The sequence below is a fragment of the Leptodactylus fuscus genome, chromosome 3 (genome assembly GCF_031893055.1).
Source record: "Leptodactylus fuscus isolate aLepFus1 chromosome 3, aLepFus1.hap2, whole genome shotgun sequence".
Lineage (NCBI taxonomy): Eukaryota > Metazoa > Chordata > Amphibia > Anura > Leptodactylidae > Leptodactylus > Leptodactylus fuscus.
The window spans coordinates 203,377,516-203,665,873 of record NC_134267.1 but is presented as its reverse complement, the minus strand read 5'-3'; the positions used below and the strand labels follow the sequence as shown (position 1 = coordinate 203,665,873).

General features: G+C 43.3%; 2 protein-coding genes across 6 annotated transcripts; one reads left to right on the top strand and one right to left on the bottom strand.

Annotated features, from left to right (window-relative positions):
* Positions 1-87,953: 87,953 nt before the first annotated feature.
* On the top strand, positions 87,954-231,312 carry PPP2R3A (protein phosphatase 2 regulatory subunit B''alpha). 5 transcript variants are annotated; one of them, XM_075269068.1, is made up of 16 exons: positions 87,954-88,040; positions 124,088-124,207; positions 156,354-156,424; positions 165,079-167,549; positions 218,039-218,305; positions 218,929-219,032; positions 221,078-221,180; positions 222,469-222,543; positions 223,403-223,489; positions 223,724-223,880; positions 224,987-225,035; positions 225,798-225,887; positions 226,204-226,379; positions 226,501-226,619; positions 227,106-227,212; positions 228,947-231,312. In XM_075269068.1, exons 4-16 carry the CDS (start codon positions 165,588-165,590, stop codon positions 229,041-229,043), a joined length of 3,393 nt encoding a protein of 1,130 aa, XP_075125169.1. In that variant the 5' UTR covers positions 87,954-88,040; positions 124,088-124,207; positions 156,354-156,424; positions 165,079-165,587; the 3' UTR covers positions 229,044-231,312. The 5 variants fall into 5 exon arrangements, with proteins under 5 accessions (XP_075125169.1, XP_075125167.1, XP_075125170.1 ...); XM_075269066.1 differs by having other exon boundaries at positions 165,075-167,549; XM_075269069.1 differs by lacking the exons at positions 87,954-88,040; positions 124,088-124,207 and having other exon boundaries at positions 156,075-156,424.
* Positions 231,313-260,058: 28,746 nt separating this feature from the next.
* On the bottom strand, positions 260,059-267,470 carry MSL2 (MSL complex subunit 2). The gene is made up of 2 exons (XM_075269062.1): positions 266,427-267,470; positions 260,059-262,543 (listed from the first exon to the last, which is right to left on the bottom strand). The coding sequence occupies exons 1-2, from the start codon at positions 266,566-266,568 to the stop codon at positions 260,925-260,927; spliced, it is 1,761 nt and encodes a 586-aa protein (XP_075125163.1). The 5' UTR covers positions 266,569-267,470; the 3' UTR covers positions 260,059-260,924.
* Positions 267,471-288,358: the final 20,888 nt, after the last annotated feature.

Sequence of the window (288,358 nt, the reverse complement as noted above, 5' to 3'; positions counted from 1 at the left end):
ATCATGTGTATTTGTGTGAATGCATACCTCCCAACTTTCGAAGAACAGAAAGAGGGACAAAATGTGCAGCATGCTATGTGCGCCTCAGCAAATTTAACTCAACCCAATTTTACGTTGACTCCGCCCATTCTTATCCATTTTTCCATGTGCCCCCACACAGTATAATGCTCCTACAGTCACCCATACATTATATGTTCCCATATAAGGCTCCGTTCCCACGGAGTAACGCGCCGCTCATTTAGACACGTATACACGTGTCAGAGCGCAGCGCTTCAAGACAGATCCCATTGACTTCAATGGGTGCCAGCCTACGCGCGCTACACATTGAAATTAATGGGTTACAAAGCCTACCATTGATTTCACTGTGTAGCGCGCATAAGCCGGCACCCATTGAAATCAATGGGATTTGTTTTGAAGCGCCTCGCTCTGACATGTGTATACGTGTCTAAATGAGCGGCGTGTTACTCTATGAGAACGGAGCCTTATAATGTTCCCCTCCAACTGCCCCACAGTATTAAGTCCCTCTCCTGGAGCTCCAGTTAAAAATTGGAGGCAACTAGAGAAAGACATTAAACTCAGGCAGCTGAAGTGCAGCCTTTATGGCCCAGTAACAAGCCTGGGACCTACACCTGGGGCTGAGGCCTTCAAGACCTGCCCTGGACCACACATATGTCAGAAACCTGGGGCTGATATAGCGGGACTCTACCACTCTGCCTGTCACCTTCTCAAGGTGTGTAGGTGTGTGTATGTGTATACTTGTGTTTATGTATAAATGTGTGTATGGATGTGTCCATGTGTGTGCATATGTATGTGTGTGTATTTGTGAGTGTATGTATGTATGTATATGTGAGTATGTATGCATGTGTGTGTATGTATGTGTGTGTGTATGTGTGTCACCAGGGACGTCAACCTGGGAAAGCCTTTCACAGATTTCATGGCAAAAGCAGGGGTGGCCTTTTCAAGGGGCGTGACCTTTATAATAGGGCACAGCTAAATATTCTGAGACCCCATATAATAATATTGGACTCTAGAATGTCACTGTTTACATAAAATAAACAATTACGCCATTTTATCTAGGCCAGTTAGTGGTCACTATAAATATTGTGTTCATTTTATTGTGTATTTTACACCAGTTATTGCAATACTACGGAGTAGTAATTTACCTACCCAGTTTTCTCGTAACACATTTTACTTCATGTTAGTATAAAATTTTGGTTGATATGTTTTGTGTTTAATTATGAAAAAATAGGAAATTTGGTGGAAAATTTTAAAAATATGCATTTTATAAAGTTTGAAATGATGTGCATTCAATACAGATAGTTAGACCGCCAAAATTATATCCTAAATCTCATGTCCCAGATCTCTGCTTTATGTCGGCATCAAACTTTAGTCGCCCTTTTATTTTTTACGGACATTAGAAGGTTTACAAGTGAAACAACAATATTCAAAATTTTCAAGAGATTTCCAAAACCCATTTTTTAAGGGACTAATCCAGTTATTAAGGGGTTTTGAAAGACCCTTGTATTAAACCCCCCCCCATAAATCACCCCATTTTCAAAACTGCACCCCTTAAATAAGCCAAAACAACATATATCTATTATTTCAACCCTATAAGTGCCTAACAGGAATTAATACAAAATGGAGGTGAAATTTACACATTTTATTTTACTAATATTTTTGTTTAGCCCTAGAATTTGCACATTCACAAGGGGTTAAAGGAGAAAACGCATCCCACAATTTGTTATGCAAGTTCTCCGGACTATCATAGTACCCCACTTGTGGGTGTAAACTAATATATGGACGCACAGCGAGACGCAGAAGGGAAGGCGCGCCAAGGAGCTTTCAGAAGGCAGATTCGGCTGTGATCAGTTTCAGGAACCATGTCACATTTACAAAGCCCTTGAGGTGTCAAAACAGTGGAAACCTCTAGAAAGTGACCCTGTTTTGAAAACCGCACCCCTCAAAGAATTTATCAAGTGATGTAGTGAGCATTAGTAACCCCGAAGTGAATATGTAAGCTGTGCGGAGTAAATTGGGTACACCAAATCCCATTCTATTTTCCCACTAGCTCCTATGACACGGACGGGGGGAGAGGGGCATTCTGGGGGGTCAGCGCTGGTGTATTATCTCTCATAAGCTCTAAATATGGGGGGTCCCCTGAAAACGCTCGCTCAGCTTATACATTTCCTTCTAGTCGCAGCCACTTATGTCCTAATGATTTGGTGACTTTTAGGGTTTTTGTCTTCACATTGTACAAGGTAGATTTTTATTTTCTGGCAATGTGGCCATATGAGGGCTTGGTGTTTTTTAATGTGTTGCTATTTGTGCAGAATAAAATTCAATTCAGGGGAAAAAAATCAAATATTTTTGCATCGCCATCCTCTGAAAGGCATAACATTTTTATTTTTCGCTAGACAGAGCTGGTTGAGGGCTTATTTTTTGCGGGATGACCTCTACTTTTTATTGGTACCATTTTGGTTTTCATCTGACCATTTCATTACATTTTAATGAACATTTTGTAAGGGAAAGGTGGTGAATAATCATTATTTTGTGCGGTTTTCTACGTCTTGTTTTTTTTTATGATGTTCGCTGTTCAGGTTAAATAATGTTTTAATTTTATTGTTCAGGTTATTACGGACGCGGTGATACCAAATATGTAATTTTTTTTGTATTGTTCTTTATTTTATGTAATAAAACATTTTATATGGGAAAATGGGATTTTTGGGGTTTTATTTATTTCTAATTTATTTTAAAATTATTTAAACTTTTTTATTTTTACTTTTTTATAACTTTTTTTCTGTCCCCATGGGGAATTGAAGCTGTGATCTGCTGATCACTGCTTCAATAGATATACACTGCAATACACATGTTACACATGTATTGCAGTGTATAGGAAGCTGTAAGCCTGTGTAGACGCACGGGGCTGACAGCTTACTTTTTGGCAGGATCAACCAGGTACGTGGAGGGGACGGCATGGGGCAGACCCGGGGTCACTGATCAGACCCCAGGCTGCCCATTACCAACACCGGCACCCTCCGAAACCGTCGCGGGGGGTACCGATCGGCACCATAATATACCAAAACCCCTGAGATGCTGGTGGTCATGTTTGACTGCTGACATCTCAGGGGTTAACACCCGCGATCAGACCCGGTTCCGACCGCGGGTGTTACAGGGCATTGTCAGCTGTATGTTACGGCTGACACCCGCAGGGCATGAAACTGTGTGCGCACCATGCAGCCGCCGTAGTACTACAGCATTTTGCGGGAAGTCCTTCCTGGCAGTGCCGTACTATTACGATGGATGTCGGGAAGGGGTTAAAAAGTAGTAATTGTAATTTACTTTATAGTGTAAAATTTTGGTAATTTCTACATTTTTTGATCAGGGTTAGTAATTTCCATTGGTGTAAAAAAAAACAGCCCGTGTATTAAAGGGGGCATGCCATGATAATTTGCATCCGCTTTCCATAGGATAGAGCATAAACTGCTGATCCCAGTGGTTTGACCCCCACCGATCCTGAGAATGGGGGATGTTTTACTCCCATCAAGAATATAGTGAAACATGCAGATGTACACACACTCCATTCATTTCAATGGGAGCACTGGATATAGAGCGGTTGGCACTCCCTTTAAATTGACTGTAGCAGGGTATGTGTCTGCATTCACTTGTATACACTTAATGAAGGTAACCGCCCCTTGTTCTTAGAATGCGATGGGGCCTGTGTTTGATGGAGGGCCTGGCACAGGCCACTTTCTCTAGCTTCTCAACAGAATGAAATTGTTTTCCAGTAGCCACCACTAAGGGGAGCTGAGCACATAGAGTTTTACAGCTTCTATTCCCCAGGTTTTGACATCAGAATAAGATTGTTATACTAATATTATTAACAGAGATAAAAGTAGAGAATTTCTATTGATCTGTTTTAATTGTCTTCTGAGTTTTCCTATTATTTTCCCTCTAACAGAGGACAGCGGTGACAGGCCATCCTGCTCTGGAAGCACGCTCTCCATAAGACTGAGACTGATTTTCCATCACGTGCTCGGGCAAGGAAATTTTGGTAAAGTTGTGATGGCTGAAGATGCTTTGAACCACCGGATGTATGCTGTGAAGATTGTCAGCAAGAGATCCCTTCTGTCTACTGGCAACGAGGCGGATGTGTGGGTGGAACATCGTGTACTACGGCTGGCAGCTGGGAGCCCCTTCCTTATCCAGCCCTCATTTGCATTCCAAACAAAGATGCATGTTCTACTAGGGCTGGAGTATATGAGCTGCGGAGACTTCAAACAACTTCTGCAGCGGAAGGGGCGGCTTGACATCCCCAGTGCAAGATTCTATGCTGCCGAGCTAGTATGTGGCATCCAGTTTCTTCATCACAAAGGAGTCATCCACAGAGACCTAAAGCCCGAGAACATCCTGGTGGCAGAGTCGGGCCACGTGAAGATCAGTGATTTCGGTCTCGCCCTGGAGAACATGTTTGAAGACCGCACTGCCACCGAATATGCTGGAACCAAAGGCTTCATCGCTCCTGAGATGCTCGAAGACAAGGAGTATGGCGCCGGAGTGGACTGGTATTCATTTGGCATCATCCTAAATATCATGCTTACCAGTGAGTGTACTTACCATCCCAGACTGTACACCTCAATGCCCTCCGGCGCCGAAGACATCATCAAACAGGTCAGTATGTCACCATTGTATTATACACAGTTACCATCATACAAGTCGGTATACCACCATTGTATTTTACAATGATATTGTATTTGTAGATATTCATAATGATATTTCTCATTTTCAGCTCCTCCTGAAAAATCCAGCGAAGCGCTTGGGAGTGAATGGCAAGATCCGTAGCCACCGGTTCTTCAAGAATATGAATTGGATCTCTGTTGAAGCGCTCCGGATGCCACCACCACACATCCCAGAACCATCAGCACCTCGTCGCCCTGCCAAACATTTCAATCTGGCCAGAATGGAGGCAGCAGAAGCCAAGAGACGACGTATAACCGCAAAAGATCAGGCCATATTCAAAGGGTTCTCATTTATCATCTGATGAACCCTCTGCAAGTCACCGGCTCTCAAGTCACCAGAGAAAAATGTCCCCTTAGCTCCTGGCAGAAGACCGACGGACAGACCAAAGACAGGAACCTTCTTCAGAAGACACAGAAGATTGGACTGGACTGAAGAAAAACATCTTCAAGAAAGAGGACGAAGCTATTGAAGACATCACTGGACATCACTGGACGTTGCTAACGGACCCGGCTGGAAGAAGACCTGCAAAGTCAAGGGTGGTAAGTAGGAGCATAACATCTGTCTAATCATGGGCATGTGTATTTCACCGGTAAGTGGATTTCCTCAAATTCATGATAGCGCCTTATGATGCTGCCTTGAGTTGGAGAAAGTCAGATTATCACGTGCCTATGATATTTTTAATACTATATACAGAGTTATACTCTCTATATAGTCATTAAAAAAAAAAATCTTACCGATATTAGGAATTCCTCTTGTCCATTACAGTGATGTAATAGGTGGGAGGAATAGGTGTGAGTTGGCCGGCTATTAAGGGGAGGCAAGGAGGCCGGATTTTTTTTTTTTTAAATAAATAAATACTAACATTTACCTCTGGAGTATGCAAATAGCCCCACAAGTAGAAGCAAGAGACCAACACAGCTGATGGTGGTAAGTAAGATCACTACTCCTGTTTAATCATACATATGTGTAGTTGATCATGTGGATATCCTCAAATTCATGATAGCACCACCTTGTGATGCTGTCTTGAGTTTGAGAAAATCAACAGGTGTGTGATGGATGACTATGCCCTTATGACAGTAAAGAGTTAACAGTAACAGCCCCGGGGCACATAACGGGAAAGCCAACAGTGCACTGAATTCAGCACAGTCGGCCATCTAGCAGTATATAAAACTGCATGTGGTTATATGCACATACGCACATACAGTGTTATATACCGCTGGAAAGCCGACTACGCTGATTTCAATGGGAGCCGCTCAGGTTTTTTTTTTTCGGGAGCCGTTTCTTCCATCTCCCGGAAAAAAGTAGTGAAGTGCTCATTCTTCAGGCCGTTTCGCCTCGCGATTTGGCCTGAAGATACTCCCTCCTCCGGACTAGGCCCATTCATTGGACCTTATCCGGAGCGGAGTGCGCGGCTGGTTGCCAGTGCAGTGCACCAGCTTTCAGTCGCGGCTACCCAGTTTTTGGATTGGAACCTGAGGCAGACGCCGCCTCAGGTTCCGATCCAAAAAAAAACCTGTGTGAACTTACCCTAAGACTTCTCAGTGAAATTAGTAGTTTGCCTTGCTGAAGAGAAGCTGATAACAGCAGATGGAAGTTTCTTATATTCATCTGAACTATTAATTTCCAAAAATATAACAATTTGAAACAAAAGTTACTTTTTAAACTCTGCAAATTTTTTTATTAGTTATAGTTGTAAAAATGTTTAACTTTTAATTACTGTATCTACAAATATAAATATGGCCGGGGCCACACAGTGGCTCAGTGGTTAGCACTGCAACCTTGCAGCGCTGGAGTCCTGGTGTTCAAATCCCGCCAAGGGCAGAAAACCATCTGTAAGGAGTTTGTATGTTCTCCCCATGTTTGCATGGATTTCCATCCCATATTCCAAAAAAAGACATACTGATAGGGAAAAATGTACATTGTGAGCCCTATGTGGGGCTCACAATCTACATTAAAAAAAAAAAAAATACCGTATATACTCGAGTATAAGCCGAGTTTTTCAGCACAGTTTTTGTGCTGAAAAAGTGCTCCTCGGCTTATATTCGGGTCATTACGGTAATTTTCTGCTAGCAGGCCAGGATAGCAGACCCCGCCCCCCCACCGCTCCATCACACGCCGGGTGACGTGGCCACGTAAGCTCAGGCCCGCACCCGGCGTGTGACTGCTTCCTGGCCTGCTAGCAGAAGTACCGTAAGTACTTCTGCAGCTCTTAATGTACAGCATCATGCTTTGGGCCCCGGCACCCACCCCGTCTGGATGCCGGGTTCGGATGCCGGGTATGTAAGTGTAATGGCGCCGCTCTGCAGAGCGGTCGCCATACAAACCGGCACCTCCGCTGTAATGCTTACAACAGAGATGCTGAAGCTTATGCCTGTGATCTCTGATTGTAGGCATAAGCTTTGGCATCTCCGCTTTAAGCGTTACAGCGGAGGTGCCCTCCGGAGATGTCCTCCCCCCTTAGGCCTGCCCCATACCTTTAAAGATGCAGGCCGGCTCCTGCGCAGCGAGCTCGCAGTAGCCGACCTGTTCCGACGACAGCCGGGAGCCTAATGAAGGCTCCCAGGCCTGTCATCGCTTTATTACTATTACGGCTGGTCTATGATCAGCCGTAATAGTAATGTAGAGAATCTCCCATAGACGGCAATACACTTGTATTGCCGTCTATGGGACTTGCAATCAAATGACTGCAGGTTCAAATCCCCCAGGGGGGGGGCTAAAAAAATTGTTAAAAAAAAAAAAAGTTTTAAAAAAATATATATAATAAAAAATTAAATAAATAAAAGTTCTAAATCACTCCTTTCCCTATAATTCATATAAAGGCGGGTTCACACCAGCACCTGATCTCAGTTATGCAGGTTTCCGTTTTCTGTCGGGAGAGGACAGAAACCGACATTCAGTGTCTGTTGGTGAGTGTATTCTGCTGCCCATGGCGAAACCGTTATGCATAACGGAGATTGGGCGCTAGTGTGAACCTGCCCTCAAAGTAGAAAATGACTGTGACACACATACACATTAGGTATCCCTGTGTCTGAAAGTGCCCGGCCTACTGAATATAGGGGGTCTGCAGTGCTCCTATTCCGTCGGGAAGGGGTTAATAGGAGCACTGCAGATACCCTATATTCAGCCAGGCTGAATTCCAACTGGGGGTAAAAAACCCAGTCCTCAAGCTCAGGGAAGGGGCAGACAGACAACCACAACACCCCTTCCCCTTCCCCAGCATCTACTGCGCCCAAGAACTCGGCCATTTTAATTTTTAAAATTTTCCAGCAGCTGCTGCATTTTCCCCCTAGGCTTATACTCGAGTCAATAAGTTTTCCCAGTTTTTTGTGGTAAAATTAGGGGGGTCGGCTTATATTCGGGTCGGCTTATACTCGAGTATATACGGTATATATAAATATGGCCATGTTCATGGGAAATGACCAGCAGGGATAATGTGCAGTATATACTAATGACTGAGGCATATTTATGGAATGATCTTTTTCTGCAGTTTATGAAGCCAGAACCAGGTGTGGATCATAAAGGGAGAGAACATATAAAGGACAGATGGTACTTCTTTTTTTTTTCCAATTGAGTCCTGGTTATGGCTTCAAAAACTGCTTTTAAAAAATGTGTAGAAATCCAGCTTAAGGCCGGGGCCCCACGGGACGTAAACGCCGCAATTTTCCAGCAGCGGAGACGCTGTAGGAAAAATCGTGGTGTTTTACAGCGCAAGCAAAGGGGATGGGATTCATGTGAATTCCATGCCAACTTTGCGGAAAAAAACGCAGTGCGGACACGCTGCGATTTTCAAAACTGTTGCAGTTTTGAAAATCGCAGCATGTCAATTACATCTACGGAAACGCCGGCGGCTTTCCCATGGATATAATTGTAACAGAAAGTCCGCAGAGGAAAACTCTTTGAACTTTCTGTGTGACCCGTGGGGCCTTAGCCTAACAGTCAAGTCTATTGCACTTCATTATTGTCATATTATATAAGCCAAAGTTAATGGATGTCGCATATTTTCATTGTGTGTATCTGTATGGAAGTACATATGGATATGGATATAGAAAGAAGGTATTGGCTGCAGTTGACCCTTAAAGGGAGCCTGTCAACAGGAATCTCATTATGAATCATGTAGGGGACATTATACTGAGCACTATGATACCTTCAGGCTGAGTTCACACAGAGTTTTATTAAATCAATGGGAGCCGGTCATTTCTTTTTTTCCGTGAGCGGTCTGTTCTGGCTCCCGGAAAAAAAGAATCGACCTGCTTATTCTTCAGGGGGATACCGCAGCTGGTTCAGCCTCAGATGCCTACCTGAAGACACTCCCTCCCTCACTCCCTCTCATCTGGGCCTAATCCGGAGCAGAATGCCATGACATCCAGTCGCAGCTATCGTTTTATTGGTCTGGAATCTGAGGCAGTCTACGTCTCAAATTCCGGACCAAAAAACTCTGTCTGAGCTCAGGGGAGGAGTTGGATTCGGGTGGGTGAGTGGTGGGTATGGGGGGTGTTTTGGGGTATAACAGTCTGTGGAGTCTCGTCTTCTTCTTAGTTGGTGACCGCTATATGGGGAGGTGGGGTGGGGTGGGGTGGGGCAGATGGTTTGGGGTATAACAGTCCGTGGAGTCTCATCTTCCTCTTGTTTGGTGACAGCTGGACACGTATTGGGCAGCGATCTCCACAGTGGCCTCTTCTTCTCCCAGTAGGATGTAGAGTTTCCTCTTCTCGTCTACAGATATGAATTCTGGGATGTGGGCAGAGAGTCTTTGGTAGTAGACGGCCCTCACAGCTGAGTATTTGGTGCAGTGTAGCAGGAAGTGGGTCTCGTCTTCTAGGGCCCGTCTTCTATATATATATATATATTTTTTTTGTGGCCGCTTATGCGAGCGTGCTCAGTATGTTCTGTACTCCATAGAACTACAGGAGTGCACTGTGCATGCTCGTGTAAGCGGCCACAAAAAAAATGGCCGTCCACATATGAAATCGTCTCTACCAGAGCCCCCTGGCAGAGCCGACTTGCGCATACATTTAATTTTAACCTAGCTGGAAGAAAAAGGTGAAGACACCGTTGCTGAAGAAGATGGAGGTGGTGCTAGAGAGAGTTCTCTTGCAGCATTGGGGATGCCCCCAGTGCTGTTTGAGCGCTGGGGTCTGCCCCCAGTGCTGTGAGAGAACTAATTTGCATACCGACAAAAACGGGATTTTAGGCTAACGGCGTAATGGAAATTGATATGCAAATGAGCTGGATCGTGTACCGTGCCTCCAAGCCCCCCTCCTCCTGCTAATTCACCACCTCCATTGTCAGCGGTTTTTATTGAAATCACACGTGTGCACAGTAGCGTTCCCTCCAGTGCGCTACTTCACATGCTCCAGGGCCAACTCGCAATGTTCTCTACGGGAAAATGGCGCTGGAGTGTCCGCAGTAGCACGCTGGAACGAGCGCTACTGCGCACATGCGTGACTTCAATAAAAACCGCTGACGATGGAGGCAGTGAATTAGCAGGAGGAGGGGGGCTTGGAGGCACAAGGAAGAGCGGTGGGCATCCAGAAGGTATGACGCTAAGGGGTGCATGGAACGCCCACTGTGCACGATCCAGTTCATTTGCATATCAATTTCCACGGTATGAAACAAAAACGGGGAGGTCTTTTTACAAACTAATAGCAGCACCTGAATAGCCCTTTTTAAAGGCTTTTCAGGCATATCTTTAGCTCCTCTAGTGATAGAGCCCCTTTAAGACTTATTCAGAGCATACTGTTGCTATATTATATAGACTGTGCAATGGCCTGAAATAACTGCCTCATAGATCCCTAAATTTTAGACCTGCAGGTGGCAACGGGTTTGCAGTATAATATGGTTCATATAATACAACAGAATTTTGGCTGCCAGAGCTCTGAGCACTAAAAAGATTGAACAAAAATAATCAGCCAAACTATTAGAACAAAAAACAGCATGGTGGTGCTTGGCTTACACCTTGTACCTTACTGAGGACTTACTGTAGTGAAGTACAAGTGGCAAGATTCTTATTTATTCAACATGTGATTTAGTTCTCCATATGAATCTAATATTGATGACTGTAGTAGATCCAAATTTACACGTAGTACAAACAGTTGGTCACCATACAGTAGAGTGGGCTGTGAGCCATGATGCAAACTCTGTAACAAGGCTCCGACCTGCTACTATAGTAGAGTAACCCATTACATGGCAGCAGGGTCTTTATGTCCCCTCCGGCACAAGGACCAAGATGTGACTGCTACCTCTGCATGCCCAATGGCTCTGTCCCTGTAAGTATCATGAGCTGTAAGAGTGTCATTTCACAAAGTCAATTCTCTCCAAGCTATTATTATGCTTTGAGGTGTCTTCATGTCCCAGATATAATAATCAGAGGCCAGAGAAGGGGAGTAAAAATTTAAAAAACACTCACAATTCCTGGACACTGCTGCGACATCTTCCCTGGGTGTCCTCAATATCTTACGTCTACCCAATCATAGGTGAATGATGTCCATGGCGTAGCCCAGCAAACATGAGAGGTATTTTTTTTCTATGCATCCTCCTTGGCCTCCAATTATTATACTCTGAGTCCCAAAGAGACCCCAAACCCCCTAGCAAACCAAAAAAATGTACTCAAATTTTTTGGAAGAAAATTTGTAATGAATGCAGTTTGTTCAGCTCATCTCCAGTAATACATGGCTGATAGCTGGTGCCCCTCACTAGATTGGTGGCCATGTAGTTGGGAAAAGTTTGTATGGAGCTGGTGTCAACTCCATTTAACGTATGCTTGGTCGTTTCCTTTGCCTAAATGAGTCTGAGGATATACATAGGATAAGTATATGTTGAGTATTAGTTCATGCTAACAGAGATTATTACTAGACAGCTCTGAGAGGCCTTTATTTGATCCATGACTATCATCTGAAAAGAATCCTCTTCTCGTTGTCCACAACATGATCCAGGAACATAGCCATTGGAGGTGCAGAGATAGCAGTCGATGCCACTCCCTCGGTCTTAAGAGGGCCCAAATTTCTCTCTGCCACATAAAGTATGCCACTATTCTAAATTGAACAAGGAAGGTGGGGCCCCATTACAGAGTTTGCACTGGGGCCCAGGAGCTTGAGGTTATGCCTCTGCCATGATCAATACATATTGTGGTGCTTTAGAGATTCAATGACTGGGATTGGAGTTTTCTCTGACCCTAGCCATGGGTGTAGAAGTGTGTCTATCAATCTCAAGCCACACTTCCTCTCCCAGTCACATGACTACGGATGTTGTGGCTACACGTTCAGGGATAACATACATTTATGGGAACTACATCTTTCTCATAATGTTATTTTGCAGGAAGTTTGAAGAACAGATTTCCTATAGAAAATGTTGCTAGAATAGCCTCATAATCTTATTACATAGAAAAGCAATAAAGGGATTCTATCATTAAGAATGAATTTTTTGTCCCTAACACGTCGGAATAGCCTTAAGAAAGGCTATCTGTCTCCTACCTTTAGATGTCTTCTCCGCGCCGCCATTCAGTAGAAATACCGATTTTCACCAGTATGCAAATGAGTTCTGTGTAAGCGGCCATTCTTCTTGTGGCTGCGGGCATGCGCAGTAGACTCTGCCCGAGGCCTACAAGTTTCAAAGCCTGCTCCCGAAGAAGACACAGGAAGATGACGTTCCTGAAGAAGATGGAGGCGGCGCTGTAGAGTTCTCTGGCAGCATTGGGGATGCCCTCAGTACTGTTTGAGCGCTGGAGACTGCCCCCAGTGCTGCGAGAGAACTCATTTTCATTCTGGTGAAAACCAGTATTTCTACGGAACGGCGGCGCGGAGAAGACATCTAAAGGTAGGAGACGAATAGCCTTTATAAGGCTATTCCGACGTGTTGGGGACAAAAAATTTATTCTCAATGATAGGATCCCTTTAAACCTGTTAAAACTCAGTCTAAATGCTAGTTTCCATAACAGCTACATGGCCACCACTAACATCGACTTTCAATGAAATATGAGAATGAGTCAAAAATTATTCACACTTCAGTGATATCAAAACATCTGTTGGCCCCATTTGTCTTATCGGTGAGTTCAGTACAAGACAGTCGTCTTATTAGTCATACTAAGCATGTAGGACATCTGTATGGACCAAAATACATGTATAGGTCTGCACTTTTTTTTCTCCAGGTTAGCCATTGCGAATAAAATGATAGTTATGTGGATGGGGTCTTATAGTTCATAATGTGGATACATGAATAATTGAGATGATCATGGCACTGGAGGAGAGGCATTAATGTATCTTAATATATTTATAAGTATGGTAATAAGCCAGGTAATAAGCCCTGGATGAGGGTAGTCCCAGATTGCATCGGGAAACTTCAGGGTTGAGTTTCAAAAGGAGTGGTTTAAATCAGTAGGTGGCGCTGCCTCAGCTCCAGGAGTGTTAGCTGAGACCTCCAGTCTGTCATGGCTAATACACCCAGAGCCTCAGCATTTCTATGTATTGCATTATAGAAGTAGAGGCTGACCTTGCCATTCCTCTTTTCATTGGGAGACCCCATGTCAAAAGTTTGCCATGGGGTCCTGCCATTCCTAGTTACGCCATTGCCTCTCCTATATGCAACCCTAACAGAAACCCCCCTGGTTTGATGAGTACACAGCATGCGGCGTCTCATAGTAACAGGCACAGGAGGCAGCGCCAGCTAGTGGATCTACCACATACCAGGTCGCACCTGATTTTACCCATTCCATTATAACATCTACTGAGACTACAGAGAACAGGGGACCAAGCTCTCAACTATAGTAGAAAGGGATTGAAAGGATAAGTAAGCATGGCAGAAAATGAAAATGAATTGGAGGCAGATATCCATCTTTGCTTAGCCTCAGATGAAAGGGCCTAGTCAACTGCAAGATCAGGCAGGACGCTTGGCAATAAAACACATTGAAAATGTGTACCTAAAGAATTAGAGGACTGTAGTCACAACAGCAACCATGCGGCTAAGGCTACAACTATAAACTTATAAGCAAAAAAAGTAAGAAATAATTTAAAAAAAAAAAAAAAAACTAAAAAAAATGATATAAGTAAATTGATTTTAATATATTATACCTGCACCGATTGTTCACTTAGTAAGTTATTTATATGATATTTGCTACACTTTTTATACATTGAAATGTTATTATATGTATGTATTGTCACATTGATGCAGTTTCACTTCTTTAACTAATTCTATCTATCTACTATCTATTCTATCTTTTATATACAGTCCTATGAAAAAGTTTGGGCACCCCTATTAATCTTAATCATTTTTTGTTCTAAATATTTTGGTGTTTGCAACAGCCATTTCAGTTTGATATATCTAATAACTGATGGACACAGTAATATTTCAGGATTGAAATGAGGTTTATTGTACTAACAGAAAATGTGCAATATGCATTAAACCAAAATTTGACCGGTGCAAAAGTATGGGCACCCTTATCATTTTATTGATTTGAATTCCCCTAACTACTTTTTACTGACTTACTGAAGCACAAAATTGGTTTTGTAACCTCAGTGAGCTTTGAACTTCATAGCCAGATGTATCCAATCATAAGAAAAGGTATTTAAGGTGGCCAATTGCAAGTTGATCTCCTATTTGAATCTCCTCTGAAGAGTGGCATCATGGGCTACTCAAAACAACTCTCAAATGATCTGAAAACAAAGATTGTTCAACATAGTTGTTCAGGGGAAGGATACAAAACGTTGTCTCAGAGATTTAACCTGTCAGTTTCCACTGTGAGGAACATAGTAAGGAAATGGAAGACCACAGGGACAGTTCTTGTTAAGCCCAGAAGTAGCAGGCCAAGAAAAATATCAGAAAGGCAGAGAAGAAGAATGGTGAGAACAGTCAAGGACAATCCACAGACCACCTCCAAAGAGCTGCAGCATCATCTTGCTGCAGATGGTGTCACTGTGCATCGGTCAACTATACAGCGCACTTTGCACAAATAGAAGCTGTATGGGAGAGTGATGAGAAAGAAGCCGTTTCTGCACGTACGCCACAAATAGAGTTGCCTGAGGTATGAAAAAGCACATTTGGACAAGGCAGCTTCATTTTGGAAACAAAAATTGAGTTGTTTGGTTATAAAAAAAGGCGTTATGCATGGCGTCCAAAAAGAAACAGCATTCCAAGAAAAACACATGCTACCCACTGTAAAATTTGGTGGAGGTTCCATCATGCTTTGGGGCTGTGTGGACAATGCCGGCATCGGGAATCTTGTTAAAGTTGAGAGTCGCATGGATTCCACTCAGTATCAGCAGATTCTTGAGAATAATGTTCAAGAATCAGTGACGAAGTTGAAGTTACGCCGGGGATGGATATTTCAGCAAGACAATGATCCAAAAGACCGCTCTAAATCCTCAGGCATTCATGCAGAGGAACAATTACAATGTTCTGGAATGGCCATCCCAGTCCCCAGACCTGAATATCATTGAACATCTATGGGATGATTTGAAGTGGGCTGTCCATGCTCGGCGACCATCTAACTTAACTGAACTTGAATTGTTTGTCCAAAATACCTTTATCCAGGATCCAGGAACTGATTAAAAGCTACAGGAAGCGACTAGAGGCTGTTATCTTTGCAAAAGGAGGATCTACTAAATATTAATGTCACTTTTCTGTTGAGGTGCCCATACTTTTGCACCGGTCAAATTTTGGTTTAATGCATATTGCGCATTTTCTGTTAGTACAATAAACCTCATTTCAATCCTGAAATATTACTGTGTCCATCAGTTATTAGATATATCAAACTGAAATGGCTGTTGCAAATACCAAAATATTTAGAACTAAAAATGATTAAGATTAATAGGGGTGCCCAAACTTTTTCATAGGACTGTATATATCTATTCTATCTACTATATATCTATTCTATCTATCTATCTATCTATCTATCTATCTATCATATCTATCTACTATCCATCTCTCTCTATCCCTCTCTCTCTATCTAGTCTTAGGACCTCCACCTATAACACATTTTAACTTCAGTTTAATCTCACAGATTAACTTTGAGAATTAAGATTAATAAAAGCAAAATAGAGTTTGCCATAGTAAAATGTCATCATAAAGATGGGATATCCATTCTGTATAATACATAATAATGCAGTCATTTTTAGACTGATGGACTTATACAATGTGTATTCATACTTTGCATTTATGACTATGTCTATAGAAGAAGCCATAATTGCCTGATAGATACAGGTCCCACCTCTGGCATCTGCATCTATTTAGAGAGTGGCGTCCTGTGAATGGGAGAGGGTCTTTCATGCTTCAGTCTCTCCATTCACTTGTGTAAGGATTCCAAAAATAACTGAACAGCCTCGGCTATTTTTGGATGTCTGGTACAAGTGAATGTAGAGATGCATGGTTATTCTTTATTAACTTGCATCTGCACATGGATCCCTGTTCTCCAGATAGAGGGTTTCAAGTGTTTCCTAAAATGGTGGGACAAATAGCCATCAACTTTCTGCGCCACCATTTACCCTCTGACAACCTTTTATCTATGGTGGGAGTAGAGATGCTTTGTGGTAAGGGGCTGAGCAAGTATAATATTTAGGGAAGCTGGAAGCATAGGAGGAGACTTGGCAAATGAAATTTAACTCCTGCCTACTGGTGACAAAAATGATTTACGTCTTTGACTCCCCATATCCCAAACCCCACAACTTTTTTATTTTTCCATTCACACAGCCATATGAGGGCTTAACTTGTGTTGGACAAATTGTTCTTCATGATGGTACCATTTATTATTCTGTAGAAGGAAGCTTCTCTTCACTTCTTCTATTGCGCAGATGCTAGCTCCGACTCCCAGGTGTGGAGAGAAGAGTGGACAGAGGCACCATCGAAGGTGGTCATCTCCAGGATGAGAAGACAGGTAAGTATAATACTAGGTAAATGGAAAGTGACCTTCTGGTGTAGACTAAATCAGCAGATCACTCTATAAAACAGGTTCTGTGCCAGGTGTCTGCCGATGCTCCTATGCTATGTATTACACACAGCATAGGAGCTTCAGCAACGCCTAGTAGCCAGACAGAGATCCCTGACAGGCCGGCCCGGCACCAGTTGATAAACGGCCCAATACTGGTCCGCGGCCCGGTCGTTGGAGACCTCTGGTTTACACTACATGGCACTTTAGTCATGTGGGTCCCTAAAGGGATTTTCCAGGATTTATTATGGCCTATCATTAACTGATAGGCATGACACCAGCACCCAGCCTCCACACCATCAGCTGTTAAGGACTGCTGTTAGGACTGGCACACTGCAGTATACAGAGCCGTAAATGGCAGTATAGTGATCAAGGGGTGCTTTTACGGCCATTCACTAAAGTAGAGAACTGGAGTAACAATTCACGGCCACTATATAATATATAAAGCATCCGCTGGGCCTGGCAACTATCCCAAACTGCTGATTGGTGCAGGGGTATGACCTCAGCCCCCCACGATTAGATATTGATGGTTTATCTTAATGATAGACCATAAAAAAAAAATACTAGGAATTCCCTTTAAGAGCAGAAATGTTTCTTGATGGGGTTTATAGGAACCTGCACCCTCTCAATGGAGAGAATAAAGAAGTTGCTCTACGTTTTACAGTCCTTGTATAATCTAATAAAAAGTAATAGGTCACCTGGAAATATTCTTACAATGTATGGGAAATATTAAGCAGAAATCATTATAGGTAGCACCAATGGGAAGAGACACTCATATCTGTCTATAGGAAAACTGGGTGAATATATGGCCAGTATCACCATGGTCCATTCTGAAAATAGAATATGTCCTATCCTGCTCTGTGTCATCAGAACAGAACGTATTGGAAGTCCCCATAGAGGTGAGTACATGACGGAATGTACTCAGATATCTCTCCAATTGTCATCTGAGTGTATCCGTTGAATACTCAGACCCACATGGGTCTGCACATTGGTTGCACATTCGGTCATGAATATGGGGTCATATTCTACTTGTGTTTCTGCACATTAGATCTGAGTGTCTGCTTGTATGAAGAATTACCTTAGAGGTCTGGCCTAGTACTACATTACCCAAACATCTGTACAGAGACATTTGCCAGGTTCAGTTTGAGGATACAGTATTATAAAGCCCCCTTACAAAGAGTGCTGGCTGCCATGTTTCCTCCTAGAGCAATGTTTATGAGCATACAAACACATTACAGATGTCATTAGGTTCTAATAAACTCACAAGTATCATTGAATTGCAAAACTTTCAGCTTCTACCTGGTTATTCTTTGAGTTCTTTACCAATGAAAATAACACTAAATTGCTTAAAACCTAAGAATTTGTGCAAATTTAGACTTAAAGAGGACCTTTTATGGTTTGGGGCACAGGCAGATTTATATACCGCTAGAAAGCCGACAGTGCGGTGAATTCAGCACACTGTCCGCTTTCACGATCCATGCCCCAGGTGAAGAACTATTGGTGCCAAGAAATCAGAACGCCCTTCTGACAGTGAAGAGCTATGGTACCGGCACCGATAGCTTTTCACCTGGGGCACGGATTGTGAAATCCGACAGTGAGCTGAATTCACCGCACTGTCAGCCTTCCAGAGGTATATAAAACCGCCTGTGCCCCAAACCATGAAAGGTCCTCTTTAAAGAGGATCTTTCATGTCCTTGGGCACATGCAGTTTTATAGAAAGCCGATGGATTCTGGAGAATTCAGGGCTGGAGATATCGGTGCATTTACCGATATCTCTTAACTGTCAGAAGGGCGTTCCTGACAGCCTAGTTGGGAACGCCCCTCCTGACAGTACTGTCCGTAGCTCTGTACTGTCAGAGGGGTGTTCCTTACCGCCCAGCCATGACGCTGTGTGGTGAGGAAAGACCATCCCAGTACTCGTCTATGGATGAGTACTGTGAGGGGGAGGGGGGGCTTCTTCACATAGTGTTGTTGAACTAGCGGCTTTTATGTGATTGAGATTGTGAGCCCTACTTGGGGCAGCGAGTGATGACAGTGTCTGTAAAGTGCTATGGAATATGTTGGTGCTATATAATCAAGAGAAATCGATAAATAAAATAAATATCTGTTGCATTAAAGCACTCAATATAGATTAGCGTCTGCCACTGAGTCCTGTACGTGTGTACTACTAGAGAGAGTGCCTTGGAATAATTTCTGTCTTGGACTCGGCTGATGATACGTTCTTCATTTTTCCATCCATTCATTACTCATACATTCAATTATTCTTTAATTTTGCTGCCTACTAAAACTCACTTTTATCCTATCATGGGCAGCTGAAAGTGAGTCATCAGACATTAGCAGAAAACTCGGGTCAATGCTGCAGGACATCAGTCATTGTACGTATATAAAACATGTGCTTGAAATCACGGCACAGTTTCTAGTAAATGTCACATAGGTTTACACATCTGAACCTCAATGTACCGAGACCAGTATAGAATTAGGTGAATTACACAAAACGGCTGGCAGCCTGTTGCCAAACACAACACTCTGTAGTGACTGCATGTCTCCCTACACATCTGTGTGATGTCTACAGAACATGGAAGCTCTCCAAGTCCTCCTGGTAACAGGTATTATTTCTTCATCAAATACACAGTATAGACACAGCAACTTTCTTATAGTTGAACTTTTGTATTAAAGGGGTTGTGCAGTATTTGGAGAAAACTCAAAGATGGCTAGAATAAGTGTAGAACAAAAAAAAACATATCTATCCTCAGTGCTTAGCTGCCAGTTCTGGTTCTCTGGACTTGCCGCTCCAGAGGCCAAGAGGCTCACATGTTACTTATAAGGAATCTGTGATGTATGCAAGTGACATCACTGGTCTCTAGCCAAAAATTAGACTCAGTGGTCATGTGAACCTACTGGCTTCTGGCGTGACATGGGAGGAAAGGGGTCCAGAACTGGACAGTGGAACATAAGGGATAGGTCAGTGTGTCTTTTTTTTGTTTTACACCCACTAGCTAGTGTGGCTCTCATATCCCCCCTGTGCCATTAACTTGTGTGGCCCTCATACTCCCAATACCATTAGCTCATGTGGCTTTTATACCCCTTGAACATTAGCCAGTGTGGCTTTTATACCCTGTGCTCCCAGTACCATTAGCTCATATAGCTGTCATACCCCCATACCATTAACTCATGTGTCTGTCATATCGTAATACCATTAGCTCATGTAGCCATAATACCCCCCATACCATTAGTTCATGTGGCTCTGATACCCCTCCCCCCATACCATTAACTCAGTGGCTGTTATACCCCCATACCATTAGCTTGTATGGCTGTCATAGCCCCCATACCATTAGTTTGTGTCACTGTCATACCCACATACCATTAGCTTGTATGGCTGTCATAGCCGCCATACCATTAGTTTGTGTCACTGTCATCCCCCCATACCATTAGCTTGTGTGGCTGTCATACTCCCGATACCATTAGCTCATGTGGCTCTCATACCCCTCCATACCATTAGCTCATGTGGCTTTTATACCCCCTGAACATTAGCCAGTGTGCCTTTTATACCCTGTGCTCCCAGTACCATTAGCTCATATAGCTGTCATACCCCCCATACCATTAGCTCATGTGTCTGTCATATTGTAATACCATTAGCTCATGTAGCCATAATACCCCCCATACCATTAGTTCATGTGGCTCTCATACCCCTCCCCCCATACCATTAGCTCATGTGGCTCTCATACCCCTCCCCCCATACCATTAGCTCATGTGTCTGTCATATTGTAATACCATTAGCTCATGTAGCCAAAATACCCCCCATACCATTAGTTCATGTGGCTCTCATACCCCTCCCCCCCATACAATTAACTCAGTGGCTGTTAAACCCCCATACCATTAGCTTGTGTGGCTGTCATAGCCCCCATACCATTAGTTTGTGTCACTGTCATACCCCCATACCATTAGCTTGTGTGGCTGTCATACCCCCTGTACCATTAGCTCAATTCGCTGTCATCCCCCCATACCATTAGCTTGTGTTGCTATCATATCCCCCATACTATTAGTTTATGCGGCTGTTATACACTCCCAGGCTAAAGCAGAAGCGAGAAGGAGCACAGTCCTGTATGAACAACACATGACTGTCAAGCAACTGCAATAAGTAAGTAACAGTTATCTATGGTTTCCTTACAGGACAAAACTACAAATATATTTTATGTGTCTTCATTACTAATAAATGTAACACTAAGATGAAATTCATTGGAGCATGATTATCTAAAGTTATGGAAAGTAAAATTAAATTAAGGAAATTTCCAAGGAACTAAAGTATCCGGTCTATACTCTGTCTGTGAAAGAGTTAATGGAAGCAGTAGTGCAGTAAGAGTAAGGTGAAGCTTTAGTATTACACACATTAAATTATTTTTGACATTTACGTATTTTTTGCTCCTAGGATAAAGAGAAGACTAGATAATTGTTCTGTCACTTAATTTGCTAAGATATCTTCCTATATGATGTCAATGAAAAGCCAAATTCCCTGTGGAATCTCGCTCGCTCAGTCTGCACTTCCTGATGGGATGTTTTCCTTTCCTATTACGAGGACATATGGTGGATCTGTTTCCCATGAGAGTACAGATGGGATTTTTTTGTTTTGAGAACAATAAACAAACATTGATTTGCCAAAAAATCAGAACAGACGTCCAATCTGCCCTATAAAATACCTGGTGACAGCAGCACCGGACGTATGGTGGAGGTGAATGGTTACTCCCTTGTACCCGTGTTCTATATTGTGTGAACATGGGATACACAGGACATGCTGAAATTTCGGGAAAAAATAACTTTTAATCCAGTTTTAAAAAAGTTCAAGTTTGCCAGCATCCGGGAAGAAAAAACACAAGTAACTTACAGGCTATGAGTAAGGGGCAATACATCCAGAAACGCATAAGCAACTGAGGTTTGTTCCCTTGAGTCCAGGAACTTTGGGAATATAAAAGTGGTTTAGTGCTCCAAAAACACATAACAGGTTCCCTTTAAACACAGTTACTCATGCTTGGCCCTAGAGAAATAAAAACATACCGGTAGTATCTTGGTTACCTCCAAAAACATATGAAATTGACCCTAGTGTGTGGCTGGGATAGAGAAATTAGATAGTGAGCGCTAGACAAATCCATCAACTATAGTGATCCAAATAAGATCTAGCGTTTGCATTGGTTACTATGTAGTTAGTTACAAAGTCCTAAAGTTAGACAGGCTATAACTAGACCAGACGGGCAGAAACTGTGCCAAGTTTATCACGTAGCTGATGGTGTATGATAAATTTGGTGCTTTTTGTTAGACAATCTTTTTCCTTTACTTCACTGCTTACTTTGCACCAAGATTTTTTTTCCAAAAAATGCCACATTTTGCAATTTCTCCATCCAGGCCTCTCATTTTCAAGACACTTTTTAAAACTGTTTAATGAGGTATAAAAAAGTGAAATATAATAAATATGACCATGTATGTTCTTTTTGGAACAAAAATTCTTGCTTTTCAAGTTTCCTTATTTGTGCCAACCTTCCATGTTCCATTTATTTGAAGTTATTATGATGATAAAAATTATTATTATTGTTTCTATATATATGTGGGCTGTATCCCAACCAGGAGCATAGAGATTTCATCCAATACTTTGCTAAGGATGTGTACTGTGCCCCTAAGGGGGCATTCACACGGAGTAATGCATGGTATGTATCACAGCCGTACACGCCGGCATTACGGCAGGCTGCCGAACACTTCCCATTCACTTCAATGGGAGCGCTCGTAACAGCGGCGTTTACGAGCGCTCTCATTGAAGTGAATGGGAAGTGTTCGGCAGTCTGTCGTAACGCTGGCGTGTACGGCTGTGATACACGTCCGGCGTTACTCCGTGTGAATGCCCCCTAAGTGTGATCTTGTTCACCTTTTGGAATTATGATAACCTAGAAGCTCTGGAAGATTCTTTTTAATTTTTTTTTTTTTTAATGGTGACTAGAACGCCGACCACCACAGGCACAATTCTGGCTTTGGTCATGGGGCAACACAGTGGCTCAGTTCTGGAGTCCTGAGTTCGAATCCAGCCAGGAGCAGCATCTGCAAGGAGTTTGTATGTTCTCCCAGTGTTTGCATGGATATCCTCCCAAAACTACAAAGACATACTGATAAGAGAAAAAAATGTATATTGAGATCCCTATATGGGGCTCACAATCTACATTAAAAAAAATGGCTTTGGTCCTCAATATTCTGCTCACTTCGATCTCCCGGGTTTGTACTTTATGAGTTTCTCTAATTCATGACGCTTGGGTCTTCCAGAATCCCAATGTCTATGAGAAAGCAGTTTATGGAAATGGTATGACGGGGTTGTATTGCCAAAAAGAAGTATACCAACACACATGGCCACACAGTATGGAAGATCTTGAAGATCAATACTGACTCCAGAACTGCTGCTCCTTCAAAGGGAAAAACCCAAGAACTGGACAATAGGTTCTCAAGTGTTTACTACAACTGATCAACCTCTTGCACCAGTCTTGTCAAGTGTTGACCAAGATGTCAGCCCTTTCCATATACTGAAGCTTGGTTAAAAGTCTCCATTTGAAGGCCCCAGGCTGAGAACTCCAGTGTCACATAAAGGAAAACTGTTACTAATTGGAGCATTGCTCTGACAAAGAGCCTCTTTAAGAGTAAAAAGCTAATATGGTGGACCCTTCTGAAGCAATGTGGGTGGTCGGTAATGTCCAAAGATAAGTCAATGAGAGATATGACCGCCGCACTTAACTTTCTTCTCCTTATGTTTCATGGGTAGCAAGTACAAAAGCAGAAAGCGACTGGATGGTAATTTGGCGTCCCAGAAGCCATCAATGACATGTTTGTCATTCTCAGGATACATAGACAGATGTACAAGCTTGCAGAGAAGGGGCAACAGGAAAGCTCCTGACAGAAGAAGAGTAATGAGATCTTCACTTGGCCTGAGCATAGACACTAATAAATACTAGATTCTGTTTGTCTATGCACTCAGGATGTTCTTGGAGTTTGTTTCTCTTACATGTACGGCTACAACGTCGCTAATATTTGATGTGGACGGTTTTATCTCTGGATGTTTCATCTGTCTCTGTTGTGTTTATGTGGACAAAAGTTATCTGCATTAGTCAGCGCTTTTGTGTGTACTGCTGTTTTCTGCTTCATTTTCCCTTTGATCGTCCTCGGAAACGTTGCCAGTTTTGTGTTTTTGTTGACATTGCTCTTTGTGTTTTGAACAAATTAATAGTTAATGGCTAGGCCGTGTTTTTAGTGCGGGGCTGTCAAGCGAGGACATACGTTACCTGAATTACCTAAACATTACATTGGTTCATTGGGTCAGGTATTGCTGGCTTTACCCAAAGGACAGCAAACATTCGGCTGCTCAGCAGCTGGGATATTTCTCCTCGGTTAGTTTTTTTTTCTTCGCTATGTCAATAAATCAAAGCTGTTTTCCTTACGAAGCCGTTTTCTGCACAGTACATTGCCTTCAGCGAAAAGTCTAATTATAGCTATACCTTTGGTTCACTCCTGCACAGTATGGGAGATGTTACTGACACCAACAACGCTCAGAATATTACAACATCTTGGTCTACCAAATATTGGTCCGATTGTACCAAAGGATTGGGCTCTGTTCTCCTAGAGAATCTCCATGTATGTCCACAGATAGAGAGGACATACTGTAAACTCCATCATTTTATAATCTGGTTCTAAAAAGTTTTCAAATCCTTCCGAATTTTTCAAATTTCTGAATAAATTTGGCCTAAAAGATGGTCTGTGGTGATGGCGTTTGTTGTTGAAGTCGGGACCAGAAAAAAGTTACTACCGTATTTTTCAGACCATAAGACACACCTAGGTTTTAAAGAAGGAAAATAGGGGAAAAAATTTAGAAGCAAAAAATGTGGTGCAACAGCTGCAAGGACATATTGACATGTGGCCCTGCAGTTGTACGGAGATGCATAGGGCGTCTTTTTTTGCAGGGCCACATGTACTTTTTGGTTATACGAATTTGAGGAATAACTATTGATCACTTTTTATTCAAATCAGAGACAAAACAGTGGAAAAAAATGACAGTTCGGCACCTTTGATTTTTTTTTTTTTTTGCCCGCTAAAGCTTTTTTTTTTTTTTTACTATTTTATTAGTCCCCCCACCCAGGGGGCTTGAACCTCCTATTATTTGAGTGCAAGTCCCATAGCAATACAACTGTACTGCTACTGTACTGTACAGAAACTCCCATACAACTGTACTGCTACTGTGTTGTATGGGAGATTCTATACCTTACCATGATAGGCTTGGAAACCTTCATAAGACTCCCGGCTGTCACAGGAACAAGCGGCTCCTGCAATCTCACCATGTGGGAGCTGTCCTGTAACAAGAAAGGTACGGCTCTTGTGGGGACTGGCCCCAGGGACAGTTATGGAATTTTCGCGGTGGCTTACAGGAAGTAATGCCCGCGATCAGAGTGGACCCTGATCGCGTGCACTTGCTCCGAGTCTCTACTGTACATTACAGCGGATACAAAGTAGCTATGGTGACCGCTCTACAGCAGAGCAGCCGCCATCATCTTTACAGACCTAGCATCTGCTGTAATGGCACGGCGGATGCCAGGATGGGTTCACGTCGCCACAACACCGTCTCCTCCAAGCCCAGGTCCCACTGCAGTAAGCCAGCAGCAGCAGGATTGGGACAATGTTGTGACCCCATTCCTCCACACACACCCCTACACATTCGGACTATAAGACGCATGCCCCATTTTCCTCCCAAATTTGGGGGGAAAAAGTGCACCTCCAGCAAATAATTCATTATTTTTAATTTTATTATACAATCAATAATATTGTATAATTATGGCGATATATAATTTGCTACATATTTACTATCGTAGGAAATCCATCACTAGTTTTTTTTAATGAATGACACTAGGTTCACACTAACATTCAGGTTTCCGTCCTTAGGGGACCCGAAAAATGGAGACCCTGTCTGCATAAAAAGCGGTTACACACGGAAACCTTCCAGACCCCCTACACTGGGGTCCAGCAGTTACTCCAGCAGGTCACAGCCCATTAAAAAAAAAAAAAAAAAAAAAAAAAGCAAGGGCCCACCAGGCCCCCTAATGTCCCGGGCCCTGTGGCAGCCGCTACCATTGCTACTCCGGGAGTTACACCCCTGCTTCAACTGGTGATCTATCCTAAGGTCAGATTAGTTTTATGTGATACATGTCTTCCATCCGCCATAGAAGATGGTCATTTTCTGTGATTTCTGCAAAAATTTTGCATGTACTGTATGGCTAGCTTATCGCAGCAGTAGGCTACCCCGATTTAGCATCAAAGAGTTAGCATACCACCCAACATTCCCAATGCCTGTCTATAAGCTGCCACATTGTCAAGTCGAGCTGAAGGCCACAGGGCTCCTCTCCTATCTCCAACTCCACTAGGATCACCGACTCTGAATGACATGCTTTTTTCTTAGTTGATTTACTAAGTACAAATGGTGGTGCAGAAACCCAGTGTCATGGGGGTAAGTGACCCCACTACTGGCTGTTCTCAATGTGTCGCCACTGCCTGTCATATCTCTTCTGTGTATGTGACAACTGTGACATTCCAGCATGGCTGCATTGCTGAACAGCCTCATAACCAATGTCTCTGCAAGTACTGAGAAACTACAATTCCCAACATGATTTGCAATGACAAAGACATTAATGTCTTACCCGAGGGAATACAAGGAATTTTCTGTATTTTTTGTAATACAGCCTTAAAGGTTATTATTTTGTACTCAATATAAAGGGGTTTCTGAGGGCTTCATATCTGTCTATTTCAATATTCTTCAAAAATGCACCTTAATACAGATTTTAAAACTTCTCCCTATTACATAAATTGTAACTCATTATACATTGTCTACCAATAAGTATTTGGACACCTGTGGTCCAAGCGGCACAGCCTCAACCCTCTGGGGCATGCTTTCCACAAGTCCTTGTATGACAACTACTGGTATTTTATTCCATTCGGCTTGGAGAAGACAGGTAAGTCCTTTCACCAATTTTGGTCGACTCCTGCACCCCTTAGTTCGGCGATCCAACTCGTCCCAAAGGTGCTTGATAGGGTTGACGTCTGGGCATGCCAGTCCAGTCGGTTAATCTGATTGTCACTGTACCAAGCCATGGTAGACCTTGCTACATGACAGCTGGCGTTGTCATTCTGGAAGCATCATTGGTCCGACTCATAAAACCACCATGATGTAGGAAGCACACTGTCATCTAAAATAGTGCAATAGGCGTCGGTGTTGAGTTTACCATGCACTGGGATCAAGGGTCCCAGTCCATACCAGGAGAAACACCCCCAGACCATAACTCCATCTCTGCAGAACTTTCCTGGGTGTCCAAATACTTATTGGTAGACAGCAGGGGCGTAACTACCGTGGTAGCAGCAGTAGCAGCTGCCACAGGGCCCGGGCCATTAGGGGGCCCGGTGACAGCCGCTACCGCTGCGTTTTTTTTCAATAGGCAGTTACGGGCCCTATTCACTTGCCGATCCTGGCTGGGCCGGGATCGGCAAGTGACACCGCGGGCCCCACAGAGGCTATCATTATACTCGGGGGTCTTTGCAGACCCCCGAGTATAATGACCGGCGGATCGGGAGAGGTGATAAACATAAAAAACTGTTACTTACCTCTCCGCGATCCTGCCAGGCCTCCGTCCTACTGCTGTCTGACATCTCTGACGTCACATGAACCCGGCATGCTTCCCGGGTCATGTGACGTCCGACGTCATTAACGAAGGACGCGAGAGGAGGACAGCACAGCACAGGAGCCGGGGAACAGGTAAGAAGCAACAGTGGGGTTTTTTTTTAATGTTTTTATTCCCGATTTAGTCTCCGATTATTATACTCTGGGGTCTGAAAAGACCCCAGAGTATAATAATTGCTTATGGGTGTACACAGAGGGACACTATTGGGGTTAACACTGTGTGTGCAGGGGACACTATAGGGGTTAACACTGTGTGTGCAGGGGACACTATAGGGGTTAACACTGTGTGTGCAGGGGACACTATAGGGGTTAACACTGTGTGTGCAGGGGACACTATTGGGGTTAACACTGTGTGTGCAGGGGACACTATTGGGGTTAACACTGTGTGTGCAGGGGACACTATTGGGGTTAACACTGTGTGTGCAGGGGACACTATTGGGGTTAACACTGTGTGTGCAGGGGACACTATTGGGGTTAACACTGTGTGTGCAGGGGACACTATTGGGGTTAACACTGTGTGTGCAGGGGACACTATTGGGGTTAATACTGTGTGTGCAGGGGACACTATTGGGGTTAATACTGTGTGCAGGGGCAAGTAAGTAAGGGACATAATAGAGTGCGGAGGAGGGGGTCAGTCGAGGTCTTCGGCGTCAGTTGGGATGGGGGGGGGCCCCCATGTCAAAAGTTCGCCACGGGGCCCCGCCATTCCTAGTTACGCCACTGGTAGACAGTGTAGTAAAGGATATGGTGGATTGGACAGGGTTATAGGGGTGCCCTAATGAAAACAAAATGTGCCTTGGCACACTGCTCGAACAGAGAAAAAACACATTGATAAATCTGCCTTAATATTAATTTATATCTGTTCTGTAATCCCCTTGTTGAAACTATAGGAATACAATGTACCTTGGTAAGCTTTTATCTTTTTTTTAATAGAACCCCTTTAAGTACTGTATCCCTTTAAACAAGCTGTGCTGTGTTCACTCATACAACCAGTATAAATGAGATCTGATTTATAAGGTCTGTTTACCAATATAGAAATAATGGCAGAGCCGATGCCATTCCGAGTCCTCAGAAACCGAGTCTATTAAGGTGCATCCACCTACTCCTTGTCACTTACAATATATCTGAAGCTAAAAGAACACGGTATAAAAGAAAAAAAAAAGTGTCTATTATTTACAGAGGGTGCTGATTCTAGCCGTGAGATTCCACAAATCTAGAGCTTTCGGGAGAAAAGAACAAGGATTTTATTTTATGCAGAGAATACAGAATAATACATTGAGTATTCCGGAGCTGTGGGTGCAGGATTTATTACTAATGCAAAGGATGGAGAACATATTCGATGGATGTATAATCCTGGTCACATACACCATAAATATAAAATAGGCTGTACACTAGTTAATGAGTAAATGTCATTTCAATATTTGCATGAATTCGTAGTACAAGAGAGGAGAAACCTTGTAATTAGAGATGAGCGAGTACTGTTCGGATCAGCCGATCCGAACAGCACGCACACATTGAAATGAATTGAAGCACCTGGTACTTCCGCTTTGACGCCGGCCGCTTAACCCCCCGCGTGCTGGCTACGTCCATTCATATCAATGCGTGCGTGCTGTTCGGATCAGCTGATCCGAATAGTACTCGCTCATCTCTACTTGTAATATATCTTACTATAGAAAATTCCCATTTTCCACTTATCAGATTCCTTTCCCTCCTGCACTGATCACTTACACTAGGTTCACACTAGCGCTTTCTCTCCATTGTTTCAGTCCTTTGGGGGATCCGAACAATAGAGAGGTGGACCACTAAAACAGTGGTTACACACGGAACCCAGTGGATCCCATTGACTATAATGTGGTCTGTCGGGGGTCTGTCATTTTTAAACATTTGTGCAGGATCTTTTCCTTTGACAGAGTCTCCAACAAATGTGAATGTAACCTTACTCTATGCACTGCTCACATTTGTCCACAGTGAAGGCGTCAGCAGCCATAGTATTGCACTAGTAGAGACACTGCTTGCGTCACTAGTACAACATTCACCAGTGAACACTAGAAGAATATGCAAATCTGTCTCCCAAGATGTAAACAGGGAGACAGTGCCTCTGTTATGCTGCCCTCTATAGCAAGCACCCTGAACAACGTGCCCGACTTCCCAGAAGCCTTCACTGCATGATGCGAGGTTATAACCAAATCAATTTCTCAGCTACGGACGGCACCGTTTCTGTCTCTTTGGACTTCATCAGCGCAGCCTAGAGAGAATTGATTTGGTTTAAGTGAGAGGCTGAAAGACCAGATTATGGGGATTACATCTATCTTTAGGGAGAGACCACCTTCTCAGGTGTGTGGAGACTTATACAGCCATAGTTGCTCCACTGCAAAGGAACATGGGAAGAATATGCAAATCTGTCTCCCAAGATGTAAACAGGGAGACAGTGCCTCTGTTATGCTGCCCTCTATAGCAAGCACCCTGAACAACATGCCCGACCTCCCAGAAGCCTTCAGTGAACACTAAGCAGGGAATAGTTATGCTCTCTCTAGGTCTCTGACAATCTCAGTGGCTTCTACCCTGACTCGCTCAAAAAACATCCTACCCCTGAGTCACTGCAACTGCGGATCTGGCAACAGACACTCTTCTTTGGTCAACCAACTAATACCCTTGTATGCCATAAGGGATTGTATATCACTAGCATTCCCTCTGGGCCTCACTTTTGGCTTACGCCTCCAACACTTTTCCTAGGCATTGTTCTCATTCCAGCCTGATTCTCCATTTTTGGCTTTGGTATCTTGTAGATTTTTCCAGCCAGGGAAACTGGCCATGGAGAGAAAGAGTGTTCCTGTCTTCAAATGCTTGGCTATCTCAATTTCAAACCATGTAATAAAGAATAGTGGGTAAGACCGCATTTCCTTTATCACTTTTGCAAAAAAAAAAACAAAAAAAAAAAAACAACACCAACTTTCTTAATATATGGCCAAGTTTATATTCTAAGTGATTTTTTTTTTTTTTACTGGGAAATTGTGCCAAAATGTATCTCTAGAGGAATCTGGGCAATTTGCAGAGTAATGTGCCCCATTCGTTTGGAGAACCAGTGGTGGTTCCAGTTCCCACACCCCTTCATCCTCTGACATGTACATAGGACATTGTATTTAAGTTGATTGAAATTAAACAAGTCCTCTTTATTGGCCAAAAGACATTTCACACATTAAAGGGGTTTTCCGGGCTAAATATATTGATGACCTCACCGAAATAAAAGTCGTCAGTACCGGATTAATGAGGGTCCAACACCCAGCACCCCTACCGATCAGCAGTTCTTAGCAGCTGATACACAGAGAATGAAGCAGAGAGCTCTGTCCCCTGTGTAGTATATAATGAAAAATATCTTTGTACCGTGTTAGCCAGTGGATATGAAATATAAAAAAAAATTCTTTTGAGGAGTCTTCCGTAGTTTGATACCTTTTTTAATGGAATAGAGTGTTAGATGCAAAATTGATGGAAAACAGTACATGCAAATAAACACTTTAAAAAAACATATCGGTTCACAGGAAGGTTCTCTGAGTTTATGGTTCCTTTGATCAGTCACGTGGTGTCTGTGACTGGTTTAGCCCCTTTGGTCAAAGGTCATCATGAGTTTATATTCCCATATCTTTCTGTTTTCTGCTTTTGAAATTTCCTCTTAAAACCAGGATCTTCATGTCATTGATGATATTATGATGGTCAGAGCAGGTATTGCAGGTCAGGTCCCATTCACTTGAATGGGACCTAACATGCAGTGATTCAGTTTCACCACTCAGCGCTGTCTGCCTCTTGCTCAAATCTGCTGTTCTTGGAACTCCCATGGAAGTGAATGGAGCATGTTGTGAGTTGTAGTTTCATAGCAGCTGATTAGAGATGAGCGAGTACTATTCGAAACGGCCGTTTCGAATAGCACGCATACATAGTAATGAATAAAAGCGGCTGACTTTGCCCGCGGCCGGCTGCTTAACCCCCTGCGTGCTGGCTGCGCCCATTCATTCCTATGGGTGCGTGCTATTCGAAACAGGAGTTTCAAATAGTACTCGCTCATCTCTATTGCTGATCCCTGTGACAGACTATAATAAAGTGCGCCACAGTAGCACAGATACCTGCAGGGAACATGAGAGAGGAGTGACTCAGAAGTCACCAGGTGTTGGTTCTGATCATGTGACATAAGGTTGGAACCAACCCAGAACCCCTAAAAAGAAAGTGTACACAGGTTCCCTGAACAACCCCTTCAAAGCCTGAGGCAAAGATTTGTTTTGCAGAATTTAGTTAGAGCATATGGATGAAGTTAGTTTAAGTCCCATCCTATATGAGATGTCTAACCCCCTGTAACTACTCTCTATATGTCCTTAGACGAATGTGGACTTACACAATTATACACCAGTCACAGTATATTGCATTCACCATTTTTCATTGTGGGCAACCCATACAAGGTGTGGAGTCACAATATCTCCTAGAAGTAACTAATATTCATCCAGCCATTTATTCTATATCCAGATATAACACCTGGCTGTATATTTAGCTATAGTCACGCTCACTGCCTTAGCGCATGACATTACATGCCCCTTGGCCATGAAACATTCTTGATTCATATCAAAAAAGCAATGCTTTCAGCTTCAGTGTAAGCTTATGAATCCGACCTGCTGCGACGTGTTCAGTGCGTGTGTCTGGAGGTTATGTAAAATGTCCCTGTGGAAGAACAAAGTGATGTGCACAGTCACAATTACCTAATTTCATGTAATGGAAATGGAAAGTTCTATATTTTTTTTCCAGTATACTTGTCTTAGTATTTTAACACTTTACTGTTTCAGGATCTCAGCTTGTAGATATTCTGTAATGAGGTCCCAGCACTGAGTCTCTTGTTAACAAGCTATCCCAATGGTGTAACTCAGGGCAGCTAGCTTCTAGCTTACCCCAAGTGCTTCTAGGTGAGTTACGGCTGAAAAAGTACTCAGACACTTACAAGATTGGAGCCACAGGTCGGGTATACTCACCACAACTCCATTCATTCCACTCCAGGACCTCCAGAGATAGCCAAGCACTTGTCTGTACCTCAACTGTCTCCAGAGGTTCCTATTAAAATGGATGGAGTGACTGTACCATAGCAAGTGACACCATCATATCTCCTTAAGTGTGTAATGGTAGCGCCTGGTAGGTTTGCCTACTGCCAAGTGGACACATAAAAATATCCAGAAGTTGCTTACCAAGCATTCAGCATCAAGTAATCACTAGCGGAGGCTTAGCTTTAGGGGGTGTATCGGTAGCAATTGCCACTGAGCCCTGGACCCTGAAGGGCCATCAAAGGTCCTAAATGGCACACAGTAGTAATTTTGCATTGAGATTCTGGAGATTCAAATTACATCTATACACAGATGAGTTGAATACGTAGGAGAATAAATTACGAACTGTTACAGTTCAGCTCCTGCTTTACCACTGCGATCTGGCTCCTGGATGTGTAGACGCAATATGATGACGTCATCACATCGCGCCTACAACTGTGTGAGTGAGACTATGGAGAGAACCACGAGGGAGCGAGGGAAAGGTGAGTATCAGTGTCTCTTTGTGTTAACATTGAGAGGAACATAATGAAGGGGGCCCATGAAACTAGGGGCAGATGAAGGGGGTGGAGAATGACATGAAACTGGGGGCAGAGATGGAGGGGGAGGGACATGAAACTGGGGGCAGAGATGGAGGGGGGAGGGATATGAAACTGGGGGCAGAGATGGAGGGGGACATGAAACTGGGAGCAGAGATGGAGAGGGGGCATGAAACTGGAGGCAGAGATGGAGGGGGGCATGAAAATGGGGGCAGAGATGGAGAGGGAACATGAAACTGGGGGCAGAGATGGAGAGGGGGACATGAAACCGGGGGCAGAGATGGAGGGGGCATGAAACTGTGGGCAGAGATGGGGGGACATGAAACTGTGGGCAGATGTAAGGGTGACATGAAACTGTTGGCAGAGATGGGGGGACATGAAACTGGGGGCAGATGAAGGGGATATATGAAACTGGGGGAGAGATGGAGGGGGGACATATAATTTACGGGTGACTGTAGGAGGATTATACTGTGTGGGGGCACATGAAAAATGAATGAGTATGGGCGGAGTCAACAAAAAGTGGATGGAGCTAAATTTGCCATGGCACGCTATGCGCACCACACATTTTGTCCCTCTTTCTGTTCTTCAAAAGTTGGGAGGCATGCATATAGTGTACTTGACAGACACTAGAAATGGCTCCATACAGAAGATCAGTCCAGGGGGTGGGTGTCGGCCCCATATCAATTATATATTTATGGCCTATCCAGAGATAGAGGCAACCTCTTTAATTTTTTTTACTATTCATTAGGTGGTAATTCTCATACATATTAATGACTTCTACCACTATATTGTCTGTTCTTTTCTTCTGAACGGTTAATAGGGGGTTTAGGATGATGCACTGCTAAAAAATGTCTCCTCCATGGACAGTGTATGTAACTGAAGACGAAATGACACATTCATCTTCCTCTAGACCCCAGCTTGGAGTCAGCCAAAATAAACGGTGTCACATGGAGGAAGAGCGTAGACAATGTCTTGATTGCCGTACAGAGAATATACAGCAACTTTATCTCTACTACCCACTCTGGTATCAGAGCGCAGGGTCAGATTTTATTATATCAACAGGATGATAGACTGATTAGCACATTCCCCTGCCAGAATACTTGAGTTCTATCCAACACAACCTTCTTCTCCAAAGGTTATCTCCAAGAAATTCATTTCGATATAATCCAAGCCATTTTATGAAGAAAAACAATCCAAAATAAAGAAAAGCAGCGGAGAGGATCAGCCAAGAGAAGGGAAAACTCAGAGTATAATATAATATAATATAATACAATTGTAACAACACTACACATCAGAAGAAGTGACTTCACCCGTATCAGACACCTTTCCTGGATAATAATGGTGTTTCTCTGTACTCAGGTGTCCATAGAACAGGTGTCCTTTAATACATTTTAAGGACACATTAATCCAGGGTTTAATACTGACTGCCAGAGTGGAGCCTGGAAGGAATTTTTTTCCCCCTGAAATGGGGCAATTGGAATGAGCCTCATGGTTTTGGGTTTTTTTGCCTTACTCTGGATCAACTATTTAGGAGACTGTAGGGTTATAGGTTGAACTTGATGGATAGACGTCTTCATCCAACCTCGTCTACTATGTAACTATGTTGCTCCAATGAGTCCAACACAGTTGAAATTCCCTTCCCCCCCACCCCCTAGTTCTTTCCAGGGTAATCCATGCTGTTAGTTTGGGTGCCTATTATGCTAAATAGGCTCTGTACTGTAAAGAGGGTGGTGTCAAGGCGAAGCAGGCAAGACGGTGTCACTCATAACTCAGACACTGTCTGCCTTTGAATCCCTCTTTCCTGCTATTGCTAGACTCCACCCACTTGACAGTAGATTGACGTATTTTTTTAAAAGATAACCACCAATTTGACCAGGGGCACAGCGAGAATCACATAAGGTGTTTAGCATTTTGCACTTGATGACAGGTCCTCTTTAAAGCCCCAACATCTGCAGTAATAGTACAGCCCATGATGTGAAGGGGTTAAAGAATAATCCTGCCTTCTCCACTCTTTTACTTGACTCAGGCGCTTATTTCCAATAGCACCCTTCTTTGTATCCAACCTCACACATAGAAGTCTATAGAGAGGGGAGGGAAGAGGAGTGTGCAGCTACTTGGAGTAGTGCGAAGCAACTACTTGTAATTGTCAAAGGGATATCTTTGTTCCGAAATGGAGTATATTTGTGGATACCAATAAAGTTTATCTCTTGTGAAGATTTGGGTGAGCGCAGATTTTTTTTCTTCTTCTGCTGGTCGATCCACGGATCTGGCATAATCCAGTTGACTTACATTTGAGGTCTGTTTTATAAGGTGGATGGTTTGTTTGCAGCAGATGGTTCCCAGTGTCGCTCTCTCTGCCAATAAACATCTGTGCACTGAGATCATCAGCAATGCATGCTCCAAGGATGTGTCTACAACCATTATTCAAGCAAAGGGCGCCCGGTCAGAAGTTTGCATTAATCACTGTCAGTATTGCCATTTCCTTCAATCAGTTTAGATGTAAAATCTTACACCGCATTGTTAAACTAACAAATATATTATTTCCTCTAAGAAGTCGCCAACATTACATATACAACTAGTGCTAGAAACTTATAGAAGACAGAAAAAGGAAAGAAAAGTGCCATCAAGATTGCTCCGTGGTCCAACACCCCACCTAGAGACTGGATCCTGGAAAGGCTGTCCAAATGTGGTTACAGGACGGTGCCCTTCTACTTTCCACTGTCAAAAAGAAGAAAATCAACCATTTCATGACAAGAACAGCAATTGGTTAGATGAGTAACTTTAATCATACATTATTTTTGCCCCAAGACCACCATGATGACTTTTCTAACCCTGTGATATAAATGATGCACCTTTTATGTCCTCTCACAGTTATGATGCTCCTGTAGCAAAACTGATGCCCCTTTACAATAATAATGCCGCTTTAGTGCTTACTCATATAAATAAGACTTTTAGCATCCGGCACACAGTGAAGGCCCTTTAACATCTTCCGCTACTTTTACTCACTGGTTAGTCTCAGACGAGTGGGTGAAACCAGCAAATTGTCTCACACCTCAGGTTCTGCGGCTGATCATCTGTGAAATCACAGCAAGGTCGAGCAGGAGACATATTTTTCACTGTCCTGCTTTGGCTTCTGCTTCCTATTGAATATAATAGGCGACAGACTCAAGATGGAACTTGGAACTGATTTTGAGGCGGAATCTGCATCAAAATCTTGTGCACTGACCCTAAGGATGCCCTTTTTATTTAGATTATGTGCCCCATATAAGGCTCACAATGTACATTTTTTTTCCCTATCACTATGTCTTTGTAGAATGGGAGGAAATCCATGCAAACACAGGGAGAACATACAAACTGCTTGCAGATGTTGTTCCTGGATTCAAACCCAGGACTACAGCGTTGCAAGGTTTTCAGTGCTAACCACTGAGCCACCATGTTGCCCCTAGAATGTCCCTTTTTCTGTGCCATGGTGGAACCCAAAATTGATGTTTTTTCCTGCAGCCACTCTGCTCCACACAGGACTCCTTCTTTTTTGGGCTGCTCCATTCCAAGTCACCTCTCTGTCACTTTATCCTATGTCCTTCTTCCCAAAACTTACTGCCCCCACCCCCAAGTTTCTGCTGTCCTGGAGTCATTCCCCACTGGCCCCAAATCCTGATGTTAGGGCAGAAGACTGGGATTTTTTCTACTTAGTCCCATGATCTACACAGCACCCATTCATAAGTGGGAAAGTGCAATTCCTTTTCTGTTAGCTATGGAGAGAATGGTGGAGCTGGCAACTTTATGTTTTACCATTGTATCTAACTATATCTGCATCCTGACTACTCACATATGAAATTGGGACTGCAAGACAGAGCCCAAAATCCAAGATTGTTCAGGATCCAGGATGGTTGAGGGGTGTTACTTCTCTAATGGAACGGGAACTTACATGCAAGCGGTTAATCGGCATCCCCTTCAATGTCCTGTATCTCTTCCTGTGCTGATCTCTGCAGTCATGGATAAGTACTGGAGAAGACAGGTCTGGGAATAAGAATCACAGACGTATTATGTTCTGGGGCAGTGGCAGAAATCCAGGTCTGTCTCAGTGAATCTTGCACACTTGTTTGACATGGGGTTTGGTAGTCAGGAGCTACATGAAAGAAGCCCACAAGCTGCTTGTGGTTAGCGAGCCAGACTGTGGCCACCCATCTAAAGTACATTTCAATGATTCCCTTGTTAAAGTCTTTTCATATAAATATGTAAAATTAATAAAAAGAGACATCTCATCAAAGACATTGGTGGAAAATCGGTAGGATTTGCCATCAATGTCTGATCGGACTAAGTGTTGCTGTCATATGTGAAGTAGTTTGCATCTATGGCCAGATACAGTACCCATTGACAAGATATCTCATACTGTACGACTTGTATACAGGACACTTGCAAATCGACTGCTCTCTGCTTACTGTGCATTAGACGAACCTAATCTGTTTGATGTGCATAGCAGCAAAATTATGCACAATTGCAAATTGAACGTCAAGCTGCAATCTTTTCAAGATGTTCCGCTGAGCTGTAGCAAATATCATAGGTTAATGTACCTTTGAGAGGCCCCTTTAAATAAATGCTATCAATTTGTTCACCTCCTATAAGTAGTTTTCCGTCACTGTCTGTTTTTACAATCTCAGAATCCAATCCTACTATTCCTATTACATAAATTGGGATTAGATGTCGGTAGCATAATTCCTAATGTTCTTGGCTCACTTGCTTTTGCTGTCTGGATCCAATGTGAAATCTTATGAATGATTAACATTCTCCCAAGCATTTATCGTACCGCAGGGAGCGTATGATATTACTTAAAACTTTATGCAGTTCATAATTATGGAGCCTATATATAATCATATCACATCGAGCTCGGAATTAACTGTATCGAGGTCGCTCCTTTCATTAACCAGGATTTATATAGGATTGCGGGTTTACAGAGAGGGGGATATGTAACCAGACAATTTCCTATCCTACTATTAACTCACACAAGATGTTATTAAACTCCACTAGAGCTGCTGGAGTTTGCCCAATATATACATGTGTCTGAACGCTAAAATACCTTTCCGTCTGAAATAAGTAATAATTAGATTTATACTTAATATTGTGCAGTGAGATCATCGCACTCAGCAGTTTTCTGAAAATGATTTACATAAAGAACTGTGAAAGTGAAGGTTAGTCATCTTTTGTAGAAGGAACTGAAATTAAAAGGGATTGCAGTTGTTTGGAAATAAAGCTTAAAGGGGCTCTATCATTGGGAAAAGTCATTTTTAGATAAGCACATCCTTGCATAGCCTTTAGAAAGGCTATTCCACGCCTACCTTTAGTATGTAAATTGCCTCAGTAGATTTTGAATAAGTCCGTTTTTATCCATATGCTAATAAGCTTCGACCATGCACCGGAAGTGTCTGTGTGCACTGTCTGCCCTATGTGTGTGCACAGCAGAGACAAGTCATCAGCTCAGCAGCCTCTGCTATACATACACATAGAGCAGACAGTGCACACAGACACGTCCAATGCACAGTCTAAGCTTATTAACAATAAAAAAGGACTTATTCAAAATCTACTGAGGCAATTTACATACAAAAAGTACGTGTGGAATAGCCTTTCTAAAGGCTATGCAAGGATGTGATTATCTAAAAATTACTTTTCCCAATGATAGAGCCCCTTTAAAGGAGTTTTTCCAAAGTTACAACTCATTCCTATCCCAATGGTTTTCAAATTTTCTGAATATGGGACCCCCTTTTCTTTGGGACTCACCACTACCATAAATAGTCCCATTTAAAAAAGGAAAAAAGTCAGCTATATTTGGACCATATTATGCATTTCAGCTGTATAGTGATTTATTTCTGCTCATTCTAACTTCACACAGGCCTGTCACAAACACAGCTCTTCTACTTCCAAGATCTCTTCCACGCATGCTAGATCCACTGTCCCTCCACACACAGTCATGCTACATCCACATTTCCCTCCACACTCTGTCCTGCTACATCCACATTTCCCTCCACACACTCAGTCCTGCTACATCCACTTTCCCTCCACACTCTGTCCTGCTACATCCACATTTCCCTCCACACACTCAGTCCTGATACACCCACACTCAGCTCTGCTCATTCCACTTTTCCACTTCATACAATCATATTAACATAATAAAAGTTGACTCCCCTCTTCATTATCTCTGCTGCTCTGGTCCACAGGTTGCTCAGGGCTTTGCTGGGCTCCATTTGCTAGTGTCTCATGACACAACAGAAAATGTTCTCAGATAGCCATCAAGCCAATCACTGGATGAGGTGGGTCACACCATTGGCCAATGATTAGCTGGATGGGCACCTTGGAGCATTTCCTGTAATGCCAAAAGACACAAGAAAATGGAGCTCAGAAAAAAACCTGTGGACCAGAGCAATGGAGGACCATGGAGAGGTGAGTTACATTTCTTATGTTAATATTCTAAATTATAATTTTTTTGTGGGACTGAAGACCCCATTAATGGAGAGGCAGTAATCCTGCCCAGCACTAGCCCCATTGTATCAGGGTTAGAAGAACCTGATCCTTGTGATCCAATAGGGGATATGCTGTAAACGTGCACAACTCCTTCAAAGGGGTTTAGCTGATCAATCGGGGGTCAATGAAACTCCACCGATCCTATTACCTCCATTGTGAAATCATCCTATCTGCACCCATGCTCCATGTAGGCATGTCCCTTTCCAGACAGGACAAGAGATAGCGACAGTAAGACCCACGCAGCAAAAAAAGAATGTCTAGAAAACTATCCCATAGACTTCAATGAGTTGACTCCAGTCTATTGCTGTATAAGGACCCGATGACTATACTGTAAAGCATATCACTAAACACTGTTAACAGAGCAGAGGAGAAGCCGAGGTAAAATGGCAGCTATCATAATCATGTAATAAATATAGAATTAAAAAAAATCTACATTCCGAAAATATAAAGAGATTAGAAAGATGTGATATATGACAATATCTGGTTAAAATAAGTACATTTAAAAAATGGCGCAGTACCTATAATAACCAAGTCCGTAAGTGCTTACCGCAGTGATTTATCTCTCTCTTATACCTACACTTATACTAGGCTATTTCAAGCACTCTTCAAGTTCAAAATAGAAGCGCAGATCCTGAAGGACACTCGGCGGTTTTTACCGCAATATCTCAATCAATATATGTACATAAACATCAAATAGATTTACGGTGAATTATTTATTGCACAGCTAAAGACAAGACATCCAAAGTCCACTTTCATGATTCTTCATGCAATGAGGCAGTCGGGGTTATTAAAAATGCTGTTTCTTCAAGTATAAATATATCCAATATCACGGCATAAACTGGGAGAGAAATACAGCCATCAATGACCGCACCACCACTTAAAGCACATTTCCAATATTAACCATATGCTTTATATATGTATACTTTTTTTGTAGCATCGTGCTCTTCAAATAGGGCTGGATCAAGGTACATGTAAAGAACTGCGGATTGAAATGGTAGACCAAGGCTAAAACTAAATCTATGTTGTCCCTTTAACCCATAATAGTTTCATGTTCTACTATACAGTATATGATATCATTATATTGTATAGATCTATGTATATTATAACAGTAGAAGAGCTATGTATAGTCCATAAGTCATTGAACCTGGTGACACCTACAGATAGGTCATCATCATCAAATCGGTGGGGTTCTAACATCCCATACTTTTGAATATAAATGATTTAAAGGCTATAGATATTTATAATAATAATAATAAAAAAAAAAAATTATTTATATAGCGCCAACATATTCCGCAGCGCTGTACAATTTGTAGGGTTCAAATACAGACAGATACATAACAAAGAACGTCATTTCACACAATGGGACTGAGGGCCCTGCTCGCAAGAGCTTACAATCTATGAGGTAGAGGGGGAGACACAAGAGGTAGCAGGGGCGGCATTGCTTATACAGTATTCAGACAATTTTTTAATAGAGGTGACTGTCATTACACAAACAAAACTTTATGAGCCGTCACTAGTGGTGTCCTGTAACATGTGGATGGAGCTTGGACAAATAAAGTTAGCCTTAAAAGGCATCATATTATGTGGGGTAATGTGGGAGCGGGGACAGAGGAAGGTTAAATTTTGGGGATTCTAATTATAGTACGGAAGGGTTTACGTTAGAAATTGTGATAGGCCTGTCTGAAAAGATGTGTCTTTAGTTTGCGTTTGAAACTGTAGAAATTGGGAGTTAATCTGATTGTCCGGGGTAGAGCATTCCAGAGAAGTGGTGCAGCTCGGGAGAAGTCTTGTATACAAGCGTGGGAGGTTCTGATAATAGAGGATGTAAGTGTTAGGTCATTGAGTGAGCTGAGAGCACGGGTTGGGCGGTAGACAGAGATGAGGGAGGAAATGTATGGCGGTGCGGCATTATGGAGAGCCTTGTGGATGAGGGGGATAACTTTATATTTTATTCTATAATGAATAGGCAGCCAATGTAGCGACTGGCACAGACCGGAGGCATCGCTGTAGCGTCTAGACTGATAGATGAGCCTGGATGCTGCATTCAGAATAGATTGTAGAGGGGAGAGTTTAGTGAGGGGAAGACCGATTAGTAAGGAGTTACAGTAGTCAAGGCGAGAATGAATCAGAGAGACAATAAGTGTCTTTAGTGTATCTCTGGTGAGGAAAGGGCATGTTCTGGAGATGTTTTTGAGGTGGAGGTGACATGCACGTGCGAGTGAATCAATATGAGGGGTGAAGGAAAGGTCTGCGTCAAACATGACCCCGAGGCAGCGGGCATACTGCCTAGGAGTTATAGTAAGGCCTGAGACTGCAATGGATATATCAGGGACAGATCTATTAGATGGTGGAAACAGTAGTAGTTCAGTCTTGGAGAGATTTAGTTTCAGATAGAGTGAGGACATGATATTAGAGACAGCAGAAAGACAGTCACTGGTGTTCTGTATGAGTGCAGGGGTGATGTCACGGGAAGATGTGTATAATTGGGTGTCATCAGCATAAAGATGGTACCTGAAGCCAAATCTGGCGATGGTTTGTCCAATGGGGGCTGTGTAGAGTGAAAAGAGCAGGGGGCCTAGCACCGAGCCTTGAGGAACCCCAACAGCAAGGGAAAGAGGGGAAGAAACAGAGCCCGCAAATGATACACTGAAAGTGCGGTCTGAGAGATAAGAGGAGAACCATTGATGGATAGTTCACTAATATCAGATTGGTGGGAGTCTGACTCCTGGCACCCCCATGGGATGGATATTCTCAGCTGCTGTTACACAAACAATGGAGCAGGAAACAGACAGCGCTGTTCTCTGTTTAGTGGCCAAGCCAGGTTACTGCACATCAGCTGCACTGACTCCTTTCCCTGTGTACCAACTGCTGATCAATGGGGGTGTCAGGTGTCGGACTCCCACCAATCTTAAATTAGTGAACTATTCTTAAAGAGAGTCTATCATTGCTATCAAATTCCTTTTTAGCTAAACACACACGTTTGAATAGCTTTTAAAAAGGTTATTCTATTACTACCTTCACTTCTTGTCTTGTCCCCACCGTTTCTTCTTAAAACGCTTTCTTTCATTATGCAAATGATCCTCACAGTGCACCCTGGGCATTCCTTAAGGACTCCGAGCATCACGTCATGCCTTTAACACCGCCCCTCCACTGCTTGTGCTCCGTCTCTCCTCCTCCTTCCTGGACTCTGATGCTGCGCTATTGTAGTTGAAATCTCAGGTATGCGCAGTACCACTCTGGTCAGAGCGTACTGCGCATGTCCGAGCAGCCATTTTGGTGTGCTCAGTTCTTTTGTAGCCGCAGTAGGCTGTAGTTGAACACAACATAATGGTCATTCAGACATGCGCAGTACGCTCATACCGGAGCGGTATTGCGCATGCCCAGATTTCAACTTCAATAGCGCGGCATCAGAGGCCAAGAAGGAGGACGAGAGACAGAGCACAAGCAGTGGAGGGGCGGTGTTAAAGGCATGACGTGAGGGGTGCTCAGGGGATGCCAGGGTGCTCCGTGAGGATCATTTGCATAACGAAAGCATTTTAACAAAAAATGGTGAGGACAAGACAAGCAGTGAAGGTAGTACAGTAGTAGAATAACCTTTTTAAAGGCTATTCAAACATGTGTTTAGCTAAAAAGGTATTTTTGCAATGATAGACTCTCTTTTAATGTCATTAATATTTTTAGCCTTGAACCACCCCTATAAATCATTTACATACAATTTCAACAGGTTCAAGACCAAGTCCTTCGTACCACTGGGTATTTTACACTACCATTTAGTGCATAGAGCATTAGCAAGTTCTCAATGGTTCTCAACTGTATAATCTGCATGTGGGGTTACTCATATGGCCCAGGGGACACATGAGGGCATTGACATTAGAGAACTGATATCATGTCCATCTTGTCTATATGCTGAAGCCAATATCTATGATGTAGTCCCTATCTAAGACCTTTCAGAGTTGGGTAAGTATATATTATACACATATACAGTACTAGCTGGTACCCGCGACTTCGTCTGCGGTGATTGTAGAAGTGGCTAAATACAGGTGCGGGTAAGGTTTTCGTACTGTGTATAAGGTATGGGATATGAAATGTAACTTTGTATCTTGTTTTTGCTGTAATCCAGAGAATACGTGAGACTTTTGTGATGAATGTAATTTGTATTTCAGCTGTTATACGGTGTTCTGAGAAACTGTACATAGTGTCTTTGGGACAGAGGTATTTCAGGTTAATATACTTCAATATACGACATTGTATGATTTGTTATTTTCCGCCAGTACATGTAAGTTTCGGGCACAGGATACTCTTGAGCAAGCCACATAAAGTCTGTCCCTGTGCATGACAGTTTAGTAACTCCATGCGCCTCTTAGTAATAGCAATTAACCCCATCATGTCCCTCACATTAACCCTTGTGTAAGAGTTACTGATATGTGAGAGACTTGGAGGTAATAGTTAAGTATCTTCATTATTGAGTTTTTTTATTAGTCCCTCCATATGTCTCACATATTAGTAACCCTTATATGGGGCCCACAGGGGTTAATATGAGGGACATGATGGGGTTTATTCCTATTAATATGAGGCACACAGGGGTTAATATGAGGGACATGATGGGGTTTATTCCTAATAATGTGAGGCACACAGGGGTTAATATGAGGGACATGATGGGGTTTATTCCTATTAATATGAGGCACACAGGGGTTAATATGAGGGACATGATGGGGTTTATTCCTAATAATGTGAGGCACACAGGGGTTAATATGAGGGACACGATGGGGTTTATTCCTATTAATATGAGGCACACAGGGGTTAATATGAGGGACACGATGGGGTTTATTCCTATTAATATGAGGCACACAGGGGTTAATATGAGGGACATGATGGGGTTTATTCCTAATAATGTGAGGCACACAGGGGTTAATATGAGGGACATGATGGGGTTTATTCCTATTAATATGAGGCACACAGGGGTTAATATGAGGGACACGATGGGGTTTATTCCTATTAATATGAGGCACACAGGGGTTAATATGAGGGACACGATGGGGTTTATTCCTATTAATATGAGGCACACAGGGGTTAATATGAGGGACACGATGGGGTTTATTCCTATTAATATGAGGCACACAGGGGTTAATATGAGGGACATGATGGGGGATATTCCTATTAATATGAGGCACACAGGGGTTAATATGAGGGACATGATGGGGTTTATTCCTATTAATATGAGGCACACAGGGGTTAATATGAGGGACATGATGGGGTTTATTCCTATTAATGTGAGGCACATGGAGTTACTGACATTAAACTAATAACCCCAAATGCCTGACATTAATGAGAACAGTAATCCTATGTACCTGTGTGCTTGTTACTTTCACTTTGCTACCAGCTTCCTCTCCTCCTGGGGGAATGTTGGCAGGATGCAGACCACTATAGCAGGCACAGACCTGAGCGATTAAGCTCCACCCCCTGGGTTTCCTGCACCCCTCTCAAAGGGGAGTGTCCTTATGCTTGAGCTCTAGCAGTGCACTTAAAGAGGACCTTTCACCATATCCGGGCACAGGCAGTTCTATATACTGCCAGAAAACTGACAGTGCGCTGAATTCAGCGCACTGTCGGCTTTCCCGATCTGTGCCCGGTGTGAAGAGCTTACGGCCCGGTACCGTAGCTCTTCTATGGTCAGAAGGGCGTTTCTGACCATTAGCCAGAGACGTCCTTCTGCCTCGCGGCGCCAATCGCACTGTGCTGTGGAGCCGGGAGGAACGCCCCCTCCCTCTGCTCACACAGCTTGTCCGTAGACGAGCATTATCAGGAGAGGGAGGGGGCGTTCCTCCCGGCTCCACAGTACAGTGCGATTGGCGCCGCGAGGCAGAAGGACGTCTCTGGCTAATGGTCAGAAACGCCCTTCTGACTGTAAAGCGCTACGGTACCGGGACCGATAGCGCTTTACACCGGGCACGGATCGGGAAAGCCGACAGTGCGCTGAATTCAGCGCACTGTCAGCTTTCTGGCAGTATATAACACTGCCTGTGCCCGGATATGGTGAAAGGTCCTCTTTAAGGAACTTCATTTAACTCTTGCAGGTCCTGTGCTGCTGGTGTGCCAGTGAAATATGGCAGGTGCCACTCTTGGCATGTGTGCCAGGGGTTGCTGACCTCTGCTGTAGAGGGTAATATGAATTTTGTGGCTTACTATGGTCCAAAGTGTGTGAGATTGCAGAAATAGTGATGTGAGTTTGGGTTTTGTGGGGGTCCTGGGAAAAACGTATGTGCGCTATTGTGACGAAAAGTAGCCTATTGCGCAATCGAGTGTAGTGACTATGTTTGTGGAAAATTTCAGCCAAATCGTATGGTCCAAAGTGTGTGAGATTGCAGAAATAGTGATGTGAGTTTGGGTTTTGTGGGGGTCCTGGGAAAAACGTATGTGCGCTATTGCGACGAAAAGTAGCCTATTGCGCAATCGAGTGTAGTGACTATGTTTCAGCCAAATCGGTGGAGCGGGTTTTGCGTGATTGAGGAACAAACATCCAAACACACAAACCCACAAACATCCAAACTCACAAACTTTCACCTTTATAATATTAATAGGATATAGTAAGCCCTGTAAGGGCCAGATCCCAATACAGCACTAGAAGTTCTCAGTTAACTGGTCTAATACATTGGGGGAACTTTACACCAGTCTGAACTTGTTTCCCGACAGGTACAATATGCACCAGAATTACAAAATGGATCCAGTCTCTTCATAACTCTTGCACATGTAAATGCACCTAAAATTAAATCCACACCAGTTAGGAACTGGCTAAATTCATGATATTACTCACTGGCGTCAGTTATAGGAAATCTAGAGGACCTGACCCTGTCCCACCTAGATTCCTGCATGCACCAACCATTGTATAAAAAACTGGTGAATGGGGAACAGGAGCTTAGATGCCATAGTTCACCAAAAATGTGCCTAGTTTATACATATTTTTGACCACATGAAAACCAAGGCATAGTTATAGTCGTTTAGGAGACTTTTTTATCTTCAGTACATGGCGGGTTTATATTATAGTGATTTACAATTGGCAGGGAAAGTGTGAGTTTAGGATCTTAAATTATACCACCGTGCCTAATCCATCTGTGCCAAATTTCTTTCGGACTCCATTTGTGTCTCTCATTTTATACGTTCCCCATAGCCCCTTGTTTTGTCTGATTTGTGATACGCTGCAAGCCTTCTTGGCTCTGGAAAAGCAGAAACATTCACATATGGGTGAGCTACATCCCAGCATGGAGATTAGAAACACAAACCAATTTCAGAGCAGCTGTTTCTGATGAGCTTACGTCTCCTCATTGCCAGAACATTCAGCTGCATCATGTTTTGCAGCCAGCTTTGGCAAGCTAAGAGTTAAAGGAGAGTTGCGAGTACAATCCAGGCTCTATAGCAGGGGTAGGGAACGTACGGCTCTCCAGCTGTTGCAAAACTACAACTCCCAGCATGCATACTCGCTCTGCTGTTCTTGGATCTCCCATGGAATTGAACAGAGCATGTTGGGAGTAGTAGTTTCACAGCAGCTGGAGAGCCGAAGGTTCCCTACCCCTGCTCTATAGTGTATCTGTAAAACGGGTGTCAGCAAGGGACATTTATCAGGGGCTGTTTTGCATCCATGGGACATCTGTGATTAGAATCTACTGAAAGATTTGCGAAAACAGGGAAAAATAGGATGTCCTATTTTTTGACAGTCCGTTAAAATAGTCCATCAACAAAAAAAATAGTGGCTGCTGCAGGAGCACAGTACTAAATGAGTGTTAGACAAACTGCAATTTTGGTGACACCAGCTGACCACGGGGTGCCCCAACTATACCATGATGATAGATATTATTCAACTATTATTCCTTATTCCCCATACACACACTAGAATCTGGACTGGACAATCTGTTGAGTACTAGAGATGAGCGAGTACTGTTCGGATCAGCCGATCCGAACACCACGCTCCATAGAAATGAATGGATGCACCTGGTACTTCCGCTTTGACGGCGGCCGGACGCTTAACCCCCCGCGTGCCGGCTACGTCCATTCATTTCTATGCGAGCGTGCTGTTCAGATCGGCTGATCCGAACAATACTCGCTCATCTCTATTGAGTACATCAAATGGATTTTCCAGCTTGAACCCATTCATGAGATCTGGACTCCATGCAAAATAGTGACATATGAGTCAAAATCTGTTTCGGCCCCCACCTCATCACAGTTCTTCTGTCCCATACAATATATAATATGGGACAGGGATACCTAGCATCATAAATAACTAAGATGCAAATAGTCTAGATCTCTTGATTGGATTGAAACTGGGAAATCTGACTGAATTTTCCATTCCGGATTGCTCCAAGTGCATGGCATCTAAGGGAAAGAGGTGTCCGATGTGTCTTGAAGTGGCTTATTCCTCACTCCCTCTAAAAAACACATGTATGTTGTGACTAGCAACCATCTCAGGTATATAGCTTCCCTGAATGTGACCCTACCCTAACACCGCATTCATACAACTGAGTTTCACTCGTGAACCATGGTCTGAGTGTTGGTCGATTTTACTGCCATGATGAATATTCTGGAAGAGGGACACCTAGCAGTATAGTTATCTATATTGCTTGGAATCTCTGCCTTCCAGCGACATACTGTCCTATACTATATTCAATATAGACCAGTATATCGTTAGGAGACAAGGACTCCTAGAATCATAGATAATTGTAGTGCTAGAAGTCCCTCTCTCGGGATACTGTTCCGACCTGGTTGAGCCCTCGTGTGTTTCTGTATATTGGATGTATGTTACATATCAGAGGCTTCTGTGTTTCCAAAATGAAAAAATACCACAATGGTTCTGAAGAGCATAGTATCTACCTTACTGCCCCAAAGGGTCATTGTTGTGCGGTAGCAACCTGGCCAACACATTGAGTATTTTGCAGTGTATGAGACTTTACTGTATATGGAGTAGTACTATTTAGACTATATATGCAATATTATTTTGGCACTATTTGACTATATTATGTTGGGTAAACTTTCTAAAACTGGCAAATCAGGGGATTCCCACTATGACTGATGTTCAAATCCATTTTGTATAAAATTGACACTACTTGCTAAGAGGTTTTAAGGCTAAGGCCCCACCTTGCGGAAATGCAGCTTTTTTTGTTGCAGATTTTGTTGCGGTTTTTTTAGCCAAAGCCAAGAATGGCTACAAAAGGAATGGGAAATATATAGGAATTTATTATACTTCTCCCTTCTGCTCTGTCCATTCCTAGCTGAAACTCAAAAAAACGCAGCAAAATCAGCAACAAAAACAGCTGCGTTTCCACAATGTGGGGCTTTAGCCTTAGGCCGGGGCCCCACGGACCGGAAACGCCGCGATTGATGAACTGCAAATCGCAGCATGCCATTTATATCTACGGACACGCCAGCGGCTTTCCCGTAGATATAATGTTAAGAAACTCTGTGAACTTTCTCTTAAAAGCGCTGCAGGAAGAACTGCAATGCGTTCACGCAGTGGTTCTTCCCGCAGTCCTTTAGTGCTGTGGATACGGCCCGTGGGGCCTTAGCCTGAAAGAGTACCTAGAAGAATTGATGGATCACAACAAATATTCATGTGATGTAGGTATCTGTTTTCTACATTCACTTTATTCATTGACAAAACCTTAACAACAACATAAACTATTAGCACTTCTATTTCTGAAAGCATTCTTACTTTGCAGCATTTTTTTCACACTTGCCTAAAACTTTTGCACTGTCCTGTATCTGCTTCCTTGTACACATGCACTGCTACACATGTCAGTCTCTGGAAAGCCTTCTCTTTGCATTAAGTGAATTTACATAGTAGCACAGTCAGCCAGGTTTAGTAGTGCTTAGCTACACTTGGATTGATCCAGGTCTCTGCTTTTTTATTTACAAACCAACATTACATTGTATAACTATTTAGTCCCATGTTTTTTCGATTTGAAGATGCAACTGTTCTACTACCTAACTTGCGAGTATTGATCGACTCCAAGTTACATAAACCAAAACCAGATTGCGTGTTATTCACAGGGGAATGTCAATGTGAAGCCAAAAACATGTCATCTCCAAATGTTAACTTTTGTTTGCCCATAGATGGGTCTAGTCATACCCTGTAAATGCACCGTTTTCCATTTCAATGAATATAAAAATATATCAGATGGATAGACAGGCAGATATAAGATAGAGAAATAGATAGAACTGAGACGTTATGTCACTGGGCTAATGTCCATTAGTGCTGCCTCTTATTTACTAGATAAATGGATAGATAGATAGATAGATAGATAGATAGATAGATAGATAGATAATAGACAGATAGATAGATAGATAGATAGATAGATAGATAGATAGATAGAGTGACTCTGCTTATATGTCTTGAATATGTCAGAACTGTGGGTTTGGCCCCTCTATCCATAATGGAGAGCCAAAGGGCCCATTTGGAGCGTAATTTGGGAAAGGAATGATTTTTAGAGGCCAACATCCTTTCCAGAATGCAGGCTAGATTGACATGTTGAACTAACTCATTCACAGTCAGACAGGACATAGTCCGCCATTGGCGAGCGATCATGGACCTGGCCGCCAGTATGATCTGGCCCAAAACAGTGTGAGAGCCGGCTGGAGATGCCCCAGTATCTAAGAAATAGAGTGCTAAGCTGGGCGATGGCGGGATTGCAAGGCCGACCATGGAGGACATGAATTGAAATACAGCCGCTCAAAAGGACTGAACTGGGAGGCAATCCCGTCACATATGGATGAGGGAGCCTACCTGACCACAACCTCTCCAACAGAGCCTCGAGTATGCGGGACTTACATGCGCCAACTGGTTAGGAGTCCTATACCAGCGCAGTGAGATTTTTTGCGCTGTCTCCCAATGAGCCGCACCTCTTGATACGTTTAACAAAACCATTAGCTTCGTACCACTCCTGAAGAGCTAGGCCTCGCGAGATCAGATTCCCATCTCAATAAGCACACAGGTTTGGATTATCCGGATGGGGCAGAGAGAAAACTATAAAACGTTGAAGTACCACCTTTTGTGGGGGCTAGCTGTTTCCATAGACGTAGGGCTACCCTAGAGAATACAAGCCTTGTCACATCATATATCTGGAAGAAGTGTCTTATCTGCAAATATTTAAAAAAGTCATTCTTAGGAAGATCAAACTCATCCCTCAGCATGGAAAGGGTTTTTAAGTGGCCATCTACATATAGCTGGGCAATTTTATAAAGTCCCCTAGATACCCATCCCCGAATCTCCAATTGAGGGATGTATGTGACCAAATAGAGTAACGGGAGTTTTAACAAGGGCCAGGTCTTCCACTGAGGTATGCGATAGCAAGTACCGCCAAGCCCAGATAGAGGTTTATACACTTAGAAAGGGGGTCGGCCCAGCAGAAGGGCCAAGTTCTTTAGGACGCAATGAGCTAATAAGCGGGGCACCTAACACATCTTCTTCAATCTCCATCCAACACCAACAGGAGGCTTCGTCCCTCCAGGTCCTAAGCTGCTCTAAGAGACAGCCCTGAGACAGAAGATTCTGCTGTTCATCTACCAGACACTGTACTTTCCAAGAAGCTGCCTACCGGGATCCATCTAACAGACAGGTATTTGGGCCCAAGGTGCTTCCTCACATTCTACCCCAGATCAAAATACTGAGTGAGGCAAACTGTAGTATCTATTTGGAGTGAATAAAAGGCACTCTTTCACCAACAGAAGCCTGGGCATCCCTCATCCCAACCGTGGGTTTAGCCAACAACTTGGAGACTATTACCCCCATCGGGAAACTGCACTAGTTCACTGTTGAGAGTTACCTGTTGTTACAATAAAGTTCACCTTGGTTAAACCAGACCATTGCTTTCTGAATCGTTCCTGCATTTACCATCAGGGCCCTTCTGAACACCATCACATGGCTCAGGGTGAGAGAGAACCTCTATCCAACTGGAAGTGCCCCATGGGAACAACTACCACCACCATCAGGTAGTACATAGGCTCCCCCTTGTCAGTGTCTGCTGGGAAGAAAGAATGCCAGTGAATATAGAGAGCTGGTGTGACACATAGATAGATATAACATAGAAAGAGTAAATAGATAGGTAACAAGATAGATAGGAGAGAAAAAGAGAGATGGCTCAATATAAGGTGATATTCTAAAGGATTCTTCAAGATCTCTTTATCCCAACATTTAAAACAAAGTTTACCAGTGACAGAAATTTCCAAGCATCACCAAAGGAGTTCAGGCAGTCTGCAGAGCTACAAGACTCCTTTATTTTAAGAATTGGTGGGAATGCAAGACCGCAAACCCATACCAGTCTTGTTTTCTGTTTTCCCAATTTTTGGTGACATATCACATCAAAATGAATGGTATAAAGTCAGCTACAATATTGTATGGCATTGTAAGGGGGTGTAGATGCAAATCTTCCTCGTCACTGGTTGCAGCCAGGTCAGCACCATACTACTCATGAGTCATGCGGACACCGCGCAGAAAACACAGGGACCCCATTATAGTCTATGTGGTCCGCGTGCTCTCATTGCTCACCACTTGTCAATGCATTCAGTATTCTGTTCGGGGGAACCCCATGCGGACTCCGCAAACAGAATACCGAACGCAGATGTGAACCGGGCCTTGGTATCAAAAGGGAGCTTGCTAGAACAGAAATGATATTGATCTGTGTTTTAGGAGTAGCCTCAAAGAGATTACCCTTGAAAAGAAAATCCTACAGATGGCACCTTGTCTCCAAACTCTCCATTAGTTTCAGTTCCTGGTATCACATCCCATACATGTGGATCTGGTTAAACTTTCTGAACACACGCAGACTCACTGCCATTCTTCATCTGAGTGTGACAGGGAACATCATATCTGCATCTCTTAATCTGGGATCCCAATTGCTTAGAACAGTAGGAATTTCAACTCTAGGTAAAGAACGTTCCTCTCCAAAGTCACCTGTCCGTGATAAACTGATTTCTGGTGAAAGCCATTGTCTTGTGAAAGCTTTCCTGGACTCTGCTTCTTCTTTTAATATCATTCACCTAGCTTTTGTTGAACACAATCAGATCCCTACTTTGCATTTAAAAAAAACCTCTGCTGGTGACCTCTGTCAGTGGACTATCTCCTCCTGAATCTGCCCAATTTGTCACAGCAACCCTGGAGCTCCAAGTAGCAGCCTGCATTCACAGAATATTTCCCTGTCTGTCCTGCTTGGCTCTGTCTATTCACCACTTTTGGGGTTACCCTGGCTACCTATGCACACCCCATTTTTAGGGATGCAGACAAATTCTTCAGTGGGGATCTCACTGTCAGTCCAGATGCCTACCGTATTTTTCGGACTATAAGACGCACTTTTTTTCCCCCAAATTTGGGGGGAAAAGAAGGGTGCGTCTTATAGTCCGAATGTGGCGCCTGGCACCCGCTGTAATAGAGAGGCGGATGCATGCCGGCAAGGGATAGACGTCGGGGCCTGAGACATCGCTGCGCTTCTCTGCCCTGCATGAAGCCAGCAGCGGGAGGGGTGATGCTATTCCGCTCTTCCGTCCCCCCGCCGCTGGCTTCATGCAGGGCAGAGGAGCGCAGCGATGTCTCAGGTCCCGGCACCTGTGCTGGCGTCTATCCCTCGCCGGCATCCGCCTCTCTAGTACAGCGGATGCCGGGTCTTAGTCTGGATTGGCGGCCCCTTCTCCCCCGGGGCCGGTCCCCACCGGCCCCATACCTGTGACGTTGCAGGCCGGCTCCTGCGCAGCGATATCGCAGGAGCCGACCTGTTCGGGTGACAGCCGGGAGCCTAATGAGGCTCCCAGGCCTGTCACGGCTATATTAGTATTGCGGCTGGGTCTATGACCAGCCGTAATACTAATAGACAGAATGTCCCATAGACGGCAATACAGTTGTATTGCCGTCTATGGGACTTGCAATCAAGTGACCGCAGGCTCAAGCCCCTGGGGGGGGGAATAAAATAGTAAAAAAAAAAGAAAAAAAAAAAAAGCTTTAAAAATATGCCAAGTCCAACGAACTTTCTGAAAAAAATCATCCTCTATAAGACTTTTTTCCCTGTCGCCTGAGGAAACTGTCCAAAGAAGTTTTTGATGCTGCGCCTGCCTGTCTCCAATGCGAGGAATAATTCTTCTGGATCTGAGCCTACCAGTCTTGTGCCTCTTTTGCCAGGCCCTAATTCCGCTCCCTCCACCAGTCACACCCATCTCATGAAAAGAGATTTTAAAAAGCTCAGAAACCTCTTCCTCTATTTGCCTGTATAGGTTCTGAGTATGAGGACACCTTCGTCTCTGAGTAGGGAGGACATTGGTTCCAGTGAGACTGAACATGATGACAGCTCTGCAGTGGCCTGCAATATGGGCAGCTGCCCAGAGACTGAGCCTCTTGGAGGGTCCATGGCTGTCCAAAGTACCCTCAAACTTAAATGCTAACCTCATTGTGAATGCAGGTATCTGCTCCAGACCGCCACCTACATTGCTGCAAAAGGGGTAGGGGGCCTGTTTGAGGCACAAATCATGTAAGGCAGGCAGAGTGGTCTTCGAAGTCCCCTGTTTCTGATCACGCAGTTTGCCAGCACTGCCTCTATGTTTGTGACTTATATCTGGCAGATTGCAGATGAGGCCAAATGTTCCTGCTCAAAGAAGCAGCAGAGCTCATTGCGAGTCAGTCATGTCTGCTGTGCACAGACAGTATAACTTTACTACACAGCACCACAATGTAGTCAAACTGCCTGTGAACAGGAGAAACATACAACAAAATGCTGTCGCCGAGCAGGGAAGTTCAGCCCCAGAGGCCTACAACCAGAAATAAGAGCACAGTCACAGGTATGGCACCAGGCAGCTATCTAATCAGGTGGAAGAGACTGAACAGAGATGGCTGCCCATTGCCTGCTGTCAACAATTAAAGGGTTTGTCCAGTTTTAAGGTTAGTCCACCTTAAACTGCGCTGCCTGCTTAATTCACCTCTCCCCCCGATCTTCATCGGCTGCTCCCCTCTGCCAGTCCATCCACTGGCTACCTATAGCCCAGCGAATTGAGTTCAAGCTACTAACGCTAATATACAAAGCCATCTACAACCTGTCCCCTCCATATATCTCTGACCTCATCTCCCGCTACCTGCCCACACGTAACCTCAGATCCTCCAATGACCTCCTACTCCGCTCTGCTCTCATCCGCTCCTCACACAACTGTCTTCAAGACTTCTCCCGTGCATCCCCCATACTCTGGAACTCCTTACCACGACACATAAGACTGACCCCCACAATCACAGGCTTCAAGAAGGCCCTGAAGACTCACCTATTCAGGAAGGCCTACAACCTCCAATAACACTATCACCGCACCGCCATCTGTACAGTCTCCCCCTCTCCTTCTGTCTCTACCCCCCTTCCCTCATAGATTGTAAGCCCTCGCGGGCAGGGTTCTCTACCCCACTGTGCCAGTCGGTCATTGTTAGTATTATATCTACCTGTATATTTTGTGTACTGTATGTAACTCCCAAATGTAAAGCACCATGGAATTAATGGTGCTATATAAATAAACAATAATAATAGTAATAATAATAATAATAATAATAATAATAATAATAATAATAATAAATGTTATTGTTTGTATAATAAAAAATTATTTGATTTTCCAATATACTTTCTGTATCAATTCCTCGCAGTTTTCTAGATCTCTACTTGCTGTCATAGGACAGATTCACATCTGCGTTTGGTATTCCATTCGGGAAGTTCTGCATGAGGACCCCCTGAATGGAATACCAAATGCATTGACAAGCGGTGAGCAATGAAAGCACGCGGACCCTATAGACTATAATGGGGTCCATGTGTTTTCCATGCAGTGTCCACACGAGTCATGTGGAGAGGAAAGTAATTCATAAAGTATTTTTCTCTCCGCATGTTCTCTCCGCATTTTATAGTCTTAACTACTAATGAATTGTTAGGGTTATATGGGGGTTCCTTTGCGATACAATAGTAAGGAGCAAAGAACGCATATACTTGTCTTGGACAGGAGCCCTCTGCCGTCTGTGTCCACTACAGTGTCTCTACATGTAATATCTATGTTGTAACCTTACAGATGTAACTTTAGAAGCAAATGTCTCATCTAGAATATAAAAAAAAAACAATGTAGCAATGTAGCTAATCCAGTCTTCTATAAAGCAAACTGCAGAAATATGTCGTGTAAAGCGCTGGTGCACTGTGCATGTCTCTGTCAGAAGTACTGGCATTTCTTATCAGACAACAATGAAGATAAGGAGAAAGTAATAAAGATAAGGCGAGAACAATATAGAAACTGCAAAGATAAGAACAACTTGAGCTTGAACCTTGTGCACACACTCGAATATGGGTGGTGTGAATGGTATTACCTGCTGCTCATGTCACCTGGCACCTGGGTATTGTATTTAAAGTAACACCAAACCCAATTTCGATAGCTTTTAGAGGTGCACCTGATGCTCATTCACATGTATAGGGTGCCAGGCTCAGATCTCTGATGGCAGAGCTGATCTAGGGGTGTAGCTATAGGGGTGCAGAGGTAGAGATTGCTACCAGGTCCTGGAGCCTGAGGGGGGGCAAAGGTCTCTCGAAACATAAGAACACAGCAGTATTACACATAGTACATAATATTTGAGGTGCCTTTATAGATTTTGCATTGGGGCCCAGGAGCTTTAAGTTATGCCTCTGAACTGATCCAATTGGGTTGTACGACCATAGGTTTACCACCTATATTGACCCACTAAGGCTATAGTCATATCTAATTTGGATTATGTGTTTATAAGGTTTCTGCCCCTTTAGAATATGTATACATTATTTTTTGATCCATTGTGGAAATTTGCTTCCTTTACACTCAGATTTGATGTTTTCATTCATTTCCATCTATTCCAGCATCTTTACGTTTTTTGACGGAAAATAGCGCTGCAATCTGCACCTAAGTTCAAGTGATTTCTGGGATCCCAGCAGAAGGACCCTCAGAGATCCGACATTCATTGCCTATCCTATGGAAAGTTGGTAAATAGAGATGAGCGAATATACTCGATCGAATACCTCCGTCGCATAGCTCCTGTTGCAAAAACATGTCCGGGGCTTCGAATTTTTACTGCCCCAACCACCTTCCCTGGCGCGCGGAGATATGCGACGGAGGTATTCGATCGATGTATATTCGCTCATCTCTACTGGTAAATGTTCTGTGTAGGATCGGATATTTAATCCAAAATGGATGTAGCATGTTGAGTTTCAACAAAATATGTCTGGCAGCATCTTATCTGTCCATCTGCAAAAGTGCAGATTTGCTCCAGACATCTCCACACTCATAAGCACTTGTCTTGGCTGAGTGTGCCTGTGTATTCACCTGAGAACACCTCTAGTGATTTTCTAGGAGAACAAACAGATTGGGCATTGAAATTTAACCTACCCCTTCTTCCTATTATATCACTTGTCGGGGAAGGGTCAGGAGACTCACATATGCATTAGATAGTTGTCTGGTTTGGTCGACTTTTCTCAATATTTTTTCTCAATATCAGATTTGTGGAGATCCAACACCCCGCAGCCCCGACAGCAACCTGTTCATAGGCCACAAGAAGTTACATTCAACAGTTACATTTCCCTTTGCAGCTCAGTATCATTCAAGTGAATGCTCTGAGCTGTAATACAGTGTATGGCACTGTGCTTGGTAAATAGTGAAGAACCTGCTACACTTAGTTGTAACGACTTCTAACAGCTGAATAGTGGCGGTGTCAGGTTTTGGATCACCCTCAGTCTGATATTCATGACCTTTCGTGATGATAGGTCATCAATGTCATAACCCTGGAAAATCCCTTTAAGAAAAAAAATATGACATGTTTGCATTACAAGATTCTATTCATTGGTGTTCCTCTTACAAAACTCTCCCCACTACAATCTGGTACACAAATGCATGTGCCTTGTGCCAGTCTCTACACTGGCTATCCATCCAATACAGAATGTGATATAAAATTATCACACCCAAAAAATCCTTCCATAGCGCTGCACCTCTCTAAACCTCCTCCCTCATCATTGTCTACCACCCTACACTTCTATCTCACTCCCATCTCCAAGACTTTTCTCGAGCTACACCAGTGCTCTGGAATTCTTTACCCCGGGCATTCAGATTAATACCCAACTATGACAGCTTCAAACATGCCCTAAAAACACATCTGTTTAGGCAGGCTTATGACGTGACCTGATCACATTGACCTACACCTTTTCACACTAAAATAACATTTCTTAGGGGCCACACGGTGGCTCAGTGGTTAGCACTGCAGCCTTGCAGCACTGGAGTCCTGGTGTTCTAATCTTGCCAAGGGCATAAAACCATCTGCAAGGAGTTTGTATGTTCTCCCCGTGTTTGCATGGAATTCCATCCCATATTCCAAAAAGACATACTGATAGGGAAAAATGTACATTGTGAGCTCTATGTGGGGCTCACAATCAAACATTTCTTATCCTAATCTACCCTTTTCACTCTATTCTTCAGGACCTGACTCCTCCATCTATAAGTAACTTTGCTCTCCATGCACTTAGTACCTGTGTATTTTCAGATACTAGCCTGTGACGGCTCATACAGTTTCATTTCTGTTACCTTATTTATTAATAGATAGCTGCACCATGATAGTGAACAAGCCATCTTACCTCTTGTGTCTCCCTATTTCCTAGATTATAAACTCTTGCGAGCAGGACCCTTAGTCTTATTGTTTAAAACATGAATTCTTTGTCACATTGTAATGTCAAATACTGTCTGTTCATGGGCTCTCTAATTTGTAAAGTGCTGTGGAATATGTTGGTGCTATACAAATAAAGTTACTATTATTATTATTAACATTATTATTATTATTATTATTATTAGACTTGATGTTTTTCATGGGGAATGCAAGTATTTACAAAACCAGACATGTCAGTATAATTCTATGCACCAATAGCTTTTAGATATGCAATATGTATTCATTTCAGATATAGGGAGTGTAGTAAAGTCTAAAGAGCATAATATTCCCTTTTATGAAGACCAAGGCAGTATTTTTGCATGGGCACATATTTTGTAAGTGACTTCCACTCTACTTGATCTCCCGCCCCCAAGTCATGAACATTCTAGAACACTGAGCCATATCCATAATTTCAAGAAAGAACATGACAACCGGTGACCTTGAAGAACATGGAGTGTTCTCCTAACCTTAGTGTTCACTAGGCAGGAGGCCAAAATATATTGACTACGCGCTGCCTAATGCCAGGGTGGGAGGAGGATACAATTAGACTTTTGTTTGGAAACAGAGTGATTTTATTGTCATGAAGTGTTTGAAGATAGGGTAGCGAGGACAAGGGGGCGATATTACATGTTATCCTTTCACTGTGTTTCCTGTACACAGTGTGGCAAATAACAGAAGCTTGCTCTGTGTACTCCCCATGAGGTCATAGCAGAACACAAGATCAATTCATGAACAGATACACTTGGGGAAAATAGTGTTAGAACTACTAGCTGTAGGAACACAGAAGAAACTTGTTCATAAAGCTGCTGAAAGGTGATATCTACAAGTTTCCATCTTAAGATTTATGAAAAGTAAACTCCAAGACATAGCTTCCCATTCAGGACAAGAGAAGTTTTGTAGCCAATCCTTTTCTTTTGTTAGGCATTGTCTGAATATGTTTGTGAGGTTGCAGACTTTCCTTAATCCCTTAAAGTGGCCATCCCACAGTTGCAGTAAATCCATCCCATGTTTATATTATTTTTTGTCATTACACTTTTCTTTTTTTTTAAATATATATATATATATATATATATATATATATATATATATATATATAATGTGGGGGAGGTAGGCTCAGCGGTAGCAGCAGCGGACCCAGACAGTCAGAGACAGACACCAAAATCAGTTTAAACAGGGTTTTAGCCCTGTGTGTTTATTTTGCAAAAAGGTGTTGGCAAACAAAAACAGGCCTTTACTTCAGGCAAAAACAAAAACACAAATACCTGCCCGGCTAGGCAACTAACTATACAGAAGCACTCTGTCTATACATGTGGCTTGCTTCAACCACACGGACAAAACAAATCAACAAGAAATACAAGCTGTGGAGCACCCACTGGTCTCACCAGTTTTCAGATTGGATGGCCAGGACCTGGCTCCACCACTCTCCCCCCAGGAACTGCCCAGGACTGAAGTCTGGAGAGGCTTTATAGGCCTGTGATTAGGCCTAACTGTTCCCACCTGGGCACGAAAGCTCCTTCCTGCAGTAGGATGAGAAGAGGTTAATACTGCTAGATGCCTTGCTACAGCTATATGAAGCCCTCACTCACCACACATATGAGAGGACTCTGGGGGAGATATAGCGTCCTTCCAGGACTTTTCCTGTCACTTTCTTACAATATATTATATATATATATATATATATATATATATATATATATATATATATATATATTTATGCATTTTGCTTAGGTGAAGTTCACATCTTCACCATTGGAGACTCCACCACAGAAACCGCGAAAAATCGGCAGTGAGAAAAGTTGGACTCTAATATAGTCAATAGGGTCCAGGGTGCCTGTGTATAACTGCTAAAACAGTGGTCCAGCTCTCTGTCGTTCAGGTCCCTGGGTGAACCCAAAAGATGGAGAAACTATTGCAAATGGGAACCTAGCCTTACTTGTACAGTGCCAATATATTCTGAAGCAATTTTACAGACCTGACCTTTGCTGACCTGTGAGACTGGCCACTCTGACAGTACGCGATACTGGGAGCCAAAACGACGAGCACTGATATCTCTGGAATTGGAGTAGGTACCTGCAAAACTGAATGTGCAATCCATCACATTCTCAGCTTTGTGGCAGTTTTTAACATGTCCTAGAGAGGATATGATTTTAGTTGTCGAACGAGTTTTATTTACTTACTTCCGCCTGGGGGATCTTCTGGTTCACATGATCAAAACCTGGGAAGAATATGCAAATCTGACTTCCATGATGTAATTAGGATGCCAGTGCCTCAAGTATGCACACCAATAGAGGGCGCTGACTGAGAATGTGCAAGTCTGTCTTCCATGATGTAATTAGGAAGACAGAGTCTCAGTCAAGCAAAATCTACAGAGGGCGCTCCCTTTAACATTATGCCGACCTTCGCAGAGGCCTTTGTTTGCACTGATGTTGGGATTTTACCAGATACAGTCTCTCAGCCAAGGACAGCTGTTTCGATGTACTTGCATCTCATCAGCTTGGCGCAGAGAGGACTGATCTGGCAGAGGTGAGAGGCTTAGACAGGGTTGAGGGGATATCGTCACTCCATAGGGAGAGACCACCATTTAGGTGTGTGGAGTCTTATTAAGCAATCATTAATTACATCATGGAAGTCAGATTTGCACATTCTTCCCATGTTCCTTTGCAGTGGAGCGCTCATAGCTTAATAAGACTCCACACACCTAAATGGTGGTCTCTCCCTATGGAGTGATGATATCCCCTCAACTATGATCAAAACCAGCACCCTGGTCCTCCTCCCTCCTTTCTGTTTTCACAGGGTTCTGGGAGACTATAGTAAAACCAGACCCCATAGTACAGGTATACACCTGTGAAAGAGGGAGAAGGAGGGAGGAGGCAGCGTGACCCAGGGTCCAAGTTCTGGTTCTGGTTGTGTGTACAGTATAATACATGTTTTGACAGTTATGGTGATACCAAATATGTGGAGATTTACTAAGCAAATTGCACTAGAATTCTGGTGTAATTTGTGCATAAAACTGTCTAACATTTATGAAGCATTTTAAACACTTTTTAGGCACATTTACGACTTGTATAAATGGGTATTTCTTAAATTGTGCCAAAGAAAGTGGGCATGCGCCAAAAAAATGCACCACAATTTTAGCACATTTTTTTGTCCTAATCTAAGCCAACTATTAGGTGGTGTTAAGTTAAACTGCACAATATCAACACACACCAAATTTATTAGCATTAGACACTTTGACTTAAAATGTACTAACATACAGGTGTATGGTGTGCCTGTAAACAGATATATGCACATGCACCCGCTAGGACATACCCCTGATATGCTTTAATAGGATTTTACAGGCGATATCTCTGGGGACCCCCTTGTAAGGGCTGCCATCAGGCATGACTGAGGCATTGAAAGGGTCAACTGTTGGGACTTCAGTTTTCTCTGATCCTAACATTTGTATCAAGAATGCAGCTGTCTATTACTGCCACCATCACTGCCAAACAAGTATTTCAGACTTGATGAAAGAGGTAAATTTTCAGTGGCCACAAGACCAATACTGAATGCACAACCCATAGAAATCTTAGGCTAAGTTCACACGCAGTTCCGCATGTGCATATTCTGTTGCAGCTGCTGGGACAGGATGCCAGTGCAGTGCACGGCATCCTGTCGCGGCTTTCTACTCCGGATTAGGCCCAAATGAATGGGCCTAGGTAGGAGCGTGCTGCCGCGAGGCGGAGTCCCAGCAGAAGAAAGGGCAGCTTGCTAGTGGCAAAAAGAACGCTAGCGGTCTCCATAGACCACAATTGTGAAGGGGCGGATTATGACGTAGATTCCACGCCAAAATCTGCGTCCTCTTGCCCCGTGTGAGCATGGCCTAAAGGCTCATATTTCTACCTGATTTTTACATGCAGAGCAGCAAGGATTTTCACCTTTGCTAAACTGGTGTGACTAATTGTTACTTAAGTTCGCACTTCTGCTGGATTTCTGTTTTTCTACTCCATTATAGGAACAAAAAAACAAAAACACACATGTATGATGAATATCAACAGATCCCAAGGGACCCCTATTGACTGTAATGGGGTCTGTCAGGTATCAGCTTTGGTATCTGTCATTTTGCCTAAAAATTTTAACAGACTCCGTGACTCTGAATGTACCCTTAGTATTTTAACACCTTCTGAAAATCATCTTCAGCCAAGAAATCACATAAGTAATATCATTAAAAGAAAAATTATCACTCTCCCCATACCAAATATATCCAAAAGTTATGTTAATAAAAATAAATGTAATAAATAATACAAACTGGTGTGATAATAGACTAATATTATGTGCAGCCACCCATGTAGAAATTATAAACTGTAACCCTAACACAAGATAATAGTGAAATATATTCTGACAAAAATCCAACTACAATACACATAAGTACCATCAATCAAACTGAAAATCCAAATAATCCCTTACAAAGTCCCAACACATTTCCCTATGCGTAAAGCCAAATTTTATCAGTTCCCAAAGAGCAGTGATAGTAGCTGCTGTCTATTAAAGTATAATAATGTAGTAACATAGCAGTAGTGTAGTATCATAGTCCATGCAGTTCCTGGGGCCAACCAGATAATATAATTCTATGGGCCCGTCCTCTAACAAACCCGAGAAATAGATCATAGTACCTTTCAAATTTTGGTGTCTTCTGCTGGACCACTATCATGTTGGGGCCTGGGCCCACTGAAGGATCCTCTGGTACTCTGATGAGCCAACCTGACACTGCTGCCATGATAAACCAAAGTAAGATGATGGTAGTGGTCTATCCCAAAGGGTGCTGGTGTCAGTCACCATTAGAAAATATGGCAATTTTTGGCAGCTTACCATACCACATACTGCAGACTATGGATGAATGACCTGAACACCCCTTTGGACATGTAAGTGCTGAGTTTAGAAGCTATTTTAGTGGTCTCCCAATTATTAACTCTTTATGCCCCCATTATTCTCCATCCATTTTCCTATTCTTCGATCATCATGCCATATGATTGTTTTCTTCCCCTACAGCCATCTAAAAATTGTCCATCGATAGAAAGATATCTCTCCTATAGCTATTGATTATGAGAAACTTCCTATTCTCAAATCTTACACCTGACAATGGGTTCACGAGGCATGATGGGCTGTGAAGGCCAATAGAGTCGGGGTAATCAACTACTTTGTGAGGTGCTAACATGACATTATACTGTGCGGGGGTTACTTATGTGGCATTATACTAGTGGGCACTAATGTGGCATTATATTGTGTGTGAGCACTAACGTGGAATTATACTGTTCAGGGGTACTAATGTGGCATTATGCTGTGCGGGAGCGCTAACATAGCATTATACTGTGAGGGGGCATTAACGTGGACTTATGCTGTAGCGGGCACTAAGGAGCATTATACTGTGGGTGGGGGCATTAGGGAACATTACATGGTAAGTGAAGGCATTTAGGAGCATTATACCATGAGACATTAGTGCCCCCACACAGTATAATGCCCCATTATTGTGCCTCCTCAGTATGCTCCTTAGTATCACACACACACACACACACACACACACTATAATTGCCCATGAATAGTCACCTCCTGCTATGGGATCTGTTCTGGCATGGTTCCCTATGGCTACTGTGTGCACCACGCCGAAGGGAAACTGATAGCAAAGCCGTACTTGTTAGAGATGAGCGAACAGTAAAATGTTCGATATTCGTTTCGAATAGCCACTCAATATTCGACTATTCGAACGAATATCGAACCCCATTATAGTCTATGGGAGAAAATGCTTCGCTACAGGGGATCCCACCATTCGACTCAGGAGAGTCACCAAGTCCACTATCACACCCCAGGAAATGATACCAACACCCAGGAATGCAACTGGGACAGCAGGGGAAGCATGTCTGGGGCCGTCAAGTACCTTTATTATGTCGGGATCCCTGTCAGCTTGCGATATGCTGGAGCTGACTTTTTCCCATAGGAATGCATTGACCAGCGTTGATTGGCCAGTGTACAGCATTCAGCCAATCAACACTGGTTCTGCCTGAGGAGGCGGAGTCTAAAATCGGTCCACAGCAGTTTCCATTCTGGTCCAATTTTAGACTCCACCTCCTCCGACAGAACCAGCGTTGATTGGCCAAATGCTGTACACTGGCCAATCAACACTGGTCAATGCATTCCTATGGCGAGATGAAGCTACACCCAACCATCCCACCAACTACTCCTCCTGTCACACACACAGCTCTGCACTACTGCCAACCATCCCTGCAGCTACTCCTCCTGTCACACACATCTCTGGTGTAACAGAGCTCAGCACACACTCAGCTCTGCTACATCTCTACACTCTGTTGTAGAGATGTAGTAGAGCTGAGTGTGCGCTGAGCTCTGCTACACACGAGATATGTGTGACAGGAGGAGTAGATGGAGGGATGGTTGGCAGTAGTGCAGAGCTGCTACACCAGAGATGTAGCAGAGCTGGCCAATGTTAGCAGTCCGATGCAGCAGAGCTGAGTGTGTTAGTCTGCTGCATCGGACTGCTACATCTGCCAGCTCTCCTACATCAGGCCGTGTGCTCAGCTCAACTCCGGAGTAGTTGAGCTGAGTGTGCAGTATTGTCTGCAGAGTGTAGTTGAGCTGAGTGTGCAGTATCGGATTAACCCCCTCCCCCATCGGTATCCGCTTACCTGCAGCTCCCTGTTCTTTTTGGTCCGGTCCTCTGTCCGGTCTTCAGAGTGCCCTGCCCCCCTCTCCCCCGACTAGTATTATAGAGAAGCCAGGGCTTAGGAGAGTGTGGGCGGGTACTTGGCGGGGAGACGTCTCCCCGCCCACACTCTCCTAAGCCCCGCCTTCTCTATATTACTAGTCAGGGAGAGGGGGCAGGGCTTAGGAGAGTGTGGGCGGATACTGGGAGGGGAGACGTGAGTGATGCACTCACTTCTCCCCGCCCACACTCTCCAGCCGCACTAAACCCCGCCTACTCCCTGCATTTCTACAATAATAGTCTAGGGAGGCGGGGCGCAGGGCGCTCTGAAGAGGACAGAGGACCACGCCTCCCTAGACTAGTATTGTAGAGATGCAGGGAGTAGGTGGGGCTTCGTGCGGCTGGAGAGTGTGGGCGGGGAGACGTGAGTGCATCACTCATGTCTCCCTTCCCAGTACCTGCCCACACTCTCCTAAGCCCCGCCTTCTCCATAATACTAGTCTCAGGAGGCGGGGGCAGGGCGCTCTGAAGACATGTGGACAGAGGACTGGACCAAGAAGAGGAGCTGGGAGCTGCAGCTATGCAGATAAGTGGACAACAGTGTGTGTGTGTGTGTGTGTTGGGGGGGGGGTGTTAATCACTACACAGCGTGGGTCCAAGAATTTTTGGACTACATACTGTGTAGTCAATAGGATCGTTTTTAAAATCCAATCTCCGAATGATCGGAAATTGGATTTTAAAAATGATCCTGAAATGTCAAGATCGGCTCAACCCTAAGTGCTGGCCGATGTAGCAGTGTCCAATGTAGCATCGGTAGAGCAGAGTGTGTAGCGGGTTCAGCTCTGCTTCATCTCGGCATAGGAATGCATTGACCAGCGTTGATTGGCCGAATGCCGTACTTCTGTATGGCATTCGGCCAATCAACGCTGGTCAATGCATTCCTATGGGAAAAAGTCAGCTCCCGCATATCGCAAGCTGACAGGGATCCCGACCAGATAGAGCCCCAAAGAGCTGGGTGAGTAACATTCCCCCCTAAATAAAGGTAATCCCTAGCTAACCCTGCCTGTAGATCTGTCCCTGTCTCACAGTCACAAATTAGTCGAATGTTAAATCCACCATTCGTCTAACTTGGAGGTCACCTGATTTAGCCAGCCAATTACTTTTTCCGATTTTTTTCCGATGCCTCCGTTGTCGTAGTTCCTGTCCCACCTCCCCTGCGCATTTATTGGTGCGGAAAACGCACCAGGGAAGGTGGGAGGGGATACGAATTTTTACTGCGTTTGCCTTGTGGTATTCGATTGTAATCGAATACCTCGAACGGCCTTGTATTCGATTGAATATGTATTCAATCGAACGGTGTTCGCTCATCTCTAGTACTTATGTGAACGCAGCCTAAGAGGATTACATAATCACAAAGTAATATCTTGTGTAATATTGAGGCCTCCAGATAATTCCATTATATAATATGTAAACACGAACACATAACTGGGAGCCATATACTGTGATGTCTCTCATCTCGGACATAGACACTGATTATACTAAAATGCAGATACTAAATCTTTTACATTGTCCGGTCAGATTACACAAACACACATATATACTCTTATTTTCCTCTGATCTCTGGGAAGCAAAATGAGATTAAGAGTAAACTAATATTTCTCAGAACATATATAATTTTACCGTGGCAAATTAGATTTTCTATAGAAGTATAGTCTTGTATTTTACATCAGAAGGAACTATTCATCTTGAGGTTCAGAGAGGCGCCACAGCTTCGACTGCAGAAAAGCTATAAGAAAGCAGTTGACTTTGTGGTTCAGTATAAAAATCTCTCTATTGATGGACACAATAGATACAGCTTTCTTCCTAAGGCAGTCATATACATGTACATACCTCCCAAGTTTTGAAGAGCAGAAAGATGGAAAAAAACGTGCGGCGTGCACAGCGCGCCGCAGCAAATTAAGCTCCGCCCAATTCTCATTCATTTTTCATGTGCTTCCACACAGTATAATCCTCCTTCAGTCACCCGTAAATTATATGTCCCCCTCCATCTCTCCCCTAGTTTTATATACACCCTTCATCTGCCCCTAGTTTCATGTCCCCCCCCCCCTCAATTTCTGTCCTCAGTTTCATGTCCCTCCCTCCATCTCTGTCCCCAGTTTCACATCCCCCAATTTCATGTCCCCCTGTCCCCCTTCATCTGCCCACAGATAGAGACCAACGAGTCCTGGCCAGAGAAACCGCACCCAATCGATGGCTCACATACACCAGGAGTTTCACCAGGTATCCGGGAGTATTGTGTCGATTAATACCATCCGTAAGGAAGCATCTGCTGGGGTCTACCAACTATTGTATATGAATAAATGTTGTTTTTCTATTTTACCACAGGGGTCCAAATACTTATTGGACACTGCTTGCACTATATAAAAACTAACCAACTTTGCAAATAATCTAAATTTCGGTTTATGTCTACAACTCTTATACAGTTTTTTATGGTTCTGGACATCCTTCCAAAGATTAGATTTCCAGTGTTGCAGATTCCAGCCATCTGCATTACTCCGCTGCATCTGTTTTGTCTAGTGTTCTACATCTTGACCATAAAAACCTTGTCCAACCCATGACCAATCCTTATATAGATGCCGTGAACTCTCTATAGAGGGCAGACAATTTTATGCACACTTTTACCAGCACCATTCTGTAATCTTGAATAGTGTACAACATCATGACTAAGCTTATTGTGATACTAGATGTTTCCATTGTACAACAATAGAATGTACAGTTGACTAGGTCACTGTTTGCAAAGGACATCCCATTCTATAACTGTGCTAAGTTGAAAGTCACCCAGCTCTTTCAGGCTCACCCATTATACTGTTGTTTGCCTACAGAGAATGCATTGCTATTTACTTGATATTATGCACATTAGCATGGGTGTGTTAGAGAAAAATACAATCTAATATAAAATATACCGCATATATATTGCTTATGCTACTACTTAAGCCCGCATAGCTTATATGTTATCATATAGGAAAGTGAAGAAAACTGTCACAGTATAAGTGCATTATCATATGCTGTATAGTCAATAGTGATCGACGACATTTTAAGACATTGTTTCACTGTGGCTTTCACTCTTCGTATGATGCCAAGGGGTGCGGAATCTTCTTGGAGAGATCATTTTACATAAATAACTCTTCTTCCTCCCAAGCGTGGGAAAATGTGCCGTGGACAAAGGTTGAAGGCATCAAGTTTCTATTTTTCCTAATGATGTCTATCTGGCTGGAAAATATTGGAATTACAAGGACGCCCCTCAAATATCCTCTGTATTTATCCATAGATTATTTACATGGATCTTTCTTTACAATCTGTGTATTAATTCCTATTTAGCCAGGTAATATTTTGTAATGTATGTCATGAATTAGAAGTCTTATACAATGTAGATATGTTATATGGAATTAGCTTTTTTATTACATGTATGTTTATATGTAGACCTAAGCAGTGTGGAGCACAAGAAGGGTGTTCTGGTTTTAGAAAACTCGTTTCATTGCGCCACCCTTCTTTTCTAGTAATATCATGAGCAGGCACAGGGAAGGCATTATACAAGCACAATCCTAAATACGCTAAGGCCGGGGCCACACAAGGCGTACACAAAAAATATTGCGGTGTTTTACAGCCAGAGCAAAATGGATGGGATTCTAGTGAATCCCATGCCAACTTTGTGGTAAAAACCGTGCTGTGGACATGCCGCAATTTATAAAACTGGTGTGGTTTTGGAAATCGCAGCAGGTCAATTATACCTATGGAAACGCCAGCGGTTTTCCAATAGGTATAATTGAAGCAGAAAGTCCACAGAGGAAACCTCTGCAAACTCTCTGTCTAAAGCACTGTGGAAGAACCGAAGACTTTCTGCTTCCATTAAACCTATAGGGAAAGTGCCAATATTTCCGTAGGTATAATTGACATGCTACAATTTCCAAAACCACAATGGTTTTGGAAACCACAGCATTTCTGCTGCGCATATTTTTTTGCAATATGTGGATAGAATTTGCAAGAAATCCAAAACACGGAGTTTATGCCATATGGGGTCCATGTTTCTGATCAAATAATACTTAAAAGGCCCAAGTTACTGCCATATAGTTCCTACATAATAGTACAATTCAGCTCCCAAGTAATATTGTCTTCTAAATAATAATGGGTATGTAACCCCTGTGTGCAGTTCAAGGCAATGAGGGATTAATAGTTTGCAGACATTATGAATGCGGGGTTAAAGCAATTGTGTTTGTTCATCAAATCCTTGGAGGATGGGAGGGGCTGCTTTGCAAGGAAGACCATGTGCTTAGTCACTCTGCAGGATAGAGGGATCACAGGTGGATGTAAAAGGAGGATCTCTTGAGCTCCCAGAGGCTGAAAGCAAAAGGAAAGAGGATTTCATTCCTTCAGAGAAAAGGTTACAGGCTCCACAGGAGGATCTGCTGAAGAGACTGGGTGTTTATACCTTCCACAACGGACGGAGGTGCCTCCCAGCTACACCTGAACGTTCTTCCAGACTTAACCCTTTGTCAGCCTGTTGGACGGGATGGGGTTAATCCCTCTGGGACTGTAAGTGTACCACCAGTATTCCTATTTAGACTGAATCCTATGATCCAGGAGTAAATGGTTCTTGCTAGAGTAATCTTGCTCTAGGAGTAAGAGACTTGTTCCATGCAGATATATGCTGTGCTGCCATGTCATATTACAAGGGATAGAGCCTGCTGCTGCTGATAGATGATTGTAGCCAGTATTGGATTGTCTGCAGTGTACTATATCATCTGCACTAAGGAATCTCACCCTGCTAGGATTTAAAGGGGCTCTATCAGCAAAATCATTTAAAAAGGCTATTCAGGCACCGTAAATGTTATATTACACTACCCCCCCATTTTAAAATAATAACCTAAAAAAGAATGTGCTCTACTTATGGATCGTGCACCCTGGGCTGGCATTCAGGGTGTGTCTTCATCTTCGTCCACGCCTCTTCTTCCTCCGATGTCCTCCGGTCCCGTTCTCCTCCGGCGCTCGCGAGCGGACACTGATATAAAAAAAATAACCTGGGCGCATGCGCAGTAGCATGCGGCTTCTACTACGGCTACTGCGCATGCGCCCAGGCTATTTTGTTTTATCAACGTCCGTTCGCGAGCGCCGGAGGAAGACGGGACCGGAGGACATCGGAGGAAGCAGAGGCATGGATGAAGATGAAGACACACCCTGAATGCCCGCCCACGTTCGGTAAGTAGATCACATTCTTTTTTAGGTTATTATTTTAAAACGGGGGGGGGGTGTAGTTTAATAGTTTAATATAACATTTACGGTGCCTGAATAGCCTTTTTAAAGGCTATGCACGCATATGTGGGGCTCTATCAGCATGATTTTGCTGATAGAGCCCCTTTAAAGAAGCATTATTAACTTCTGACATATTTCATGTGCACCAACGAACGAAGAGTTCCCACAACCGCGGCAACAGGCCTTGTATTAAGACTGAGTTATTGTGATTGTTATACATTGTCCTAGGGCTTTGCCACATAGATTTGCCATTTTCTAGATAGGTTTATCACTTAAAGTACAACTTCTTACTGAAGCTGTGAATGTTATTGCACATTGTACTTCACCATTCCTTTTATTAAGTTCCATATAAAAGTTTCTTTATACCACAATCCTCTCTGATGTGTTGGTGTGGGCGGGGCTTTCCCTTGTCAAGGCTCGGGCAGAGATCTGAAGAAAGGCACTGTCAACCCGGAAGCACCAGAATATCACCGACAAGGGTGGAGGCACTGCGCTAAGCAAGGTAGAACAGCAACTCATACTTACCCATTTTTTTAGTATAGTCCTTGGGTTCCAGTTCTTGTGGAACTGGGGTTATTAGGCAGCAGGACAGTTTATAAAACTGGTCCTGCTTATGAAACAGGAAATATTTATATAAGATCTGACTGATCTTTCCCTATTTCTGCTTTGACCAATCACTTGTGGGAAGTGAAAAGTGTAGGTAAAAAATATTAATATAGGAATAAATATTGAGGAGCAAAGTAGTATCAAGGAGTCAGTACAGGTCGCCAAGTTCTTGTGACCACATGTGCACATCTAGAGCAATTCTGCTGCAAAATCCATCAGTCCATGGACATGTTCACCGCACAGGACAGACTAACAGTTCCGTCATTCTCCGTAGATTCTTATACTGATATAATAAATGTGCTGTTGGACATTTTTGACAAATATACTATAATGCCTATATAAAGTTACACTCAAATAAATGAAAACTTTACACCCTTATCCTTACCTACGTCTTTGAGTATTGTTTATATGACATCAACGTCTTTTAGGTCAGAATCCTCAGTTGCTCTCATTAAGTTGCAGTTTGTGAACGTTATATAAATGAAACAATATGATGGAGCTTTACTAGATATCACCGCCAAACTGTCCGAGAGTTATAATGTCATGAAAATAGTACCCCATCTGGCACTTGGGCCTATATCAAAGCTTATAGAACATGTTCTCCAGACATTTTACACATTCCAGACTTTTCTGGCAAGAAGCCCTGAAAGAAAGTGTAAGATTAAGTGCAGTTATATAAGGACACATAGCCCTCCTTCCATTAGCAGGTAACCTGCAGCATTCCCATTTCTGAGAGATACAAAAGTTCAGATACTCAACAAAAATGTATCAAACTCTGGGAACGTGTCTTTTTTTTTTTTTACTAAACTATTGAATATATGATGGCCCATAATGTAAAGAATGCTGCTATTGTGGTCGCACTTGGACCATGAGGCCAAAGGGGTCCCAAAAGTACACTTTATCCTATGATAGAAGGGGGAGGGGCAATAATAGATTTTGCATTTAGACCGTGCTATGCCTCTCATTACCTATTCTAATTAAAGGGAACCTGTAAGGTCCAAAATGTCTCCCAAACCAATAATAGTGCATATAGGGGCCTTTAATAGAAGCAGAAACATACCTTTATGGTGATAAACCAATGTAGCATTGCAGAGATAATCATTTTTGTGGATATGGAAATCAGCGTGAAAGTGCATCAGAGGTGGGGCCTGATTTGCCAGATTTGCCCACAGCTGTGAAGATGGAGGCTGAAAATATCAACCACAGCTAAAAGACTGCAATTCTAGAGCAAAGCTGGCGTACTTAAGGCTGTCTGTAGGCAAATCTGAGAAATCAGGCCCTGCCCCCAATGCACTTGCAGGATGATTTGCATATTCATGAAAAATTGATTCATAAGGCTCTGTTCTCACAGAGTAATGCGCTGCTCATGTAGACATTTATACATGTGTCAGAGCGCGGCGCTTCAAAACAGATCCAATTGATTTCAATAGGTGCCGGCTTATGCACGTAACACATTGAAATCAATGGGTTACAAAGCCTCCCATTGATTTCAATGTGTAGCGCGCGTAAGCTGGCACCCATTTAAATCAATGGGATCTGTTTTGAAGCGCTGCGCTCTGACACGTGTATACATGTCTAAATGAGCGGCACGTTACTCTGTGATAACAGAGCCTTAGTTTGTTGCCACTAAATTTTTGCTCAATATTAAAGGGTTTTACCAGGCTTATCAATTTATGATGGCCTATACATAGGATTGGTCATCAACTGAAGATTGACAGGGGTCCGACACCTGCCCCCCCACCGATCAGCTGTCTGGAGACAACTGCATCAATCCAAAGACAACTGCAGCCTCTTCACACTAAAATAAGCCCAACACCATAGATTTTACAACTGCTGAGCTTGGTATTGCAGCTCAGTGGAATGGGAATTAACTGAAAATAGGCCATCTGTCCACCAAATGTGACAGGTAACACTGATGCTGCTTTAAACAGCTGACCTTTGGGGTCCCGTCTGTCAGACCCCTGTAGCTCCTCAGTTGATGATGGAGCCAAAGGTTTTGAGACATTAAGAAAGGTTATCTGGGAATTAATAAAGCTTACCAGTGCATCCTATATACTAATATACACCACAGTCCCATTTACACCCCTTTTGTGGAGGGCAGTTGGGGAGAACAAAACTGTCATTCCTCTGCCTCCCCAGCTGATGCTCAGACCGACTCCACTCTATGCAACGGTCTATGGCTCCAAGTTGCTGGGAGTCAGTGAGATTGGTGGGAGTCATGAATGTCACATCTCTACATTGCAAGGACCCTGAGGACAACCCCATATCTCAGCTCTGTGGAGCTCTGTCATAGAAGAGGTGGTATTGGGGTTAACTGGAGTCACGCTTGAGATTTCCGTGGTGTTAGGCATTGAAATCAATAAAACCACATACACTGAAAACCTCTCTGAAAATCTCTCATAGCCGCTCCACTGCTTCCACAAATCCATTCGTTCCATAAAACGTCTATAATTATTATGTGGCAGAGAAAAGATTTTGCTTTATTTAGAAAACAACTTGATATTTTGTGCCAGCTCGCATTTTGCACAGTCACTTTATTTTGTAGAACATGCAGCCTCTATTAATAGATATAGGTGGAGGGGTAAGTCCATTAGCAAACTTCAGCTTTGTTTCATCTGCAAATACAAATTGTCGCTGAAGGCTTCCAGCCTGACGGATATTTCTAACAAGCTCAACATACAAATGCACGCTCAGTATAGCTAAACATGCATGTTTCCCAATAGAAAGAGGGGAATAAGCAACTCCTGGACACCTTTGGCAGTGGCATATTCCCCTCTCTCGTTTGGATACTTATGCATGCTTGGCCGTACTGAGCATGCATGTGTATGGGGAATTTGTTAGGCATAGCTGTCAACCCAAGAAGCTACTTATGTGGATGCTATAGTATCAACATGTAATCCAAATAGGAGCAATTGGAATAATAGAACTAATAAAACATAACCTTTAATAAGTCGGTTAAAATACTAAGATAGCATGAATACATAGAAATACCCACATAAGACAATAAGTCCAACTCAATCACCACATATCTGGACACGGCGGTCCCAAAAGGAAATTAAACCAATTGGTGACTCACCTCTTTGTAGTGGATGACCTGGAACTACTTTAAAAACAATCCAGGGAAAAATTCTCCGTCCTGATGAAAGTGTTTGAGACAATAAAGAAAAGAAAAATGTCCCTGGACTATAAGACAGGGAGGGAGCTGTATACCCCTAAGCCTGACACGGGGTCACCTCCCTAAATGGCCAGTGCCCCGACCGGAACCTTGCCCTGGTATTAGGATGTCCCTATACACGCCCTCCTGAACAGAGATTTGAAAAAATGTGCTATAAAGAGTTAATTACAACTAAAGATGACATACCCGACATGCATGTTTCGTGGTGCATAAGTGGCAGTAACACACACACTCATCAGGGGTAAATAACAAGGTTGCTAATAAACCGCACACATAAACATATGGGCATATGTATATATTAGCCCATCAGGGGAACAGACAGTCACTAAGGCTAGTGACTCAGTCACATTCGTACCACACTAATAACAAGTAGTTAGATAGGCAGGACAGAGAAATGAACAAGTGAAACTAAAGTTCAGTCCTCAGAACACTACGGAGTGCCGAACAGAGTACGTCCAAACCCTTCCCCTCGGGAGAGACGCGCCAAATGCGGGCATTTAAAGGAAACAGAAATGCGCATGCGCGGTAAGTAAAACAGTCGCACATGCCTAGATTTCACTGCCTTCGTACTCTAAATCGGGCGCATGCGCATTACATTGTCTGAGCGCCGCATATCCCGATCATAGAAACGGAGCCAAACTCAGGTAAATTTTGGCATCTAGGACAGCCTCAATGTTCTAACAGCTGGCCAAACATGAAAACAGGCTCCTACAACTGACCCATATCAATAAGGGGCAGAAAATATGCCTGAGCGCAAAAAGGGACAATCCCCTATGCATAAAAAGTACAAAAACGCACCATCCGTATTGTTACTAACCAGACAGTACCAATTTCAAAGGAATATTTAAACTGGTTAAAAGATTCAGGAACAGCTACAAGATAGCATACCAAGTGGTCGAATTTCTACACATATTGTGCCAAATATTATATGAATGAAGCAAAGCTGAGTTGTTCATTAAGACCCCTAGGGTGTGTGGTCTGTAACCTAAAGATCCACTTTGTCTCTGTCTGTGTGACCAATCTATCCCAGTCGCCTTTGCGTGCTGGAAATTTAACGACATCAATGCCCGTGAATCTTAAACCGGTGAAATTTCCTGCATGCACGTCACGGATGTGTCGCGCAATAGGGGTATCTCGTGAATGTCGTATATCACCTAAGTGTTCACCTACACGTCTACGAAATTCCCTGATAGTTTTGCCAATGTACTCAAGGCCACATTGACAGATGGCCCTATAGATCACACCTTTAGTACGGCAATTGATGAAATGTTGGATAGTGTACTTTGCTCCTGTAACCTGACTCGTAAACTGTTTGCCACAGGCGATATATGGGCAAGCCACACACCCACTACACCTGTAGCAACCTTTTGTCTTGACTGGTAGCCAACTCTGGGGTGCTGATTGACCCACAAAGTGACTACTAACAACACGGTCCCTAATGTTACGCCCTCTCCGATATGTGATCTGTGGTCTAGATCCTACCACTGGAGCGATGTCAGGATCCATCAACAGGATCCCCCAGTGCTTGTTAATAATATCTCTCACTGGCCCAGAGGCTCCATCAAATGTGGCTATGAGCCTTATCAGGCCCTCATCAGGGTTTTTTTGCTTCGGAATAAGGAGCTGAGTACGATCACTTTTGAGTGCAAATTGATAAGCTTTCCGTAAAACGGAATCAGGGTATCCCCTGGCCAAGAATCTAATACGGAGATCATCCGCTTGGGTCTTGAAATCCTGGATGGAAGTACAATTACGTCGCAGCCGTAAAAATTGGCCCTTGGGGATCCCCCTCTTCAGAGACGACGGGTGGTGACTATCCCACCTCAATAAAGAATTGGTGGCTGTAGTTTTACGAAAAATTGTAGTATTTATGTCACCACCCGACGCTCTGAAGATCCTCACATCCAAAAAGGGTAAACTAACGGGATCAATTTCAAAAGTAAACCGCAGGCCAATATGGTTGTCATTCAAGGACCCAACAAAAGTTTCAAAATCACTTCTGGATCCTTCCCACACGACGAAAATGTCGTCGATATAACGAGCCCACACGTGAACCCGCCCCAACCAGTCGCCCTCCCCCTCACCCGGACCCAGCGAATGCTCCCACCAGCCCAGGAACAAATTAGCGTACGATGGCGCACAAGGACTGCCCATCGCACAGCCCCTGAGCTGGTGGAAGATCCGCTGGTCAAAGATGAAAAAATTCCGGGTGAGGGAAAACTCGAGCAACCTCAGGACGAATTCCGTGTGGGCCCGTAAACGACTGCCACGAGTCTCAAGAAAAGACCGAACAGCCAGGAGACCAAAATTGTGGGGGATCGAAGAGTACAGAGCCTCAACATCAATTGAAGCCAGTTGACATTGGTCATCGATGTGGGTACCCTCCAATCTTTTCAATAGGTCAGTAGTGTCTTTAACAAAAGATGGAAGTGCACACACAAAAGGGGCCAAAATGCGGTCTAAATAAATCCCTATGTTTTCACATAGCGCCCCCACCCCCGAGACGATCGGACGGCCTTTCAGAGGGGAGGTCCCCTTATGAATCTTGGGGAGAGCGTAAAAAGTGGCAATGCGGGGATACAATGGCAATAGGAAAGAATATTCTTCCTTACTAATAAGATTTTCATTTAAGGCATCAGACAAAATAGATTTAAGCTCCTGTAAATAAATTTGTGTAGGGTCATTCGGTAAAATTTCATAACAGGTTTTGTCTGCCAATAAAAATTCACATAATGCCTTGTAATCTCTCGAATTCATCACCACAATATTGCCCCCCTTATCTGAGGGTTTTATCACTCTAGACCGATCTGTCCCAAGGGTGGAGAGCGCCAGTGATTCATCCAACGTGCAGTTCTGTCGGGTAAACCGACCAGAAACCTGTTGTAAGTCGCGTAAGACTAAATCAGAAAACACATCTAAACAAGATACATCAGTGATTGGGGGAGATGCTGTACTTCTAGTTTTAAGTGTGGTAAAGGGACCGCATCCTGTCTGTTCTGGTAATTCATCGGATAATCCGAACAAAAGTCGGACATCTGCCAGCATTTCTGTAGAAATGCCCATTTCTGACGCTTCACGTCTCTCCTTCGTCCTAAAATATTTGTGCCACTTAAGTTTACGAATAAACAAGTTGATGTCCTTTGTCCAATTAAAAAGAACAAATTTGTTAGTAGGGACGAAAGAAAGACCTTTCTGCAGAATTGAAAATTCGGCTGGTTTTAAAGGGGTGGAGGAAAGATTTATAATTTGTGCCTCTACTGACGCGGTTTCCCTGGATAACGGTTTCGCAGTGGATATGATGTGCTGTTGTCTAAAAAATCCCGATTAGTATGAGAGGTACCCGGTAATCCCCGACCTCTACCTCTCGGGTTTTTACGATTTCTATTTTTATTTCTAATAGAAGAGTCAGAATCTGAGACATCAACCTCAGAAGAAGAGATATCAGTCTCAGGAGGGCCTCCCCTTTGTGGTAATCCTATGAAAGAGTAGACTTTATTATCCTTAAAATCAGCTGAATCACGTACAAATTGCCGATGCTTGCGTTCTTTCAAATGGTACTGAAAACGCTCTATGGTTTGTTGTAATACCCGTTCCTGATTCCCAAAGTCTGGCTCTTGTGAAAATTTCTGAGCGGTTTCAATAGAGTCTTTTAGTTTGATATCTAATCTTTCTAAATTAGATTTTTCCTCTTCTAACAACAGCTGCATCAACCTTAGGGAGCTATTTGTGGCCTCACGTTCCCATTTACCTAAGAATGTAGAATTCCGGCAGCGTGCTGCCGGTACCAAAGGGATACGTAGTCCACGGGGCACTATACCCTGTTTAATATAACATTCAAGGCTGTGTACCTCCCACCATGCGCTAATTTGTTCTTTGTAAACTGCAGTAAGTTCCCTAAATGCTCCCTTAAACGTAGGAGTATATTTTTGTTGTGTATAATTTTTGTCAGAAAAAATATCTGATAGTTCATTCAACCACTGGGTAGTGTCAAGTCCTGTCCTGAGAAAACCAGCCATATCCTGGAAAAGACTAAAGTACAACTACTAAAGTCAAAATAAGCACTATGCTCGCCACACTACATGTAATCCAAATAGGAGCAATTGGAATAATAGAACTAATAAAACATAACCTTTAATAAGTCGGTTAAAATACTAAGATAGCATGAATACATAGAAATACCCACATAAGACAATAAGTCCAACTCAATCACCACATATCTGGACACGGCGGTCCCAAAAGGAAATTAAACCAATTGGTGACTCACCTCTTTGTAGTGGATGACCTGGAACTACTTTAAAAACAATCCAGGGAAAAAGTCTCCGTCCTGATGAAAGTGTTTGAGACAATAAAGAAAAGAAAAATGTCCCTGGACTATAAGACAGGGAGGGAGCTGTATACCCCTAAGCCTGACACGGGGTCACCTCCCTAAATGGCCAGTGCCCCGACCGGAACCTTGCCCTGGTATTAGGATGTCCCTATACACGCCCTCCTGAACAGAGATTTGAAAAAATGTGCTATAAAGAGTTAATTACAACTAAAGATGACATACCCGACATGCATGTTTCGTGGTGCATAAGTGGCAGTAACACACACACTCATCAGGGGTAAATAACAAGGTTGCTAATAAACCGCACACATAAACATATGGGCATATGTATATATTAGCCCATCAGGGGAACAGACAGTCACTAAGGCTAGTGACTCAGTCACATTCATACCACACTAATAACAAGTAGTTAGATAGGCAGGACAGAGAAATGAACAAGTGAAACTAAAGTTCAGTCCTCAGAACACTACGGAGTGCCGAACAGTGTACGTCCAAACCCTTCCCCTCGGGAGAGACGCGCCAAATGCGGGCATTTAAAGGAAACAGAAATGCGCATGCGCGGTAAGTAAAACAGTCGCGCATGCCTAGATTTCACTGCCTTCGTACTCTAAATCGGGCGCATGCGCATTACATTGTCTGAGCGCCGCATATCCCGATCATAGAAACGGAGCCAAACTCAGGTAAATTTTGGCATCTAGGACAGCCTCAATGTTCTAACAGCTGGCCAAACATGAAAACAGGCTCCTACAACTGACCCATATCAATAAGGGGCAGAAAATATGCCTGAGCGCAAAAAGGGACAATCCCCTATGCATAAAAAGTACAAAAACGCACCATCCGTATTGTTACTAACCAGACAGTACCAATTTCAAAGGAATATTTAAACTGGTTAAAAGATTCAGGAACAGCTACAAGATAGCATACCAAGTGGTCGAATTTCTACACATATTGTGCCAAATATTATATGAATGAAGCAAAGCTGAGTTGTTCATTAAGACCCCTAGGGTGTGTGGTCTGTAACCTAAAGATCCACTTTGTCTCTGTCTGTGTGACCAATCTATCCCAGTCGCCTTTGCGTGCTGGAAATTTAACGACATCAATGCCCGTGAATCTTAAACCGGTGAAATTTCCTGCATGCACGTCACGGATGTGTCGCGCAATAGGGGTATCTCGTGAATGTCGTATATCACCTAAGTGTTCACCTACACGTCTACGAAATTCCCTGATAGTTTTGCCAATGTACTCAAGGCCACATTGACAGATGGCCCTATAGATCACACCTTTAGTACGGCAATTGATGAAATGTTGGATAGTGTACTTTGCTCCTGTAACCTGACTCGTAAACTGTTTGCCACAGGCGATCCCCAAGGGCCAATTTTTACGGCTGCGACGTAATTGTACTTCCATCCAGGATTTCAAGACCCAAGCGGATGATCTCCGTATTAGATTCTTGGCCAGGGGATACCCTGATTCCGTTTTACGGAAAGCTTATCAATTTGCACTCAAAAGTGATCGTACTCAGCTCCTTATTCCGAAGCAAAAAAACCCTGATGAGGGCCTGATAAGGCTCATAGCCACATTTGATGGAGCCTCTGGGCCAGTGAGAGATATTATTAACAAGCACTGGGGGATCCTGTTGATGGATCCTGACATCGCTCCAGTGGTAGGATCTAGACCACAGATCACATATCGGAGAGGGCGTAACATTAGGGACCGTGTTGTTAGTAGTCACTTTGTGGGTCAATCAGCACCCCAGAGTTGGCTACCAGTCAAGACAAAAGGTTGCTACAGGTGTAGTGGGTGTGTGGCTTGCCCATATATCGCCTGTGGCAAACAGTTTACGAGTCAGGTTGCAGGAGCAAAGTACACTATCCAACATTTCATCAATTGCCGTACTAAAGGTGTGATCTATAGGGCCATCTGTCAATGTGGCCTTGAGTACATTGGCAAAACTATCAGGGAATTTCGTAGACGTGTAGGTGAACACTTAGGTGATATACGACATTCACGAGATACCCCTATTGCGCGACACATCCGTGACGTGCATGCAGGAAATTTCACCGGTTTAAGATTCACGGGCATTGATGTCGTTAAATTTCCAGCACGCAAAGGCGACTGGGATAGATTGGTCACACAGACAGAGACAAAGTGGATCTTTAGGTTACAGACCACACACCCTAGGGGTCTTAATGAACAACTCAGCTTTGCTTCATTCATATAATATTTGGCACAATATGTGTAGAAATTCGACCACTTGGTATGCTATCTTGTAGCTGTTCCTGAATCTTTTAACCAGTTTAAATATTCCTTTGAAATTGGTACTGTCTGGTTAGTAACAATACGGATGGTGCGTTTTTGTACTTTTTATGCATAGGGGATTGTCCCTTTTTGCGCTCAGGCATATTTTCTGCCCCTTATTGATATGGGTCAGTTGTAGGAGCCTGTTTTCATGTTTGGCCAGCTGTTAGAACATTGAGGCTGTCCTAGATGCCAAAATTTACCTGAGTTTGGCTCCGTTTCTATGATCGGGATATGCGGCGCTCAGACAATGTAATGCGCATGCGCCCGATTTAGAGTACGAAGGCAGTGAAATCTAGGCATGCGCGACTGTTTTACTTACCGCGCATGCGCATTTCTGTTTCCTTTAAATGCCCGCATTTGGCGCGTCTCTCCCGAGGGGAAGGGTTTGGACGTACACTGTTCGGCACTCCGTAGTGTTCTGAGGACTGAACTTTAGTTTCACTTGTTCATTTCTCTGTCCTGCCTATCTAACTACTTGTTATTAGTGTGGTATGAATGTGACTGAGTCACTAGCCTTAGTGACTGTCTGTTCCCCTGATGGGCTAATATATACATATGCCCATATGTTTATGTGTGCGGTTTATTAGCAACCTTGTTATTTACCCCTGATGAGTGTGTGTGTTACTGCCACTTATGCACCACGAAACATGCATGTCGGGTATGTCATCTTTAGTTGTAATTAACTCTTTATAGCACATTTTTTCAAATCTCTGTTCAGGAGGGCGTGTATAGGGACATCCTAATACCAGGGCAAGGTTCCGGTCGGGGCACTGGCCATTTAGGGAGGTGACCCCGTGTCAGGCTTAGGGGTATACAGCTCCCTCCCTGTCTTATAGTCCAGGGACATTTTTCTTTTCTTTATTGTCTCAAACACTTTCATCAGGACGGAGACTTTTTCCCTGGATTGTTTTTAAAGTAGTTCCAGGTCATCCACTACAAAGAGGTGAGTCACCAATTGGTTTAATTTCCTTTTGGGACCGCCGTGTCCAGATATGTGGTGATTGAGTTGGACTTATTGTCTTATGTGGGTATTTCTATGTATTCATGCTATCTTAGTATTTTAACCGACTTATTAAAGGTTATGTTTTATTAGTTCTATTATTCCAATTGCTCCTATTTGGATTACATGTAGTGTGGCGAGCATAGTGCTTATTTTGACTTTAGTAGTTGTACTATAGTATCAACATGCACACAACCCAGTGTGCAGGTCAAAGGGGGTAATGCATTCTGATGAAGTCTTCTGTCTTACATTGACTTCAATGGGGGGTTTCATTCCGTTCTGTTAGGATAGGAACTGCTCTATTATCATCAGAAAGGAACGGAGCATCAGAAGCCCCCTTGGATGGCACACTCTGTATGCATTTTAATCCGATATACGTTGTATTCCACAAATGCTCCCAAAATAGTCCTTAAAGCCATTCAATGTCTTGGAAGCTCCTGAATACAAGGAACCACAAAAATAACTGATGAAAATGATGTATTATGGGGCCAAAATAAAAATAAATGTCTTTACTGCTAGAGTACTCCATTAAAGGGGTTGTCCAGTTTCAGCAAATAAATGTTATTGTTGGTTAATGAAAAGTTATACAATTTTCCTTTATACTTTAGACTTCAGTTTGAAATGTTTACTTTTCAGTGAATAAAAATCAGGTCACGTGACAGACACACATGACCTTGGACTGTACATCATATGACCATGGACTGTATATCACATGACCATGGACTAATTTTTATCCACTGGACATAAGCAGAATGAATAAGCGAGTAGAGATCTAGAAATCTATGAGGAATTGATACAGAAAGTATATTGAAAAATTGTGCAACTTTTCATTATATAATAAAGTAACATAAATTGTTGGCCAAAAGTATTGGCACAACTGCAATTCTGTCAGTTAAGACTCATTTTCTTCCAGAAAATGATTGCAAGCACAAATTCTTTGGTATTATTATCTTCATTTAATTTGTCTTCAATGAAAAACCACAAAAATAATTGTCAAAAAGCCAAATTGGATATAATTCCACAGCAAACATAAAAAGTGGGTGGACAAAAGTATTGGCACTGTTTGAAAAATCATGTGATGCTTCTCTAATTTGAATGACTAACCATGACTAAGGGGTAAAAGAACCCCAAAACGCGTCGGTTTTTTCTACAAATTTTTCCATCCCGTTTGTATCTTTACATATGTTGTATATACGTGGATTTTAAAGGGAGCATGACTCCAGAATAAAGTTTACATTTTTATACATCAAGAAACTTTTGGAGTGCTGGATATCCATTTGTTGCCATTTCCTCCTCACCTAGCTGGAAGGTCCTCCGTGCATCTCCACGTTTCTTCCTGGGTCTCATCGCATCAGAATGAGTAAGTTTATTACAATACCTACCTGTTATTGAATCATGTGGCTGTGACTATACTATCTATAGGGCCAATACTTTTGTCTGGCCCATTTTTGGAGTTTTGTGTAAAATGATCAATGATTTGACTTTTTTTTTCATTCTCTTTTGTGGTTTTTCATTGCAAGCAAAATAAATGAAGATATTAATACCAAAGAGTTTGTGCTTGCAATAATTTTCTGGAAGAACATGAGTATTATCTGACAGAATTGCAGGGGTGCCAATACTTTTGGCCAACACTGTATATTTGATGAAACTGGACAACTCCTTTAAGTGCGATGTAAATTACAGGGTTTGATGGCTAGAGCCACGTGAATCCCAAGCTGATAAACTATAGAACATAGACTAATGGCGATAGAATTCTATGAATCACTGCAGCACAATGACAGTGCTGTGCAGATAGTATGTTATGTTGCTCCACCTTGCTCTCATACAGAGGATACATTGTGCTGAGTGATGGACGTGCTTCATAGAAAATGTAGATCAAACACAATCTAATGAACCATTGTGGAATTACAGTGAGGCAGACATAGTCAATCACGCAGGATATCTCACTTGTCAGGAAACCTGTTTTAGTTTTGGCGTCAGAGGAATATAGTTTTCATACTTTTATGGTTTTATGGTTGTCTGTGGCCATGACGTGCATGCAGTTTATTTTGTTTTTGATTTCTTCCAAATCGGGGTGTTGTACCTTAGAAAGAGAAACAAAAATATTTTATTTTGCAGCTCTCGGTCTACTCTTGTGGTCACGTAACCAAAAAGGGCACCTAAGATTCGCCTAGGACACCAACAATCTAGAAGATTGTCTCAGTTTCCCAGTCTGCTCAATGTGCAGAATTTCAGCCAATCATAGGATAAGAAGAGTTGCTTGTTATGTGACTGGCTAAAATGTTGCACATGACTAGCAGAGAACTCCTCAAGGGCTGGGACTATCAATCTTTTCAGGTTCTTATCTTGCTGTATATGTAATTTTAGAAGAAAGGAACCTTGACAATGTCTTTGATGTTTATATTTATAGGCAGCGGCGCACCTCCCATGAGGCGACCTGAAGCAACCGCTTCAGGGGGCGCTATGCCAGGGCCCTGGGGAGGGCGGCATTTTTGCTTACCTAAGCCAGTCCAGGACAAGCTGTCCTGGACTGGCTTAGCGTCACCGTCTCGCAGCCCAGCACGGGAAGCGAGCAGTGGATTGGGGAGGCCCTGTGGACGCAGCGCTGCTCCAGCGGCCTCCCCTCACGCTCAGGCAGAGAGCAGGCCCTCTCCCTGCCTGCTAACGCCTCTCCGCCCCCTTCTCCCGGAGGGGGGGGGGGGGGCAGCTTTCTGTCGTCCGTCTCAGGCGGCAAAAAAGGTAGGTTCACCCCTGTTTATAGGGAATGATAAAAGGGTATTTTTGGCAAGCATGATGACACTTCTGACAATGTGTAATCCTTTTTATTCACATGTACAATTCCCATCTTTAAGGACCATCTAATCTTTCCAATCCCGTTGGTCACAATAGGTGTCTGGCATTGACTTACTTTCCTTTCCCAGAATCCTTAGCAGAACATCCTTGGTTTGTACTTCTTTGTACACTGAGAGGTTGTTTGCAAAGGCAGTTTCCTTAAGAAGACATAGCACTCCTTCTGACCCATGTCTACGACCTCTCACCTAGCCAGCCAATACCCTGATGGGCACTGATGAAGGACAATAACACTGAAACGATAGTCTGCAAATGGGTCTCTCTTCCTTTTTGGGAGATATTGTGGTTTGGTTTTTTTTTTTCATAATACCAGATTGTGCTATTAGGTTACTTGGAAAACAGGCATTGATCTGTAGGGAGCTACCTTCCAATTGGTGGTGCTAGAGTATGTTTTCCTTTTCCCACGCGGGAAAAGATTTGGCATATCCTTTTTACTCACCTTACTGTGAACACATCCAATGTGCACCATACCTTTAGATAGTCCAAAAGATGCCCAATTTCCTTGGAAAAATAGTTTTTATAAATAAGCAAAGGAGAGGCAAGTGCAATGGGGGCGTGCCACAGCCTTCAAGGGCTCTGTATTCAGGTTTCAATACCTGAGATTATAATGCCCCACCCCCATTTCACTTGAGCATCATTTGCATATTTCTAAAACAACTTTTTAAGGAAATGGCGCATCTATTGGATTTTTTAAATGTATGATGGTGCTCAGAATAATCTCCCCTACAATGCACTGTGTCTAGACTAATCCCATTATTTTAGGTCTATTAAAATGTATTGAATTATATATTTTTTGTGATTGATATTTATTGGGGGTTACTTATCATTTGCCCCTATTTTGGTTATTTTTCACAGGTGCCCCTATTTTTAGGCAAGTTTATTGTAATGTCTAGATATGATATAGGCACACCTCCTTATTAAATGTTGTGCACATATTATTTAGGTGCACTTTGTGCCTATTTGTGTAAAACAGTGCACTTGCCCCTTTTCAATGCTGTCTGACATGATAATGGTGGGATAGCATAGCATCTAGAAAAAAAAGATGCAAATAGGTCAAAAATAAAACACAGTGAAAAAAAGCAAGAAAAATAGGTGCAATGTACACCAAAAATAAGAAGCAAGTAGCTTAAGGGAGCCTTCACACGAAGTAAATGTGCGTGTATTTTTGCAAAATACACGTGTAAAAATAAGACTCCCATTGACTTCAATGATATTTTTTACACGTGTAAAGATACGCCTGTAAAATGTCATTGAAGTCAATGGGAGTCTTATTTTTACACGTGTATTTTTTTTACACGTGTATTTTTACATGTGTATTTTGCAAAAAGACACGCGCGTTTACTCCGTGTGAAGGCTCCCTAATAAATGTGCACACTATGTGTGGACGCTGAACACAATTTTCATGCAGTGAGTCCATCTTTTCGTCCGAGCATGGTCAGGGCAGTGTGTACATGGCACCCATTAAAAACAATAGGACCAGGGTCCTCAGAGGGAGAGCCACTCTGGTTAATATAAGTCTGTCCCTGTTTGTCTAGGGAGTGGTACGAACAGGAAAGTTTTTGGCAAACAGCATTAAGATTTCTTAGATTTATACTCATTCCACTTGTAATATAAGTAATATTCAGATTCCTCTGTCCTACAAAGCTGCCAAAATTCATTTCCTGAAATACAAGGTATTGTACCGCCACGTAGATTGATAAACAGAAAGGCTGAAATGAACTGAAAACAGCTCTGGTTGTCGTGGTGAGACAGGACGGTCCTTAGGATGAGTTCACACATTATACATCATTTTAGGCTGCTTTCTGGTGGCATTTTTGGCAATAAAGGCGGCGTTCATATTTTAAATGTTATCCTGCAGTAAAGTATGAAAATACCTATATACATTCTGGTTTTAACCTGACTTTAAAAAAAAAAAAAAAAGTTTAGATTTTTTTTTTTTCTTGTTTAAAAATATGCTGTAGAAATGCCATGTGAACAAAAATATTAATAAGAAAAAAGGCCCAAAATAGCACAGAAACACATGGAATACTTGGGGGAATTTACTAACACTTTTTTGTTAATACCGGTATGGATGGATGTATTAATGGCGCATCTTCATTGCATTGCCCTTTCTTGCATGAAAGATGCGCCACATCCCTTGTTTTGCACCTTTCTCGACACTTCTTGTGAAACTAACTGGTGTGAGCTACATAGAAAATCTACGCCAGGCATAGTTTGACTTTTTGGAACATGGCAGTGTGCCGTCACCAGCCAGTGTCCTTTTATGTGCAGATCAATGTTCCTGATCATACCAGGTTACAGTGTGATAAGGCATCATGTCCTGTACTATAATGAAGGGGGGAAGAGGCATGAACAGTGGAGGGTTAGTTTTAGGAAGCCTGACTGCAGAAGGATTTAGATTAGGAATTGTGATAGGCCTTTCTAGATGTGTCTTTAGAATGTGCTTGAAAGTGGAGAAGTTGTGAGCTATTCTGATTATCCAGGATAAAGCATTCCAGAGAAGTGGTGCAGCTTGGGAAAAGTCTTGTATACGAGCGTGGGAGGTTCTGATAATAGAGGATGTAAGTGTTAGGTCATTGAGTGAACGGAGAGCACGGGTTGGGCGGTAGACAGAGATGAGGGAGGAAATGTAGGGAGGTGCGGCATTATGGAGAGCCTTGTGGATGAGGGTGATAGCTTTATATTTTATTCTATAATAAATAGGCAGTCAATGTAGCGACTGGCACAAACCAGAGGCATCGCTGCAGCGTCTAGCCTGATAGATGAGCCTGGACGCTGCATTCAGAATAGATTGTAGAGGGGAGAGTTTAGTGAGGGGAAGACCGATTAGTAAGGAGTTACAGTAGTCAAGGCGAGAATGAATCAGAGAGACAATAAGTGTCTTTAGTGTATCTCTGGTAAGGAAAGGGTGTATTCTGGAGATGTTTTTGAGGTTGAGGTGACATGAACGTGCGAGTGATTCATTATGAGGGGTGAAGGAAAGGTCTGCGTCATACACAACCCCGAGACAGCGGGCATGCTGCCTAGGAGTTATAGTAAGGCCTGAGACTGCAATGGATATATCAGGGACAGATCTATTAGATGGTGGAAACAGCAGTAGTTCAGTCTTTGAGCGATTCTGTTTTAAATAGGGGGAAGCCATGGTATCTGATACAACAGAGAGACAGTCGCGGGTGTTCTGTAGTTGTGCCGGGTGATGTTCATTCAGTGACAACAAGCAGAGCTATTTATAACAGTAAAGAACTGAATTATAAGAAACTTCTGAGACTTTTCCCTCCTGCAGTCAGGTCAGTGTAGGGTTAACACACGACCCCTTCATAGCCCGGCTGTGTTAGTCAGTCGGCCGCGTGCCAGACTCCCCGCCCCTCCCCTCGTTATCTCATTGGCTAGGTGCCTGAAGACTGCCACGCCCCCTCTACTCAGCACATACACACATCCTGCACATGGGGAGGGGGCGTGGACATGAACTTCGTACCACGTGACAGCAGCTGGCAGCGGAGCCGGACAGGCGGGGGAGGTAGAGCTGTGAGGAGATCCCGGGGAGAGGAGTCCTCGCCGCTGTCGCTGCTGCCCGGGATTCCAGTCCAGGTACCGGCTCCATACACCGAGCTGCTGTGCTTCTTGTATGCTTTGTCTTGTGGCGTGTAGACCTGTTGGCACTATGGGCTGTGTGGCAGCTCTGGTGACCTGTTGTGGACTACAGGTGCCAGCATAGAGGCTAGCTGGTCCAGTGCTGTTCATTGTATATACAGCCCTGCATAGTCTTCTATGTACCCTGGGGCTTGCAGACTGATGCCTCATATATTGGTATGTGACAATTTGATGAATTACAGAATGCGCCAAATGTTGTCAGAGTTGTCAGCAGTGGTTGTACCCCCTCCCCCCCAGGCTACGGTCACATCTGCGCCAAATGTCTGTCACAGATTTGCTAGAAGAAGAAGTAACGCAAGCCTGACTTTAGTTAAAAAAAAATGGATACCCAGTGGACCCCATTATAGTCAATGGGCCCCTCGGACTGCGCTCATGTCCATCTTTTCTCACCTCTGATAGTGAAAAAACGGTAAAGAAAGCGCAGATGTGACCGTAGAGTAACTGACCATGGGAACTGCCCCAAGCTTGGGGGGTAGCGAAATGCAAGCGGCATACTGCACTAAGACACCATGCAGCACTGACTACACAGATTGTACCCTACCCCCATGTTCTGGTCATCAGTAGGGGTCCAATGCCCCTTTAAGACACTTCATTGTATTACTTGTCATGTGATGTATTCTATAGATTCTACACTGACTAATATATTATATTTTTAGCTGCACAATGCTATGTCAGTGCTTGCAGACGTTTTCTTTATTGCTCCCGGTTCACTCAGATTAGCTCGTTTTTGTAAAAGCTTTGCTTGCTTGGCAGTATATAAGTTTAGGTAGTTGCCTAGTAACAGGTAACGCTGGCCGCTGGTGACACCTCTGCACCTCCATCCCCCTTATGCTCCTGGGTCATGGGGTTTGCACAGCTGGGACATATCCTTATGAGCACTTCCCAATAACTGAGCAGGGGAGAGAGAAGTTTTTGGAATGGCATCAGTAATGAATAAAAGATGGATGTGATGGTGATTTCTAGGGTTTAGTGTATTACTATTTGGATACATGTTTGCCGTCCTGTATATGTAACAGAGTTGAATTGGTTACAAGTCTGTTTTGCCCATCTTAGGTCTGCTACATCTGTATGTGCTGTCGTGACTTATTCTTATGCTGCGCTCATCTCCAGTCTTCAGTGCTTACTGCTTCCAAAAATATCTCCATCAAGCCTCTCATCTCCAGTACTTTGCATATATAGCAATGGTGTCAGTAGTGTTACTGGGTGAAGTCTTAACTGTGTCGTATAGTGCACGCATAGTAGTGCCAAATACGAAGGAGTATATACTGGGCAGTACGTGTGTACTGTACAAGGACAGCCTTCATTAAGATGTGCTAGAGGCTTATACCTGTCACCATGACTGACCTCATATGTATCATTAAATGGATTATTAGCACCCTGTTTTATCAATTTTCTATTGCCCTCTGGCATCCAGAATAGTCAGACTATATATCAATCCTGTAATGTGATGCCAGTGTGAAAAGAGCCTTGGGATGTGTTCAGATATGGTAAATATACAGTATAGCTTCTGCAACACTTTACCATACATGTGGATAGGATTTACAAAACAAGTCAAGTTTTAACGGAAGGCGTTCTGATGATATGTGAGAGTCTTCCGTCCTGCATTGATGTTACTGGGGGGTTCCGCCCCATTCCATTGCGTTGTCACATAGCTGGATCGCACATGCACCATGTTCCAGGTAACATAGCGTCAGAACCCCCTCTCAGACTGGACGCTCAGTTGTGTGCATGGAGCCTTAGGCTTATCTATGATAATAGATATAGCAGAGCTGAGGTCTCTAACTTAACAGAGACCCCGGTGACCGGCAGGGGAAAGGGGCTGTGACGCAACAGTGTGTATCCCCAGATGAATTACTGTATCCACATACTGTATAACAGCTGGACCCTGCATATTGAAGACATGAAGCGTTATGTAAGTCCTGACTATTTTCAGTCAGATTACTAACTCAAGACAGAGTTGGCATGTAGCTGATGGCGTAAAAGGCACAAGGAGGCTTCAGACAATACTTTTCTGTCTCTTATTACCATATTAATCACATTTTGGTCTGAACTGTTTCAATGCAGATTTTTACTGCCTACAAGCAAATCCGTTCAACATGGTGAGGATAAAACCAGTGCCCATAGTTGCCTATAGGCCAGGTGCACCCAAGCATGATACAGACTCATTGCTGCATACGTTCCCAGGGCTCATCTTTAGGTAGTGTTGGACTAGCCCAGGGGTAGGGAACGTACGGCTCTCCAGCTGTTGCAAAACTACAACTCCCAGCATGCATACTGGCTCTGCTGTTCTAGGAACTCCCATGGAAGTGAATGGAGCATGATGGGAGTTGTAGTTTCACAGCAGCTGGAGAGCCAAAGGTTCCCTACCCCTGGACTAGCCCATCAGAGAATATGTTGGGATATCTGGAAGATGCATGGACCAGATTTTCTGCTCTGGATTCCTCCATACAGAAGACACCCAAATTGAAAGAGTCTTTTTTGTAGAGAGGATAAATCCCCAGGAACCTTTGTCCGAGACTGATGGTGGGACCTTCTGGTGTTCGTTCATCAGACCTGCGATCCTTCTCACATTTGCAGATATATGGGTGCAGACATGTGCCTGTAGGGTACCCGTGTGAACTGGCTGTGACATGCATTCCTTCTGAGACTGGATAAACGTTTCGATGTCTTACTATAGAAAGCTAATAGATGTTCTAAATATAACCCTAACAGATAGTAATTATACGTCTGCGGGAGATCGCCCGGTAATATAATTGTCTTATTGTTATATGCACTTGTCTGTAGTTTCATGGCAGAGAGCCAGTCCAGTACTAGCAATAGATATTAGTGCTTTCCATAGAGTATCCTTATGTGATGTACTCACCCAGGTAAGAGGGTCGCTTGTGTGGTCCTTTATAATTTTATGTCTAATATAAGGAGCGGGTTTCCCACCAATAAGAGATATATATATATATATATATCTCCTTCTCTTATAGTATAATATGAGGCCTATATAGTCTGCACCCATAGTGTGGAAGAAGGCACATATAGACCACTTGTAGTACGGTGCCGGTCCTCTATAGACTGCACCCATAGCAGATCAGTTGATGTTCAACACCCAGACCCGCTGACAGAAGCCATATACGAGATATATGACCAGAAGCAGCTTTGCTCCTATTTCAGTGGATGGTGCCATTATGTACGGACAGGAAGCTCATTGCAGTGTTCAGAGCTCTATGCATTGGGGACTGCAGCTTTGCTTCCATTCACTTGAATGTGATGACTTTCAACAGCCAAAACAGCTGATCAGCACAGGGTCTGAGTGTTGGACCATGACAGATCTGATATTGATAACCTATCACATTTGGAAATCCGCTTCTGATTCATAGCAGTTGACTAAAACTGTTGTGCTACAAGAATACACCCTTAGGCTAAGGCCACACATTGCGGAAACGCTTTTTTTTGTTGCGTTTTTTTAAGCCAAAGCCAGGAGTGGATTGAGCAGAAGGGAGAAGTATAAGAACTTCCTATATATTTTCCATTCCTATGTAGCTGTTTCTAGGTTTGGCTTAAAAAAACGCAACAAAAGCTGCAACAAAAGAAGCTGCGTTTCTGCAACATGGGGCCTCAGCCTTAGGCTGTATTCAAATGGGGTTTTTTGGTCTGGAATTTGACACGGAGGCTGCCTCAGATTCCGGACCAAAAATATGGCTAGCTGCGCCTGGATGCCAGTGCAAGTCCATACAGTGCTCCGGCATCCAGTCGCGGCACTCCACTCCAGATTAGGCCCAAATGAATGGGCCTAGTCGGGACGGAAGTGTCGCGAGGCAGATGTCCATGGCTGAGGTAGATGTCTCTGCCTGAAGAAAGGGCAAGGCTCCCATTGATTTCAATGGGAGGCGTTTTTTTTTTATTTGGATTTTGATGCGGATTCAGCATCAAAATCCTGACCAAAAAGCCCCGTCTGAGCTCCATACACACGGGGAAATTTAGTCCGTTCATTGGCCGGGTTTCCCAGCTCCAAACCCAATGATAAGACTGGCACTTCCTGATTGCAGCAGTCTCTGCCTTCTGGTGGCCCTGCTCTCCTTACTATATACAATACAGGACAGTATCACTATGATGCAAAGTGTCTCGATCTGGATGTTGCGGGTTCCAGCAAGAGCCTCTTGCCGCAGATTCTGCCAAAAATCACAGATGAAAGAGCAGAGCGTTCTCCTTTGTTTTGTCCTGCAAGTTGATGGACTCCGCAGCAGAAAGCCAACAATCCCATTCTAGTCAATGGATTGTAAAGTCGCACTCTACCTGCTTTTGTTGCAGATGAGCAGAGTTTAGTGCAGCACTGGTATACTGATAGAACAGCTGGTTACTGTGCTGTGTAGGAGCCTGTTTCTATTACCAGGCTGATTGTTGATATAGTTTGGTCCATGCGTATCTGCTGTTTATGGATGTAGAGATAAGCAGAAGGATTTGATGATCCGCTGTGTTTTGGAAGCAGATACCAGCGTGTGGTCTCCTCAGCTACAAGCTGCTTCTGTGGAGAATACTGAACACATGTCCAAGTTTACATTGTCAGATTTTCTACTGTTCTCAAGGTTTATAGCGATAAAGTTGTCTGGTGGATTTATTTAGAATACAGAATGCAAATGGATCTTAATCCAATGCTACAAAAGATGATAGAGCCGCAGTAGCTCGGATACAAACTGAGCCACCATCGGGCCAGGAAATGGGGAACACGCACAAACTGTATTTCTCGGCCTGGGTACAACTGTGAGAAAGGGCCCTTAGATGTTTTGCAGTTGTTTTCACTTGTCAAATGGCAGTACTATATAGTGCAGAATGCTCCATGCGCTGCATAATGGCCGTGTGGACATACTACAAGCTCTGCTCCCATTAAGTGAATGAGAGCTGAGCTGTAACAACACGGCCTAAAATATTTGTCCGTTAATTGTAATCAAGGTATAACATTCAACCAATTGTGACTTTGATTTAGGTCATAATGGCCCAGCCCTAGGTCATGCTATGCCTCCTTTCAGGATAGTGATGAGGGTGGTGTAAGGCCTGGTTCACATCTGCTTTCGGAGAGTGCGCTTGCGTACCTCCCCCCAACCCCCCCCCCCCCCCCAATGTGTCTATGTGGTTTCCGCTCTGTTTCCGCACAAAAAATACGAAGAGAGAAGTGCTGCTTGCAAAACTTTTCTTTTTTGGGGGGTGGAATCAGATTGGCACAAAAAATTGCAACTTTCTCATGCCTTGTACGCTAGAAATCCTACACTAGTTGCACACTGGCATTCGGGTTTCCTTTTTATGGGTCCCCAAGCAGACCCAAACCCTGTCCACTTAAAATGCACTTACCCACAGACCCCATAGACTATAATGGGTTTTCCCCAAAATCAGCAGAGAGAAAAGTCCCTGAACTGTCACCCAATGCTAGTGTGACCGCAGTCTAAGTTTTAAGTGGTTTAAATGATGTACCGGCAATGTACTCTTAGCCTACGTGCACATAAACCCATGCAGGCCTGAGAGAGAACTACATGGACGATATAGGTGTACAGTATACTGTCCGTGACCTCTATGGACCCACACATTTCTTTAGAGAGTGCACCATATTAGATTCTGGCACCACATGTAGCTGAGGAACAGGTGTCTTTTTTTTTTTTTTTTATTCTTTTTTTTTTAATAAATATAAAATGGTATATTTTAGTGTTTTTTTTCCATGCCAAGAGACTGAATAGCAGCTGTGTACTTGCGGCGCTTCCTTGTCTCTGTATGATGTCCTATGGTGCCCCATCTGTTGTGGATGATGTTGGAGATGAAGGTGAATAGCTTTGTAATACGGCACGTGAAGGGCTTTGTCAGGTTTCTTTTTTTTTTTTTTTTTTTTTTACCGTTGGATTTGTATGAAATCTAAAAAAAGCCGCTCCTTATAAGGAGCCCTGTACCTCTTTGGGAGCCCTGTTCCAGTTCTTCCAGCCAAGCCATAATATGGCCATGTGCCCATATGCCTTGTGTCGGCTTTCAGCTTTTTCTAATAGGCTACGGCTCATTTCATGCACATATATTCTATATCTGAACGTAGAGCTTTTATCTTCTTATAAATCTTTCTCATTCTCCTCGAGTTTTTATTTATTAATAATTTTTTTTTTTTGTGCTACCCAATGTAACCTCCTTGTGTATTGTTACCAAGGCTTGTGTTTCTCCATGGAGACAGATATTCTATGAGGCAATTCTGTGATAATGTTCACAGCTGTTCGCTGAATTCTTAAAGAATCATTTCCAGAGGAAAACCTATTGTTTAGCTCCAGCCACAGGAGCAAATGTTTATACCCACAATACACGGGGTCTGGGAGGAAACCGGGCAGGTCAATAAAACCCGTTCAGAAGTGGATTCAGCTCAACATGTCAGTAGTGGTTTGCAACGTACTATAGACGTATGGTAAGGAAAACATGGGCTTCCTCTGCAAAAGTTGAAGTCTTGGTATAGTATTTAATTATAAGGAACTTAAAGGGGTTTTCTGGGCTTTCAGTTGAGGATCTCTGTGTAGGATCGCCTGAAGATCTGTGGGGGTCAGACACCTGAGACCCCTGCAGATCAGCAGTTCTTCTTCACATGCCATGTGATTGATAAACTGATCTTTTCACAGCACAACCTCTTTTAAGTGAATGATCTTCAGTTGATGGCCTGAGGATAGGTCATCCATTGACAATCCTAGATAACTGCCACAAGAAAATGGGCACTTACACAGTAAGCTGGTGCAAGCGGCCATTTTCTTGTGGGCATGCGCAGTTGGCTCTGCCAGTGGCCCGATGGCAGAGCCGACTGCGCATGCCTAGAAGATTGAAACCCAGGACGGAAGAAGACACAGGGAGAGAGTGTTTCAGAAGAAGATGGAGGCGGCGCTGGAGATTTCTCTCACAGAATTGGGGACGCCCCCAGTGCTGTTTGAATGCTGGGGACTGCCCCCAGTGCTGCGAGAGAACTCATTTGCAATAAAAACCCCGGATTTCTCCCGAACGGCGACGTGGAGAAGACTTCTAAAGGTAGGAGAAGAATAACCTTTCTTAAGGCTATTCCGACATGTTAGTCAGAAAAAAAGAGTATCCAATGATAGGATCCCTTTAATTTTATTTTGTTACAAATGTGGTTGATACCAATTGTGTGTTTTTATATTTTTTTTCATTAACTAGGGGAAAAAAATATCTGTAAATTGGCTTAGTTGCAATGTTGCAGCATTGACTGCAACATGGGGTTACATGGCAAGTATGCTTTCTGATTGATAACGGGTGGTGATATCCTGAACAAAAGTCCATAGTACTCCCTCCCCTGGGGCCATCTGCAGTGACAAGGACAGTAGAATAATAAAATCCTCCTCCTCTCCCCGCACACTGTCAACTGCACATCTTCTCCTGAACATTGGTTGAAGTGAAGCTTTCAGTATAAGCAGCTTTGCTTGAACCAGTGATATCTCAAAATACAGGTGAACAAAGATATGGTTGTTGATTCTAAAACAAGACCTAGATTGCGGCTCCAAACTAAAATGTTATAGCTAATGGATATAGGAGCGCCTAGTCTTCCCCAAATAGGATTGCATGAAATCCTGTCGTTCCATAGGACTTTGTTAGGAGTTCCCAGGAAAACAACTGTCATCTCTTGGGTAGTTGTAGGTGTTCTTCAGGAATCTTTGCAGGGTATGTTTGGGAAATACGGGCCTACTGTTGTGTCCTTCCTAACCTTCTCTTTTGCCTGGATGTGTCCAGATATATTTGTCATACGATGGACAGCTTGTGAAAACAAGATTTCTGTAGTTTTCTTCTGTATGTGACTACCCAGGGTTGTTGTGTTTATTATGGTTTTGTGTTGAATTGTTTTATTGAGAAACTTGGATTCTTGACAAAATTTGAGCAAAGTCTTAGGTTGGACAACACCACTCCTTCAAAGGTTTGGCTTCTTGTACAAGGGTTTGTCTCTTTAAAACCATCACTGTCCAGATGCCATCATATATGGATAAAGGGCCCCCCCACTCAGGATTGTCGGTAGAATGCTGAGCTGCTCTGAAAGGAATGTATAGAACTGCTATGAAGGAAATCTATGGTCAGAGGTGGCTTCCCCTACTGATCAGGGGTTGGAGGAGGCCGCAGATTTCCAGGGAAAGAAGGGTGGATTTCATGGTAGATTGCAACACATCTGATTTCTTTTTTTTTTGTTGTTTGTACATATACTGTACATACTGTATATGCCCAGCTGAGCCAAGGAGTAGGAATTGCTGTCATCTAATATATGGCCAGTTTTTAAACCTCATGTTTTTGGGCTTTAATATGGATGACCTATCCTTTAGATAGAACATTGCTGATCCTCATTTGATGACCGGACACTCACAGCCTCCAGCGATCAGCACATTGAAGGGACCACAGCATTAGGACTAGCACTGTGGCCTCTTCACTGAAAACAAAGTACAGTGCCATACATTGTACAGAGGCTGTGCTTCATATTGCAGCTCTGCCCCATTCACTTGAGTGGGACTGAGCTGCAAATAGGCCATGTGATTGGTGAATGTGATGCATAAGCAGCGATCAGTCTCTTCAGATAACTGATGTGCAGAGTCCCCGTTGTTGGACCACCATCTTTGATTGTGACTTATCCAAAGGATGAAGCTTTAGAAAACCCCTTTATGTTCGATTTCTACATTGTATAGCATATGGTGAAAATGTGTGAAGTGGTGCTTGTTTTTGTTTTTTTAAACATAGATTGTGAGCCCCATATAGGAGAACATACAACAACATGCAGATGTTGTTCCTGGCGGGATTCGAACTGCGAGGCTGCAGTGCTAACTACTGAGCCAATGTGTGAAGTATCTGTGGCTTTCTTACCTTTATGGGATATTGAACACACCTGGGCAGCCATGACATGAACCATAGTTCTGTTTTTATTGATACATGCCTGTAACCTGACTTTCTTGTGGATAGTCTGTTACCAGTACTTCGCTATAAGGTGTTAATGGACAGTCGTTCTTCACCCTGCCATCATATATATGTAACGTAATTCTATGGGGGCTTCTCGGTACGACTTGCTCATTTGGCTGTATAGTAGGTTGTAGACCGTTGACCTCTTTGCTCCGATATGTCACAGGATACAAGAAGCCAACTAGTCATCCTCCGTACATACCAGTGACTAACCCACATGTCTTCTTCATGTTGGATTATTTTTTAGAGGCCTTTTAAGATTTGTAACCTTTTTGTAACCTTTCAGAATTGATATCTGCTGATGTAATGCACGACTTTTTAGATCAGGATTTACTCTGGATGTTCGAGCCTAAAGCCAGCTGAAAAGGTTAGTTATACAGGCCAAGATTGTGGAAGTAAATAACAAACATGTCCAGCTAAACATTACAGAGCTTAAAGGAGACAGGTCTGAACAAATACATAAAAAGAGCCCCTCTAGAGAGAGAAACTGTTCCTAAAGGGACAAAAATCAATGAGTTGATAAGGGCTTTATGGGCACTTACTCCGTAGTGTGGGCTACTGTAGTGTAAACGCTCCTAAAGCCCTTTTTATGGGGTTCGGCCAGTGCAATAGTGAATGTACTATGCATGCCTGCTGACGTCATCCTCCACCTGGAAGCTTGTACTGTGATACCTCCCCATAAACCCGAGTGCAGCACTCCATCAGTGTGATATCTATACTGAGATGTGATCACTTTAAGTAACAAGCCCAAAGTCTGAGTCTGCACCACAAAGAGATTCTGTTGGAAACATGTCTATCAGGCCCACAGTTTTCACATCACAACCCACGGTAATATTTATATCACAGCTGGTAAATATGTGTACGTGAGAACAGTGAGGTGGGCGCTGATTTCAATGTGTAAGTTTTAATTCATTAAAAACCCAAGGCCTGAACTAGTGGTTGAACAAGGGAATGTTCTAGACCAGGGGTAGGGAACGTACGGCTCTCCAGCTGTTGCAAAACTACAACTCCCAGCGTGCATACTTGCTCTGCTGTTCTTGCAACTCCCATGGAAGTGAATGGAGCATTTTGGGAGTTGCAGTTTCACAGCAGCGGGAGAGCCCAAGGTTCCCTACCCCTGTTCTAGACCTTGTCCTTTTAGACATCCTGGAGGAGATTTTGTGACCACGGACGTTTGCTATGTAGATTTGTTCTTTTTCTTCGTTATATTCTTAGATTTTTGTTATGTAAGGACTCAAGTCTGCGCTTATGTACGGATTAGTTTGTGTAGGTGTCCTGTAGAAGGAGCAATGACCTGAGTATATATTCAAGGAGAATTTCACAGTAGTGTGCTGAGGATTTCACATTCAATATAATCACTAGAGCCTGATATTTGTTATGCTATATTCTGCTAAAGACGGCAATGATATTAGACATCCTGCTAATAGGTGAGACTTCTCATGAGGGAATATGTTTTGCTCCAGCATTTCGAATCTATGAAATGTAAAGGAATGGTAAACCGAGCAAATGCAAATAATATATATATATATATATATATATATATATATATATATATATATATATATATATATATTAGCTGGTACCCGCGACTTCGTCTGCGGTGATTGTAGCAGTGGGTATATACAGGCGTGGGTAAGGTTTTCGTACTGTGTATAAGGGATGGGATATGAAATGTAAGTTTGTATCTTGTTTTTGCTTAAATTCAGAGAATACGTGAGACTTTTGTGTTGAAGTTACTTTGTATTAGAGCTGCTATACGGTGTTGTGAGAAACTTTACATAGTGACTTTGGGACCGAAGTATTTGAAGTTAACCCTTTCCCGCCGATGGCATTTTTTGATTTTGGTTTTTCGTTTTTGACTCCCCTCCTTCTAAACCCCATAACTTTTTTATTTCTCCGCTCCCAGAGTCATTTGAGGTCTTAATTTTTCTGGGACAAATTTTTCTTCATGATGCCACCATTATTTATTCTATATAATGTACTGGGAAGCAGGGAAAAAATTCAGAATGGGGTGGATTTGAAGAAAAAATGCATTTCTGCGACTTTCTTACGGGCTTTGGTTTTACGGCGTTCACTGTGCAACCAAATTGACATGTCCCCTGTATTCTGTGTTTCGTTACGATTCCGGGGATACCAAATTTATATGGTTTTATTTACATTTTGACCCCTTTAAAAAATCCAAAACTATGTTAAATTTTTTTTTTTTTTAAAAGTCGCCATATTCCGACAGCCGTAACTTTTTTTTATACGTCTGTGTACGGGGATGCATAGGGCGTATTTTTTTGCGGGACCGGGTGTACTTTGTAGTTCTACCATTTTCGGGAAATGTTATTGCTTTGATCACTTTTTATTCAAATTTTTATCAGAATCAAAACAGTGAAAAAATGGCGGTTTGGCACTTTTGACCATTTTTCCCACTACGGCGTTTACCGAACAGGAAAAATATTTGTATAGCTTTGTAGAGCGGGCGATTTAGGACATGGGGATACCTAATATGTATGTGTTTCACAGTTTTTAACTACTTTTATGTGTGTTCTAGGGAAAGGGGGGTGATTTGAATTTTTAATCCTTTTTATTTGTTTTTATTTTTTTTTTACTTTTTTTTCAAACTTTTTTTTTTTTCCATTTATTAGACCGCCTAGGGGTATTGACATGGGTGGGCGGTGTCGCGGATTGTCAGAGCAGTGGGGGTCGGCAAACATGGCTGCTCCGGAGCGTTAAAGAGAGCCTCCTGGAGTATCGTTAAGGGGAGGGGCAAAGTGGTAAAGTATATGTATATGTGATTGTGTGGGGTTAGGGGCTAGGCTGCAGAGGGCAATATGAATTTTGGGGCTTGCTATGGTCCAAAGTGTGTGAGATTGCAGAGATGGTGGTGTGAGTTTGGGTTTTGTGGGGGTCCTGGCACAAACGTATGTGCGCTATTGTGACGAAAAGTAGCCTATTGCGCAATTGGGTGTATTAACTATGTTTGTGGAAACTTTCAGCCAAATCGGTCGAGCGGGTTTTGCGTGATTGAGGAACAAACATCCGAACATCCAAAACTCACAAACCCACAAACTTTCACATTTATAATATTAATAGGATATATAATATATACTCTATGATCTACAGTTGGAGGAAAAAAAAGCTCATAAAGTGCCACTCTTGGCTAAGCCTTGCCACCTTATTCGGACTCTCGTCCTTCGTTCTCTGCAGAATTTCTACAAGACTTGTTTCAGGATTGTGCAGAAAATGCTGCAAGGTTACTTATGGTGATAATGCCAGATTTCTGGTGTAAATGATAATAAAAATGAGGGACTGATGCCCTGCCCTCTGCACGCCCTGGACACACCCCCATTTTAGGAAAGTGGTGAGGACTCTGCAAAAGCGTCATTGCTAGGGTTGTTGTTCTTCTAAATGTGAAAGAAAAACAAAAAACTAAAACCTTTTAGGCCCCGTTCACATGGGGCTAGGGACCGCGTATTTTCGGCCGCACCGTGGATTTTACCGCAAAGTAGGCATGGGAATCCCTTAAATCCCATCCACTTTGCCTGTACTGTAAAATGCCGCAATTTTTCCTACAGTGTTTCCGGCCTGTGGTGCCCCGGCCAGAGAGGAAACTGAGTGTGTCTTCTGTCTAGTGGAAGGTCGAAGCAGAGATTTGGCTTTCTGCGCTGGTTTGCTTCTTGAATAGACTGGAGCATTTTGGGGCTAATTGGCTCAGGAATCCATAGGTACATTGAGCATTGAAAACAATGGGAGGCAGATTCTGGCTGGAATTTGGAGATGAGTTTCTAGTGGAATCTGCCTGAAACTCTGCTCCAAATGACACTCTAAGGCTTGAACCAAATCTTGGAGCCTTTATTTAAGAATCTGTCACAGCAAAGGCACAATGCAGGAAGTTTCTCTGTAGTTGTAACTTTATAGGGAATGCGAGTATTTGCCTAAACAGACGTGTCAGGAGAGATGACAGATTCTGTTTAAAATGATCCGAGAAAATTGGAGACAAGTTTCCAGTTCCCTTTTTATCTCTTTGTTCTCGGACATCCCATCTTGGACAATCCATCCATCTGGCCCTGGTGAACTTGACTTGTAGATACCATATAGGGGCGCTGTCACGTGTGTTTTACTTAGTAATGTTAAATTGACACTGCATAATTCTTTTAAAATAGTGTTTTGGCAGCTCTGCCGGCGTTATCTCACTTTAACTGTGTGGGCGGTCTCGGGATAAAAGGTTTGAGTCTGAGGAAATCTGCCAAGAACAGAGCAGGCTTTGTACATAGGCATCATCAAACACCTTAAAGTGGCAAACCCATTTTTATTTATTGAGCTGTAGGTGGTCTCCTCAAATGTGCACACATACTGAGAATTACACAGCGCGCTCTCTTGACCAGTTCTTCTAAAAACCCCTTTGGGAACTGAACACCGTATATTTCCAGAGAATCCATAAAAATCTAAATCTTCAGAGTCTCTAGGCGTGTAGTATAACATTTCTTTTCCTGACGTTACAAGCTGTAGAGACTGCAGGAGGGGAGTTGGTTACTTCCAGCCTTGCTGATGTCACTACTGAAATGTCCGGCTCTTCATACCCCGTCCAGTCTTCTTTGTAAAGGGCAAATTGTGCTTTTGTAAGAAATGTGATGTCTTCAATGTTTCTCTTGCTCTGGCTTACTTGGTGAGGCCTGGTTCACATCTGTGTTTGGGCTGTTCCGTTCCCCTATCTGCTTAAAATTTTACAGGGAGAAAAGTGCTGCTTTTTTTTTTTTTTTTTTTTTCTGTGTGTGTGTGTGTGTGTATAACCCTCACGGACCCCATTATCGTCTATGGGGTCTGCCGATTTCCTAAGCTTTTTTTGTGCGGATTAGGTTTCCGTTCGGTGGGTTTCAAGGACGGGAACCCGAACACAGATGTGAACCGGGCCTTAGAAACTGCAATACTTTGCACTGCTACAACGTGTATAGCGTGCAGGTAGACCAACCAAGGAAAAGAGTCATTCGCAGCGAGCAAGAGGATTGGACCCCTATCAATCCTAAAGATGTCCACACACATGATAAAGGTCGGCCAAAATAGTTTTAAAAAGATTACTGCCAATGGCTTCTATCTGTCATAATAGTGTATCTGTTCTGTTTTAGACGAAAACATATTGTATATTGCATGCTATAGTCTAAGTGCACCTATATACACAAGACTGGAGCCTCCTTGTACTTCTGGCCTGTCTTGCACCCATCAAGGAATCAATTAAGACTACTAAAAGATTTGCCAGTCTTAATATTTCCCCCCCTCAGAGGTTTTTGGTTTTTTTCCCTCCCTATTCGGACCACGATCGACCGATAGGCGGTGTGACTTCTGGCCAGCATTGCCGTGGTTCGTCCATATCCTCAGCTCAGAATACCTCGTCACTTAAGGTGACGCTTGAGATGGCTATTGACCTGTTGACTTGGCCAAGTGTGCATGTTTGTAGTAGGTTATGGGTACTTGTCCATTGCCAGATCCCACTATAATAAGAAGGTTTGGCTGATAGTTATCTAATTCTTTCACGTATGTGCATTCTGGGTGGCTACTATAACAGACAGGTGGCCAGCAAATATTGATGTTTTCCCAGCTGCTAAAGTTTTTTTTTTTTTATATATATATATTATCATCCTCCTTACTATCATAGAGCAAATAGCCTCTGTGTATTGTGGTTTAAAGGGCAACATGCGTAGCCAGGTTATTAGTCTGTGTTCACACTGCCCACTGGCGCCACAGCTTAATTGTGTGTGATGCACAACAGATCCATTGTTGGATCAGCACAATCTTTTAGAATACATTTTTTATGTCTTATGACTTATAATGGGTCTGGTTTACATCAGGATTTTTTTTTTTTTAAGTTGCAGGATGCTAAACTGTTCTAACCTTCAAAAAGTGATGCAAACATGAAAGAACAGCCCTGGTATGAACAAATCCTAATAAGCAAACCATTTTCTTTTCTTCTTAAAGGGAGTGTACCACCACCAAAATTGCTTTTAAAGGGATTCTTCCATTAAAAACATTTTTTTCTTTCTTGTTGACAAGTCGGAATAGCCTTAAGAAAGGCTATTCTTCTCCTAAATTTAGATGTCTTCTCCGCCCTGCTGTTCGGTTAAAATTCAGTTTTTCGTTGGTATGCAAATGAGTTCTCTTGCAGCACTGGGGGTGTCCCCAATGCTGCGAGAGCACTCTCTCCAGCGCCAGCTCCACCTCTTCTTCTGGAATGTCTTCTTCATGGGTCTTCTTCTGGCGCTGGGGTCACACTTGTATGCCTGCGCAGTCGTCTCTGCCATTGGGCCACAGGCAGAGCCGAATGCACATGCCGGCGGCCATGTTTTTTGTGGCCGCTTATGCGAGCATGCTTGTGGCCCGATGGCAGAGCTGACTGCGCAGGTGTACAAGTGTGACCCCAGCACTGGAAGAAGACCCATGAAGAGGATGTTCCAGAAGAAGATGGAGACGGCGCTGGAAAGAGTTCTCTCGCAGCATTGGGGACACCTTGCAGATGGCCTTTGTAGACCGCTAGCATCCTTTTTTCCGTGAGCAGGAACAAACCGCTCACGGAAAAAAGAGGCGAGCTGCCCCTTTATTCAGGCGGATTCTGCAGCTGATTCAACCGCGGCATCTGCCTCGCGGCAGCACCCTTCGTGCTAGGCCCATTCATTTGAGCCTACTCCGGAGCTGGAAGTCGTGATTGTTGGAAACCGTGACAGTCGCTTTTTGGTCCTATTCTGACGCGGCTCCCCGCACCAAAATACGCCGTCCCTAGCCCCGTGAGAACTAGCCCTAAGTCTGCTTATCCGCTGCATTGAGTACTCTGCTGAAATTTTGTATTCTCCACATAATTCTTTTAAGACTAAAATGTCTAAAAACAAAAGGACTTTGATAAAACCTTCTGTAGGTGAAATGAAGTGATGCCACGCTGCGCTCCTAAGTGTGATGCATCATCAGTCTCTACCCAGCCATGCTTGATCATACCTGATGTTCATGCCAGAAAGCCCAGGGATGCACACACTTGAGCGACCATGTAATTCATGGTTGTGTGGAGTTCTTCCGAGCACAAGGTGATCTTTAGAGAAGAGGGACCTGATCGAGAAACCCCTCTATAAGCCACAATAGGGATCCTAGACAGGAGTTATCACTTTAAAGCTGTGGTCACAGGGGATGGACCTGCTGCTGAATTTCTTTCACGCCTAAACTGTGTACTTCTCGCAACAAGAATCGCTGCACATCTTCCAAATGGTTTTCATCTTTGCATTTCATGGTTTGAGAGCCACAAGGGTAAACCCACAGCATAACCCGCCATGCTATAGGATGAGGCCACTTTGTGCTGCAGGTTTGTGATGCAGTATTTGGGTAAAATTTCGGAAAATCTCATCCACTTTGCTGGTACTGCAGAACACAGCAGGTTTGCTGCCGGCGGCTAATCCGCTGCGTGTATGCCACGTGTGACCCAAGCCTAAACCGGTTTTCTAAGCTTTTTCTTGCTTGTGTCCTCTTGTTCTTTAATATCACGGTTGGGTCTGATCATCTTTTCCATTTTCTTTATAGTTTGGATTTAGCCAGATTATACAGTTCCCCTCCCTGCAGCGTTTTCGGGCCTGTAAGCGCAGCTACAAGTGACTGTTCATGAAATTCATCTCTTGCACTTTGTTGATGTGTCCGTAACTAGACACCGCAGAACTCAGATCTTTCACTGTTGGTCTCTCCCTGAGCAGGTGGTCTTAAAGCCGAGATTTGTCAGGTGGAGACATTAGCAACGTGTCCGCCTGGTGCGATATACTGTGCTGACAGCAGTGTGTACTCATCTTCTTCTCGGGCTCAGTCTTATCTAAACTTATGCAAGAAATATTTTCATATACAGACTTGCTAGACGTTTTTGCAGATGAACAGATTGCAGTTATGAAGGCTAGAGCGAGAAGGTGTTCAGTACTGTCAACATGCCTTAGGCCGGGTTCACACCTCTCTGTTGCATCATGGTTTCCACTTGTGTGTTTTGATGGAAATATGAAATTGATGGCAAAAATAAAAAAGCAGAAAACTAAATTGTATTCTTCAGTTCTCTTTAGAGCTTTTAAAGGGAACCTATTATTGGATACCCTTTTTTTTTTTTCTTGCTAACATGTCGGAATAGCTACCTTTTAGATGTTTTTTTTGCGCTGCCGTTCGGTAGAAAACCAGGTTTTCTTCAGTATGCAAATGAGTTCTCTTGCAGCACTGGGGGCGTCCCCAATGCTGTGAGAGAACTCTCCAGCGACGCCTCCATCTTCTTCAGGAACCCGCCTCTCTGCGCATTTTCTTCCGTCCTGGGTTTTCAATTACTTAGGTTTTCTACGGAATGGAGAAGACCTCTAACGGTAGGAAACGAATAGCCTTCCTTAAGGCTATTCCGACGTGTTATCGAGGAAAAAAATGGTATCCAATGATAGGATCCCTTTAAAGAGATGCAAAACAATCCACTGAGGCCCAACTCATCCACAAAATCCACTCCTATACGTTGGCGAAAAAAAAATTATATGGAATCGAAGAAATATTCTGGTTTGAGACCTATTTCCTATGGGATGATCTTATATCCAGGTTTGATGTATTCTTTTCCCAACCAACTCTCTCAGTCCTGAAAGACAATGGCAAACTGGTGCCCTATCATGAGCTTGGACAATGACTCTTAATGTTGTTGATCCTTGGGGAGGCTACCAGCAGTGACGCTGCCGCATTATTCTTCTGGCAAGTGATCATACACACCAATACCCTCCTTTATGGAGAAAGTTTGTCTTTTAAAGGAGAGAGAGATTGTTTTCTTAAATGTTCCATATACATAGAGAGGTCACATGGATAAAATTTTGATCTTTTACACACATTGTTTTTATAGTGAAAGGGCTCTACAGGGAGCACAGACCCCTCTGGGCCCCTCTGGGTAGATTTTTGTTCCGGAAGATCTGATGAGAACTTTCTGAAGATCCATCGATTCTTAGATTTCCGATTTTGGACATTTGACAAAATTCTAAGCTTAGACAAAAAATTTTGTGTTCACTATAGAGCCCTTTCTCTCTGGACCTGCGCTGGTCCCAGGCCTCAGACCCCACCACACATATGTTTTCAACATATTAAAACATTTTTGGTTTATTGTATTTAATCTAGGACAGATGTTCAATATTTAGGAAGTCCTCAAGTGTCCAGTGCTCATAGATGACGGTATACTCTTCTGCTTCCTCTTCTCATCTCCATATGATAACACAACATGACCATGGCAGCCAGTGGACATCTTAAGGAGGCAGCACAGGACCCTCTTGAGCCAGAGGAACCTCTACACACCTTTCATACAGATATCAAGATCTTTCCCAAAATCTCCAGATCTTTCAGTTCTGCAGCAGTATAACACATGTTTGTGGTTGTGTAGACCGTTGTAAAATAAACCAGAATGTAAGAGAGAGGATGCAAAGGTAAAAAGAGAAGTTAAGTTCTAAGACCCACAGGTTGCATAGAATTTGGGAGATGAGATTATGCCTTTAAGTTTTCTTTATTGTAAAATGAAATCTGGAACCTTATTGGACACCACAGACGAAAAAGAAAAACAGACTTTTTCTAAAGCTTCAAACCCCCTTTAAGCTGAGATAGAAGGCTGCAGAAAATCTGCATCTTTTTTTTTTTTTTTTTTTTTTTTTTTTTTCTGCATTTTTTTCCAGGATGAAGGGAGACCTATAAGAGCTTCCTTTTTTATATTTCCCATTCCTTTTGATGCCACTCATGGCTTTGGCTCAAATAAACACAGCAAATACGTGGAACATAAAAAGCTTTTACGCAGCGTGTGTCCTTAGCCCTAAAGATCAGTGTCCCAAAGATATCGATATCCGATTCTCTAAACGGCGCTTGGGATTTCAGAAAATCATCGTTTCTTCTTCTATATTCTTCACGAATACAGGCTTTATGTATATCCATGTCTGGGTGGGTATGCTGTAGAAAGGCCGACCGCAAACCATATTTAGCAAAGCAGCTTTAATGCAGAAAGTGCAGATGTGCATTATCCATAAACTTCACTTATCTGGTAAAAGCAGATTTCTTCCAGACGCATGGAGCTTTATAAAGCAGGGCGGTAACTGCCTTTTATAGTTAGGAAATCCTAGGAAATTCTCCCTGCAGGGTGCGGTGATTAATACAGGAGACACAAAGGACTTCATTAAGGTTTCTTCTCGCTAATTAAAACCTCTGATTGCTGTTTATATGCTTGGAAAATTGTGCTAGAAGCGCTGAAAAATTCATACGGAAGGCGTATGTTGGGGCGATGAGTGGAAGGAATCCTTAGAATAAAGGTTTCTTTACGTCTTGCATATGGTGCTAAAAGAGTATTCCTCATTTAGCATCATATTTAGCATTCATCTCTGAACTTCTGGTCCTACATGCTTCTTGGCGCATCATCTCAGTAAGGATGAAGTCTCACGTGGTAGATTTGCAGCAAGGATTTCTGTTAGTGTCTCATTCATCTGAATGGGGTTTGCAGAAATCCATGTGCTGGCCAACAAAATGACCCCTTTTGTTTGACAGCCAAGCATTGGCGGCAGCCCGCTCCTCCGACACTTGAGGGGTTATACTCTAGGATTAGGGATGTGCGGTCGCTGGAGTATTTGACTGCTTTGCTTAACAAAGAGGAGAAGTTTCATGTTTGGGATTTTTTTGGGACATGTTCTGGACTACCCAGCCTCTTTGACCTGCTGATATCTGGACCTTCTCCTCACCGGTTGTTGTTTCTCCTTGTCTTCTCCATCCTTTTGTTCTCCTGTCCCATCTAGCCCTTGTTTGTCGTTGATTATTTTGTCAATGTGAATTGTTCCTTTTTTCTGGAGGGGGAGGGGGTGTTTATTGTTCGATACTACTATGTTTGTGTATTGTACTGTACTGTTTTCCCATGTGTACAACGCTTGGTTCGGACACAGTTTGTTGTTGTCTGTCTTTATTGAAAAATCCTTTAAATAGTGTGAATTTACTCTTGATACCTTATTCAAAGTATGAATTTCTGTCATGGCTGTGCTGAGGTTGTGCAGAACAAAAAGGAGCACACAACTACGGTAGATCTGCAATTCAATGGGAGGCAAAGATTGGAGCAGGACACTGGCAAAAAATTGTCTTGCTTGATCTCGCTGTGAATTTCGTGGCTAATTCCGTTGCAGAACTTGTGGCTGAGAACGCCCATTTATCTGGTCCTAATCAGCGGCAGAATGGCGAAGCTCCTCAAGTTCCTTTTCCGCCATCTATATTTTGTGTTTCAGTGCTAGCCATGACTAGCTGTCAGGACCCATTGCACTTCACGTTGGCGTGTGCATACAGCATACTGTGTATAGAGACTCCCATAGATACACCATATGCTTCCATATGTCGCCTCCAAACAGTGTTTTAAAACTGCAATAGTGACAAAACGTTTCTTTTTTCTATCTAATGAATCAATACAAAAAACCTTTTGTTTGTGACCATTATATAATCAGAGGTACAATATGGTCCCATACCGATGTCTGGCCACGTGCAATATACCTTATTGTGTATTTGTGGTACACGGCTTCTGTCTGTATATGCCGTATTCTAAAAAAAGACTTTACCTTTATCAGTGATGACCGCCGTATTAGTTCCCTGCACTACCTTACAGCAGCTATAGGCAGAGATCCAGCGGTCACAGACATTTCCAAGCCATAAAAGGGGGAGTGCTGAGCTCTACTATCAGTATGAACTCCAGGGCATTGCATTTGGGTTATTCAGTAGATATTTGCTTCCTGTCATTTCCCTACTTTTCATTGTAAGTTTATCACGTTTCTTCAGGACATGTACATTCATGAAGTTTCTGATTTATCAATTTTTATTATGATTTTATGTAATTTTTTTTTTCCTCCTATTGTTTTAAACGGTTTGTATAAGACTTTATTATTTCTCGTTTATGTAGTATAGGCCATTAATGTTAGTCCATAGAAAATCCATATAGGACCTTGGTTATGTAGGCAGCAGCTTAGCTACCACCAACGAGCCAGTGGTTAACCTGCTACAATCTATAGTAGTAACATAATCGATTGGATTAAACAAGTTCTTATGCTGTGACGAAATCCCACGGCCCTGCATTGCAAGCCCGAAATCTGCTGGGGGTGCGCAGAGAAACCTGCAGGTAAACTGGAGCTAAAACCACCCAATTTCATTTGTGTGGCGCTGATTTAGGCAACGGCCACACAAGGAATATTGCACAACTAAATGCCAGTTTGCCATGCAACTCCTTGTGACATCGATGGTGATGCGGCTGTGACTTCTAGTCGCAATAAGATTGATCAGGGTTTTTGGCCAAAGTCACTGTACAGGCCTATCTTTAAAGGGTTTGTTTATTGTTGTGCCCCTTTAAAAGAAAAAAATAAATGGTGGGCACAGCCACACTGTTTCACTGTAGGGGAAATGTAGTGGGTAGATGGCCTTTCATGTAATGCATGGAAGTAATATGTCAATCAGAAACGAAGCCAGTCTAAGAAAGGATCTGTCTGTTCTGGACCAAGACGGGAGTCCCTAGTGAGGAAGCTATTCCTATGGTGCCCACATGGTGTCATGGGGCATACTGACTTAGTGAGACAACATCTTTATGTCCATTCCTGAAGGGCAGAAGAGTGATCAATTGCAATTTTTGGCATCTGCCATGTTATGACCATGATCCCAAAGAGAGTCCGTCACACATGGAAAAATACTCAATACTGAGTCCTTTATACAGCGTTCTTTCTAGCACAAAGTATTGGCTTGTCTAAAGATTTTAGACTTTAGTAGAAGGTCACATTGAGTGTCTGTCTTCTGCGCATTCAATGGGATCAGTGCCAGCGCCCCTTGGGCAGTAGAGTCATTTTGCCAGTGTACCATCTTTGGTGAGTGAGTGTATTCCCTACCTGTGTGGTTTATTACATAACCCCTATAAGTAAGCTTCAGACATGCCCCATGCTTTCCTGAAATGACTAAGCCATATGGAATTGTGATCAGCCTGTAAGCTGCAGTGTATATGATAGCGGCAGCTCCGAATACTCTACATTGTCATGGATCCAGAGTTACGATGTGTGTATTGCAGCGCATAAATTGTACATCTGCCAGCTCATTGGGGGATATGGTGCGTTACCTGATCCCCAGGCACAGACAAGGTTAATAAGTTCACTACTTAATAGCTATGGAGGTTGATTCACGTAGTCTGTAGGCCGCACATCCACACAGCTCATCATGATTCATCTAGACCATTTGTGGTCCTAGTATCCAGCGGTGACCTCATTACTTCTCTAGTGTCGTTTGCATGTAAAGTGAATTGTTGTCGACTTGCACTAACCTCTCCTTATTGAGGGTTCACAGAACTTCCTCCCAAATTGCTTCCAGATACCGTGGTCTACATCTTCTGGTCTACAGAGCTACGACGGGGAGGTTTGCTGTAATTTGTGCTTATTAGTGGGAGTAACAGGGGAAAGTCTGAGACTGTCTTACTCACTCAGGCCTGTGTTATTTTAGGGAGGCTTCTGCACAGTACATGCTCATTGTGGAGCATGTCACTGTAATGACACCATAGCAGATAGATGCTGAGGTTTTATTAACCCCAATACATTGTCACTAGTAATGGCAACATTGGGTTTCATTCACGCAGCAGCTGAAGAAATAAAATGTTTTACTGCTATGAACTCCTTCCCCCCCCCACACACACACACACACACACACACACCCCCCCGAGAAAAATTGTCTATTGTTGGTCTATTTTATCTACAGACATGTAACCGGAGCTAAAGGGAAGACTAAGAAAACAGACCCACCAAAAGTGGTCCAAGGAAGGATGGCTGGTCAACTGTTAACGTCATAGGCACCCAAGAATCAGTGATGTGCCTGGGGAGTGAATTTTTGTCTGATTCCCACAGGATGGCTACTGTAATACAAATTGCCAAAAAACTTTGTAGTCCTTGACCCATTAGAGCGCCCATGATCCTTGTACAATGCAGAAGGGGCCTACAATGCTCATGTTTGCATCAGAACTGGACCATCACTGCAAGAGAGCAATGTAACCTGGTGCTCTTGAATTATTTATTTATTTATTTGTGGGTGACAGAATGTACTTCACTTTGTGGCAGCAATATCCCCGAATAGCGGTGACCTCCTTTAACAGTATAGTGCTGGGGAAAAAAAAAAAATCAGAAATGGGTCAAGTGACAGAAAAAAAAGAGTCCTTGGCCTCCTAATTTTCCTGGTCTCCATGTGAGTGAGCGTCAGTGGGACGTGCTGGAAAAACAAGTTTTACCCATTGAGGCTTCAGCTCACAACTTTCAGGATGTGGATGTCCTAAAATATTATTATTGGTGGATTCATGAGATTGGAGTGCTGTTTTTGTCAGTCCAATCCAATGGATAGCACTAGGGGAACTTATGCAATATTGAGTAGGTAGTTTTAGGGTCCCTGCACACGGCCAGTTCCAGTCTGGTAAATATGGTCCATCTAGTTACTGTATTTCCTGAAGTGCATGGTGTCAGAGAGCTGGACTCACCATAGCATAGTTCTCTATGATGTTGTGAATTGCTGCCTCACCATGGGACTACTCTTCCGTGCTGTAAACACAATAGGGAGGTCTTCCTTCGATGACTTGATATCGAGAGTCTGGGTTTCTGGATACATAGGCAATATACAGACTGTATTTTCTGGGTCAGAACTGCCCCTGTGCAGGGACTCTATATAGATGGATATATGGTACACTTACTAATCACTCTCCTGATTTAGGTACGTTTCATTGTACTTGGATTAAAGACTTTCAGCAAATAAAGACTGCTTTATGTCAATGAACATATCTAGTAGAGGAATATGGCAGGAGATGTAATTGACTTCTTTGGTGCGATGGTGTTGCGCCACTTTCTGTGTCGTAAGCCCGACTTCATGGTTTGGGATACTCGGTGGTGTGGGCAGTCATCTGCTGATGGAAACTAGAGGAAATTACGTTACCTTACATAAGCATCTTGGGATCTCTTTGATGCATAACCCATTCAGTTAATTATACTTGTTCTCTAAATGGTTTTCATTGCATGTCTGCAGTTTCTTGCATCTGCTGCCAAGTTAATGTTTCTTTGGGCTCTGTGAATTTAACTCCAATGATGCTGTACAATTCCCCAGCGTATGACAAATGTGATGTACCGATGCAGGATTTCACATATCTATGTAATAACCGCTAATATCTATGATTTCCAGGGCTATAAAGATTTTGAGTAGATTAAAAAACATTATGGTAGAGCCTACGTAGTCAAAAGTATTTTATGGGCTAAAAGTATAGATGATCTATCCTAAGGATAGTTCAGTACTATCAGATTTAGTGGCGTCCACACCCAGTACCCCCACTGATCAGCTGTTTTCAGTAGCTGATATGCAGAGAATGGAGCAGGAAGCGGACAGCGCTATTCTTTGTGTACTGGCCCTATTGCTAGTTCTGCACCCTCTGCAGCTACACCCCTAGTATAGCTATTTTGGGTACTTGGCAGAATTGGCTGTTGCATTCAGAGTCTTGTGCCCAAGGGAATGCCCTTCTGCCAGTTAGGAATACACCAATATTGTATGTGGCACATGGTAGACTGGGGACAGGTTACAGATTTTAAATTGGGGCTCAGGGTCTTCAAGATACACCTCTGATGTCATTGCTTGCCAAGTCACACTGCGCTTCAGGCACATAGATGCATCTACTTGGCAGGACATTTTTTTGGAAATGGTTTGAAAGAAGGGTGGCACAGCTATGTATGTCTGACATAACTATAGCTCAGTACATTACAGTGTCTGGTTAATTCTATCAGGGGCAGGTACACACCTGTTGGTTCTTCTGTATTTGAAGCAAAGGTGACAAAGCAGGGTTAACCCTTTAAACTGATATATGCCGCTTGGACATGTCAGAAACTAGCAGTGGTCCTCAAACTACAGTTCCCATTTTGTTTTATCCCCACCTTCCCTGGCTGTGCCGTGCCTGGGCAATCTGATTTGTACGATAGTCTTTATCCAGGTCCTGTATAATGTCTGTGACCTATCACATACAGGAGCCACCTAATGTTACATGTGGAAAATTGAATGTACCTCCATTACTTTTTTAGAACATTATAATGTGCGCATTGTCCCTGGCACGGTGACTTCACGGTGTGCGCATTGTTCCTGGTACTGTGACTTCACGGTGTGTGCGTTGTCCCTGGCATGGTGACATCACGGTGTGCGCGTTGTCCCTGGCATTGTGACATCACAGTGTGCGCATTGTTCCTGGCACGGTGATATCACGGTGTGCGCATTGTTCCTTGCGTGGTGACTTCACAGTGTGCGCATTGTCCCTGGCACTGTGACATCACGGTGTGCGCATTATCTCTGGAATGGTGACCTCACGGTGTGTGCATTGTCCCTGGCACGGTGACTTTGCGGTGTGTGCATTGTCCCTGGCGCGGTGACTTCACGGTGTGCGCATTGTCCCTGGCACTGTGACCTCACGGTGTGCGCATTGTCCCTGGCATGGTGACCTCATGGTGTGCATTGTCCCTTGCGTTTAAGATGGTCATGGTAGAGAGGTTATAAGTTTTTGGTATGGGGCTCAATTGTCTCTAGCATAACGCTATTACAGTGCAGTACTACTTTAATATCACTATTGAGGAAAAGAAAATCTGAAACCCCCAGAATATTGATGTAGCATGCAGATGACTTGACTACACTGATAGGTTGCCCATGGTATGACCCTGTGGCTATTGCTTGTTCTCCAGCACCATGTTTCGTAGAAATGATCTGTTTTGTGTCAGTGCACATTTTGTACAGCTGTTTTGCATCTTTGACTGCATGGAAATGCTTGAGGGAAGGGGAACGCCTGCTTATTAAATGTAAATGCTTTATCTCATGCTCGGCGTCGAAGGCTATGCTCATTGTGTGCGTAAATAGAAGACGGAATGGCAGCCCGGGTTATGATTTATATGTGATCCGTTGGCCAATGCACCGAACCATTACACTTTATTCTCTTTTTATTGTGTGCTCATAAATTGTGCTGTACAGTTGTTGGGCACTGTGGGCTATGGAGTCATAAGTCTGGCATGTCAGGGCCCGGTGTAATGGATGCTAGACCTAGTCCAATTACCTTGTGTATACATCTCCACCAGGCAGAGCGTTGGACAGACTTCATGGTGATTTATGAGAATTTGGTGGGTAGAAACCTCATTGTATGTTATAAAGTGTTGCAGAGGGATCTTTGCTCAGGTTCTCTTGCTACCATTAAAGCCATTCATCATAATATGATACGCCAAGGGATAGTTTTACAAGTTTAATAGCCGGGCATGTGGCATGGATGGCAAAGCAAAGCTAAAACACATTTGCCGTAAGTAGTGCATGCACAATGTATTAGAAAAAGATGGCTGCTTTCTTTAAATAAGGACCTTTCACCACCTCCACCAATCCTTCAATAGGCGTTATTCTATTGATTCCGGCACAGTTGGAATTTTTTCTCTAGCCCCCATCGTTCTTGTTATAGTGCAATTATCCTCGCTACTGTCAGGTGGGCGGTCCCTATCTGTCTGCCTTAGCCTAGACCCACCCACCTGACAGCAGAGCGTGTAACTGTGCTGAAATTAACAGCAATGATTGGTCAGGAATGGTCAAGGCTAGCGAAAAAAATGCAATAACTGCAGCTTATTGAAGGATGGAAAGCATTGGAATTGGTGGAGGTGATGAAAGGTCCCTCACTTGACTTCGCGCAGTGTCTGCTATTGCATCCCATTCCCTTTGAACTGTATAGGCTTAATCTGCAATACCGTGCATGTCCTGTGGACAGCTGTGGCGATGTTTGACAAAATCATCCATATGTAGCAGCTGCACGATTAAGGCTGGGTTCTCATCTGCATCGGAGTCTCCACCGAAAATTTCAAGCAGGTTTGTAGACTCTACCTTATTCCTATTTGGAGATATTCTAGATAAAGATATTTCTTACAGAGAACCTCCTTGTTATAGGGAATATTTCATGAGACACGACAGGAGTTCCTACTGGTTGTGTGATAGAAAAGGTAATATTTAGGGCCGTTCTTTGTTCTACCCCGCAGCCCTCTTTTAACCTCGCTCTGTTCTCTCACTTAAGGGCAGTATTTGCATCACGTGCTTACAGCCACCGGAGAAACCTGTCCTACGTAGTCTGAACTGTATTGAACTGTGCAGCTGTCACCATGAAAAATATATTGCCTTTTAATAACATTCAGTGCAAGGTGCTAAGATGGAGATTATTGTATTGATTTTTACATTCATTATTAAGCATAGAAATTGTAAAATAAAAAGGTCGCCTGCAGATATTGCTAGTTATATGAATTCCTGGGAAAGCTGGGTGTACTTCGTGTGCTGTGCCCCAAAATGTCCAAGGCTAAGGTGGTGTGAAAATTGCAGGAAAATTAGCTGTTCGGGACTGTAGGAAATCATGTAGAAGTAATGGTGGCCATATTGACATACCAGTTGTCTTCTACTTTGACTTGCCAGAGAAGGATAAGGCAGGAACATGTATGTCTTTTTTTTTTTTGATAGGGTGAAGGAATGCCCTTTGCTTTGCCATAGAAAGTTGAACCATTGGTCTATTACCCTAGTAGTTCTAGTCTGGGCTCCTTAGTATTACGTTTTTCCAGTAAGAACAGTTACATACATCATACATTGGAAAGTCAATATCAAGTGTTCCTGTATTTTAGTTCTATAAAGTTGCTGTTTTATAGGGCCAGAAATGAGTCTTTGTATGGCACACCTGAGAGAACATGAGGCAGCACAGCGTTAGTGTTAATGCAAAGTCTCCGATATCCTCGCACATGGTCATACATGCTATAGAGTGGGGTTTTTTTCCAGTTGCTTATTTTATTTATTTCTTTACTTGTATAGTGCCCGTCCTTTAAAGACTTCTTCAGCTACTCTCCCACATAGGGCTCCAGAGTACCTGGAGATACTCCCCATATCCGTGTCGGCTAAGGGGCAACACGGTGGCTCAGTGGTTAGCGCTGCAACCTTGCGGCATTGGAGTCCTGGGTTCGAATCCCGTCAGGAACAACATCTGCAATGAGTTTGTATGTTCTCTGTGTTTGTGTGGATTTTCTCCCATTCTACATTCCCATTCTATCCAAGACATACTGATAGGGAAAAAAAAAAAAAAGTACATTTTGATCACAATTGTGATGGGGCTCACAAAAAAAAAAAAAAAAAAAGGAATATAGGGAGTACGTACAAACTCCATACAGATTTTGCCTTTGGCTGGATTCGAACCCAGGCTCCAGATCGCAGTACTAACCACTGAGCTGCCGTGCAGTTGCTTCAGTGTCTATACACAGTATGTATTAGACCTGATTGGAGCCCCCTGTCCCTGATTTGCAAGCGGTACAGACAGATGACCACTTGCAAAACACTCCCTTTCCTTAAAGACCTGGGGGAAGGGGGGAGTGATAACAAACTGGTCCCCCATCCTGATCTGATAGTAGTGGAGTTTGGTGGTGAATCTGCATTGGATGGATGAAGCCTATGTTAATTTAGGCAATGGGCACGCTTTCCTCTGTGTAACCCACTTTTCTAGCATGCTGGGACCTGTAGTTTTACACTGTAGCAGGTTGCTTAGTCCTCTGTAAGCCTATGAGAACTTTGCGACCCCATCAGGCCATCATGTTTATGACAGCTTGACAGCAGTTTCCATCCAGCGTGCGGAGTCCTAGGTTGTTCAGCGGTATCATTATAGTGTTTAGTATTAATTTGTAGATTGTTATTTTACACAATTCATTACCCCACTGACTAATCTGTTCCTCCTTCATGAATAAAAGGTTACAAGGCATTCATAGCCCAGCTTGAGATGCCCACAGTCTGCCGGAGCAGCATGAAATAATGTGAGGGCGGACTTCTCGGAGGAAATGTTACTTTACAACACAGCTCCCTTTTGTTCTCCAGATGAATGAAGGAGGGACCCAGAGAGCCATTCACACATTGCCCTCTTTGTAGCTCCAGATGCCAAGCCTGGGCAGGGAGGGAGATTGGGTGGGAGGCAAAAAAGTGACTCCAGCCAGTTTGACGAGTGCTTTACCAAGTGCCCCGTGGCTGCCTTATGTGACTTCGAGGAAGCGTGCTGATCCTTATTGTCTGCGTTTTATTTATTGTTATTATCTGAGGAAATGTGCCATGTGCTGCCCATGTGTATATTGTACTGATCAGGTATTGCCCTTTACTAAACTGCTCCCGTTGTGGATGTGTAGGACTTTCTGCAAATGGCTCAGGTGGGCAACGTAATGTTAAAAAAAAGTCCGGAAAAAGGAACCTGATAAGCATCTCAATCCAAACGCAGATTTTGAAATGCAGGAATGTTTGCTAGACTTTCAGGAACAACTTCTTCAAACGTTATTTAGAAATTGACTGACTAAAGTCGAAATTCTACCGGATATGTCTGAAAGAACGGAATACCAGGAATGACAACGGGCCTGCATCGCTTTAAGTGCATTACCCCTATGACTTCTGGTAGTGACGGAGCAACCATGGACACTTACCATACAACTTATGTAGAGGCTTTGGTGGGATTGCGTCCAGCACAAGTATACAGAGTGCACAACTCCGATACCCGCCATAAAAATCCATATACAGATGGCGCCTCCTAGAGGTAACCGCATTCAGCCATGATTGTTCCAGAGCTGTAGAGTAGCCAAACCACCGACTCCAACTTCATTATGCAATACTAGCATCTGCCCGTGACTTCGTCTGCATGTTGTTGACGTCGATGATCTGTCTATATTCCGCAAACTGATTTAGTCGATGGTTTGCCTGCTCCAGCATTTCGGCAGCTCTTAAGCTGTTCTGCTGCTGAACTTCCTCACGCCATGCCTGTGATTGTTTGGGCATCTCAGAAGCTGGCTGGGACGTAATATAATGAGCGTGTTGTTGGCATTGATGAGCTTGCTCCGGTCTTTCGGCAGCTCTCAAGCTGGCCTGCCGCTGAACTCGTTCCTCGTGCTGTGCCCATGATTGTTCCAGCATCTCAGCAGCGTTCTGGGACGCCATATAATGAGCGTGTTGTTGGGGAGATGATCCCCCTCAGCTCTGCTTGAGGAGAATTCAGTGACTTCGGGCTACCTTCATAGCTGTCATTGTTTTTGCATTTTGCAACAAATTAGATTTTCTTTTTACCGGCATGTTTAAAAGAAGGAAACTGACAATTTGGATTAAAAGTGTTTTCCCATCCAGTGTGTCAGGACTGCCTGGAGCAGATCAGATAATATGCAAATGCATGTACACAATCCACTGAGGGTTAGCTGAGTGTCTACATAGAGAGATAACAGACCTGGCTGAGATAAGTTGTATGTGAACATAGTATATATAGTATGTGAACATAAATTCATAACAGTCGTGAAGCCATGTCATTTACTGGGATAAAAAGTAGCCTATGTTTTAATCGAGGTTACAATCTATCTATGTGCCAAATCCGTTCTGCCGTTTTTGCGTGATTGGGGAACAAACATCCAAACACACAAACTTTCACATTTATGATATTAGTAGGACATCGACTTGACCAAAAAATTGGTCACAACTCCACAACCTGAAGGAGTATTTGGCGGTTTCCCTCTAAAACTAGTATCACGTGTATTTGTGAATTGTCTGGTATAGCAGGTCAGCCTTTATGAAATGAAAGGTGCTGCAAGGCCACAAAGCTATGGGCAGGAGCCGCACTGTTTTTGGGAGAAAGCAACCATGTTTTCTCACTCCCTAAACTCTAAGATTGTGTGACAGAAAGCAAAGCACTCGGAGATGAAATTTGTGAAAACTCTTCATTCTGTTCCTCGATTGTGGTGGAAATAAAATGTCTTGACCGTTTTAAATGTCAGGTTTTAGTCAAATAAAAAGAAAAATGTTATAAAAAGATTAAAAGCAGATCCTTTGCCTGTGGAAACGTATTTAGAAATGATGGTAGACCTATGGGGGAAGATTTATTGATACTGTCTAGAGTTTACACCGGGGTCAGCAACCTTCGGCACTCTAGCTCTTAAAGCGACCCATTAACTTCTATGAGAGTTCCAAGAAGAGGCCACCAGAGTGCATGCTGGGAGTTGTAGTGTCGCAACAGCTGGAGTGCCGTAGACTCCTGGACTTAGACGGTCTTAAATTGCATCAGATTTATCAATGTGTCTGATGCTGGGTGGTAAATCTGTTTCATTATTAGACTGTCTAGACATTTTGGTGCATTTTTGGCAGATGGTTTCATAACCTGGGCCACACCCACTCATCCCAAAGCCACGCCCTTGATCATACTAGAAATATGGATACATTATACCAGATTTCTGGTCCATCTTGTTTAGTAAATTTCCTCCATAGTTCTTGGTGTGCGTGGTGCCCAATAAATGAGGCCCTATGACTTCAGTTCATGCCTCTGTTTTGGGGAGCTCCAAACTCATGTTAAAGGGTCTGGAATAGGAACAAAAGGGGCTGTAACTGATGATGATTTTCCAAAGATGCTCCGCATTTGACCGCGTGACCCTTTGTTCTAGTAGACCCCAACTAGAGTCTCTGACATAGAGAACATCATTGAGCGCCCTAGGCATTATTAATTGCCTACAAGCAGCCTGGTTCTCCTTAAAAATAATCCCCAGGGTGTCCCCAGAGTGATAAGTAAATGGGTTATAGGATAGAAGACTTTCCTGTCATCTGGGAACAATTGAGACTAAATGAAAGTTAATGACATCACTTCTGTAAAAAGTCCTGAATCTGGAATCTGCTCGGCCATGACTGACATCATCAGAGTCAACATGCAAGCTTCCTCCTGACAGCGCTCATAACATTGCTGTGTTTGCTTTGGAAAACAGTGGAGAATGAGACAATCGCTGCTGACAGGCTGCAACGTGCTCAAACTCCAAAATGTATCATGGAAAAGTTTATGCTGCTCCGAAGAGGCTTTCCAGTCCAGTCTGCTCGTAGTTATGTCTTAGAAGACGAATGGGGTCATGTCTGAAAACTGACTTTTAGCCCCCATGCAACCAAACCAAGGCTTCCATTTTAGTTTCATTTATTTATTTATTTATTTTTAAATCCCTATTTAGGAGAATCGCTTGTTTGGTAACTGCAGTGGGTAGACTAGAGTGCCATAGCTAGTTCTGCCGTAAAATGCAGCTCACAATCTGCAGTCAGAAGTGGCCATGTGATGTCTGCCTGAAATGACTGAATTCTTAAAAGTGGCACTTCCACAAATATTTTTTATTCCTTGACCCATTATGAAGGTACATGAAGTAAATTGGCGCTAATGTAATCTTACCGATTGTATTTGTCAGTTATCCACACTCTTCTATGACTCTTCTTGTCAGGTGATTTCTGCTGCCATATCTGTCAACAGGATATGATGAAACTAGCCTCTACCTGCGACTTTGTCTGTGTGTTGTTAGCGTCGATGATCCGCCTATATTCAGCAAATTGCTGCTGTCGATGGTTTACCTGCTCTTGTGTTTCGGCAGCTCTTAAGCTGTCCTGCTGCTGAACTTATTCCTTATGCTGTGCCTGTGATTGTTCCGGCAACTCAGCAGTTTACAGGGAAGCCGTACAATGAGCGTGTTTTTGACGTTGATGTTCCACCTGCTCCGTCGTTTCGACAGCTGTCAAGCTGGCCTGCCACTAAACTCATTCCTTGCGCTGTGCCCATGATTGTTCCGGCAGTTCGCTGGGATGCCACATAATGAGTGTGTTGTTGGCGCCAATGATCCCCCTGAGCTCCGCTTGAGGAGAACTCTGTGACTTCTGGCTACCTTCATAGCTCGTGTTTTAGAATTTTGCGGCAAATTAGCAGTTTAAAATGGTCAACCTGCCAATTTGGATTAAAGGTGTTTTCCCATCCAGTGTGTCAGCATGTTGCCTGGAGCAGGTCAGATAATATGCAAATGTTTGTGCAGAATGGACTGAGGGTTAGCTGAGTGTTTACATAGCGAGATAACAGACCTGGCTTTATTAGAACCTGAGATAAGCTGCTAGCAAGAGCAGTTTAATATAGTATGTGAACATAAATTCATAACAGTCGTGAAGCCATGTCATTTACCGGGATCAAAAGTAGCCTGTTTTAATCGAGGTTACCAGAGTAAATCCTGACAGGACTCCTAGTAGAGATAGTGAGAGTCCTGATTACTCCGCTCACATTGTGGTTTGTAGCTCTCCCTGTATCTGTGTGTGTGTATACACAGAAGGTTACGTGTGTGGCAGAGTAATTTGGACTCACTGTCTCAGGACAGCAGAAATAGCCTGACAGGTTTGCTTTTATTTCCGACCTATAGAGTCAGTATTGGTACTATTACTATTCTTATCTTTAGATTGTTGGGGCTATAACTGCTAAAATCAACAATAGGATCAGTAGGGATCTCCAAAACTTTTCCTCTCTACAATCTATCCTGAATGTAGAAGCCAAGTACATCATCTAGCCTAAATGCTACACCGATGCCTCCGGTCTATATCAGTCATTGCTCTGGCTGCCTGTTCATTATAGAATACAATATAAACTTATCATCATCATCCATAATGATGCACCTCACTACATTTCCTCCGTCATCTCTGTCTACCACCCTGCCTCTGTCTTCCATTGATCTAAGATTAACCTCTTCTATTATCAGAAATCCCATTTCAAAGATTTGCCCTGAGTTTCACCACTTCTCTGGAATGTTCTACCCAGGACAATCAGATTAAAGTCGGTTGCACACGGCTATTTTGCTAACTGGCTACCATGAATGAACAGCACAGGTGGCGAATGGACGGCACGCAGATGTTACCCATGTGCCACCCGTGCACCAGCCATGCTTCTGTGACCCCTTTCATTTAAAGGGGTTGTCCCATCACAAGGATCCTATCTATACTACTTGTTAATGTGGATGTAAGACTTTTCCTAAATACACTGCTTCAGCAAAGCTGCTTTGTTTGTCCACTCTTACTTTATTCAATTCTTTGTGGCCACAGCCCTGACTTAGCTGCTCGAGTCAAGTGATGTATCTGCCTGCTCTCAGGGGGAGGGAGGAGGGGCTAAGTGCACGGGAGCCAGTCTGTGTATCTAGTTATTCCTGTGTCTACACCACGTGACCTATCTCCCTGCTCTCAGATAGAGGAGAGGAGCTGCTTTCATTTCTTCTGTTCTCCCAGTTATCAGGCTAGCTAATTCAGTTGTGTTCATTATGGCAGAGACAGGCAGTCTCTGTATGTAACACAGAATGGAGTTGCTGCTGCCTGTACCTCATAGTCCAATATGGGTGAGTGGAGCTACACACGAATTTGGGGGTGGAGCTAAACGACAGGTTGCCTGTGAAACCCCGCCCACCAAATGATGCAAGAAACCAGGAAGAAAGAAGATTTTACAGCAGTAAAGACTGATGAGTATGTGAGGTGGGAATACCCCTTTAATGAATTAGAGCAAAATCATATAGGAATAGGACCTGCTCCATATTTTGCAGCCTGGACTGTTGGCCCGCACACATAACCATATCATGCACAGTCATGTATAAGGGGCCAATAAAAATGAATGGATTAGTGTGCTATTTGTGAAACGTCTATATAGCACACTGACCAGTCATATGGTTGTCTGCAAAGGGGGCTAAATCCCTATTTCGCGCACATCTTAATAACATCTTTTCTGGGAGGCTGATCACATTTCCTAGTCAGTCTAAGCTCCTAGAACTTTGTGTACCATCATCTCATAAAAATTTCTTGAGCATTGTATAAGCATTTCTACCTCGTGTGTCACCCCCCTCTACCTACTATAGATTGTAAGCTCTTGTGAGTAGGGCCCTCACTCCTGTTATGGGAATTGATTTCTTACTCACGAGTGTCTCATTTTGCCTGCACACGAACCCTATGAGTCGTAATGTGCTGCGGAACATGTTGGTGTTATATAAATACAAATATTAGCCATATTTAGGTCATACATGTACATTGGGGGAAATGTTTTGCCCGTAAACTTGATAATATGGCAAATTGTAGCCCAAATTTGGAAAGTTCAGCAGATTTATCATCCAGATAAAACTAGCGCAGGTTTGGACTGCTTGTGTAAGAGAATACGGTCTATTAATAAATGCAGGCCTCTGTTTTATTGGAAAGGGTCTGAATTATATTTTTTGCTAGCCAGGTCTGTTTCCACCATATCCCACAGCTTCTCACCTGTCATCATAGCGTTTAATATTTTTGTCACTCTGTCCTTTGTTTCTTCAGGCCTGTTTCATGTTGACGGATTAAGGTCAGACCTTGTTGACACGTCTTAAGTGTTTGTCATGAATATATTTTCTGCTGATTTGCTGGAGGACTTGTAATAAACTCTGCTCCGTGTCAGAGTCACTTCTCCATGGCCAGGGACAGCCTGGTTTGTGAATTTAACACTTACCTACTTCTCCTTTCAACTCGTGCCAATTGGCCTTGGCAATGAAATGTGTGGCATTGGGGGGGTGGGTGGGAGGTCATTCAATAAAACCATTTTATTAGCATAAGGATTGGCTCCATTATGGTGGAGCGGGATTAGAGTGCAAAGATGACACAAGTCGTTTGTAATGAGTATGCATTGATATTCCGGGCAATGGAAAGGCTAGCCAAAGCCAGCCACCAAGCTTGTCAATGTAAAATGAGTGCAAGGCAATGAGCAAAATGTATTGAGACCAACATTTCGTACACTGATCTTTAATCCAAAATGTGCTAGAGTAAGATGTGCCAAATTTCTTGAAGGAGTCTGCTGGGGACCAGGCTATAGAGAAGTTTGGCAGCGGAGGCAGCTCTGCTGAACTTCAAGTAATATGCACAATACGCATTTGCGTCCCAAATATACAGCTGCTATGAACTGGTGTAGATTTGCGTCATAAGTTGCTCCAATTTCAAGGTAAATTACAGTATATTTGTTGGATTATGGGAGGCCTGCGGAACCCTATTCCATGGTGTACGTATCTCTATATATAGGATGTGAGTGTCCGGCTAGGACTAGCTGTAACTTTATGCAGTGATGTTGTTGGATTGTTCTATTATTCTGTAATATGGTATGTTTTATGTAAAACAAATGCGATTTCTATGTGATCTCACTTGCAGAATTCTTTGCTGTTTTTTCCCTTTAGGATTTCTATTGAGACATTTTTGTGGAACAACATCCTGGAAGCCATAACGCTTACTGGAAACTATGACCTGTGCCGAGGAACAATGTGACTATTGTCTGCCTGCAGCACTACACTGACCAGGTCTGTACACAATGTCTATGTGACCCTTCCATAAGTCATTGCTTAGTTTGGCATATTAAAGGAGCTCTATCATTGGATTTTCACTATTTTAGATAAACATATGCCTGAATATCCTTTAAAAAGGTTACTCAGGTCTTGCTAATTGTTTGTTAAAAGACCCCCCACCCCGTTTTAAGGAATTTCCTTTTAAATTTATATGTAAATGAGCTCTGCCGTGCACCGTGGGCGTTCCTCTTTTGGTTCTTTCATGTAAGTCCTCCTCCTGCATTCGATTCACCGCCTCCAACTGTCTCTATTCTTGGCGGTTTAGATCCAATTCCTGTGCATGCGCAGAACCGCTCCCTCCAGTGCACTACTGCGCACGCTCCGGCACCATTTTTGTGTGGAGAACTGAGCAACCGTACTGCGCATGTGCAGCATGCTCGCATCGTTCTCAGGGGAGCTGAGCGTACTGAGCATGCTCAAAAGCTCAGTCCTTCTGTATATACACCCGGAAGTGAAGTCATTATGGCTTCACAGAGAGTACATAGTCAGTCATGTAAATGAAAGTATCAGCAGGCTTCTCCACACAAAAATGGCGCTGGAGCATGCACAGTAGCGCACTGGAGGGAGCACTACTTAAAGAAGACCTGTCGGTTCTTATGATTTGACTAATGAAAGTATGAACATTGCCCATAAAATACCAGTTTTGGGGCATTAAATCTTATAACTCTTGTGCTGTGACTTTTTCTACTAGAAATGTGTGAATAAATTGACAACTGGGTATTATTATTCCCCTTCTCAATGGATTGTGTGCCGACAGTCAAATACTGTCCGTGTAATGCTAAGGTTACGTTCATACCTGCACTGGGGGACAGTTACCCCATTGTGGTTCCCTTGTTTGTGTCAGTCATTTCCGGGATTCGTTGTCTGTATTGAGTCATCATGTTAACAATTCGATTCAGCCACTTCTTTGGAATTGCTCTATTCACAGTTTTTTTTTTTACAGTTTTGACAAGACTCATCACCCAGTTTTCCTACACGCCTGATACAGAGATTTCTTCCCACTCTGTATCCGACAACTGTGTTGAAATATACGCTACGTGTCGGGTGTATTTTCCAGACTGAACAATATGCAGTGACCGGACTCCCATGATGCTAGGCGTTCCTGCCTCCCCATGAGACTACTATCCCCTACTGTAACCATGTCTTTAATACGGGGCAGTAGACCCGTGGGAGGCAGGGACTCCTAATACTATAGATCACTATGATGATTGAACTTGTGTCTCTGCTCTGGGAAATATGGCTAACATATGCTCCACATTTCACTAGCCAAACAGTCTAAAACTGGCCATGTTATATTTAGATAAGATTTTGTAGCCGTGAACCAAGAAAAAAATAGTTCTACTGGGACTGTTTTTTTAAGACTCAATTCACCCATTTAGGTGAATGACTCCATGAAAAACCGGCTGCCACAAGGATCCTGCACTCGCATGGCCGAGTCTCTACTCCAGCATGTGAGTATAACCTTAGATAGATTAACCGTCCAGGCCTGACAATCTGGCAGACAACTACTGAGGGCTCTATAGTAGCCGCCTCTTTGCTTGTCACCCAGCTTTCCCAGACACAAATGCAAATGACTTGAGGTTTGACGTAAGCGCCGCAGTTTGCATTGACACAGGCTAAGCCGCTAAGTAAGTAAAGCTATTGGCAAATATTTTACATGTGAAGCCGCATCCTCCAAGTAACTTTACATTGTAAGGATGGTGCGAGCTCCTGGCACCATAATACCAGAAATCACTGCGGACACTGCTTGCCAGCTCTCATGTTACAGGAACCTTCATACTTCCTGTTGTGCGTAGACAAGTGTAGCCTGCAGTGCCAAGTCTAGTCCAGAACAGAGGAAAGTGTATTGTACAATGGGCGTCTGATGAGCACAGCTCGAGTAGTGGGTGTTATGTCTCCCGGCTAAAAAATCCACATGTAGATTGGTTTAGTGGTTGAAGAGACAAGTCAAAGCAAGGCCATATGTCGATTCAACCTAAACTGAACCCGTTTCTGGCATAAGGCTCTGTTCATATTTGCAACGTACACTTTCTATCAAAGGGTTTCCATATATTTAACGGCAAGAGCAGCACTATGCTTGTCAGTATAAATGGAAGCCATGACGGTACAGGGAGCAATAGGATTAAGCAGATTAGTGATTGTGGTAAAATCATTACTACAGTGGCAAATAATGCATTTGTGTTTGAACATACAAGATATAGTAGATGAGGTTGGATAAAGACAGAGGTCCATCAAGTCCAGCCTCAAACCCTACAGTGTTGATCCAGAGGTAGGAAAAAACAACTCATAAGACTGATACAAATTGCCCCATGACAGGGGAAAAATTCCTTCCCGACTCCAAATCCAGCAATTGACTTAAAACCCTGGATCAACTTGTCTTTACTAAAAGTCTAAAACCAGTTTAAAAAAACAAAAAAATCAATGAGTTTAAGGAAGACATCCCAGTTATGTAATCTGCATGCTCATAGTGTTTGCTGTACATAGGTGAGAGATATACAAAACCTGTATGCTTGTCTGGTAATGTCCCAAATTCTGTGCACTTGGAGGTATACCAAGGAAGATCCTTATTGGCATAAGTCTGCCTGATATGTATGTATGTATGTATGTATGTATACATACATACATACATACATACAGAAAAAGAGAATTCAATTGGCTGTTCTCTTCAAGGAAGAAAGCGGTCTCCAATGTCACTTATCGGCTACCTTGCAAGTCAAAGTCTAACCTTTTAGTGAGCCTTGAAACATGACGATAGATTTTAGCCAAATTAAAGCCACCCCCTGTAGACCGACATTTCTGGGTTTTTGTCCCTCAGCCCATCAGTGCCATGCTTTGTACTGGCAAAAGCCAGGAGAACCCCAAAATTGCTGTTTATATTAGGGTTGCTCTGGTTTGCGTGTCCCTAGTCATGTTTCAGGGCTCTTCAAACCATCGGGCATTGAGTTCCTGGATGGCTGCCTATAGGTGGCACTAGAGAGATTTCTTCCTTAGACTCCAAGCACAAAATTGTGTGTTTTCTCAGTGTGCTAGCTGTGTATATAGTGACCAGTACACTGACCCATAATATTATTTATTTATTTATTTTTTTATGTAGATTGTGAGCCCCACGTAGAGCTCACAATGTACATTTTTCCCTATCATTATGTCTTTTTTGGAATATGGGATGGAAATCCATGCAAATACGGGGAGAACATACAAACTCCTTGCAGATGGTTTTATGCCCTTGGCGGGATTTGAACACCAGGACTCCAGCGCTGCAAGGCTGCAGTGCTAACCACTGAGCCACCATGTGGCCCCTTCACTGACCCATAATACTCTAAGGACCCCATACACATGACTATGTATTAGCATGGGTCCTCATATGGGGCTATGAACCCAGGAGCAAAACTCAGGTCTGATCCAATTCCTTCCCGGGCTCAGTAATACACTCTATGCTGCTTTGCCGCAGACCCCAAAATGCACATGTTCGTGTGGATGTTGCTTAAGGCTCCATACACACATATTTTTGGGTAGTATGATGTCATATTTTATTTATTTTTAAACAAATAGCGCACTGCGCCTTGTGGCTGTCTACAACCATCTTGCTCCATACTTTTGCAATGTTGGTAACAAATTTTAGAGCTGAATTGTGAGGCATGTGAAAAAGTTTAGGGTCATCTTCTATGCAATGCACGCATACACAAATCAATGGGGAGGAAAGGCGGTAGGGGGCTGCAGTATTTTGGATTGGATTGCAATTTCCTTAGTGATGAGTTTATTGACTTGTGTATGTGATAGATAATAGCAGATTCCTTCGTTTTTATGACTATACAGCACAAGCTTTCTGCACGGTATTATCTGTGACTCAAAACCTAATGCTAGAAGGCACTCATCTCTCCCCAATCTGAGGAAGAGTCCCCTGGAATATTATCCCTCACGGCATGTGGCCCCCTTGTGTTTCTAGGCTTTGAGGACGTGTTTTGAACTCCTTTTTCTTGGTTGCTAAGTGAAATTCTACTCGCACAAGTAGCAGCACTAAGCTGAATAGGAAGATGTTGCAACATCTTGACATGCTGGGGCTAAGTGGGGCAAGATCAGCATTAGAGCTGGAAGACGTCCAACCTTTGTAGTTAGATCGTATATCCGCTATTGTAGTCTCAGGTCTCCTGAAACGTCTCATTGCAGAAGTGCCGTTTAGTTATCAAGGCCGTTTGGAAGCAAAATGAAAAGCCAAGAGCTTCATCCACGGCTGACATGTCGGCACAATTCTCCTTCTTGCCGTGTGATGGAGCAGTGTAAGCCCCCCGGTAGTAATGATGATGGTGAGGAGGAGATGCCAGCTGATGCGTAGTCATGTGCTTCATTATCACTGGCATTCCATCAGAAGGCAGAAGGTGGAGGCTCAGACTTGTGCCAAAGCGTCTCTGGTTACTCACTACTGCACAATTATCCGAATCCTACACATAGTAAGGGGGCACAGACTAAAAAAACAACCTATTTTCGGATACGTGGACTCTCCCTCTTAACATGAACTCTTCTGAATCTCTGTCACGTAAACAAGTACTATGAGAGCGGCCGAAAATGATGGGGTGGGCAGAATTAACCCTTTCCTTTTCAAAATTCTTACGCACTATGCACTCCTCCACAAGAAAAATGAGTAGAGGGGGCTTAAAGTAAGGCAATCCCTATGCCCAGAGTATCGGACCATAGGGTACACTTTATAGTCTATACGTTACCTATGAGTCATGTAGTCCTGAGTCACTGTGGTCTGGGTTATGAGGCAGCTCTGACAGACACCGTGACACAGCTTGCTAAACTGTAATCCAAAATGTGGATGCCAACCAATGGTAGCTGGATTTCCAACTTTGACAGATAATGCCTTGCCTCTCTGGCCCCAGTACTTTACTTCCTTTTCTACTCTCCAAATACAGAGGACAATTTTATCTTTTTTTTTAGTTAAAGGCTGTTCACACGTGTGGCCTTTTTTTTTTTTTTTTTTTTTTTTAGATTATTGCATTACATCTACAGTATTATGGACCAGAATTTTTTAATTTTTCTGCAGTCTTCACTTGCTCTCATATAGTGCAAACTGCTCTTTCCCCTTCTCAGGCTAGGTTCATCTGTGTCGGAGTCTCTGTTGGAGAGTTCACTGAAAATTGGCTGGAGAAAAAAAAGTCGCACAGATCAGTCTGAAAAACTTCCTGACTGCTTCTTCTGTGAGTGTTCTTTCTGTGCCCCAAGTGCTCATACATACTCATTTAAGCTGAACTCTTATCCATTTCCTAAGATTTCAACTCAAATTTGTGTTTATGAGCACTTGGGACAATGGCGTTGACCATTACAGATGGTTTTTCAGAAGGGGAAAGAGCAGCTTGCGCTATATGAGAGCTGCAGGAGTAGAAGCAAGCAGAATTTGTAGGAAAACATGGGTTTAAAAATTGGGGGGTTTTTTTAGATATTTTTCGATAACCATAAAATAATATATAATCCTACTATTATAAATGTGAAAGTTTGTGTGTTTGGATGTTTGTTCCTCAATCACGCAAAAATGGCTGAACGGATTTGTGTGAAATTGGACACATACACAGATTGACCTGGATTGACACATAGGCTACTTTTTAGCCCGGTAAAACACATGGCTTTGCAACCACTATGAATGATTTAATGTTTACACTACGCTAAAGGACCTTGATGACGTCAGCACAGGTCCTTCAGCCGTTCTCTGATAGAATCACGCTATGGTGTGGGCGGAACTACAGGCTATGGTGTGGGTGGAGCTATATAGCCTTGCACCGAGCACTGTGGAAGCTGCTCACAATGGAGTCTCGGGGAAGGTCAGGCGAGTGCAGCACATGCAGCCTGTGTGTGGGCACAAGGAGTATATGTGGGGTTCAGTTTGTGTGCGTAATACAGGGGAATGTGGTGTTCGGCCTCCGATGGAAGATGGCGAACTGTGGCAAATTTCGGCAACAGCCGTTCAACCGTTTCTAACACTGAAGCAGCTCACACACTGACAGAAGACAACCCCACTAATCCAAATTGCCTGATGTAGCAGCACTGAGGCAGCGGAGTAGCACAGCTTGCTCTGCTCTCCATAGGGATGTACATACTGCTGGGTCTGCTGCGCATATGCACAGATGTAGCAGAGCCGAGACGCTGGCACCGCTGGGTCTGCTGCGCATATGTACAGATGTAGCCGGATCATTGCCAGGCGCATTTCTCTAAATATAGGCAGATCATCACCGACAACAACCCGCAGATGCAGTCGCGGGGAGAAGCTAGTATAGTATATAAATTCTATAGAATGTATTTGATGACTGTTCTACATGCATATTGTGTGCTACAGTATAAACCGCTTTCTAGATTTCTTTCATAAATGTCATTAAATATTATTAATGCCGTTGTCTGCTATGGACATCTGTTTACCATATGTCCTTAATGGGCTGTGTTTAACAGATCAATGGGGAGTTAAGAACTAATGTCCACCAGGACGGCCTTCATCCATTAGAAACAATGTGTTCGGTTTGGGCCGTGTACTGCTTTGTTGCAAGAAAAACGTTTTTACATAGGCGGCAAGCTGATGCATCATTTCGGCATTCCACCGCAGGGAGCCGGGGGACAGTCATTTTCCGCCGTGTGAACATTCCCTTATTGTCACGTTTCCCGTGTTGTTGCTTTAATTTGTATTCTATATTTTAATATGTAACTCTTTCCCCTGTAAAATGTTGAGCTGCACCTTTGCTCCAGATTTCTACTTTGTTTTTAACTGCAGTCACCTGGAAAATGTCGCTTTGCCCTTGGAAAAGGTGGATTTGTGTATTTTGTGCCAATTAAAAATATCATGCCCAATTAAACATGAGGACTTGTACCTGGAAATGGATAATTAAATCTAGCGCTGGTTAATTTTCACCCGTAAACAAAGCCTTGTTCACACTGGAGGAGAGGTCTCTCTGTGTGCGCAACAATTTATTTTTCCAAAGTTAGTTGACTTGAGAATGACCCTTGTATGTGGGCCGGCAGCCATGTACCTCTTGTTCTGAGAGTGTCCTTACAAATGTGCCAAGTCAGGCTGATCCTGCCTCGGGTTGGCTTTTATTTGCTGACTGCGCCATGACGGAGGGCACACACACAGATCCAGTTTATTTGTGCTTGCTAGGATAAATACAGTAGTGTCTAGTTTTAGTTGCTGATATTCTTCAGGTAGGATTTATGTTATCTATTAATATGTATTTATCCTTTTGCAAGATTGCATCCAGACTGTAGCCATGTATCTTCCTTCACATGTAGTGCATGAGGAGCCAGGACAGCGCCTCCATTATATAAGTGGTCTGCTTCCATGCATTTGGTGCAACCATATAAAACTCAGTCACCAAGGCTCACCATGGCAGCCTATGAATTGTCCAGCCCTGCCCTTGTAATTTTTATTATTGTTGGGGATGGACAAGAGATGGATCAACAAACTAATAAATCAGTGGGTTTAGCTCTACAGCCCCTACCAATCCAGAAATAGACTTGACAGGCTGATCAGAAGGGCCAGCTCTGTCCTGGGCAGCCCCCTGGACCCAGTACAGGTGGTGGGTGACAAAAGGATAATGTCCGTGGTGACCTCCATGCAGGGGAACAAATCCCACCTCATGTATGAGGCCTTGATGGCACTTGGCAGCACTGTAAGTGACCGTCTGCTTCACCCCAAGTGTGAGAAGGAGCGCTATCGCACGTCCTTCCTTCCAACCGCGATCAGGCTGTATAATCTACATCAGACCAAGCGAAGATCACTCTGCACAGAAAACTAAGTGATCCTGAAGTCTTCCTTCTTTTGTCTCTTACTTTGCTGCTATGGACTCCTAGTATATGTTCTCTTCTCAGCATATGTGTGTCTTCTTCCGTAACATATTACTGTGTATTATCCTGTATCCGTATTACTATGCTACTGTAACATACTGAAATTTCCCCACTGTGAGACTATTAAAGGATTATCTTATCTTATCTTATTGAGTACACCTCTTTTTATAATAAATTCTGCATGTTCACAGATGACTTACTGGTACTGATTTCCTCCCCACAGACTATCCTTCCTAACCTATTCTTTCAAGCTGTCCAGGTTCGGGTTAGTCTCAGGTCAGACCCTTAACCTGCTCCTGACCTACTCTTTGTAGGGAAGGGGAAGAGGATAATCTGTGACATTATCTATTGCTATTAGTGGATGCAATGATGGCTCAGTTGGGTTATCTATAGAGGAGTTATCTTTTATTGCACTTGTCTGTGACATAAATGAGGTGACTGCTGCAAGAAAAGCCCTACAGAATTGGCAAGTGTCTTTAGGCTTGGTAGCCATTGTGAAAATTGCATGATATAGTACCTGGATAGTGATGTGGAAAATGTAAAAGAAAGTTCTTTAAAAAAAACCTAAAAACTGTTAACAAAGTAACACATTTTTGCTGACATGTTCCCTTTAAGATAAATAAGTTGGCAGCGGCTTTCTGCCCTTTCCCTACAGAGAATATATATGACATTTTCAAATTTAATATAAAAAAAATTAATTCAAGCTTTCCCTTCTGCTTTTAGTTTATTGTGAGGTACATGGCATTGGTATCCAATACGACTATCTATACCACGCTATGTCAGCTATGCTCACATGACCGGTTACTCTTCAAATATAGCCCCGTGATAGCAGCTCGACATATGTCATGGATAATAACTGTGCTGCTCGGCCATATTTTGGAGATAAGGAGGTGTCATGACCATTGTGTTCCTGAGTCACCTGCCACTTCACCAGCTAGTAGCAGATAGTAGTAGCCATTCTGTCAAGACAGCTTCAATGGGGACATAGATTTTGTTGATGTACTGGCATAGAGCTGGTTAAACTAAATCCGGCATTCAATGGATTGTGATCTGAGAACTGCAAGATCAAGTCATGTGGATGGACCTGAAATCATAGAGATAAGGGGTAAGTGCAGAAACCTCTTTAAAATAACTGTAGGGTTTGAAGGGGACCTTGCACCTCTTCTATGAACTCCAACTCTTTGCATCTTTCAGTAGGCGCTGCTACTGAAAAAAAATGTTTTTTTGAGCTGTCATTTCTATTAGTTTCAGCACTGTAATGCTCTTTACTGTCAAGTGGGTGGTCGCAGTCTCTTCTCCAGCCCAGGACCTCCCACTTGTCAGGAGAGAGCATACGGTAATTATGCTGAGAATTACAAAAATTATAGCTTGGAAACGGTGCAGGTTAGAGAAATTCCGACTGCTGAAATCTGTGGAGCAGCGCCTATTGAAGGGTGCAATAAAAAGGGGAGATGGTTAATGGTCCCCTTTTAATAATCATGGTTTCCTGTGTGCTAGCCACTGTCTTATATCATGGTACCCCCCTGCTTTGCCATGTGGGACCCTTCTTTTCATCAGACCAGGGGAGAAGATTTCTAGACTATTAATCTATCCATATGGGATGCATTTTGCAGGGATAAAATCCATGAAGACTCCAACATAGTCTTGGATACAGAGCTGTCAAGGTTTTTGCTGCAGTATTGAGATGGATTTCACCTGCTAATTGAAAGGGGTTAAATCCACTGCAAAAATATCCAACCTAGATTTCTTGCAGATTTAAGCTCTGCACCACCGGTCAGCTTCTGCTGCAAATTATTTCTACAGAATGTGGAGGATATTTTCTGGAGGATATTTCTAAAGAATGGGGTATTGAACGCTAGTCTTCATATCCCTAGTACGGACAGAGGGTGCTCCTGCTTTTTAGAGGACACATACTCTTTGTTCGGCATGTGCCATAGCTGGTATAGATGTTATAGATTTATATCCGAATAACTAATAATAAATCTCATCCCTTAATTCCATTGGGGTTCTTTATGTGCCTAACCTATGGATTCTGGGCTGGTTCTGAGTCACGTGACTTAGGACTAACATCCGGCCCCCGAGGCACTCCGCCGCCTCTCTCATTGTCATTGGTAGTTTACCTGTATTATGGGGGTTGGTTTTACTATTATGATCTTGTTTGCCATTCCTCATAGTTCAGGTAACTAGCTACCTGTGAACGTAGGAAGGGTGACTGGGTGATCAGCTGGGACACAGGGTCAGAACCAGTCCAGAATCTTTAGATTTGGTGCATAAAGAACACTGGGGGGAGCAAATGTTCACACTCTCCCTGAAGAACCCCTTTAAGCCCTCCTGTCCATCATTTCCTCCTGTCCAAAAAAAAATTTACAGACTGATCCAGCTGCAAAAAAAAAAAAAACCAGGGGCAGAACACTACGGCAACATGTGTTTTTCCTCTTGTAACGGTGTCGTCAGGGAAGTGACCTCTGACTTGCTATACAGCTTTCAGTTACGATGGCAACACAGCGAGTTGATGCTGAGGACGTTTTTTTTTCCCACGCAAGTGCTGAAAGAGTTCAGTGTGCGAGTGAAGGGAAGTTATGGAAGTTATGAGAAAAGCCAAATTATTCATCGAAGAGTCGGTCAAACTCCCATCGGTTCTGCGCTCTGAGATACCCACCACCCACCGAGCGCGGTCCTCGCCTTATAAACAGTTTACATCATGTTATGGAATAGATAAACCACAAGGCAGACTTTAGGGGAAGAAAAAACATACATGTTGTCTCTGGCCATAGTTTTGTTGGTGCTTTTGTGTTTATCTGGGTAGGGTTTTACAAGAATCTATGGGAAAGTCACATCTAACAGACCCGGCTGGCATTGTGATGTACTATTTCTACCATCGCTCTAAATAATCGCCAATAATTCCAGTTTAGACGTCTGTTATGTATTAATTTTTGTCTTTTTTTTTTTTTTTTTTTTTAAGTGTATTACTTTTTTGTTATAGAATGAAAAGATCTGCATTGGGTCAACTCCTTGGTGTTTATTTTTTTTCCATGTGCTTCTTGTTTCCCTGTTTTGGCTTGTATGAAACCAGCCTCATAGTGAATTTATCTCCAGGGCTATATCCTGTGAATGCGACATGCACACAAACTACAGGTCCATATAAAAACATCACAAATGGCACATGGGTGATGTGTCCTGCGCAGACCTATTCATTTTATGCAGCGAGCCCGGACTGCAAAACAGACAAGAATCAGACCGGTGCTGAGTTTTGCTCTTGACTCGTGACCCAGGCATATGTATAGGGACATAAGGGATAGTGTGCTAGCTGGTAAAAACACAACAATGCACAAAATTGTGTGCATGGAGCCTTGGGCTGAACTACTGCATGCACTTGATCCTGCTAAGTGGCCATCGGGCAGTTAGGGGAGCCGTAGATGGTTGCAGTATTTCCTATTGCTCATATAGTGGCAACATATTCTGCTGAAATGTACAGAGTTTATCCTAGTATATGGAGAAAATATAGGCGCCTCACACAAAGGTAGAACAGAACAATAAACCCCTGCAGATGTTCTTTGTGGTCTGATGTGCTGCATTTCAACTTTGCTCTCAAGGATTGGTATATGGTATACGGTATACTGTACATGACAAGATATTTCAGCCCCTTGATTGACATTTTGTGATATTTACTATATGCATGTAGTTATAATGTGTGTGTGTGTGTGTGTGTGTGTGTGTGTGTGTCATATATATATATATATATATATATATATTTATTTTTTACTTTTTGCTTCCACTTCCCAAATGTGCCGTATGTCTTTTAGGTAACTACAGAGTTCTCAGAAACTGTAAAACACAGACGTCTTTCCCTTCCCTTTGAACATGGTTTATATAAAACCTTCATATGTATTTTTATGGTTTTGTCCACATGTGCACAAAGGGGAAGCGTAAATGAGAGTTTTCCATGACCAAAATCTCCCCTAAACTTTTTTTTTTTTTTTGTGTCAAAGTGCAGTTTTGCTGCTGAGAAAATTAACCTTTAGTGTTGGTGTAAATGAGCTATTTGGTGCACCCGATGTGTGGATGTGTTTTCCAGAGCAGTGTTTCCCAACCTTTGGAAGCCAAGAACCCACCTCTGGGGGGAAAAAAAGTTTGTCATATGACAAATTCTGTTCCCAGTCTCAAGTGGGGAAGAAAAACTGGCATGTATAGTGCACCGAGCAAATCCTTTGGTTTGTAGGGGCACCTGTTTTAGACACACTAAAAGTCCTGAGGGGCTTTTAGCTGGTTGGGGACATGGGTGGCACTAGTCCCCCTCCAAGAGCACTTTCCAAAGCATTGGTTCTCAGCCACGGGGCATACCCCCTACACTACATGTGCCACAGGATGGGAACCACTCTTCTATAGCACCTGTTTCTGCTTGTGGTAGCTACTCATTGAAACCTATCAATATTTGTTAGGGTGGTGACCAAAAACAATAAAGGTGCTTAGGTGTGGCTATGCCGCGGGTGCTCCAATCAGCTAATTTGCATACAAATTAAAAGTTAGATTTTTCTCAGCGATGAGATTGTGACCTTGCTTATTTTGTGTCTTCGTGCAAAGTCATTGTCTGTCCCTTCAGCATATTTGTTAGAAGAGATTTTGGTGACTGTAGACTCCCTTGAACAAAAGGGTATAGCTATAAAAGCATAAATATCCCAAGCATGCTAGTGACATCAGGAGGCTTATAATAAGACACAATCTCTGGGGACATGTGCTCCTTCTGTCTCCATCCTTATGTCAGAAGGAGTGAAGAAAAACTCTAAGGAAGGGAAGCCGTAAGCAGAGTCGAGACTTTATCGTGTAGAACTGGCCACTTCTAATGGTCCTCTGCTCGGCCACTTGGGCACTCCTGACATTTTGAGGTAATACGTATTCAGTAAGGTTTTTCACCATGTTGAAGAATCTTCATATAAAATCCACCATGAATGGTCCCCACAGCTCACCAGCTTTGGTACTCGAAAATAAAACCACCAGTGAAATGCATGAAGTATCTTACTGGTGTTTATGTGTTTGTGGCTGGTATCTATGTACATGAATTTCTAGCATTCATATGATGCATCGTAACGTGCTAATCTCTTGTATTGTTATCAGTTGCTGTGGAAACTGCATTATCCTGATTTATGTAATCTGTAGACTAGATGGATTATGCAGTACTTTAGAAGACCCTGCGGTGCCCTACCTCACCTGGACTCATATGGATCTGGAATCTTTCCTAGAAATCTTTCCACTCCTTGAGATACTCACATTTTTTTTTGTAAGACATTACAAACAAAAACTGTCCGGTTAAACCCCGGTGTCTGCATATAGTTTAGCTTTTATGACCAATTTATGTAGCTGGAGCTTGTCATAGTGGGGAATGGATATTAAGCAACTAATGTGATTTGGTGTGGCTTGTTGGCTGACATGAGACATCAGTACAGAGAAAACACCCTTCAGGCTCTGACCGTACCGTACTATACAGCAGTATGGATACCTAAGTAATTGCTTCACTCTCTCCAGAATGTCTGTCCCACTTTTGGGAAGGACACATGGCTATACTTTTAATTATTGTTGTATAAACCACTGCCTCTATAGAGTCATACTTCACCTTCTTTCCATACATAGCCTAGAATATTATAGGATATATCTTTATAGTAATATATCTCTATCTAATTTATCTGTATTATATTCTCTATCTGGAGTAGGGCTGTGGAGTCGGAGTTATAACTTCCAGCTTCATGATTAAAAAGACATTAATGAATTAATATTGTATAATGTGCATCAGCCATTTGAGAAGGAGTTGGAGTTGATCTGTATTTGTGCCCTGCCAACTTCACAGCCCTGAACTAAAGGCAGCGTAAAGTAGTGATGGTGACTCCAATTATAGCCGAGTGTGTCCTACTTGCTTTTATAAAAAGCCTGTATTAGGTGCAGCCACATTGGGTACTTGTATGGAAGTGTGTATGGTCTGGAGGACTGGAAATTTATGAGCTGCTGGTTCTCCTGCCCCTGCTGCTGATTAACCTCTTTCTCCCTATGCACAGTTATAGGGAAAAAGCTGTCAATCAGCCACAGAATTGAGGCTCCAGACCTAAGTACTGCTGTACTATGCACTACTACATTATAATCGGAGTGTCTGTAGAAGTGTATAAACACTACTACTACGTTATAATCGGGGTGTCTGTAGAAGTGTATAAACACTACTACTACGTTATATCGGAGTGTCTGTAGAAGTGTATAAACACTACTACTACGTTATAATCGGGGTGTCTGTAGAAATGTATAAACACTACCACTACGTTATAATCGGGGTGTCTGTAGAAATGTATAAACACTACTACTACGTTATAATCGGAGTGTCTGTAGAAATGTATAAACACTACTACTACGTTATAATCGGAGTGTCTGTAGAAATGTGTAAACACTACTACTACGTTATAATCGGGTGTCTCACTATGTCACACCGCCCTCAGATAGGGAAGAATACTACAGGTGACTGATGCCCTTTCACCATATTATCAGTCTGCCTTCAGTAGGTTGTACATGATACGATCACCACATTCCTTGAAGCTTCCTAGCAGATGTTGGTAATACTACTACATTTGGGGCATTTTCTTTGTGGTTAAAAGGACAATAGTGCTGATACAAGATACCGAACTATCAGCTGTGAGCAGGAGATCTCACCACCTACCAAGAACTACCACATGTTATCATGATAGCTGCATATGTCCCCCACCTCTGCAAAAATTTCTGCTTGTTATATCTACATGCTGTGACCCCCCTCCTCGTGTCCTACAACCAAGTCGGCTGTATTATTATTATTATTATTAACATCACTCCGCACAGAGAACTAAATGATCCTGCAGTGTGTCTGTGTTTCTTTCTTTTTTAGTTGCTCTGATTCCTAGGATTTCTCTATCTGCCATGAGCTTGTATGCGTTTCTCTCTTGTTATATACTACTGTACCATCTATGAAACTGTATCACTGAAATTTCCCCATTGTGGGACTATTAAAGGAATATCCTATCTTATCTTATCTTAATCTTACAATTACAACTGATGGTCTTCTCTACAATAGTGGTCTGCAACCTGTGGCTCTCCATCTATTCAGAAACTACAACTCCTACTTGCTCAGACAGCCTGTACCAGTCAGTGTATGTGTAGACTCCTGTCCAGTGTGCGTCATAGTGACCTGTATTTGTATAGTGTACACAGAATGAGAGGTGTCTACTATAATTACAGTCCATGTGACTGGGGTTTTACGCCACATCTTTTGGAGTAGAATTTCTCTGGAGCAGCCTTTTATAGATACGACTACACCTTCTCAAATATTCTGCATACATCTTTTGGTGGTGGAGGAGGCACAATTCCACAGAGTACAGTAGTGAACTGTGTGTATAACTTATTTATTATTATTAGTGTATGAGCTATAGAGGCAATGCCTTTTTACTTTATCAATCGGAAACCTAGGACTTGTATAATTTTCTGCTTCTCCTATGTGCCAAGCTTCTTGACTTTTCAGCTCCAGTGTACATATGTGACATGAAGTGCCTGAAATTAGATCCCGGGCACTTCCCACCCTGGTCATGAGTCGCTCCATCTGCTTTTTTTCCTCCTTTTGGCCTTTTTATGTGATCTGTGAGACTAGAGAAGGGCTGGATTGGGTGGGCCAAGATTGTTCATCCCTCCTGGGAAGATGAGCCACCTGCTCTGGAAATAAGCGATTAGACGGGGAGATCTTGTTACAGTCCAAAGTCATTTGTTTCTCCAATTTGTAAGACTTAAAAAGGAAGAAGTCTTAAAGCATGTTGAGATTCCTTTATCATTTTTTTTTTTCCTCTGGTGATGAACCAGCTAGGAAAAGGAACTCTGGACATTGAAAGCTGACTCCTATATTTGACTCCCAAACACTTTACACCCGGATTCTTCTGGATTTCACTTTTTTAGACTTTGTCATTTTCTGTTAAACACAAGCAAAATCCACTTGAATACATTTTTCCTCTGTCCCATCGGGTATTTGTGTGGCATCTGTTGCTACCATATGTCATGTAGAAAGTAATGCACCTTGCCACATTGACTGCTACAATATTCGTTTATTATAACCTTGACTTTTCAACAAAGTAACGCACCTGCCAGATGTTAAGCTGCGGGGAATTATGAATTCTCATTCATCCTCTGCGCTGGTGCCCTGTGTGTGCTGCTTACTGTAATTTTTCCACTTACAAAATGCTTTTTGCTTGCCGTTTTTTGATGCTTTCCCCTATTTACCTGGTTTTTTTTTCTTTAATGTTCTCAGCTCAGTTACTGTATAATAATGTTTTTATATTTTATACTAACTTCTACTATACCTTCTTAGTAAATGCTATGCTTCCGCAGTACATTTAGTATTCTGTTATAGAGGACCACCACCTCCGTCAAGTGATTTTGGTGCAGCTGGAATTGCTCTACTTGTCCCCCCAACCGTCCTTGAGTAATCATTTCTTTTAGTTTCTGTACCCATCATGAAAGAAGCCTGGACTGTTACAGACTGACTGTTTCATCCCTAGTAAGTAATCCAGGTTCTGTTTAGAATCTGTTTAGAATCTGATGATGATCAGGTATGGAGACTTGTAGTGAGCACTTGGATCCTGCCTCTGCTGTTGAGCAGCATCCTGTTCCAGTTGTTGGTGCAATGATCTGGGGAGCCATTGTTGGTCACACCTAGTTGTGATACAAGGGACACTTACAGTTCAGTGATCTGTGCGGGACATGATCGTCTCTCATGGCAGGGTTTCCAATTGGCGTTTTTCAGCAGGATGATGCTTACCTGCACACACAGTTTTGCAGAAATGTCTCCACCAGACTGTAACATGTCTTTTCGCTGCCCAGTCATCAAATGTATTGCCAAATGAAGATTTGTGGGATGCCAATTTAACCCTTTCAGGACCAAGCGTCATGCATAACGCATAAACCTATTCACACATTTATATAGTTTTCCAAACAAAAATGAGGTTTTATATGGTTTTATATCCACCATGCCTTATTTTTTGGACACCTTGTCCATGTGTAAATTAACCAGTAGTTTAGTATAGTAGAGGGCTGTAAACTGCTTGTGTTATTTCTAGCTAGGCTCCCTGCTTAGGCCCGGTTCACATCTGCCTTCCTGGCTATTCCGCTCCCCTCTCTGCAAGCAGCACTTTTCTCTCCACATTTTTATGGCGGAAACCACACGGACTCTATTCTAGTCTATGGGGTCCATGGGTTTCCTTAGGTAAACACTTTTTTTTATGCGAATTAGGTTTCCATTTGAGGGGTCCCCAAGTGGACTCCCCAAACGGAAACCCACGCGCAGATGTGAACTGGGCCTTAGACAGAACAAACTTCCAGAAAGTTGGTGAAAGAAAATGATAAATTATAATCCCTTTATTACATTCACATTCTTTGTGCGTTATTTTTGTGGCAAGGAGTGTATCTATGAAACCCTATGTGTGAATTATCCGTTTGTTACCACTTTCTCGCCGTCGATCATTTCCCCTTTTTCTATAGGGCTATTATTGTAATGACTCGTATTTATAGGATAATTTCTTGGTATAAACAGCTCTCGACTGTTATCCGGATCATTTATTACACTATAATTGGACAGCAGGCAGAATCTATGCTGAGAGCTCTCGAGTATTACACCAGTTGGCAGGTTCAGCTTTTTTATAAGCCTATATTCAATGTGTGAGGAGAGCCAAGAAATGACCCTATATTTGCTGGCCATAAAGGCGGCGGTAAAGCACGGAGTCCAAAATGTATGTTTGTGTGTTTTGCATTATACGCCCTACCATGTGTCTGACATATGCCCAGCAATCTCCAGAAATGGCGCCCGCAGACTGTAATCATGGAGAGGATTTAGCGTAATTTTTATTTCTATCTACAACCTGTTACATATTATGCGGCTTTGGCCAATAACTCTGTGTGTATTCACAACACAGATGAGACCCGAAGCATTGGGTATTGAAGAAAAATCTGCACCGTTTACAATGCATTGCTATGGTAACTAACTCAACCTGCATTTATTTTAATACCTATTTACATTACACTCCCACATAGATATTATTATTCACCATTGACCGACTGTTTGCAGCAGCGTACGTTGTACAGCTTCCAAGGTAAAGGTATTATAGAAGTGAACTGATTGCCAGTTTTGCAAGGATTTTTTAAATACAAAACGTTTTTCTTTTAAATTATAAGTCAAGGTTGGTTTTTCCATTGTAAATGCCTTTTCAAATGTGTTATTTCCAGAAACGCCCCCTTTTAGCCATGGGATAGTCTGGCGTCAAATTGCCTGAAAACAGGCTGTTGAAAAGATGTAATCTGGTCCGTGGAGCTCAAAAGATCCCAAGTGTGCCAGAATTGGTGGAGCAGAACCCATTGAAGAACGCAATCAGTTGGAGTTGTTGAAAGGTCCTCCAGAGGGAGATACTCCTTGTTAATCATTCTCCTCCAAATAACAATACCAAACAGAAGAGAATTAGTATATTTTCTCAAAACACAAATAAATTACATTTATTATCGTGAACTGGAGGATATAGGATGTTTGACAACTGGGGGGCTTTACGGTGGTGTTACTGTAGACTAGTAGTAGACCTGCTCCAGCCAGTTGTCTTACAGCCAGACACAGTACAGTGAGGGGGAGGATGCCTTCTCTGCGCCGCTGTTCAGGAGAAATCCTGGTTTTCTTCGGTATGCAAATGAGTTCTCTCGCAGCACTGGGGGCTGTGCAGTCGGGTCTGCCCGAGGCCCGATGGCAGAGCCGACTGTGCATTTGTAGAAGTTTGACCCCCCGCGGCGGAAGAAGATGCGCGTGGAGGCCATTCCAGACGAAGATGGAGGCGGCGCTGGAGAGTTCTCTTGCAGCTTTTGGCACCGCCCCCAGTGCTGCAAGATAACTCTTTGCATACCGAAGAAAACTGGGATTTATACAAAACGGCAACACATAGAAGACATCTAAAGGTAGGAGAAGAATAGTCTTTCTTAGGGACAAAAAAGTTCATTTAATGATAGACTCCATTTATGCTTGATCTAATTCTTTGCAGAATTTCTGTATATGATTTTTTTCAATTTTTTTATTTTATTTAGTTTTTCTTTTATGTGAGCTGTTCCAGGGCGCGGAGCTTTGGCTTGCTTGTGCCCTATGGTTCTGATAAGGAATCTCCAGGTCTACTGTATATAAACGACTTGTTTTGGCCCCAATCCCTTAGTTTTCTGCTGTCATTTCTGAGCCATATATAGTGGCACATGGGACAATGCCAAACTCCGACTCACTGTGTTATGTAACAGCATGAAGAATGTAAAAATTCTCTCTCCTGACAGGCGGCAGCTCATAATTTCACATTCACAACCTCTGATCCCAGCGGTTTTCTAAGCCCTGCAAGGAATTATTTCCAATCTTACCTGTCACATATTGATGAGACGTTCCTTTTCCTGACGTGGTAACGGTTATAACATTAATAGGATTTGACATTTTAGTTTTTATGGTAACCCATAAATGTACTGTATGTCTAGCCGATCCAGAACACACTGCTTTGGGAGGAAAAGTTTTGACGTGCGATGTAATTCTATAGTTCACCACCCTAATATGTCAACGTTAATGAAATCCATGTACTTAAGATATTATATTAGGCCATATATTAGTTTCACCACCTTCTAGAATTTATTGCAATCCATATTTCCACTCATACAACGCTCACCTAGAAGCTGGACCATCACTGTGACTGGCAGAAGGACCCCTGTATGGGCACGTGGTCGGTGTTTAGTACCAGGCACAATTGTGTGTGTATGAACCAGATGGTTTTTTGGGGATAAAACCTTGCTCTATTCAAGAAAAGAAGACTACGGTGTGGTACCTGGCTGATCAGTGCAGGTCCCAGGGTCGGAGCGTGACTTCTAATCCATCAATCTGCCCCCCCCCAAAAAAAAAAAAAACCAACAACTCTCTAATACTTTTTAAGACTTTTAAATTAGTTTTTCCAAAATATATACACATTACCTATGTAAAAAAAAAATAAAAGGGGATAAGTGGCTTACTGGTGGAGTCTGACTGACTGCTGGGACCCCTTTGATCACAAGAATCCTCTAACCCCTTTTGTTGCCCATTCTGGAAAGTCCACTGACATTGCTGATCTGTCACCCTGAGCATTTTGGTGTTTTGTTTAACCACATCTAGTCAGCTATTCCAAAGATATAAGCCCTTTTAATGTTGCTGCAAGTCAGGGTATGCTAGCCAAGTACAGGGGTAAAGCTGCATGACCTACAGCCCAAAGCCCAGTGAGAAAGAAGAGTGTTACCGCCCACTTGGCTAGTATAACCTAATCTGTATCAACAGTAAAATGGCTTATATCTATGGAGTGGCTGAACAGATTTGAATGAAAAAGCTCTAAAATGTTTGGGGTGGCTGTACTTATCACATAATGTATGTCTCTGGGTTTTTTGGCGCTGATCACAGATCTTTAAGAGCAAAGAGGGACAGTAGAGGGAACTTAAGAGTTCATGAAGCCTGGTGGTCTTGAGATACTCTAGAACATTCGCAGGGTTTTGTTTTCTTTCTGCTTTTGGTTGAAAAATAGTAGTCAATAAAGTATCTTTGTGTCAGTAATAAGCGTGGGTCACATTCTCCTTGTATCTGTGTTAGCAATCATCCAGTCTTGCTCTGTGATGTCTAGAGATGAAGTCATGCCTTCTTACACTTTACAGGAAGGTGCACCAGTCACTCTTTAGAAATGCAGCAAGTTATTTTTCTTCACAATCTTGTGCGGTAGGGAAGATTTTTCTCATCTGAGCTCACACAACCCGTATAGACACTTCACTTACCATCCTGTGTACTGAGGGATATAGATCTGTCTCCTCTGCTTTTTAAATAATATTATAGTGAAGGTTTGTTCTTTAGTCTTCTAATCGGACTTGGCTTATCTCCTTCTGTGCTATTACACAGTCCAGTCATATTAATGTGACCACTGCCTACTTTCAGCGTCAACGTTAAATAACCAATCGCAGAAGGCACGTGTCATCAGCCATCTGGGTGCACTCATCATTGTGCAAGGCATGATGGATCAACACAAGTATGCATCTATCCTTGAGGACCATGTTCACCCCTACATGCGGATTGTTTTTCCTCAGGATGATGGCATCTACCAGCAGGACAATGCGACGTGTCATAAAGCTCGCAGTGTACGTGCATGGTTCGAGGAGCATAAATCAACCAAAATTCTCCAGCAGGGATTTGTCTGCACTGAAATCTATGAGTTCATATCCGACATAGATTCCAGGCATCAATTATACCTGTATAAATTATTATAAACCTGATGGGGTCAATGTCCTTGTCTACATCATACCTCTCACCATTCCCCGTTTCAGGGAAGCCATTAGTAGTAGTTTCACCATTGGAGTACCTTAATAGCTATAGGTGGTCATATACCTTCAATGCCTCCCAACTCCCTCTTGCACATGAACACTCAATTTAGCTGGGTGTGCATATATTTTCAATGGCAAAGTAGGCCACTGCCAAAAACCTCTCCTCTCCCATATGGAAAAAGAGAAGGGCGTAGTGAAATTCAATATGTCTAATCCTTCCCCCTTCAGAATCTGTCCCCAAGTCTGTAAATTGTCTGCGAGTTCTGTTCGTCTTTTTTCATTTACAACCTACGTGTTTCCGGTAAAACTGGGTAGCGACCCTATAGCCATTGCTATGACGCTCCCTGGGTGTGACACTCATCTGGAAATCTATGGTGTATGGAGCTGGGTGACAGCGAGTTGCCAGGTTATGATCATGTAAAATAATCCTCATAGCGCATCACACTCTTTTCAATGCAAGTTACATCCATCTATTTCTTGCCAAAAATAGGAATGAATTCCCATCAGACTAATGTAGAAAAATACAGCTGTGAAGACGCCCTTTCCATGAATTAGTCGTTGGGTCCAGGAATCGCTGCTTGGACATTAAGCATAGGCTTTACCCAAGAGCCATAATATGCGAATAGTCTAGATAAGTTTAGTAAATGTGCGCCGTGAAAAGGGTTAATCGCGCACTGGGCACACAGTTTTGGAATGACCTAAGTACCAGTAATGTGCAGACTCCACAGTGGAAAAAATGTGGATTTGGAAATGAAAGAGAAAAAAAAAAGACAGGATCACATTTCTTATAGGCTAAAAATATAAGAAAGTGTTGAAAGGAAAATTCAAATAAACGGTAATAATGCTGGACCTGCTGGAAGTGAATAAATCCTCCCAATCGTATCCCCAGCTCCATAATCCAAGATCACCACTGAGGAGAGGAATACGCAGAAGTGAAGTGCTTTATTATGCTCGTATGTACCAAACTCTGAAGATCCCTTTTATTATTTCTTTCTAGTTACTGAACAATACATCTGAAGGGTATTTATAGACCCCTTAGCTCCCATACTGACTATTAGTAAATACATGTGAACCTTGTATTAGAGGCCTGCATTGTGCTGTTCATCTGTTATTCCTCCTGGAGGTGTTTGCACCAATTTACTGGGTATTGCCTTTCCTCTTGTTAAAGGTAGTCTGTCACCAGAGCCCAACATATCATCTCACCCCCACAGAGAGATATTGGGGTTCACCTGAATCAAACAGGGTTTTTTTTTCCTTGTGGCTTGGTGCCTCCATTGCCAAGATATCGACGTGTTGCTGTTTACATCTTTGGAGCAATAGCAATACCTTTGTTGCTCCAAATAGCTTACTTGCATATTGACAAAACCAGCGATATTTCTGCAATGGAGATAGCAATATACAAGGGGAAAACGTTTTCATTCTGATCACCCTAACCCAGTGTTGGCAAACCTTTTAGACACAGAGTGCCCAAACTGCAATCCAAAACCCACTAAATGATCATAAAGTGCCAACATGGCAATTTAACCTTAATACTGTGCGGATTCACAATTGCGGACAATTACGGATCTGCAAAATACAGATACTGTGTGATCTAATTAGTGGTCCACAGTGGTCCCCATACAGTATAATCTGCTGCACAATGGACCCCACACAGTACAATCTGCTCCACAGTGGTCCCTACACAGTACAATCTGCTCCACAATAGACCCCACACAGCACAATATGCTCCAAAGTGGTCACCACACAGTATAATCTGCTGCACAATGGACCCCACACAGTACAATTTGCTCCACAGTGATCCACACAGTATAATCTGAGAGGGCTCTGAGTGCCACCTCTGGCACCCGTGCCATAGGTTCGCCATCACTGCCCTAACCTGTCTATGGGGATTAATATACTGGATTCTTTTGACCGATTCAGTTTACTGGGTTGTCTCCTTGCAAATGGAGATGGTGTAGGACGTGTGTATGTGTATCTTCTGCATTTGCACCCATTGCTGGTATCTAAGCTGTGCTGCTTTATAATATTTTTTTCGATAGATTTATGATTCAAAACAGAATAACTCTGGAACTACATAGTTCATAGAAAGATGCTCCAAAACCTTTATTTCAGGGGAACTCAAGTATTAAAACAGACTTGTCTGGAGAGCTGACAGATCTCCTTTAAGTAGTGAAATGATGTACAGTAGTTGTTTGACCTCTGGATCTTCACACAATGTCCCACTACCCAGCTGGGATTTATATTCCACTGAAGCCAAGCACTGACTCATGGTTTGTCTTTATTTTCCTTTCCCCGACCCCATAGTCTTCTTTTTGGTCCTGTTTATATGAGTTTCCCAGCCAACAGTCAGTTCTCTCCCCTGTACTTTTACATTTTATTGTCCTAATCAAAAAATGTCTCCCCTTTGTGGCCCTCTCCTGGTGCTCCATGTCCTCCAGACTGGGGTGTGAGGACCATGTGGAATGTGATTCTGTATATAAGACATGACCTCACTGCCCTATAAATGACTATTCCTGGACATGGGTACAGATTGTTTTACAGACACTGGTACGTCTCATAACTGGGCAGTCTGAGCGCAGGAACCCAGTTAGAGCAGAAAGGAACGCTTGGTAGAGAAAAAAGATAAAGAAAAAATAGGAAAAATCTAATGAATTATTGTAAAAAATCATCTAAAGAATTTACGACAGATGGATCGAGGTTTTTTTTTTTTTTCTTTTGTGAAATTTTGTTACAGTCTATATCAATCAGTCAACAATGTATCATTCCCTAGTTCACAACATTCTCCACATAACTGCTACATTGTAGCTCAGTAGTTCTATATCCCCCTCTTAGTTGCTTCTAGTAGTGAGGCGCTCATGTTTTGGTAATCCTTATAAGGTCACACTTTGTCATTGCGATACGGAAGTATCAGATATCCGCAGCAGAAATGAGTCACCGGTCTGTTAACATTACTAGTAAGTGCTAAATACTGATTTCCAGGTTCTGAGTGATGGGGGACAACAATGACTGCATTCTAGCTACTAAATGGTGGTTCCTTTTATGGAGGACCTATCATCTCTCCGCACTTGTCTGCCTTAGTAACTACTTGTGTTCTTCATAAAATAACAATTCCACATGATGTTTTATTATAAGTTTGTATTGAGCAGTTTCACGATTAATCCTCATGAAAATCTATGAATACATTGATACGAGTTCCCTCCTCAAAGCGGTATGTAACATGACATAGTAGATGAGGTTGGATGAAGATATTGGTCCATCAAGTCCAACCTATAACACCACAATTTTGATCCAGAGGGAGACAAAAATCCCCATGAGTCTGGCGCCAATTGCCCCATGTCAGGGGAAATAATTTCTGACCAACTCTGGTCACCCGTATAAAACCTTGGATCAACTTCACCAAAAATCTAAAACCGGTAACTTTGTAAAAAAAAATAAATAAAAATTCATTCCAGACCCTTTTTGTACATTGCACAAGGACTCCACCCTCACCGCATCCTGTGTCAGTGAGTTCCATAGTCTCACTGCTCTTACAGTAAAGAATCCCTGTCTTTGATGCCTGTCCCCTAGCCAGGCTGCACAGTGTCAGTGTATAGGGACATGCCCTTAACAGGTAACAACTATTGGTTAGTTTATTCAGAATTTTTTTTAAGGGAAATAACAGGAATGATAGATCATATAGTTGTACACTGACAAGGCCTCTTTTTAAAGGAAGGGGGTTTGGAAAGGGGATCTCCAGGGATTCCACATACACTTACTACCTCTGGGGATCTACAGGCCGTACCTGGCTTTTTACTACAGTCTGCCAGACCCCTTAGCACTGAACATTGGAGAGAATGGAAGTAGCAGAGCGTTTTGCAATCAGGTGCTGGTTCTGATCACATGACTCAGAATTGGAGTCAGCCTGGAATCCCTAGGTACAACACCTCCAAACTCTGCAGGAAGTGTACAACGACATGCCTGAGTCTTCTTTATAGACCTATTTTAACCATGATAAAGGGACACATTTAGAAATTGAAGCAATGTAAACATGTTCAGAGTGATGGATCCTAGTTACAGGACTGAGAATGCCCCCATACTCCAGTGCCAAGTTTATGTGCAGTGCCAAGGTCTCTGCACTAAATGCTCCCCTGCTCCTCCTCTCTCCTGTGATTGACGGCAATAGAATAATAATATTAATGACATCCTAAGGTAGGTCATCTGTATGAGATTGGTTGGGTCTGTCACTAGACACCCAAACAATTGTGCTATTGTCAGCAGTTCATACAGATTATGGATCAGGATCACACAGCTCTGTCCTTTGTGTAGTGGACAGACCAGGTTACTGCATCTTCGTTTGCATTTAAGTAAATAGGAGCTATACTGCAGTAACCTTGTCTGGCCACTACACAGAGAACAGTGCTGTCTACTTCCTGTTCCATTCTCTGTGTATCAGATGCCCAGAACCGTTGATCAAGGTAGAGGGGTTCCAGGTGTGGGACCCCATTTGATAATAATGACCTATCTAATGGATAGGGCCATCAATATTTTAGCCCCAAAAACCCTTTTAACACTAACGCCCTGTTTAGCAAAATGCAATGCAATTAACTAAAAAATGCAGTGAAAACTGATTGCATTTTATTTCTGAAGCGTTTTTCATTGAGTTTTTGCTGTGTTTTTTCCCCACTATTCCTTGGCTTATTAAATCTATTGGGAAACCTCTTGTGATTCGACAGATAAAATTAACAATTAACATGCCGTATTTAAGCCCAGGGCCCCATGTTGCAGAAACGCAGCTTTTTTTGTTGCAGATTTTGCAGTTTGTTTTTTTTTAAGCCAAAACCAGGAGTGGATTGAGCAGAAGGAAGGAGGCCTATGATATATATTTCACATTCCTTTTGTTGCCATACTTGATTTTCGCGGAAAAAAAAAAAAAGCAGCAAAATCTGCAACAAAAAAATGCTGTGCTTTCGCAGCATGGGGCCTCAGCCAAAAGCTTTTGTTTTTGTGTTCTTGCTATGTGTGAATGGGGTTTCCCAAAATCTCATTAACTTTGCTGATACTGTAAAACAGTGTACCGCCCCCCCCCCCCCCACCCTCCGTTTCCATAGTCGTCAATAGCGCATTTCCGCAATATGGGGCCTTATCCTAAGTCAGGAATTTCTCAAGTATATTTACATTGCTCTTCCTGTCCTATATATACATGAAATAGTGTTCAGATTTTCTGTGTGTCTTGGCAAGTAGGGCGCATGCCGTTTAGAAATCACATACTAAAATACCATTCTATTTTCCAATGATAAATGTGCTTTTCTAGATCTACCAACTCGTGTTCATAGTGTGTGTACTTTCTATAAAGTTCTGAGGTTGTTCATGTTCAATGGACGTGGCCTACGAATGTTGTAGATGGAGGCAAACAAAGATTCAGAAGGTCTAGAGACAGGCAAGCAAGGAAACAATATAATAGTATAGAGTATGTGTAAATATAAACGCAAAATATGCATCTAAGGCCAAGTTCACATCTGCGTTCAGGTCATTGCGTTCCCCTCTCTGCATGAAAAATGTGGAGAGAAAATGCTGCAAGCAGGACTTTTCTGTCCGCATTTTTTGTGCGGAAACCGCATTGACCCCATTACAGTCTATGGGGTCCGTGGGCTTCCTAAGGTAACCACTTTTTTTTAAAATGTGGATTAGGTTTACGTTCAGAGGGGTCCCCAAGCAGACCCCCTGAACCGAAACCCATGCAGAGATGTGAATCAAGACTTAAGTGCAAAAAACAAAATGCTGCATTTAAAATATCACATATTGCCAAGGAAAACCATGAGTCAGACGTCTGTAGAGTCACCGCTTTGTGCGGAATTGATAGGGCACGTTGTATTCAGTATTTTTCAGCCTCCTCCAGTGTGTGTAGGATTAGTGGCAGGACTTTGTCTGGTTCCTAGTCACACACATCCACACATGCCATAATTGCTTGCTTCCTGCCCTGTTTGGAAAAATAGACGATGGATTCTGAGGAGAACTTGGCCGGGGCTATTGTGGAAAGACATTAACAAGAGTTTCCAAGGGGTTAAGGTCATTGATCACGCAGTGAGGTCCTCTGTTAATAGGGGAGGCAGCGAGGTATGAACCACGAAGCACAGTGAGACCATGGGGCAGAGTAAAAGGGGCCGCAGCAGGACATCTGTTATCAGGCACATTCAATATTGTTAGCAGGGGTTAACCCCTTTGCCTTGTCAGGGCATCTAAGTGTGCTTTTATTGATGGTGACTGGTGCGCTGGACATGGGCCTGCCGGCTTTACACTGAAGGGGAAATAAAGTAACTTTCAACAGTAGACAAAGAGAGTGCCCTTGTGTTACGCATCTCGCCTTGCCAAATATTTCATGAAAATGTTTTAAATTTGAGTAAATTTTAATTAAAATCATTGAATTACAACTTTGTTTCTCCCATATCCCACTGATTTGTGATGAGTAAAGGTAATATGACAACCATTATGGAAATCTGTGCGACATCCTCTGTCAGAACTTTTTTTTTTTTTCTATGTTTTGGTAAGACATGAGAGACTAGAATTTTTAACCATTTAGTTGTTGAGCCTGTCTTACTATGCCTAGTAAATCAATAACCATTTGGGGTAGGAGACATGAACACATGGGGCACCATATCATTGTGGCCCTTGGTTGTTGTAAGAATTGCTTAGAAAACAAATTGTAACTCAAGCTCACCATGGGAAGTCTCCAGCTCGGCAAATGCTATGACTCCAGTAAGGAAACCCTGCCAAATACCTGACCCTTGGCATTGACGTATGGCTGCAGGGTTGTGTTAGAACACTGATATTTCCCGGGCCATCACAAGTGAGTTATATTGTGGCTTCTGTGGACAATAACACTTGAAACTTGGTCAATATCAGATTAGTGAGCGTCTAATACCCAGAACCCCCACTGATCAGCCGCATTGCATGTGTGAACACTGTGGTCTTCTATTTAGTGAATGACATCACGTTGGTCAGTACTGTGATCCTTCTCCGGCTCTGTCCCATTTAGCTAAATGGGACTGAGCTGCTATACCAGCTACAGTTATGTGCTATGTATGGCACAGTGCCTAGTATTCAGTGAAGAGGATGCAGCCCATATGCCGTGGTCCCTTCAGATTTCCAATTGCCTCAGGTATCTGATCATAAATCTAAAATTCCTAGGATACTCCCTTTAAGTTCTCTACCGGGCACTTCAGTTGCAGTTTAAGGCATCTTTAGGGCTAAATGCACACAAGAATGAATTTGGTGTACACAGGTTTTTGTGTATTTTGAGGCAATCCCACAGCAAACTTTGCTAAGGAATTACCACATATTTCACCCAATGCCTAAAATAAAAATCCACAGAAATAATTCACGTGCTATGGATTTCCTTACCGCAGGACAATTCTTATTGACCTTTGTGGCACTGTGTGTGTTTTCTGCATGTAGAATGTGTATTGTAACTATCAAGGCAGTGTTAGGATTGCAGCCCTTGAAAGTAGTCTAATTTTGTGTCTATAGTTCCTATACAGACCTGTGTGTTTGCTCTCACAAGTAGTGTGATCCTTCCACCTGTTCCCTGCTTCTCATTGGCATACGTTTGATTGGATAGCAACAGGAGATGGGGATTGATGGATGGCAATATGACTGCAGCAATAGATGACATCGACTCTTTGTAGCTTGTAAGCCTGGAAACGCACAGCTCTGCAATGGGAGCTGTAGATACAAAATGATACAATTTTCTTAAATTATATGATGCATAAACTCTTAGGCCCGGTTCACATCTGCGTTCGGGCCATTCTGTTCCCCTCTCCGCAAACAGCGCTTTTCTCTCTGCATTTTTCGAGCGGAAACCACATGGACCCCACTATAGTCTATGGGGTCCACCGGTTTCCTAAGGTAACCACTTTTTTATGCGGATTACTTTTCCATTCGGGGGTCCCCAAGCGGACTCCCTGAACGGAAACCCTTGTGCAGATGTGAACCAGGCCTTATTTTTAGTTGACAGGAACACTAAATTTCTACCCTACGTAGCTGGTTATAAACACATTTTGCCACCAATGCAAGAAGCAAAGAATTGGAAAGCTTTAAAGACGGGTACAGATGTTTTCCTCAATACAAATTATTCCACCTATGGAAAATATTCTGTACAGTCCACATCCAATATACTCCTATATCTGTGTGTGTTGTCGCCGTAATAGGCGCCAGATTTGTTGACTGATGGACCCGAATGACTTATAGTAGGGTCAGTCAGGCTTCATCATGGTGCCTGTTATTTTATCCCAGCATGATATGTGATATATATCTTATTTTATATGTATCATAAAAGCAGACCTGGAGTAAATCCTACAGTCGTACGCCCTGAGAACAGTTCTAAGAATACATGGAATCTATGTAGAGCTTTCTACAGCTTCTACTAGTAGTCATATACTTTATTAGCCATGACGGCCATTTACTAGGTAGTAAAAGAAGAGATCCAGTTCATTAGCTGAGCAGATATTGACTAAGTTTCACGGCAGTCAGGTCTCCATCTACAATGATGCTCATAAGGCAGCATTCACACAAATGATCTGAAGACGATCTATAAAAAAGAAAACATTGTACATGTTATCAGTGTGCCATCTGTGGCTGATCCAGGTGCAGACAGATGCTGTCTTCCATCCGCTATAGATCCATGGCATCAGCAACGATGAATCTGTGAAAAACGGATGAAACCTGAACACACACGGATGACGACTTTTTCTTTTTTTTTTTTTAAATCAATCATGGGCAGAAAATGTAAAGCACCATGGAATTAATGGTGCTATATAAATAAACAATAATAATAATAAAATAGACTAGGGAAACTTGACTGGCGTACTGCAGCTGCCAACCATCCGCATCCCTGCTCTTTATCACAGCAGTTGGGTGAAACCTTCATCTCTCGCCTGTTGTCCCAAGCCCTGATCCCTTGTACTAGCAACCACAGGGATCAGTAATCGTCCTTGCTGCCTTCAGACGTGAGGACACTTGTGCATGCAGAAGAGATGACTGCAAATTCCTGCCACTGCTTAGTATAAGGGTCCATTCACACGGAGGAAAATGGTGAGGAATTTGGTGTGGAATTTCAGCACTGAAAAAAAAGCCTCCCATTGACTTCAATGCTAGCAGAAAAAGGAACCCATTGAAGTCAATGGGAGGCTTTTTTTTTTTTCAGCGCTGAAATTCCACACCAAATTCCTCAACATTTCCACCCATGTGAATGGACCCTTTGGGATAAGGTCTTGGTGGGCAATGGGATGGAGAATGGGTGTGTATGTTCCTCCTGACCACTGTTAATGTTAGTGATGTGTGGGGGCACTAATTATATTGTGTGAGGAGGGGGGGGGGCACAATAATGGGGTATTATACTGTATGGGGGTTCTAATCTCCCTAGCACACTATAATGCCACATTAGTTGCCCCCGCACAGTATGCCGCATTAGGAAATACTTTTCCCTAATTTTTCTTGTCTAATCCTGGGGTGTTTTATATCCTCACACACTACTTTTTGTCTGAAAAATACCGTAAATACTTTGTGCTCAGCTCGGACATGTGCTTAATGGTGCAACCTGGTCAAAGAACCTTTACTACAAGTAGTTGAGTACCCCTGATGTGGAGCTTTGCAGTCTGCAGGGCTTGCAGTTCACCTAGCCACTTATTTTGATCACTTTGCCCTACTTTTTTTTTTATCTATCGTAATTGGGCTGTAACAAGTCCAGTTAATTTATGGCGCCCCCTTGTGTTCTAAATATTTCTTCCACTTCTGACTCCAATACTGCCGTTTGATTGTAGTTGTTTTCCTCTTTGTGATTGCTACAAGTTCGGAGATTCCTCCCTAAAATTCCATTCAGACATTTCAGACATTTTCCAGGTGCAGAGGCCGCAGAGCCGAGTTTGCAATTTTAACTCCTTCTTTAGCGAACGTAGTTGAGGAGAGAACTCTGCAGATTCACCTGCCATCAGAGGAGTAACATGAAGCTCCTGCGTCCCAATACAAAATCTGTACCAGGCCCCCCCAAGTATAATGTACCGTATATAGAACTTGCCTCCTCATATTGGCACTGTGGTTAAACTGCACCCCCTCTGTATTGCAATGAGTAGGCCAATGCTCAGCACTGCTGCACCAAAATTGTCTATATTACTTCTGTATATCTGCTTTTGGAAAAGCTGGGTGGCATCCTGCTCACACTTCCCGGACTCCTGAATGCTACTTATGTCTAGTTATACCATAATACAACCTCCAGTCGATAATCGGAAATAGTAGCATTTCAGGAATACGGAAAAGTTGGGTGACAATTTCTGTAAAAAAACCCAAAAAAAACCTGCTAAATGGTGGAGGATTTGGACAGGATTTGGGTTCTACCACTGTACCCTTTCAGATTGCCATGGCAGTGCTCACAGAAGTGCATCCTGGGTGAACCCCTGCAGTCTTTATTTAGTTGTGTACGCCGTGTCCAGCTGGGTGCGAGCGTCCTGTATACAGCTGTGAGTACAGTACAGCCCGTCTCTGCAGAGTCGCCCCTATCTTTACTATCCTCTCCACCCTTCTGCATCCCTACTTTTCACACTTTTTTTTATCTTTCCTCCTCCGCCCTCCCTCCTCGCCGCTACAGCTGCTCTGTTTTGTGTTTAAAAAAAGATTTCAAAGTGCTTAGTCCTGTTTGTGGAAGCATTAAATGAGGAGAAGTGTCATATGCCCCTGGTGGTAAAAAGGCTGCTCGTGAGCAAAATCCTCCCCTGAGCCACACTTGAGACTAGCAGCAAACCTGCCTCCTCTCTCCAGCCAGGACTCAGCTGCTCGCTGCACTCATTTCTATAGAAGCGTCTCCTTGTCATCAGATGTGATATGACGAATGTATCCGCACAAGCTCCCTGCTAAAACTGTTTGTTTCCTCTATTTGTAGCTGGCCTCGCCACTCGTACGTGTTTACTGTAGCCGTCCCCAGTGCTCGCTGAGACAACATCGTACCCTCCGGTAAGCTTATCTCCATTGCTTCATGTCTTGTAATTATGGGCTGTTTTTGTCTCCCGAGAGCTTTCGCATGAAATATAATACAGAATGTTTCATTGATTTTTGTAGTCTGTGTAGTAGAGCAATGTAGCAGTGCTGAGTCTGTCATTTTAGCTCTACTATAACGTAGTAGGGTTACCTGCAGCCCTATACGATGTCAATACGATGCCAAATGACAAACCTGGCTCTGCTACATCAGTATGTAGTAAGTCTACAAAGAGCCATTTAGATATACTATGAAAATTCATGTAGATTTGTCCTACCTAGTCGAAATTTTGGGATGTACTGAGTAATGTAATGATGTATAGAAAGGGTATTTCTAATTTATATTCTATTCATAATCTATATACATTTGACACATCATAGAGGGCAGTCAAAAGTTATTAGTGAGAAGTCGGGTTATGTGACCCCCTCCTCCCTTCACGACTGCTGCAAAGAAGTGACAGAATTCTTAAATTAGTTTGTTCTCCTCCTATGGCGATTTCTAAGAGGAGAAGGGGTTAATCATATATGCTTTGTATAGTCTCTGCAACCTGTCAATGGCTCAGCAAAAATACAAAGATTTCAGATCATTCTAGGGGGGGGTCAAGCCTTAAAAAATAAAATCATTGAGCCTATTGTGGCAGCCTCTGAAAGTTCCCCTTCTCACATCCACACCTGTATGTATTAGAGCTCGACATGTGTGATACAGATTAGAGGTCACGCTAGAATAGCTGATAACAGGGAGCAATAGATTGCACTTAAATCAGTAGCAAATGGAGACTGGCTGCTTGACTATTGGTATTGTAGTTAACGTTGTCCATAGACGTTAGATGTCGGCAGGGCTGTCTAACCCTTTCACCAAATGCAAATATCTGGGGGGAAAAGGAGGATTTGGCATGTGCACTGATATAATGATCCAAGGAGATAAGTCATCACTAAGTGTCCCCTTCTCAAAACCCATGTGTGCATGTGTATAAGAAGGGGCCGAAGGAATAGCTATCGGATGGATCGGCCGTCCTCTTTCAAAGATGTATAACCAGGTTTTCTTTTGTCAATAAGTGGACTTTTTTTTTGGAAAGGCAAGGTGTCCTATCCCTGTAGGCGTCTCACTCCCTGGTGCGCTCTGACCTTTTGTATAACACAGACCAGACAGTACAGTTGTGAAGGATAAGAGAATCCCAAAATCCCTGCAGGTTATTATACTCATTACTATCTATGGAAAACTGAGTGACAGCAACTAAGAACAGTTGTAGCTTTCACTTGCCAAATTTGTGATATTCTTAAAGGGAAACTGTCAATCGTGCTAGTTTTATTAACTTTTTAGGTAAGTTTTTCCTAAGTTTTTATAAAAGTTCTTACGGTTCAGACCCTAATAAGGGCAGCAGAATACCCCCTCTGAGCCATCATACTCTTCCCGTGGTCTTTATCAAGCCATTTTGCATTGTACAAAAACTTAATAGACAGCATAATAGGAGACAAAGGTGGCTTGATCAAGGAAGATATGGAGACATAGTACCCTCCTGACCCACTTCTATGACCTCTCACCCAGCCAACCGGTACCCTGCTTTGCATTGATGACTGGCACGAACCTCAAACAGCTGTCTGCAGATAGGACTCTGGTCAAGATATTCTGGTTTGGATCTGTTCCCAGATTATGCCACTTGGTTTCTGGAAACCCAAGCACTGATCTTTGTGGAGCGATCATCCAAAAGGTGGTGCTAGAGCAAATGTTCTCTTCCCCACCAAGAATGACTTATTTGCATATTCTTCTCCCAGTGTACAGTAAGTCATGTGTCCCCACAGTACAGATATGAGTACAGTGCAGCCAGCACTTCCACTATTATTTCTCTAACATATCAGGATTTACTTTGTATCATATATTCTGTGCGGTTTTCACTGACGGATCAAGTTGCCCAGTTGGCATTCAGGACAGTCAATTAAGTCAGGGGCAAACCTCAACTGGAACTGAATTCAATACTACCGTTACAGCTGCTGCTACCACTATTATTACTACTACTCCTACTACTACTACTATTACTACTACCACTACTGTAACTAATACTACCAACGCCACTACCACTAATTCTACTTCAGCTACAAATACAACTACTATTACTGTACAGCTGCTGCTACTACTATTACTACTGCCACAACTTCAACTACTACTACTACTAATATTATTGCTAGTACTACTTCATCTTCCATTACTACTACCACTACAGCTGCTGCTACCACTATTATTACTACTCCTACTACTCCTACTACTACCATCAGTATTACTACTGCCACCACTATTACTACCACTACTGTAACTAATACTACCAACGCCACTACTACTAATTCTACTTCAGCTACAAATACAACTACTATTACTGATACAGCTGCTGCTACTGCTAGTGCCATTATTACTGCCACAACTTCAACTAATACTACTACCACTATTACTGCTAGTACTACTTCGTCTTCCATTACTACAGCTACTGCTACTACTTCTGTTTCTATCCAACCTCCAGTGTTTGGTTTGTATAGATCTCATATTATTGTTACACCTAAAGGCCAGTCTATGACCCCTTTTAAATGGGGGACAGGGTTGGGCACAGGCAGTGTAAGGCAGGGGTACAAAACAGACGGGCTGCGGTCCAAACCTTAACCAACGTCCTCCACCTGTCCAAACCTCTGTCTCTTTGCCCCTTCAGCCCCTTTTACTAACAGTATGGGCTTCCTCAGGGCTAGTTCACGCGGATTTTGACAGGGAATCTGCCTGCAAAAATGGCTCCCCTTGACTTCAATGGGAGCTGTTCGCTTTTTTCTCCCCCGCTAGCTAGTAGCAGAAAAAAGAAGCGAGATACCCTATCTTGCTGCGGATTCCGTGGCTCAAGACACGCTCTTGTTTAGACCCATTCATTTGGGCCTAATCAGGAGCGGGATGCTGCGACGCAATGCCATTGCTCTTTGGCATCCCATCGCGGCCAGCTGTGCGGAAAGTTCACACGGCGGAAAAAGTTTCCGCCACCTTTTCCTCCGTGTGAACATCCCCTTAGAATGCCTATACATAATGGTATCTTTGCACTTGATCCACAAGTTATCCGTTTTCCCCTGATTGGAAGTAGTTCCTCTTCCCTTGTCTTTAGGGAAATATCTAGACGATGGGTCATCGGATCCCAACATGTTCCCTGGATGGTGGCGGCGAGTTCTTGGTTAAATGGATGCTTCTTTTTGGCTTTTATTGCAATCTTGCTTGTATAGTTCTGTAGCTTGGCTGGTTACTTGAGCATCACTTATTTTTTAGCATCTGTTGTTTTTGTGCTTGCTCTTTGGTTTTCTATATAAATCTCATTTATAATGGGCTCTACTGCTTGATGGTCATAGACTTGGACATTTTCAGTTTGGGGTCAGAAATGTGCCCAGAGGGGTTGTCATTTCCATTTCTCCACGTACTATGAATGGTACTTGCTTCTAATCTATATGTAAAACCCACCCAGGCTATCTGGTACCCTGTCCCTATGTGTTACAGGCCTGACTTTGTGAACAGTGCATCATTTTTTAGTGATTTTTCCGGGGAACGACATGCAATGTTTTATGCATGTAGGCGGGGGCTGCTTTATTTGGAAGAGCTCATTGATGCCGGCTATAGTCTTGCAGATGACAAAGCTGATTTTGCAGCTGCCTGGCCATAGTGGTAGTATTTTCGCTAACACTTTGACCCCTGGTATTTTGGGCTCTCCAGGCTTTGTCAGCTGCTGTCTAATTAGCTTTTTTCTTTCCCCTTCTTGTCCACTTTCTTGCCTCCGCAGCTATTTGTCAAGTTCGTTGGAGATTGAGCATTTATGATGGATATGACTTGCCCCGGGTATTGATTCTTATGTATAGTGACGCTGTCCGCTGCGCTTGTACTTGTGTCAGTCATGTTATTACCAAGACAAATTAGATTCCATACTTTATTATCAGACTTTACAGTATTTGTGTGTGGCACTTGAGGTGACGTATAAGAAACCTTTTTATTAACCTCTTCCTGACTTCCGCAGTACATGTGCAGCAGAGCTAAAGCCACCCTATATATGGTGGATTGGTGGGTGCTATGGTCATCCATAAATAAGGCATTGGTACACTTCAATGCTATGGACCACTAAGTGTGGCAGATTTATGAAACTGCCTATAGCAACCAATCACGTCACAGCTTTTGTTTTCCCAAAGCTTAATATAAAGAGAAAGCTGTGCTATGATTGGTTGCTTTGGGCAACTAAGACTGTTTAATAAATCTAACAGCAGGACCTCAAGATCAATGTTTGAAGTGATTCTGCCGTATCAGCCGTGTGACATCATTCATTGGACACATCGCTCGTTCACAGTTCAGTCCCTTTCAAGTAAATGGGCTGAGCTGCGATACCATGCATGGCTACTGTACAAAAGTATGACACTGTGCTTGGTAAGTAGTGGAGAGGTCACAAGTCTCACCTTACAGGGATTCTACCATTAAAATCACATTTTTTGTCAATCACACGTAGGAATAGCCTTAAGAAAGGTTATTCTTCTCCTACCTTTAGATGTCTTCTCCTTGCCGCTGTTCAGTAGAAACGGGGTCACAATCCTGGTTTTCGTCTGTATGCAAATGAGTTCTCTCGCAGCACTGGGGGCGTCCCCAATGCTGTGAGAGAAATCTCCATCTTCTTCAAGAACAGCCTCTCTGCGTGTCTTCTTCTGGTGCTAAGGGTCAAACTTCTAGGCCTCGGGCAGAGGCGACTGTGCATGCCTGCGGCCACAAGTAAAATGGCCGCTTACACAGTAAGTAAACGGCCATTTTCTTGCGACTTACGGGCATGCGCAATCTGCTCTGCCCGAGGCCTAGAAGTTTGAACCCGCCTTCCGAAAGAAGACGCGCAGAGAGACCGTTGCTGAAGTAGATGGAGGTGGTGCTGGAGATTTCTCTCACAGCATTGGGGACGCCCCCAGTGCTGCGAGAGAACTCATTTGCATACAGACGAAAACCGGGATTTCTACTGAACGGCGGCGCGGAGAAGACCTCTAATGGTAGGAGAAGAATAGCCTTTCTTAAGGCTATTCCTACGTGTGATTGACAAAAAATTTGATTTTAATGGTAGAATCCCTTTAATGCTGTGGGGCTCCTTCAGTTGATCGGTGGTGGTCATAGGTATCGGATTCCCTCTTATCTTCCATTAATGACTTGTCCTAAGGATAGTTCATCAATTAATAAGCCTGGAAAACTTCCTTTCAAGAAAAAAAAAATCATGGCTGTCTATAGAAACCAATGACAGCACAGATTATATTTCTGATATTGCCTTTGAAAATTGTGCAGTGATTGGTCGCTATGAGCAACTAAAAGTTTTTCTGTAAGACAGTTGTCATAAATCCGCCCCGTTCTTTGTTGTTTGTGGCAGCCAATGAGAGCATAGGTTTAATTTTTCAAATTGCTCTAGTAAAATGAAAGCTAGATTGTGATTGGTTGCTATGGGCAACACATCTGATTTGACCACAGCTGACTCTGCTACCTTATAAAGTGACATTATCATTCTAATAAGAAGAGCTTAAAGGGTTTATATGGGTCTGAAGTATTAATGGACTATACAAACACCCATACATTTTGTAATAGCGGTGGCTGGTATTTCAGCTTAATTAATAATAATAATAATTATTAATATTTAATAAATTGTATTTATATAGCGTCAACATATTCCGCAGCGCTGTACAATTTGTAGGGTTCAAATACAGACAAAGATACATTACAAAGAAAGTCATTTCATACAATGGGACTGAGGGCCCTGCTCGCAAGAGCTTACAATCTATGGGGTAGAGGGGGTGACACAAGAGGTAGCAGGGGCGGCATTGCTTATACAGAGGTCAGACACTTTTGTAATAGAGGTGACTGTCATTACATAAACATAAGACTTTATGAGCCGTCACCAGTCGTGTCCTTTAACATGTGGATGGTGCTTGGACATATAAAGTTAGCCTGAAATGGCATCATATCATGTGGGGTAATGTGGGAGCTGGAACAAAGGAGGGTTAGATTTTGGGGATTCTAATGACGGTACGGAAGGGTTTACATTAGGAATTGTGATAGGCCTGTCTGAAAAGATGTGTCTTTAGTTTGTGCTTGAAGCTGTAGAAATTGGGAGTTAATCTGATTGTCCGGGGTAGAGCATTCCAGAGAAGTGGTGCAGCTCGGGAGAAGTCTTGTATACGAGTGTGGGAGGTTCTGATAATAGAGGATGTAAGTGTTAGATCATTGAGTGAGCGGAGAACACGGGTTGGGCGGTAGACAGAGATGAGGGAGGAAATGTATGGAGGTGCGGCATTATGGAGAGCCTTGTGGATGAGGGGGATAACTTTTTATATTTTATTCTATAGTGGTCCCCAGCTTGGTCCCATTTACTTGAATGGGACTGAGTTGTAGAGAGCTGAAGAACCAAAGTACCAGCATACTTGCCCCTGGGGTATTGCATTTCTTTTGGCAAAACCACACCCCCTGTTACATTGGCATGCAATGTGCTGACCTCGTTCCTTTTTGGGACAGTGGGTTTAGCAGATGCAGGGGCATTCCACTGGGCCTGTGAATGTGTCAACCACTGTAGGAGTCCTGGTAGTCACGCCTAATCCTCCTAGATGTTTCCAGGCATGGCCATTACCTAAAGTATACAGCCTGTGCCTTGTAAACAAAGATGAGCATATACAGTAGTACTTGTCAGAGCATTGTAGCTGACTGTATGGCGGACGCAATTTGGACAATCTACAGTAATATTGACGACATATGCTAAATTTTGGGGTTTCACTTTCTAGGAATATCTCAAGTATGTGAAATACACCCAGAATTCTGTATAGGATGTCATGTACTGAATGAAAATTATTATACACAAATTGTGTTTAGCTCTAGAACCGATCAGGTTGCAGCTTTTCATTTCCAAGGCCAGTTCCAGAATATTAATGTGGATGCTTCGAGCAACCGATTTACTTTCTGCGTGCTGTCGTTTTTGTAGTTCAGGCCTCTGGTGTTCGACGGTAATTCTTGACATGCTTTGAAGAGAAACTAGACTTGAAGACCATAAAAATATCGTAAGATTCGGGTTTTGACTTGCATACAAAGCTTGACATATCAATATTACGGTTTGCAAGCGGCAGAAAATGACACGTCAGCCCCTTTTATGCTGTTAAGCAAACAGGATTTTTCAGATGTTTATCTTATAATTTGTTGCAAGTGGCAAAAAATGTCCTCGGCCGGCACTGCGTTACTTCCAATTGAAATGATTTCAGAATAAATATTAATATAAGTAATGGTATTTATCTTTGGAGTAAGCCTGAAGTGGCCTGCGCCTGGTAGTTATTTCAGCTGTCAGTACACTGGAGCCTGCAAGCTCTCAGATGGGTAAGAAGTGATTTAAAACACGGGTGTGGGGTAAAAGGCAGAGCTAAGGTTGACAGCTGGTCACATGTCCACACAGGGTATATCACACACGTGCAAGCTGTCATTCAGAAATAGCAGCAGACAAGAGCTGCAGAGTAGTAACAGAACTTAAAGGGGCGGGTAAAATCCATTATTGGAACTGGATACTTCTTTCCCTAGTGTAACTCGGCACATGTTTGCCCAAAGCTTGTATACTTCAGGTAGAATATAGGTGTGTATGTATGTATATATATATGTGTGTGTGTGTGTGTGTATGTATATATATATATATATATATATATATATATATATATGTGTGTGTGTATATATATATATATATATATATATATATATATATATATATATATGTAATTCTATTTCTTTTTAATTAGATTTAGTAGAACTAGTGATTTATTTAAACTTCTGGCCAGTCGGGGTTTAGGAATCCAGTTGGCAGTCCTATTTCGTGTTTGATTAGAGCTATACATGTCTACCGTTACTGATTAGCACCGCCCACTGGACTCCTAAACCTAGAATGCACACAAAAATGTAAATTAATAAATAACTGTCTCTATCATTTATTTTTATAGATGTGTATAGCCATTCATAATGGAGTCTGCAACTGGTCCTATGTGTGCCTGAATTATTAAGAGGCTCCAGCTCCTTAATTATTCAGGCACTTTCCCATGCACCCCATTGGCAGGTTATGCCAGTCGGTAGCTGGCATGGATTTGTGAGTTATAATAAAGCTATGGTCACACTAGAGTTTGGGGACTATTGCCTCTGCCCCCCCATTCCGTCCCCCTTGGGCAGAAACCCGGTGGACCCCCATTATAGTCTATTGGGTCCGTGGGTAACTGCTTTTTTAAGTGGGTAGGGTTTATATTTATTGGGACCCGGTGAACAGAGACCCGAATACTAGTGTGAACCTAGCGTAAATTTGTTGGGCCAAGACATTCCCACGCCAGCCCACCTTGCTCTGTGCCCACTTTCCTAAAAAGTGTTGGGCGAGGTCCAGAAAGAGGGAAGTGCTGCTTCATTGACTCTTAAAAACCCTCCAAAATCTGTGCGCCAAAGATTTCTAACAACCCTTTCCATCTATGCCAGTTTTCTGGTGTAGCAGTGATAGTAGATACCCTCCAATATGTCTTACATGTTGTGCCTCTTTGTGTCTATATATTAGTCATTTTTACCAATGCTCTGCAGGGATCTCATTTATTTTCTTTTTCTTCATAGGTAGCCCTCCTATTGAGCAGTATGTCCAAAGTTACTGAAGAATAAAACCCTCACTTGCAAAGAAGAAATGTGAATTGTATTCAAGACAACAGATACAAAAAAAAGAGCGACTTGGCTGTTTTTGTATGGCCATGCAATTGCAAACTGCCACCTGTATACGCATACGGAGCCTTACATTATTATATGGAAAGAGCATTAGGAGATGCAGTTCTGTACAAGCTGGAGACCAGATACAGAGATAAACTGCAACTTCTCTCATCCCCATCAAAGCCGACTGGAAACTGACACCGCTTATTGGATTACTCTGTGAATTGTTGTGATTGGAGATTCTATTTATTCTTAGCATGTTTGTATTTGAATGGTTTTGATATTTTTAATACCATTTTATGGGAAGTCTATATCAAGTCTTCCAAGTGGATGCATTTTACATTCTAACTGAAGCGTGACATGGGTGCAAACTTTTGAGTTCCTTCATTTTTTTTTTTCCATGTAATTTATTTATTTATTTTCCTGATGGCTGCACCTTACAAGGTGATTGTGAGCAAAATCACGTGTTACAATAGCGTGGTGCTGGACAATAGGTTTCAGAATGTCGTACATTATTGTCTTGGAAGTTGCCAGGCTCATAGACTGGGTGTACAGTGCCTGGTTGCTCATCACACGGTCTGCTCCGAACTTCAAAAAGCCCCCGAGGCAACCCCTGATCCTGGCGGAGATGTCAGCAACAAAATCTCAGTGGGTGAAAGCGTGGTTTGCGGAGAGGATTACCCTCATCTGAACCCTAAGGTTAAAAAGACTTCCACTGTTCAGAATACCAGCAGTTTGAAAGATATAACAGGTGAAGCTATAAATCTTGCAAGTGGAAAAACAAAGGAATTCTCTTTCGAAAAGCTCAAGAATGCCTCAAACCAGCATGTCAATCTCAGGAAAGGTCGAAAAGTCCGTCCAGAATCTTTTGGCAGGAAGTCGGCTGACTATGACTTTATATACGGCCAATTCAATAACAATGAAAATTGTCCACCTTTTGGTTTGCTTCAATCTCAGGGTTCAGAAGAGAAATCAATCATGTCCCATGGCACATCTTTAGAACAAAATATTAATCTGGCCTCGCTGTATCTGCAAGGGCTTTCAGAAGAGAACCTGATAAACCAGATTTTGAAGAAGCATAAGCTGGACAGCTCTGGGTCTGGTGAGGATATAAAGATGTGCTTGGACATTCTTCTGAAATGTTCTGAAGACCTGAAGAAATGTACAAATATAATAAAGCAGTGCATAAAAAACAGATCCATTGGTGGAGGCAGCAGTGGGGTGGGAGATGGAAAGGGCTCTGATAACTTTCCAAATCCTGAGATCATTTATATGAATGTCATGGCAAGGCTATCGTCTTACTTAAAAAAGCTTCCCTTTGAACTGGAGCAAGGTTCCCATGGAAGAACTGAGCCAAATGACCTAGCCGAACTTGTAAAAAGTCTCAACAGTCTGCAGCAACATCCATTTTCACCAATATACGGTCATGAGCAGCCTCCAAAGTATGAAGATGTTGTTCAGACTCCCCCTTCTTTGAAAGCCATATCAGCTACCAGTGAAAATCATGAATCTACACCACAGCACACCAGTGACACTAGTACAGTAAAACCCACGTCAGATGTAGCTCCTCCATTACCTGCAAAGACTTGGCAAAGAAATAAACAGACCCAAGCCAGTGCTGTAAAAACTCATTCTACCACTGCTCAGCAAACCAGTCCTCCAACACACCTAAACACTAGGGAGAAGGTGCCAAAGAACTCTACCGAAAAACTCTTTATCGAAGAGGATTCAGATTCACAAATGACTTCTCACCTGAAGAAGTCACCAACCACGTGTTCACCAGTAGTGTCTGACAAACGCTGGCCAGCCGAAAGTCAGCGCCATGATTCCTCAAGCGGTTATCGTGCCGAGATTCCTTTGACAAGTTCTCCAAATCTTCCCAACACTGCCAATGACAATGCTCGAACTGGCACAGCGCCCATTAATGTGAATTCAGTAGTGCCAATGAGAATGAGCAGGAGCAACGACCACGAGGAAATAGACAAACTTCTTTTAGACTTGGAACGTTTTTCTCAAAAAATCGAAAGCACTTTAAAAAACCCCTCAATGTCTTCACCAGCACCATCCAAGTTCCCACCTGGCCTGCCTGCTCTCGAGGACCTCAAAGCACAACCTTCTTCATCTGCACTTGGAAGAGACTCTAGTTCGAGTAGCTCAGGAGATGATGACAACCTTTTGTTACGTATATTGGGCAGTATTGAGGACTTTGCTCAAGAGCTTGTGGACTGGAGGTCGGGTAAAGGAACTCTGTCCAAGCAGAAGGAAGTTATGCAGATCCTTCAAGAAACTTTGGTTCCTCAGACTCCTCTCTCATCCCCGACTTTTCAGAGCCAAGTCAAGGATTCAGGCTCCTCTTTGTCGATCCAGCAGACCCCTGAAGTAATCAAGGTCAGTAAATTTATATGTTACAGTGATTTTTTTGTTAGTTGTTAAAAGAAAATATGCAAAAAAAAACGAAACAAGGTGAGACGTTGATTTGACACGATTTCACACACAAGAAGTGCCAAATCTAGATGCAAAACATGAGTCATAGGAGTGCAAAGTTGGAGACTCACAAAGTGAGAAATCAGAAGAGAGCACAGAAGACATTTTTGGCCAGTACATTATCTTCTATCAGACTAATTCCAGCATGTAAAAATTAGGTTTCATCTCTTGCGCTCCTTCTCACCAATTTCTACTGATGTGCTATTGCTATTCTCCTCTGACTAAACCAGAATCCCGCTCCCCTCCACTACCGCTTGCCCAAATCTTAGCTCGTTGACCGGCTCATTCAGCATTATACATAACCCCCTTAGTATTTTCATATGTCTAGTTCACTGTAAAAATTGCAGTTGCTCTTTATATACTGTACTATATTATGACCCCCCCCATTTATTGTGAGCTTTCATGACTAGGGTCCCCTTTACTTGCGTCTCTTGGTTTGCCCTATAACTTTTCCACCATCGCAGTTTTATATATGTCTGTCATAGTCCCTGATTTCACCAGATATTGCCTTAGGTGCCTACGTATTACATAGTCTTTACGTGTATGTGTTATACGTATCTTGTATACAGGTTGTAGATTACATTTTTGTTTTTTTTAATTCCCTTTCAGTTGTAAATCTGATAATAGACTTGTGTGGTGTGTGGCGGAATAGTAAAACCAGCACATTGCCATGTATGGAGCAGCACGTAAGACCTTTTCTGAGCTTGGTTTATGAGTCTGGCTCCATTCTATCTCTAGGGAACTCATTGATGAGACTTTACTCAGCTTGCCTTCATTGTGAGCTCTCTAACATATGTGCTTAAATAGTTGCTTAGGTCATTGGAGTATTTCTGATATACATCTTCATTAACACGTTGTTAGTGTTATCTCCTGCACAAGCCTCCAAAACCACAGACTTTTCTTTTTATCCCAGCTCAGTACCTTGTCCTTGTTTGCCTCCAGACTACAGATGTATGGATGAACATGTCTGTATGGCTTGTGAGTGTATACACCTAGTCTAGTGTATGTAGTGCACGATGTACTGAGTAATACGGAAACAACATTGGTGTACGCTCTGGAGCAGGTTCTATCAAGTTGCACATCTGGGTGTCAACCTGATCTTGGAACATTCCTGAGCCTTCGTACAGAACATTTTGTATGGAAAGAAGAAATAGTTATAGCATGGGTACAGCTGTATTGTACAGAGACCACCCCTTTAACATGAGGGTCACCACCGCAACTCTCAAATGCTTGCCTTTGCCTGGAGAAGTTGTTAATGCTTGCTTATTGACCCTGCAGTGGCTGCTACCGAGGACATGTAGCATTAGATGAATCCAAGAAAACCTGAACTTGTATGATTCATTCACACTGCTTGCCTGAGCAAAAGGGTAACAATGTTACAAGACAAATAGCCAAGATGATGGTCTATAAAATGATGGTAGTCTCACGTCAAAGCTGTAGTGGATGGTGAGATATGGAGCCTGAAAGTCATAAGTTCTACACATTGTTACCCTTTTGCTTGTCAGCGTACGTTTCATGCATTAGCATTATAGACATTGGAGGCAATTTATTAACCTAGCCATGCCAGGATCAAGGTGGGTGGGGACAGGGACATTGCAGCCCAACAAATTTATTCTTGCCCTAGCCAGAAAACTTGCATGAGCTATACCCAAAATCTCCACCACTTCCTAATTTGCACATTGCACATAGGACCTCCTGCGGTGTGCCAAAATTAAGAGACTGGAACATCTTAGTGGTTGTCAAGGAATTATTTTTTTTTTAAATGGCCTATCCTTTAAGGTAGGCCGTATGTATCTGATTGGTGAGTGACCAACAGCCCCTGCACTGATCAGCTGTTTTGCAGTCCTTGACCTATACAGAGAAGAGAACCGAAAGCAGACAGCTCCCTGCCCTGCACAGTGGCCAAACTTCATTACTGCAGATACAGATGTCCTAATATGAAAACTTCTATGGACTGAAATTGTTCTCAAACCTATGGCTCAATAGCTCTTTGGCATGAATATTAAACGGGTTGTGTCGTTAAGACACGTATCACCTATTCTTTGGATAAGTGTCAGACTGCTACGTCTCCCAGCGATCAGAAGAACCGGGCAACTGTAAGTACCCCTAAGAGTATGTTCACGTGGAGGAAAAGATTGTGGAAACCTTTTCCGCCTCGTGAACATTCCACGCAGCTAGCCGCAAAGGGACGCCGATGCATCTTCGGCATTCCGGCGCGGCATACCGCTCCTGATTAGCCCTGAATGAATGGGCCTAAACAGGAGCGTGTCTCGAGCCGCGGACTTCGTAGCTGATTCAGCCGTGGAATCCGCGGCAAGATAGGCCAGCTCGCTTCTTTTTTCTGCTACTAGCTAGCGGGAAAAAGAAGTGAGCGGCTCCCATTGAAGTGACGTAGAATGTGCATGCAAAAAACTGTGTGAACATACCCTAAAGCCTCCTTGTGAATACAGTGCCAGTCTGTCGGTGCCCACATCACCATAGCAGTAAATAGAGCGCTGGTCAAGCAAGTCTACTTGCACTCCATTCACAAAGAGGCTTTAAGTAAACTTTCAGTTTCCCGTCCTTTGATCACTGGGGGTCCTGCACCTATAGTGATCTGACACTTATTCCCCTATCTTATGTATATGGGATAAATATCCCAAACACCACAACCCCTTCCTCCTACTTTTGGCCTTTTAGGCGCTTAGCTTCCTCTGTAGACTCTTGTGTAGGGACAACACTGGTCACTACTCAGAAAGCCGAAGATTTCTTTTTCATCCAGTGTCAGTTTAGGATATAAAGAACTATATCAAAATTTCCGTGAAAAATTTGTGCGCAAAGCCTATCAGTGCCAAGTCCTTACCTCCGGCTGAATTCGCCCATTAGATTTTTGCACATACAGCAGTCAGTGACTAGAAAGTAAAACCTAGTTTCTCGGTGTAGAAGCTCAAAATCTTGATCAGCTTGATACAATTGAAGCAGTTTCTTCATCTTTATGTACAGAAGCCATCCATCGTGATCGAGGACGGGGTTTCTGTACTCTATGACGGATTGTTTTCAGGTTTGCTGGCAGTAAACTCTTTCATTACGGCTTGGCTTTCTTCCCTGCTTTTTCCTTTTGGGAATATGTTGACATAATAAAGGAAAAGACCTAAATTATACATTTCAGGACAAATTTGGGCAAAGCATGCCCGTGTTTGCTGAAAAAGTACATTTTAATGAGTCATTTGGATTTAGTCTGCATATTTTACAACTTTATTGGAAAGAAAATTTTTTGGAAAGAGTCAGTCATGCAGAGTCCAAATCATGGATGAGAAAGTCGCGGCAGTGATTGTTCCTATGACTGTGTATGTGTGGGTTTACGGCTTGCTTGGGCAGGAATGAATTTTCCTATTGTGTCATGTGTACACGATGTTATAGTTATGTCACTGCTATAATTATACTTGTCTACAGTATTGTCATCAATAATCATTTCATAAGGGAAATTTACTGGATGAAGAAGCCATTTCTTACAAAATACTCATTGCTAGAGATGAGCGAACACTAAAATGTTCGAGGTTCGAAATTCGATTCGAACAGCCGCTCACTGTTCGAGTGTTCGAATGGGTTTCGAACCCCATTATAGTCTATGGGGAACATAAACTCGTTAAGGGGGAAACCCAAATTCGTGTCTGGAGGGTCACCAAGTCCACTATGACACCCCAGGAAATGATACCAACACCCTGGAATGACACTGGGACAGCAGCGGAAGCATGTCTGGGGGCATAAAAGTCACTTTATTTCATGGAAATCCCTGTCAGTTTGCGATTTTCGCAAGCTAACTTTTCCCCATAGAAATGCATTGGCCAGTGCTGATTGGCCAGAGTACGGAACTCGACCAATCAGCGCTGGCTCTGCTGGAGGAGGCGGAGTCTAAGATAGCTCCACACCAGTCTCCATTCAGGTCCGACCTTAGACTCCGCCTCCTCCGGCAGAGCCAGCGCTGATTGGCCGAAGGCTGGCCAATGCATTCCTATGCGAATGCAGACTTAGCAGTGCTGAGTCAGTTTTGCTCAACTACACATCTGATGCACACTCGGCACTGCTACATCAGATGTAGCAATCTGATGTAGCAGAGCCGAGGGTGCACTAGAACCCCTGTGCAAACTCAGTTCACGCTAATAGAATGCATTGGCCAGCGCTGATTGGCCAATGCATTCTATTAGCCCGATGAAGTAGAGCTGAATGTGTGTGCTAAGCACACACATTCAGCACTGCTTCATCAAGCCAATACAATGCATTAGCCAGTGCTGATTGGCCAGAGTACGGAATTCGGCCAATCAGCGCTGGCTCTGCTGGAGGAGGCGGAGTCTAAGATCGCTCCACACCAGTCTCCATTCAGGTCCGACCTTAGACTCCGCCTCCTCCGGCAGAGCCAGCGCTGATTGGCCGAAGGCTGGCCAATGCATTCCTATGCGAATGCAGACTTAGCAGTGCTGAGTCAGTTTTGCTCAACTACACATCTGATGCACACTCGGCACTGCTACATCAGATGTAGCAATCTGATGTAGCAGAGCCGAGGGTGCACTAGAACCCCTGTGCAAACTCAGTTCACGCTAATAGAATGCATTGGCCAGCGCTGATTGGCCAATGCATTCTATTAGCCCGATGAAGTAGAGCTGAATGTGTGTGCTAAGCACACACATTCAGCACTGCTTCATCAAGCCAATACAATGCATTAGCCAGTGCTGATTGGCCAGAGTACGGAATTCGGCCAATCAGCGCTGGCCAATGCATTCTATTAGCCCGATGAAGTAGAGCTGAATGTGTGTGCTAAGCACACACATTCAGCACTGCTTCATCAAGCCAATACAATGCATTAGCCAGTGCTGATTGGCCAGAGTACGGAATTCGGCCAATCAGCGCTGGCTCTGCCGGAGGAGGCGGAGTCTAAGGTCGGACCTGAATGGAGACTGGTGTGGAGCGATCTTAGACTCCGCCTCCTCCAGCAGAGCCAGCGCTGATTGGTCGAGTTCCGTACTCTGGCCAATCAGCGCTGGCCAATGCATTCTATTAGCCCGATGAAGTAGAGCTGAATGTGTGTGCTTAGCACACACATTCAGCTCTACTTCATCAGGCTAATAGAATACATTGGCCAATCAGCGCTGGCCAATGCATTCTATTAGCTTGATGAAGCAGAGTGTGCACAAGGGTTCAAGCGCACCCTCGGCTCTGATGTAGCAGAGCTGAGGGTGCACAAGGGTTCAAGTGCACCCTCGGCTCTCCTACATCAGAGCCGAGGGTGCGCTTGAACCCTTGTGCAGCCTCGGCTCTGCTACATCAGAGCCGAGGGTGCGCTTGAACCCTTGTGCACACTCTGCTTCATCAAGCTAATAGAATGCATTGGCCAGCACTGATTGGCCAGAGTACGGAATTCGGCCAATCAGCGCTGGCCAATGCATCCCTATGGGAAAAAGTTTATCTCACAAAAATCACAATTACACACCCGATAGAGCCCCAAAAAGTTATTTTTAATAACATTCCCCCCTAAATAAAGGTTATCCCTAGCTATCCCTGCCTGTACAGCTATCCCTGTCTCATAGTCACAAAGTTCACATTCTCATATGACCCGGATTTGAAATCCACTATTCGTCTAAAATGGAGGTCACCTGATTTCGGCAGCCAATGACTTTTTCCAATTTTTTTCAATGCCCCCAGTGTCGTAGTTCCTGTCCCACCTCCCCTGCGCTGTTATTGGTGCAAAAAAGGCGCCAGGGAAGGTGGGAGGGGAATCGAATTTTGGCGCACTTTACCACGTGGTGTTCGATTCGAACATGGCGAACACCCTGATATCCGATCGAACATGTGTTCGATAGAACACTGTTCGCTCATCTCTACTCATTGCCTTTTTACAATGATGTCCTATGGTTCTAACATAACACAGTCCACTACTGCCTCTGCTTGGAAATCTGCAGAACTTGCTGACGTGGTTCATCCACCAGCGGGGACTGGAAGCCCCTTGATATATTTAGACGTAGTTCTCGGTATCAGATTAGAGTGTTGGTCCAAAGCTCAAAACCCCCCCATCTATCAGATGTTCTCAGCAGCGGATATACAGAGAATGGAGCAGGAAGCAGACAGCGCTGTTCTCTGTGTAGTGGTCAGGCCAGGTACTGCAGATTAAGCAACAATAACTCTGTTCCACCACTACACAAGGAACAGCGCTGTCTGCTTCCTGCTCCATTCTCTAGTGCAAGTTCTCATTTTTGTTGGTAAAAAACATTTAAAAAAATATATATAGCCAATTTTTTTATTTATTAGTACCAGATTGTGAAATGTATCGCTTCTTTCTAATTGGTTATTTTCATAGTAGATTTTTTTTTAACACTATATTTTCTGTTCTGTATCTTGCCTGAGCTTCTACTCTGCTCTGTTTGCAGCATTTAGTGATCTGGTTTACAGCACAGACTTAGCCACAAGCTCTGGTAGTAGAGAAGATGTTGCATCATGTGTTTTCTGTAGCTTTAATAATGATAGGTGTTATGTACGGTTATCTATAGGTGTGTGAGCTACTATTGTAAGTCTTATAGAGGTGTTATGCTATCTGTCTTGATGTAAATGAGGTGACTGCTGCAAAGAACACCCCTATGGAGCTGCCAAGTGTCAGTTCATTATTAGGCCTTAGTGGCCAGAGTGTAAATGTGGGATAGTGGGGGGGAAAAAAAAGAAACAAAAATCCTTCTGAATAGGTTTAGCATGAAAACGTGTTGATTTTCTGGTGACACATTCCCTTTATAAATCTACACCAGGCCTGACCATGGGGGATGAGGGATCGGCTGGTCCTTAGCACATAGGAGAGTGTTCTGGCGTGAGCTAGTAGTCATTAGTCTGCAGTCTCTATTTAGTGACTAGGAATAGCCTGTGAATGTGCATTTAATTTGACTATAAGATTACATTTAATGAATCAGTTTGTGTGAACGTGTCTCTATCGGCGGATACAGAGCTGCTATGAGGCGGCAGAGACCCAAGCACGTCCAGACTGCGGTGCAAGATGAGGTTTCTCAATGTGTTGGCTCAGCAGGAGAGGAGGAATGCTGCAAGGGCTACACAGTCACTCCAGCTCTTTAACCACTGAGGTTTCTGGATGAGTAAATGGAATAAGACTGAAGTTTACTGTACAATAAGTAACCAGAAGATTGGACGCGCTCTCATTTTCTGGTTTTAGTTGTTCCTCACTTGCTTCATGATGAGGTCTACTTGACCCGGTACAGAATTGCATCTTCAGCTACATTTGTATAATGGCACAGAATAACAAGACATGCCGTCATATCCATCCCTACCTCATAGTATAGGACCGGCGTATTCAACAGTTCAGATCATACTTTTATTTCATGGAAGATCAGCAAAGTATATACACATACAATTTTTTTATATGATATTGGGGGTGGTCTGACACCTAGGATTTCCACTGATCCGCTGTTTGAAGAGACCCCAGTGCACAGGTGAGTGCTATGGTCTCTTCACTGAATGCAAAGTACAGCGCTGTACATCACATAGGGGTTGTACTTGGTATTGCAACTCCTGCCGATCCAGGGATGGACCTACCAATGGTGCTGTAGGTCAGAGAGGCCCTATCGCCTAAACTGCAGCTTTCTATTGTCAATTAGATTGCAAGTAGATGGCTGACTATTACTGGTGATCTGTTAGATATAGGGGGTGCTCTATACTGAGATATCGATATACAAGGGGCCTATAACTGTAGTTGCATAGAGGCCTTTATCTGTAGGTGTCTGCCCCGACCCAGTATGGCACCACCGCTGATCAGATATTGATGACCTATGCTAAGGGTAGGACATCAATATTTAGTTGTGATACACATATATATATATATATATATATATATATATATATATAATATTGATGGGGAATATGTGATCCTTTCGGAGCTCTCAGATCTAATTCATGCTTCATTTAAAGGGGTTCTTTGTGCACAGTGTTTGGGATACGACAGGGGTCTTCTCTGATGGTCCAGCCCGTTTATACATTGCAGATGGGGGTTCTTTGGGTACACGCTGGCTTCTATTTTAGCGCTGTTTGCTTGTCTTTCTGAGACAGCCCTTTTTATGTTTTTATCACACATACCATCTTAAATGTAGTTTTTGGTGCAATTTTTTTCAGCCAAAGGTTTATCCTACTGAAGTGAAACAGATCGTTTTTTCCTTTTATTCCTCTTCCTTTTGGATCCACTTCTGACTTTGATTCCAAAAACTGCAGGTGTAATCCCAGCCTTAGGGCATGTTCCCAAAGAGGAGTTTCACACTGATTCCAATGTGGAAAATGTGTTGGAATCAACATAGAAAAACTCCTCTCATCTCCATTGTTTTTAGGGATCATTGATTGACGTTCTTTGTTCCTGCATCCTGCCTATCTGTCTGCAATTTCAACGCCAGAACAGCGTCCAAACCACGGCAAGTGGTCACACACCAATAAACCCCATGGAATTGGGATAATCTGTGTATAAACACGTAGAAACCGAAGGTTCAGCTTTGGGGTCCTGACATGGGCTGTGCAGCAAATATACATGTTGGGTTTTTCCTACATGTCTTTTATGCAGTCTGAACATGTAATTTATGCTAGGTTCACACTAACATTCGGGTTTTCATTCTTTGGGTCCTGAAAAACGGAAACCCAATCGCTTAAAAAGTGGATGCCCATGGAAACCCGTGGACCTCATAGACTATAATGGGGTCCGCCATGTAAAAATGCGGAAAGAAAAGTGTACATACAATTGTAGCCGATATCCAATATGTCCTAGAAAGAAAGTCCAGAGCAGCATCATAGAAAACTCAATGAAGGGGTTCAGGTCTTTAGAAAAAAAACACTAATGACCCGGTTCTAGTCCGCGGACCGGTGGTTATGGACCCCTGACCTAAATAAGCACTAGTATACTGAAATATAACAGACAATATATAAGGTGCATGACAAGAAGAAGGCTCCATTATATTAGACTTAGTCTTTTCCTGGTGTGCCGCTTTAACTAGAAAATGGGCTGTAGTTCTGAGTCTAGAAGGGGTTATGTGTGTTTACATACCATGTCTCAGAGACACCTAGTCGCCTGCAGGAAACTAATCCGAGGACTGCTCGGCGAGGGGTGACTCCAGGGAACTCGATCCCAACTTTTGGCTATGGACCAGCTATGTAGACGTAGGGAGGGCGTTCATGCCAGCCTGTCATTGTGCCGCCTCCTCCCTACAAGCCCACTTAGCAGAGAAAATTGATTTATAATACATAATTGGCGCTTCCTGCGAAACCGCAACACCCTTCTAATAAAAGAAGAAGTGCCTGCGGGAAATATAGTGAAGTTTAACAGAATAATGCAGGGTTGTGACTGAATAGCCGAGGACTCGGAAGAGCTCAGCTGTCTGCAGAGATACACCAAGCTGTTCATTATCTATGGACTAGTAAAATGTTTCCTATATAATTACAGGTCGCCTCTGCTTTGTGTTTCATCCCACTGTTCTTTGTTACCTCCATTTCCTTATACTATTATTCATCTCTAATTCATATCCTCGGGCCAGGGACAGATTAAAGTGCAATTCATTCCTATAAATGCAAAGATTTAGCCTGCACATATAAGGTGGGGCTGGAATGAATAGATGTCGACTGACAATGGTCTCCCCCGAAACCTCCATACACATACACCTGCACTCCTGGCTCAGCTGAGTGTGCATATACCCTGAATGGGATGCAGGGAGAAAACTCTGCTGGTGGTGGCTCATCTGTGTAGAGAGAAAGGATCATACAGATTGAAATCCAACTTCCCCAACCCTTCTGCTGTTGGGGGAGATTTGAGTGGCACCCATACATATTAGATGGTCGGTCTATGGCTCTCAAATTGGCAGGTTTGGCTGATATACATAACACACACGTGTTAATATAGGTTTTGTACTAGTTCTCTGCACCATAAAATAACAGTTTTTGCAAACGGTTTGCATTGTAAGTGTAGTGTGTAGTCTAGGACACTTAAAGGGATTCTACCACTAAACCAATATTTTTTTCTAATTACCACATCAGAATAGCCTTAAGAAAGGCACCGTTCCTTAGAAATACCAGTTTTAACCGGTATGCAAATGAGTTCTCCGCAGCAATGAAGGCGGGCCCCAGTGCTCAGACTGCAATGGGGGCGTCCCCACTGCTGCCCAAGAGCTCACTCCAGCGACGCCTCCATCTTCAGCTGCAACCCCGCCCATTGCTGCGGAGAGCTCATTTGCATACCGGTTAAAATCGGTATTTCTAAGGAACGGCGCCGCGGAGACCACGTCTAAAGGTAAGAGACGATTAGCCTTTCTTAAGGCTATTCCGATGTGATAATTAGAAAAAATCTTGGTTTAGTGGTAGAATCCCCTTAAGGAGGTTTTCAAGGCAAATGATATTGAAGACTTTTATCCTTAGAATTGAATCAGTATCATCATAGGAAACAGACTCAGGAATACTGTAAATGGCTGCTTTTTCAGTATCTCTCACTTCTATTGAAGTTATGGAAACTGCATAGATCAGTGTCGCTTGACTGTTTACATATATCTCAGTCTGGTGGTTGGGACTTGCACCCAAAAATTCCCGTCTTGGCCATAGATTTATCAGATTGTAGCAAACAGCTACGATAATTCATAAAACCGAGCTGTTCTTTTAGTCTGCATAGTGGAAAGTTGTCCTACTATGAAGTATCGCGCACCAGGAATATTAAATTAGCATAGATTTAGTAAATTGTGGAGCATTATTTGATAAAGTTTGGTGAAAAACTACATGTAGAGGATTGACTGATATCTAATGCAAGTCACACATTAGATTCACTTTCAAGGATTCTGCAATATTCAAGCCTTCGGCATCTACAACTCTCAGCCTGCTAGTGAATGCCCCGACTTGTAGTGTAACCTTACCTGCAAATGAAATGATTAAATAATATACATAATGCAGCACTTATGTGTAGGGCAGGCACTCCACCCTAAACAAAAAATAAACCAATATCGGATTGTCTGACGGTTACATGTTTTCTGTTGGATCAAACCAAATAAATTTTCAACTGGAATAATAATAAAAGAAAAAATGAAATACTATGCTCCTGTGTCTAGATCAGGGGTAGGGAACCTTCGGCTCTCCAGCTGATGTGAAACTGCAACTCCCAACATGCTCCATTCACTTCCATGAGAGTTCCAAGAACAGCAGAGCAAATATGCATGCTGGGAGTTGTAGTTTTGCAACAGCTGGAGAGCCAAAGGTTCCCTACCCCTGGTCTAGATAATGCTGGTATATACTTATTACAGCACCCTCTGGTGTATTTTAATTTCCTCTCTTTACGTCCACCTAATGTGTCCAGTCCTGGTGGTCGCACATGCTCAGTAACCCACTGCTTGATCTGTGCTGTAGACAAAGCTGCTTCTTGTTAGCGCTGGGCACAAAGGAGCAAATGTATGTTTCGCCAGAAAACTGGCGTACAGGGATGGTACTGATGCGCACATTTGGCACAAGGCCTTTTCTTGCACCAAGAATCTTTAGGATTTGACATATGGGTAACTGGTTTGTTGTTTTATAAAATTTCCTGCAGGTACTTTAATTTAAAGGGATCCTATCATTGGATACCCTTTTTTTCTCTGTAACACGTAGGAATAGCCTTAAGAAAGGCTATTCCTCTTCCACCTTTAGATGTCTTCTCCGCGCCGCTGTTCAGTAGAAATCCCGGATTTCTTCGGTATGCAAATGGGCAGCACTGGGGGTGGGCCCCAGCACTCAAAAAGCATTGGGGACGCCAATGCTGCAAGAGAACTCATTTGCATATTGAAGAAAAACAGGATTTCTACTGAATGGCAGCGAGGCTAGAAGCTTAAGGCTATTCCTACGTGTTATCGAGGAAAAAAGGGTATTCAATGATAGGATCCCTTTAACCACCACATAAAGGAGGATATCAGTGTTTTACTTTGGCCCCCTTTTTAGCAGCATTCCCGTCATAAGAACCCTTTTTGTTCATGCACATCTTAGAAATGGCAGCCACTAGTTTTCTTTGGCCTCCGGCACTGTGAGGGATGCATATATGGTTAGTAGTAATTTATTGATGGTGACAGCATTAGACCTGCACATCTTTCCGTACGATGCGATGTCAGGGGCGCTGAACTGATTACATCTGTAATATCCCCATCTTGCAAAGTAATTGACTTGCTCAGACCTATTCCAAATAGCTGAATAAATCAGACTACCGATTCCAGCCTCCGGCCAAAACTACACGCATGATGGGAAGCAGAAGGAACAGTTCAGCCCGAGGCCGGAATTCATATCTAAACCATTTCCAGTCATTATAAAACTAGGCGGAGGACCCTCCAGTGTATAGGATATTGGGAGGGTCTCTGAAACTCTTCGAAAATCCTTCTTATAAATGGTTTCAAAGTTTAAGGGATCCGCAGTCTAAACTGTGAATAAAAGTGAAGCAATTCAGGTCACAGATAGTGTCAGTGCAGAGCTGCTTAAAGGGATGATCTTTGACTGGGGCTGGAGCTCCCACCATGACCCTAATCTAAGCAGCCATATGAATGGGCAGTGATAAAAGTTTCACGTAATGCTACATTTTTTCCCATGAGGGAAAGTGAGTAGTGGGCACGTAATGGACAGAGACCAGCTGATGGTCAGGGTAGTTCTCATTAAAGGGGTTGTCTTTAAAGGAAGTGTCACCTGAAGACAGTGGTTGATCATCCAAAGATATATTCTGTTTATTTATTTATTTATATTTTTTTTTTAAGAGCAACAAGGGCATCCTCACATCACAGGGTCAGGCAATGTAGCCCAAATCCCACCTGGTCCTGAGATCTCCCTCTCATGCCACTACAGTATTATTGGTAGGTTCTCACCTGTTCTGCGCATGCCCTGATCATCTGAGCAGCGGCACAAGCGGGAGAACCTAGGTGCCAAGTAAAAGTATTGGTTTTACCTCAAGCTTTTGACATCTATAAATTGACGTGAAGTGTGATGGGGATGGCATATGCATGCCCGGTCACTGCTTTACTGCAAAAAGGGACAAAATACACAGGTCTCCGATAGTTAGGCCCTGCATCAATTATTTCTAGCAGATCTCATTGATACTCTGTTGATGTGTGTCCTAGAAAACTTTAGGGTGTCAGGTGATCTCTGCTGTCCTATCTGAGTGCAGCATATAGCATGGTAGATGGAGGGAAGCTTTTCTTGTCCTCTATATGTTCTTGTGATTTAGAGCAGGATTTCTGAATAAAAAGACCTAGGAAATCCTGACCGGACTCCTAGGAGAGTCAGTGAGTCCTGATGACCCTGTCCTCACACAGTGATGGCTTTCCCTGTACCTGGATGTACACAGTAGACTGTCAATCACTAGGTGTCCCATCTACTTGTTATTCCAGAAATATTGCTCCAACTCCTATAAACCAGGCTCACGTTGGCCCTAAAAATAGAAATCAGTATAAATGTGCAACACTTCTGTTTGTCTACTGTATCGCTGCGTGAGCCCATGTCTTTAGTTTCTCTTCACTGCCCTGTATCCACATGCAAGTTTGTAGAGCACAGCATTGTGTGAAAGGTGTCTGAGAAACTATGTGGCCCACCTCAGGCCTAAGAACCTGCTAGGGTACTTAGTTGCAAAATATGTCCTTCCCCTTTAAGATCCTATGTTTACCCTTTCTTTGCAGGGACACTCCTTCCCCTTTAAGAGCCTGTGTTTACCCTCTCTTTGCATGGACACTCCTTCCCCTTTAAGATCCTATGGTTACCCTCTCTTTGCAGGGACACTCCTTCCCCTTTAAGAGCCTGTGTTTCCCATCTCTTTGCAGGGACACTCCTTCCCCTTTAAGATCCTATGGTTACCCTCTCTTTGCAGGGACACTCCTTCCCCTTTAAGAGCCTGTGTTTACCTGCTCTTTGCAGGACCCTCCTTCCTCTCGCGTTTCTGTTTTATAAATAGAATTGCTAAAAAATCTACAAGAAAGAAACCTCGGTGACATTTTCAGATCACCACAGGCATAAAGCAATACAATGAAATCTTATCCATTAATAAACAGTGTCAGTGTACACCGAGCGCCCTGCGCTATTTATACTGCTGGGTAACTCCAGGACAGGCGCACTTCTTCTCCCTTATCTATCACATCACCACGCTCTCCATAAAAGTGTCATCTTTTTTTTTTGCCTGAATTTTGCAGAGGTTTATGTGAGCGCCGCACATTCCCTGGCCAGGGAAACGCAGAAACTTCATAGTTTCCGAACATAAAGCAATCGTCCCAGTTCACATTTCTAATCAGTCTGGTATGAATCACCCATACGATAAAGCTATTAAGGATTTTGTGTACTTGCTAAATATTTCCGTTATGCGGAGTCACTCAGGAATATTATGGCCCTCGGCTGTCTTCCCCCAAAATATTATACGTGTTATTTCAGGCTCTGGAATCTTTCAATCTAGAAATATCAAATTCTCCGGCATGGGGGAGATTAGATTTCAATAATGAAGGATTAGAAGTGGGAGATTCGGCCTCCCCTTATATCTGGATGCTTTGTGCATGTCATAACTGCAGTCCTAACATTTAAAGAGAAAATCCATATAAAATGCTACTTGTTGCGTAGTCAGCCCCATCCTTTATACGGAACAGGAAAAAGAAGAAAATCCAGTGTAAGGCACAGTTTCCATATGACATTATGCACAGTTACATTGTGACAGGCCCCATTATTACATAGGGAAAAACCAATAATGGCCACAAAACCTCTCCCCTACAAGCCTCCCCGCACAGACAAGACTACATAGCTTGGGTTCAGTTGTTTATAACCTGACATATCATGTTCTGGGAACAACGTCACTTATTTCTCAGGGGACATTCACACTACCGTTAGTAGTGTCTGTTCCTAGCAATGGTAGCGGACACAAACAGATTTTGTCCATAAATCTGGTAAAAATCCCATTGATTTCAAAGGGGTTTGATCTGTTGTCCATTAGTGTCCGTACATTAAATGGGTCATTTAAAAAAAACAATAAATATCCGTTATGATAGGCGTCCATTTCTTTTTGGGATTTTATATGCCCTGTTCACATCTGCATTTGGATTCCATCCGGGGGAGTCCGCATGGGGACCCCCAAACGGAATACCAAACACAGGTCCAATCGCTGTGCTGTAAAAGCACACAGATAACCAATAGACTATAATGGGGTCCGTGTGCTTGCTGCCCGCACGAATCATGCAGACAGGAAAGTAGATTAGCTACTTTCCTGTCTGCAAGATCCCTGCAGAGATCTGGCAGCAAGCACATGGACCCCATTATAGGCTATGGGATCTGTATGCTTTTACAGCACAGCGCTTGCAATTGTGTTTTGTACTCCGTTGGGGGGTCCCCATGTGGACTCCCCCGGATGGAATCCAAACGCAGATGTGAACGAGGCTTTATCAGAATCCAACAGTAGTGTGAACAGCCCCTAACATGTGAAGCCCCAACACCCATGGAACCCAATATCTAGGAGAGTGAATGGTCAGTGGACATTAGGGGACATTAAATAAGGCTGGTACTCCCATCGGAAAGACAGTCTCTCAACAGCAGTCCGATCCTTTCCTGATGTTCTAGTGTAGGTTTGGCATACTTGTAGTTATGGTGCGGCAGTAAGTCCTCCTTCCACCCAGGGCCCGGTTCACATCAGCGTTTGGGTTTCCGTTCAGGGAGCCCACTTTACGACCCCCTGAACAGAAAAAAGTGGTTACCTAAGAAACCACATGTACCCTGTAGACGATAATGAGGTGCATGTGATTTCCGCTTAGTTTCTGCATAAAATATGCGGAGAGAAGAGTATTGCAGGCAGCACTTTTCTCTCTCTGCACGCTTCATGCGGAAACCACACGGATCCCATTATAGTCTATGGGGTCCATATGGTTTTTCTTAGGTAACCACTTTTTAATGCATATAGGTTTCCATTCAAGGTTCCCCAAGCAGACTATCTGAATGGAAACTGGTATGCTGATGTGAATAAAGCCTAAGACTCTGTTCACAATAAATTTGTGGTATATGCTGGGAAATACTCCTGATGTAGAACTGTATATACAGTCCTATGAAAAAGTTTGGGCACCCCTATTAATCTTAATCATTTTTAGTTCTAAATATTTTGGTGTTTATAACAGCCATTTCAGTTTGATATATCTAATAACTGATGGACACAGTAATATTTCAGGATTGAAATGAGGTTTATTGTACTAACAGAAAATGTGCAATATGCATTAAACCAAAATTTGACCGGTGCAAAAGTATGGGCACCTCAACAGAAAAGTGACATTAATATTTAGTAGATCCTCCTTTTGCAAAGATAACAGCCTCTAGTCGCTTCCTGTAGCTTTTAATCAGTTCCTGGATCCTGGATGAAGGTATTTTGGACAAACAATTCAAGTTCAGTTAAGTTAGATGGTCGCCGAGCATGGACAGCCCGCTTCAAATCATCCCACAGATGTTCAATGATATTCAGGTCTGGGGACTGGGATGGCCATTCCAGAACATTGTAATTGTTCCTCTGCATGAATGCCTGAGGATTTAGAGCGGTGTTTTGGATCATTGTCTTGCTGAAATATCCATCCCCGGCGTAACTTCAACTTCGTCACTGATTCTTGAACATTATTCTCAAGAATCTGCTGATACTGAGTGGAATCCATGCGACTCTCAACTTTAACAAGATTCCCGATGGCGGCATTGGCCACACAGCCCCAAAGCATGATGGAACCTCCACCAAATTTTACAGTGGGTAGCATGTGTTTTTCTTGGAATGCTGTTTCTTTTTGGACGCCATGCATAACGCCTTTTTTTATAACCAAACAACTCAATTTTTGCTTCCAAAATGAAGCTGCCTTGTCCAAATGTGCTTTTTCATACCTCAGGCAACTCTATTTGTGGCGTACGTGCAGAAACGGCTTCTTTCTCATCACTCTCCCATACAGCTTCTATTTGTGCAAAGTGCGCTGTATAGTTGACCGATGCACAGTGACACCATCTGCAGCAAGATGATGCTGCAGCTCTTTGGAGGTGGTCTGTGGATTGTCCTTGACTGTTCTCACCATTCTCCTTCTCTGCCTTTCTGATATTTTTCTTGGCCTGCCACTTCTGGGCTTAACAAGAACTGTCCCTGTGGTCTTCCATTTCCTTACTATGTTCCTCACAGTGGAAACTGACAGGTTAAATCTCTGAGACAACTTTTTGTATCCTTCCCCTGAACAACTATGTTGAACAATCTTTGTTTTCAGATCATTTGAGAGTTGTTTTGAGTAGCCCATGATGCCACTCTTCAGAGGAGATTCAAATAGGAGATCAACTTGCAATTGGCCACCTTAAATACCTTTTCTTATGATTGGATACACCTGGCTATGAAGTTCAAAGCTCACTGAGGTTACAAAACCAATTTTGTGCTTCAGTAAGTCAGTAAAAAGTAGTTAGGGGAATTCAAATCAATAAAATGATAAGGGTGCCCATACTTTTGCACCGGTCAAATTTTGGTTTAATGCATATTGCACATTTTCTGTTAGTACAATAAACCTCATTTCAATCCTGAAATATTACTGTGTCCATCAGTTATTAGATATATCAAACTGAAATGGCTGTTGCAAACACCAAAATATTTAGAACAAAAAATGATTAAGATTAATAGGGGTGCCCAAACTTTTTCATAGGACTGTATGTCACTATATTCTCCTTTAGTGGCAGATATTGTCCATTGGCTTTCATTATAATAAAGTATACCACATGGTATGTTTTATTTATATAGGATACTTCATATTGAATGACATGGTTTACTGTGGTATTCAATGGCGTTACAAACACACTTCCCCCAAAGGATAGCCTGTGGTATACGTAGAAGGTCCCATGCCCACAGCTGGATTCCCCAGTCAGAAGTAACTTTCATCATAGTGATGTATAACACTGCCTATGGTTTATGTCCTGTACTGTATATAGTGTGAACAGTAGAGCCACAAGGTTGCAGGGATTATAGGATCCTACATCACCATGATGCCAGTAATCCCAATCCCTGGACTGGGTTAGTGATGATCAGACTGGATTACCTCGTGTCTATGGAGTTTAAACGTATTCATGGAAATGGGATCATGAACATATACCTATATGACATGACCACCAGGAGCTTTCTTATATTTATATGGATCCATATGTATATACATTTAACCCATACGTTTTAGTGGGTTACCGAAGTATACTGGCCAAAAGGCCACACTCTTGACCTCTGTCTGGCTAAAATGAGTTTGGTATGGCCACATCTAACGTGTCCCATCTGGAGCTTTCCTCGTGTAATGATTTAATGTACTTGACAAACTTCACCAAACTGGGTATAACTCCACGTCCAATCCATTGTATATTGGTAGCCCTCCGTATACAATTGCTTTCTGCCCTGCGGTTTTATGCCCTTGGCACATTGTAACATGACAGCCTGCCTGTTGGTTGGCACTGTGCCGCCCTTAGTACTGGCGTTTTGTATTCCGCTTCAGCCATGCGATTGAGCTACAAGTGCTTTGAAGCTCCATATAAATAAGTTATGAGCAAGATCAAAAGATGGCTCCTGCTAAGAACAGATATGTTTGAGGGGTCACTGTACAGCCCTGGTCTGGGATGTCAGGAGATGCGATCACATTGTAATATTGTGTCATACAGTGAGGTTATAGTAATATTATATCATAGCCAGAACCTATAATGTGCTTGTGACTTAGTACGTGCTGTCATCAAGTCATCTCCAAACTTTAGTGTGTTTCTTAATAGTATGACTAACACAACACACCGCCCCCTAGTGTATAGTTAGAATTTTTTCTGTCTTATTGTATAGCACATACTGTATTTAATGAGTGAGCCGCCTCCAGGACTGAACTGCAGCCCCCCTGTAAGGGATCAGTGGCTTACCACATCTCATAGCATCTCATAGCAGCTTACTGAATTCTCCTAATGGGTACATTATAATTGGAGACAGTTTCCCTGTGTACAGCTTGTGCTGAAGCCTCATAAAATGTGACCACCATTTCTGTCTGCTGGATACATTATAGAGCTGGGCTTCAGAGGATTCACTGTAATCTTGTACATGAGCGACACCTAGTGGTGAATAGAGACTACACATCAGGAACCTCTCATCAAGGCGCACTGTTAATTAGATAGTCATTATTTATTCATTTATGTATGGGGAGATAATGTTCTGAAGTAAAGCTCGTTTTCTGAAGTTTTAGAATAAAAAATTAAAAAGGTTTGGTGTATAAAAGCGCGTTATACGTTAGGGATGATCTATAAAAACTGATCACACTGCAGCCTTCATTACTCATGACTACTATAAGAAATGGAAAGCTGGGCTGTGATTGGTTGCTGTGGGAACATTTTTGGAAATCTCTGGTTGATCCAATAGTCTCTACAGTACCCCCCCCCCCCCCCCCCTCTGCAATAAGAGGGGGGGGGGGAGAGTAAGCTCTGCAATAAGAGGGATACTTGTATAGAAGCTTCCTGGATTTCTATTCGGTGTATATAGTTCAGAGATAGAGTCCTAATTGGGGAAATCTTATGACCGTACTTGGCGCCTCCTTGGAAGTGATCGGACAGCACTTAGAGCTCTGCTATATTTCTATTCATGTAATGTCATTTGGTATTCTGTAGAAGAAGGTCCATACTTTGGGCTAAATCATCGCACACTACTTTTTGTTTCATGCCGTTCATAAAGAATTATTGCACGGAGCTTTGGACAGCAGTGTTCTCTTAAAGGGGCTGTCCAGAATATTTTGGTTTTGCAACAGGAGGCCAGGGAAGGTGGTGGTGGTGGGGAAATACTTGCCTGTCCCCATTGCTCTGGTGTCCCAGGGCGCTGTCCAGTCACACACTGCCTGGGGATTGAGGCCAGTCAGCGGCCTAAGGAAAGGAACCAGGACATCATAGATGACTATGTAGTAACGTCCCGTGTCCTCTCTGTAGGCCGCTGAGGCCAATCAATCATGTACAGCGGGGACTCTGACCTGGACGGCGGCCTGGGACACCGAAGCACTTGTACTGATACAGAAAGTATATTGGAAAATTGTACGACTTTTCATTATATAAACAATATTTGTCTTTCAATATTGGTCTGAAATTGGACAACCTCTTTAACTATTTTTCAGTGCACAGCAGCGGGAGTCTTAGGGCCCCTTCACACGGAGTATATGCTTGCTGATTCTGAACGTGTAACGTGTTCCGAATCAGCGGCGTTAAACCAGATCCCATTGCTTTCTATGGGATCCGGCATACGTGCGCTCCCCAATGAAATGAATGGGCTGCTTTTTTCCCTATTGCTTTCAATGTGATACGTATTCTCTAGATCAGTGGCTGGTCTTCACGGTTATATCCTAGCAATATTCCATGACATTATCAGGTAAGAATAGGATTTTAAGACTAATCTTAAAATAAATATACTCATAAAAAAAAACCTACTGGACATCCAGGACATATGTAAATGCTGACATGGCTAAAAGAAGGTGCGGTATTAATAGTTTCAGTATTTCAGCCAGTATGCTGCCTAATAAACCTGTAACCAGTAGAGGGCGCTATAAGCATTCAGTATTCTAATGGTTGTAGGCAAAGCACATTGGCAAGAGTGAAACCTGCAGAGCTACTGTATAATGTATGTGAGACTGCTGAGAAACTAGGCCTAGCATTCAGACATAAACTATCTGCGTTGTATTTGAGGTAAAGGAATAAGCTTTCACTGAACACAATGCTAAGCCTAGAATTGATTTTTATGGATGATAAAGTTCTGTGAAAACCCCTTAGGCTAGGTTCACACTGTTCAGAAAGTAAACTCCAGTAGATCCTTCCAGGGTTTGTTCAGAAATCCGCAGTTAATTTATTGTAATATACATATATATGCTTTTTAAAGAATTTTTCTGGAGTTGCATAACCAGGACCTCCACAGATCAGCTGTTCGCAGTCGCAGGTCAGTATTGTCACTTTAAGTGAATGGAGTTGGGCTGCAATACCGAGCATAACCACAAGACAATGTATGGCACTGTGCTGGATATGCAATCAAGGTGTCAGATATTGATGATCTACACGAAGGATAACCCTTTAAGGGTCTAAGGACCTTGTTGTCATTGTAGTTTTGTCTGCTTCCAGTTCTTTTAGACTGCACCATGCAGGACTATGGGAGAGGGAGAAAAGTGGAGCTGTTGTCTGTAACAGCCAATCAGATTCTGCCTTTCATTTTTCAATAGCCACTTAGAACATGAAAACTGAGATCTTCAGCCTCAGTTTAAGGACCTGTGATGGTGTCTTGTGTGGGCGCAGCTACTCAGGATCGTACACAACAGTGTGGTGTTGCACATGAAGATGAATCTGCTGGGAGCAGTGTAATGTAGGTGAGGAGGGGAGAACATGGGGGTGCAGGCTGTGTGAGCAAGACGGGAAATGGTGTTGCAGGCTATGTGAGCTAGAGGGGAGACATGGGGGTGCAGGCTATGTGAGTTAGAGGGGGGACATGGGGGTGCAGGCTATGTGAGTTAGAGGGGGGACATGGGGGTGCAGGCTATGTGAGCTAGAGGGGAGACATGGGGGTGCAGGCTATGTGAGTTAGAGGGGGAAATTGAGGTGCAGACTGTGTGAGCAAGACGGGAATGGGGGGTTCAGGCTCTGGGGGATGGGCACTGTGGGAACATAATACTGTGTGAGGGTCACTGGTGAGCCCATAACACAAAAATAATACCGAGCAACACAAAAAATCACTAAATACACTCAAATTGATCGTGTATCCAATGTAAAGGGAGATTTATAGCAGCAGTGATGTCATCCAATTACCCTCGTGGGGAACGATAACTGCAGGAAAATGACCGGTGGATGCGAAGAAACTGCGCTACTCTCTTGGGATAAATCACACACGTACTTTATTTCACTTTTCTTACAAAACACGACGCTACTTGTAGCGTTTCGGGGAATTCCCCTTTCTCAAGTGTAACGAAAATACACAATGTACCTTAATAAAAACAAATAACATAATAAATACAGGATATTATTCACAACAAATACAAAAAATAAATAAATAAAATTCTGAGTCTGAATATTCAAATGGTCTGTAGAGACCCCACTAATAGAAGCCCCAATAAATCCAATGTCACTTGGCTATTAACAAATAAACACAGCTATGCAAATATAACTAATAGACATCTGATGTACATAAACTTGATGTCCATAAAAAACTTCTCAAAGATGTAATAACATAACCAAGTCACTTAATAACGCAGTATATAACTGAAAAAAGCAGATTCACCTACCAGACAAAAAGTCAGGAGCAGGAATCAAGAGCAGAAGCTTCCCTGCTATGATCGTTGTGTGGTGTACAGCGTGGAGTGGATCACCCACGTGTGTAACGCGGGCTTTTCAATACTAGCCGTGCTAGAAGAACGGGTCACATGTTCTAACGGTGTTTACAAATTAAACTTAGGTAGTTCAAAATAAAATCATAAAGACTATAAACAGATGATCTCTGTAGATAACAGAGACATCTAATGTCAGTTATTTAAAATAATATGAACTAAAGATAATGCTCGTGTCTAGGGAGAGCGGTGCGACCCGCTCGTGCAAACTGCCTAGTGCGCATGCGTATTGCACGGCGCTAAGCTACGGAGACCTCCGATCGAGCGGCCCCGAGCGGCTGCTCGCATGTCGGGATTTCCGCGCATGCGCACACCGAATTTAGCCACTCGCGGCCGGCCGAACATCATGACTGCTCTGTCTGCATGTTATGAACGTGCAGGCAGCCAGCTAGAGTTCAAATAGGTAACTGGGCAAACTAAAATTAGGTTGCAGAGACTAGGAAGCCACGGTACTTGATACTACTTTACAATACACATGTCATTATGAGAATTTCAATAATGTGTGTACATTAAAAACCTTTTAAGAGATTGATTAGAATAAAACAGCTCAAGAACATACATATGAATATTAATAAATATATGAATATGAATAAATGAATTAAATTATCTTTGTCATTCCTAATCTCTATAACATAGATTAGGCTTCTTACCAACTTCAATTTACAGTATTGTGAACCACAAATATAATTTTGCTAGCACAAGATGTTATTGTGAACTAGATAATGGATATTAAAGATTAAAAAAGTAACATTTTAAGACATATACAAAAATGAATACTAAAGTATGAATATTAAAAATTATATATTATAAGGGTACATTTTACGTATAAAAAACACCAAAACGACAACTTACAAGTTATAGTGTAAAACTTATTATCACAACCAAATAAGCCATGGATTATGAAAAAAGGGTGATATTAATTACTCTCCATATTATTCAATAAAAATGATAATAATAATCAATATAAAAACCTAACATGGGTGTGCTTCAGTACATGAAGGATCAATATAAAATATATCAATATCGGAGGTCTCCGTAGCTTAGCGCCGTGCAATACGCATGCGCACTAGGCAGTTTGCACGAGCGGGTCGCACCGCTCTCCCTAGACACGAGCATTATCTTTAGTTCATATTATTTTAAATAACTGACATTAGATGTCTCTGTTATCTACAGAGATCATCTGTTTATAGTCTTTATGATTTTATTTTGAACTACCTAAGTTTAATTTGTAAACACCGTTAGAACATGTGACCCGTTCTTCTAGCACGGCTAGTATTGAAAAGCCCGCGTTACACACGTGGGTGATCCACTCCACGCTGTACACCACACAACGATCATAGCAGGGAAGCTTCTGCTCTTGATTCCTGCTCCTGACTTTTTGTCTGGTAGGTGAATCTGCTTTTTTCAGTTATATACTGCGTTATTAAGTGACTTGGTTATGTTATTACATCTTTGAGAAGTTTTTTATGGACATCAAGTTTATGTACATCAGATGTCTATTAGTTATATTTGCATAGCTGTGTTTATTTGTTAATAGCCAAGTGACATTGGATTTATTGGGGCTTCTATTAGTGGGGTCTCTACAGACCATTTGAATATTCAGACTCAGAATTTTATTTATTTATTTTTTGTATTTGTCGTGAATAATATCCTGTATTTATTATGTTATTTGTTTTTATTAAGGTACATTGTGTATTTTCGTTACACTTGAGAAAGGGGAATTCCCCGAAACGCTACAAGTAGCATCGTGTTTTGTAAGAAAAGTGAAATAAAGTACGTGTGTGATTTATCCCAAGAGAGTAGCGCAGTTTCTTCGCATCCACCGGTCATTTTCCTACTGGTGAGCCCATAATACTGTTTGGGGGCCACTGTGGCACATGTAATATTGTTTGGGGACCCCTGTGGAGCACGTAATACTGTCCTAGTATTGTTTACATGAGGGGGCCTGCGGTTTACAAGACAATGAGAAGACAGACATCTGCTTCACAGCACAGGCACGTGATGATGTCATAGCATCGCGCCGCCTGTGCTGATACAGACGTCCTGCTCTTGGATGTAAAGCAGGCGGCGGCTCCGATCATCAGGATTGCAGGTAGGTGAGTATAACTTATTTATTTAATTAATTTATTTATATATTTTAAGCTTAGTTGTGGATATTTTAATAGTACAAGGGGTTGTTTGGAGGGGGAAATTGTAAGGGTTAGTTCACAAGTGAATACTGTGTGGTGTAATTTGGTCCGGAAAAAAACGCTTCAGGAATTATTGTTATTCCTGAACCGGTTTTTGGACATTGAGGCATTTTTTGGAGTGGTTTTTGGGAAAAAAAAACACCTCAGAAAACGCCAGGCAGTTTTTCCCTCCCAGACAGTGAATGGACCTTTTAAAAAAAAAAAAAAAAAAAGTGACGCAGTAAAAAACCGCTAGCAGAAGAACGAACGCTAGCTGTCTCCATAGACCACCATTGTGAGGGGACGGATTATGATGTGGATTCCGTGCCATAACCCACCCCCTCTGTGCCGTGTGAACGAGCCCTAACTATAAGGGAGGGGGCATTATCAACATTAGGGTTATTAGGGGGCATTATACAACGGGGAAATTTATTATATTAGGAGGCATTTTGAACATAAGGGGGTGGTCATTGATATAAGGGGTCATTAGGGGTGCAGTATTTATGTCAGGGAAAATCGGGGGCATACTATGAGGGGGCAATTAATTTAATGAAGGTGGCACTTGGGCTTTATTAAGACTAAGGCGTCATGTAGCACACTGCAACAAAATAGTGCTGCAGGAAAAATCGTGGCAGTAAAGCATTGTGGTTCTTTCCCCACAGCGCTTTTCACTTTCTACTTCCATTACACCTATAGGGAAACCGCCAGTGTTTTCGTAGGTATAATTGATATGCTACAATTTCCAAAACTCCAACGGTTTTGGAAATTGCAGTGTGTCCACTGCACATATTTTGCTAGAATCCCATGCACTTTGCAGGAATTGTAAAATGTCGCCACGTAAGGCCCCATCCCCACTTTGCGGTAAAATAAGATAAACGCTGTAATTTCCAAAACAGTCGCAGTTTTAGACATTGCAGCATACCTACAGAAATGCCAGTGGTTTAGATCTAATTGAAGCAGTAAGTATGCAGAGGAAAGCGCTGCAAACTTTCTGTGCAAAGGGCTGCAGAAAGAAATGTGATGCATCACCGCTGTGGTTTTTCTCAGTGTTTTTTTTTTTTTTGCTGCAGGATGCTATGTGGGGTCTTAGGCTTAAGGAGTTTTTCAGCTCGTTTTTATTGATGATCTATCCTCAGAATAGGTCATCAATAAGAGATAAGTGACCCACTGATCAGTTGTATGAGGGGGCTATGGCGCTTGTTTATATCACACGCTGTCTGTTTATAGTGACTGTGTGATGTAATTCCAGTCTTGTCACATAGAAGTGTATAGGATGAGGCTGTAGTTACATGACATGGCCACTATGAGATGTATGACACTGTGTAAACAGAGAAGGGGTCACGGCGCTTACACAGGTACAACGGTTCATTCAAACAGCTGATTCTTCCCTCATTCTGACTCCCATTGAAAACAATTAGTGCAGGAGGCTGAAAAAAAAACCCCGTCCTGCTGGCTCTTGAGGCCACAGCTTGAGACTTCCCACTGTTTAGACCAATTTTTTTGGGCCTAAAGAGCGGTGGAAAGCCGCAAGGACCTGCTGATGCTCAGTATCCACCACCGTGAGCCAGGGAGGGGGCAGAAAATAAAGAGGAGTCTGGGCAGATGTTTGCCTAAAATTCCTCTACTTTCTGATGTCTGGACAGGTTTTATATACTTGTATGGAATGGACTGTATTACAGGCCACTGAAGTAGGTCCACCTCAGCAAAAAAAAACAAAAAAAAAACAATTTTGGCAGTTTTTTTGCTGCAGTGCGCATGGGTTGCTCCATAAGAGGCCCACTGAGGCTCTGTGGCCTGCTGAGGACGTACACCCCATCTTCACTGCGCAATTGCTGGAGGTATGGGACATGCACACTGAAGCTGGGGTAAACTCCTCTTGGCTTCAGTGATGAACTACACCAGAGTGGGGAGTACACTGGTAGGGGGAATATAAGCTTATATATATATATATATATATATATATATATATATATATATATATATATATTTATTGTGGGCTTTATTATAACAGGGTGATTTGGGACATTAAACTACATGTCCATAAGGATCTTTAGATGGTTTAGTGTCCTAAAATGCCCTGACAGATGCCCTTTAAGATATGCCATCAGTATCAGGTCAGCAGGGGTCTGACTGCTAGCACGAATCAGGTATTATAGAAGCAGTATGAGCATAGACGTGAAAGGGAAGTTCAGATATAGTGCAGATCACTGGATCAGGGCATACAAGGAGGAGTGATCAGGGGATCTGTTTGCTAACACACTGGCAGCCACGTGCAGATAAAACTCTGTGCACATGCATGTTTACAGGTAGAGTCGAGCAAACCTTGGCAGCCACATGTGGGTGAAGCTACTGTGAAAAACCAAGCCTAAGGTAAATGTTCTGTGCATGATAAGACTCCTATCCTTACTGGACACATACAAGATTACAGGGATTATTATTTATTTCTCTTACTTGTACAACATATTCCGCAGCACTTTACAGACTTGGTCAGTCATCTCCCATATCTCCCTGTCTGTATGTCTTTGGAATAAACACGGGTAGAACAAACCCCTTTCTGATGTTGCCCTTGGTCAGATTCGAACCCAGGACTTTAGTGCTGCAAGCCAGCATTACCAAGGCAACCAGTTGTCATTTGTGTCTGCAGAACACAACATTTTTGGACACTTTTAATACTAATATTTAACCTGACTGTGCAGACATCCTTCAGTAATCTATATGGCAGAAGTATGGCGTGACATGGTATCCAGCGAGCTGTAGTCACTATGAAGACCTCCCCCCTTCCCCAAAAAAGGGGATTAGAAGCCATTACAGTGATGTTATATTTATGAAGGATAAATCTGCTTTCTCATAGTCTATAAATACAGATACAGCTGGTATTCGCCCCCCGGTGTAATCTCCACACCTGTCAACTCATGGCACAGTTTCAAGCTGTCCCATTCCCCAGGAGATGAAAACCCACAATGTCACTTCTTGATTTACTCCTAATATAATCTCCCCCTCCCGCCTCCAGTTTTTACAGATATCACCCTTGCAGTTTTTTTTTTTGTTGTTTTTACTTTTCACAAGTTGGACCTCTTATAAGATGATGTGGCGCTAAACATCAGCTCATGTACAAGGTGTTACAAGCTATTAGGAAAATTGTATTTTTCTTTGATTTTCCTAAATGGTGAGATGCAAACACGATTTATGGCAAGTACAAATCTTCAACCGTTACACTACAACCCACATTTTATTGGACAAACCTCTAATTGATGATTTTTCACCAAAAATCCGAACCTCCTGTTCCAAATTTATTCCGCCCTACAGAGTTTCTAAACATTTTATAGGTTGTAAAGAACTGAAAATGGTCATTTTATATTTTGCAGCATTAAGAGGTCACATGTCCTGTCATCCAAAACTTTCAATCAAAAACATCTGAACAGGCCAAGTTTACGTGATAACAGAGGAGCCCTTCTTTGATATCACCTTCACCATTGTTACGTCCATTGAGTTTTTGGATAGTTTTTGCTTAAATTTCTTTCCAGGATGTCAGAAGCTTTCAGAGCTGCTGTTTTGATATGAACTGTCTCCCACCTTCATAGATCTTTTGCTTAAGGATACTCCAAAGGTTCTTGATAGGGTTGAGATCAGGGGAGGATGGTGACCACACCGTGAGTTTCTCTCCTTTTGTGCCCATAGCAGCCATGACTCAGAGGTCTTCTTTGCTGCATGAGATGGTGCATTGTCCTGCATGAAGATTATTTTGGCATGTAACGTATGATTTTTCTTTTTGTATCTTGGTAGAAAGTGGTTAGTTAGAAGCTCTATATACTTTACAGAGGTCATTTTCACACCTTAAAGGGGCCTACCAGCTCTCCCCCCCCCCATGATTGTGGCCCAAAACATGACTTTGCCACCTCCTTGATGATGTTGCAACCTTGTTGAGACGTGGCCATCTACCAACCATCCATTACTCCATCCATCTGGACCATCCATAGTTACACAGCCCTCATCAGTGAACAAGACCGTTTCAAAATTAGTCTTCATATATGTCTGGGCCAACTGCAACTATATCTACTTCTGAGCACTGTTTAGGGGTGGCCAACTAGTAGGTTTAGGCACAACTGCATGTTGCTGGAGGTCCCTACACCTTGAGGTTTATTGGACTCCAGAGGCACCAGCAGCTTCAAATACCTGTTTGCTATTTAGAAGCTGATCTCTAAATCTGATGAATTTATATGGCAGAAACCTTCCTCATTATACCTTTATCTGCACAAACCCATCTGTGCTGTAAATGAGCCGCAAATCTCCTCACAGTACGGTAATGAAAAAAAAATTATTAATCTTTGACACTTAAATCTGATTTGCATAATAATGGAACGTGGTGCGGTTCTTGTTCATACTGGGACTGATTCCTGTATAATGGTGCGCTCATGAGTATTCACATGACTGAGCCAATTCTTTTCTACGTTTCACAGATGTTTTTTTGGGGGGGTTTTTCATAGGAAAAAAAAAGTAATGCTAAAATGCCAATTGGGGACACAATGTATAAATAAAAAGAATGAATTAATAAAAGGACAAAAAAAAAGAAACAAAACACAAATTTTTCATGTATGGGTCACCTTCGTAAAAATGATAGGGGAGGAAAAACTTTTTTTTTTCTTTTTTTTTTTTTACTAGCACTTATGTGTGAAGACATGTTTCCTTTAATTTTTTTTTGTTTGTTTTACATTCTTTCTTTTTTTTTATTTTTATTTTTTATGAAACCCCCCCAAACACATAATATCTATGTAAACAGGTGGGCACTGCTGCTCATCCCATTAAAGAGCACAGGTTGAGATGCGAAGCCAAGCACTGTACAAGAACATTTCACAACTTATTACAGTACCAAAAAATGAAGGAAAATCTTTACAACGTGACACAGATGTACACAGTCCAGTCACATTAATGTGACCACCTGTCAAAATCCAGAATAACCACCTTTGGCAGAGCGGACCGCTGTGAGACATGCAGGAAGAGAGGGGATGTTGTGAAGATGGTCACTGGGTCCAAGCCGACTCCAGTGCTTTGGCCAGCCGCGCTAGGTTACGGGGTAGAGCATCCATGGCGCAAACAAACTGGTCGAGGTGATCCCACAGATTCTCGATTGGGTTCAAGTCCGGGGAATTTGCTGGCCAAGGGAGTACGGTAAAGTCATCCTGGTGCTTCTCGAACCACGCACGTACAGGGCGAGCTTTATGACACGTTGCATTGTCCTGCTGGTAGATGCCATCATCCTGGGGAAAAACAATTTGCATGTAGGGGTGAACATGGTCCGCAAGGATAGATGCATACTTGTGTTGATCCATCGTGCCTTCCACAATGATGAGTGCACCCAGATGGCTGATGACATGTGCCTTCTGCAATTGGTTATTTAACCTTGATGTCAAAAGTAAGCAGTGGTCACATTAATATGACTGGACTGTGTAGCTTTTTATTGGAGGGTGTTCAAAAGGGTCATTCAGTAATGGAGTTCTGCTTTACAGAATAAAACATTTTGCACCCAAAAAGCTGGAAGACCATTGTGGTCACCAGTGGTAATTCATGGTGTTGCAGCTAAGCAAACTGAAATATACTGATATGACCGCCATGAATCTTGCAGCTGACTAAACTCTGCCCACTGTTATAAATGTCTCGTAAGTATAACAAATCTGCTGGTAACAAATTGTGCAGGACAACTGCAAGTCACACATTTAAGGGGACATATTCTCCTTCCTACGGCAGGCTGACACATTTTCACCAGAAAGACTTCTACTTAGAGCTGAGAAAGTTCTTCCAAACAGTTAAAGGAAAAGGAGCATTGCCCTATATTTATTTCTTAATTTTGGTGTAGCGAGAGGGTGGGACAAGTCTTTGTACATGACCTTGGAAAATGATCTGTTCCTTGGTTCGGAATTACAGATCTTTAATTTGACACTGACAGTGTTCCGTGAGTTTGACAAAGTGCAGTGGTCGCTCAGCTTCTCTAGTGGTGACTGTGCATTCCCTTCCTAAGTTACATAGGGGGCAGCGCGCCAAGTTCAATAAACAGATGTGCTCTAATTATGGGTTGTTTCAAGACAAAACGGACTCTTCTTTTTTTGTTTAACTTTTGTTGTGTTTTAGGGGAAATCTGAAGAACAACAACAATTTGTTATTTTATATACTCGTTGCCCTTAGAGTTAAAGAATGTGCCTATCTTTGGACAACAGATTAAAGTAAGTGGCTTAAAACAGGAAATCCCACTACCATACATTGTGTAATAGGCGCAGTCACCCTGAAATTTTTCTGTTTTGTTTTTTCTTTTATCCAAATCTGTTCAGCCATTCGAAATATGACTTTTTTTTTTTTTTAGGGTTGATATAATATACTAGCCAAATGGGCGGTAACATAGTGGTTTCTCAGTGGGTGGGGTCTCCATGTGCTGTATGTCATACAGTGTTACCGCCCACTTTTGTAGTGTTTTCTACTTTACAGCAACAATGAGAGGGCTTATATCTTTGGAAAGGCTGAACAGATTTAGATAAACAATACACCAAAATGCTCAGGATGACAATGCCTATCACTTGAAGTATGCCATTGGGCTTTTGAGTTCCTAGTGACAAGTCCTCTTTAAGAGCTGTCTGATAACACATTTGTTGTTTTACAACCAAGCCTGTAACTCTGGATCGGTACTAGATAAAAGTTTCAAATCTTTTTATGCCGTTTAATTTTTTTCCTTATTCATTGTAAAGTCAATCATATACTTTAATGATATACCTAGACCCTCCCTTTACTTATCTTTATCCCAATAGAACAGGGTCCCTCAAACAGTCCATTGATTTATATATACAGTGTGTAATGCCTCATTTCTCTTGCGGTGGTGCTGCAGGGAAATTAAATTATTTCTACCAGATACCTATCTAGATACAGGTGATCACTGTGGCGGTCCCAGCAATGAGAAACTCTATCATATTATAGTCATGGAGGTTGTCTTACAAAAAAGGATAGCCCAGAGTGGAGAACCTTTTTAATACATATGATTTAGGGAGAGCCAGTATACAATGCTCAGGATAACCCTTCCAATAATGCTTGTGACTAGCCCTGCAGCACTTGGGGGACCCTCGCTGCCCTCCCATTAGATGCCTGACACCAGAGTACAGAATTTCATTAATGGAAAACGGAAACCTCTTCAAAGCCCTAGCAAGGGCAGGACTGGCAAAGTGACAGGTGCGGCCTATATTTAGGAAGCTTAGAGTTTTAAACCACTCAGCATAGAATTTTGTATTGCTGACCACAAGACCTGCGTTATCACTGATGCCTGTACACCAGGCTGGAAAGTTAAGAGTTAACCACAGCTTTTCATGTGTGTAGGGTATAACGTGAAGCCTGTATGGTGCTTTGCAGAGTTTTAACTATCTCCTGTCCTTACGCTTCGACAGCGTTATATAACACAAGTTACCCTGTAACAGAAGCTCTTTGTTGGGCCATTTACTAAACCTATATTGTGACCGCAGCCGAGGCCAAGTGTCCAGGTTTTTTCTAGGGCTGCATTTGTGTTCCAGGGAAATTTACAAGTAGAAAAGAAGACAGAAGACGATTGTACGGCCTCACTAGGGAGTGCTCTGGCCACCGGCCATTTGTTGGATAATATTTTAGCGCCTGCATTCTAAGTAGGGACCATTATATCTACTTTTTATCTAGACAATGAATCTTAACGCTTCCTGATTAAAGTGTCGCCACTTGTGGAAAATGGCGGCAGAGGAAAAGCTAATGAGAGGAATCGTGTAGCTAGTTTCAGGATTTTAGTCAATATTATAAAGGATGTTATGATGTTACTTCATTATAGCTTCTGGGTGGGTGCTACTTAAGGGGACACGCCGGAGGAAAACGGATAATGTGTAATGCCTAGTGCGGGACTTGAATTAGTGGTAATTAAAGGGAACTGTTCATTATACATGCAGTCCTATCTGTTAGACAGCAGGAGGCGCTAGGTAGATTCATATACATTTTTGAGGGAAAAGATTTACTATAATTGGTATTTTATTCATTTAGGTCTCTGCTTATTTTATTCTTAGGAGTCCAGTGGGAATACTTAGTGAATGACAGCCCAGGGAGTACTGTCATGCTAGGAAGGCTGCCATTCTCTGAATAGGACCGCCCCCTGGACTCCTAAGCCTACAAAGAACAGGAATTTAAATGAATAAATGACAAGTTAGACTCACTGATGTATGGAGTTTTGTGGGAAAACAATCTGCTCTATAACCTGTTGTCTGCAGCTCAGACACAGTGTTCAATGTGACAGGTTACCCTATAAGTCTGTGAGTGGTGTTATTTCAATCCCTGTATCATGCATTGGTCCTTGAGGACCTGCAATAGGCATAACACATTGGTGGGAACTTATTAACTATCAAACACCAGTCTTAATAAAGGTCCTAACTAGTGCAAGATGCACCAGAATTGTCAAGAGGCTACAAGGTTTCTTAAAGATGATCTTTAAAAATCCAGTTCTTTACATCAATTAGTAGCTGTTGCTCCACTGATTCTGGCGCAGTTGGAATTTTTTCTAGCCCCCACTGTTCTCGTGCAGTCATTGCTGTTAGTTTTGGTGCCAGATATGATATTTAGTCTCTGTACAGTCAGGAGCTCTGAATTTGGCTGCCTCTGAATCACACACCCTGCCTGACGCCGCCTTTCTGACATTACTGAGCTTAAGAAGCACATTAGGCACCAAAACTACCTGCATTTGTTCAGGAATGGTGGGGCTAGAGAGAAGATTCCTCCTGTGCCGCCTATTAAAAGATACTAAGAACTTGAATTTGTAGTAGTAGTGAAAGTTCCTCTTTAATAAATTGGACAAAAGTCCATGTTTCGGAATGGAAGTCTCTGCCGGTCAGAAACTGGTGTAGATTTGCCGTATAACTCACGCCAGTGTGTCTCCCAGCCCATTTCACCCACATTTACAGAAAGTGATGAACTAAGCACAGAACATGTCACATCTTTGGTGTAAGAAAAGGCCTCATGCCTAAGATGCAGCTCATTGATACTCATTCATGGCAGAAAACTGTCTTGGATGGGTTGATAATACTATACTTTCTACCATTAGGACAAAATAAGAAAACAGTGTCCTGATAGTGTTTGTGTTACAACTTACTGCCCCGTTACTTTCCTTTATAAAAGTTTGGCAAGTGTAAAGTTTTGTGAAAACTCAATTAAACTTTATTATTATTAATAATAATAATAATAATAATAATAAATTAATAATAATAAATATAATTTAATTTAAAAAACAAAACAAAAAACTTACTACCCCAAGCCTGATCTTGGCGATCACTACAAGGAGGCATTGTGTGGACCATATATACAGAAGTCTGTATAGCTGACCATAGACGGACTCTTTTTGGCACCTTGCCAGATCTACTTGCAATCTCTCATCTACATGAACAGTCGTACACATCACTCATTACACTCTCACCATAGAAAGTATATACCATCCGGCTGAGTGTTATGTCTATGGCCCCTTTGATCTTTCTGGACAGGCTATCCTCATGTAAACAAACATTGCTTCCTTTGTGTGCCCTCAGATCATTGTTGGAGGACCAAATTTGAACCCAATGTATATTTGAGTACTAGAGATCGCCCTTGTTTTATTCCTATAGAAGCCCTATTGAATGTCATCCGTTGTTGGGTTGGGTCCTTTAGCAATATGGAGTATGTCTTAGGCACCAGATCACGTCCTATATGCTCCTTTGACCTGTCATCTGTCTTTGTCCTTGGTACTTTGTTCCCGTGTATAACTGACCTTTCAGACCATTGAGGCTTATTAAGTAAACACAAGCAGGGAAGACTCTTTATATTAAGTATGTTGCTTTGGAGCGTCTAAGTTTAGCAACAGCCGGCAGCCGCTGGGTGCTTCCTTTCCCAGAATCCTTCCTCTGGGCTCCCACTCCCCCACTGCCCCCACCATCCCGGGCCAGCACTGGCTGTCTGTCACACAGCAGTACTATTCCGAGGTCATGTTTCTCAGCTGCTGAGTGTTAGGAGACTTCAGAAAAAGACAGTTTTGTTCTTGCTAAGAATTTGGTTTTGTCAGGACAAGACAAACCCGGGGCTCCGTGTCGCCGTACAATGCTGGAGTCTGGGAGCAGAGCGTTGGCCTTAGATTGCAAGACTCGGGGACTCTCCTTGGTGCAAGGAGTCTAAAGGAATCACAGCTACTAAGATCCCCAGACTCTTGTCCATTGCTCTTTTTAACACACTCAAATTTTTTACTTCACCAGCCGTCTTGAGAGCTGGTTCTCCAAGATGATGATAAAGGACACGTCATTGAGAAGGGACCCCGATTTGAGGGGGGAACTGGCCTTTCTGGCTAGGGGCTGTGATTTTGTACTCCCATCCCGTTTTAAAAAGAGGATCAAGTCTTTCCAGCAAGCTCAGGTTTGGAAGCTATTTACTTTGTAAGATATGCGAGATAATGGTGTTGGGTTTGGTTGGGTTTAGACTGAAATGCGTTGACTGCTGTCTAATAGCTAAAGTGTAACCAACAAATAGTGGATGTATATATTATTATGGCATTCAAAAAAACAAATGGAAAACTTGAACAATATGACGTTTTATCCTTTGACGTATACAGTATAGATATAGAGGTTCTGTATAATGGGCATACATTGAGCTGTTGGCAGACACATGAGGGTGGAGTTATAAGTGGTCTGGTTGTTAGAGGTGGAGTCTGGGGATCACCTCCGAGGTCAGTAGGTCTTCTGATACTTTACTGTCTATGATGTAACATTGGTGGTTATTATCAGGTACCATAACATCCAGTATTCCAAATGAGTATTTTCCCTCTGTCACGTCAGGTTTAGAAGATTCTAGGTTAAAAGGGTTTTTCATTAACCTAACCATATTTAAATCTGTAGACCATTAATAGTTCAACATTTTTGCAATTAATTAAAAATTGGTGCAGAGTTTTAAAGCTTTTCTCTAACCATCTTAGTGGCGGCATCTTTTGTCTTGATCGATTACCAATGGACATGACCACGAGTGGAAGAGCTTTCTATGGTCTGACACTTATCGGAAACCCAGTCTTGATTTCCTTATTGTGGCCAGGTTATGAGGCAGAGACACTACATGAGAAGATAACAAGACCACAATAACACATCATGGTTGACTTTCTCACAAGTGTCAGTCCACTATAAGTTCTTTCATTCATGGTTGTAGCCACAAAAGATCGTCACTGCTAAGATAGAGAATCTTTACAACTCTGGAAATTTTAAAATTTTAATCGGCCACAAATTTAAAGGGTTTGTCTAGGATTTGCAAACATTTTAGCAAGCAAATGGAACGAGATTAAATAAAGTAATTGAAACTTCACTTGGTCCCCACTGGTCACTGCTTACTACTTCCATTTGTATGCATGCGAGTCCACTGCAGCCAATCCAGTGATTGTCTACAGCGGTCACGTGATTGATGTACAGCACAAGTTTGCGGTAGAAAGTAAGTTGAGACTGCTGGGGAGTATCTGGGGATTTAATCCACTTGATCATTTGAGATTTGTTCATCTTGCAGATCTGATGATGGCACATTTTCCATTAAGTTCAGATGTGCTACAAATTAGTACAGACTTTGCATCAAAAATTCATGGTCCAGTACATGCGGTTGAGTTTTCTATAACCGTAGCCACATGTAGCTGGGGAATTAAATCCACTTGGTGGAATACTCTTCTACACCCGATATAGACTAACAGGACTGATTTCTCTTCATGGTAAAAAAATATTGACTGTTAATTTTAGCCTCTGATGTGAGCAGCATTGGCACCGCGTCGCAGGTATCTATTAAAAATAGGGGTCTAAGATAAAAATGAATGTTCCTTCAGCTATTCGTGGTGTATGTGCATTTTAATGCTGTGAATATCTTGCTCCGTTTTTAGCTGAGTGAGCCATTTTTAGGGTATCTCTGGCTTCCTAGATCTAGACACTAGCAGGATTTTACCAAATCGCACATTAATCCCAAACTTGGACCTTTGGAACCATACATAGGGGGAGGGTCTGCTGCAACAGACATATACAACATTTTCATTAAGAAGTCACCAGAAAATAAATGTCCTTCCATTGTTGCAAAGCCAAGTGACCACTATTGTGGGGGCTGTATTAATAGTCACCTAGCTTTCCAAAACTTCTGAACGGTAAAGCTTCTTAGTTATGAAGCAACATGTTACATGGCTGAATAGCTAGCTACATGTCCCATTCATTCAGATGTGTCGTAAAAGGTGACGGCTTCTTAGAGATCTTCTATGGTGGCAGTAACTGAAGTTAGAAGATTGTAGTCAAAAACAGATCTAATTAAGAATTAGTGAAATCATAAATAGCTAATTTTCCCCTACAAAACGCATACATGCTCCTATTTCATTAAAAAAAAAAAAAAAAAAAAAAAAGCGCCATTATTTTATTCATCCAAGTGACACCTCTAGTTAGCGTTGGCTGTGTTGGTTGTCAGCTATATTCCCAGACAGAATATTAAAAGATGTGGCTAAAAAGTTGCGAAATTTGACTTTGAATAATATTTGACTTTTAACAGGAGAGGACGTTATATACTTAGTTTCCTACTCAATTCGCCAAACTATGTACAGGTCATCATTAAAGGATCGGCAGGGGTCAAACATATGGACCTTGACAATCACCTGTCTGAAGAGACTGTGGTGTTCAGAAGCCAAGCACAGCACCCATAGGTTTTACAGTGTTTCGTATCTTAGCTTCTTCACGGCCACTTCAGACAGCTGTTCTGCAGGAGTCCCCATTCTTGGACCCCCGCTGATCGTCAATTGATGATCTGTCCTAGAGGATAGGTCACCAAGTGGTAATCCCAGCAAACCCCTTAAGTGATGTCATCGTGGAGGGAGGACGGTACAGCATGCATTGAGATATAGACTTTCCCTTTAATGTCAGTGGAGTGTGCGGCCTAGAATAAGTGTAAATGGAAAAGAACAGAAAAATAGCAAATTTATGTAGCCCGTATGACACAAAGAATGTGTTTTTTTTTTTTTTGTTTTTTTTCCAGATTACTGAATATGCGCTTTAAGCTACTACATTCTTTGTAGAGACAGAGCCAAAAATAATGTGTGACAAATACATTCTGTTCTGCTTCCCTCATAGATAATAGGGGGTGAGAATCCTTTTATATTCCAATAGATGCTTCCCAAAGTGTCTGATTTTATAGACTCTGTCTATGGTGTCTTCTGTGCTTGAGATGGTATCAGATGGGATTTTGCAGGATGGACCACCATGTCCTCAGTGGTGACCATCATAACAACGTTTTAGATGGCACGGCTAGTTCTAAGTGGAGTTACATAAGGTGCCAACATACACCTTCATTGAAAAAGTCAAAAATCGAATATTCTGGCACCTTTTACAGTGAATGGGTTTACAGATGACATAACCACAGTCGGCTCTCGACACCCCTGCTGGTCAAAGGTTGGTGCTGACTGTTCATTGGGCACAGTTCACAGCTGGTCAAGAGGCCTGCATGCCATTTCTTTTAAGAATGTGAACACAGATGCCATGGCCTATTTATAGTGGCCAGTGAACAGTGTCAGGCTTTCTTGAAAGTACATAGCTGTCAGAGTTAGCGTGTGCCAAGTTACAAGTCAGGCCCAGGCTTGTTCTTTACATTTTGTGGCTGATCTTTCCCCTGAAATGGTTTTCAATACACATTACAGTGGTACATCACAGGTTTAGCCGTCCTAACATGGGTGGCGTAGGTGAAAAACCAAGATGACAAGACTTCAGTTGAGGAGTGAGGGATGGTATGCTTTTGAGCAGGTAGGGTAGCATGTATATGGTGTACGTGTTTTGCATGGCCCTGTGTAGGAGAGAAATGGCAGGACATGGCCTCGTCCACAGTGTTGATATACCTGTCCATCTACAGACCCTAAGCTCTGTGCATCAGCAAGACATTGCACATTTCTCTGACCCTGTGTCCTCTTTGGAAAATTGGCACTATCCGTGTCACACTGGCCATTCGGATGCACAGGCTCTATTAATGGCCCAACGGAAGACTAACAAATTTCAAGGGTGTTCTAGTCTATTTGCTGGATATCTTTGTAACATTCGTTGTGTGGAGGAGGATCTGGCACATGACCCCCTCCCTCCAGTACCCATTTATTATCTGGTGCATCAGTCAGTACATAGTGAAACTCATGAAAGCAAGTTGTCCTCTGTCCACAGGATAAGCTGCAGTTTATGGGGGTCCAACTATTGGTACCCCCAACAATCACTGGTCACTAATGCTAATTTTACTTTTTATGGGACTGACCAAGATGGCAAAGCATTCTGGTGGCCATGAATCCATTCACATTGGCGTTCCAGGGCCCCCATTCACATGATGGAGGAGTGCCCCAGTGGGAACCACCACCAATCTGAAATCTGTCCCCTCTGAATAAGAGGAGTTATTTTTGTTGCCAAACTCTTCTCCCGTTTGTTTTCATTTTCATGGAAGATATTAGTAAGGCCACAATTCCTGTCATTGCACCAGAGTTCATGGACCCTAGCTGTCCTCACATATCTAGATGACATATCAAAGCTTTAGGTTCCATTTCTGTAACAGTAAGTGAAGGCTTGTCGGGAGTGTTCTTAACTCCCATTCTTTGTTTGTGTGCATTGAGGTCTTGGATTTTACAGCACATCTCTCGCTTTATTTTGATGTGGTATTCCCTTTGTACCTTGTTTTTCTTTGTTGGAGGCCATCTTTATTCCTGGAAGAAGTGCTTCTTCTTACAACATAATGGGTGCCCTTTAACCCTACACCTGTGGCCTGCAGTGCTGTGTGACCCCTCCGAGCTAAGGCAGTGTTAAAGGTGGTAAAAAATCCGCCTGACTCCCATTGAAATGCATGTGAGAGTAATGCATTTTTTTTAGGTAGATTCTGCCTCAAAGATCCACCTGCAGAAAACTGTGAGAGCTTTTCCTTAGGTGTCATATTTTTCATGTTTTTTTCCATATAAACATTTCTTTAAAGGGGTTAAAATGATTTTATTCTCTTTCTAAAGGATAGAGGGTAACGTACTGATTGGTGGGGATCCAAATGCTGAGACCCTCACAGATACTGAGAACAGGCGGTGTTTTAGCCGCTGTGGTTGCAGATTCAACCTTGCTCCATTCACTTCAACGGGTGTGGTAGAGATAATCAAGTGCTGTACTTCGGCTACGTTAACGTTCCTATTAAAGTGAATAGAGCAGGAAGGGGTCAGTTTCCACTGCAGCTACATTCACAACATAAAATACCCCCCGTTCTTAAAATCAGTGGATACCTCAGTGGACAGACTCCCACAGATGAGCAATTTATTCTCTATTCTGTTATAAAACCATTGTAAGGGCTCGTTCACATGGGACAAGAGGGGGCGGATTTTGACGCCGAATCCACCTCAAAATCGAGATCTATGTAGACCGCTAGCGTCCTTTTTTTCCGTGAGCGGGAACAAAAAAGAAGCAAGCTGCTCTTTCTTCAGGTGGATTCCGCAGCTGATTCAGCCCCAGCTTCCACCTCGCGACAGCACCCTCTGGTCTAGGCCAATTCATTTGGGTCTACTCCGGAGTGGGAAACCGTGACTGTCGGAAGCCACAACAGTCGTGGCAGGCGCATTTTGGTCTTATTCTGACGTGGCCTCCTGCGTCAAAATCAGGACCAAAATACGCGGTCCCTATCCTCGTGTGAACTAGCCCTAAGACTCAGGCCACATACTCTGAGGTCGCAGCAGGATGTCTATAGCCGACATCCCAGAGCAGACATTGTAAAAACCACCTGAGGGTAAGGCACCACACAGCAAATCGCTGCAAAAAAAAAAAAAAAAAAAAAAAAAAAACACTGTGGAAAAGACCATGGAAGAAACACAGCATACTTTTTTCCCTGCAAGGTTTTCCCAAAAAGTCAGCAGAGTTTTCCTCTGCGGACTTTCTTCCTGTATTATACCTATATTGAAAAAGCCGGCGTTTCCATAGGTATCATTGACATGCTGCAATACTGTGTGAATGGAATTAGCCAGAATCCCATCCACTTTGCAGATACTGTAAAGCATGGCCTTTTTTGCCGAGGCATTTCCACCACAGCTAATACGCTGCAGCCCGAAAATGCTGCACAGGACATTGTTGTTTTTTTTTTTTTTTTGCGGTGTGGGTGTGTGTATATATATCTATCTTGAAATCCCATCCATTACACTTGTACTGTACGCTGCAGCGAGTTAACCACCATCATTTACACCATAGATAACCCAGTGTAAACTTGCAGCACTTGTCCTTTGCTATAGACCACGTGTATTTAACACACTTCTCCAGGGCAAAAGTCTATTATAATGGAATCTCACTTTAGCTTAAAGTGTACTGTACCTATTATTACCCACCACAACCCCCAAAAATAAAAATCACACTGAGTTCTTTTGATATGAATTTTGCCTTGTTTTCTTTGCCACAATCCAATTGCAAAAAAAATGCATTACAGTTACAGAAAAAAAAATATGTTATATGTGAAAAATCCTCAGCGCAGAAAAAAGAAGTGACATGCTGTGTCTTGGCAGAATTTCCAAAAATTTACAGAAATCCCATTGGGAGGCCACATGCAGATATGCAACGAATGGGGCTTTACCTGCATGCGGTCCCGTTGCTGAAGCCTGTGGCAATTGCCGAACGCCAAGACTAAATCTCTGCTTTATGCCACAGGTTCCACAGCGGAAATAATGGTTGGATTATTAGGACAAGTAGTTTGCCATATGAACATACCTAGTTCTTGTGTGGGTGTTGTACACTATTCTGCTGTTTATCGGAGGTTTTCTTGCACCTCTCATCTTCTGAAAAATCAATGTAGCTGGATGGCTGAGGCGTGGGATCTCTCTCTGGTGTCTGCCAGTTCCTTGCGTACTGACTTAGAGATTTCAGTGGCCCCCATTGGGAATCTGTGAGTTCCCTACAGTTAGTGAAGTCAATCTAAAGCAGCTACTGGATGTTACATGGAAGATTTGTTTACTAGGAGATAGTTACAAGGTGTATGGATGAAATTTATAGCCACTGAACCAGATTTCCTACAGATTTTTACATTAGACCTTACATGAACATGTCCTATTTGAACATTGCATTTTTTCCTATCTCTTATTGATTTCAATGAGTTTTTGAAGGGAGTATCTGCTAGAAGATCGGCCATGTCACATGTTTTTTTTTCCCTCTAGCTAGAAAAAATTAGCTAGAAGAAGTCTGCTACTGACTCCCATTGAAATATATAGGAAGCCGATTTTGAGCTGGAATCCTCCTTCAAATAACTCAGTGTGAACTCACCTTTAAAGGGATCCTATCATTCAAACACATTTTTTTCTCACTAATACATCGGAATAGCCTTAAGAAAGGCTATTCTTCTCCTACCTTTTGATGTCTTCTCGGTGCCGCCGTTCGCGTGAAATCCTGTTTTTTGTTGGTATGCAAATGAGTTCTCTTGCAGCACTGGGGGCGTCCCCACTGTGTAAGTGGCCATTTTTGTTGTGGCCGCGGGCATGCGCAGTTGGCTCGGCCTGAGGCCCACAAGTTTGACCGCCTGCTCCGGAAGAAGACGCACGAAGAGGACGTTCCTGAAGATGATGTAGGTGTCGCTGGAGAGTTCTCTTGCAGCATTGGGGACTCCCCCAGTGCTGCGAGAGAACTCATTTGTATACCACCAAAAAACAGGATTTGAAGCGAACGGCGGCATGGAGAAGACATCATAAGATAGAAGAATAGCCTTTCTTAAGGCTATTCCGACGTATTAGTGAGAAAAAAAATGTTTGAATGATAGAATCCCTTTAAGGTTACCTGAATTAGGGTGTTTACAAATTGCGAACCAGTGCCAGTTTCTGAGATAACACAGTGAGACTGTTGCCATTGCTCAAGAGGTAAGCCATAAGGCTGAGTTCACATGGGGTTTTTTGGTCCACCTCAAAATCCTGACCAAAAAACAGCTCCCATTGAAATCAATGGGAGCCGGTCAGTTCTTTTTTTTCCGCGAGCGGTTTGTTCCAGCTCCTGGAAAAAAGAAGCGACGTGCTCATTCTTCAGGCAGATGCCGCGGCCATACCTCCGCCTGAAGACACTCCCTCCCAATTAGGCCCATTCATTTGGACCTAATTCGGAGCTGGGTGCCGTGACTGGATGCCGGTCCACTGCATCGGCATCCAGTCACGGCTACTGTTTTTTTGGTCCAGAATCTTAAGCAGCCTCCGCCTCAAATTCTGGACCAAAAAAACTCAGTTTGAACTCAGCCTTACACCCTTGTTGCTCCAAAGAGCTCATTTATTTGTTTTCAGCAATGGTAATATCTTACAATGAGGCACCAATACATAAGGGGAAAACACTGTGGGATTCAGGTGACCCTAAACTATCTATCTGGGGCTGGGTTGTTATGCCCAGTTCTGGTGGCAGACTCCCATTAGAAAAGTTTGTTTGAATAACCCTTTAACTTGTCTGGGTCCATGTGCTGTTAACTGATGGGCCTTGTATAAGAAACTCATTCATGTGAAAAGACCCTTAGGACCCATTCAGACAGAGTTTAATGTCTGTTGCGTCTGACCCGATAATACACATATTGTACTGTCACGGGATGGTTAGAGTCTATACTATAGGCAATGTGTAATATATATTTCATGTGGAATGTATTCTCTAACCTGTTATATACATCAATGTGTAGTTGGCTGATTAGGGTCTAGTGTGTTAGCACATTGTATGCAAATACCTCTAACTAGTGAGGACCAGTGAGGACAATGGGTGGAGATAATCTGATCAGTGTCTCCAAGAAGATGTTGGACGGTGCATTGTCCATAGTAGACAGGGAGTCTGCTCTCCTTGGTATAGGTGAGGGGGGAAGGATCTGTGACTCAGCCCTTCCCACCCACAGATAGAGGAAGTAACAGTTTAGTATATAGTTGTAGCTTGCAGTTAGTATGTGTTAGCCGGCCTGTGCACAGCTCTGCAGAGAGCCAGGACTTAGTTACAGGACCAAGGAACCAAAGTTATCATTGGATTGTGACTTCTGTGGACTTATTGTTATTACGGTTGATGTGACCGCCGCCGGCTACTAACTTTGTGGATTACAATAAATTGCTGTTGTCTCCCGACCTCTTGCGTCCGTGTTGATTCAAAAGACCATCCGGAGGAAGACGTATACCTTTGCTCCGTGACAACTGGTTGGCAGCGGTGGGATCAACAGCGGACAGCGAGATGGACTACAGCAGCCCAGCGATTAATGGAGCCACAACCTCAGAATACAGGAACTGGACTATGGCAAGTCTACAAGTAAGGGCCCGGGAACTAAACCTGAGTTACCAGGGAAGAACGAAAGATCAACTGATCGAGGCACTGGAGGAGATGACCCTGCAAAGCGACCATGAGGAGGGCTGCCCCCAGGAGACTGGAGAGATACGGGAGTGGCAGGTACAGACCCAAAAGAGCAGATGGGTTGTTTTGTATGAGGAGGAGTTGGCAGTGCTGGGGCTAGGAGCAACTGCAGAGCAAAGGAGTAGAGCATTACAGAGGGCTCAGGAAACGGAGAAGGAGGAACAGAGAATGGCGCATGAAAAGGAAAGAATGGCGCATGAAATGCGAATGGCTGAGATAACTACGCGGAATTATAATCAAACGTCGGCCCCCAGCCCAACAGTGAGAGAACCACCATATGTCTCCCATAAACACTTCAAGACCTTTGATGAAGCGGCTGGGGATGTTGATGGATATTTTCAGGACTTCGAACACCAGTGCCACCTGATGGAAGTCCCAGAGAAGGATTGGGTCCGGTATCTGGTGGGGCACCTACGAGATGGGGCTGCGGAAGCTCTCAGAGCCATGGACCCTAGTGATCAGCGGGACTATGAGGCCATTAAAAGAGCGGTGCAGAAGTATTATGCCGTCACTCCAGAGACCTACCGAGTTCAATTCCGCTCTTTGTCTTACAATGGGGGAAGCTCCTTCCACATGTTCGCCCACAAGTTGAAGCAAGCATGCAAGCGCTGGCTAGAAGGAGAGGAGGCTGTCACAGTCGATAAGATCCTCCAAGTCATACTTAAGGAACAGTTCTTTTCCCAGTGCCCCGCTGAGATCCGTGAGTGGGTGCTGGAACGGAACCCAGCCACAGTGGAGCAAGCTGCTTCCCTTGCAGATGAGGGCCTGACCATCAAGCCGCAGTGGAAGAGGTTGTTTGCAGAGGAGCGGAAAACTACCACAGTCCGCCAGACACCCTTCATCCAGCCACCCACCTTTCGTGCCCGGCCTCAGGATTACAATTCCCCCTCTACCCCTGCCCCAGCCCATCGGCCTCCAGCTATGAACAACCCTGTCCCTAGACAACGACCTACTGGAAGAATGCTAGAGCGCAGATGTTTTGGGTGCGGGCGGCCTGGACATTTGCAAGCTAGTTGCCCTGTTAACATGGGGGCACGGGCCACCGTGGCATCCCGGCCTATTCACTACCTGGGAACCACCCCTAGGACTGAAAGTTTGGCCCCATTTCCAGATGACTCCATGAATGACCCATCTGTTCCACCTCCAGGGGTCTATGGGATTCAGCCTTCCGCCACACATCCCGCAAACCTTCAGCGGAAGCACTTGCAGGAGGTCCTACTGGATGGCCGAACAGTTGTTGGATTCCGGGACTCGGGAGCTTTCCTAACGGTAGCGGACCCCCGAGTGGTTCGACCCGAGGCCCTAGAGGAGGGCCCTGGCCTTTCTATCGAGTTGGCAGGAGGTACTCGGAAACGTATTCCTAAAGCTACCGTGGAACTCGACTATGGTTATGGACCAAAACGATGCACAATTGGTGTGATGAGCGGGCTGCCGGCCGATGTTCTGTTAGGCAACGATGTTGGAAATCTACAGTGCCACTTTGTGGGAGCAGTGACCCGAAGCCAAGCTCAGAGAGACGCCAACATGGATCGACCGGATTTTTTGCCAGATGCCAGCCCTTCAACTCTACAACTTTACCATTCAGTACCGCCGAGGGAACCAACACCAGAACGCAGATGGGTTATCCCGGCAGGAGGAAATATGAGCTATAGAGACTGATGTGCATTCCCCAATTTACCTGTGTAGGCCAATTGTGTCATGCACATGTTTTGAGAGGGGGAGGGGTTGTCACGGGATGGTTAGAGTCTATACTATAGGCAATGTGTAATATATATTTCATGTGGAATGTATTCTCTAACCTGTTATATACATCAATGTGTAGTTGGCTGATTAGGGTCTAGTGTGTTAGCACATTGTATGCAAATACCTCTAACTAGTGAGGACCAGTGAGGACAATGGGTGGAGATAATCTGATCAGTGTCTCCAAGAAGATGTTGGACGGTGCATTGTCCATAGTAGACAGGGAGTCTGCTCTCCTTGGTATAGGTGAGGGGGGAAGGATCTGTGACTCAGCCCTTCCCACCCACAGATAGAGGAAGTAACAGTTTAGTATATAGTTGTAGCTTGCAGTTAGTATGTGTTAGCCGGCCTGTGCACAGCTCTGCAGAGAGCCAGGACTTAGTTACAGGACCAAGGAACCAAAGTTATCATTGGATTGTGACTTCTGTGGACTTATTGTTATTACGGTTGATGTGACCGCCGCCGGCTACTAACTTTGTGGATTACAATAAATTGCTGTTGTCTCCCGACCTCTTGCGTCCGTGTTGATTCAAAAGACCATCCGGAGGAAGACGTATACCTTTGCTCCGTGACATGTACATAGACCTATTATTCCATATTAATACACAATGCAACTTTTTCATGAAACAAGAGGGGGAAAAAACCAAGCGCATGTCCTAATCTGAACCATTTTCCTGGATCAGACTAGTGCCTGTCAGTTTGCAGTCTGAGGCTTCATGCTGAGCACACTGGGATCTGTATTGTTTGTTTTCATCCTTCTGGTATTGGGATGTACCGCAGACAATTAGAAAAAATTTGGATCTTCAGAATACAGCCTTAGGAAGTTGTTGTTCAAGTAAGAGTTCAGTTGCTCTAAAAAATAAATACATAAAAAGTTAAAATGATATTAAATGATATTGACCCTTATAGGGGTTGTCCAGTCTGTCAGATATTGAGAGACAAATGTTATTGTTTGCATCATGAAAAATTGTACAATTTTCCATCATACTTTCTGTATCAATTCCTCACAGTTTTCTAGATCTCTGCTTGTTGCATTCATTCTGCTTACTCCGTGGTTAAAAATCAGTCCATGGTCATGTGATATACAGTCCACGGTCATGTGATATACAGTCCATGGTCATGTGATATACAGTCCATGGTCATGTGATATACAGTCCATGGTCATGTGATATACAGTCCATGGCCATGTGATATACAGTCCATGGCCATGTGATATACAGTCCATGGTCATGTGATCTACAGTCCATGGTCATGTGATATACAGTCCACGGTCATGCGTTGGAAAGTCCATGGTCATGTGAAGTGCACAGCTCATTACCAGGTAGATGTCGGATTACTGTATTGTGACAGTAAGTAACTATGCATCTGTGTATCCATCACATGACCATGGACTGTATATCATATAACCATGGGCTGATTTTTATCCAGTGAAAGTAAACAGCTGGATTACATATTTATGGTTTATCTTAAACATAGATCTTAAAAAAAAAAAAAAAAATTCTGGACAGCCTCTTCAATTAAACAATTTTCTTTTTTGTTTGTGGCTAAGATGCAGGCCTATGTATTTCCATGGTAAGACTACAAACATACCCTGTTTAGTCTGATCCAGCAGTCGTATTGACAGCATCTGTTCCCTACATTTCCCTAAGCTACCGTATGCATGTTAGTGATAAGTAGGGAGCAGACAGAAGCCAGAATGATGTTATGACCCTGAGCTGTTGCCTCCAGGATCCTGTAAGACCTGGACATCATCCTTGTCTGCTAGTTGATACTGTTACATGTGCATGTTGTGTGACCCCCACTAGTCGCCCCTTAGTAGATTGGCATTACATGTTATTGGTTCCCGAGGCTTTTGTGCATCAGTTCTTAATTCCAGGGAATAGATGAGACATATTAATATCCCAGAATGTGTAGATAACAGATGCCCCTTTAATGCTCAGTAACACTATAATGCTGCTATAGCAAATTGTTCCTCTGCCTAGGATCCCTTGCTTCAGATAAGCATGCACGCCGTGTTCTCTGAAATTCCTGGTACTCCCTACCCTGTTCCATTGCACAACGTATGCAATGCCCAGTATCAGTTTTTGCAGGAGTAAAGAAGTGTTGCAGTCAACAGCTTTCTACATTACTAGAGCTTAAATCAGATCTCTAGTCCTTCCCTTCACCCCCCATGAACAGCTGTCATGTCTGGCTAGCGGGGACTATCCCTGGTTATATGTAGCATGTAATGCATGGATGAGCCAGGTGTCGCTTTTGTAGCTTGGCTCTCTTTACAGGCTCATAGAGATGGTCTAAGCAGATTTTTTTTTTTCTCTCCGAAGTTAATGTGCCTTAAGAGAGAATATAGACATGGGGGTATCTTCATAAGGCGACAATTTCAGGTTGAGGCCCCACGTTGCGGAAACACCATTTTTTGTTGCTGCATTTTTTTTTATTTTTTTATTTTTTTTTATCCAGGAGTGGATTTAACAGAAGGGAAACATCTAAGAGCATCCTTTATGTTCTCCATTCCTTTTCAACCTACTCCTGAGTTTGGCGCAGCAAAATTTTCAACAAAAAATCTTGCGTTTCTGCAACTTGGGGCTTTTTGACCATATATGGTATTTTACCAGATTTTTTTTTTTTTTTTTTTTTTTTTTTAAACTGGAAGTTTAGATGATTTATAATTTCTCTATCCTTGACTTCCCAATGAAAGTCACAGTGAAATTCCGGAGGTAAAGGAAGGAGGAGGAGAGCTGCCTGATGGGAAAGCAAGTGGATTTTATACCTTGTATAGCTAATGGGACTGGTAATTGATTTGCCCTACTGGGATATAATAATAATCGTTAAATATTATCCATAAGTGGTTACTTATAAGTGGTATATCTGTAGAATCTGCAGACACATTACGTCCCTGGTCCAGTGGCACACTATATGTCAGCTAATTCTCTATTCTCTGAACTGCTATCGAAGTCAATGGAGAGACCTGTGTATGCACGGCCATCCTTTCTGCTCACTGCAGCCAGAAGACTGGGTTTGTGGTGACCGCTATATTAGGGAAAGATGTGGGTTCCCAACAGGGGTGAACCATGGCTTTCTGCCGCCTGAGGCAGATGTGAGAAAGCCCCCCCCCCCGGAGGAGGAGGCGGCGGAGTGGAGGGGGTGAGGCCGAGAGGAAGGGGTGGGGCCAAGCGGAGCGTCTTTAGCAGGCAGAGAGCAGGCAGGGAGAGGACCTGCTCTCTGCCTGAGTGTGAGGGGCGGCCGCTGGAGCAGTGCTGCTCCAGCGGCCTCCTCAATCCACCGCTCAGTGACGGTGACCCTAAGCCATTCCAGGTGCCGCTCGTTATGGTCACAGCACAATAATCAGACATCTGCCTGGTAATCAGCTGTGCACCTGTGTGCTCATCACATGACCATGGACCGTAAATCACATGACCATGGACAGAGTTTTATCCTCTAGAAGTAACAGAATGAAGGACAGCAAGCAGAGATCTAGAAAACCATGAGGAATTGATACAGAAAGTATATTGGAAAATTGTATATCTTTTTATTGTACATTTGTTTGTCAATATACATGAGTCCCCCTTTGACAACAATAACAAAGGATTAAGTCCCGCCCTTCCTATTTCCGGTCGAAGATCTCTTTCCGGTTTTGAGAGTTTGCCATGTCTAGCAGGGGTATAGGCATACTGTTTCGTGGTTACGACGAGCCTGCTGCAGAACCTCATTTGCTAAATGCTATACAGTATATATATTCATTTGCCGAATGCTATATATATGTATAGCATTCGGCAAATGAACACTGATTCTGCAGCAGGCACGTCCTTGCTACGGGCAGGCAAGAGTTTTTCTCATTGGAATGAATAGTCCGATGTTAGACTCCGCCTCCTCAGACGAGCCTCTGGCAGAACCAGCGTTGATTGGCCAAATCACTGGCAACTGGCCAATCAACGCTGGTCTATTCATTTCAATGAGAAAAAGTCAACTGGTAACAGCATACTTACCTGCTCGTAGAAAGGACGAGCCTGCTACACAATCAGCCTTCATTTGCCGAATGCTATACACTGTATAGCATTCAGAAAATGAGGTTCTGCAGCAGGCTCGTCGTAACCCGAGGACCATACCCTGAAGTACATACCCAGCCCTGGTTAATTCACTAAGGAACAGGAAGTCTTCTTGCCGCCCTTCCATTGCGCATGTGCCAACCGGAAGTTCGCAGGGGGACTCATGTATTGGTCTGTAAGTGGCCAACCCCTTTAAAGTTGCAGCAGCGGTTTCCACTTCACAGGTCATGTGATGTCATGTTTATCAGACACATGGCCTGATTTCACTTGAATGGGACAGAGCTGCATGGGCTGATCTGTGATACCAAGCACAGCTGCTTCACATAGGATAGGTCATCAATTATTTAGCCTGGAAAATACATTTAATATTGAAATGACTGTGACAGGGGATTGGCAAGAAGAGGAATGCTAACTTTTATTTTTAACCCATTCTGGCCTTTTAGAAATGATTTGAATATATATATATATATATATATATATATATATATATATATATATATATTTGACCCCTTTAACATGCTGTTATCACTAACATACATCACTAACTTTTATGTTTTATTGTATTTATTTTACGCTAGCCCCAACAAAATTTCTGTGTATACCTAGTTAAAAGGTTCAGAGATATTGCTTCTATCTAACGACACAGACGAATATGAATTTCTTGTGTTTTATGTATTCTGATATTTTAACACTTTCTGTATTTTCAACTTTTAGGTTCAAAACAAACAAGAGAAGAAGCCGGGGACCCCTCCTCCTGCCCCGGTCATTGCTCCTGTAATTCCTCGCCCAGCCTCACCTCCTCCTGCCAACAAAGTCACTGTTGCCCCTTCCCTGTCCATAAACATTCCACGATTTTACTTCCCAAAGGGGCTGCCCAACCCTAGCACCAACAATGACGACTCCATCTCCAAGATCGAAGCAGCATTTTCTAGTATGGAGGATGAGAAGGCTGACATCTACGAGATGGGAAAGATTGCCAAGGTAATATAGACATTTTCAGAAGGTATTAAGGACATATATTATAGGATTTAGTCAATATGGATAAGATAATTACATAGTTATTATAGGATAGAAACCTGAAGGGGGGAATTTCATACACTGGTCTTAGTCCAAACTGCGCTGGCGTAAGATGCAACAAATTTATTAAGAGGCACAGACCCCTCCAAGAAATAAAGCAAGTCAGTGGGAAGTCTTGTCCCCTGCCGCTAAACCCTGCTTACTGTTTGGAAAAATTTTGAGGGTTGGAAAAACTGCCAAAAATGACTTTTATGCACCAGTTTTCTGGCGTACAGCCTTTTCTGAGTAATTACCATATTTCCAATGAATATAAAATAAAAAGCAGTAAAACATAGCAATAAGGCTGAAATCATTTTATTTTTCAATTTTGTATTGTTTTGTTTGTGTGCGGACTAATTTGTCTTCATGGTAACAAAGAACGCACAAATTATATATACATATATATATATTGTGGTAACGGACTATATAATGTGTGTGTGTGTGTGTGTGTGTGTGTGTGTGTATTTTATATTATATTATATGTATGATTTACTTTCCAGATGCAGGTTTTGCTCCTACTGACTATACATTAACCCCTTCTTCTTTAGGTGTGCGGCTGTCCATTGTACTGGAAGGCTGCCTTGTTTAATGCCGCCGGAGGGGAGAGGACTGGGTTTGTCTCCGTGCACTCATTCATTGCAATGTGGAGAAAGTAAGTAGTAATAACTTTTACTTATATAAAGCCAATGTGAATATGACAGGCAACATATCAAATTACTTCAAAGGAAGAGCGAGGACTCTGCTGCAGAGCTTACAATACAAAGGGGATGTACAAAGTGATAAAATAGTCGTAAAGCGCTAGATTTGTCCAGAGGACTTGCCACTTGTACATTTTGGGCAACATAATAAATTATAACAGTAAAACATAACATGGATATAAATAAGGGAACCCATACTCGTAATGACTCTCCAAAAAGTTACCATGCCGTTTTTAATGCAGAGTAAACACCTTATGGTTGGGATACCACGTTGCGAGAATGCCGCAGCAATAATTCCTGTGTTTTACAGGACCTGCAAAGTGGATGGGATTCTGGCTTAACACCCTCCACACATTGCATTGTCCATTATACCTAGGGAGACGCTGGTGTTTTCCGTATATATATGATAGAGGCAGAAAGTCCGCACAGAATGAAGAAGAACTCTGGACTTTACGTAAAAAATGTTCTGAAAAAAAAACACTTGATGCTTTTCCCGCAGCGGCTTTTTGGTTGTGGTTGTAATGAAAAAATTACAGAATTGTATATTTTTTATTTTTCATATGGAATTCCCAAAAACATTGATAAAAGCAAAATATTATATATACCTCAAAATAGAGGCAACTAGAAGTATAACTTCTCGTATGGCTATGTTGAAGGAAAAATAAATGATGAATTTTGGAAGATGAACATGATAGATATTTTCACATTGAATAAAGTTGCCAAATCTTCGCGACAAAACTAGCTTGCATCTTAAAGGGTTATTGAAGTGCCACAAAGAAGCTGGGGCTATGTACTTATAGCAGTTACCAGTATATATTATAGTGAGTGTATTGAGCTGTTGTAGGTCACATCTTCTCCTAGTAAGCCCTGCTGTCATTCACTTTTCTAAGGAAAAAGATTTCCAAAGTTTTCGCAGAAAAGGGCAATTTTTTTGGCATAGGTGGCCATGTTTTTCTGCACATGTATAGAAGAAAACAGTGGGGTAGATTTATGGCTTCTGGATTTATAGTGAAAAACTTTCACTCTGGTTGAACGCCATAAAGGGAGTTCCGCAGGTCAGGTGTTTCCATGTGCAGAAGTGATTTGTGCTTGATATATTAATAAACTAGGTGGCACGCGGCAGAATTCAGCCTGTTCAATTCCCCTTAGTCCCCTGCAACAATTTTTCAGGCCTATGTATGTATTTTTCTACTCTGGATATTGGCAGAAAAAAAAGCCTTGGGGTAAGTTCACACAGCGGAAAATGAATAGCAATTCCGTGTCATTTTCCACCTGCGGGCTACCTGTGATGCAGTACATCGGCATCCAGTCTCTGCTTTTCGCGCCTGATTAGGCCCAGATGTATGGCCTAAACAGCAGGGATTCTCGATGTGTGGACATCGCAGCAAGATCGGATGACAGCATTTTATCAGTGTCCTGCTGAGATCTCTGTCTCCTGTTAAAAACAATAGGAGGCAGAATCTGAATGGAATCTGCTGCCAACTAAACTGCCCATCAAGGTGGCAATTGCTTTGTAAAAAAAAACAAAAAAACAAGAGGAAATACAATGCTGGCTGGTGATCACCCAGAAGCAGTCAATCATGCCGAAGAGATCCATGATGTATTTTCAGTAGACTAAAATCTGCCAGCTACTAACAACTGTTTGCGGCATCTACGTGTCCAATTGCTGGCCGTTCGTCCACCACTATAGCTGATGGAAATCTAATGTGTTCTGACCAGCTTTAGGCAGATTTATATACAACAATGGGTTCTGAACTTCAATCGCAGACCATTATGGGAGCCAAATATGGCCTCACTATTGAGGAAGCCCCACATCAGCAATTGTTGGGTTTATGTGTCCTACGGGATGACTGGTTGTGGCCCTCTAACACTCAGGTCATTTATTATCACCCCATGTGTCCTGATCTGGCCATAGAATAACTATTCAGTTTACTTGTGGCTAAGTGTATGATAGTATGATGGCCGTCTGATCCAGATATTGTGTTTTTACCTCCTACAGGTTATTACAGAACTGCCATGATGACACTTCCAAATTCATGAACCTTCTAGCAAAACCAAGCTGCAGCTATTTAGAACAAGAGGACTTCATCCCCCTCCTACAGGTGAGACCTGGTCTTATTGTAGCAAATAAACCCAGTAACCACTTTATTCTGGGAGCTGGGTGACTAAATGGTCATATCCAGATATAATTGACTACCCTTTTAAGCACCATAAACTCAAAAACTTGTACCCTGGTTCACATCGTGCATTATTTTTTTTCTACCACAAGAAGTCACTTTATTTCTGGATTAGTGAGGTAGAAGATAAAGGAGTTGTGCAGGATTTTTTATGGCCTATCCTTAGGTTGCTGAGCTGCAGTCTGGCTTCATGTAGTGTATTGTACACAGACCAGATACTCCTCCGAACAGCTGTGAGGGGCCAGCTGTCGGCGCTTCATTGATCAGATATTTATATCCATAAAAAAAAAATCTGGGACAACCCCCTAAAGTTAAATGTTGAAGGGTTTGTCAGACTGAAAAAAAAATTTAAGATGCTCAATAACTGATCTCTTGCAAGTCCCATTCCAGCGATTACTGGGTCCCTGCTAGTCTCTACCTGCTGATCCCACCATATCGCACAGAAATGCTCTGATTGGCTAAGAGGACATTTACTGTTGTTATAACAAGATGGGACCAGGAAGTAGAGACCAGCAGGGACCCAGCATCCGAACAGGTGCAGTAGGGCAGTGTTGTCTTAACCTGGAAAACTCCCACACATGGTCGGGAGCGCCATCATTACTTTAGCAGTACATGACGCTTCTATCCTGCACATGGCCGTGAGCGCCATCCTTACTTTAGCAGTACAATGACGCTTCTATCCTGCACATGGTCGTGAGCGCCATCCTTCCTTTAGCAGTACATGACGCTTCTATCCTGCACATGGTCGTGAGCGCCATCCTTACTTTAGCAGTACAATGACGCTTCTATTAGTACTGATGGTGGCACTCTTTGAAGTTGCTGTACCACAGGTTGAGAACCCCTGTAGTAGGGTGTCAGTGAGGGGAATACCGCTACTTTTATCTTTAATTCACCCTTTGCCAAAAGTTTTTCCCATTGGACAAACCCTTTAAGATAAATTCTGGTTTAACATAAAAAATGTCCCTCGCAATTAATGACTTACCTGCCTTAGAGGCAAACCACTGAAGTGACTTGTGATGGGTAAAGGTAATGGGAGACAGACTTTTTATGGCAATTTCTGCTGCAAAAATTCTATTGTGTGAACTTTCTCCATTTTCCTTGTATTATGCCTCTTTTAGCTGTGATAGGCCTTAGCCATAAACCCTGTGAGGTCACTGAAATCCCCCCCTCAACCACCACAGGACTTGTTTTACAATCTTCTTCTATTTTGTAGGACATCGTGGACACACATCCTGGATTGACCTTCCTCAAGGAAGCGCCTGAATTTCACTCCCGGTACATAACTACGGTATGTACTCAAGGTGCTGTGTCTACCATGACTCTATAGTAATCTTGTAGCACGCAGGGCATTACTCTTAAGTGAGTGGTAGGCTACATGACATTCTTCAGAGGTCTCCTAAGTGGCAGATGAATTTGCTATAGTCCCTACAGCAGCTGAGTAGTCAAGCTGGTGGTAAGACAACACCAACCAATGGGCTGCACAGAATGTCTGACTACTGTAGCTGTACTGTACTTGGCATCATAGTAACTAGATACTGCACCTTGGAGTCAGGTTGTAGACCAGGACAAGGAGAAAATCACTGTAATTCATTGTGATTATATATTACCCTATTTTCCTGTTACACTAATCCAAAGGAAGACCTATAACCCATTTTGATCATGTAAATTGCTTCTCCGATGGTAAACCACAAAGCCCCCCCTGTCGGCTGCCTTCTCTACGCCCCTGTAATCCAGGCCCAGCTGCCTTATCCCTCTCCCTGCCAGCCGGGACCAGACGTGCTAGCAGCAGACATGGCAGAACTCCACGAGAGCGTGGCAACCAGAGTTCATTACCTACAGGCCACTTCTTCTTTTAAGACGCAGTCGCTTGAATGTAATTCAGACACTTCTTAGCTAACAGGACATTATTCAATAGGGAGTCGGAAAAAAATCTCCCATTGATCACCATGGGAAACTGTTGTCAATGAATGAATTTGCCTCATTCCTTGGTAGTGCCTTCCATAGTCTCATCGTTTTTATAGTGAATGACCTCTTGTGATCTCCCCTAGGAGTAGTGGGTGCCGTCGTGCTATGGTTACAGGCCTGGGTATAAATGGATATCTCTGTGTGTTGTTAGTATTCATTCATTTCTGTATATATTTTGGCAGGTTATACAGAGAATATTCTATACAGTGAACAGGTCGTGGTCTGGCAGAATCACATCTACTGAACTGCGCAGAAGTAACTTCCTTCAGGTAGGTGACACTTCATTTGCTAGCGCCTACTACAGCTACTACCCAGAATATTCCCCTTTACACAATGACACAAATCCATGCTCGCTGAGCCAAGTGTGCTTGTGTATCCAGGGAGTATTAGCTGTTGGCCAAATGAGTATTTTAGCACTTTTTAGGACTTTTAGCATTTTGCAGTAAAACCCACCAATTCGGCTTTTCCTTTGGTAATGATATCTTTTATCTCTTGTTGGGCAGACATTGGCTTTACTGGAGGAAGAGGACGACATTAACCAGGTGACAGACTACTTCTCCTATGAACACTTCTATGTTATCTACTGCAAGTTCTGGGAACTGGACACCGACCATGATCTATACATTGACCAGAAAGACCTGGCAAGATATAATGACCATGGTAAGTGTATGTAAAATGTCAGTATACTGTATAAGTGTGTGGTTTCACAGGAGAAGTATTTGTTCTTCCATGACGCTGTTCACAATCTTTGGTTTCTCCAAACAAGTGTGGGAAACATCACTCGCCTCAGCAGCCACATGTTGGGTGTTGTGACGTCATAGCGAATACAAGACCGGCACCCACCATGAGACCAGTGATTAGCTGAATGGGTATTTCCTACTGATAGGACCGAGAAGTAGAGACCCCCAGGGACCCAGGCAATATCAGAATGGGGGCAGTGGGAGATTATGGAGTCCTACTTCTTTTCAGACTAGAGCCACATGGCGATTTTGTGATTCCTGACTTGCAAGTAAACTTTTTGGACTAGAAGTCGCAGTTGTGGCACCCTTGGGGTTACAGTGTGACTCACTCCATTCACTAATATGAGTGAAGGAGTCACAGGGCAACACAGCAAATTTTGATGATGTGATAGGAGTCGTTGCCAAAGTTGCTTTGTAGCCTTAACCATTCTGGACTTGTTTTAATACGTGTTTCCCGGGCAGATTACCCCTTTAAAGGGACAGACATTGACTTGTAAAGTAGCACATACATGTGGCAATAGAGAGAGGAGATAACGTCCTTGTGGAGGAAAGCTATTGTATTCAAGGTCTGTTTCATTACACTTTCCTGTACAAGGGACACAATATATATACCTTTTTAGGGTTTATTCTATTGCAGGAAATTCATGTTCTTTTTATGGAGCTGTAAGTCTTACCCTGACAGCATCAAAACCTAAAATGTGTACAAACCCTAACTGGCCAAGAATTGTTGCGTCATGCATGACAAGTACTGGGAATATACAGTATATGTGGGGGTTGTGTACAGTGGCACAAATAAAATGCAGGATTGCAGATTACATCTAGTACATTTATATCCAGCTTATACATGATAAATATGTGGAGAGTTAACCCTTTCTGCAACATGGGCTTTTAGAGTCTCTTGTTAGGATGTGGTAATGTGAATGGTTAGTACATATTTCTTATACCATAGCTATGATATTGGTACAGTCATCACTACATGTATTAGTATTGTAGTAGCTTCTTTTTTTTTTTTTTTTTTGCTTTCAGCTTCTTCAAACAGGATCATAGAACGGATATTTTCAGGCGCAGTCACAAGGTAAGATGAGGATCCCCACGTCATAAAGAAACCTCTGTGTGACATTTTTACCTTTTCCCTTTGCAATCGTCAATTTAAGGCAAATGATCACAAGAATGGGGTTGTTTTTCACCCGAGTCTATCTATTCATGTCAGTGAACTACTGGATATCACTGAGCGTTGTACTTCAGCCGTGTCCAGCTCTATCCCTATAGAAATGATTAGAGTAGGAGCATACATGTTCAACAACCCTGTTCTTGTTATCTCTGAGGGTCTCAGCAGTCAGACCCCACAATCAGCAAGTTACCCCCTATGCTGTGGATAGAGGGTAACTTATTGTGACTGGAGAAGAACCTTCTCTTTAAAGAATGAGTAGAGTGACTCAGAGATTTAACTTGAAGCTTCTGGGCACCAATGTAAAATCTGTACATATCATGTACCATTTACAGGTACAAGATTTTATGTGGTACAGGGAACTTTGGTAGCTACTGCTGCACCCCCTAGAACTACTACCTGGAGGGACTTTTAATGACCCTGGTATTGAAAAAACATTCCTAACCAAATGCATAGACACACAGCACTAGTTTATCCAGATATAGGTACTTGGAAACTATTCTCTGAAATATCCTCAGAGCCATAGAAGACAAATAACAGAACACAGCAGGATCTCCAACGGACCCCTCATAAACACTGGCTGCTGTATACAATACAGTTCCCTGCAACATATTGCCTATTGTACAGATACATGGCTTACACAGTAAACTGTGCTGTATTTATTCTCAGAGGGAACGCTGTCCAGAGGGAGGGCAGGATGAGCTATGCAGAGTTTGTCTGGTTCCTGATATCTGAAGAAGATAAGAAAAACCCCACAAGGTAAGAAGATGCATCATGTAATTTTACAAACCATCTTAATATGGCTTCTATCTTGTATATTAAGCCTGTGCTTAGAGTGACAGGTTTGAGATTGCCACCTAGTGGCCAAGAGTGGCAATTGTATCTGAATCTGAAAAGTCAAACTAAAGGTGTAACATACAGACATATGAGCCCTAAAAATGGCATTGCTTGACTTATGGTATGACAGTTGTTGCAGAGAAAATGATGAGTGCGATATAAATTAGAATCATAAAGAAAAAGCAAAGTTTATACGTCATTGGTCTGATATAACATCCTTGCCCATCTCTTGGTATAGCATTGAGTTTTGGTTCCGATGCATGGACCTGGATGGAGATGGCGTGTTATCCATGTATGAACTGGAATACTTCTATGAAGAGCAGTGTGAAAAGATGGAAACTATGGGTATTGAGCCGCTACCCTTCCAGGATCTGTTGTGCCAGCTATTAGACCTGGTAAAGCCAGAAGTTGAAGGTACGGAGCATTAATATATAGTATGTGAGAATTACTGCACAGGTTATAGCTTATAAGGAGTTTACTAGAACTATGATGGTCATTTTTAATATTGTCTACTTTTTCTTACTTTCCCTTTTAGGCCGAATCACTCTGAAAGACCTGAAACGCTGTAAGATGGCTCACATATTTTACGACACCTGCTTTAACCTTGAGAAGTACCTGGACCATGAACAAAGAGATCCCTTTGCAGTGCAAAAGGTACCAATGTCTGTGTGTATTCTTAGACTAGTGATAGCAGCAACTTGGATGAATGTTTGGGTGGACGGACGTTTGGGCGGATGGACGGATGTGTGGACGGACGGATGGACAGATGCATGTGTGGACGGACGGACGCATGTTTGAACGGACAGATGTTCAGATAGATGAATGTTCATAAGGCTTGCTCTTTAGGTGATAGATTGCGATTCCCTGGAAAAGGGGTCAGCAACCTTCAACACTCCAGCTGCTGTGAAACTACAACTCCCATCATGCGCCATTCACTTCCATGGATGTTACAAGAACGGCAGAGCAAGTATGCATGCTGGGAGTTGTAGTTATACAACAGCTGGACTGCTGAAGGTTGCCTACCCCCGCCCAAGAATAACGGTATTATCTGAATCGCTCCCTTTACAAGCCGAGGAGCTCCCATATAAACCTGTTTGCTTCTCCTGACTCACACCCGCCATCACCTCTCTTCCTGTGCAGGACGTTGACAGTGAAATACCGGAGCCATCAGACTGGGACAAATACGCAGCTGAAGAATACGAGATCCTGGTTGCTGAGGAAACTGCCACTGAGCATTTACAAGAGGGGTGCGCTAATCTTTTATAACTAGCATGTATTTATGAACAGTGACTGCATTTTGGGTAATAGTATAGATGATGGTGCCATATTGTGCTGTCAGTGTCGACAAGATGACAGCAACATTTGCTGGTTGCTAGAGATGAGCGAACACTGTTTGGATCAGCCGATCCGAACAGCACGCTCCCATAGAAATGAATGGAAGCACCTGTGACACCGGCCGGCCGCCGGCAAAGTCAGCGTCACAGGTGCTTCCATTCATTTCTATGGGAGCGTGCTGTTCGGATCGGCTGATCCAAACAGTGCTCGCTCATCTCTACTGATTGCCCATCTTGCTGGTAAAAGTAAAGGCAGATTGATCATTGGACAAACTATTGCCTAGTGAACAACACCAGAAAACAGGGGGAGATTTATGAAGACTGTCAGTTTCAAAGCCCTGACTTGGGCCATGCACCTGGAGATCAAATCTATGGCAGCTCATACCTCGTATAGATTTCCAGCATCATTTATGCTAGTTTTTATGCCCCATCATCAGCAGGCCTTTTCCATGTCCACGTTTTTGAGAAAGTGGCATCGGCAGTGCAAAAACACCAGTTGTGACAATTTGCTGCAACTGGCATCTAAAAAAAACCCAACAACTCATTAACACAAGGTTAGCAGCTTTTTACACCAGAAAGGGGCAAATAATAATAATAATAATTAATAAATCTCCCCACAAATCACTGGGCATTATTCATAGATGAATGATTTTTACTTATAGAAGTTATTCCATAGACTGATCATTGGTAGATGAAATGTAAATTGTAAACATGGCCGACTTTTGTTTGGATGATCTGCTATCGACCAGCTAAGACTATCGTTTCTTGGTAAATCTCACCCAATGAGCAATCATTGTAGATTAAGTCTTTCGTCACCTTTACTCTGTGTGCAAACTGCAGGTTATCTCTCAGCCCCCTCATTGACAGCTTACTCCCTATACACTGTAATAGGGACAAGGCAGTCAATCAGTGGCTAGAGGAGGCCTTGGAGAATTCCGCAGTTCAGGAATATCAATGCAAGCACCGAAAATATTAAGGTGCAAATTGCACGTAAACTAATCGCAGGTAGTGCATATCTATTACTACCTTATACTGTCTGTAGGGGGGTAGCATAATGGTTATTGTTCCCTTTAATATGGCCTGTAGGCGCCACACTATTGCTAGATCATTACTAGAATATGTCCTCAGTATCTGATTATTATGAGGGATAAATGAACCTGATGAAGTGCCAAAGTCTGAGGCCTTTACTAGAGACTGGGCCTCTTTTTTTCCATGCACTATGTCTTGTATTGCTGCTCAGCATCAGATCCTTGACTACGTGTAAGGCTACGTTCACATCTACACGAAGTCTGCATCGTAATGTCTTTTAAAAAAGCAATCTCACTTAAGAAAAAAAAAAAAAAAAAACACCCGACTGACCCCATTATAGTAAGTGGAGGACCCTCGGGATCCTTCATGCCTGTCATTTTTTGGGATCCATTTTTCCATCAGATAATACAGATGTGAACACAACATAAACTGCAATACCAGACACATCATATGGAGGAAAGTAAACCTGAGCTGCTGCGGCCCCTCCAATTTCTTCATAAGGGAGTTTTGGCATCATATCTGTACCGATCACCTAATGATAATCCATTGACCATTATTAATGCAGTGTGAATGGACAGAGAATCAGTAAACACTGGTGTATCCTGTTACAATCCGCAGGTCATTTGAAGATGACTACGATGGGGACGAAATCATTTCCGCTCCCGAAATCAACAATAAGATGGATAAATTGGTTATCTCCGATCTGACGGCGTGAGAATAAACCTGCATATCCTTCACTGGACAATCACTGACCAGTATTTATGGACTGAGCCCTGGTCACCAGATGACTTTCAGGGGGGAAATAATATATAAATATATTTTTTATGATTATTTTGTGAAGAGAATTGCTTTGTTTTGTAAAAAGCTCCATGACATAAGTTCTGCTATTATTTTACCGCATCTTGTGTGTGTGTGAGTGAGTGTATAAGTTTGCTGTCAAATGAACAAAAGCCATTTATGTGCAATATGTCTTAAATAAGAGGCCGTGCGTATCCACACTAGTGCCGAGGAGGACAGGTTATCCGTAGCAACCTATCGGATGTCAGCTCTCATTTTCTATATTGTTCTAGGATAATGAGTACTGCAATCTGATTGGTTTGTATAGGTAACCGCTGCGGACCCTCGCTACACTAGTGCAGGTACGTGGGGGGCCTTTATGTTAATTGTAGAGAATTGTATTTAATCACTGCCGTTATCCTCCTCGTATCTGTACGCTGCCGACACACAGAACCAAAGCGCCACTCTCCATAGCACATTAGATGAAGGTAACAAGGAGGTCGTAAGCAACGAGTCAAGTATTTCTACTCCTAAGCGGTTTCCAGTATTCTTTATAATGTGTATAAGTCATGTCTATCTCTATGTCATGTAAATATGTATAAGAGGAACATAATGGAATATCATCCAAAATTCTTACAGGGATTTCTTGTAATAATGAGGCTGGCAAAGCATTCTGGGACATGGAAGTAGACCGCGGCTATAAAACTGCATTGGAAATACTATAGGGATGTAGCAGAGCTGAGCTAGTGATATCACCATGTGTTGTGTTATCTAATGACATCCAATTGCACTATTAGGTCATATGAGTGGGGTTTACTCCTTTAAGGACACATTCACGCCAGTTTTATATCCATGTGTATGCCATTAGAATCCTGCACCATAATTCATACAAGGCAGATGTGAGATCTACTTCATGGCAAAAATAACTATACACTTATTAGCCACATTAAATGGGGTTCATCGGTATAGATCAGTGGCAGCGCCAAGTGCACATCTGTGGTTGAAATCCTATGTTCAGCCTAAGATATCTGCTGCAGATTTTCTTTCAGCAATCTGAACATGCCATGAGTAGTCCATGGTATATACATATTTAGATAAGTGGATAACCATGTAAGATACCAGTGCAGGTGACTTCCATTTTACTCTGTCCAAGACAGTAGACAGGAAGGTCAAGCTCTCGCCTCAGTTATCCCTTATCCCTCATATTAGCCACAACATCATGAAGCAAATGTTGCAAAAATAAATATTTGTGACAAGCGATGACAATCACACAAGAGACTCAAAGCACACCTACTGGCTGCCGTAAGTCTCTCATCCCCAACACTCACAAGGGTCGGTTGTCGTAGGGGAATTCAATTTACCTATCAGTATGTTTTTGGCATGTTGGAGGAAACCCACACGGACACAGGGATAACATACAAACTTCATACAGATTTTGTCCTTGGTTGGATTTGAACCCAGGACCCCAGCTTTGCAAGGCAACAGTACAACACAGCCTAACGGCTACTCCAAACTCAACTCTGCTACAACTTTACTTCCTTAGAAATTCTTAAAAGATAGTGAATGCAAGATATACGAACCCTCAGTCCAACTCCATCGAAACGTGAATGGCTGATAGAATAGACCAGCTGGCCATACACATTACATTGTACACTGCCGTTGTTCATACAGGCGACTGCTCCAAACAAACTATTACAGCGACTATTAAAGACTTTAAAAAGAGCCAGTTTTGGTTGTGGCTAATGTTAGTGGATAGTCGGCGGTATGGAACAAACGGCCATAAGTTTTACACGTAAAGGATTGTTCACTGAATGTTCAAAATCTGTCACTACATCCATCTAGAATCTATTGTGTATGGCCAGCGTTACAGTGTAAGGAGATACAACTGCCTAATAGTGTCATCCAATAAATAATCTATTATGCACATATCACTGCTGAAACACCCGGATGAGGAGGGCTCACTGTCCCAGAATGCTCAGCCACCAAATAAAATGCCCCTTTCCATTGAGTACACTGAGCACCTTGTGTATATGGCACTTATGGTGCATTTTATGTCACCCATCCATCTGATGCTCTGTTTCCCTTGTCTGTTTCTTCTCTTGTTTGATCCTTCCTGGGATGTGCCTTCACTCTTTGTAGACAAATATATCAATGCAGAGTTTTAGTTTTGTAAGTAGTGTATATATTAAAAGTGAGTGGTACCTAAAGCTGTTAGTGCTGGATGACTGTCACTTACACCACTACACACATCCAAATGGTTCTGGCCAGAGAATGGCTCTTACCACATGTCTGCTTCATGCATTTCCCAGGCTACATATCCACGTGGATAAGTCCCCATGATCAGTAAGGGTATGTTCACACAGTGAAAATTTGAAGTGGAGTTTAATGCTGACTTACACTTCAAATTTTCTTCCATTTCTGCTCCTACTGCTTTCCTCTGCTGACTAAACTCTGTTAAATATAATGTAGTGGTTCATGCTGTGCTTGCTATGACTATCATCCGATCAGCAATACCACAATCAGGTAGTCAGAAGTAGATAGACTCTCCTTAGACTCACTGCAAGAAGCTGCAGACTCCTCTCTGTGTGGTGTAAGCAGGGAAAGCTGTGTACTGTATAAACTTGTAGAAGCCATGATGGTAGACTTATCCTTCCTCCTCTTCCACTTCCTGTGTTCCTTCTTGAGCCTGTTGGTTTCTAAAGACAGAACTTCCCCAGTAACAGGTAGTAAACAGACAAGAAGGGAAACGCTTTGTCAGGAACTTTAAAGGGATCCAATCATTGTACCGTATTTTTCGGACTATAAGACGCACCCAGGTTTTAGAGGAGAAAAATAGGGAAAAAAAATTTCAGGCAAAAAATGATAAAATATTTAATGTATGGGAGTTGTAGTTTTGGAACAGCTGCAAGGCCACATTGACAGGTGACCCTGCAGCTGTACGGGGATGTATAGGGCGTTTTTTTTTGTGGGGCCAGGTGTACTTTTTAGATATACAATTTTGGGAAATGTTTATTGCTTAGATCACCTTTTAATTCAGAGGCAAAACAGAGAGAAAAATCTGCGGCAATCTGCAGGCCCCAGCAGCTAAGACACTCTCCGGCATCCGCCGGTCTATTACAGCAGATGCCGGGGACTGTCTTAGCTGCCGGGGCCTGCAGATTGCCGCGCTACTGCCGCTGAAGAAAACCAGCGGTGGCAGTGGTGCGGCCATGCTGCAAACCCACATTCAGACTATAAGACGCACCCTCATTTTCCTCCGAAATTTGGGGGGAAAAAAGTGCGTCTTATAGTCCGAAAAATACGGTAATCCCTTTTTTTTTTTTTCCTCCCTAACACGTATGAATAGCCTTAAGAAAGGCTCTTCTTCTCCTACCTTCAGATGTCTTCTCCATTAAGCTGTTCGGTAGAAATCCCGGTTTTCTTCTGTATGTAAATGAATTCTCTCACGGTATTGGAGGCGTCTGCAATGCTGAGAGAGAAATCTCCAGTGAAACCTCTATCTTCATCTGTAATGCCTCTCTCCGAGTCTTCTTCCGTCCTGGGTTTCAAACTTATAGACAAGTGCAGTTGGCTCTTCCATCGGGCCTCAGGCAGAGCTGACTGAGCAAGTCGTGCCATTTTCATGTGACTGCTTACACAGTAAGCTGGTTGTAAATGGCCACAATAAAATGGCCGCGGGCATGTGCAGTCGGCTCCTGCCTGAGGCCCAACAGAAGAACTGACTGCGCATGCCTTTAAGTTTGAAACCAAGAACGGAAGAAGATGCGAAAAGAGGTGTTACAGACGAAGATGGAGAGATTTCTCTTGCAGCATTGGGGACACCCCCCAGTGCTATTTGAGTGCTAGGGACCGCCCCCAGTGCTGCGAGAGAACTCATTCACATACAGAAGAAAACCAGGATTTCTACCGAACAGCGGCATGGAGAAGATATCTAAAAGGAGAAGAATAGCCTTTCTTAAGGCTATTCCTAAGTGTTAGGGAGAAAAAAATGGGATTCCAATGATTGGTTCCCTTTAAAGAAGTTTTTCAGGCAAAAGACGACAACATTTTTAAATAAGTGCATTACATTTTGGTCCACAATCACACACTTTCTGTTAAATGAGACTCAGTTGTTATAAAATTACACAGTATGGTGTCACTAAAGCCATTGACCAGGAGCTGTGACATACTCGTATACCCCATGGCTTCCCTACCAGTCAGCAGACCAAGTTAGTTGGATAGTTATCACTCTCCTGTATACAGTACTATACTGTTGTAGGATTAGTTTCGTGTGTTCTCAGTGGAACAGATTTGGTAAGATCAGTGAACCTGCTGTAAAGAACAGTCAATCATTATTGTGAGCCATATCCCCCACAGTAAGGGCGGGTTCACACCTGCACCCGGTCTCCACTTTGCAGGTTTCCGTCTTCTGCCCGAGAAACTGGACAGGAGACGGAAACCGGCAGTCAGTTTTCAAAGTTTACAAAGTGTCCACCCGTGAGCGTCTTCTGCCTCTCCGCGGCGCAACCGTTTTTTTTTTTAACCGGACACAAAGTTGGACATGCAGGACTTTGTGTCCGGTTAAAAAAAAAACTTTACTGTTTCGCCGCGGAGACCAGAAGACGCACACGGGCAGACACTGACTGCCGGGCTTCCGTCTCCTATCCAGCTTCTCAGGAAGAAGACTGAAACCCACAAAGCGGAGACCGGATGCAGGTGTGAACCCACCCTCACATTCGGTCAGCCTGGGAAACAATGCCAACACAAATGACTTGCCATGCTGGTTGGTATTGACAGCGATGTGCCTTTATAAATGGTTATTCTCAGTCTGTCCGAACATCTATCCGTCTGAATATCCATCCGTCCGAACATCCATCCTAATATCCATGTTGGGACGGACGGATGGATGCTGGGACGGACGGACGGATGGATGTTGGGACGGATGGATAAATGTTTGGACGGATGGATGTTCGGATGGATTGATAGATGTTCGGATGGATAGATGGATGATGGGACAGATTGATAGATGTTCGGATGGATAGATGGATGATGGGACAGATTGATGGATGTTCGGACGGATGGCTGTTCGGACGGATGGCTGTTCGGACGGATGGCTGTTCGGACGGATGGCTGTTCGGACGGATGGCTGTTCGGACGGATGGCTGTTCGGACGGATGGCTGTTCGGACGGATGGCTGTTCGGACGGATGGCTGTTCGGACGGATGGCTGTTCGGACGGATGGCTGTTCGGACGGATGGCTGTTCGGACGGATGGCTGTTCGGACGGATGGCTGTTCGGACGGATGGCTGTTCGGACGGATGGCTGTTCGGACGGATGGATTGATCGGATGGACAAATGGAAGGATATTTGGACGGATAGATGTTCAGACGGATAGATGAATGTTCGGATGAATGGATGGATGTTCGGATGGATAGATGTTCAGATGGATGGAAGGTTGAATGTATGGCTGTACGGATGGATATATAGGTGGAAGGTCAGACAGTTGGATGGATAGAAGTTAGGACCGATGGATGGATGGACGGATGGATTGATGTTGGGATGAACAAAAGGATGGACGGATGGATAGATGTTCGAACGGATAGATGAATAGATGGATGTTCGGATGGGTGGATGAATGTTCGGGTGGATGGATGGATATTCAAACGGATGGATGAATGGATGTTCGGACAGTTGGATGGATGTTCTGATGGACGGACGGATGGATGGTTGGACATTCGGACGGATGGATGGATGTTCGGACGGACAGTTGTTTGAACGGATGAATAAATGGATGTTTGGATGGACGGATCGATGTTTAGACGCTCTGATGCATAATTGAATGTTCAAATGGATGTTTAGATGGATAGGTTAATGGATGTTTGGACGGATGGATCAATAGATGGAGTTTCGGATGGATGATTGGATAAATTAATCAATGTTCGTACAGATGGATGGATGGATTTTCGGACGGATGGATGTTAGGACGGATGGATATTCAAATGGATGGATAGACAGATGTTCGGATGGATGGATAGATGTTCGGACGGATGGACAAACGAATGGATGGTTGGACATTCAGATTGATAAATAGATGTTCGGGCAGATGGTTGTTTGGACGGACGGACGGATGGATGATTGGACGGACGGACGGATGGATGATTGGATGTTCGGAAAAATGGATAGATGTTCAAACGGATGGATGGATGTTCGAACGGATGGATGTTCGGACGGATGAATAGATGGACAAATGGATGGTTGGACATTCGGATGCATAAATAGATGTACTGTCGGATGGATGTTCGGACAGATGAATGGATGGATAAATAGATGTTTGGATGGATGGATTTTCGGAAAAATGTATAGATGTTTGGACGGATAGATTGATTGATGTTTGGATGGATGGATGGACTGATGGATGTTCGCACAGATGAATGGATATTCTGATGGATGAATGCTTGGACAGAGGGATAGATGTTCGGACGAATGTATTGTTCTTCGGACGGATGGATGTTTAGACGGATGGATGGATGAATGGATGGATGTTCGGACGGATGGATATTTTGACGATTGGAAAAATGGATGGATGTTTGGATGGATATTTGGACAGATGGATGGATGTTCAGACAGATGATGGATGTTAGGATGGATGGATGTTAGGATGGATGGATTTATGGATAGTTTTTTGGATGGATGGACGGATGGATGTTCGCATGGATAGATGGCTGCTCAGACCGATGGACGTTCAGGTTGATGGATGGATGTTTAGACGGACAGACAGTTGAATGTCCGGATGGATGGGTGGATGTTCAGACTGTTGGATGGACGGATGGCTGGGATATCTGGATGGATGGTCGCACAAATGGATGTTCAGACGCATGGATGTTCAGACGAATGGAGGAATGGATGGATGTTTGATGGGTGTTCGGATGGATGGATGTTCAGATAGATGGATTTTTCGTCGGATGGATGTTTGGATGGAGAAATTGATGCATGGACAGAAAGATGGATGGATGGATGGATAGATGTTCGCACGGACGGATGGATGTTTGGACAGAGGATTGGATGGATGGACAGATTTACGGATGGACAGATATCAAATGGATGATCGGAGGAATGGATGGATAGATGTTCAATAAATGGATAGATGGATGTCCGGACGGATGGATAAATGGATGGATGTTTGGATGGATGGATGGATGAATGAATGAATGAATGAATTGATTGATTTTCAGACAGATGGATGTTTGGACTAGGGGATATTCGGACGGATGGATATTCAGAAGAAGGTTCTGATGAATGGATGTTTCGATTGGATGTATGTATGGAAGGACGGATGGATGGATGGATGTTCAGAAGTACGGATGGATTGATGTCCGGACGGACGGATGTTTGGATGGATGTTCAAACGGATCGAAGGATGGATGTTAGGACGAATAGATGGATCACCGTTCGGAAGGATAAAAGTTTGGACGGACGGATGGATGGATTTTAGGTTGGATGGGTGGATGTTCGGATGGACGGATGTTCGGACGGATGGGGTGGGTGTTCAAATGAATGGATAGATGGATATTTGGACAGATGTATGGATGGATGTTCAGATTGATGGATGGGATGTTCGGATGGATGGACGGATGGATCTTCAGACAGACAGATGTATAGATGGATATTCGGACGGGTGGATGGATGTTCGAAAGGATGGATGGGTAAATGTTTGGATGGATAGATGTTCGGATGGATGGATTTTGTGAATGACTGTCAGAAACGCCCTTCTGATGGTGAAGAGCTACAGTACCAGCACGATAGCTCTTCACCGGGACCGAAGAACGTGAAAGCCGATAGTGTTGAAAGGTTCTCTTTCAAATGGTCAGTTGTTTTAGGGGAATTTGATTTATATATCAGTATGTTTTTGGCATGTGGGAGGAAACCTACATGGACTGAATATACGAACTCCATACCAGAATTAGCCCTTGGTTGCATTTGAACCCAGGACCCCAGCTCTGCAAGGCAACAGTACAACACAGCCTAACTGCTACACCAAACTCAACTCTGCTACATCTTTATTTTCTTGGAAATTCTTAAAAGATAGAGAATGCAAGATATATTGAACCCTCAGTCCAGCTCTATCGAAACGTGAATGGCTGATATATCAGCCATTCAAGTTTCAATGGAGCTGGACTGAGGGTTCATATATCTTGCATTCTTGACCAGCTGGTCATACACATTACATTGTACACTGCTGTTGTTCATACAGGCGACTGCTCCAAACACACAAATCACAACAAAATGTTTCAACAAATGTTCATTTATCCCAAACACATAGAAAATTAACAGATGAAAGTCATTCAATGCTAATAAAGTGATGGAAATGTCAGGCACTTTTAGTTCACATGTCCGCAATACACAAACTATTACAGTGACAGACGGCTAAAAGATTTTAAAGAGAGCCCGTTTTGGTTGTGGCTAATGTTAGTGGATGGTCGGCTGTATGGAAAAAATGGCCATAAGTATATACATAAAGAATTGTTCGCTGAACGTTCAAAATCTGTCACTACATCCATCTAGAATCTATTGGGTATGGCAGCGTTACAGTGTAAGGAGATACAACTGCCTAATAGTGTCCTCCAATAAATAATCTATTATGCACATATCACTGCTGATACACCCGGATGAGGAGGGCTCACTGTCCCAGAATGCTCAGCCACCAAATAAAATGCCCCTTTCCATTGCGTACACTGAGCGCCTTGTGTATATGGCACTTATGGTGCATTTTATGTCACCCATCCATCTGATGCTCTGTTTCCCTTGTCTGTTTCTTCTCTTGTTTGATCCTTCCTGGGATGTGCCTTCACTCTTTGTAGACAAATATATCAATGCAGAGTTTTAGTTTTGTAAGTAGTGTATATGTTACAGGCAATGTATGAAAAGCAGGCATTTTATAGAATGCCCAGCGTTTTTAGGCAATGTATGTAATGGGAGAATCGTTCCGTACTTTGCCTAGGCATTGTATAGCATACTGAATGCTATTTAGGCTAAGTATGACCCCCCCCCCCCATATGTCTGTGTCAAGCGAAGCGAGAACAAAGGTCTCCTATCATTTCATACTTTCCCGGCTTGTTGTTCGGCATTGTATAGAATGCCTCGGCAATGTAGGAAATGACGAGTCGTTTTATACATTGCCGGCTAGCTTTAGGCATTGTATAGAATGCCAGGTTTCATACATTGCCAGTAACATATATATTAAAAGGAACAGATTTAGCAAGATCGGTGAACCTACTGTAAGGAACAGTCAGAATCAGTATTGTGAGCCTTATCCCGCACAGTCACATTTGGTCAGCCTGGGAAACAATGCAAACACAAATGACTAGCCATGCTGGTTGGTATTGGCAGCGATGTGCCTTTATAAATGGTTATTTTTCCCCAGACCTAGAATACATCACTCATGTCATCATCTCCAGACGTATCTGCATTTAGAGTAAAGAGCCAGATGAATACTTTATACAGTTAGGGCCAGAAATATTTGGACAGTGACACAATTTTCGCGAGTTGGGCTCTGCATGCCACCACATTGGTTTTAAAATGAAACCTCTACAACAGAATTCAAGTGCAGATTGTAACATTTAATTTGAAGGGTTGAACAAAAATATCTGATAGAAAATGTAGGACTTGTACACATTTCTTTACAAACACTCCACATTTTAGGAGCTCAAAAGTAATTGGACAAATAAACATAACCCAAACAAAATATTTTTTTTTTTCAATATTTTGTTGCGAATCCTTTGGAGACAATCACTGCCTTAAGTCTGGAACCCATGGACATCACCAAACGCTGGGTTTCCTCCTTCTTAATGCTTTGCCAGGCCTTTACAGCCGCAGCCTTCAGGTCTTGCTTGTTTGTGGGTCTTTCCGCCTTAAGTCTGGATTTGAGCAAGTGAAATGCATGCTCAATTGGGTTAAGATCTGGTGATTGACTTGGCCATTGCAGAATGTTCCACTTTTTTGCACTCATGAACTCCTGGGTAGCTTTGGCTGTATGCTTGGGGTCATTGTCCATCTGTACTATGAAGCACCGTCCGATAAATTTGGCAGCATTTGGCTGAATCTGGGCTGAAAGTATATCCCGGTACACTTCAGAATTCATCCGGCTACTCTTGTCTGCTGTTATGTCATCAATAAACACAAGAGACCCAGTGCCATTGAAAGCCATGCATGCCCATGCCATCACGTTGCCTCCACCATGTTTTACAGAGGATGTGGTGTGCCTTGGATCATGTGCCGTTCCCTTTCTTCTCCAAACTTTTTTCTTCCCATCATTCTGGTACAGGTTGATCTTTGTCTCATCTGTCCATAGAATACTTTTCCAGAACTGAGCTGGCTTCTTGAGGTGTTTTTCAGCAAATTTAACTCTGGCCTGTCTATTTTTGGAATTGATGAATGGTTTGCATCTAGATGTGAACCCTTTGTATTTACTTTCATGGAGTCTTCTCTTTACTGTTGACTTAGAGACAGATACATCTACTTCTCTGAGAGTGTTCTGGACTTCAGTTGATGTTGTGAACGGGTTCTTCTTGACCAAAGAAAGTATGCGGCGATCATCCACCACTGTTGTCCTCCGTGGACGCACAGGCCTTTTTGAGTTCCCAAGCTCACCAGTCAATTCCTTTTTTCTTAGAATGTACCCGACTGTTGATTTTGCTACTCCAAGCATGTCTGCTATATCTCTGATGGATTTTTTCTTTTTTTTCAGCCTCAGGATGTTCTGCTTCACCTCAATTGAGAGTTCCTTTGACCACATGTTGTCTGGTCACAGCAACAGCTTCCAAATGCAAAACCACACACCTGGAATCAACCCCAGACCTTTTAACTACTTCATTGATTACAGGTTTACGCCTTCAGAGTTAATTGCAGCCCTTAGAGTCCATTGTCCAATTACTTTTGGTCCCTTGAAAAAGAGGAGGCTATGCATTACAGAGCTATGATTCCTAAACCCTTTCTCCGATTTGGATGTGGAGACTCTCATATTGCAGCTGGGAGTGTGCACTTTCAGCCCATATATATATATATATATATATATATATATATATATATAATTGTATTTCTGAACATGTTTTAGTAAACAGCTAAAATAACAAAACTTGTGTCACTGTCCAAATATTTCTGGCCCTAACTGTATAATTGTAAGTGACCTGCAGGGGGCAGTAAAGTATACTGGATTCAATGGCAGTTTAGAATAAATGACATTGCAATAATACAGTATAAGACTCGGTTCACATGGAGTATTTTGGTTCGTAATGTGGCACATAGACGCCGCGGGAGCTTTTGCGGGCCGTATACGCTCCCATTGTTTTCAATGGGAGTCGATACCGTATACGCGGCGCTATTTTGCGGCCGTGATTTTGCGGCGGCTGCAAAATAGCACCGCGTATACAGTACCGGCTCCCATTGAAAACAATGGGAGCGTATACGGCCCGCAAAAACTCCCGCGGCGTCTACGTTCCACATTACGAACCAAAATACTCCGTGTGAACCCAGCCCATCACTAAAAATACCACTGAATAAAGGTTTTGTTAGGTCATGTGGTTAAAATTCAGCCTTTTTATGGTCATACCCAATTCTAGGAATGCTGTCTTATAAACCACTATGGCCGCACTTACCATTCTAGTAGCGGTTGTCACATAATACATTCTGCACCCCTACTGTCTCTATTACAAGCAGTAGCGGTGACATGAAATCCCCATCAAGAAATGTTCTGAAATTCATTCCTTCTATTATAATAAAATATTGGGGCAGGTTTATTAAATATTGTATTCCAGTTTTCTGGCTTGCAAGACAAAGTTGAAACTTTTTGTTGTGTAAAAATGTGTAGCCTAAAAACACCATTCTTCATAGATGTGCTATCTGCGGCTACCCCAAGATGGCCGCCTCCTGTATTGAACTGCAAGAGCGGCTACCCCCCCCCCCCCTCTCCTATGTAAACTTGGGGCAATCCTAGCAAATTCAGAACAGTTGGCACACATGAAGAGGTGACATGGGACCCCTCCTCCACCTGATTGGCAGCAGGTGCTTTTATTAATCCAAAGACAGGACTGGATAAAGCTGGAGGTAGAAAACTACATGTGTGTGAAAACAGACCAAGGGGAGTGTCTGATAGTCTTCACCTCCCGGATTCTTGTGATTCTACTTGTAGAACACGATTTTTTGGTTTTGAAGATTTATGGAGATTGATGAGAACCTCAGATAAGGTTTTGTATCCAGAACAGTCACACACCACCAAGCCATATTAACCCTAACATTATAATGTGGGGGCATATAGTGTTAGGGTGACTGTAGGAGCATTATACTGCGTGGGGTCACATGGAAAAATGGATGAGAATGGGCATGGAGCTACAGTTGCCACAGTGCGCCGCACATTTTTTCCCTCTTTCTGGTCTTTGAAAGTAGTAAGGTATGCTGGATCGGGAAAGCAAACGCTGCGCACTGCTGACTTTCTAGCAGTATATATGATTGCACATCGATGAGGATGGTCCTCTTTAAGGCTGGGGCCCCACATTTGAAAACGCTGCATTTTACATTACCTCCAAAGTGGATGGGATTCTGGCTCATCCCATTCACACATTGCGGAAAAAATATGCAGCAGAAAAGCTGCGATTTTAAAAATGTTTTCATTTCTCCCTATAGGTCTAATAGAAGCAGAAAACCCACTGCAGACAATTTGTGAAAGAGGCTGCATAAAAAAACCACAATGCGCTTTCACCACAATCTTTTCCACGTTTTTTTTTTGGCTGAGGCCCATTACATGGGGACTTAGCCTAAAGTGGTTGTCCGAGGATCTGTCCATGTCACGACTCGGGTGATCAGAAGCAAAGCAAAGGTCCCACAACTTCCCTGATCTCACAGGTTATTTATTATAATGGTAAGGCCAATCCCCATGAAGGGAACAGAACTTCTTGGGTCCATTATCAGCAATCCCCGGACAACCCCTTTAATATCATTGCATATTCAATCATGTGAGTCTCTATATTAAAGTAAAAATACAGTAAATTCTGTTTAGGTCAGTCTCAGATCGCCATGACACAGCAGCAACAGCCACATCGTAGGGACCCCAATTATTTTATTTTTTTTTGTTTTAGTACTAGGTCAATAGGCTTAGGCTATTTGGTGTACTTGCCCATATTCATAAATGGGAATCCATCACACCAAGAAACCTCTACCCATATCTGTATGGCGGCCTCTCCATGAGCTGCAGGTCTATCCTGTATCACAGAAAAATACACATACCTCCCAACTTATAAAGGACAGAAAGAGGGGCAAATGGGCGTGCCAAATTTTGCTCCACCCACTTCTAAATTGACTAATTTCAATTTGCTCATTTCTCTTTGTGCTACCTACACAACATAATAATTATAATGTTCGCCTCAAACTGAACCCACAGTATAAAGTCTCTCTCCTGGTGCACCCAGAGTTTAATGTCCCCCTCCAGCTGTCCATCGTTTATAGTTCTTCTTCATCTGCTCCCAAAGTTTAATATTCCCCTGATTTGTCCCACTCTATCTGTCCCCAAAGTTTAACATGAAATACCCTGATACTCACCTCTTCCTGCTCCCCCTGCTGCTCTGCGTCCGGTCTCGGCTCCCAGAGTGTTCAGGGAGCTGCAGGTGCAATGTGAGTGACATCATCACATCGCCCGAAGCCGGAGCGCACAGTGGTGAGGCAGTTGCTTTCTGCTCCTGATTCACCACTGTATTCAACTCATCTGTGTCCTCTCCAGACACAGATGAGTTAGATCCGGGACATGCCAACCAGGACCGTGGGGCAGGACCCGGAATCCAGGACTGTCCCACTGAATTAGGGACAGTTGGAGGTATGAATACACATACATCCTATGACACACAAACCTAACGTGTCCACATGGCTATAGAGGTAGACGCATACTTACCTTTTTTCTTTATTAGTAAGACAGAGATGCTTCAGCCCGCACTTCACGTCAGGCGGTCACATGTCACATGACATTGTCTAGTCACGCCACTATGTCTTTGCTTAAAAGAAGATCCTTCGACATAAAAAAAAAAGTTGTATCCCGTGCAATGGAGAGATGTGGGGTTCAGGGAGTACTATGGGGGAGAGATGTGGGGTGCAAGGTGTACCCAAAGAGAAATGGATGGGAATAGGTGGAGTCAATTTTGAAGTGTGTGCAGCTAAATTTGTCATGATGTGCATGTTGCGCCCACATTTTATCCCTCTTTCTGTCCTTAAAAAGTTGGGATGTATGGGTGTGTGAACCTCAGCACGGCTCCTCTTACAAGACTGGCGGTATACAGGGTGTCCATCCAGAGTAGACCTCAGTGCCAAAATATGACCTAAAAGTTACGTTTTGCACAATAGTCTACGATAAAGGTCTACTTTACTTTCACAGTTGGTGAGTGGACAGCTCCTTTAAGGAAGAAAATTAAAATTGGTCATTTTTGCTGTACCTGGTTTATTGTCATAGATTTGTATGTTTATAGAAGAAATTTGCTATAAAATGTAATAAAATGGATATCTGCGAACCTTCCGAAGTCAGCTAATAACCTAACAGCTGGCACAGAGACATGTGGATGAAAGATTTACCTCTCAAGACAGAAACCTTGTCATCTTGTTGAGACGTCACAGAGCATCAGAAGATTATAATAATAGAAAAGAGAATGACCCAAAACCTCTTCTAAATATCAGCAACACAATGAGGACACAATAGTCATGGTTATGTTGAGTCCAAAGCACTCAATGGGTTATAAACTAAATCTATAAGGACATATTTATTACAAAACAACTTATTTAGGGAATAGTTTTTAGTTTGATCCAGCTTTTAGTTAGTTTTCTGCTGAGCAATAAAATATAGAACTATATATAACATTTGTAGGGGGGAAGGGGGCGTAGTACCTTGAAATATACTCTAGAGATGGAAATTTCTCTTCCTCTCCACACAGAGCTCAGCTTCTCTCCTCTATCATATAACCCTATATATCACAGATAGAGATGAGCGAACACTAAAATGTTTGAGGTTCGAAATTCGAATCGAACAGGCGCTCACTGTTCGTGTGTTCGAACGGGTTTCGAACCCCATTATAGTCTATGGGGAACAGATACTCGTTAAGGGGGAAACCCAAATCCGTGTCTGGAGGGTCACCAAGTCCACTATGACACCCCAGGAAATGATGCCAACACCTCTGGAATGACACTGGGACAGCAGGGGAAGCATGTCTGGGGGCATCTAACACACCAAAGACCCTCTATTACCCCAACATCACAGCCTAACAACTACACACTTTACACACTCAATACCACCTCTCTGACAGTAGGAAAACACCTTGAAACATGTGTATTTGGCACTTGCAGTGAGGAGAGCTTGTCACCAGCAGTGAATTTGGCCCTTGTAGTAAGTTGAGGTTGGCACCAACATTTGTTTTGAAAATCAGGGTGGATTGAGCCTCTAACCAGCAGAGTTTGGGCAAATTTATGGTGGAGGGAGCCTCTAAAAACCCCAGTTTGGACCAATTCATGGTGGAGGGAGCCTCTAAAAACCCCAGTTTGGACCAATTCATGGTGGAGGGAGCCTCTAAACAGCCCAGTTTGGACCAATTCATGGTGGAGGGAGCCTCTAAAAAACCCAGTTTGGACCAATTCATGGTGGAGGGAGCCTCTAAACAGCCCAGTTTGGACCAATTCATGGTGGAGGGAGCCTCTAAAAAACCCAGTTTGGACCAATTCATGGTGGAGGGAGCCTCTAAACAGCCAAGCTATGGGAAGTTCATGGTGGAGGGAGCCTCTAAACAGCCTAGTTTGGACCAATTCATGGTGGAGGGAGCCTCTAAAAACCCCAGTTTGGACCAATTCATGGTGGAGGGAGCCTCTAAAAACCCCAGTTTGGCCAAATTCATGGTGGAGGGAGCCTCTAACCAGCCCAGTTTGGACCAATTCATGGTGGAGGGAGCCTCTAAACAGCAAAGCTATGGGAAGTTCATGGTGGAGGGAGCCTCTAAACAGCCAAGTTTTGGGAAATTCATGGTGGAGGGAGCCTCTAAAAACCCCAGTTTGGCCAAATTCATGGTGGAGGGAGCCTCTAACCAGCCCAGTTTGGACCAATTCATGGTGGATTGAGCCTCTAAACAGCCAAGTTTTGGGAAATTCATGGTGGAGGGAGCCTCTAAAAACCCCAGTTTGGACCAATTCATGGTGGAGGGAGCCTCTAAACAGCCAAGCTATGGGAAGTTCATGGTGGAGGGAGCCTCTAACCAGCCCAGTTTGGACCAATTCATGGTGGAGGGAGCCTCTAAAAACCCCAGTTTGGCCAAATTCATGGTGGAGGGAGCCTCTAACCAGCCCAGTTTGGACCAATTCATGGTGGAGGGAGCCTCTAAACAGCCAAGCTATGGGAAGTTCATGGTGGAGGGAGCCTCTAACCAGCCCAGTTTGGACCAATTCATGGTGGAGGGAGCCTCTAAAAACCCCAGTTTGGCCAAATTCATGGTGGAGGGAGCCTCTAACCAGCCCAGTTTTGAACAATTCATGGTGGAGGGAGCTTCTAAACAGCCAAGTTTTGGGAAATTCATGGTGGAGGGAGCCTCTAAAAACCCCAGTTTGGACCAATTCATGGTGGAGGGAGCCTCTAAACAGCAAAGCTATGGGAAGTTCATGGTGGAGGGAGCCTCTAAACAGCCAAGTTTTGGGAAATTCATGGTGGAGGGAGCCTCTAAAAACCCCAGTTTGGCCAAATTCATGGTGGAGGGAGCCTCTAACCAGCCCAGTTTGGACCAATTCATGGTGGATTGAGCCTCTAAACAGCCAAGTTTTGGGAAATTCATGGTGGAGGGAGCCTCTAAAAACCCCAGTTTGGACCAATTCATGGTGGAGGGAGCCTCTAAACAGCCAAGCTATGGGAAGTTCATGGTGGAGGGAGCCTCTAACCAGCCCAGTTTGGACCAATTCATGGTGGAGGGAGCCTCTAAAAACCCCAGTTTGGCCAAATTCATGGTGGAGGGAGCCTCTAACCAGCCCAGTTTGGACCAATTCATGGTGGAGGGAGCCTCTAAACAGCCAAGCTATGGGAAGTTCATGGTGGAGGGAGCCTCTAACCAGCCCAGTTTGGACCAATTCATGGTGGAGGGAGCCTCTAAAAACCCCAGTTTGGCCAAATTCATGGTGGAGGGAGCCTCTAACCAGCCCAGTTTTGAACAATTCATGGTGGAGGGAGCTTCTAAACAGCCAAGTTTTGGGAAATTCATGGTGGAGGGAGCCTCTAAAAACCCCAGTTTGGACCAATTCATGGTGGAGGGAGCCTCTAAAAACCCCAGTTTGGCCAAATCATGGTGGAGGGAGCCTCTAACCAGCCCAGTTTGGACCAATTCATGGTGGAGGGAGCCTCTAAACAGCCAAGCTATGGGAAGTTCATGGTGGAGGGAGCCTCTAAAAACCCCAGTTTGGCCAAATTCATGGTGGAGGGAGCATCTAACCAGCCCAGTTTGGACCAATTCATGGTGGAGGGAGCCTCTAAACAGCCAAGCTATGGGAAGTTCATGGTGGAGGGAGCCTCTAACCAGCCCAGTTTGGACCAATTCATGGTGGAGGGAGTCTCTAAAAACCCCAGTTTGGCCAAATTCATGGTGGAGGGAGCCTCTAACCAGCCCAGTTTGGACCAATTCATGGTGAAGGGAGCCTCTAAACAGCCAAGTTTTGGGAAATTCATGGTGGAGGGAGCCTCTAAAAACCCCAGTTTGGACCAATTCATGGTGGAGGGAGCCTCTAAAAACCCCAGTTTGGCCAAGTCATGGTGGAGGGAGCCTCTAACCAGCCCAGTTTGGACCAATTCATGGTGGAGGGAGCCTCTAAAAACCCCAGTTTGGACCAATTCATGGTGGAGGGAGCCTCTAAAACCCCCAGTTTGGACCAATTCATGGTGGAGGGAGCCTCTAAATAGCCCAGTTTTGGGAAATTCATGGTGGAGGGAGCCTCTAAAAACCCCAGTTTGGACCAATTCATGGTGGAGGGAGCCTCTAACCAGCCCAGTTTGGACCAATTCATGGTGGATTGAGCCTCTAAACAGCCAAGTTTTGGGAAATTCATGGTGGAGGGAGCCTCTAAAAACCCCAGTTTGGACCAATTCATGGTGGAGGGAGCCTCTAAACAGCCAAGCTATGGGAAGTTCATGGTGGAGGGAGCCTCTAAAAACCCCAGTTTGGCCAAATTCATGGTGGAGGGAGCATCTAACCAGCCCAGTTTGGACCAATTCATGGTGGAGGGAGCCTCTAAACAGCCAAGCTATGGGAAGTTCATGGTGGAGGGAGCCTCTAACCAGCCCAGTTTGGACCAATTCATGGTGGAGGGAGCCTCTAAAAACCCCAGTTTGGCCAAATTCATGGTGGAGGGAGCCTCTAACCAGCCCAGTTTGGACCAATTCATGGTGGAGGGAGCCTCTAAACAGCCATGTTTTGGGAAATTCATGGTGGAGGGAGCCTCTAAAAACCCCAGTTTGGACCAATTCATGGTGGAGGGAGCCTCTAAACAGCCCAGTTTGGACCAATTCATGGTGGAGGGAGCCTCTAATCAGCCCAGTTTGGGCAAATTCATGGTGGAGGGAGCCTCTAACCAGCAGAGTTGTGGGAAATCAGGGTGGAGGGAGCCTCTAACCAGCAGAGTTGGGGGAAATCAGGGTGGAGGGAGCCTCTAACCAGCAGAGTTGGGGGAAATCAGGGTGGAGGGAGCCTCTAACCAGCAGAGTTGGGGGAAATCAGGGTGATGGGAGCCTCTAACCAGCAGAGTTGGGGGAAATCAGGGTGGAGGGAGCCTAGTATTAGCAGAATTGTGCAACGCTTATGGTGGATGAGTATGAGGATGCGGAGGAATTGGAGAGGTTGAGCACAGACATGGAGTTCGATGTTGGGGTGCTTGACACAGGTGGGCACGAAAATGAAGGCTCTATCCAGTGGTGGTTCATTTTTATCAAAGTGAGCCGGTCGGCACTCTCAGCTGACAGACGGGTGCGCTTGTCAGTGATGATGCCACCGGCTGCACTGAACACCCTCTCAGATAGGACGCTGGCGGCAGGACAGGACAGCACCTCCAAGGCATATAGGGCAAGTTCAAGCCACAGGTCCAACTTCGACACCCAATACGTGTAGGGCGCAGAGGGGTCGGAGAGGACAGGGCTGTGGTCGGAAAGGTATTCCCGCAACATGCGCCTATACTTCTCACGCCTGGTGACACTAGGACCCTCCGTGGCGGCACTTTGGCGAGGTGGTGCCATCAAGGTGTCCCAGACCTTAGACAGTGTGCCCCTCGTTTGTGTGGACCGGTGAGAACTTGGTCGCCTACTGGAAGAACTGCCCTCCCTGCCGCCAACGTCACATGCTGGAAACATCTCCATCATATTCTGCACCAATTGCTTGTGGCAAGCATTGATGCGATTGGCCCTCCCCTCTACCGGAATAAAAGAGGAGATGTTGTTTTTATACCGGAGGTCAAGGATAGCAAAGATCCAGTACTGGTTGTCCTCCATGATTTTGACAATACGCTTGTCGGTTGTAAAGCACCCCAACATGAACTCAGCCATGTCTGCCACAGTGTTAGTTGGCATGACTCCTCTGGCCCCACCGGAAAGTTCAATCTCCATTTCCTCCTCATCGTCCATGTCTACCCATCCGCGCTGCAACAATGGGACGATTCGAAGTTGCCCGGAAGCCTCCTATATCACCATCACATCATCGGACAACTCTTCTTCCTCCTCCTCCTCCTCCATTAAACGCGATGAAGCGGACAGATGTGTGGACCTACTCTCCAGCTGTGACGGATCGGATGCTATCCCTGACTCCTCTGTGTGATCTGAGTTATCCCTGATGTCAATCAGGGATTCTCTCAGAACATACAAGAGAGGGATTGTAAGGCTCACCATCGCATCCTCAGAGCTCACCCTCCTTGTGGACTCCTCAAACACCCGTAGGATGTCACAAAGGTCTCTCATCCATGGCCACTCATGGATGAGAAACTGAGGCAGCTGACTTTGTGGCACCCTAGGGTTTTGTAGCTGGTATTCCATCAAAGGTCTCTGCTGCTCAACCACTCTATTCAACATCTGAAACGTTGAGTTCCAGCGTGTGGGGACGTTGCACAAAAGCCAGTGTTGTGGCACATGCAGGCATTGCTGGAGAGATTTTAAGCTAGCAGCGGCTACTGTCAACTTGCGAAAGTGGGCGCACATGCGCCGCACTTTCACCAGTAGCTCTGGAACATTGGGGTAGCTCTTTAGGAAACGTTGCACCACTAGGTTGAAGACGTGGGCCAGGCATGGAACATGTTGGAGTCCGGCAAGCTCCAGAGCTGCTACCAGGTTCCGGTCGTTATCACAAACGACCATGCCTGGGCCCAGGTGCAGCGGCTCAAACCATATTGCCGTCTCATCGAGGAGGGCATCCCTCATCTCGGAGGCAGTATGCTGTCTGTCCCCCAAGCTGATCAGCTTCAGCACGGCCTGCTGACGTCTACCAATGCCAGTGCTGCAACGTTTCCAACTCGTAGCTGGGGGTCAATCTAACAGCGGAGGAGGAGGCGGTGGCGGAGGAGGAGGCGGTGGCGGAGGAGGAGGAGGGGGGTGTTCTTCTCGTGTCCCTGCCAGGAATGTTAGGCGGTGAGACGAGGTACACCGGGCCAGTTTGGGAAGCAGTCCCAGCCTCAACTACATTCACCCAGTGTGCCGTCAGTGAAATGTAGCATCCCTGTCCGCATGCACTTGTCCACGCGTCGGTGGTCAAGTGGACCTTTGTGCAAAGCGCGGAACTGAGGGCCCGCCTGATGTTGAGTGACACGTGCTGGTGCAAGGCGGTGACGGCACACCGGGAGAAGTAGTGACGGCTAGGGACGGCATAGCGAGGTGCCGCAGTTGCCATCAGGTCCAGGAAGGCGGGAGTTTCAACAAGCCGGAACGCCAACATCTCCTGGGCCAGCAGTTTAGCGATGTTGGCGTTCAAGGCTTGCGTGTGTGGGTGGTTAGCGGTGTATTTCTGCCGCCGCTCCAATGTCTGAGAGATGGTGGGTTGTTGTAAAGAAGCGCCTGATGGTGCCTTTGATGGTGCAGGAGAAGGAGATAAGACAGGAACAGGGGAGGATGAGGAAGAAGTCAACAAAGTGGCGGAGGCAGATGAAGTGGTGTCCTGGCTCGTCCTCTGGAGTGCATCGCCAGCACAGTCAGCAGTGGCAGAGGCAGTGGCGTGAACGGCAGGCGGCCTTTGTCCTGCCGTTGCTGCCTGCCACCGATTCCAGTGCTTGGATTCCAAATGACGGCGCATTGAAGTGGTGGACAGGTTGCTCTTCACAGAGCCCCTAATCAATTTCGAGAGGCAAATTGTGCAGACAACACTATATCTGTCCTCGGTGCATTCCTTGAAAAAACTCCACACCTTCGAGAAACGTGCCCTCGAGGTGGGAGTTTTTCGGGGCTGGGTACGAACTGGAACATCTTGGGAGATTCCAGGTGTGGCCTGGCTTCGCCTAAGCTGCTGACCTCTGCCTCTGCCTCTAGCTACCCTTTTTGGTGCTGCACCTGCCTCAACATCCACACTACTTTCCCCGCTTGACATCCCCCCTGTCCAGGTCGGGTCAGTGTCCTCATCATCCACCACTTCCTCTTCCAACTCCTGTCTCATCTCCTCCTCCCGCACAATGCGCAGGTCAACTGGATGCCCTGACGGCAACTGCGTCACATCGTCGTCGATGAGGGTGGGTTGCTGGTCATCCACCACCAAATCGAACGGAGATGGAGGAGACTCTAGTGTTTGAGCATCTGGACACAGATGCTCCTCTGTTAGGTTCGTGGAATTGCGACGTGGAGGGGCAGGTTGAGGGACAATGAAAGGAGCGGAGAACAGCTCTGGGGAGCAGGGACAGTTGGGGTTATTGTTCTGTGAAGCTTGGGAATTTTGGGAGGAAGGAGGACAAGACTGTTGGGTAATAGGAGGAGAGGAGGCAGAGTCTGACTGGCTGCTGGACAATGTGCTGTAAGCGTTATCCGACAGCCATTGCAAGACCTGTTCCTGGTTCTCGGGCCTACTAAGGTTTGTACCCTGCAGTTTAGTTAATGTGGCAAGCAACCCTGGCACTGTGGAGTGGTGCAATGCTTGCTGCCCCACAGGAGTAGGCACGGGACGCCCTGTGGCTTCACTGCTACCTTGCTCCCCAGAACCATTCCCCCGACCTCGCCCACGGCCTCGTCCACGTCCCTTTCCGGGAGCCTTGCGCATTTTGAATTCCCAGTCAGAAACTGGCACTATATAGCAGTAGCAAGAAATGAGGGTATTTGTAACCCCAATATATTCTTTGAATTCCCAGTCAGAAACTGGCACTATATACCAGTAGCAAAAATTGTGGGTGCACGTAACCCCAATATATTCTTTGAATTACCAGTCAGAAACTGGCACTATATGTCAGTGGCAGAACTTGAAGGTATTTGTAACCCCAATATATTATTGGAATTCCCAGTCAGACAATGGCACTATATAGCAGTAGCAAGAAATGAGGGTATTTGTAACCCCAATATATTCTTTGAATTCCCAGTCAGAAACTGGCACTATATGGCAGTAGCAAGAAATGAGGGTATTTGTAAACCCAATATATTCTTGGAATTCCCAGTCAGAAACTGGCACTATATGTCAGTGGCAGAACTTGAAGGTATTTGTAACCCCAATATATTATTGGAATTCCCAGTCAGACAATGGCACTATATAGCAGTAGCAAGAAATGAGGGTATTTGTAAACCCAATATATTATTGGAATTCCCACTCAGACAATGGCACTATATAGCAGTAGCAAGAAATGAAGGTATTTGTAAACCCAATATATTCTTGGAATTCCCAGTCAGACAATTGCACTATATGGCAGTAGCAAAAATAGTGGGTGTATATAGCCCCAATTCTATTGCTAGGGGACTTGCAGGGTATTTCTGGGGTGTATATATAGGGTATACGGGAATACACTGTCAATGTATTCCATTCTGGATCCTGGGAAAGCTGGGTTGCGGCGATTGAGTCCGTCAGTGCCACGTTACACTGACAAGCTTCTCCCTGGAATTTAGCTCTTATAAGAGCTGTTGGTTGTCTTCTCCTTCCTATCCTAGCCTGTCCCTGCCTACCCAGAATCTAAGCCCTAGCTAACTGGACGGAAACCTCCGTCCTCGGTGAATTGCAAGCTCAGAATGACGCGAAGCTGGGCGTCGCTGTTCTTTTAAATTAGAGGTCACATGTTTTCGGCAGCCAATGGGTTTTTCCTACTTTTTTCAACGTCACCGGTGTCGTAGTTCCTGTCCCACCTACCCTGCGCTGTTATTGGAGCAAAAAAGGCGCCAGGGAAGGTGGGAGGGGAATCGAGTAATGGCGCACTTTACCACGCGGTGTTCGATTCGAACATGCCGAACAGCCTAATATCCGATCGAACATGAGTTCGATAGAACACTGTTCGCTCATCTCTAATCACAGAGCTCAGCTTCTCTCCTCTATCATATAATCCTATATATCACAGAGCTCAGCTTCTCTCCTCTATCATATAACCCTATATATCACAGCGCTCAGCTTCTCTCCTCTATCATATAACCCAATATATCAGAGCTCAGCTTCTCTCCTCTATCATATAACCCTATATATCACAGAGCTCAGCTTCTCTCCATCTATCATATAACCCTATATATCACAGAGCTCAGCTTCTCTCCATCTATCATATAACCCTATATATCACAGAGCTCAGCTTCTCTCCATCTATCATATAACCCTATATATCACAGAGCTCAGCTTCTCTCCATCTATCATATAACCCTATATATCACAGAGCTCAGCTTCTCTCCCTCTATCATATAACTCTATATATCACAGATCTCAGCTTCTCTCCCTCTATTATATAACCCTATATATCACAGAGCTCAGCTTCTCTCCCTCTATCATATAACCCTATATATCACAGAGCTCAGCTTCTCTCCTCTATCGTATAACCCTATATATTACAGCGCTCAGCTTCTCTCCTCTATCCTATATATCACAGAGCTCAGCTTCTCTCCTATCATATAACCCTATATATCACAGAGCTCAGCTTCTCTCCTCTATCGTATAACCCTATATATCACAGCGCTCAGCTTCTCTCCTCTATTGTATAACCCTATATATCACAGAGCTCAGCTTCTCTCCCTCTATCATATAAACAGCAATAATATATGTTTATGGAGACTGGAGGGAGAGCCAAAGGAAATATAGAGATTGGTCTCACTGCAGCTCACTGTCGGGAGAATGTTCTACATATTGTACATAGAAAACCAGCACAATAGCACTAGAGCAGTGATTTTCAACTAGTGTGCCGCGACACATGGTCGGGTGTGCTGCGGGGAAGGTTCCCCAAACGTGTGCCAAGATTGGCACGGGAGACCTATTTTGCTGGCACAGCAGCCAGTCCCCGACATTCGTGTACTTGTAAATGTAGACGGAGCGTCCCTGCACTGCTCTGCTAGAGCGGAGGTGTAGGACACGCCCCCTTCTCTCACTGCCACCAATCAGAGATGAGCCTCTCACTGCACAGGATAAGGGCTCCTTGGACCTGCTGCTACACGTGAGGAGGAGCTCCTGCCGTCTGCAGCCCTGAATAGGCGAGGAAGCTGAACAAAGTGAAAGTAAAAAAAACACCAGGTAACTATTCTTATGAATGTCAGGCATTTGGGGTTATTACTTTAGTTTTAGTAACTCCATGTGCCTCACATTAATAGCAATTAACCCCATCATGTCCCTCATATTAACCCCTGTGTGGCTCACATAAGAGTTAATAACATGTTTGACATATGGGGTACTATATAATGAAGATATTTACTTAATTATTACCTCCATATGTCTCACATATCAGTATCCTTTATGTAAAGCACACAGGGGGTTAATGTGAGGGACATGATGGGGTTCACTGCTATTAATATGAGGCACATTGAGTTGTAACCTGTAATATACATGACCAGACTTTTTATACACAACTGTGGATAAAAGTACAGACCTATACATTTCTAAGGACCCATATATACAGCCATTCTTTTTGTGGCTGTGTATCTGGGCCAAATTGAAGAGCTGAAAATTACGGAGCAGGTCCTATATCTGTCCTATATATACCCTATATCTCTCTGCATTTGTGGCCCTGTCAATTAATTTTTAATGTTTATATCAGTGAAAACCACATGCGTGCCACTTGTATGCAGGAGGCGTAAGGCTGAGGCCCCACGTTGCATAAACGCAGCGTTTTTGTTGCAGATTTTGCTGCAGTTTATTTCAACCAAAGCTAAAAAAGGCTACAGAAGGAATGGGAAATATATAGGAAGCTTCTTATATGTCTGCTCCCTTCTGCTCAATCCACTCCTGGCTTAGGCTCAGAAAAACACAGCAAAATATGCAACAAAAAAGCTGCGTTTCCACAACGTGAGGGCCTTAGGCTAAAGCCCCACGTTGCAGAAACAAAGCTTTTTTTGTTGCAGATTTATTTTTTAGGCAAAGCCAGGAGTGGATTGAGCAGAAAATAGAAGTACAAGAAGCTCCTTATATATTTCCTATTTCCCATTCGTTTTGTAGTCATTATTGGCTTTGATGGGGAAATAAAAGCAGCAAAATCTGATACAAAAAAGGCAGCGTTTTTGCAACGTGGGACATCATTCTTAGTGGGAGTCTATAGGGTGGTAACACTGTGTACCCAGGTGCAACTATAGCCAAATCCAGTTTCCGGGCACCAGTCACTTTGGGGTAAGTGTGACATTCATTAATTCCTGGCTGGGGTTTTGCTGTTACTGCACCGCCAGGAATTAAGAGCCTGAATTTAATCCACATTTCACTGAGGGCGGGTTCACACCTGCGCCCAGTCTCCGCTTTGCAGGTTTCCGTCTTTTGCCCGAGAAACTGGACAGGAGACGGAAACAGGGAGAGACTGAGAACTGTCGAGGAAGAGCTTCGTGTGTGTCTTTCCACCATTCCTGCCAGGATATCCCTTTTGTGTTCATCGAAACAGGCCCAGGTTTCACACTGAGTGAGTATAAATACATTTAGAATCTATATTATTAACTATATGTATAATATGTACTGTTTGAGTGTCATTTTGTGCCATTTTGGTTGGTGGTGTGCCCCGGGATTTTTTAAGTGTAAAAAGTGTGCCGCGGCTCAAAAAAGGTTGAAAATCACTGCACTAGAGCATGCTTCAAATCCACATCAGCCCCTGGTCGGGATAGATTTTTGGTTCTGGCACATCCCACACCAGTGCTGGAGTAGATCTTTTGATCGCCCGCCTCAGGCAGCAGAGAGGATAGGTTCACCACTCTATACAAATACAGAAAAACTACTTCAGCTAGAGATAAGCAAGTACTATTCGAAACGGCAGTTCCGAATAGCACACTCCCATAGGAATAAATGGACGCAGCCAGGGCCGACCGCTTAACCCCCTGCGCATCGGCCGCTCCCATTCATGCCAATGGGAGTGTGCTATTCGAAACCGCCGCATCAAATAGTACTCACTCATCTCTATACTTCACCAAACTGATTGACAGGTATTCCAAGAGAGAGGATTTTTTTTTTTTTTACAATATTACAAAGTTGTTGTTTTTTGGGGTTTTTTTAAAATTCATTATTGAGTAAAGGAGAAAAAGCTGGGATGCCAAATCTCTTTCTGAAAACCTCGCTCTGGCTGTCAATGACTGTCAGGCCCATATCCTGCATCTGCAATGTTACATAGATTGCTGCTCTACAGGAAAGGAAGGAAAAAAGTAGAGGGGGAAAAAAAAAAACCCATCTACACTGCTCATCTGTCTGCAGCAGGTTCTACATGTTCCTGAAACAGTCTTGGAGAAGTCCTGCCAAGAACAAGGGGTTAATCAGGTACACCCACTAGGGCTCTGGGACCTGCCTGTAATGTCATTTGAGGACAAAACCCCTCTAAGGCTGGGCTCACACCTGCACCCGGTTTCCATCCCCGAATAAAAAAAAAAAAAAAAAAACTTGCAGGACTTTTCTCTGCATTTTTCATGTAGAAACCCAGCAAACCCCATTATAGTCGATGGAGTCCACAGGTAACAGCTTTTTGTGTTTTTTTAAGCGGTTTCCATCTGTAGGGACCCCGCGACCAGAAACCCGAACACAGGTGTGAACCTAGTGTGTAAGGTCACCTTAGGGCCCCTGTATGTGTATACTGATATATGTAAAACATGGACTTGCTAACTCTAGCGATACTCTGGAGATCTTTACAATACAGCGCCACCACATTATTACAAAACTAACATTTATTGATAAAATTTACATCTTAATACAGCTTTTAAGAGGTGGCAGTGAATACCGATATATGGGAGGGGGAAAGAGGAGAGTCACACCATTTTGTCAAATGTTGTCAGTCAGCAAAATATACAAAATGCAAAGAAATAAAATACAAACTAACCTGGAACCGTTCAGGCTCAATAACAAGCCCCACAATTCTGCAGCTTACTGCAAGCTGCCTAAGTATTCTGAACAGCTCCCTCTAGGGGCAGCTGCAAGTAGTCACACACTTCAGCATCTACATGATGATTATTAAATGGGCCAACAGTAGGCAATGGTATAAAATAAAGATGTAATACCCACCTTAGCAATCCACCGCTGTTTCCCATCATGACATGCTGCCTTAGTACGACTTGGGACACAGATTTGATCTTGCAGTAGTCTCAAGTCACATCACCAGACATTGCTGGATCCAAACAAATAGACCAGTCACGAGGAGCACAGGATCACTTTATATCATTGTCCGCCATTTGTAAAGTAATTGGGTAGGGGGCTGCACAGGTACAAAACCCTGCACGCCCTCAGCGACCAAAAGTGCAGCTTTCCCAGCAGTATGAGGCGGCCACTGACTACTGCAGCCGCCGGACTTGCCCAGATTACAGACCAATGTGCGTTAAAGGGGTTCTCCGGAATCGCATTCTTACTTTCAACAGGGAATTTGTATGCACAAACCCAAGGGTTCTGGGTCAGCCCCCCACCCCAGTAAACCAGACCTGTCTTATTTTGGTCAAGTCAGAAAACCACAGCACAAAACATAACGAAATACAATTTGGTTTTAATAAGACATCACAGAACCTCCTATTTAATAATTAAAAAATAATAAAACAGGTGCCAGTGCAGGCAAATAATGACAAGAATTACTAAATTATTTCCACCGGTTACTCTCATTATCAAAAATAGTTTGAAGTCTTCTTGCAAAAACAAAAAATAAAAATGAGAAGTGGGAGGACCTGTGTGGGGGAGGGGGGGCGCTATCACAGGACAGACAGACATGACATCTTCCTATGGCTTTTTGCCTTAATCTTCCCCTACACAGCAGATACACGTCTGAAGTTTTAGTTAGCGATCTACCGGACGACATTCACATGGACAGTAGGAAACAAGACAAACAGGACAAGGTGGGCACGCAGACGGTGTTACTGAAGGTGCGGCTCAGGTTCGGGTGGATGCACTTCTCTGTGTACCTATTACATCTTCCAAAGAGCAGTTACATAGGACTTGGGAGGAATGCTGTATCCTAAAGCCATATATAGTGGAACATCTCAGTCTGGAGAGAGGATTCTTCCAGGACAAGTGGACAGGTCATGGTTATCTCAAGATCTCACTAATCCCATCAAAAGGAAATAAAATACAATGGTTGCAATCACCAATCCACACACATCATGCAACAAACCTCCTAAAAACACCAGGAAGAGAGCTCAGCTCAAAGTGCTAGAAATAACCGGGACTTACAGAGGCGTCGGAGTCAGAATCAGGGTTGTGGTAAAATAAGAGTCAAATCAGTGGATTGGCCCTGTGTAGAATACTTGCTCTGTAGGGAATCTAGGGAGGAGAGGTTAGAAAAGAGGACAGACATGTTATTCCACAGGCAAGCTCAGCTACACCTGTGTTCTCAATGTGGAATAACAGAATTAAATTTAAGCCCCCCCCCCATACCCATCTGTCAACATCTATTAGGCCACAAGACCTGGTCAGCTGGTCTGGCTTAAGTTGTGGGCTTGGGCCTCATGGCTAACGTTAAGTGTCCTCACTATCCTTTGCTGGAGGGGCAGGTTTCAGTACATACACCACAGACAGTGGAGGTCAGATCACAGTAACTAATAATGGGGGACACAACTAATATAGAACACCTCACTGTGCCATGAATACACCATATAATAACCAGGCCTCCATAATTTAATGAACATATCAGCAACATGAAACTTAGGGAGAACTAGTGAATTTAAAAAAAGGGAATGCTGACGCCAGCGCCATAAAAGCAGACATGAATCCTAAATGAAGTTCGGATCTAGTTTAGCACCGTTCAGGTCTCTATATTACTGCAATGGAGTCTATATCAGTGAGTGTCCGGGGGAATACAACATCCAACTATAAATACTGGTATAACTTGATGTGATCACATCGGGGGGAGGACATGTAATCTCGACGACTGAGTGTTCGCTGCTCCCAGGTAACAGCCATAACACTGAATTCGGAGCTTCCTCTGGTTCTTGCGGACATTGTGCCAGTAGTGGATTTATCGGGGTGGGTGGGGGTGGAACACTCTCAATATATTGCCCAATTCATTTCAAAGCCAATCTTAGATTTGGATCAAAAAGAGGTTCCGAAACGTGAAAAATGTTTCTACATCTTCACAATACTGATGCCCAAGTCTCAGGCTAGACCATCAATATTGTGATGGATAAGGCCACATCCTCACTCTGCAGCCTCTCCATGGTTGGTATAGGTCATCTACCTGCACGCCATCTATCCAACAGAGGCCAAGCGGGCTATTGTAGATTTGTCCTATTCATGTTAAAGGGACAAAGATGTAACACCCCGTACAGCCACTACCAAGTACACCATTCACCATGGCAGTGACGTGATGTCATAAGACCAAACATTTTGGACTCAGTGGCTGCTGGTGAGGGACTGGTGATGCACAATAGTGACAACAGGTGCAGAATTTTTTTTATTTTTATTTTTTAAAGGGGTCGCTCCACTTCCTTGACAATCCCTTTAAGGCCTAGAAAATACTTTCAAGAATTTGATATCAAATATGTATGTTCCTAATATCTTCTAAAAGACCAGCAGGCTAGCACACAACAGTGACCGTTCAGCTCCTGGTAGACATATTGGCCAGCACAATCTTCCAATGACTGAACAGGAGAGAAATCCTCCAATAATACACAACGTGAGACAATCTGAGAAGGACACGCGTGGTCTGGGGGGCCCCAACCTGGATTTTACTTACAGCTTACACATCCTATGACTATTTAGTTCACGATGGGAGTCTCCGGGACAAGGCTGCTACAACATAAGAAAGAAAAGGTGATACTTGTCCACTTTTTAAAGTCTATAGTGGGTTCCATGTTTGCTAAAGCAGACGAGCATCAGTAACTGATTAAAGACCCCTTTCAGATGACCGAAAAGTGGCTGCATATAATTCAAATACAGTGAACATGGAACCCACTATTGGTGTCCTGTGTTGGAATAGACCAAGTCATACATACTGATGTGACAGATTCTGCTATATCTGACATTTCCACGCAGATTGAATGGAGTGGCAGTGCACATGCATGACATACGTGTGTGTGTTAAACAGAACCCAAATTCTTGTGGACACTTACCAAACACGTTGTTATAGTGAAGCAACCCTTCTAAATCACAGGGAATCCAAATCTTCTGGCTGTAATACAGATGAAGCCAAACTCCACCACTTGGTGGCAGTAGCAGGCTGCTCTATCATTGCCTTGTGTGGATAGTTAACTCCATACAAGTGTTCTAATGTATAGTAGACATCACGTGCATGTCAGTGACCCATTTAGAAATACTTTTGATAGAGCTTTATCCATCAGGGGGAAAAAAAAAACAAAGACTTTTTCAAGTCTTCAATAACAGCCGGGTAAAGTCCACGTGACCCCTGTAATAGCCCCATTCACCTGTTCTCTAGAGACAGACATTCTCCCCATTCATCCATTACATAAACTCCTACGTGTACAAGCCACTGACCTCTTGAGCCCTCTGAGCATGTGGCCACTACCACTTTGGGCGGACAAGGCCGTCAACAATTGGGATTTTACACAGCCGACCAATAAGTGTGTAGACAAAGACCATTGTTCTAAACGACACCTGTGGGATGCATTGGTTTACAATATAAGTAACTTCTGATCTACCTGACATCTATTACTGCTATGTGTGAACTCATCTAGGACAGCACTGAGGAAGGAAAGACTTACACGGATTTAAAGGGATGTTACTTCTTTGGAATGCAGCATGTTAGAGATGTGAGTTAACATTGTATAGACTTAGAAGGTATGGGGGGGGGGGGGTATATTGCCGAGTATCAAGAAACCCTAGAGTGCATTATAAGGATTGTTGCAGTCAGACCTATGGTGGAATTTGACTCTAAATGAAAATTTTCAAGCAGGTTAGAACGCCATCATCGTGGCTATGGCGAGAAATGGTTAAAACAATGTATGACAGGATACGAGAGGTTGTTGCGTGGTTGCTCTTTCTTGCCAAAGATCATTTTCTATAAATCAAGTGCATCAGAAAAATCAAAGTCTTCTAGTCAAACCCTCATACTGAAGAATAGAAAACAGACGGTAGGGTTACAGTTTGTCTTACAACAGAGTCCTTTGCCCCTTCCACCCCCTCCCCAACCCACAAACATGAACACATAACTTAGCAATAAACACACTTGATACAAGTGATCTATATGCAGAAGCTCTGGCAAGTTAACCCAACAGAACCATAGCTGCCATAAAACTGCAACCATTCTCCTGCCCCCTAACAGCCAGGGAAAGGCTATTAGATCATCAACAGTCAAATCTCAAGTCTATCGCTTCGTCTAAGCTTTTGTCATCGTGGGGACTGGCAGCTAAAAACGTTGCTACGGGAGAACCCGCAACATTAATGACACTGGCGCTTGTGCTGGCATTGCGTACAGCAATGCTGGTCACGTTAATGCCCAAAGTAAGCCGGGTCTGTTCTAAAGCCTTCTCTGGCACGGCAAACGCCTCTAACTTTTTCTCCCCATTTGCCATGTAAGAGTTTTGGCAGCCACGGCAAATACAGTCAAGACAAGCTTTCCGATTGGAGTAACAAGGACATCGCTGGCCTCGGCAGGTAAGAACACTTGGATTTTGAGTCGCACGTCCACATTTGCAGCCTTTCTTCTCGGGCGGCTTTTTATACACAGTTTTTGTCGGGCTCCCAGGAACCACGTTATTGCTGGGGAGTTTCTCCTTCATCTTGTCCTTTGTTTTCAGCAATGGTGGTTTAGATTTGGGATGCGTTTTCTTATGCATGTGCTCTGGATTTTTCTTCAAGGTTTTATTTGATAAAAGAATAGTCTTGCTGATTTTGGACGAGCTACCCCCATTGGGGACAGTAACAATGGGCTGCAAGAAGTTTCTATTTTCCCGAGCAAGTAGAAAAGGAGTCTGGGAACTCAACGCTGGCCCAAGAATAATGCTGGAGATGGGAAGAGGCAGCACTTTTTCACTGTCGCTTTCTGAACGTGACCGCTTGCGGTTTGTTTTCACCATTTTTAGGGTTGCAGCTGTACAAGAGACACCAAGAGGGGGCGCGTGGCTGTCAGACAACAGGACAGTATGTGTAAGGGGCTGTGGGCAAATATCCAAAAAAGTTCCATTTGATACAGATGTGTCCAGAGTGTGCTGCAGGTCACAGTCAGTAACTTCAGAGGTGGGAACAGTTTCTAGACTCTGGAGAACTTCCTCTACGCTCAGGAGCAGAGGATCGCTGCTTTTTAGATCATCATTATACCCACATATATCCAGTCCTGCAGCACATAATTCACTAGTGGAAACCGGGTCACAGACCGTCTCTAAGCTTTCCGACAAATCTTCTGTTTTAATATCAACAGCTGTGCAACAAAGGTCAATGGTTCCGGGGCTATCCGGGGAGGGGATATTTACAGCGAGCTCAGTTTCAGATGATAGGCCATTGCAGTTGGGCAAACCATTAGCAACTGTGCATTCAGTATTAAGCTCGGGTGTATCTTGGGCAAGAGAACAGAGGTTTGCCTCAGGTTCAGTAGCTAGTTCCGAATTAGAAGGTAAAGGGGAATGAGAAGGACACAGCGGTGAGGGGGGCTCAGAAGTTTTTCCATGTTCTTCCTCTTCAGGTGCAGACTCTTCCATAGATTCCTCAGGAAGAAATGCCAAAATGTCTGCCAAGCACTCCACAGTATTTAATAGGTCCTGTGCCAGTGGCGTGTGTGTGATGTACTCGCAGAGCTTTTTGTAGCAGCTCACCAAGATGCCCAACTGTGTATTCTCCTCAAACTGGTCATAGTCCTTACACCAGCTGCACGAAGGCTTCATCATCATCTTCTTACCTTTGCACTGCTTGCAAACATAATGTTGACAAGTTGAGTTGACTGGAGATATAGGGTCTTCAAGCAAGTTTCCTGGAAAGAAAAATAAAAAAAACACTAAGATTATCCTGTGTTTAGTATCGGATATGCATCAGAGACTACTGTAGTATTCTATACACTAACTATAGCACAGTATATAGTACTGAAGGTATTGGGGCAACACTTAGGCCAGATACACATTGTTCAGTGAGTATGTTCATGGAGACGATGGCTAAGGAGTCCATCACAGACGACTTTCTTGGAAGGGGTTGTATCGGCAGTTAAAGTTTAGGGAAGTCTACTTACTGCCGGTATGATCACACTTACTAATGTACATACTGGTCCAGGAAATACATAGGTCTGTAGAGAACTGTGGGAGGGCAGGGGCAGAGGTAAGCTCTGCTGACAAGCCAACCATGGATCATGTGACAGACCCAGCTCTACTCCGCACACAAGCAGCAGGAATAGAGCCGGGTTACATGACCTAGTCACACTACCAGCAGAGGCAGAGCGCTGCAAGGGATCAAAAACATGAACTGGCACAACTGGGGGCAGGTATGCACATTAACAAGTGTTCTCAAACTGGAAAGTGCAAGTTTTTTTTGTTTGTTTGTTTTAAATCCACAATGTCTGTACATGTAGATATAAAATACATGCAAAAAGTGCAGTGCAGCAAGCATTACTACGGGTCCAGGTTCTGTCTCTATGTAGTCCATAATACACAAAATTGCCATGTAGTTCTACTTCTACCTTACAGCAGTCACATGAGTGCACTTGCATATACACATACTAACGTCTAATAGGATAAAGCTCAGCAGCAGGGTTACACAAGCTTCTCATTACATCCCTGTGCACGCCGTATCTGCTGGCTCAGTGCGCAGACATTGTTGTGTCTGAATCCACTACTACATTAGGTCAGCAGTGTTGACCTAGCAGTTCCCACCAATCCGCTCACCATAAACAAGCACTCCCTCATCGTAGTGACAAGAGGAAGAAGGGGACGCTGCACCACTAGAGGCATTGCCAGCAGCTATCTGTGGCTGGCAAATCATCAGAGCTCGCTCATATCTACCCAGGAGAACTACTAGAATGACAAACACTACGACAACCGCACCACTACTACTACAAACAACAAGCTACCAGTTTTAGCAAAACACATCTAGGAAAGCTGTTGCAAAACTACAATTGCGAGCATGCACTGAGACTAGATATCAGGGCACACTGCGAGTTATACTTTCCTACAGCCAAGTGCCGCAGGCTGCACACCTATGGAGCCTATAAGCAAAGCAGCACTCATCGCTGCTACAAAGGCATACTTGTTTGAGCAAACATGTAGAACATAGAATAGTCACACACACGGGAAGAGTCTGCTTCTTGCATAACACTTTCCTAATAGACATCCTATGGAGCGCAGCCAAGTTATTACACGTGTGGCTGGCTACAGAGGGTGCACAACTCCACTAATGCATTTTCTATCTGCTGTCAGTACTGAGTAACACTCCACCTCCACAATTCACGGATTCAGATATCAACACACTGGACAGCACCAATCATGGAAGAGGGGAGGGGGCTCACAGTCAGGACCACAACACATACAGGTCACATTACACAGCATTGTGTTCTTCATTACTAGGGAAGGCTTCACCGCTAAAGAATGGCTTGTGGAGTGAGCAGTCAAGAATCAAATGGTCACTTCTATTAGGGCCATCCTCACGTCATCTATATAAGAGAAGACACTTCTAAGGCTTACACCATGCATTACGTCACATTAGCCTGAACGGCCAGCATTGCTTTACACCGCTAGGTCACCATGGCACAAGCCACTTAAGACCATGTATTGCAACAGCTAGAAACTGCAGGTAAGAGACACAGTGCATGACACCTTACACCTGCAGGGGTTTTTTAAGCATGTGCATGGGTTTTGTTTAAATCCCATCCACTATGCTAAAAATGTAAGTCACCATGCAGATAAGGCTGTATGTAATCCTCAGAGGTGACCATCATTGTCTTACATTAATGGAATGGTTAATAATGATTTCCTGGAGCATGATGTGGCCTACCGCTATAGCACCCCTAGTAAAGCTCCCCCCTCGGGTCACTCACATAATAAATACTAGAATAAGCCCCATTAGTTAGCAATGGGTTTATAAAGTGACTGACATACTGCGCCTTTTCTGATTTTCCAACCAATTCCTGGTTTGGGCACACAGTGACTCCAGAGATGAGCAAACACTGTTCCGAACAGCACGCTCCCAGCTCCCATAGAAATGAATGGAAGCGGCCGGCACGCGGGGCGGTTAAGCGGCCGACAAAGTCTGCATGCCAGCCGCTTCCATTCATTTCTATGGGAGCGTGCTGTTCAGATCGGCTGATCCGAACAGTGTTCGCTCATCTCTACTGATAACACATCATCTCTGGCCAGAGAGCAGGACAGGCTTGGAATGATGTGATATAACTACAGATCTAGAAAGCAAAACTGAAAGCTTGCTCAATGGGATTACTGAGCGTTCAGAAAGTAATCACTTTACCGCTTGGTGTAGATGTATAATATTCTACATACACCAAAGTGTCTTGTTAGGGTGGGGGAGGGAGAGCATTGCTCCCACGCTGGTGCAACTTTCCCCAGTGAAATTAGTTTATTATGAGGATTTCAGTAGATAATCCCTTTAAGAGTGGGGTTATATGTTTTCTGCAAATAAATATTTTCAATGATGAAGAGTTACGGTATACATGAAGGAGAGTTTAAGATCTTTGCTTACTGTCACTGACTAGATATCTCCATTGAACTTGCAGTAGACACGAATACGTCCTGGTCAGAGCTGTGCACCTGCATGTCTATCACATGAACTGACGTTATCTATTCAGAGTGAACAATGACAGCACCTACCAAGGACTGGGACAGATAAGACTAGGAAATAATCTCATCCATAAATTAATCTAATGCAAAAAAATAAAAATAGGGAAGCGTGCTTGCTGTAAAATGTGAGCACATGAACTAATACACGTATCACATCCCAGGTCTTGGATAAAGGTTCTACTCCATGTACAAGTAGCAGGTGCCGAGTCGAGTTAGTCCCTGCAAATCTAAGACTCAACATGACAAAGTACCAGCAGGATGTATATTATATTAGTATGGGTGCTCACGTTGGGCAATAAGTATATACTGCACTAGGATTTACCCATTAAAGAGGCTGTCCCAATTGTACAAAAGCAATCCTTTAAGTAAACACTACAGGATATATTAGCATTATATAGCTATACAACTACTTTATACTCCCAGCTTGCCCTCACATATGGCTATTTGGCATGCTGGTAATGGTAGCCCTGATACTTTATAAAAGCCGAGTAAGGATGCAACTGCACACAAACAGCCACTACCACCACTTATCACTGCTCTGTTCACTCCTATAGAATTGACGGAGAAAGCAGAGTAAAATCCCCGCCAGCAGTGAATGGAGCAATGATGCACACACTATAGCACCATTCACACAGGAGACTTGGCGACCGCAGTCACTGGGATCAATACTAGGACACACAAGACATCATTTTTGCAGGGAAACCCTTTTCATCTTGCAGAAAAGCTGTATTTTTGACCCAAAGCCAGGAGTGTATATCAGAGAAGGGAGACATCTAAGGGTTTCCTTTATAGTTACCATTCCTCTGAAGTCACTCTTGGCTTTGGCTCAAGACACCTACAACGAAAACACAGCTTTTCTGCAATGTGTGGCCTCATCCGTAAACATACACAATCCTTTTGTTCTCTCTAGAAGAGCACATAAATCAGCACAGGAGCTGCAGACACTAAACGGCATCCGCACAGAAGTACTGGAGCATTGGTGCAATGATGGGAACGGCCAGAGAGATGAGTAGCATGTGAGCGAGCTCACACCCTGTGCACTCCTACCAGTACGACAGCCCTCCACCCCCCTGGGCTCACCGCAGACACAGCAGGCCAGGGCCTGTCTGAAGAAAGGCAGCATCTTGCAGATTTCGGCAGAGGCCTGTGGGTCCCCGGGCTCGTAGTTCAGCACCAGTCGGCTCGCTGAGATGAACAGAGAGGTGGCATTCACTGGGTTCATTGCAGACTCCTTCCAGGGGCAGGCTCCAGCAGACAGAGAATCAGTCCAGTAATGTGCTAATGGGCAGCAGCTTATACCCCAGGCAGGGGCAGTACAGCTCCCTCCAGGGCTCTCCCCATGGAGCAGTGGCCTGAAGATGAGCACTGCTACCCTCCCCCTGACTCACACAACAAGGGGGTCCGGCTGATCGTCCAGGGGAGGGCTCCACACCTCACATGCCCCCAGCTCCTTACCCCCAGGTCATTGTCTCTGGGGGGCGCTGCGATCCCCCCCACGCCAAAAGGTTGCAGTCCAGGCCCGGGATCTACTGCGGTGAAGCCGGGGTCCTCATCATAGGTGACGGCGCTGCAGGGATCACATCCCCCTCCTCACATAAACGGCTCCATGGAGGAAATCCGAAGCTGGGCCACTGAGAAATCTAGGCCGCGGCGCAGCAGGGCCTCGGGAAGGCGGTAGGCCTCCGGTGCGGCTTTCGGTCTGACAGGAAGCGGCTCCGGCCTGCAGCTCAGGAAAGCCGCCTGAGGCCTGACACTGCTGCCGAGCGCCACACACAGAGAATAGGCCTCCCGCAGGCCTCCAGGGGATGGCGCTGTGTGCCGGTGATGCTGGGGCTGTCCGGGCACTGCCGGTATTATTGTATGTGTTGAGGGGAGGAGGGGGAGGGGTCGCTGATGACGTCGCGAACGCGCTTGGCTTCGCTCAATCTCCGGTCCAGTCGCGCTCCCAGTGGCGGGAAAGGCGATCAGGTGACCCGTGCGCGCTCCTGGAGCTCGTCACCGGCGGGAAACGAGAAAAGGGCGTGTCCGCTGCCAGGGGCAGTGAAGGGGTACGCAATGGAGACGCGCGTGCGCAGTAAAGAGCAGCGCGGGGCGGGCAGGATGGCGAGAGCCTATGGCGTAGTGTGGGCGGACGGAGCATGTGGCGCATGCGTAGTGGCGCACCTCTGCTGCATTGGGTTATTCTTTTCTGTCAACAAACAGGACGCCAAGTGCTGAGGCTGCTGAGAGTTGTAGTGCGGTGCTGCACCTATACAAATATACCCTTTATAGTCTGAGGGCATAAAGATGGCTGAACATACTAAAAAGCACCAATACTTGTTACATTGTCTGCTGTGCCAGCACTGCCGCCCTGGTGGTCCATGATGGTCTCAGCATGCCAATCACTGCTGACACTCCAATATACCTCTCTGGACAAGACATTGCCTCTCTGTTGAGTCCCAGATTGTCTTAATTTACTGTTTTTGTTATGTCATTCTTTAATGGGGTTGGCCACTTCATAGTCATTTTTTTTAAAAGGTTACAATGTCTCACAAAGCACAGTCCTTCCTTGGATGGCCCCCTGCTGCCTCTGGGTGTTGCGGTCACATGATTTTATTCACGTGACTGCTTCCCTGATTTCTCTTGCTTTGTCCTGTTCTGCGCAGGTACTGGAAGTAGCTAAAGGGTCCGGTGCATGTACAAATACGGGAGATTCTGCTGTCAGTATCTGTGCCTGTGCTGGATCTCTTCACTTCTCTTTAATGCCAACTTATAAGCAAACAAAGCAAGGGAAAGCCTTTGTGAAGGATCTCGCCTTGCCAAAGCCACTTTGACCCAGCCTCTGGCCTTGCCACGGGCAAAACTGCGATTACCTTTACCGTCCGCTCTCACCCTGAGAGAGGGACCGGGTCTTATAGGATAATATGAGACGAGCTTTCTAAAGTTTTATATTTATTAACCCAAGAGGGTCGATACTAGACAACCGACATACATAGAGATACACTCACCGGCCACTTTATTAGGTACACCATGCTAGTAACGGGTTGGACCCCCTTTTGCCTTCAGAACTGCCTCAATTCTTCGTGGCATAGATTCAACAAGGTGCTGGAAGCATTCCTCAGAGATTTTGGTCCATATTGACATGAATGCATCACACAGTTGCCGCAGATTTGTCGGCTGCACATCCATGATGCGAATCTCCCGTTCCACCACATCCCAAAGATGCTCTATTGGATTGAGATCTGGTGACTGTGGAGGCCATTGGAGTATAGTGAACTCATTGTCATGTTCAAGAAACCAGTCTGAGATGATTCCAGCTTTATGACATGGCATTGCATTATCCTGCTGAAAGTAGCCATCAGATGTTGGGTACATTGTGGTCATAAAGGGATGGACATGGTCAGCAACAATACTCAGGTAGGCTTTGGCGTTGCAACGATGCTCAATTGGTACCAAGGGGCCCAAAGAGTGCCAAGAAAATATTCCCCACACCATGACACCACCACCACCAGCCTGAACCGTTGATACAAGGCAGGATGGATCCATGCTTTCATGTTGTTGACGCCAAATTCTGACCCTACCATCCGAATGTCGCAGCAGAAATCGAGACTCATCAGACCAGGCAACGTTTTTCCAATCTTCAATTGTCCAATTTCGATGAGCCTGTGCAAATTGTAGCCTCAGTTTCCTGTTCTTAGCTGAAAGGAGTGGCACCCGGTGTGGTCTTCTGCTGCTGTAGCCCATCTGCCTCAAAGTTCGACGTACTGTGCGTTCAGAGATGCTCTTCTGGCTACCTTGGTTGTAACGGGTGGCTATTTGAGTCACTGTTGCCTTTCTATCAGCTCGAACCAGTCTGACCATTCTCCTCAGACCTCTGGCATCAACAACGCATTTCTGCCCACAGAACTGCCGCTCACTGGATGTTTTTTCTTTTTCGGACCATTCTCTGTAAACCCTAGAGATGGTTGTGCGTGAAAATCCCAGTAGATCAGCAGTTTCTGAAATACTCAGACCAGCCCTTCTGGCACCAACAACCATGCCACGTTCAAAGGCACTCAAATCACCTTTCTTCCCCATACTGATGCTCGGTTTGAACTGCAGGAGATTGTCTTGACCATGTCTACATGCCTAAATGCACTGAGTTGCCGCCATGTGATTGGCTGATTAGAAATTAAGTGTTAACGAGCAGTTGGACAGGTGTACCTAATAAAGTGGCCGGTGAGTGTATATATTAGCGGATACAAGCTTATATGGTTACAGAAACGATCTGAAACAGAAATATAAAACCCAGTTGGGTCTCTGGAGTTCACCTCATGAAATCTAGGGCACAGTCCTTTAGAGTCCATAAGTAGTTAGAGTCCATAAGTAATCCTTAGGTGGTAAGGGTTTGCCTACCCCATTAGTCAAATATTCGAGGGTGCCTGGTATCTCCATAGGCAAGAGAGACCTTAGTCCAAGGGATTAGCTTCCACAGCATCACAGCAATTCGTAACACATCCCAGCAGTCCAGGAAGAACAACAAGCGCCTGGGGTCTTGTCATGTGTGACAATATATCTCCACTCAGCCCCCTCCCACGGGGAGTCATGGAATGGAAAATGAAGAGGAATTCAAGGCGGATATTCATCTCAAATTCCTCTTCATTTTCCGCTGTATGAACATACAGCTAATGAAATATATTACAAAAATGTTCACCAAACACCACCCTACACAATGGTAAAAAAAAAAAAAAGGGGGAACTGCACCTTTAATAGAGCTGTAAGGATTTTCTTGTGTTTGGAAGGCTATAGTACAATCTGCTATACTATATTATGATGTACTATACTAGAACTACAAACAGGACACACAATAAATTCCATTAAACTGAACAGGATCCATAATGAGTCCTTCACCTTCTGTTATGGACTTCTCAGAACTAGAAGCCTTGATGGAGATGGGAACAGAGTCTAAACCAGGGATAGGGAACCTTCGGCTCTCCAGCTGCTGTGAAACTACAACTCCCAACATGCTCCATTCACTTCCATGGGGGTTCCAAGAACTGCAGAGCAAGTATGCATGCTGGGAGTTGTAGTTTTGCAACAGCTGGAGAGCCGTACATTCCCTACCCCTGGTCTAAACCATTCTGAAACAAGAAACTTTCAGATCTTAGTGAAACTTGACACTAGAAAGGGAGCTGTCCAGCATCTCAGATGGCTCGGTGGGTAGTGCTGCTGCCTGGGACAGTTGTGGGATTGCAGTGAAAGAGAGATCCCATGACTTTCTTTTATCTACTATATACATATACCCTAATACAGAGGTAGGGAACCTTTAGCACTCCAGCTGCTGTGAAACTACAACTACTACTCCCAACATGCTCCATTCACTTCCATGGGAGTTTCTAGAATAGCAGATCAAGTATGCATAGTGGGAGTTGTAGTTTTGCAACAGATGGAGAGCCGAAGGTTCCCTGAAACTGGACCTCCCCTTTAGTCTATTAGCACACAGCACTGCAGACTAGCAGCTTCTAGCAATACAATAGTGGAAACAGAAGAGACGCCGCTTCTACTGGTCTCAACATTCACATGATCAGTAGGACTTATTTGAGACTCCAGAGAGGAGAAGATCTTGTATCCATGTGACTCCCCTGCAGGTCATGGGGGTTGTGGCAAGAGTCTAGCATTTCACTGCTCCCAACAAACTACAATGGAGAGAGAGATATACATAGGCCATCAATTCACCAGCTTATATATTCTTTCTGGAGTGCCAGACAAGGGTGAAGGGACCACATTCATCTGATATATGTTGGACCCAGAGACGGCAACAGAGTGCTCCATTATATTTGCCCATCCCTGATCCTATGTGCTGCTTCTCATCCCTCTGACATGGAAACTACATATGAAGAGGCACATGGGCATGTCCATTTGCAGATAAGTGGAAGTCACAGAGAGTAGTGTATAAGGGCAGTGATGGGGGGGGCAGCCACTGTATGGGGATAACTGGTGGGGCCCATATTATTGTATGGGACCACTGGTGGGGCAATTTTACTTTATGGGAGGAATTTTACTGTATACGGCCAACATAAGGAATGCGGCTCATCAACTTCAACTTTTTGAAGTGGCCTGTTTATCCATCTGAATTTAAGACCCCTGCCTTGTGCTTTCTTGGTAGGGTTTGTAAAAACATTCTGAAACTGAAACATTTTTTTGAACTTAAAAAAAAAATTGTCACAAGAAAAAAAGAAACATAAAAAACTTTACTAGAACAACAATCACACCATAACACTATAATGTACCTTCCATAGTTATGTCACCATGATGGGATACAATTGGCCAGAGGTCCTCAGTGGAATTTGCAAGAAAATCCAGGAGTTTAACACTTTCCTGTTGCAGGCATTTTATGATTTTTGTTTTTGACTCCAAACCCCATAACTTTTTTATTTTTCTGTTCACTGAGCCACAAGAGGGCTTAATGTTAGAGGGACAAATTGTTCTTCATAATGATAGTATTTATTATTCTGTACAATGTACTGGGAAGCTGGTAAAAAAAATCAGGATTGGGTGGAATTGGAGAAAAAGTTTTGTGGAACTTTCTTACGGGCTTTGATTTTACGGCATTCACTGTGCATCCAAAATGACATGTCACCTGTGTTCTATGTTTCATTACGATTCCGGGGATACCAAATTTAGATAGTTTTATTTACATTTTAACCTCTTAAAGGGGCTCTATCATTGGGAAATTTTTAACTAATCACATCTTTGCATAGCCTTTAGAAAGTCTATTCCACACCTACCTTTAGTATGTAGATTGCCTCAGTGGTTTATGAATAAGTCTGTTTTTATTCATATGCTAATTAGACTGGTGCATGATGCATCGTGCACCCCCTTTGCTATTGTTTCCTATGGCATAGGCTGCTGCTGCTGATGACTCAGCTTCCTGTTTGCACACACGCATAGGAGATAACAGCAGAGACAGTGCTGCCGGGAACTTCCTGTGCTGGCTGGAAGCTAATTAGCATATGAATAAAAACAAAATTATTCAGAAACCACTGAGGCAATTTACATACTAAAGGTAGGTATGGAATAGCCTTTCTAAAGGCTATGCAAGGATGTGATTAGTTAAAAATGACTTTTCCCACTGATAGAGCCCCTTTAACCAAAATCCAAAACGTTGCAAAAAAGTAAAAAAAAAGTCACCATATTCTGACACCCATCACGTTTCTTTTTTTTTTTTTTTTCAATTCAAGTATTTTATTGAATTTTTCTCAAGATAAAACAACATAAATCATAACAGACCCTGAATAGAGGAATATAACACACAAACAATGCAGACCAGAGCCATCAAAGGGGATCAAAAGGCGGCCACAATCATCAAGACAACATAAGCATTAAAGAGAAAGCAATAAAGAGAAAGAGGGAAAGGGGGGAGAGGGAGCAGAGAGAAGGGGAGAAGAAAGAGAAGAGGACTGGAAAAGGAGGAGAAGAGAGGGAAAAAAAACACACCAGGGAGGGTAATGGGGGAATGAACAGAATAACATACCAGAGGGGGTCCTGGAGGACATCACGTGACAGGACCAAAGCAGAAGGTCTGAGAATCACCATGTGAAATCAGATGTAGATGCAAAGACACTGGTAGTACTAACGTCAACAGTAGGGGAACACAGTAAGGACTCATAGTCCACTGTCTAAGCCCTGGAGGGGGGCCATATGCCTCTGATACTCTGCAGAACCTTGGAATTCCAACCAGTAAAACCAAGTTTTGTTAAAGGCCTCACCTGTGTCATGCAGGAAGGAAGTGAGGTTTCCATTCTCATAATCTCATTAACCTTTAAAATCCAGAGGGAGAGAGGAGGAGGTTCTACTCACTTCCGAGATTGCAGAATGAAAGCTTGGGCCGCGAGGACCAGGAAAAGGAGTAGTGAGCGCTTATAGGTTTGCACCGGAGACTCGCAGTGGTGAAGCAGAAACAGAACAGGGCGCAATTGATGAAATGTCTCAGTAATTTGCAAAATGATCCGTTTAACACCATTCCAAAACGGGGAAAGCACCGAACCAGATCAAGAGGCATGGAGCATGTCGCCCTTCTCTTGCCCACACCTCCAACACATCGAGGAGACCTGTGGGAAGAACATATGAAGGGACCCTAAACCAACAGGACAAGATCTTAAAACTGGCCTCCTGGTAGCAGTAGCTGACAAATGCCTGTGCTTGAGTCGTTAAATACGTTCTGTTTGCTCCTGGAGAGGGAGAGAAACAAATCCACTTTCCACTTCAACACATGGGGGGGAACAGTCCCGTCAGGTGATATTTCTGTGCACAGAGAAGCATAGGGTGTCATAGGGTGTTTTTTTGCAGGGCCAGATTATTTATGCTATTTTGGGGAATGAAGGTAGTTTGTCACTTTTGTGTTTCCATTGTGGTCTGTTCCGTTTCCACCGTGTCTTTTGGCAGTGATTTGCTCCGTGAGGCCTTAGCCTTAGGCTGCATTCACACTGAGTAACGCTGGCGGTTTTTGTGCTTATTTTTGCACATAGCGCCGCGTATACGCCGCGTTTGCGCCGTGCAACGCGACCGCAAAATAGCGCGGTGCAAATGTGGCGTATACGCGGCGTTAACGCGGCGCTATGTGCAAAAATAAGCACAAAAAACGCCAGCGTTACTCAGTGTGAATGCAGCCTTAAGGTTCCTGACTAACTAATGTACTATTCTAATGGGTCCAAGATTTTTTTTTTTGTGAGCATGCTGCTTTAATGGGCTTAGTGAGTGGCACAGAGGACCCCCCAATTGATCACTGACTGAGATGTCATCACTGTATGAGATGGAAATTCCCCTTTTAAATCTAGGCTTTTTATGCCTCCATAGGAATTTTCGTGCAAGTTGTTAGGAGATAACTAGTGATTTGAGTTGTTGATAGACGGAGGGTTAACAGTAATGGCAGACATAATGTAATGTGTTCTTTGTCTGTAAATACACTGTTATTACAACACGCAGCAGAGGACCATTACTATTGCTTTTGTCTGCTTACAATAGCGCAGCACTTTTCTGTATTTTTTGTGTGGGAGGTAAAAACCTGTTTAGTGAATTGGCTGATAGCAGCACACAATATATGCCTGCAGTGTTATGTTCATACACAAAATGGCCACATTATAGATCATCTTTAAGTTAAAGCTGGACTACTTCATTGATGCGTTATGACTGCACGTTCCTTTCTTTAATAAACCTGTCATGGCATACATTGTTGAAGTTAACTAAAATGACACTACTTTTTCTACAACAGGATCATTGGGGGAATTTATTATGCAATGTGTATATTAAAATGTAGACATTTAGCGGGAATGGGACAGGGCCTTGGAACAATATTATATGCTTCACAGTGGCCCCAACACAGTATTATATTTTCAACAGTGGCCCCAACACAGTATTATATGTTCCACAGTGGCCCCCACACAGTATTATATGGTCTGCAGGGGCCCCACACAGTATTATATGGTCTGCAGGGGCCCCACACAGTATTATATGGTCTGCAGGGGCCCCACACAGTATTATATGGTCTGCAGGGGCCCCAACACAATATTATATACTCTACAGTGGCCCCCACAGTTCTATATGCTCCACAGTGGACCCACACAGTATTATATGCTCCACAGTGATCCCCACACAGTATTATATGCTCCACAGTGACCCCCACACAGTGTTATATGTTCCAAAGAGCCCTCCCTCCCCCAAGAGTCACCTCAGAGTATAATAAGTACAGGCCCAGGGGAAGTGATTAAAAATAACAAACACTTATACTCACCACACCTCTCCTGGGCAACCTTGCTCCGTCCTGCTGTCTGCGGCATCTTCCTTGTCTTCTTCTGCCTGATGACTGAAATCACGTGCCCCAGACATCACTGTTAGGGCCTGTGATTGGGCATCAGTGGTCAAGGGGGGCGTGGTGACGTCAGTCACCAGCAGGAATAGCCCTGGAAAATATGCTGAGCCTAGGAAAGGTAAGCATAAATATTTTTATTTTTAGTCACCTCTCCTGGGCTGGCATGAATTGGAAGGGGCCCAATATATCTAGTGGTTGGGGAACTAGGCTTTCCCAGACTGCTATCGCAATAGCCGTGGCCTTGGCTATTTCTATATGGTTGCGTAACTCTGTACCTGCTGCTGAACTTGTTCTTCACACCGTGATTGTTCCGGCATCTCAGCAAGTCGCCATATAATGAGCGGGTTGTTGGCGTTGATAATCCGCCTGCTCTGGCTTTTTCGACAGCTGGCCTGCCGCTAAACTCGTTCCTTGCGCTTTGTCCGTGATTGTTTCAGCAGCTCGCTGGGATGCCATATAATGAGTGTGTTGTTCGTATCGATGATTAGCTTACTCCGGGGTTTCAGCAGCTGAGAAGCTGGCCTGCCGCTTAACTCATTCCTCACACTGTGCCCGTGATTGTTCCAGCATCTCAGCAGCTCACTGGGACGTCATATAATGAGTGTGTTGTTGGCGCGGATGATCCACCCTCAGCTCTGCTTGAGGAGAACTCTGTGACTTCTGGCTACGTTCTTAGCTGTCATTGTTTTAGAATTTTGCAACAAATTAGATTTTCTTTTTCCTGGCATGTTTAAAAGGAGGAAACTGCCAATTTGGATTAAAGGTGTTTTCCCATCCAGTGTGTCAGCATGTTGCCTGGAGCTGATCAGATAATATGCAAATGTGTGTACACAATCCACTGAGGGTTAGCGTGTGTTTACATAGAGAGATAACAGACCTGGGACCTGAGATAAGCTCCTGCAAGAGCAGTGTAATATAGTATGTGAACATAAATTCATAACAGTCGTGAAGCCATGTCATTTACCAGGATAAAACGTAGCCTATGTTTTAATTGAGATTACAAACTATCTATGTGCCAAATTACACATAAACATCCAAACACACAAACTTTCACATTTATAATATTAGTAGGATTAGTAGGATTTTTCAAGAAGGACTAGGAAGAGCAGTAAAGACCTGGGAAGTGTTAGAGTATGTTTCTGCCTCAAGATCAGCTCCAGAATTGGGCCTGAATCTACCTCCCATTGTTTTCAACGGGAGGCAGTGGTGAACAAATCTATTTTGCTTTGAATTTCAAGGTTGATTTAGAACCAGAGAACCTGCAGCGCATGACTAGGATGCACAGTGGCAAAGAACGCCTCAAATTCCTCTTCACTTTCTTCCAAGCGTACGGCAGTATCGGAGATTGGTAAGATGAATAATTCTTGTTTTATGTCTTCTGCCCATTTTCTAATATATTTTGTTCTACTGAAAAATGAGGAGATGAAAATATGATTCTATTGTGGTCAGGTATTTTGGATTTTATTCCTCTGCCCATGTACAAAAGGGAAGTTGTGCCTTTTTTAAAAATGTTGCATTTTATAAATGCATCGGGAAATATTACACCAGAAAAACCAGGCCTACTTTCACCATAAAAAAACAAAGTGGCTTCCTACAGCAAATGATAGAAATTGGTAATGTAGTAGAATATGATAGCCTGAATAATACATATGATTAGGTATGGGGGAGAGGCTTTATTATCTACCATTGTATCATGCATATCAATCTGAGGACCGAAATAAGGTCCAGGTGGATCCCTGTTAAATCGTATATGTCATGGGCACCATATGTGTGGTTGCGTTACTAAAATGAGTATGGCCGCAACAATTTTGTGTTAACATCACAAAAAGAGTGGTCGAGTTAAGGTACATGTCTGCCCCCGACACGTTCTCCCAGACACCTGCCAAACAACAAGGTTTGCAGGGGTCTGGCAATTGTTTCCACCGGTACCAAAGCAGCGCAGCTTTCAGTATTGTTCTCATTTAAGGAGCCGCACTATTCACTCACAGTACAAACTTTAGTGGTGAGTGTAGGTATTGCAGTACTGTCTCATAGACTTTAATGGGACAGCACTGCAGTACTTACACTCTCTGCCACTAAAGTCTTGTGGGCCCCGGTACAATCTTTTGTCTACCTCATTCCCTATAATAAAATTCTTGATAGTGATGGTTACGGGTGCTTAGGAGTTTAATCCACCTTAGTGTGGTTAGGGTATTCTGTGGGTCTCCTTGTCTTATGGGCCAGATGGATGTTATAGGTCCATAGGAGTGCCTAACAAATACTCTTGCCGCGGGCCTGCATACCAAGCTTTTTCTTTCCCTGCATCTATACGATATATAAGAAATATCTCTCTATGCCAGTACATTGTATGCTCCGAATATATAGTTTTAAGGACACAATGTACTGGCATATAGATATCTCTCTATATAGCAGTACATGAAGTTATGGTTTAGTTTTTCTGGACCCAAAAGCAGAAGAAGGGCAGAAATCAGACCTTACTAAAGATGATGGGGAAGAGTCACCAAAACCTGCAGAGAAGTGAGCCCAGAAAATAGTCACTGCTAGAACTTGGGAGTCACAGAAAGAGGAAGAGTAGACTGGAAGTTATGTTATTATACTTAGGGGTATCTTCAGACTCAAGAATATAATAGGTGGAGGCCCAGGAGAGGTGTAAAAAAGTACTAAACAGTTATACTCACCTCCCTTTACCTCTTCTGGCCTCTGCTGTCCTCCTAGGTGACATCATGTGCTCCAAGGTCATGGGGTACGCCAAGTGTCATGATTTTGACATACCTCATATGAGTGCTGTGATTGGTCCTCAGCGGTGACCCCAGGATGCATAACATCACCTATGAGGCCAGAAGAGACCCCAGAGTATAATAATGATAATTTCACTTCCGGTTGAGACTTTTTCAGCATAAAATAAATCTTTGGGCTTAAAAACAAATCTTCAGAGCTTCGCGCATCTTTAATAAGGAGTGGACTGATGCTCCAAGAATAATTTTTGGAGAACCCATTCATAGACCCAGTCCTGACAAGTGAGTTTATACGTCTGTTGTGGAGCTTTAAATGATAAAATTCCTCGACTACACTGACTACAGATATAAATGTGAGGTTCTTAGCGCACAGTTTCATGAATTGTGCGAGCCCATCTGCCACGTCACGGCGACCTCATTCAGATGGGTCCCTACACTAAGACTTTACTCCCCCTGTACACAGAGTAAAGTCAAGTTCTTAGAGACTGCCCTGTAACAGTGAGTATATAAAAAGGTCATCTCCTCTCCTATATATAAAGTGTTAGTGTAGGGACCCATCGGAATAAGGCCACTAAGTGGTTGATGGGATGAAAAACATCATATAACGTGTGATATAAGATCACGATAGATCCTAGTTTATACACAGGATCTATGGGAACACAACGCTCAGATAATAGATTAGACTTTTTCTCCTACTTCTTAAAGGTTTATTCTAGTATGGGAATTCTCTAAATCTCAATAACCTTCTTAAAGGAATATATCATGAATATAACCCCTGCCTTTATGTATCATAGCATATAATACGGTCTGTGACTTGGGTCCCCCTCCTATGAGCTGATATGACTATCTTTAGGGAAGGGCTTATGCTCATAAAACACTATAATAATGTTATATTAACAGTCTACAATAACTAGTATACACTATAACTTAGCACTATTATTTTATCTTCCCCCAGGCCACAGTTTGTGCCGTCCTGTCCAAGAGAAGCGACTTAATGTTAGTCTTAACTTATTTATTTTCACTATTAAAAGGGTTTTCTATGACTTATATATATTGATATTATATCCTTAGGATAGGTTGTGAATATATGATTTCTGCGAGTCTGACACCCGGGACCCCCACCAATTAGATGGTAGAAGAGGCTGCAGCATTCTGGTGAGGCTGAAAACCAAGTACAGTATCTACTAAGTACTATCTATCTATCTATCTATCTATCTATCTATCTATCTATCATCTATCTCCTATCTATCTATCTATCTATCTATCTATCTATCTATCTATCTATCTATCACTCTATTATATTTCATCATGTCACTAAAACAGTTCAGGGATTTGATCAGATCACTGACTTTCTTTAGCGAAATGACCCCACAGAGTTGTTATTTTAACATCTTCCGGGATTTGATCAAATCCCTAGATTCATCATTTCCCTCCCACATATATATGCCTACAATACACACAATGTAAATATACATAAAATAGGAGGAATATATTAACCCATGCATAGCATATTTTTGGCGTAGATGTGTGTAAATGTGTCACACCTTTGGCGTACGACCCTATCATCTGTTAAAGATGCCACACATTGTTTTTGCTGTACCCGCTCACCAATAACATGGGTCAGGGTGTGGACACCTTGGTCTCACGCCAGCCAAATACTTGATTAATTCCAGTCTTAATAAATTCTCTACAATGTATATACATACAAGAGACACAACATACATAAACTATATAGAGATTACATAAATGGCTTTACTTAAAGGGGTTGTCCAGTTCTTGTTTTAATAATGACATGCTGTACACATACATAACATCCTGCAAACATCCATATATGACACAGTGACATACTGTACACATTAATATATGACACAAGAACATCCTATACACATACATACATGACACATGGACATCCTGTACACATACATATATGACACATGTCCTGGGTAGATAGAAGGATAAAACTAATAAGTGTCAGATATCAGTACAGTATATACTAGAAGTCATTGTGGCCATACATATATTCTGTATACATGGAGGGGGGGCAGTCATAATAATATCTTGTGGACAGTGGCGTAACTAGGAATGGCGGGGCCCCGTGGCGAACTTTTGACATGGGGCCCCCCTGACACTGAAGATCTTGACCGAGCCCCTCCTACGCATTCCTGCGCGCTCTATTATGACCAATAATGGCCCCTGCACACAGTATTATGTCCCATAGTGGTCCCTGCACACAGTATTATGTCCCATAGTGGCCCCTGCACACAGTATTATACCCAATAGTGGCCCCTGCACACAGTATTATGTCCCATAGTGGCCCCTGCACACAGTATTATACCCAATAGTGGCCACTGCACACAGTATTATGTCCCTTAGTGGCCCCTACAGGACTAAATACTGTCATGTCACCCGCTGACCGCTATACCAGGACAAATTGTGGATAAAAAATCTGGTCATGTGCATTACAATTTAGTAACTCCATGTGCCTCATATTAATAGCAGTTAACCCCATCATCTCCCTCACATTAACCCCTGTCTGCCTCACCATAAGAGTTACTGATATGTGAGAGACATGGAGGTAATAATAAAGTATCTTCATTACTATTACCCCCATATGTCTCACATATCAGTAACTCTTATGGTGAGGCACACAGGGGTTAATTTGAGGGACATGATGGGGTTAACTGCTATTAATATGAGGCACATGGAGTTACTAAAACACAAGTAATCCCCCCAAATGCCTGATAGTAATAAGTACAGTAACCCCAGTACGTACCTGTGTAGCTTCAGTTTCATTTTCCTGGAGCAGCTTCTTCCTCCAGTGCAGGACGGCAGGGATAAGCCCCGCCTCCTCCTCTCATTGGTGGGCAGAGGACAGCAGAGAAAGGGAGGGGGGAGAGAGGGGGAACGTCCTGAAGCGCTGACAGGAGCCAGAGCTGCAGCTCCTGTGTCTCAGCCGTTGCTGCAGCTTCGGGGCCCCCTGTTGGTGGAAAGTATTCCACCAACAGGGGGCCCCGATCATTATACTCGGGGGTCCGAAAAGACCTCCGAGCATAATGATAGCAGCAGTAGCAGCTGTCACCGGGCCCCTGATGTCCCGGGCCCTGTGGCAGCTGCTACCGCTGCTATGGTGGTAGTTACGCCACTGCTTGTGGAGGTGCAGAGACCCCAACTTCCATTAATAACTGTGGCAGAGAACAGACATAGACTGAGTCTGTGCCATTCCCATTGACATTCATGTAAACACCATGATGGAAGCTATGTATCCTCCATCTTGTGTGATTACTAATGTAAGAGAAGGAAAAGTCCTTCATGCAGATGACAGCAACGGACATTGACAATGGTAGTGTGAATCCAGCCTTACTGTAATGAGTGAAAATCAATGGGAATGTTTTGTGTTTGCTCTGCAAATGATAATAATAACAGCAGAATAGCAAAGAGGAGTTCATGTGACTGGAGACTAATACTGGACATTTACTAACAGTCGCCCCCTAGCTGTTATCTGTGATATGTTCTGTCAGTATCAGGATCAGACCCCGGGCTCTTACCAGTCTTCACCACTATGCTGAGCAGAGCCGATCGTGTAGACGTCCATCTCCTGCATTACTGAGGAGCAACTGACGGACGCCAACTGTTCTATTCAAATTACATCCTGCAATCCTATTGGTAGATGGTGGTTACCACGGTAACATAAACAACACAGGATTTAACCCCTTAAGTTACAGTACTGATTCTGCATTAAGACCGTTTATATATTTTTCCATAGACATCAGTGTATGAAGCTTGCTTATTGGTGGATGAGGAATATATCACAAAAAAAATATTTTTACTATGTCCCACATTCCAGAAGCCATATATTTATTATTTACAACTGATATTGCCTTATGAGGTCTTGCTTTGTAGCAGATTGAGTCATAATGTTTTATACAACCTACAATATGTGTATGTAATATATATATATATATATATATATATATATATATATATATATATATATATATATATACAGTCCTATGAAAAAGTTTGGGCACCCCATTAATCTTAATCATTTTTAGTTCTAAATATTTTGGTGTTTGCAGCAGCCATTTCAGTTTGATATATCTAATAACTGATGGACACAGTAATATTTCTGGATTGAAATGAGGTTTATTGTACTAACAGAAAATGTGCAATATGTATTAAACCAAAATTTGACCGGTGTAAAAGTATGGGCACCTCAACGGAAAAGTGACATTAAAATTTAGTACATCCTCCTTTTGCAGAGATAACAGCCTCTAGTCGCTTCCTGTAGCTTTTAATCAGTTCCTGGATCCTGGATGAAGGTATTTTGGACCATTTCTCTTTACAAAACAATTCAAGTTCAGTTAAGTTTGATGGTCGCCGAGCATGGACAGCCCGCTCTCAAATGATCTGAAAACAAAGATTGTTCAACATAGTTGTTCAGGGGAAGGATACAAAAAGTTGTCTCAGAGATTTAACCTGTCAGTTTCCACTGTGAGGAACGTAGTAAGGAAATGGAAGACCACAGGGACAGTTCTTGTTAAGCCCAGAAGTGGCAGGAAGAAGAATGGTGAGAACAGTCTAGGACAATCCACAGACCACCTCCAAAGAGCTGCAGCATCATCTTACTGCAGATGGTGTCACTGTGCATCGGTCAACAATACAGCGCACTTTGCACAAGGAGAAGCTGTATGGGAGAGTGATGAGAAAGAAGCCGTTTCTGCAAGCATGCCACAAACAGAGTCACCTGAGGTATGTAAAAGCACATTTGGACAAGCCAGCTTCATTTTGGAAGAAGGTCCTGTGGACTGATGAAACAAAGATTGAGTTGTTTGGTCATACAAAAAGGCATTATGCATGGCGTCCAAAAAATAACAGCATTCCAAGAAAAACACTTGCTAGCCACTGCAAAATTTGGTGGAGGTTCCATCATGCTTTGGGGCTGTGTGGCCAATGCCGGCACCGGGAATCTTGTTAAAGTTGAGGGTTGCATGGATTCCACTCAGTATCAGCAGATTCTTGAGAATAATGTCCAAGAATCAGTGACAAAGTTGAAGTTACTCCGGGGATGGATATTTCAGCATGACAATGATCCAAAACACCGCTCCAAATCGACTCAGGCATTCATGCAGAGGAACAATTACAATGTTCTGGAATGGCCATCCCAGTCCCCAGACCTGAATATCATTGAACATCTGTGGGATGATTTGAAGCGGGCTGTCCATGCTCGGCGACCATCTAACTTAACTGAACTTGAATTGTTTTGAAAGAGGAATGGTCCCAAATCCCTTCATCCAGGATCCAGGAACTGATTAAAAGCTACAGGAAGCGACTAGAGACTGTTATCTTTGCAAAAGGAGGATCTACTAAATATTAATGCCACTTTTCTGTTGAGGTGCCCATACTTTTGCACCGGTCAAATTTTGGTTTAATGCATATTGCACATTTTCTGTTAGTACAATAAACCTCATTCCAATCCTGAAATATTACTGTGTCCATCAGTTATTAGATATATCAAACTGAATGGCTGCTGCAAACACCAAAATATTTAGAACTAAAAATGATTAAGATTAATAGGGGTGCCCAAACTTTTTCATAGGACTGTATAGTTGACCAGCTCATTATTTGACAGGAGACAGTAGTTTCTCATTGATGATACTAGGTTAGACCCCAACACCAATGATTCTTACAGCTAATATTGACTTGTATATTAGTTGGATGACGTCCTATGTACTGAGCTCCCCCTAGTGGTGGCATCGGGCAGACAGAAAGGACACAGTGGGTTTGGCGTTCACTAGGAGGACATTTATTAGTGCATTTTAGAGGTTGCTTATTTATTCACGTTAAATCATTTATTGTACCTATGATACATTTATACACCTTTTGGGCTGAATGCCATATGTCCCAGACAGTGTCATCTTGAAAGGGGTTTTCTAGGAAAAGTCAAACACTTTTTTGACAGCCGTGAATTCTATCCCCTCTCCTGGCTCCCCTATCATACCAATATTGGGTCCCAGGTCCTCTCTGTTTATTTGGTCTCTGACTCTGGGGTTCCAGCAATCATGTCAGTGATCATCAAAGCTAAAGACTGGCAGAGAGGATGAGCACCTAACCAGTGAAACAGTAGGGAGAGGTCGGTTAGGAAGGGGCAAAAGATAACACTTTTGATTATTAACTTTACATCACTCCAAGAAATTTTGCCTGGAAAACCCCCATACCTGCTGCTTGTATTCACCTCCTGAATATATGGCATGGATTTATAGGTCATCTGTACCTTACTGACATTTTTTAAAAAAAACTTCCACCCCACCATGGAAAAACTTTCACTGCAAAGGAGCAATATGGATCTCAAAGGCCGGGTTCACACGGAGTATTTTGGCTCGTGATTTGGTAAAATCACGGCCGCAAAATAGTGCCGCGTATACGGTACCGGCTCCCATTGAAAACAATGGGAGCGTACACAGCCCGCAAAAGCTCCCGCGGCATCTACGTACCAAATCACGAGCCAGAATACTCCGTGTGAAGCCCGCCAAACACTCACTTGGACCATAGCATACTATGAAGGATGTCAGCAACAAGTGGAAAGTGGCTTGTGCAAAACAAACTGGAGATTGACCGATACTGTACAGTTCCTTAGGTTTTTGCATAGGCGGAATTCAGCTGACAGGCTGGAGCGATGACCTCACAAAGGACCCATGTCTACTAGATGGCCATTATACAGTTAAATTATGGCATATGGCAGCTAAGCCATTGTGGGTAGGGTGTAAGAAAAGGGCATGTGCATGTAAAGCAATGAAAGGCTTTGTGCAGAATTAATGGGACTGAGCTACAGTATTGCCATATGACCAATGGATATGAAATCATTTTCTGAGAAGAGATGTGCAGGTGTCCTGAGTGTCAGACCCCCTAATCATTAATTGATGGCCAATCCTAAGGATAGGTCATCAACTAAAAAGTCCTGTAAAACCTTTTTAACCCCTTCCCGCCGATGGCATTTTTTGATTTTCGTTTTTCGTTTTTGACTCCCCTCCTTCTAAACCCCATAACTTTTTTATTTCTCCGCTCCCAGAGCCATATGAGGTCTTAATTTTTGCGGGACAAATTTTTCTTCATGATGCTACCATTAATTATTCTATATAATGTACTGGGAAGCAGGAAAAAAATTCAGAATGGGGTGGATTTGAAGAAAAAATGCATTTCTGCGACTTTCTTACGGGCTTTGGTTTTACGGCGTTCACTGTGCAGCCAAAATGACATGTCCCCTATATTCTGTGTTTCGGTACGGTTCCAGGGATACCAAATTTATATGGTTTTATTTACATTTTGACCCCTAAAAAAAATTCCAAAACTGTGTTAAAAAATTTTTTTTCTAAAAGTCGCCATATTCCGACGGCCGTAACTTTTTTATACGTAAGTGTACGGGGATGCATAGGGCGTCTTTTTTTGCGGGGTCGGGTGTACTTTTTAGTTCTACCATTTTCGGGAAATGTTACTGCTTTGATCACTTTTTATTCAAATTTTTATCAGAATCAAAACAGTGAAAAAACGGCGGTTTGGCACTTTCGACTATTTTTACCGCTACGGCGTTTACCGAACAGGAAAAATATTTTTATAGATTTGTAGAGCGGGCGATTTCGGACGCGGGGATACCTAACATGTATATGTTTCACAGTTTTTAACTACTTTTATATGTGTTCTAGGGAAAGGGGGGTGATTTGAACTTTTAATTCTTTTTATATTTTTTTATATTTTTTTTAACTTTTTTTTTTTTTTTTTTTTTTGCATTTATTAGACCCCCTAGGGGTGTTGAACCCCAGGGGGTCTGATCACTAATGCAATGCATTACAATGCTAATGCATTGCAATGCATTGCAAAAAAAGCATCCTTTCTTTTGCAGGCTGCATAGACCAGCCTGCAAAAGAGAGGCTTCGCAGACAAACCTGGGAGCCTGTACAAGGCTCCCGGCTTCATCGCAACGGGAAGTCAGCCCTGGAGCATGCTCCAGGAGCCGGCGATCCCTGCCAAAATGGCGGCGCCCATGCGCTGCCGGGAAAATGGCGCCTCCGGCGCCGGAGGGGTTAATGCCTCCGATCGGTCCGGGGACCGATCGGAGGCATTAGAGCCGGTTGTCTACTACGGCGCATTTCGGGAAGGGGTTAACGGTCCATTCACACGGAGGAAAATGGTGAGGAATTTGGTGTGGAATTTCAGCGCTGCTAGTAGAAAAAGGAACCAATTGAACTCAATAGGAGGCTTTTTTTTCAGCACTGACATCTCACACCAAATTCCTCACCATTTTCCTCCGTGTGAATGGACCCTAAGAGTACCAGACGCATGTTTGTTTATCCTGCCCAGTAAGTCCCACCGTACATAGGAGATTTTCAGTGAAATAGCAGAGTCCGGCTATGTCGGCCAATGATTGGTTATAAAATATATCGAAAACAATGTCAGCAGTCAGCAACTGACTTTTACCTGCCGAAAAAAGGAGGTTGGCTAGAAATAAAAATGTGCTTTTGAACAATCCCATAGACTGTAAGCCAGTTGGTCAGTGTTAATATTATATGTGTGTTGTATATTTTGTGTACTGTATGTAAACCCTCAATAGAATTAATATTAATGTACAACACCAGATTAATATAATAATGTAAAGCACCATGGAATTAATATAATAATGGACAGCACCATAGAATTAATATAATAATGTACAGCACCATGGGATTAACATAGTAATGTACAGCGCCATGGAATTAATAGAATAATGTACAGAGCACCATGGAATTAATATAATAATGTAAAGCACCATGGAATTAATATAATAATGTAAAGCACCATGGAATTAATATAATAATGTACAGCACCATGGAATTAATATAGTAATGTACAGCGCCATGGAATTAATAGAATAATGTACAGAGCACCATGGAATTACTATAATAATGTGCAGCACCATGGAATTAATAGAATAATGTACAGCACCATGGAATTAACATAATAATGTACAGAGCACCATGGAATTAATATAATAATGTACAGCACCATGGAATTAATAGAATAATGTACAACACCATGGAATTAATATAATAATATGCAGCACCATGGAATTAATAAAATAATGTACAGAGCACCATGGAATTAATAGAATAATTCCTCAATATGTGAGAGCCTGGGATTGTGTGTCTGACACTGTGATCTGTAGTAGGGGGGCACCACAAGGTACAGTCCAGTTCTTGCCCCATTTCTCTTCATACTTGTACACTGCTGACTTTAAGCACAACTCTTCCAGCTGTTACTTACAGAAGTACTCCGATGACTCTGCTATAGTCGGCCTTATCACTGATGGCGACGAATACAGAGACTTAAACCAGGATTCTGTTGAATGGTGCCAGCAGAATCACCTCAGGATTAATGCTGGGAAGACCAAGGAGATGGTGGTGGACTTTAGTAAAAGGAGAAGTGCTCCAACCCCGGTGGAGATCCAAGGGACATACATTGAGATAGTCAGGACCTATAAGTACCTGGGTGTGCTCCTCAATAATAAACTAGACTGGGCTGATCACCTGGAGGCGCTGCACAGAAAGGACTACAGCAAACTCTACCTGCTCAGGAGGCTGAGGGCCTTCGGAGTCCAGGGGACACTTCTTAAGGCATTTTTCAACTCTGTAGTTGCTTCAGCCATCTTTTTCATTGCAGTCTGCTAGGGGAGCAGTATATCAACCAGGGACAGCAATAGACTTGACAGGCTGATCAGGAGGGCCAGCTCTGTCCTGGGGAGCCCCCTGGACCCAGTACAGGTGGTGGGTGACAGAAGGATACTGTCCGTGGTGACCTCCATGCGGGAGAACAAATCCCACCCCATGTATGAGACCTTGATGGGACTTGGCAGCACTGTAAGCGACCGTCTGCTTCACCCCAAGTGTGAGAAGGAGCGCTATCGCAAGTCCTTCCTTCCAACCACAATCAGGCTGTATAATCTACATCAGTCCAAGCGAAGATCACTCAGCACAAAAAACTAAATGATTCTGAAGTCTTCCTTCCTTCCGACTCTTAGTATATCTTCTCTTATCAGCATATGTGTGTCTACTTCCGTAATATATTACTGTGTATTATCCTGTAACTGTATTACTATGCTGCTGTAACATGCTGAAATTTCCCCAATGTGGGACTATTAAATGATTATCTTATCTTAATGTACAGCACCATGGAATTAATGGAGCTCTATAAATAAATAATAATTATCAGCCAATCTGTACAGACTCTCTGCATTTTTCTTTTTCACACTATTTAGTTATGGTTGATGGTGGGTTCACTTGTATAAACAATCTCACCATCAATCTTGCCCATCAAAACTGTAACGTTTAAAGAGGACCTTTCACCATATCTGGGCACAGGCAGTGTTATATACTGCCAAAAAGCTGACAGTGCGCTGAATTCAGCGCACTGTCGGCTTTCCCGAT

Bases quoted from the DNA above. Each gene is read 5' to 3' on its own strand.
- PPP2R3A (XM_075269068.1), top strand. From the start codon at position 165,588: ATGGCTGCACCTTACAAGGTGATTGTGAGCAAAATCACGTGTTACAAT. The intron at 167,550-218,038 runs GTCAGTAAATTT...TTCAACTTTTAG, and splicing joins AGACCCCTGAAGTAATCAAG to GTTCAAAACAAACAAGAGAA. The intron at 218,306-218,928 runs GTAATATAGACA...CTTCTTCTTTAG, and splicing joins AGATGGGAAAGATTGCCAAG to GTGTGCGGCTGTCCATTGTA.
- MSL2 (XM_075269062.1), bottom strand. From the start codon at position 266,568: ATGAACCCAGTGAATGCCACCTCTCTGTTCATCTCAGCGAGCCGACTG. The intron at 262,544-266,426 runs GTGAGCCCAGGG...TTTTCTTTCCAG, and splicing joins CCTGGCCTGCTGTGTCTGCG to GAAACTTGCTTGAAGACCCT.